Genomic DNA, 244,387 nt, shown 5'->3' with positions numbered 1-244,387 from the left:
ATTTAGCCTACCCTGACTGATGCACTTTCTCACCAGCTCAAGTCACATTGATCACCATTTATGCAGCAACCCATAGCTGTTTATGTGGCTGTTACACCAGTAAGCTGTGTTTATAGGATGAATCTGCCTCAGTCACTATTGAAGGCCAAGTCTCTGAGAAATAGCTGGGGGCAAGAGGAAGGTACTGGGATGGTCCCACAGCATGTCCCACACCCTTGCCAGGTCCCTGAATTAACACTGAGGGCTTCTCAATGCAAATTACTATCTTGATTTATTCCTCAGGAGGTATCAATTTTATGAGAAGAAGGAGTTTAATTTAGAACACACTGAAACTTCTAGGCTGGTGGGATAGTCAGTTGGAAATGCCTCGCAGGTGATTGGTAATGCAGAAACGGGGCTGGGAAACAGGCTAAAATGTGGGTACGTACACTTGAAAGTTGAACATTAAGCATGAATAAAATTTCCAAAGGAAATGACAGAAAAAGTGAGAAAAATAAAAAGCAAACGCACACACACACACACACACACACGCACGCACACACAAACGAGTCTTAGGAAACATTCATATTTAGGGCCAGAGAGAGAAGCAGCAAGCAAGAGAGAGATGAGAACTCTGATGACAATACCCATTCATTTCGAGAGCTAAGAATACCGTATCTTCATTAATAAATTCATTTAAATTTAAATTTCAAGGTTTTTAATGAGGATAAAAAATGCACTACTCCTTAACAATCCATTTACTCTCTCAGATATTAAAATAGATTACCCATGTGACAGGCAGCTGGACATTATCTGTAATAAAAAGCAAATGATTTTTTAATTCAATGTCCCAGAACTAATTTATCAAGATTTAAAGTTTTACAGAAGAAACAGAACTTTTAAACATGTATGACTTGCTCTGCATTACAGTCCTCCATTTATTCAACAGGATTGTTCTTCTACACATCTGTCCGGGGCTCCACACTATGGGGTGCTGTGGTCATTCTAGGCTGGCTGCCTCCACTCCCACTGTACCTGCTGTTCTCCCTGTATGTTCAGCTTTATGCCAGCTTTGCTCCTTCAAGGATGACCCCAAGAGTTAATTAGCTAACATTTTTCTGAACCCTAGGTGCGTGTGCCAGGCACAAGGTACTTTTTTTGTTTTACAAGTTTTTTTTTTTTCATTTAATCTTAAACCCTAGGAGGTGGATATTAGGAGTATTTCCATTTTACAGCTTGGGGAGCTCAAATTGTTAAGAAAACTTGCCTAAGGTCACAGAGCTATTAAGTGATGCGTCAGGACTCAAACTAGGCGGGCCAATGCCTAAGTGAGTGTTCTAAGCCTTGCTAGAGCAAGCGTGTGATCCTCAAACCAGCAGCACTAACTTTACCTCGGGGTTTGCTAGGCATTCAGAGTATCAGTCCCAATTCCAGACCCAATCCATCAGAATGTGGTTTGAACAAGGCCCCGGGGTGATCTCTCCGCACATTAACGTTTGGGACTCACTGTGCTAAGTCACTCCACTATACAGACTTCACTTGAAAGGATGCTTCGAGAGCTGGAGGTAAACTTTCCCCTGAGTTCCAGTAGGAGGGGGTGGGGAGGGGGGAGGTAATGTATGTGTTCTCCAAGGGCAAAAGGAAGGATTCAGACAACAGGTTCTTTGAGTTTCAAACACTGGAGATCAGCGAAGGTCAGGAACACTTCCAAAAGCAGCAGATACTGAGCCGGGTCTTGAAGCCAGAACATTTTCTCAATTCGTTTCATTAAAAACAAGTATTGTTCCAAATGGACCGGTGCCCACATCAATAATCTGGAGTTAGCTTCTCCAGCCTGGATTCCGTTTTCCAAATAGAATCCAAATATCAACAGCACCAAAAAGCAGATTTGAAACCTCAATAAAATGTGCCATGATTGCACTGTTATGGTATTATTCGGTTTAGAATTGCCTGGTTTGATTAATAATGTTCATGACAAAATTAGTTTGCCCCTTATTATTAATTGTTCCCCAGGTAGGAGTACAAACACTTGGTATAAAAAAAACGGAAGCACGCCCCCAGCTACAGGTACTTAATTCAGGGTGTGGAGTCGCCTTTTCAAGACCCCTCTTCTCAGCCGCGCTGGCCTCCTCTTTCTCGGTGGGGCCCAAAGGCCCTGCTCTTTTGGCTGGCACTTTATCCCAAGTGACCAACTCTGGCTTCCAAGGGCCCCAACCTGAGCGCAACCTTCCAACCAGCCCGCAGACAGGTCACCTCGGACCTGCCGCGACCTGTGCTCGGCTGGGGTCTCTACCCGCACTCCGCACCCCTGGAAAAGGGTGGCGCGGCCAGCTCTCCAGGGTGGACGAGCCGAGCGGCGGCGGTGGCGGTGGCAGAAGGCGAGTCACGTGCGGCAATGGGGGCGGAGCGCACCCGGCCTGGTGGGTGGAGAAAACAAAGCCCCCAGCTGTCAGTAGAGGAAGGAGGCGACAGCGCCGGAGCAGGTGAGTCAAGTGCATTTAAAGCGGTACCGCCCTGGCGCACCCCGACACCTCCTGCCCGGGCGCAGTCCCTCCCAGGCCAAGCGCTGGCCGCGCCTCCTCCCGCCGCCGGGGGGCTGCAGTCTGCGGGTCGCGGAGCCAGCGGGACCCCGGGGTCCCTGGTGCCCTGCAAGAAGTTGTGCAGGGGTCGGCCCCGCGGCTCGGGGATGTGCGCCCGCCAGCGAGCGGCACCCCTTCTTCGTAGCCCCAGCGCTGCGCACCCGGGAAGAGGGGAGGGAGTCGGGCTGCCACGCTGGCAGAAGCAAAGTGGACTAGCTCTGGGGTGAGGGCCGGGACTGTCCAGGACGCGGACACTTGGCGCTGGTGCCGAGGGGGGTTTGGGGGTGCGCTCCCGCAGCGCGCAGACCTGGAGGCGCCAGAGTTGGGGCGCAGGGACCGAGAACCGAGGGAGCTGGCAGGGGCAGCGCACTTCGGGCAGACCAGGAAGTGCAGCGCGCTGGCGCCGGCCTGCTGGGGATCAAACGCTAGACCCCCGGCCCTGCCGCCGCCGCGGGTGCTTGCCCTCCGGCGGAGGCGAACCCCACAGCTCCCCATTCCAAATCGGGCTCCCGCTGGTGCTCCTGGCGCCCGGGACCTGGGAGCCAGGTCTGGGGAAATGAGAACGGGTTGTTATTCTGACCCCAACGGGTTCTTCTGCAGAGATCACCCTGGGCGCAGGGCGAGGGCTACTCGGCGACTCCTCACTCTGCTTCCGTAGGAAATTCTTCAGTCCACCCTTAGAAGGGTTGCGCGGAAGCCCAGAAATCCCACAAAGGGCAGGAAGGAGGGGTGGGCACAGAAAGACCTTCCCCTCTGAGTCTGGAGCGTTCGGTAATGCAGACTTTCAGATAGTGGATCTGGCCACCCCTTGAGTCACTTTGCCAGTCCCTTGCCAAGTGCCGCCTGGCGCAGAAGGCAGAGCTATAACCTCGGAGGAAGGGGCGCTGCAGCCATTTGATCAGGAGGAGCCTTTGTCTTAACCCCCAGTCCCCTTCTGCTAGTCTTCGCTGGGTCAGTAGCGCGTGGAGTAATTAATATTCCGAACATTAGCCATCCCTTCACTTTGGCACCAGCCGACACTGCTGTCCCCTCCCTGCGGGTTTTCGCCAGCACTTGCTCACGTCCTCTCTTCCAAAAACATGGAACGTGGTCCAGACCCGCTAAGCAAGAGGAAGTCACCAAACGCACTATAATGCAGTCACGTAAAATCAAGGGTTAAGTGTTCAAACCTGCACCCGCCCGCCAGCGAGGAGACGGAAGAACTTTCTCGATTAGCATAGTATCTACCCTGGGGCCGCGCTGAGAGGCGGCGGTTCGGTCCCAGCCCAAGTGAAGCGTGCAGTACCGTCTTGATTGTGCTTTGACGCAGCACCTGCTTCTAATCTGAGAGGACCCGAGGCTTACAGCTTTGCGGAGCAAGACTCTGTGGGATGAAACAGAGCAGAGATCAAAAGGTAACAAAAAAGAATAGCAACATTTGAGACGCTTCTCTTGAGCACTAAATGTAGCCAAGTTTTTGGTAAGCTAAGAGGGAAGATGGTCCTTGACTAGCCAGTGTCTCTTCTGAAAATGCCCCCTTGCTTTGCTAGCGTTCTTCGTGGCTGCCAAACTAATTAAATTATCAGGGGCTATGTGTCACTAGATCTCCAGGATGGTTTGGGAGGCCACCAGGTGGTCATTAGTGATGCTTAACTGGTAAGTTTCACTTGCATGGGAAGAGTGACCTTCTCCATCGCAAAGGTTCCCAAACTTTGCTGTCTGTTAGAATTACCTGGGAAGCTTTGGAAAATCCTGATGTCCATATCTCATCCCAACCCATTTAAATCAGCCTGTTTGGAGATGAGAGCCAAGCATCGGGTTTGTTATTTGTTTTATTCATCTTTAATCGCCAGGTAATCCCATTGTGGAGCAAAGTCTGAGCAACACTGACGCAAAGGAGTTCAGTGGCCAGTAGCTGCAAGGCTTGCAAGACAAGATGCCAGTTTAACTACTTGGGGTGGGGGCGGGGGAGAAGCTCGAACTGGAGTGCCGCCCACAGACGCCCTAGGGCGGGGACTGTCACCGGGCGGCTTGGCTGGCGGTGACACCTGCCACATCATCTTTCACCCCCTCTTGCCTTAGGTCCGGTTCCTATTGGAAAGATCGAAGTTCACTGTCAGTGTCTGGTTTCTGCATGGTTGTTAAGGAGCCGGTAGAAACTTTCATTCCCCGTGATGACTCACGTGCACAGGCAGTGGGGAAACCCAGCAGAAACTAACTGGGAGCAGCCTGGTGAGTCAGCAGACTTCATTCTAAGGCGGAGCCCCGGGGAATAGGAAGTAATTACATCCAGTAGCTTTTTGACGCGCACTATTCCACTCCTTTGAAAGCGTGTTTGAATATCTGATCAGGATATGTTTGCTCGTAGACGCTGGTTCCTTTTCCAGCACCCTGTTCCACTTGCTCATTATAATGCGCTCTCCTGTTAGAGGAGGAAACACAAAACCAACTAGACATCTTGTAATTTCTTTGGTGGAAGGCATATAAAAAAAAAAAAAAAAACCCTGGAGAATGTGAACTGGGTTTGGGTTATTTCAAATATGTGAAGTAGAGAGGATGAATTAGCACTGCGTAAGTTTTGAGTATAGAAAACTCAAATACTGTTTGATCACACTCTCAGTGGTGGATTAAAGGGTCTATTTAAATAGAAATGGTTATATCTAACATTTTGCATGAATATGTTTGCTATTAATGATTTCTTGCTTTAAAAAAAAATCCCTAAGACACGACCCTTATAAGATAACTTGTTTCAAAACGTACACAGGTTAGGGGGCGCCTGGGTGGCTCAGTTTAGTGTCTCACGTGGGCTCAGGTCATGTTCGACAGCTCAGAGCCTGGAGCCTGCTTCAGATTCTGTGTCTCTGTCTCTCTGTTCCTCCCTAGCTCGCACTTTGCCCGTCTTTCTCAAAAATAAATAAACATTTAAAAAAAGTTTTTAATGTACACAGGTTATTAAGTATACTTATTTTTCTTTTTTAAATTATCATTATTATTTTTAAACTTAGCTCCAAGTTAGTTAACATAGACTGTAATAATGATTTCAGGAATAGAATTTAGTGATTCATCACTCACATATAACACCCAGTGCTGATCCCAAAAAGTGGCCTCCTTAATGCCGCTTTTGCCCATATGGCCCTTCCCACCCCCCCCCCAAAACCCCTCCAGCAACCCTCAGTTTGTTCTCTGTATTTAAGGCTCTTGTAGTTTGTCAATAAACTTATTTTTCTTATTTTTATTACTCGTAACTTCAATTTTTATACCACTCCTCTCTTCATTACCTTTTATATCACCATGACTGAGTCTACCTGCTTCCTTCCCCATCCTGTTTCTTCAACGTTTATTTATTTTTGGGACAGAGAGAAACAGAGCATGAACGGGGGAGGGTCAGAGAGAGAGGGAGACACAGAATCGGAAACAGGCTCCAGGCTCTGAGCCATCAGCCCAGAGCCTGACGCGGGGCTCGAACTCACGGACCGCGAGATCATGACCTGGCTGAAGTCGGACGCTTAACCGACTGCGCCACCCAGGCGCCCCCCATCCTGTTTCTTTAAGGGGGAACAACAGTGCCTGGCACACAGCAAGCATTCAATATTATCAGCTACAGAACTTTGTTGGAATCTCTCCTAGCCCCTATGTACCCTGCTTGGTATTCTCTCCCAGGAGCCTTTCTGTCTGCAGCTCCCATAGCACAGAGCATAATACCTTTCGTGTTGTGAATGCTATTTGTGTATGCTGAACATTATCAAAAGGTGGGGAGAACATTTGAAAGCAGAGCATCCTGAGTACGTTCAGTTGTTATTTTCCAAGACGGACATTCTGGATATGTGGGAGCTAAAGGTGCATCACAATTCTTAAGTGCTATGAAATGGTAGCTCATTTGTTCATTTACAGTTTTACCATAAAAACAACCTAGACTTCTGAGCATAACTAGTAACTGTTAGAATACTTAACTACACTCTCATGTGAAGATTCACCTCACAAAAGTTTGCTCTCTGCCCATTATGATGGAAAAATCACATCCAACTATCTGGATGCCTAAAGGAATTCATCAAGCTAGGAGAGTTCTTTCAGAGCATTGCAAGTTAATAGTTAAACAGCTTTTATTGTCATCGGCCTTGATTAAAACTAGCACAAGTGGGGCACCTGGATGGCTCAGTCGGTTAAGTGACCAACTTCAGCTCAAGTCATGATCTCACGGCTCAAGAGTTCGAGCCTCGCATCAGGCTCTGTGCTGACAGCTCAGAGCTTGGAGCCTGCTTCAGATTCTGTCTCTCTGCCTCTCCCCCACTCACACTCTATGTCTCTCTCTTTCTCTCCTTCAAAAGTGAATAAACATTAAAAAATTTTTTTTTAAAAATAGCACAAATATATTTAAATAGCCAGCATATTTTAAAATGAGAAGTTGGATATATTCTTTGACACATAACACCAGAAATAAGTGTTAATAAGAATTTCCAAAGGCCAAAGTGATGGAAATGAGCCCATTCTCATTTGATTTCTGTGTAGCTAAGAAAAGGCACTGGGGATACATTTCTGAAATTCCAGCCCCTTTCCTGGGAGTTGTAAGATATTGATTGAAAGGCTGAAACGTAGTCTAGAAGAATGGGTCTAATCCAGATTAACGAGAAACTGTTCATCAGAGGATGGTGTAGACCTAGTTCTGTAATATTTACAAGTAAGCCAGAAGCGGTGACGTAGAAAGAAGGGGTATCACCTCAATTTTAGAAACTGAAGTTTTTGGGATAGATCAGAATCATTCAGGTTTTTTGTTTGTTTTTTGTTTTTTGGTTTTTTTTTTACCTTAAATTTATACAGCCTTTGGTCTCTTTAGTATATCAGGGCCTAAACATAACTCTGGTAGAGAGAATTCCCATGCGCCAAAGAGCACAAATCCCAATATTAAATGATACTCTAAAGTGATGAGAAACCAGGGGTACTGACTCTATCATGTAGCTGTTTCTTGAATAGAGTGGAATATAATCTTGCTTGGAGGTTTTGGCTAGACAAGTTCAGTTCTAACACACATGATGATCTCACCAACTTTATTCTGAAGTAATCAACCTTTGGACTAGACCAACCCCCCAAAATCTGAGCTATTGTTTGCTTCTTATCCAGATAACCAAAATAGGAAGTTTTAGAATCTTTGCCCAAATCATAGAAACATAAACTCTCTTGTTTGAAGGGCCCTTACAGGTTAATAATAATCATGCCATCCAACAAAAACTTAAACTTCCTGTATAGCTTCTTACTAAATAGTCCTTCAATTTACATGTCAATGTCTCCCTTGCAGCACATTACATCCACAGAGCATTGTCTACACCCTCTGGAGACCACAAAGAATAAAATCCAACTATCTTACATATTTACCTGCAACCATCTTAGATGCTTACAGTGAATTTATTCTCCTTGATCAGGAAGATCTGGCTATAGTGTTTCAAATCTACTAATTGCACGATTTTTTTTTTGCACCAAATTTGAAACCATAAATTTGAAGAGAAGCATTCAAAATTGTGATTTGTTACCCCAGAGTTACAGAAGATGATTATTGGTAAAGTTCCTTCCAACAAACCTAATAATCTACACCCTTCAAAAGTGACTCCTGACCAACTCCACGTAATGGCACTAGGCTTGTGTTGAGTTGAAAGCCATGGCTCCGTGTGTTTTGGAGATCAGCAAAACTATGACCCACTGTCTGTGGTTGTATGTCCTGTGAACTAAAATTGGTTTCTGTGGCTTGCTTAATGGTTGAAAACATATCAAAAAAAAAAAAAAAAAAAAAAGAAAAATATGTTGGGACTCTTGAAAATTATACAAAATCCAAATTTCAGTGTTCAAAATAGTTTTACTGGGCTATAGCCATACTTATTCACTTATATTTTGTCTATGGCTATTAGTGCTACTGAAACACGGTAGTTTCACCAAACACCATTCGGGCCACCAAGCCTAAAATATTTACTAAGTATTTAGGTACCAATTGGCACGCCCTTGATTTATTCTCATTCAACATACTTCGGTTCTGAATGAGAATTTGCTCACTTAGTCTTTTTTTCAGTTTTTTTTCCCTGTTAGAGAAGGCAAAAAAAATTGTTTCCAAACATAGGTAACTCACTAAAAATAGTTTAGTTTCCTATTTCCCTTTTGTGTGCATGTACTTTGCAAAACAGCAGTACTTTTCTAAAGCATATGTGAATTTTTGTGAATGGCGAACTATAAAACTTCTGAACCTTAACAGGCCCAAACGGCAGTGCTGACTTACGTTGAGCCAATGTCTGTTTCCAGTGCTCCAGGAGATGGGAAAACACACCCTTGACAGTGAGCCCAGGGTGACACTTGCCTTAACTCTTTAGCAGTAGGAACTTCTTTTTCTCAAACCTGTGAGGGCATTTTTTGCTTATTTGATTGAGCGTATGAAGACATAATTTGAAGATGTATTCAGATTTGAAATTTTTCATTGACGGTCATTTTACACACTTAAAACATGATGTGGAAACTTGCCGGTTTTGAAAATCACACTACTCCTCTAAAGTATACATTTAAAATAAATTGCTCTCTACTTACAAAGGCAAGGATCATTAAATAGTAAGCAGTTTTAGAATGTCTGGGTGGCTCAGTCGGTTAAGCATCTGACTTCGGCTCAGGTCATGATCTCACGGTTCGTAAGTTTGAGTCCTGCATGGGGCTCTGTGCTGACAGCTCAGAGCCTGGAGCCCGCTTCGGATCCTGTGTCTCCCTCTCTCTCTCTGCCTCTCCCCCACTCGTGCTCTGCCTCTCTCTCTCAAAAATAAACATTAAAAGAATTTTTTTAATAATAATAATGAGCAGATTTACAGTCACTTACATCCCTAGAAGCTGACATTATGCCATAGACAATTTAGTTTGAAACTTCCAAATTCAGAAACAGATCAGATCATGATCCAGAGATGAAAATTATTTGCCTTCTTCCCAAGGATAGAGAGATTACTATTAAGATTCTAGAAAGAACCTTTGAAAGAGCAATAACAACATTAATGAGACCTTGTCTTAATTTTTTACTTTAAGCGTTGCCTCATGAAATTTCCTTCAGTTAAGAGAACTTCCTCTTTTGTTAATGCCACCGACTGTAAATGAGTTTCACTTAGATTAATAGAGCAACTTCAAGGGTTATATATAACTCGTCCTCTTCCTCCCTTCCAGAATCAGTACACCTGCAATTCAGAGACCAAAAAATGATAGTTGGGCTTCTTTTTTTCACTACATCAAACAATGCATTGCAGATAATGTAAAGTTTGAGGAACCTGAGACCGGCTAAATAATTTCTAAAAACAAAACAAAACAAATTATAAGGGCATTTAACCCCATCCTTGGACTATTGGCAGTAATGGCATATAGATATTTAACTCCTGAGGGGACTTAACTTACTCTTGCTCATGATGGAGTATTTGGGAGGGAAAGATGAAGGGGGACAACTGAGGACAAATCGTGTAACCAGTTCAAGTTAAAAAGCAACTTTCCTCCCTTATCATAATGTAGATTTCATATTTTGCTAACAAGATTTTCTTTAATATAACTTGTGCCATACATATATCACATGTAGCTCTCCCCAGGAGAGTTCCAAAATTAAACACTATGGAGGGTTCTCAAAAAGTTAAAAATACAGCTACCTTATGATGCAGCACACTGCTGGGTATTTACCCAGAGGATACAAGAATACTAAATCAAAGGGATATGCGCACCCCAATGTTTACAGCACCATTATTTGCAACAGCAAGATACGGAAGCAGCCCAAGTGTCCTTTGGGTGATGGATAAAGAAGATGTGGTACACACACACACACACACACACACACACGCACACGCACACACACACTACAATACTATTCAGCCATGGAAAACAATGAAATCTTGCCATTTGCAATGACATGGATGGAGCTAGAGAGTATAATGCTAAGTGAAATAAGTCAGAGAAAGACAAATACCATAGGATTTCACTCATATGTGGAATTTAAGAAACAAGCAAGCAAAGGGAAAAAAAATGAGAGACACGAAGCAAGAAACAGACTCTTTATTTTCAAGGTTAGTTATTTGTTTTGAGACAGAGAGAGAGAGAGAGTAAGCATGAGCAGAAGAGGGGCAGAGGGCAGGGGGAGAGGGAAAGAGAATCCCAAGAGGGTTCTGCGGGGCTTGTACTTGCAAACAACGAGATCATGACCAGAGCCATGACCAGGGGACGCTTAACCTACTGAGCTACCCAGGCGACCCAGCAGACTCTTTCTTAAAACTTTCTTTAAAGTGTATTCATTTCAAGAGAGACAGATTGAGTGAGAGGCGGAGGGGCAGAGAGAGAGGGAGAGAGAGAATGCCGCACTGTCAGTGTGGAATCCAGTGAGGGGCTCAAACTCAGGAACCGGGAGATCATGACCTGAGCTGAAACCAAGAGTCAGACGTTTAATTGACTGAGCCACCCAGGCACCCCCCCAGCGGACTCCTAACTATAGGGAACAATCTGATGGTTACCAGAGGGGAAGTGGGTAGGGGAATGGGCTACATAGTTGATGGGGGTTAAGGAATGCACTTGTTGTGATACGCACAGGGTGATGTATGAAAGTGTTGAATCCCTATATTATATACCTGGAACTAATATAACTCTGTATGTCAACTAACTGGAATTAAAATAAAAACTTGAATTAAAAAAAAGTAGTTCTAAAATGAAGATTTATTGTATTTTTCCAGAGTAAGAAATTCGTAAGTTTCAATTGCTTGAACAGGGGCAGAACACTCAAGCATTTTGCTAACAGGTAAACCTTGGTTTTAACTTAGAATTAATTACAAACAACGTGGCAAGAACAACTCTTGGTATTTGGAGTTAGTCAGAGAAGGTAAAATAAGCCAGAAAAAGCAGGTGGAAAATGAGGTGACTTCTTTCAGTTTTGCTAAATTGTGCCAAACTTGTTATTGGATGTCATGCATGAAAGTGAAACCAGAGGACTCGATTACCCTCTTTATTTTTTTCAAACATAATTTATTGTCCAGTTAGCTAACATACAGTGTATACAGTGTGCTCTTGGCTTCGGAAGTAGATTCCCACTTACATACAACACCCAGTGCTCATCCCAACAAGTGCCCTCCTCAATGCCCATCACCCATTTTCCCCGTCTCACCCCTGCCTCCCCCCCATCAACCCTCAGTTTGTTCTCTGTATTCGAGAGTCTCTTATGGTTTGCCTCCCTCTCTGTATGAAACTATTTTTTCTGCTTCCCTTCCCTCCTGGTCTTCCATTAAGTTTCTCAAGTTCCACATATGAGTGAAAACATATATCTGTCTTTCTCTGACTGACTTATTTCACTTAGCATAATACCCTCCAGTTCCATCCACGTTGTCGCAAATGGCAAGATTTCACTCTTTCTCATTGCCTAGTGGTATTCCATTGTGTATATAAACCACATCTTCTTTATCCATTCATCAGTTGATGGACATTTGGGCTCTTTCCATGATTTGACTATTGTTGAAAGCGCTGCTATCAACATTGGGGTACAAGTGCCCCTATGAATCAGCACTCCTGTATCCTTTGGATAAATTCCTAGTAGTGCTGTTGCTGAGTCATAGGGTAGTTCTATTTTTAATTTTTTGAGGAACCCCTACACCGTTCTCCAGAGCGGCTGCACCAGTTTGTGTGCCCACCAGCATGCAAGAGTAGATTCCCTTCTTTAAAAGCTGGTAGAGGCTGCTTTCAAACAACTGATGAGCATCCCTGCAACCACCTTATGCATTCTTTCCTTCTTTCAATAATTTTAAAACCCAACCAGCTTGCCAGAATTTGATCCATTACAAAGAACGTTTCATGATTCTAACCAAGAAACCGCTGTCTCCATTTTCCCGCTGATCTTCTTCAGTCTCCAAAAGAGAGGGAGCTAAAAGGAAAACCCTTCTGCTCTGCTCCCCCTGGTCCTTCCCCAAAAGGAAACTATTGACGGAAGATTTTTTTGTTAGTTTCCAGCTTGCCTTCTATCACAACTTTTTTCTCAAGTGGAGTCTTCCGGGCACAAATCTTCTAAAAGGAGTTTCCACAAATCAACAGCATTAACAACCAAGTGCTGTATGTGTTACTGGCAAATCCGGAAAGCAGTTCTCGGTGCAGTTAGTGTTTAAACAGCACTGTCAGGGGGTCTGTTCGTTCTCCACGCTACCTGTTCTCTCAGCATTTCAGGGTAAGTTAGAATTTGGGGGAACGGGCGTTTCTCTTGGGTTGCCAGGTGAAATACAGGATGGCTAATTAAATCGGAATTCTAGATAAGCAACGATTTTTTTTTTTTAGTGTAACTATGTCCCATATATTACATATATGTATTACGTGGGGTATACTCATACTAAAAGAATTAGTCTTTTAGCTAAAATTCAAACGTAACTGAGCATCCCATTTTTTTGGTTGTTTGGAATTTTGTTTAGTGTTTCTCATCTCTTTTTTGTTTTCTCCAAATTTGCAACCCTACTTCTATCCCATCATAAATGTCAAAAGGCCTAGCTTTTCTGGTCTGTAAAATATCTGATCTGAGACTCTATGTCCAAGGTAATACATTAAAATGTCTGCCCTGCTTTCACCTACTGAAGAAAAAATCAAGCTATTATCTGCAGTATCTGCACAATGAGGGGAAATAAGTAGAAACTAGAACTAGAAAATTGGCCATCTTATTTTGTAAGCTATTGAAAGGTACCTTCTATTTTTTTACAGAACTTCTAATTCAATAGATACACTGATAGGTAGATTGTTAGCATGACATTGCTAATAAAAGTTGATGATTTCTAGTGAGTCCAAGGAAGTTCACTCCCAGGGGATTCCAAGGATGCCTTGTTAGTTGTGTGAGGTCCCGGGCCTGCAGCTTCAGTACGCCAGAGGAGTGTCTTAAAATGCAGGATTCGGGCTGACCCCAGACCTTGGCAACCAGTCCTTACGTTAACAAGATCTGTAGGTGATTCACATGCACATGAAAGTTTGAGAAACCCTGAAACAGAGGATTCACTTTTTCACACATAAATTGGCCTTTTGATTTAATACCGTGTTGAAATAATCCTTAACAAAATTCCCTTTTAACACCTAAGAAGAAATAGTTTCTTTTGATCAAATATCTTTGATATGCAATTATTATATTTCTGTTTTCTTATGAGAATCCTAAATGACCATTTCTAATATTGTTTTATAATCTACATATTTAACAAAATAAGACAAGTATAAGTATGAAAAAGACTCTCATGGGATGCCTGGCTGGTTCAGTTGGTAGAGCATATGATTCTTGATCTCAGGGTCATGAGTTCAAACCCCACACTGGGCATGGAACCTACTGAAAATTTTTAAAAATTTAAAATTCAAAAATTCAAAAAAAAAAAAAAAAAGACCTAAGGACTTACCAGACAGCCTGTTATAAATAACATCCCTGGTTTGTCTTTCATCAATAACCCATAAATTAAGTGGCACACACTTCCTGGGCCTCAAGTCACCAGCAAATCTGTGTTTCTTCATTTCATATATTTTAAGTGGATAATTATATGCCAGCACCACATGTTTATATATTTACATCCTTAGGTTCCTTTAAAACTGAACAGAGGGCGGGGCGCCTGGGTGGCTCAGTGGGTTAAGGGTCTGACTCTTGATTTCCGTTCAAGTCATGATCTCCCAATTCATGAGCCTGAGCCCCATGTCGCTCTCTGTGCTGACAGTGAGGAGCCTGCTTGGGATTCTCTCTCTCAGCCTCTCTCTCTCTCAAAAATAAATAAACATAAAAAAAAAAACAAAACTGAACAGAGGGCATGCAATTTGAGCCTATGGCAAGCTCCAAACTGGTCTGTGAAATTCTGAGTTTTAAAAACTCAGAGAAAAGGTTCCATAGATTTTGATTCCTTTCACGTTCGAAATCCTCACATCCTTTGCCTGCCCACCTGTTTTTTGTTTTTGTTTTTTTAAGAAGTTACAGCGGTCTGGAGGCACCTGGGTGGCTCCGTCGGTTAAGCATCTGACTTCTGCGCAGGTCATGATCTCGCAGTTCGTGAGTTTGAGCCCTGCAACAGGCTCTGCGCTGACAGCGTGGAGCGCGCTTGGAATTCTCCCTCTCTCCCCCTCTCTCTGCCCCTTCCCTGATTGTGCTCTCTCTCTCTCTCAAGATAAATAAATACATTTTTTAAAAAGAAGTTACAGGGTTGTGTCACAGCAAAAATTCTGGAACTGCAGCAAGAACATCGGACGGCCTGAGACTTAAAACTAGTTCTGCTGCTGACTGACTGGTTGTCTTTGGAGATGTTACTTACCATCCTTCATCAATGCCCCTCCAGTTAAGTTTTCTCATCTGTCAACTTGAGACACTAGAGCCCGGCATTGTCTCACAGGATTCTTGTAAGACTCGCACAATGTGTGAGTCTTTATGAAGACTATAATATGTAGAGTGACACGTAGATTTGTTTAGTGAGCTTCACGTATGGCTGGCAGTTGACTTAATATTATATATGTAGTTTCCTGCAACACACCTAATTTGGAAGAAAGGTGATGTTAATTTTAAGAGTTCCATGTATGCGCTGGGAATGGAACCACAGAGCACGTATCTTAGAGACGTATAGTTTTTGGCCATATATCCTTAGCAATCACAACCTTCCCTTCTGTCCCTCAGGAACTTAAAAGTTCTCCCCCTTTCCTGTGACAGCAAGGTGCTCTGGGACACCAAGCAATGAATTCCTCACCAGGGTGCCACTCTTTGCTCTGTGAAGTCAAAAGATACAACGCTTGGTGTTTTTCTTCTGTCCAAATTCTATATAATTCCTCTCGCATTTTTTCCCCAGGTGAAATTTTATGGATGGACTATAAAAACACGCTTCAATGTTTTTAATTACTTGACTCCTTCTATAAAATATTATTCCTTCAAAAACACAGCTTTTTCTGTAGTGATCATAACCTTGTCACTACATAATCGTTGCCATCACTCACTAAGTAACTGTGTATCTTAGCCCATCACATAATCCCGGATTGGAGGAAGCTGCGTGGTCACTTTGTCAAAAGACACCCCAGTACAGAATTCCCCCCACCAGCACGTGGAAGAGAAACAAATGTATCCTTCTGTGGTTGTTTTAATAAATGCCACACAAAATTCATGAGCGAGAGTTTGACAACGATGAGGAAGGGGCGAGAGGGGCGAGAGGGGGACCACTCCTAATCTTACCACCACCGTTCAACTATTAAAAATATTTTTTTCCCATTTTTGTGTAAAGCTTTTATTGACTGTATTCGCACTCAACAATGTTTCACATAAACCTCTCCCATACCGTGCTGAATGTTGCTCCCCACATCCAGCATGATCTTTCTAGCTTCAATGTCTCGGAATGTTTTTCTGCCCAAGGCGTCTTTCCTTGGTTAACTCAAGCTCAGCCTTTGTCTTATGTCAGGTGTTCATTCCTCGAGGTCCTTGCCACCCAGAGTGTGCTCCCCGGACCAGCGGCTGTTGCATCACCTGGAACATCTTACAAATGCTGAAGCTTGGGCTCCACCCCAGACATTCTCAATCGGAATCTGCACTGTAGTAAGATTCTCAGGTGTTCTGGATTAACATTTGAGAAAGGCTGTTCTGGAAAGCCTTTCCTAACCTCCTAGCCATTACCTCTCCCCACCTCCCACAGCCCCACCCATCCAGGATAGGTCAGGTGACTCATTGCAGTTTGCCTTTAATTCCCCACACATGGGCCTCCCCAGCACATAAATTGGTTGGCGGTCGGGATGGACTCGTATTCATCTTTACGTCCCCCAGGTCCGAGTGGAGCATAATTGATACGTAAGCATTCAATATTTGGAGTTGTTTTGTCATGTTCTGACCCCACTGCTTTGTAGGTGAAAAGAGATAGGTGGAAGTTTTGTTTCCGTGCTGGGAAAGTGGGTATTTAGGTAGGACTCTCAGGGTCACTGGCTCATGTTTGGGAGTCTTTTGTTGCATAGTAAAGACTATGGAAAACTTACTGGGGGTTGAGGGGAGAGAAATGCTTCTGTGTCTGTGAATAACTCCAGAAAGGCCACTGTTGGAATTTCATCTTTTTTTGTTTAAGGCGTTTAGTATTTGTTAAACACCAACATCTCTGAGGGAACCTGCAGGGGCAGAACCTGCAGGGAACCTGGCAAGCGTTTGGTAAGACCTAGAGATAATGGTTCTCTGATGGAGTATACGCATAGGTGTTAGGAAAGGTAAATGGTGGAGTGCTGCAAAATCATTTCGAATCCTGATAGATGTTACAATGTGTTTTATCGTGAATCCTACCGTAAGTCACTTTTCCATTAAAAAAAAAAATCTGTTATCCAAAAAAATCTCATGATAGAACTCTTGTCCACCATCCTGCCTTTCCTCCAGCCCCACTTTCAAAGTGAACCCCTGATACCCTGAGGACCTTTTTTTCTTTTTTCCAGATACTGGTTTTAAAACTGTAGACAAAGAGCAATACTTCTACAGTGATGTTTCTGAACTCCTACTAAAATGAAACAGCAGCTGAACAGGAGCTTTCTCTGTGTTCAGGAACCACTTGGTCCTTTCATTGTGGAAGGAACGTCTTGTGAACTCAAGGGTGAACAATCTGATGGAATGAGGCTTAGCCCGGGAGGCTGCTGTTTTGAATTAGCAGGAGACGGATGAGGGCTTTGGAATCAAGTTGTACCCAGAAACAAGAAATGTCTGTCCTGCAAGGCTATTGTTTGTCTTATTTGAAAGGAACCAGAGGCTCCTGGTACTGCTTACCAGCGGCTCTCACAATTAGCCCCATAGACCATGGGGAGTATAACTATATTGAAGAATGTGTGGCTTCTTTTCCCCTTTGGGAGCCTGTCGCTGTGCTGACCCATCACCATGGACACCAACTTGAGTGTGCATCTGAGTGTGGCCTCTCTTGTGGAAGAGTGTATTACATTGTTATTCTGTCCTAAGCTGCTTATCTGCGTGTCTGGTGATGCTATTCATCGTAATTTTGCCCAGACAGGGAAACTTGGGTGGGGTTTTTAAGAGTCATTTGACAACTTCAGAGTGTACCTTGTTGAGCAATCTGACGCAGGTGAGCCATGCAGGATGGGGAGAACAATTGTGTTCTGTACACTGTGACCTCAAGCCTAAGTCCTTTTGAGTCATATTTTCCCATGGGGTTTGTGGCCCCTCCCAAAGGAAAGAGACCTTTAACACTCAACTCGTATGAGGTTTCGTGGTTTCAGCGTTGCTCATAGAATCTAAAAGCCACGTGTATTTTTTGGTTTTTCACATTCTGGGGAGTTTGTTTTTGAAAGTTAAGTAGTTAATAACTGTGTTATTGTTACTTTTGTATAGCGTGGGGAGACTTTCATACTTTGATTTCCCTATCTGAAAAAATTATCTCCTAAAGATCAGGAACAGAGGCTCTAGAGCTTAAAAAACTAAGAGGAAGTTAAATTCCACTGATGAAGAATTAAAGTTTTAGAGAAAGAATACACTCAAAGAGGAAGCAGTAATATCTACCAAAATCTTCAAAAGAGAAATAAGCATGAGTTGGGAGTTAAGACCAAGAATGCTGGCCTCTCCTCTGCTTACACAATCTTTGCAAGTTAGACACCACATCATTCTTACTGTTCTCATTAACAAGTCAACTTAAATTGATTGTGGGGGGACATGGGTTGTGTCCCAACTCTGCTTCAGGTGCAATGCAAATAACTCAATTCACTTGTGACCTCTAGCCTCCTCGATTAGGAGGGTATCTTCCCTTTCCCTCTGCTTCCCCCACAAGATATCCCAGCGCTCCAAAAGGTAGCTGTGAATCCATCTCTTAGAATGAACTATAATAGGAAATGTAATGGGAACTGTACTTCAGAGAACCCATGAGCTTTTCAAAACATGAGGAAAATAAATCATTTCAATAGCACGTTAGCACTGTGAATTATTTAAATTGCAACAGGGCAGAAGTAGTGGTAGGATTTAAGCTTCTGACGTATGAGGCCATTGTAGATCCAAATAGGAAAGTGGTGGGATTTCTGGCAGAGAAGGCACATTTTAAAGAGCATCCACTCAGATCGCCTGCTGAGCTCCCTTTTCCCCACACGCCTGGTTGTCAGTATTTGGTCCTCTCTCCCTCAGTGGGCCTGGGCTGAGCTATACACAGGTCGTAGATCTTACCCTGTTAGAGATCAGGGAAGACCTGGACAAGCGGGACTACTGATCCAGTCCAGCAATGAGTTGTACTGAGCTGCCCCAGAGTACAGGCAGACACAAGAGGCCCTCCTCCTCCTGGCTCTCCAGCACCTTGTGCTCCTGGGAAGACCAGGGGGTGCGGTAGATCTCCCCATGGGGAGCAGAAAGGAAGCACCTTGTGGGATGGGGAGGAACCAAAAGGCAGAAAAACTAGCTTCTCTAGGAAGATTTGAAAAGATTTGAAAGAAAGAAGGATCTTAAAACCCTGCATTCAGTGCAGTCATGTCTGCGAAGCATGAAATCCCTACAATGGCCTGATCTAACTAGCATTTGACCTAAAGCTAACAGGGAAAGTTCTACTTGTGATCAAAAGACGGCTTTGTTCTTTGCTTTTTTTTTTTTTTTCTCCCTCCACTGCCAACCTTAATAGATCTGTGGTCAAGCCGTGGAACCTGCTGAGGTCACGGACTACAGAAGAGGCAGCACAAGAGGCTTCACCTATTGTGAGTGAGGGTCCTGCTCAAGGCCACACCCACAAGATCCCTTCAGATGGGCATTCTCTCCCATTCTTTCCAAGCCGTTGGTTTTTGCCATAATTGATTGTACTTCAACTTCCTGATCCTGTGACTAATATTCAGATCCAATTGACGAGATGTGGTTCAAACTCAATTATTTAATAGTGATGATGATCATGAGTGTTCCCCATTTACAGAGAAATTTGCAGTAAAGGATGCTTCTATGTAGCACAAACACTCTAAGTAGCTGCACTTGACAGGAAACTATAAAAACTGGAGCCTGGAGTTTAAAAAAAAATTTTTTTTTAACGTTTTATTTATTTTTGAGACAGAGAGAGACAGAGCATGAACGGGGGAGGGGCAGAGAGAGAGGGAGACACAGAATCGGAAGCAGGCTCCAGGCTCTGAGCCATCAGCCCAGAGCCCGACACGGGGCTCGAACTCACGGACCGCGAGATCGTGACCTGAGCTGAAGTCGGACGCCCAACCGACTGAGCCACCCAGGCGCCCCTGGAGCCTGGAGTTTAAATGGTATATGCACAGTTCACATAAGGGGGAGAACCTCAGTCCCAGGGAATTTATTCCAGGTCCAGTGCCCTTTATACCAGGCAGATTAACAAAGGAGAGTTGGATTCTCCACGTAGCCCTCAAAGTTCCCTTTTGTTCATAAAGCTATTCAATCGTAACAGCCTCCTATTTCCCATGGAAAGATGAATGGGGTTTCAAAAAATGGGTTGATAAGTCCATTTTGGTATACAGCCCATCACCGATGAGGACTCTTAATATTCTGACATGAATGGTTGCTTCTTTTCCCTCAGTTTGAATATGCAAGTTAAAATTTAAAAAGGCGGGGGAGGGGGAGGTGCACCTGGGTGGCTCAGTTGGTGAAGCATCTGACTTCAGGTCTTTTGGTTTGTGAGTTCAAACCCCACATCAAGCTCTGTGCTGACAGCTCAGAGCCGGGTGCCTGCTTCAGATTCTGTGTCTCCCTCTCTGCCAAAAATAAACATTAAAAGTTAGAAAAAAAAAAATGCAAGTGCACCCGGAGAAGTCATGACTTGTCCAGGAGTGTTGTTAGAAAGTGCTGGCAATCTCAAAACCTACTTTGAACCTGATTCTTTTAGGCAAAATGACAGTTCAAGTATACTAGAGTTACCAAAAGAGTTAGCTTCTGCAAACTTAAGTTTTTTTGCTCCCTTTTTGTTTTAGAGAGACTGCTTAGCTCACCTGAGCATCCTCCTATGTCTCAAGCACGCTGGATGTATGTGCAATAAATTCAGCTGAGTCCCTTCCCTATGCAAGGGAAGATAAACATGGCTTCATTGAGGGCACCAGTGTAACCAAAGCCAGAACCAGCCATTTGGGTCAGCAGGAGAAGAAATAACAAATGGTTGTGATTAGCACTCCCCAACGCATTTGCACAGATTAGTTAATTAGCTACACATCCTCTTGGAAAGTAGAGAACTTTCTCTAAGGACCTGAAACTCTTGATGAGTACGTGACCACTGGGGGATTAGGGATGTTGGGGGGGAGCAGTGGAGCAAGGAAAAATGTGTCCCAAGGATAGACTTTACCTCCTAAATTTTGCTTTGATCCATCTTTGGTGACAAGGTCTGAGCTATAAATGAGTTTACATCAGTTGGAATCGTCTGAGTGGATGGCCCATCTAAGTGCAGCCCCGATCAGCACATAGCAGATTGTGGGAAGAGCTCTGAGAACAGATTCTGTGCAACTCAGAGCGTGGTTCCTGGACCAGCAGCAGCATCTAGAAGTTTCTAGAAAGACAATTTCAGACCCCACCCCAGGCCTATAGAATCATAATCTGAATTTTAAGATTCCTGGCTGACTCGAAATCTGAAAAGCACTGCCATAAAGGAACCTGAGCAGGAAAATACTTCTTTTTCTCTAATTTTCAGAATGAGGAAAACAATGGCCTTCAAATCCTGCAGATCATCCAGGAAACAGCAGTCATACATTTTTCCTTTTTGTTCTTGACCCTCCCTGTCAATATGCTTGCATTCACTGCCTCATGGTATAGTTATGAGTGTGTCTATTAGCCCCTGGATGGTTGCACTGTAAATTTCTCACCCTTTAGAGCCCCGGCACCTAGCAGGGTGCCTAGGACATAAAAGGTGCGTAACGTGATGTTCACGAGGTCCCAAGTCCTGGCCCTGCCACAAGCCTCCATGTAGCTGTAAGATGAAAATAAGAAATCACATCCCTCAGAATGTTACAGCGGGAAGTAAATGAGCTGATTCAGGGAACACACTTAGGACCGCACCTGACACATAGAAGCCGCACGTAAGCGGGAACTGTTCTCATGGGTTCAATAAATGTTACACAAATGAATGATTAGGAACTGCATAAAAAAATTAAGAAGATTGAAACGTGGTGCTCTGTTGCTCCAAAAATATGAAATTGAATTTTAAAATGCAAAGAAAGCCTGGGCTAAGGGGAGAAAAAAGGAGAACGGGTCAGAACAGATTCATAGGAAAAGCATGTGATTTGAAACTCGAAAGACCAGAGTTTGGGTCCCAGCTCTGTCCTTGATCGGCTGTGTGATCTCCTACAATAAGTTCCTGTGATTGATGACTCTTTTTAGGGGTTAAGCAGAAAAGGGTTTTGTATCTAACCCAGTAGGAGGACAGGGCCCACCTGGTTCCTGGTTGTATCCCTACCTCTCAGCCCAGAGACGTTGTGTGATATTTTTGTTCAATTGGATTGGAGCATGCCCTCTCAATGGGGACAAAAATCAGATATTACAGTGGTTTGTGGACGTCTAAAGCTCTACCCTAACAGATAAAATCTATTCGGTAGTATTTAATTTCTTTGAGGTGGAGGGAGATGACCGGGAGGGAATGTCTAAAAAGACTCCTTGGAAGGCAGAGAGTGAGGGGAACCATCTGGGGAAAAGCTGATTTAGAGGGCTCTGCAACTCCATAGCAAATGAGAGTTTCTAAGGAAGAAAAATCAAGGAGCAAAAGGCAGTAGCCAAAAGGCAAGCACAGTGAACCTGTGGAGAAAGAATTGAGATTTCAAGATCTGAGTGAGATGATGTCTGTGAAACATTTTTACAAATTGGAGAGCCATCCTCTTCCCCGGTGCTGCCTGCAGGGGTGGAAGCCAGCTCCTGGTTGGGACCACTGCCGCCCCCAGACCTCTGGTGAAGCCCAAGTTTGGTAAAAAGAGGGCCAAGAAGTTCATCTGGCACCAGTCAGACCGAGGTGTCAAAATTAAGCACAGTTGGTGGAAACCCAGAGGCACTGACAATAGGGTACACAGAAGATTCAAGGGCCCGATCTTGTGCCCGACATTGACTACAGGAGCAACAAGAAAACCAAGCACATGCTCTCCAGTGCCTTCCGCAAGTTTCTGGTCCACAACATCAAGAAGCTTGAAGTGCTGCTGATGTGCAACAAATCTTACTGTGTAGAGATTGCTCACAACGTCTCCTGCAAGCACCTCAGAGCCCTTGTGGAAAGAGCAGCCCAGCTGGCCATCAGTCCCCAATCCCAATGCCAGGCTGCCCAGTGAAGAAAATAACAGACTGCTTATGTGCATGTTGTATTCGTGTTAATAAACCAATAGACTACAAAAAACAGGAAGAGCTATAGACCTGCATAATTGTGGAAAGAAAAAGCTTTAGGAAACATCTCAAGTTGGGTATTTGGCCCACATTTAGTTCTTAGAATAGATGGGGTTTTTTTTCCCTACACTCCACAACCCACCCACCCAAGTTTGATCCTTGAAAACCTAATCAGTGCTTCTGTTCTGGAGTGTCACTAGATTCCAGGTGAGTGGAACTCAGCCTAAATTTCCCCATTAAATGATTACTGATCCAGCCCCCAAATATTTTGTAAGTGGGTCTCCTCTAGAAATCTCCACAGTAGGACCCCCCACCAAAACAGTGTTGGTGGTAGTTACATGAGCATTATAGGATGCACACCAGCACCAACAGAAAACCTGGGGGGTAGAGGCTAAGCAAATAATCCTGAGTATTTCAAGAAGTTTCCATCCACTTAATACTTCTAACAGACTGCTGAAAATGTTAGTTTGAAGATCTTCCCACACAACACTACAAGTGGACAATGGCTATCTACCTTTTGAGAGAGGTCTTAGCAACCCTTCGTACCTGGTATCCTAACCTTCTTGCTATGGCCAAAGTCTTATTAAATTTCCCGTTACCCATTCAATACTTCTACTTTGTTATTGTATTTCTTCTTTGGATGGTCAAAAGAATAAGACCATAAAGACAGGACACATGTAAAGGGAGGATTTAGTTTCCACTATAACCCAAAGGCTAAAATTAGGATGCTGGGCTCTTAAAATGAATCTGATCCCATTCACTGTGCTACTTTCTTTATTCACGAACATTCTGCTATGTGTTATTAGCAGTCAACTTGTGAGGAAAGGAGCCGTTCTTCCATTCCAACTATTTTCAAGGGTATCTGATTATAAACAGTTAAGAGGATAGTGAAGTCGTGTAATTATTAAGAACCTTTCACAGAATTAATACATATGGCATTCTCATGTAGTTTCTCAGGTCTGTCTTTTTTATTTTACTTTCATGCCTTGAGCACTGTGAGTAGTCTATTCTAGAATAGAAAGGGCACTCTCAAATTATTTTAATCCTGGTTCGCATGGGAAGTAGCAGATGGATAAAGGAGGATTCTAAGAGGGGGTGAGGCTCCATTTGTATGAAAAGAACTGAATTTCTATTTTATTATAGCTATGACTTAAGACCGTTTGGGGGGATTATATTTTATTTTTATAGAAGCCTAAATCACACGACCAAAAGAAGTTTTAACATCATTACCGTTCTTAATGTATTCCACCAAAATCCTTTTATCCGCCAGCTATAATTTTTCAAAAGCACTTAAATATACAATATGGGTCATTTTGTAGTCTGCCTTGATTAAGGAGAGGAATGTGTTGTACCACACTCAGTGCCCAAGAGTCCGTGTAATTTGACCTCCTTTACTTGCCAGATAATCTCATTTGGTTTTGGTTTCCCTGGTGTGTGCTCAGTTCTGTGCTTCCCGGCAGTCATGCCTCTCGGTCCCCTGAGATAGTTGAACTGGGCGGGCTCTTGACCTCCTGCTGCTGCTCTGGGGAAGGCCCTGAGTCCAACCCACCCAACCGGGGCCAATAATTGAGGTGGTGCTTGGCGGAGGCAGGACTCTTCAGAAGGCTAATATGGAGTAGGATCAGCCTAAGGATTAATAGTCTGTGACTTTCTGTTAATGCTTACATTCTGCTTTATTCCTAGAAAGTTGTGGACCTCCCACACTAAAGCATGTGATTTCTAACTGGAGTGATTAGATATCTCACAGCAGCCCCAGGAGTTTGGAATTGAGGATACAGCTCATTCTGAAGGTCCAGAGATCACTTGGCCCTTCTCTGGAGGGGAAAACCTCAGTTCATGTCCCGGCAGTGTCCCCTTCCCAGAAAATACAGCCAGGAGCAACTGGAGAGGCTGTGACTCCCATCTCTTTTGTGCAGAGAATGCTTTAACCTTGCACTGATCAGAAGCCTCACTGGTTAGATACAGGGCACTGAAGAAAGAGCGAGATCTTTCAATGGTGGGGCACGATTGGAAAGTCTTTACAACCCCTTCTTAATTCTGATACCTCTTAAGTGCCTATGGCTATATGGCCAGACATGGAAGCAGTCTCTAGAGGGGACTCTCAAGCTAGGACAGATGCTCTATGCCCCACACATGGGATGCCAGAATTCCAAGTTTCTTCAAAGAGGATTTGAAATTGCTATAGGATGAAGGAAAATAGACTTTTATAGTAACTGAGAATGTGCTCTGTTAAAGAGTTTGGCTGTGTCGTGACTCTTACTCTAACAAAGACACCTGCTCTCTGCAGTTAAAACCAGAAGGCCAAGAGACAGCGGCTGGCTCATTTCTGAGAAGCTGCCTAGCACTTAAAATAGGAAGAGTAGACGTCAACGTGGTCTCTTCTAACGTAAAAGAAAACCCTGTAAGCTCATGCTTGTGTAGGGGTGGTTACGGTTGTGCTCTTCTGTAGTGTGACCCGGTTTAGAATACAGAACACCTACCTTGTCATCTACGAGAACCGTGGGGGATGAAATGCTAGTCCTGAGCCAATAATGGTGGGAATTGTTGGAAATTCTTGGATCGCCTGAACCTGAAGGTAGGAGAGATCGTTGCAAAAATGCAGAGCATAATAAACTCCTTAGAAGTTAGTTCTGGTTTTGAGTGTATTTGTATCGATACTTTGACTTTAAATGAAAGTTTATTGAGGTTAATGTGGAAAAGGGGTATGATAGAGAACTCTAAGGTAGGCAGGAGTGAACTGTTCGCAGTGGTTTCTGCATGCTAGAACCGTGGGGGAGCTTTTTTCTTGGATCTGTGCGAAGTGGGACAAATTCCCAACCCCATCTTGCCCACTGTTTGGGGGCTTTTGTTCTTCTCTAAAAAGGTAAGAAAATAAGAGAGCTTCCCCCTCAATTGTAGTTACTGGCCAATCTTTTTTAAATTAAACTTTTTATTTTTAGATCATTGTGCATTAACATGTACTTGTAAGGAATGATATGGAGCTCTCTCCCATGTACTCTTTACTCTGTTCTCCCGCTCTGTGGTAACATCTTACATATTTTTATGTTGGTCATTTGGGGAGCGGGGAGGTGCAGAGAGCAAAAGGGAGAGAGAATCACAATCAGGGTCCACACTGTCCATGCAAAGCCCAACAGGGGGCTCGATCCTATGACTGGGAGATGACAATTGGAGCCAAATCAAGAGTTGGACACTTAACTGACTGAGCCACCCAGGTGTCCCAACAGCTTACAAACGTATAACATCACAACCAGGATATTGACACTAATACACGTTGAAGATACAGAACATTTCTATCACAAGGATGCCTTATGTTGCCTCTTTATAATCACCCCCTCTCCCTGCCACTCCTGCTTCTCTTTACCCCACAACCATTAATCTGTGCTCCAATTCTATACTTATTTCGAGACTGTCAGATAAATGTAATCATACAGTATATGACCTTTTGAGATTGCCTTTTTTCACACAAGATAATTCTCTGGAGATTGGTCTAAGTTGTATGTATGAATTGTTCTTTTCCATTGCTAAGTAGCATTCCGTGGTAGGGATGTGCCACAGTTCGACTAACCGTTAACCTGTTGAAGGACATCTGGGTTGTCTCTGGCTTTTGACTACTGCTAAAACCAAACAAAACCGCTATAAATGTACATTTTAATTTGGAAAAAATGCCTAGAGGTACAATTGGTGGATTGTATGGTAGTTGTGTGTTAAGACAAATGTTTGGCAGGGTAGCAGAACCCTTAGACATTCTTATAAGTGATGTGACTGCTCTAGTTTCTTCACATCTTCATCAGTATTTCAAGTTGTCACTATTTATTTTAGCCATTCTGCTATGTGTGTAGTGATATCTCATTATGGTTTTTAATTTTCACCCACATAATGGCTAATGTTAAATATCATTTCATATACTTATTAACTATATATCCTCTTCAGATAAATGCCTGTTCACGTCTTTTGCCCACTTTTCAACTGAATTTTTTTAATTGCTTTAAGAACTCTTTATTCTAGAAACTAGTCCTCTTGTGAGATCTATGGTTTGCAAGTACTTTCTCCTAGTTTATACCTTGTATTTACATCCAATTCACAGGGACAAAAGTTTTTAATTTTGATGAAGTCCAGTGTATTTAACTTTACCTTTTATGGATTGTGTTTTGGGTATCAAGGCTAAGAACTCTTTGCCAGGCCCTAGGTCTCAAAGGTTTTCTAGGTTTCTCCTAGTTTTCTGTTTTGTATTTATACTGGGCTCCATTTTTAATTTTTACATCCAGTATGAAATTTATGGATAAGAACCGCTTTGCTGCTGTCGCACATCACAGACAAAACTGCCTCACCTGCCACCTTGCAAGGTTGTGCCTTACTGAGCACTTCTCTGCCACGAGCAGAGCAAAGACTGTCCGTGGCCTTCAAATCTATGGCGAAGGCCTGGCTTTTACAGTGGCATGCTATGGACGAAAGGCTGAGCAGACACTTGAGTCCATCAGACTCTTGTCAGAAAGGGTCACTTTCTAGATGCATGATATGGACATCGATCCACCACCCCGGATATGGCACCACCACCCTGAGCCTCAGTTTCTTAATTGGTATTAAGATTTTGAAGGTTAAATCAGATAAAATGTGTGAAATGATTGGTGCATAGTTTTCAGTAAATGATCCCATTCAAACTGACCCATTACAGCTGTTGGAAAATGAGCAAGGGGTCATTGTCAGCAGAAGAAGACCAATTGTATACAGCCAATCCTGAATTTTCAAAGGGTGAATTATCTAGTTTATAGGTAAACTTGGAACTTTTGTACTCTTGCTTCCTAGCTGGGTGGCCAGTCCTTTCCCTGGTAACATAGTTAAATAAGGTAAATGAAAATTTTAGCGTAATTCAATTAATTGCTGGAAGATTGGAGGACTTAGGAAAATGACATGGGTGGGAACAGATTTTTTTGTCTGTTTTTTTTTTTATCAACTATCGTTAGATTTATGGAAAGATGTGAAATACCTATGCAGTTAAACTCTGCCCTAAAATATTTAAAGAAATTCTACTTGTTCTCTTGGAAAGAAAAAATTGTTACCAGAGTTCGGTCCTCAAGAGCATGTATATTAAATTTTCTGATTTTTTTTTGAAACAAGCCAAATTTGCAAATGCCTTTTAAGCTCCATTACTGAAGAGTATAACATTGAAAAACCAGCTCCTACCTTTACTTCTCTCAGCACCTACTATCTTGTTTCTATTTTTTTTCCTTGCACTGTCTTACCATCTCCATTTTGTCTTATAGAAAAGGTGTAAAGTGCCTCCTTTTTTTTTTTTTTTTTTTAAAAGAAATCTCCCGGCAACATCTCCAGAACTGTGTCTAGGATTAATCACGTTGCATCAGGTGTGCCACAAATACTTTATTTTTATGCAATTGACTTTTTAAAAAAACAAGTAGGCACCAAAGGCATTTGTATTTTCTGTTACAGGACCATTTCAGAAGAGCAGTGTGCAGGGTGAGGGCCTAGGTGGAAGGCAGCAGTCATTTCTGATGTGTTCCTTGGGGTGGGTGGAAAGACCATTAAGGCTTGTGCACATATACATCATGGGTCCTTTTCAGCAGCACCAGCTTGAGCCATAAACAGTCTCCCCAGTAACCATCCACTCCCCACCCTGACACTGGATCCTCAAAGTCTGGAACTGAGACACATTTCTTAGCCTCAAGAATTAGATCCGTCCTTCGTCAGTTTACTGTCTTCTCACTTAGCGAGAGCATGTTTGGAAGAGAAATAGCTAATTGACACAAATTATCATTTGTTGGTATATATACTTTTAAGTTGGATCCTGGCATTGTTTAGAATGCCTAGCCTCTCAAAATCTTCTGACTAGGGGTACCTGAGTGACTCAGCAGGTAAAGCGTCTGACTTTGGCTCAGGTCACAATCTCAAGGTTAGTGAGTTCCAGCCCTGGATCGGGCTTTCTGCTGTCAGCAGAGAGGTCCCTTCTGATTCTCTGTCTCCCTATCACTCTCTGCCACTCCCCCACTGTGTGTGTGTGTGTGTGTGTGTGTGTGTGTGTGTGTGTGTGTGCGCGCGCGCGCTCACGTATGTGCATGCATGCGCGCTTACATGCTGTCTCAAAAATGAATAAACTATTGGGGCACCTGGGTGGGTCAGTCGGTTAAAGATCTGACTTCGGCTCAGGTCACGAACTCGCTGTTTGTGGGTTTGAGCCCTGTGTAGGGCTCGTGGTGACAGCTCAGAGCCTGGAGCCTGCTTCGGATTCTGTGTCTCCCTCTCTGTTCCTTTCCTGCTGGCTCTGTCCGTGTCTCTCTCAAAAAGAAATTATTTTTTAATTTATTTAAAAATTTTTAAACTATTAAAAAATACCTTCCGATTAGAAGAATAAGCCTGTGTTGATACTAGATCTGAAACCTGAAATAGGGATGCCTGGGTGGCTCAGTGGGTTAAGCATCTCCTGATCTCCGCTCAGGTCTTGATCCTCAGGGTGGTGAGTTCAAGCCCTGTGTTGGACTCTGTGCTGGGCATGGAGCGTACTCTGAAAAAAATAAACCCTGAAAATAAGCTGAAGTTTCAGGAAGTTTGATGTTGACCTTTGATACCCCATAGAGGCTCTGCTTCCTGCTAACACATGAATTCTCATTGCCTCAGACTATCACAGGGAAAGGTGAAAAGATAAGAAATTACTTTCATAAAATTGACATTATACTAAATACTCATAAACCATAATCAACCTAAAAATTAATGTAAAATAGAGACTGAGAACCCTATTGCTTGCCTAACTTAATCTCTCCCCTGTGGTAAAACCAACTGTGTTTTGTTATTGTGTGTACGTTTCGAAGTCCCTTTCCATAGCTAACTACACCCAATGAACTCAATTATAACTCTTTGCTCCCATGTTTTCATCCTATTAAACGTTCTTTTTCTTTTTCTTATTATCCCAGAATCCCACGTCTCAACGGTACGGTTCATCTCGACAGCCAGGGAGAGAGCCTGGATGCTCAAGGTAGGGTTTAAATATAAAATAGTGTGGGAATCTTTGTCTACTGATGGAATTGAAGTATTGGTGCCTTTGTAACAATTTATTTTCAAAATCCCATTTTACAATTAAAGTATTCCAGTAAACATTCTCCGTTAAAACATTATTTTTCAAACTATAATCCATCTCTAAAGTGTATCAAGGGCTAATTAACCGCTATCAGCAATTCCTCTAAAAATGGCCAAGCAAATTAAAGTTTACTTTTGGAGATATTATTAATGATAAGTGAAGGGAGAATATCAAGATGTAATCAAGTCATCTCAGGACATTCAGTATTATTTGTGAACAAATATTCTATTTCATTTATTTATAATCAAAATCAAGGCAAATTCTCAGACTTTACAATAGGGAGTGGAGAGGATTTGGGAAGGAGACAAAGACTCAAAGCCTCATTTTTTTTTTTTTTTTTTTCAGTTTAGGGTTTGTGTTTGAGACCCTATCATTTCAACTTCACTTATCTCTCACTGGTATTCTGAGTCTCTCTAATGCCTTCAAGGTTCACTCACCTCCAGCAGCTCCCTAGAACAAAGGAACAGTTAACTGAAATTCCACCAGATGGCAACCTTTGGAAAGCCATCCACAGAGGTTTCAAAGCTGTGAGCTACTGTTGTTCAGAGCTACTGTTGTTCAGTCTGAGTAAAACATCCAAGACTTCACCAAAAATGTTCTAAACATCTTTAGTTTTATTTCTTTCCCCCAACACCAAAAATTTTTACCAAAAAAAAAAAAAAAGTTTCAGTACTAAAAGCTCAAATCAATGGATAATATATTTGGTTTGGGGTTCCATTGTGATAAATGCTGTGATTAATGGTTATTTCTTAATTATTTGAGCAGAGAAAGCTTAAATACTAACAAAGGAGAGCATTTTAAGGAGTTATCTTGATATCAAACCAAGTGAAATTTGCAGGTATAAAATTCTTACTTGTATTGATGTGAAATAATTTATTTAAATGGGATGAGTAAACTTTTTTCCTTTTGCTCTAATGAAAATGGAGATCCTGAACTCTGACTGGTATCCAAGCAGCGGGACTTTTCAAGGACCAGAGCTGGGACAGAAGGAAGTAGAAAGGCATCTGAGGGCAATTAAAGTAGAAAGAATCAAGGAGACCAGGAGAGTCACCTGAGCTTGCTTCATACACCTAAAAGCCGACCTTGAGTGCTCTTTGAAACTTCTTTTGCTACCAGCCCTTATGGTAGGGGGCCCATGCGTCTGGGATAGTCCTGGTTTACTTCATTGTCTGGGAGCATGGTCTCATGAGCATCCCCTTTCACCCTCAAAAGTATCTGCATTTGGATGATAAATTCTATAGATGCCTATCTCCTAGACCGGTATGTTCAAAGAAAAAGTAATAGAAAAAGGTACCCCAATGCCTAAATGGGGTGTCTATTTATAAATGTCTTTATATCTAGGACTACAGGACAAATGCTCCCTTTTCTGTAAAGAGCCACATCATGACTATTTTCTGCCTGGTGGGCTATACGGTCTCTGTCACTACTATTCAACTCCTAGTGTGAAAACCGCCATGGACAATACATAAATGGCTTGGCGGTGTTCCAATAAAACGTTATTTATAGAAACAGACAGTAGATGGCATTTGGCTGGCAGGCCATAGTTTGTAGAACCTTGTGAGATAATAGTTCTCCACCATTTCCTATCCCCTTAACAAGAAGACCACTGTTCTTAATTCCTCTCCTTGCTCTTCATATCCCTTCTGGCTTGCAGCCTCCTTACTTAACCCTCTCGGAAACTAGTGTTAATAGTTGCTTGAGTGAGTCATCTCAGTCACTTGTGTGGTTCCTGAGAATCCTTGACTGAGTCTAGCTGCTTGCTCCTTATCCAAATCTGTTTCTGCACTATGCCCAACAATGCCTGTACCTTCTACCTTATGACCCAGAATAGCCTCCCTAGTGAGGTCTCCTTTGAATCCTGGAGTTAAATCCTGGAGCATAGCTGTTTAGTAGACAATTCAGTTTTATGCTTTGGTCCTCACTAAATAACTATCTATGGAAAATATAGCCACATTAAGGAAAGATAAATGTTGATTATGCCAAATTTTTATTATAAAAATGATACATTTATAAGAAAGTTTGGAAAGAAGAAAATCACCCATAACAACACCATCCCAAAATAACTTCAGTTTTTTGCATATTTTCTTTTCTCACAAGTATTCCTGTTTTTCTATATTGGATGTGAACTTTGTGTTTTACTTAGTGTTAGTCATAAGCTTCTTTGAAGATCTTCAGAACTATCCTTGGAACACTATTATATCAATTATACCGTAGTAGCCTCCAATTTTGTTGTTGGTTTGGTTCAGTCTAATTTGTATCTTTTTGTTGTTGTTGATTTCCTTACTACAAAATCCTAGAAGTGGATTAGTCAAAGATATGACCATTCTTAAGACTTTTAAACTAGTCTATCATATTTCTTCACAAAAGGTTTGGAGTCCTTAGCACACTGAGAGTACTAGCCTCACCACAACTTGATCAGAAAGAGCATGTAATTCAATAATATTTGAGTGTCTCCTATATGTAAAAAAACAGTGCTAGTTGCTTTGATATACATATAAAAATGATAAGCTTTTCCCACATTTATTGAGTGCCTGCTCTAAACTATATATTGTAGAGTTTCCATGGTGAGCAGAAGATAGCTGATGTCTCAGAGTCTGACCTTATTGGGAAGCTAAGATAGATAAATGTAATCTCTATAACTGTATACAAAATGAGATACACCATAGGAGAAATACCGAAAGATGTGTCGGGAGCCTGGGAGGGCCGGTGGAAGGAAAGGTTGGGGTTGGAGGGTAGAGGTGGCATCTGAGCTGAACCTTGGAGGTGAGTTGGATTGGGATACTCATGTTGGGGAGATTGGCCGTTCATACCATAAACATTTATGGATGTGCCAGGTGCTACACTAAAAGCTAAGGTTATAAGGGTAAATAAGATAGGGCTCTTAAAGGTTAGCATCTAATGGAATTGACTGTTTTTTTTTAAAAAAATACACTAAGTAGGATGGCTTGTCTAGCAGAGGATCCACTGGGGGTAGGGATAAAGCCAGGGTCCTCTCTGGAAGTGGAGCTTTTACTTGACTCCCCTTCTGACAGTCTTCCTCATTAGTTTCCTTTTCATAATCTGCGGGAGATCTGCTTCTATAAGTTTGAAGGTTATTCTAGTTGGCTGGCCCAACATTCCAATTAAAATTGGCCTAGGGGCTCCTGGGTGGCTCAGTCGGTTGAGTGGCTGACTTCGGCTCGGGTCATGATCTCGCAGTCTGAGTTCGAGCCCCGGGTCGGGCTCTGTGCTGACGGCTCAGAGCATGGAACCTGCTTCGGATTCTGTGTCTCCCTCTCTCTGCCCCTCCCCTGCTCATGCTCTGTCTCTCTCTCTCTCTCTCTCTCTCTCTCTCTCTCTGTCAAAAATAAATAAACACTAAAAATTTTTTTTTTAATTGGCCTATACTTCTAGCCCCATCCCTACTCAGTCCTCAGTGAGTATATTCACTGAGAATACACTGAGCTAGGGCTGGGATCCCTGGCCCTCACCAGCTGAGGACTGGAGCAAATCACTAAGAATTAAAAGGGTTTCATTTACATCTTGTTCTTTAAACAGCTGGAAGGAACCTCAGTCTAATCCAACTCCCCCATTTTAAAGATGAACGTTCTTGGGTGAGGAGAGTTAAGTGACAAACCTACCATTGGATGTTTGATGACCAAGTCCAAGCACCAGACCCTGACTTCTGACTCACTCACTGCTTATTCTGTGCTCAGTGCTGCAATTTTCCCTGCCTACCTATACCATAGGGGTAATAAGAACTAAAAAGAGAATTAGCCCATGCATTTTTTTTCTGCATGTAGAAGCAATATGTGTCATATCCATTTCAGGCCACTGCTAACAAACTTTAAATTCTAATTTTTACGTTACATTTTTTAATTTAAATTTTAATTTTTAATTTAATTAAAAATTTAATTTACTTAGCTAAATTAAATTTTATTTTATTTTATTTATTTATTTTAACGTTTATTTTTGAGACAGAGAGAGGGAGAGAGCATGAACAGGGGAGGGTCAGAGAAAGAGGGAGACACAGAATCCAAAACAGACTCCAGGCTCTGAGCTGTCAGCACAGAGCCCGACGCGGGGCTTGAACCCACGGACCGTGAGATCATGACCTGAGCCAAAGTCGGACGCTTAACTGACTGAGCCACCCAGATGCCCCTAATTAGCTAAATTAAATTTTAAATTAAATTTTAAATTAAATTTTAAATTAAATTTTAAATTTTAAATTAAATTTTAAATTTTAAATTAAATTTTAAATTAAATTTTAAATTAAATTTTAAATTAAATTTTAAATTAAATTTTAAATTAAATTTTAAATTAAATTTTAAAACAGTGATGGATAGATTAGTAGAGAGGGAAATGTGGAACAAATTCCTACATCTGCCATTTTCCTCCTTTAGCATCTGGACAAATAACTTGGCCACATGAGTTTTTACATCTTGAGTTTGTTGTAAGAACACTTGGAAGAAACATAAGTGTTGGATACATCATGGGCACTCAGCAAGTATTTTTCTTTCTCCTTCTCACCTAGAGCTACAGGTTCTTGACAGGGGTCCTTTTGTGTATTAATGAGGTTACCCTTTAAAACTCAGGACAATAAATGATGCAATGAGAATACACTTATTTATTTATTTTTATATTTATTTACTTATTTTAGAGAGAGAACGGGTGAGGGACAGAGAGAGAGGGAGACACAGAATCTGAAGCAGGGTCCAGGTTCTGAGCTGGCAGCACAGAGCCTGACGTGGGGCTCAAACTCAAAAACTACGAGATCATGACCTGAGCTGAAGTCGGACACTTAACCGACGGAGCCACCTGGGAGCCCCGAGAATACATTTATAAAAGTATCTGGTATAGAACTGAATATTCTCATTTCTGAATTTCACTTAATTATGCTTAAGGAGCAATTTAGAAGGTTTTATTCATGGTTCTTCACTCTTCAGTACTTATTCCATACGGTCTATGAACATGGTAGTAAGTCTAATTTTTAAAAATTGTATATTAAAGATTAAGCCTTGACCATGGCCCCATCACTGTTCAAGGGGCAGAGGGTACCGAAAGTCAGAGTCTCCACCCTGATGCAGCTATGGCCCAATGCAGAGAACAGTCACGGATCAGGCAGCCCCCGACAGGGTACTAAGCAGGGCCTCCTGCATAGGGAGAAGTGCAGGAGGCCACGGGAGCCCCCAGCAGTGACAACGAGACCACAACTGGAGCAGGGAGATGAGACGAGGCTTCCAAGAGGCAGGGACCTCTTCTCTAAGACCTGAAGGAAAAGGAGGAGGCAGCAGATGTTGAGAAGGGGACTGCAGGGAAGGGAGAGTTGTTCAGGTAAAAAGACTAGCAGCCTCTTCAGAAACTTGGAAAGAAAATAAGAGAAGTGTATGGCATATTGGCTAAGTTAAAAGAGGTTCAGTAGTGAGCAGCATCAGTAGTGAGAGATAGATGAAGAAGGGCCTTGGCAGGCCAGCAAAGACCTTTGGGTTGGCTTTGTGTGTGTGTGTGTGTGTGTGTGTGTGTGTGTGTGTGTGTGTGTGTGTGTATTTATTTTTGAGAGAGAGAGCGAGCGAGCCCGCACCCACTAGTGGGGGAGGGGCAAAGAGGTGGGGGTACAGAGGATCTGAAGTGGATCTGTGCTGACAGCCATGAGCCCAAAGTAGGGCTCCCGAATGGTGAGATCATGATCTGAGCCAACATCTGATGCTCAACTGACTGAGCCACCCAGGCACCCCTGGGTTGTATTTTGAAAGTGAAAGTAAGTAGAGAAAACTGCCAGTTTCATATCTTAAAATGGTCCCTCTGGCAGCTGGGGTAGCGAAGTGGGTGGATTTGAATATAACTTAGAAGGTGAGATAGACAGGATCGGGTAAGGAAGAAGTCAAGGGTTAACTCCTTGGACATGTGCATTGAGGGTTTGCTATGTGGTAAGCACTATTTCAGGGCTGAGAAGGAAAATAAGGTAAGAGCTCTAGGGAGGTGTTAGCATTTCATGTAGAGGGGACTTCTGAAGAGAGGAGTGTTTCAGAGGAGCACAGACTGACCCTTGGAACCCCCATCAGGGGGTCCTGATGATGCCACAGTAAGAAACTGTCCCCTGGTGACCATGGAATTGAATGGGCTCCCTAGAAGCTCTGCCAGTGGCAGTGTTCTGGTTGCCAGAGGGTGACAGCCAGGTGCCTGGTATAAGTGGGAGGTTTGGTGGTATTACTTGCTGAGATAGAAAACACAGGACAACGGAACATTACTAGAGTGATGGCAAGAATCTGAAGCTTAGCATTGAACATGTTGCGTTTAGGGTGCCTGTGACATCTAAATGAATATATGTGGAGTTTGGGATCTGAACCCCCAGAAGAGAAATGAACCACAAATACAGCTTTGGAAGTCACTAACAGCTTTGGGAGCTGTGAGTAGAGCTAAAATTGCCCTAGTAGAGTAGAACCTTAAAGATGACCAGTATTGAGGTAGATCAAGAAAAAGAATACACCCATTCTCATAGCAGCATTATTGACAATAGGCAAAAGGTAGCAGCAGTCCAAGTGCCCGTTAACAGAGGAAGGGATAAACAAAGCACCGAATATACATAGAATGAAGTACTCATGTGCCTTAAAGAAAATGGCAGATGAACATTAAGGTTGAAGGAAATGTCAGTCACAGAAAGAGAAATAGTGTATCATTCCACTCATGAGTTACCTGGAATAAAATTAATAGAGGGGAGAAGTAGAATGGTGGTTTTCAAGGGCTGGGAGAGGGAGATAAAGGGGAGTTCCTTAATGGGTATAGAGTTTGTTTTATCACACGAAAAGCGTTCTGGAGTTGGATGCCGATGACGGTCACACACAACGTGAATGTACTTGACGTGACTGAACCGTACATTTCCATGAAAATGGTGAAAATAGCGAAATTTCTGTACCATTTGTTCACTACAATGAGACAGATTAATCATGAGCCAGAAACACAGGAGAAAGAGCATTTGAATATGTTGTCATGGAAGCCTAAGGAAAATAGCATTTCAAGAATGAGCAAGTCCAAATGCTCTGCAAAGGTTAAGTAAGATAATGACTAAAAAGTGCCTATTGATTTTTAGCAACAAAGAGGTAGTTGGTGATCTTGATGAAGATAATTTCAGTGGCCTAGTCAAACTGGAATCCAGAATGCAAAAAGTGGAGTCAAGGGCAAGTGGAGAGGGCAGGTTTAGATAAGCCTTCAGATATTTGGCTACAGAGATGAGAGAAAGGGGAATCTATGGGGAAGAAAAGTTGATTTAAGATAAAGGGGAGGTGGTGCCCGCGTGGCTCAGTCCAGTGTCCGATTTTGGCTCAGGTCATGATCTCAAGGTTCATGGGTTCAAGCCCCACGTCAGGCTCTGTGCTGACAGCTCAGAGTCTGGAGGCTGTTTTGGACTCTGTCTCCCTCTCTCTGCCCCTCCCCCACTTGTACTCTGTCTCTCAAAAATAAACCATTAAAAATAATAAATAATAAAAGGGACTGTAGAGTTCATTGCTGCTGGGAAGGAGCCAAGAGAAAGGGGCACGTAAGGTCTGGTAGAGAGTGACCAGGCAAGTCGTTGAGAAGACAAGAGGCAACTGGCCAGGATATACCTCTTCACTGCAGCAAGCAAGAAACAGAATGAGAGGGCTACCTTGTAGGTGAATGTGTAGGTTTGGGGGCAGGAAACTTAAATCCTCCTCTAATGGCTTCAATACCCTCTGAAGTCAGAGGCAAGACCATCTGCTGAGGGAGGGGAAGGTGGAAGGGTCAGAGATCTAAAGAAACTGAAAGAATATTAAAATGTCTGGTGTATGAATAATGACAGAGTGCCGACGAGGAAGACAGGGGGATGATCCGGAAGCGGTGACACCCACTCAGGTTGGGAGACCATGAATTTATAGTTGTTCTTGTCTTCTAGGCAGAGCGCCTCCCCCCCTCTCCAAGAGGTCTTAGCAGGGCTCAGCAGTCCAGATGAAGCACATGTGCCTGAGCAGATGAAAACTTCCTAAGGGCTCCTTTGTGGGAGAAACGTGAAAATTTGATCATGAGGACACTACATGTATTTTATTTAAGTGGGTTAATGCTTTATTTAAAATGTTGTAGGTCCCGGGTGACTGGCTGCTAATGTTCTGGTTTATAACGGGTTCGAGGTGACTGCAGGGATGGTAGCTCATGAGGGCCCCCTGTTGACAAAGTAGATTATTAGGAACCAGCCTTAATTCACAACTGATTCAAGTAATTCAGAGTGAAGCTGAACAGTTGGAGTAGTTTGGTGTCCCCTCCCCGCCCCTTGCCCATCATAGATACTTGTAGCACCAGAGTCCACTACTCTGTTGCACAGAAACAAAAAACTGCCAACTGCTTAGCAAACCTTTAACTGCTGTATGTCTTCATAAGGTATTTCTGCTTAAAAAAAAAAAATGCTAGTATGGTTACCATACAGTGTTCTATTAGTTTCAAGTGTGCAATATAGTGATTCAATAATCTTATCTGCAGCAATGGGGGTGGATCTAGAGATTTCAGCCTCTTGCACAGAGCACCAGGATTTGGTTAAGGATTTGGTACTCATCTTTGCTAGCAAAAATGTCACTAAAATTACTCTGAGGTTTACCTACCTTATCACTTTACAACTGGGCTGTGGTATGTGGGAAAGAATGCTATTGATGTCTCATAGGCTGCTGCTGCTGCCTGGAATGCTTGTGTCTATTGAGACCCCTAAGGAAGTGTTTCTTCTACCCCCCCCATCAGTATCTGAGTTTATTTTTCCAGTCTGAAAGATGCAAAATAATGAATATGATGGGCACTAATCCCAGGACACCTCTTATTCCCACCGATAGCTTCAGAACTTTAGGGCAGAGTTCTAAATGTTCTGCAGTGATAATGTTCTATATCTGTGCCACCCGATTCGATAGCCATTAGCCACATGTGCCCACTGAGTGTTTGAAACGTGACTATGAACATTGCAAATGCATTTTCTTTATTCTTAATGTGAACAGCCCCATGTGGCCAGTGGCTACTGTATTGGGCGGCCAGCTCTAAAGGCCAGATTAGATAGAACTGAAATTTTAAACACAGCTTACAGATACAGCCAACCCAGGAAACTCATTCTGGTCTTTGATGCCCAAACAAGTCTGGCCTGGCCTCATTCTGCCATCAAGTTGGTTGTAGCCTGGGGTTTCTGGTATGTGTTCAGGGTAAATATGGCAGAAGGAGCAAGATGTGAAAACAACCCACAGCTAAGGTGGATTCACCTCCATTTTACCTAAACTGTCGAATACTTGAATACCAGAGTCCTGTGTACAAAGGGGGGGAAAAAAGATAGGGAGAGAACAAACTTGAATGGCTAATGTACAGAAGTACTGTGTTAGCAACTTCACACAGGACGTCTTGGGAATCTTTATACATTCTGCATGAAATTTGTTTATGCTTTTTATAAGTGAGAAAATCGAGTTTCAGAGCTTACTAACTTGTCCAGGCCTCTAGCTTAGTAAGTAATAGAGGCAAGATTAGTACCCAAGCAAGTGTGAGTCCAAAGCTATTTCCACAAGCAGTAGTCACAGCTAGATATACATGTTGGGAACTACCAGAGAAGCAGAAAACCTTCAGAGTAGGATTGGAAGTGGAATAGAGGTAATAGGAAGCAAATGACTTTGTGTGTGTGTGTGTGTGTGTGTGTGTGTGTGTGTGTGTGTGTGTGTGTGTGTTTAATTCTGATTATCTCAAGCTGTACCCTATATTCCTTCTCTCCCTGCCTGCCTGCCCTCCCTACCCTCCCCCACCATTTCAGTTATGTTGATTATAGGTGACCCTTCATGGAAATACAACTGTTAGTGCCATAGATGATGTACAGTTGATCATTTGAATTAAAATTACTCAAGAAACAGACCTACACCATCATCTTTTACCATCTAGGCAAAAGTCACTTGGTAATTAAGTATACTTATGGCATATCTTATGAGACGTAGATTATCTACACTCATTTAATCAAACATCTCCCACGGTTCCAATGTTGCCTGCCTTTCTTAAAGCTGATTTATTTATTTTTAGAGAGACAGAGACTGTGCAAGTGGGGGAAGGGGCATAGAGAAAGAGACAGGGAGAGAGAGAGAGAATCCTAAGCAGGCTCCATGCCATCAGCACAGAGCCTGATGTGGGGCTTGAACCCACAAAGCTGTGAGATCATGACCTGAGCCAAAACCAAGAGTCGGGCACTTAATGGACTGAGCCACCCAGGTGACCCCTGCCTTTCTTCTTCAGTGTCTTACATATATGATGTTCTACTTCTGTGGTCTTTCCAAAATTTCCATTATTGAAAATAATAGTAGAAATCCTGAAAAGCAAGTCACCTATAATCCTACCCTAATGATTTATTTTTCTCTTTTCCTTCTAGGTCTCATGTAATTTTACACAGTTGTAACAATACTATGTGCATACTTCAGTATACTGCCTATTAATCTCCTTTTATGTTGCGAGCAGTTTTCCATGCTGCCCAACATATATTCATGATTATAGTGTTAAGGTCTATAGAATAGTCTATAGAATTAACCTACTATTATTATTCCAACCTGCCATTGTTTGACTTAAGTAGTCTATTTCAAAGCTAACTTTGGTAGGTTTTAAACCTATGAATCTTAACTGGTTAAATAATCCCCCTGACGGGAAGTCTTATGCCTGTGTGTTACCACATCCCCTGAGAATAATTCCTATACTAGGGAATTCCGGAGTGTGTATTACCTTGGATTTAAAATTTTTTCACGTGTAATTTTTCCCAAACATAATATTCTAAAGAAAAGGAGGTGATCCATTCTGTTTTAATTATCATTCCCATCCCAGACATTAAGCACTTAATTTATACTTCGTGAATTCTGCATAATCTATGAAACTGGCTTGCCGTGAGGTTGCTCAGCGACTTGTACTGGGGATGACAGATTTTCAGCCTTCCTTACCTCAAATATCATTCTGCTTAAAATGCATGCACTGACGTGTTTGCCTCTGTTCTAAAGTTAGTCATGTTTCAGTCTTCAGGAGAGCAGTTCAAATGAATCCGAGATTATCAGGTTAACATCAAACTACGTTAGGGAACATGAACAGTAAAGGTCAGGATATGCCTCAGTGTCTCCCTAGAGAACTACATTCTAGGTCATGAGGATTTTTTATTTTCCAATACTTCATGCTCCTGTTTTGGAGTATGGTGTTAGTCCTTCACTGGACCATGATGTTTCAAAGTGCTGATGTGTTCTGTTGTGATTTTCCCAGGCAATGACTAGGCTACATAATATCTACTTGGTAGAGTTTCTCTCACCGGATTCTTGTGCTTCAAATTTATTTTTGCTCTTGGGGAGTGATACATTTCAAACTCCTGTGAGGTAATGCCACTCATACCACATGCTTTGGCTTACTAATTGGACTGCACCATTAGCATTCTTTTCTGGTGCCCAGCTTAGAGAAAAGCTTTGCTTGGTTTGTAAAAAAAAAAAAAAAAAAAAAAAAAAAAAAAAATATATATATATATATATATATATATATATATATATATATATATATATATATATATATATGAATTGAGTGCTTGGAATGTTATATGATGACATTATTGCCTCCAACCAGGATAACAATTCTTCTAGAAAGGTGTCTTGAAGTAAGAATACCTAATCGCTATTGCCTCCTGCTCAAAACAAAACTTAAGAAATTGCCTAACTCAGGCACACTCCTCGATTTTTAAAAAATTAACACCGGTATAATATTAGTTTCCAGTGTACAATTTAGTGACTCACCACTTCCATACAACACCCAGTGCTCGTCACAAGTATGCTCCTTAATGCCCGTCATCTATTTAACCCATGTCCCACCACCCTCCTGTCTGGTAACCATCAATTTGTTGTTCATAGTTAAGGTCTGTTTATTGGTTTGCCTGTCTACCCCCGCCCCCCCCCCCCACTCACAATTGCTAGTTTTGTTTCATTTCTTAAATTCCATATGTGAGTGAAATCCTATGGTATTTTTTTCTGACTTACTTTGCTTATTAAAATACACTGGAGCTCCATCCATGTCATTGCAAATGGCAAGATTTCATTCATGTTTATGACTGAGTAATATTCCATTGTGTATATATACCACATCTCCTTATCCATTAGTCAATGGACACTTTGGCTCTTTCCACAATTTTGCTATTGTAGATAATGCTGTAAACATTAGGGTGTATGTATCCCTTCAAATCAGTATTTTGTATTCTTTGGGTACATACCTGGTAGTGTAATTTTGGATTGTAGGGTAGTTCTATTTTTAACTTTTTGAGGAAACTCCATATTGGTTTCCAGAGAGGCTGTACCAGTTTGCATTCCCACCAACAGTGTAAGAGGGTTCTCATTTCTCCACATCCTCACCAACAGTTGTTGTTTCCTACGTTCTTGATTTTAGCCATTTTGACTGGTGTGAGGGGATATCTCACTGCAGTTTTGATTTGCATTTTCCTGATGAGTGATGTTGAGCATCTTTTCATGTGTCTGTTGGCTATCTGTAGATCTTCTTTGGAAAAATGTCTATTCTTGTCTTCTGCTCTTATCGTGTCTTCTGCACCTCATCAAAAATTCGATATCTTATTGTATGGGAAGATAACAAAACATGAAGCATTTGCTTTTAAATTTAATTCCACTTAGGTAAAATTATCTTGTATTTCAGGGTAAAAATGGCAGAGAATTCGGATTGAAAAAAATTGATATTGCTGGCACAAAGAACAATTTACTCAGATGGAACTCGATAAATGGTTTTATTTTTTTTAATTAAAAAAAATTTTTAATGTTTATTTTAGAGAAAGACTGAGTGTGAGTGGGGAAGGGGCAGAGAAAGAGAAAGACACAGTCTGAAGCAGGCTCCAGGCTCTAAGCTGTCAGCACAGAGCCCTATGTGAGGCTCGAACCCATGAACTTTATGATCATGACCTGAGCTGAAGTTAGACGCTTAACCAACTGAGCCACCCAGGCACCCCAATAAATGGCTTCAAATATAACTGAATTTTGGCTATCCTAGGATGGTCATAAAGGCTTCAGAAGAGATGGACTTTGAACTGAGCCTATATTTGTAAACCCATATTTGTAAAAAAAAAAAAAAAAAAAAAAAAAGGGTTAGATGAGGAGCAAAAAGGCCATTCCAGGCAGCAGTCAGAAGGTATGAGGAACAGCAGAGACCTCTCAAGGAAGGTAGCAGGGAATGACTGACTCTTTAATGTGATTACTGGAGGATTAAGGAAGAAAGATGAACTACGATCAAACTGTGCTGAATCCCAAATATCAGACTAAGTCATTTAAACTTTGTATTTAAACTTCACATTTTAGATAGTAAAACATCCTGAACACATTGCAATTACCTGGAAGCGCTGAGTTCTAGAACACTCGTCTAAATCTAGATTTGTTTCCCTTCTCTCCAGATGATCAGTTGAAATAAAAATTTTATGAAGAAAAAATTCATGGCAGTTCTGGAAATGGGAGTAAGGACCAGAAATGGACAAACTTCTAGAACATGGAAAGGGGACAGGATTACACTGCTAGTTAAAAATGTTTAAAGACAAAAATATGGGGAAAGAACAGTTGAAATGATTCAAAGAATTTTTATAATCCAGATGAAATATTTCTAAGAATAGAAGAAAACAAAATTCAATCCTTGGCATGAAAAGTGTTGCATTCATCGTATACTACCCATTTCCTTAAAAAAAAAATTGGGGTACCTGGGTGGCTCAATCAGTTAAGCGTCCGACTCTGGCTCAGGTCATGATCTCATGGTTCATGTGTTATAGCCCCACATCCAGTTCACTGCTGTCAGCATGGAGCCCATGTCAGATCTTCTGTGCCCCTTTCTCTCTGTACCTCCCCTGCTCATGATCTCTCAAGAAAAAAAAAAAAATTGAAAAAATGAAAAAAAATCAAGAGAAGACTTTGTGAATGTAAACAAAGAGTATTCCAGAGTATAAAGCAAAAAACAGGTGGAAAATACAGAGTATCCAAAGGATGATCTAGACGTTCCAACATAGTTTAAGAAGAGTCTTTAAAGGAAAAAACAAAGACAGCAGAAAGAAAGGCCTAAAGATTCAGATGAAAAGAGGCCAGACCTTTACCCATCTTGGTGAGATTGCAGGATAAAGAAACTCTTAGGGTTTCTGGAGTGTAAAGTCAGACAATAAGAAGATTACCAACACGAGTATTTACCTGAATGGCATAAACTTTGGTACATAGTGTTGGAGGCTGGGAGACCATAGAACCAGGCTTTCAAAGCACTGAGGGAATGGATTTTGGAACCATAATTCTGTACTCAGCCCAACTATCAAAGTATGAGAGCAAGGAGACCTTTTCTGACCTGAAGGCTTGAAAATTTTACCTCTCTTGCTTCTCAAACAACTTGAAGATCTAGTCCAGGAAAATAAGAGAGAAAAAACGTAGAGGATAACATAGCATCTAAAAACTATATACTAAATACTGGAAGAGTCCAATTATAACAAATACCAAGATGCCAGCAATAATATCAAAGCAATTGGCCTAAATTAGTTCAATGAGGAAGGTCTTGCAAAAAAAAAAAGATTCTACATAAATTGAGAGTTCAAATCTGAGTATTCTTTATTAGATAATGATGGTATAGGTTTCTTCTGTCAGGAAATAAAAACAGTTAAAATCTCTAAGAAAGACAAACTTTCTTAGATCAAATACATAGATAGGGTAAAATTCAACTTTAATCTTCAAATGAGGCAAGCTTTTGAATAATTAACGGCCCCCAGAAAGATAATCCATTTGACTTTCATGGTTTTGTTAGAATATTCTTCTGATGGCAAGATTTAATGAGATATTTCTCTATGAAAGGTGATACCATTTGATTTTGAAGAAAAGAACTGACAATCATAAGTGCCATCTACTAGACTTCAAGTTTAGAAGCAATCTATAGTCAAAACAAGGAAGCCTTAAGTATAGTCATAGATTATAAGGTAAATACAGAGGATAAAGGAGACATAATGGTAAAACCAAGAAAATGAAAAACAGAAAAGGTTGAGAAAAGACCTAAAATGGAGAGTCAATAGGTCACCTTCCTTGGAATAAGTCAAGAAATAGGATTTTAAGAATGTTGCTTAAAATTATAATGGTAACCCCTGGAATAATTCACAAGATTACCAATAACTGAAACAGGCAAGAAGCAATAGAAGGGTGTTGGATTTCTTTCACAGTAGAAAATACTGTGTTGATAAATCAAGAACAGAACATTCCTGAATTTTTAGAGCTACAATTGTAACCCCCGGAGAATTAAAAACAAAAATAGTTCAAAAAGATTAACTATTTAAAATGGGACTCTAGGGGTAAGGGACAGTAGTAAGAGAGAGCTTTGTTTTTTAATGTTACACATTCTGTATGTCTTCAAACTGTTCTGCATATTCTATGAATTACAAACAGTCACATGCGTTAAATGGATTGAAAGGAGAGCACTGATAGACTCTTGGAAGTTTTCCACATTTGTCTGTATTTCAGATGACAGGATTATGGAAACAAAAATTGAGAGGCAACTGGAATAGAATGGGTAGGATTTGGTGATTTGGTAGATAACTGAACAGCATGGGTTTTTTTTTTTTTTTTAAAGAATAAAACAAAGATGTATGATACTTCAGACTCTTTGACGCGCATAATCTAAACTGAAGCTACTGACAAAATGATACCCAGATAGTATGCTTCTTTTCTAATTTACTGATGCCTTGGTGTTCCTTAGTAGTATTTCTGTGGGCTGGCCAAGATATGAAAATGTGGCCATTGTATTAAGTGATATTTGTCATTAGGTCAAATATTTTTTTATTTAATCATAAATGTCAAATATATGACATTTGACACCATTGACCACAGGAAAGAATAACCGAAGTAGCACTTTTTTGGTCAAAACTTTCAGGTCAACAAAGAATGATGCTTCAGGTTAACAGTGTGTATACAGGCTCTATCGTATCTTTCAATGATTTGATTTGTGGCTGGGGGAAAGTGCCCAGGTTTTATTGCATTAGGAACTCTCAAAGCTCCAGGGCTCTGAATATTTGAGTTTTCAGTGAGCTTCTAATCCTGCTCTGCTACCTTGAGCTGGGATTTTAGCAACTTCCCAGGCTTGATCCTATTTACTTGATCCTGTTTACTACGTTTTTTTGTTTTTTTTTTGTTTTTGTTTTTGTTTTTTTGTTTTTTTGTTTTTTTTTTTTTTAACACCTAACTTGAGGCTGGGAAGAATAGAGCTCTTTTGAAACCTCTTCCTTAACTTTGAACTCTCCACATCCTCCTCCCCATTTACAGCCTGACATCATTCCTCGCTCCTGGAGTATCTGTTGGAATTATTTGCTGAAGGCTTTGCTACAAAATGCCACTTTTTTTCATACTGCAATTAGAAGAAAGCATTTTACACAAATCGATTTCAGTTTTTAGAACTACAGACCTTGCTTTTCTTTAGCAAACGGAAACAATCTCGAGATCAGTTAAATTTACAAAATCTTTGGAACATAATCCAAAGGTTCACTGAGCTTCCATTTCCCATTTTGCAGAGAATGATAATTATGTGTAAAATCACACAGAAAACTTGGTTCTCACAATTGCCTGACTGATATTCCAAGGGAATCCAAAAAAGATCTTTTCGGGAACCCTAATACTCAGGGATGGCAACAGCTCCCCTTGCTGGAGGGCATTCTGTTTTGCCAGGTAAAGTCAGTGTTTCTGTTTTGGTTTGTGGTTGGGTTCTTGGCTTCCATGTTGTGAATGGCTCAAGTGATGGTTTTAGACGAGGGAAGTCAATTATTATTTGTTTATTTGGAGGAGGGGGATTGGAGAAAATAAAATATGAAAAAAATTGTAAGAAAAGAAAAGAAGTAATCCAGGTTGACTATACAGCCTCGAATAGGATTTATAGGAATAGGAAGCAACCCCCCAATAGGTTGTTATTGTCATCTTAGTGAAATAAAGGCTGCTCACCTTGATGAGCACTAGCAAAGCCATTGCCTTTCTCGATGTGAATGTATCCTTTCTAGAGTATTTGTACAAGGCATGACCTAAGTGTGGATTTGCAGCTGTTTCATAACCACTGTGAAGTTTGCTGGCTCGGCTCCACAGACTGTGTCCAAACTTCAGGAACTCTTCTCAAGTAATGTGAATGTGGGAGGAGGACCACTTGTGGAATGATTTACTTTACCCGGAGTCGAGTGTTTTGCGTGCAGAATGCGAGGCTGCTGTTCAGCAGGTTGTGTCCAAATGGAAGTAACGGCCAGAGAAACTTATTTTGGACTTGACGTCCAGCCTTAGAACTTACCCTCTGCAGAACTTTGAACATATGAATTAGCAATACTATGCTGCTTATTTCTTCCAAGCAAGAATTGCCTATGGATTTAAAAATAATTTTTTTAATGTTTATTTTATGAAAGAGAAAGAGAAAGAAAGAGAAAGAGAAAGAAAGAGTTGGGGAGGGGCAGAGAGAGAGGGAGACACAGAATCCAAAGCAGGCTCCAGGCTCTAAGCTGTCAGCACACAGCCCGACACAGGGCTCAGGCTCACAGACTGTGAGACTATGACCTGAGCCGAAGTCAGACATTTAACCAACTGAGCCACCCAGGCACCCCAAGAATTGCCTATCAATTTTTAAGCTCATCGTTTAATTTGCTGAAAACAGAAATCCTGACTTTCATGATGTAACCTGACTAGTCAGTGCAGTTGTGAAGATGAGATGGTGGTGGCTGAATGTTCCTGGCTTTCTCTCCTCGTCCTGAATGTCCTGGATGGACAGGGGCTCTAAAGAGAGGACAACTCAGATACTGTTACACTTACATCATAATTCACTTGACCTGAGTTGCTATCCTCTTCCTCGCTTGATCCTGAGGCAAGCTGAAGTTATTTTCAAATGGTAGCCTAGAGGTCTAGCAGTCCCACTGAACATGGTCCAGTACAATGATCAGAAGGAAGAATCCATTTCTACAAGAGCCTATGTGAAGGATTCAAAATAGAAATATTGGGGTGCCTGGGTGGCTTAGTTGGTTAAGCATCTGACTCTTGATCTCCACTCAGGTCTTGATTTCAGGGTTATGAGTTCAAGTCTTGAGTGTGCTCCATGCCGGGCACAGAGCCTATTTAAGAAACAAAAAACAAATATTAACAGGCTCTTCTCTCGACTAATTATATGTAGAGAAGTCTTTTCCTATGCTGACAGCAGAAGGCAGGACTAGCATTCCAGGGTAAGAGGTAAAACCAAATTAAATCCCACCCTTACTGTATATGGTGAGGGATATGTTTCTAAAGGGAGTTTGATTGTATAGGGCACGTCTGTGTCAAAAGCAAGACTTGGAACGTTTAACCTGAAAGTGATAGGAAACCAGTGAAGACATTTGAAAAAGGAGGGACAAAAGATATCTCTTATGGTGAGAGGTCAAAAGCCTTGAGAAATAAGAGTAAGGAAGTAAGGAAACCTCTCGGGAGTCTCCTCATCTAGGCCTGAGGTAGGAGGTGTGCAGTAGGGTGTGAGGTAGAAGAAAAAGAGGGGCCTCCATGTCTCGGGTCTCACTGAAATGAACAGATACGGTGACAGAATCAAAGATGGGGATGGGAGGTGGAGATTGTGAGGAGTCAAAACTGAGTGCTGGGTATGGGTACAGTTCAAGCAGGAGAGGTGACAAGGAGGGGAGCCGAGTGAGGGAGATGCTTCCTTGTTGAATGCACCGAGCATCATGCAAACCAATGGCGTCAACCTAATTTCTGCTTCTGCCTCTGGCCTGCATATTCAGTAAGTGAGGGAAGGCAGCGATGACCGTGGACACCACACCACATTTTTATAAGGTGCTTCTGGAAACCTGAATGAAGATCTGATTTTTCGAGTTTCTCTCATGGCAACTCTCCCTCAGGAAAACCTGCTTGGTCAGCAGACCACGTCTATTTTCTGCTGATGTTTCTGTGGCTACCACTTGGGGTCAGGTGTGTTCTCCCTCTCTCCTCAGAAATATTTGGCCTTTCTGCAGAAAAATCCATATCCTGCTAAGCCATTCAGTCATATCTATCCCCTCATGTTCTGTGTTGTGGTGAGTTAGAAGCCTCTGTGTGGCTTTGCCTTCCCTTAGGGTTCCAGACATAAGGCAAAGAACAGGTTCTTTCTACTTGCAGATTCCCATTGGCTTGAGGCATGGCTGGGAATAGGAGGGAGGGCAGGATCCCTTCTCAGGGTAACTCATCAGCCTCCTCCCTCAACAGTCTCCAGCTAATCATGTGGTCTTGTGATTTATAGCATGAACTTTAAGTTCTGAGTCATTCAAGGATCTTAAGCCTTTAATACTTGAAAATCAGACTTCTGAGGCTCACAAATTTTTCTTCAGGTTATTTTCCATGCCAGGGGCTTTAAAGTCTATTTTGAAACTCAGTACTCGAGCACTGATTTTTTTTTCTTCTCTCAAATTCTTTAACAACCCTGTGAGGAAGAAATGGGGAGTAAGGAGGTCGAAAAGGGTGTATGTGTGTCAGAATCTATTTTTCATAGATGGCTACCACACGTTTCTCTTACAGTGTGCTTTGACATCCTCCCATTTATGGTTCTGATGGAGTCTGTATCCCTCCTTGCAACTGGGTTACCAGCGAAGTATGATAGAAGTTACTCTTAGGGCTTCTAAGAGTAGATTCTGAAATCCCATCCTCTTCTGTCTGTTCTTTAGGGATGATCATGCTTGGAATCCAGCTCCATATTGTGAGGGAGCCCAAGCCGTGTGGAGAGGTGTGTGTGGGTGTTCCACAAGAGCTCCAGCTGAGGTCCCAACCAAAAGGCAACATCAACCATCAGTTGGGAGGCTGAGAAAGCCATTAAGATGTCTTCAGTAGTCAGCTACCTTCTAATTACAACTGCTTGAGAGATCATAAGTCACAACCTGCTACTTGTGTCTAGTCAGCCTGCAGAATAAAAGATAATGATTGCTGTTTTAACTCACTAAATTTTGGAGTGATCCTTTATGCAGCAATAGGGACTCAGTAGGGTGTTGCTGTTATCTATATTCCTGTGTAACAGGTGATCCCCCAACTCTTAAACTTAACCATTTTGTTATAGTTCACGGTTTTGTGGATCAGGGATTCAGGAAGGTCTTGGCTAGACAATTTATCTTTGATCCACATAGTGGATCACTATTAGCTGCGGTGGCTGGGACCTTTGGTCATGAGCCTTGGAACCACCGTTCCCTATCGCTCCTTTTCTTTCCGTGCTCTCTTCCTCCCCATGATCTGTTCCTAACAGGGCCTCTCCACATGGCTTATACTTCCCACAGCATGGTGATGAAGGATAAATAAGCTTCTTACAGGGCAGCTGGATTCCAAGAGACCAAGGCAGAAGCTGCTAGTCACTGTAAGGCTAGGAACTAGTTGGCATAATTTTTATGCCAATAAAATATACTGCTAAAAATCTATCCCTCAAAGCTTCCACAGGGCCTGCCTAGACTCGAGGAGAGGAGAAATAGATCAAACCTCTGAAGGGAAAAGCCTAAAAAAATGGTGACCTCAGCAGATAAAGCAAGAACCTAGCTTTATATCTCAAAGTGTTACTTTGTAAATCTTCGTATGCCCCATTTGATGGATGAGGAAGCTGAAACTAGGGAAAGTAATTTGTCAAGATTACTCAATTTTGAAGGACCAGCATCTAGATTCAAATTTGAGTGGTCCATTAATCTTAACTATGACCTCTTTCAACATCTACTCCTTGCAAAAATAGTAACTATACAATGTATACTATATTTTCTTTTTTAAATTGAGATATAATTGACATATAACATTGTATTGGTTTTGTGTGTACAACATAATGATTCGATATCTGTATATATTGGAAATGATCACAAGAAATCTCGTTCATATCCATCACCACACATAGTTACAAATGGGTTTTTTTGTTTGTGAAAATGAGAACTTTTAAGGTCTACTCCCTCAACTTTGAAATGTACAGTATTACTATTGTCACCATGTTGTACATTATATTCTCAGGACTTATTTTATAACTGGAAGTTTGTACCTTTGGGCTCCCTTCACCCATTCACCTAACTCTCACCCCTCACCTCTGGTAACCACCAATCTGTTCTCTGTATCTCTGACTTAGGGGGTTGTTTGGTTGGCTGGCTGGTTTAGATTCCACAAATAAGTAAGATCATTTCGTATTCCTCTGTATGACTTATTTCACTTTGCATAATGACCTCAGGGTCTATCCATGTCATCCCAAATGGCAAGAGATCTTTGTTTTTTATGGCTGAATACTATTCCAATATGGGGGGAATTTTACCATGTTTTCTCTATCCATTCATGTGTCCTTATACATTTAGGTTGCTTCTATGTCTTAGCCATTATAAACAATGCTGTTATGAATGTGGGGGTGCAGATATTTTTTCATTTTCTTCCCATTAACAACCCAGAAGTAGAATTTCTGGATCATATGTTACTTGTATTTTTCACATTTCGAGGAAACTCCATACTACTTTCCTGAGTGGCTGTACCAATTTACATTCTCACCAACAATGGACGAGGATTCCTTTTGTTCCACATCCTTGCCAACATTTATTTCTTGTCTTTTTGATACTAGTCATTCTAATAGGTGTGAGGTGACACTTCATTGTAGTTTTGATTTGCATATCCTTCATAATTAGTGACGTTGAACACTTTTACAAGTACCTGTTGGCCATTTGTATATTATCTTTGGAAATTGCATTGAGTTCCCTCCATTTTTTAAATCAGATTGTTTTTTTGCTATTTAGTTGTAGGAGTTCTTTATGTATTTTGGATATTAACCCCTTGTCAAATATGACCTGCAAATATTTTCTAATTTATGGGTTGCCTTTTCATTTTGTTGATGGTTTCCTTTGTTATACAGGAGGTTTTTAGTTTGATGTAGTTGTTTATTTTTGCTTTTGTTGACTTTGCTTTGGTGTCAAATCCAACAAATAATTTCCAGGACTGATACCAAGTAACTTTACCCCTATGTTTTCTTCCAGGGGTTTTAAGGTTTTAGGTCTTCTGTTTAAGTCTGTAATCTATTAGGCATTTTTCTGTATGATGTAGGGGTCCAGTTTCATTCTAACATATGTTGCTGTCCAGTTTTCCCAGCACCATTTATTGAAGATACTGTTCTTTCCCCATTATATATTCTTGCCTCCTTTGTCATAAATTAATCCTATGTATTGGTTTATTTCTGGGCTCTCTATTCTGTTCCACTGATCTATGTGTCTGTTTTTGTGCCAGTACCATACTGTTTTGATCACTACTGTTTTGTATTCCAGTTTGACTTCAGGAAGTGTGATGCCTCCAGCTTTGTCCTTGAGATTGCTTTGTCTATTCTGGATCATTTGTAGTTCCCTACAAAAGTTAGAATTGTCTGTGTTTATTTGTCTGAAAAAATGCCATTGGAACTTTTATAGGGATTGCATTGCATCTGTAGATTGTTTTGGATAGTATGAACATTTTAACAATATTATCCATGAGCATGGAATATCTATTTGTGTCTTCAATTTTTTCATCAGTGTCTTATAGTTTTCAGGGTACAGGTCTTTCACCTACTTGGTTAAGTTTATACCTAGGTATTGTATGCTTTTTGATCTCATTATAAATGAGATTGCTTTCTTAATTTCTCTGATAGTTGATAAGTATCTAGAAATGCAACAGATTTCTGTATGCTGATTTTTGTACCCTGAAACTTCACTGAATTCATTTATTCTAACAGATTTTTCATGGAGTCCTTGGGATTTTTCATATGTAATATCATGTCATGGGCAAATGGTGACAGTTTTACTTTTTTCTGCTTTGGATGCCTTTTATTTCTTGCTGAACAATTTATACCATGTTTTCTCAATTCTAGAGTGCTATTTTCAATAAGGAGGCTATTATCTCTGCCCTTCCCCAAGTACAAGGGTGCACATGTGTGTACGCGCGCACACACACACACTGCGGCTTTAGTTTTTTTTTAAAGCTACAGAAATATTCTAAATAGCTTGATCATAGGCCTAACTCTGAACCAATCCTTAGGGTCAGGAAGATGAAATATTGTAATTGTCAAACTCAGCTAGAATCACAAGGTTTGAAGGAATTGTTCCCACAAGGATGGAAAGACAAAAAATAATAAAAATTCACTAGACATGCCATTGCTTCTTGTTTATAATGATCCCATTGCATTCTTAAAGGCTGATAGGATCTTCCCTGAAGACTGGAATTTAGGGGCTTGGGGGAAAGTATGAGAAGCAAGCTATGGAGGAGATCTAATCTGAAGAATTGATTGGAGTTGTATCAGCTGATTTTTAACTCATTGTGGCTTTCCATATGGTGTTGAGACTAAGATCCTTTCGTATTTCCTAAGAATCTGATAACTTCATTTAGAAATTAAGTGGAAGCTAGCTGAAGGTGACTCTTCGTTTTCATGTGCTCTGCTGTGTAGTTGGACCCTTCATGTTCATGTTCTGTAGATGTTCAGTGAATGCAAATTGAGGACATGAAGGTACTTGGCTTTATGAGCTCTTGATTAAGCACAGTATAAGCTCTAATTAGAACACTTCTGATAGAAACTTAGTCTTCATGACTTCCCGTTGCATTCTTTTTTTTTTTTTTTTAATGAACTAAGCTTCTTTAATTTTCTTCTTAAAAATTTTATTCGGATGAGGTCAGAAATTGGGGAATTTCTCTTCCATTACTCACACTGCTTCCCAGCTGCTGGCCTCATGTTCCCTTGACAAGCTGTAGAGGAGACATCCGTGAGCCACAGCTCGGCTGTCATGAACATCGTACTTGACAGCGAAGCCCCACCCTCCCAGTGTCCCTGGTTGCTGCTGGTAGCCCAAGTTCTGGGTGCCTCTGAAATTTTGAAGGCCACTGGTGCCTGTTAGAAGTATTGTCTCTTCACTGCACAATTACCCTGCCTCCTGGCTTCACAATTATATTAATGAGTCTCTTGACTCAGTTTGAGCTTTTTTTTAAAAATTTTTTTTTACATTTATTTATTTTTGAGAGAGCACAAGTGGGGAGGGGCAGTGAGAGAAGGAGACACAGAATCCGAAGCAGGCTCCAGGCTCTGAGCTGTCAGCACAGAGCCTGACGCGGGGCTCGAACCCACGGAGCGTGAGATCATGACCTGAGCCAAAGTTGGACACTCAACCAACTGAGCCACACAGACGCCCCTGAACTTCTTAATATCAAAGTCAGAAATAAAGCCAAATCGGTTAGTTGACTTTTGGGAGCCCTAGGGAAATCCTCTCTTGAAAGCTTCTGAGGACTTCTGGAAGATTATTTATTAATTGTACCTATAGGCTCATCATTTCTCTTGCCACACAGTTGAGCCCGAGATGCCTTTTGTCCCCTCAATTCAACAAGATGTGCTTTATGTAAACATGGAAATAAAATAGGGGAAGGAAATAAAGGAATTTCATGAATTTGGGCTCAGACACATTTCCATGAGAGCACTCAAATAGTCATGTCTACAGCTGGATGGTTGAATTATAACGATCTTGGCATAGTGAAAATGAAAGCAGATTTTAACTTCAGAAACAAGTACCAAAAAACAGTGCCTGTGGTTGTCTTTTCCCCTCCAGAAGATAGCAAAGAAATGGACATTGATAGTTGAGGTTTACTCAGGGGGAAAAAGTTAATTACTATCAATAAAGGGTAAGAAAATACTTTGTCTCTATTAATCATGTATATCGCTAACCCCAAATCCTGGTATATCTTCCTACTACACCCTGCCCCACCTTTTCCTTAACCATAATTTTCAGCTCCTATCCTTCCACTGTTCTGTAGAGTTTACCATCCCCTCCTGGCTGTCCCTGCCTTCAGCCTTTTTCTGGCTTTACTTCTTTGCCCCCTTGACCGAATTAATTGCCTTCAGGGCAGCAATCTACATTCTCTTGCCTCTGTGTTCTGCTGTCTCATCCCTGCTACTCTCCAACCTTAGATTCTGCATTCTTACCCCCCAGGTTTTATCAGACTCCAGTGGAAGGCAGGCTATTGTTAGTGAATAAGAATGACTACTTTGACACCTGGCAGGTACATTCCTGCCCAGCTTTGCCACTTCCTGGCTGGTGATCAGGCTAAGTTATTTTTAACTAGTTACCTCCTCTAACGAGTGAGATTTAAAGTCGCTCCTTCCTCATAAGCTTCTGAGGATTAAAGTACCTGTTCAATTGAAGACTAGCACTTGGTCCGTTAAATATTCAGTAAATGTTAGGCGTTGCTATTGCTAATCATTGCCATTGTTAGCATTCCACATCTGTGCCAGCAGACGCTGCTAACGCTGCTACAAATAAGTAGCTTCTAACTTTAGTTTTAAGTGGAAATCTTTACAATGGCCATTCAAAGCCCTGTACATTCTGGTCCTTCTGTTACCTTTCTGAACTCCTCTCTTCTGACTATCCCCTCAACCCCGTAACATACGCACTCAGTCAAGTGAAAATTCCATGAGGGCAGGGAATTTTGTCTGGTTTTGTTAATTTCTGTATTTCCAAAACCTATAATTGTTCCTAGAGCATAGTAGGTGCTCTATAAATATTTGTTGAATGAATGAGCCCTGATCACTGCCTTGGTCAAAGCTTTACCTGTTTCCCCAGGCATGGTTACTTTATTTTCTATATTTCTGGGATACTTAATACATTTTTCAATTATAACATTTATAACATTGTATTTTTATGGAAAACATACTTAAGGCTCTTAAATTTAGCCAGCTGGTATAATTCAAAAGCACATTTTTATTTAATAGACTGAAACCTCACATTGCACAGATTTGATTGAAAGATTACAGAAATCATAGTGCTGAGTGTTTTTAAATTGCATTCCCATCATGTTCTATGAATTATTCCACAAAGTTAAGTCCAAAGCTTGAGAAAATCCAAGGAATCGCAAATCAGAAAATTCCAACACACAAGACATCTTAGGCAGTGGCGATGTTCTATCTTTTGACATTATGGAAACCTTGCTATTTTACCAGCAGATAGGAGGCTTGCAAAATTCTATATGAATATATCAGTGTAGCTATAAATATGGCTGATAAGTAATCTCCAAGGACAAATAATCTCAAAAGTCCATCACGAATGAGCACACCTTTTAAGTTGGCTTTAAAGGGAGCTTCATGTAGGGGGAAAACCTTATGCACCAATTTTAAGTAAAAGGCTATTACTAAAATCAGGAGGCGTCATATCATAAAACTCTCATCAGATCTAAAGAAAGAACTAATAAAAATCTTTGATGCCTTGGGATTAAAAGTAGTGAGCAAGAACCAATCCCAAATACATTTCTATGCCACCAATGCAATTTCAGGACCAGCACCACTGGCTGGCCAATTGTATATTCCACTGCTATTATTTTAAATGTGGAGCATATTTTTAAGCCATTGATTGATAACTTGTCCCTGCCATTCTCTACTGGAAAATGTCCTAGGACATACACATGGGAGAAATTACTTGTCCCAGGGCAGCAATGTGACTGCTAAGTGGAATCTTCTGTCTACATCCGGAGGTGATAACAATCTAAGGAAGCCCCCCATGTAAAGTGGTGTGACAGCTGTGAATGCCTTTGACAGCAGCGATTATCAGCTTCAGTGAACATGTTTTCACCTGGAAAAGGCATTTGTGATGAGTAAGGGCTTCTGGGATGGAATCAGGATTAATATCCATTCTTGGCTAATGATTTCAGATCTTCTCTGTATGGTCTTTTGATTTCTCAAATCCAAGATAATGCAAAATCCCTGTCCTAGATGAACTTCACATGTTAGAAAAGTAGACCAGGATTTTTGGCAGTGCTTGCTGGCTGAAGTCTCCAGAGAAATGCGATTGTGCTATAGGCTAGGAACCCTAAAAATTAAAATCTGTGGTGGTACCCAGTTTGATCTTCCTTGAGTAGGCCTGTGTTTGAGACATCCGATGGTTTCCTTTTTTTGCTTGTTACTCTCGTGGCTCTGTGTCCTCTGGGTCTGGCTTAGTAATGCTGTTCTCCAAACATGCATTTTAAATATGTTTTATCATTCTGTTGGGATGTGGGTCATGACCCCACTAGAATGGGGGCTCACAGGAAGGGTCAGTTCATCTGGTGCCTAACAGGTGCATATTAATGAACATATTGGCCCCTCCAATATTGCTGGAAACTTTTTAGTGCAAATACTTGTTGATTCCAGTTAGTTTCCAGTACTACGTATGAACCTTGATTTAATATTTCCTCCTTCCTTGAATATCTTGGTTTAGTCAGAATATTAGTGACTTTGTAGAGAATTATGGTTCTCCATACTTGATTACTTCTTTATTTTCTTCAGTTATCATTAATGGGTCTGATCTGAAATCCAGCTTCTTAAAACTACCTTTGAGAACACCTCAAATCCAGTAAACCCTTCTCTGCCCTTATGTGATTCAAACTTGGTGACATTTGTCTTGAGAGATTTCTTTTTGAAATTCGTTTCTCTTCTGGGCACAGTGAAACCACTCCCTCTTTGATTAGCCCCACCAAGCAAAATCCCCCTGTCTTTCTTCACAGGCTTCTCTTTTATTCTTGGGCTTTTAAAGAGTTCTACGCCAAGCCTTCTCTTTCGCTCTAAGGGCACCAACACCCACAGCTTCAGTTCTCACCTATGAGATATTTCCTCCAAATCCTATGTATATCCAAGTCAAACATACCAAATAAATTCAAGGACCCATATGTTCCTTTATTCAACAAATATTAAATGAACAACCACTCTGTGTGAAACCCAGTAACCACTCGTTCTCATCACTTGGGTGTCCTAGAGGTACTTCTCTCTATACAAACTTTTGACAGCCTTTCTTCCAGAAGGGCGATTCCATCTGTATTTCCTAGTTTGATAAATGATCCCATTATCTATTTGGTCAACCAAGCCATAAACTTGAAATTCATTTGAAATGTCTTTCTCCTTCACTAACTATCCTTAACCTCCATCAACGATGGTGCCCACACCCATTTAGTCAGAAAATCCTAACAATTACACCCTCTGAAGATCACAGATCTGTGCTTGCTTCCACAGCCCCTTGGCCACTGATTTAGTTGAGGCCTTTATTGCTGACTCATGTTAGCCTTCTCCAATATTCTCTACACTACAACCAGCATCAGACCTTTGCGATCTGCAAACTGCACCATTAATTTCTCTCCCTACAACACTTCATGCTTCTAAAACACCTTCAGAATTAAGTTCAAGTTCCTTCACTGGGCCATGGCACCTTTCTGTACCTGGTCCTTGCCCTATCTTTTGGTGCTGTGTACTCTGCTCTTGGTCCATACTAAACAGATTGCTGTTTCCCAGAGACGTCACTCCCTTTCCTACTTCTGTACCTAAGTATATCTGCCTGAGAAATCCTTTATCTTCTCACTATACTACCATTCTGTTTTAAATGCGATACAGCCTAATGGATAAGCATAGGAACTTTGGGGCCAGGAAACCCTGAGACGCAATACTGGACAAGTGGCGTTTCCTCTTTTTGCCTAAATTTTGTCATTAGGGTTTTTGGGAGAATCAAATCAGATATTGAATAACTGAATGAATTAGGTATTCATTTAGTGCCTACTACCTGCCAGGCTCCATTCTAGGAGATCCAGAGATAGCAGTGAACAAAAGAGTTGGAGCTCCTACCCTAATGGATCTCACATTCTATCTTGCACGTAGGAAGTGAACAAAAAAGGTTATAATTATTACTCATCCAAGGCTTAGGAGATAGTTCCTTGGGGGAACTTTTCAGACGTCCTTCCTAATTTCCATTCTAAATTAGGTGCTCATCTTTGATGGGTCTATGTCACCCTGTATGGTAGCATTATTACAGCATTATGTTGTATCATAATTGCTGGTACTTTTATCTTGCTCACTACAACCTTATGAGTTCCTCAAGGACAAGCCTAGGACCTTCCCTATTGTACCAGCTTCTCATACACAAGAATATGCCTTACCTATTATTATTTTTTTTAATGTTTATTTATTTATTTATTTTTTTAAATTTTTTTTTTCAATGTTTATTTATTTTTGGGACAGAGAGAGACAGAGCATGAACGGGGGAGGGGCAGAGAGAGAGGGAGACACAGAATCGGAAACAGGCTCCAGGCTCCGAGCCATCAGCCCAGAGCCTGACGCGGGGCTCGAACTCACGGACTGCGAGATCGTGACCTGGCTGAAGTCGGACGCTTAACCGACTGCGCCACCCAGGCGCCCCTAATGTTTATTTTTAAGAGAGCAGCAGATCACAAGCAGAGGAGGGGGGAGAGAGAGACAGACAGACAAACAACATGAAGCAGGCTCCGGGCTCTGAGCTGTCAGCACAGAGCCCCATGCAGGGCTTGAGCTCACAAACCATAAGATCATGACCTGAGCCGAAGTTGGACACTTAACGGATTCAGCCATCCTGGCGCCACCTTATATAGAACATTTACCACTAAAGAGCCTTTGTCATATGCCAGACACTGTGTTAACTGCCTTACATATATTCTGTAACTTCATCTTCACAGCAACCATATGAAAGCAGTATTATCACACCTACTTTCTAGGTGAGGAAAGTGAGGAGCCTAAATCTTAAAGATGCAAAGTAACTTGTTCCGGTCACATAGCCAGCAGGTAATGAAACCAAGCAAGGAACCCAGATCTGACTGGCTCCAGAGGCCCAGTTTTAATCCTGATGCTTGATGAAGGAGCCGTTTCTCCATGGGGCAGTTGGAAATGAAAGACAATGGTCTGCATATATTTTATTTTAGAAACACCTGGGCACATAAGATAAAACCTTAATCCACACTCAGATATTCATAGATGCTTTTGCATAGTTATTTTTTTCTATAATTGATCTATGTGGTAGTCCTTACCCTGATGAGAGGTGGGAAAACAAATGGTTTTAAACTTGTCAATCCACAGAATTCTAACCTATTGGAGTTTAGACTATCCTTGAGTAACTCCGTCTCTTGGGTGGTTGTTCAGTTTTTTAGATGTCCTTCCTTCCCCTGGCCCTTCTGCCTAACCATAGCAAGCCACTGATTTTAGTCTTGATTGTGCTGGGACTGTACCTTACTTGGGGAGGGAAGTGTTGGGGAGACGCTCGTTGAGGTGGTTATTTCTCAGAGTCTCAAATGGGAAAGGAGGTCAAGGTAAGTCCCAGAGGCTGAGAACAAAGCCAGACCTCTGTAACATCTCCCTTTGGGGACCTGATTTTTCCTCCTTTCATCTCCTTATACTCAGTCAGGTTTGGAAGGGGTAGACTCTTTCCTCCCCCTCCCTGTCTTTTTGGCATTTCCCCTGTATCCTACAACCACCTTCCCAAAGTGGAATTTGCCCTCTCCTTTTCCCTAGGGCTGAATGGGAGAATGGCTGCCAGGCTACTTGATTTATGGGGAAAGGAATGAAAACACATCTGTTTAGTATTTTCAAATTATTACCCCGGTTACCCCAGTGTCTCCGAGGGTAATCACAGGTCTCTGGAGCTCTCTGGGTCCCTTTATAGTATCATGGCTCACAGCAGTCTTAGAAGAAGATTTACAAGGATTCTTAGATACCTCCTTCACCTGACTCACCACCCCTCCCTTTTAGCCCATCAACCCAAATTCTTGGCCATAGTCCTCTCCTTCATAAGCAGCACAGAAACAGTGGGACTATAATTTCCACAAAATAAGATGGGATAGTCAATGAGCTATACATTCAAATTCTGACAAATTTAGTCCCCATGATAACACCAAATTATTGCTTAAATATGGGATTGTGGAGAAGAAAGCTGTACTAAAGAACCCAAAATGAGAGGATGTACTCTAAAAACATTAAATACTTGATTTGTAGACTGTGCTTTTCACCTCCAGACTATCCCCAAAGAAAGGGGAAGCTTTGGTGAAAGGGAACAAATTAGTAAGGAAATTGACAACTGTGGGGCCAGTAACAGAAATAGTAAGAGGAACTGTGGATCTTTGTAGCAATGACTGCACACACTCACAGGCCTCATTAGCTCAGTGTGCAGTGTGAGGCTTGCTGTATATCTCTTGTACTTAGATATGTTTATCTGTGTACCTTGCAAGTTTTAGGTCAGAAGTAGATCCTTACTGTACGAGGGGGAAAAAAATCTCATGTGATGAGATTCACTGGAGTTCACTGGAAAAGCAGAAAACAAAAACTTCTAAAATATGGCCCCAAAGAAGAATATAAAATAGAAAACAAAAAACAAAAAAAAACAAAAAACCCTGTTTGAGATTATCATTACCATCTGGGTTGCGAACTTTTTGCTTCTAATTCTAGAAGCTTGGTGCCAGAAATAACTTATTACCACGGAGATACACTGGAGAATTGTCAGGAATGACAAAGTTGTGGGTTGTTTTTTTTTTTTAAATGTCTGTACCACAAAATGATAAAGCTGATAAACCATACAATGATGTGAACGGATGAGCCATATAGCCTCGTACTTTCTGCTACATACATTTATGCTGTCTTTTATACTCCGGTTCTTCCCTTCACACCCACAAAAGGTCAGAGACCACTTTTGATGAGCAGAGATCCTTTAAAGGCTCTTCTCCTCTCTGAAGGAAAGCAATGGATGCATCTGGGGTCTGTTGAGAGTTTATAATCTAATCCATTGACTTTGCCTAGTACTAGCAATTCGGCTCACAGGTCTGTTCACAGTGGTCATGTTGCGAATGTACATAAAGTACTTGATTCTTACTTACCTTGATCTATATTTATGAGCTCACATTAAATATAGATCAGTACTGTCCAATCACATTGATAAAAAGCACGTCATTTTGATGTTCCAGTTCACCACTTCCTAGCTCTGTGACCTTGAGCAAGTTACTTTAATCTCACTAGTTTACTCATTTTTTTTTAATATATGAAATTTATTGTCAAATTGGTTTCCATACGATAGTTGACTCATTTTAAAATAGGGGTGATGATAATCGCACTTGTCTCATAGCCAATGTATTTGAAAATTGTGTGGCAATGATACAGAACAGCTAGAATGTGGGGAGCTTTCAAATACTTGAGTGTTGACTTGTTTAATACAAATGAAAATAAAATAAATGAGTTAATTATAGGTATCTAGAGGCAGTTGAAGAATTGGAATTGGGGGCTCTTGGGTTACCCTGTGCTAAAAGGGTAGCTATTTTTTTAAGCCCTCTTTGAGAATTCTTTTGTGCAGATAATCTCTTAATTTGCAATCTTTAATCTTCACATTACTAAAGGAAAGGCTACATTGATTGGAAGGAAAAGCAGTTTTCTTTTAGGTTTTCAGCTTTGGGGCTTCTTTTGGGAAGGAGGTTGCTGCTGTTGAGAGAATGGGGGAGGAAGCCGATAAGGCGAACGTTTTCTAGAAGCAGGCCACCATATCTTTCTATATATTTTTTGAAACCAGACCGGGCTTAATTTGAATGCTGTAAGAACTTGGTATTGAAGGAGTTAAAGGGTCTCCCACACCCCTCTGCCTGAATCGTTCTTTTGTGTACACAGCTGCAGTTGGAGCACGGGTCGGAAAGGAAATGGTTAGAGGAAGAGCTGGTTTTCAGACGAGGCGAGTCTGCGAGGGGGGCTGGGGGTGGCCTGGGGTTTTACGTGCCAGATGTAGGCCTGCCCCGGTGCCTGCCTGGAGCTGCTGGCATGGTCACGCCTCGGCCCAGTGCGAATTGAGGAGAGGTGATGAGTTAGCGGGTTGCTATGGTGACAGGCCCGGCCACGTGACCCGGTGCTGCTGCCGGCGCTTTGACGTCAGCAGCCGGGAGGGCGGGACGCAGGAGGGCGGGGCGGGAGCCGAGCGGGGAGAAGGGAGCCAGCGAGCAGGCGGCAGGCAAGGTCTGCGCGAGGAGCAGGCGAGCGGGAAGACGCGACGCAGCCACCTTCCTCACCAGCCAGCCCGCCGCGGTTTGTTCCCTACCTCGGGAGTGCTCCAATGCCTGGTCCGACCCAAACCCTGTCCCCAAATGGCGAGAACAACAACGACATCATCCAGGATAACGGGACCATCATTCCTTTCCGGAAGCACACAGTGCGCGGGGAGCGTTCCTACAGGTAATGGGGCTGGCACCGGGAGCGGCGCCGGGCGGGGGAGCTCGGCGGGGGCGCGCGGAAATCCGGCCCGTTATATAATGGAGCGGACACTGCGCCCGGACCGGGCTGCAGACGTGCGTTCACGAGGGCGCTTGTGATCATTTGCTGTTTCCATGTGTCATGTTAGCCGTGCATTGAGGCTTCATGATTGCAGATGGAGAGCATTTTGTGAATAGGTTTGCTGCCTGCGAGGGGTCTCCTTCCATCGCCTTCCTTCCACACTGGTAAAAACGCAAGCAATTTCTTCCCTTTCTCCAAAGAGAGACACGCTGTAGCACTTCCTTTTCTCCTTTCCTTTAGATTTTAAAGGAACCATTGGGTAGGCTGTGCCTAAAGGCAGAGAACGGGAGGATGGCGAGAAAAATATTTGCGCTTGCCCTGGTGTGTGTGCAGGAAAGATGGAATCCTCTAGATTAAGCTGCAGTCTGTGATGTTAAACCGCCAGATTGATGGAGCTTTGTAAGAATTCTGCTCGCTGATTGGTGCAAGGATTGACAGCAGAGGTCACCGTGTCAGACATTCACCAAAATCTTCTCCATAGAACCCGTGGTTTATTAGAAAGAGACCAGACTGCAATGGACCTGAGGAAAACCGGGTGCCCTTATGCATTTTCTTAGGAGTTTATAGCCTCCGCATGGGTGGGGGAGCCCGCCCTTGTTTAAACAGTAGGAAGGTAATTCCTGCTATTTTGCTGAGGTCTGATGTGAGGCTGGGACTGATCTTGGTCATTGTATTGTGAGCTTTTTGATTAATGAGTCGGACTGTAAGGTTGGCATCATTTTTACATTAGCATATCTGGCAGTATGTTCTAGTAGATAAGCTCATTAAAATTGTTTGCATTGTTTGATAAGGATAACAATGTAATGGAGAATGCAGCTAGAGCCTAATGCAGCTCAAGGCCAGAATTGAGGGGAGACTGATAGCTTCCCTCATATTTCCTCTGAAGTTCTTTTGTACTAGGGTAGTTATTTTTAAATGTTACCTTGATAACCACTAACAATGCTTTTGCTTTCAGGCAGAGCACACATACCTCTAAAGCGCATCCTCTCAGCTAGTGAGCAACAGGAAATAACTCTTTTTTTTAATGCCTTCATCTAAACGTTTGTTCAGATGGTATTATGGGTATTCGGTGGTGTGTATAAATATGACATAATTACAAAATAGGACCAAGAGTACCCCGACTTCCTCTGTGGCCAAAGAAACCCTATTTGCTGACTCAAAAAAAAAAAAAATCATAAGCAACCTTTGCCCTGTCATCTCTGGCAGTTACATAAATACTTGGAGTTAATTCTGGCTGTGCCCATGAGGTCACCAAAATCTCATGCCTTATGGTTCCAGCTAATAGGTTGACATGGCATCCTTACAGATTCCAAGCACTTGTTATTCTCTTAATATAAACCAAAATTGGTCCACAGCTTCTGGGACTGTCTCCTTTTGAAGATCCTTGTGATTGGAACATTGGGTCCCTTCTCTCCCTTACTCATCCACCTTTCCCTGTGCACATTCCAAAGCCTAAAATAGAACTGAAAAACAAAAAACCTAAACCCTGAGTTGCTTTTAAACCTCACTTCTTTCAACTGTTCTTAGGGATAATAAATTTGAAACCCTCGTTTCTTAAGTGACTTAATCTCTGCCGTATAAGTAGCAGTTGCTTGTAAGAGTTCGAATTTTACCACATACGCCAAAGGAAGTTGCCTAGTTGGGTTTTATTAGTCATATAAACAAACTTGAAATGGCAATGGAAAATTACTTGGTGGTGGAAAGGCTAAATGCTACCTTTTGGTGGCAAACTATTGCTATAAAATGAAATCTTATTTACCTTTTAAATTCAATCTATTTCCATGTCCTAAATTATTTCCAGTTTGTTTTGAGTCCCTGTAATGGTACCTGAAATTCTATGAAAAACAAAACTGAATTTAAAGAAGATCTGACTGTACAAAATTCTGAAGTCAGTAAGAGCATTATTGCATTTGTATTTTATATAATAGGATTACTGGACACCATAGTGAGAGATGTCATAGGTTAAATGAAGAAGGAATCCTCCAAGGTGGCATTGGTATTAAATTATACAAAGGGTGTATGCTAAGACAGATCCACCTTATGTTTTCTTTGGTCTGCTTTCCTTTCAAAGTGGATGGCCCATATAGTACAACTCTCACTTATTTTTTTGGAGGGGCATAGGGGAAGGAAAAATGTGAGACATTTTTCTATCCAGGAAGTGTTCCATAATTACTTTGGCATCTTGAGGCTGGAATAATATTGCCATGTAATTGCTGAGGAAACTTGGAAGGTACTGTGAAAGCCCAAGTAGAGAGATTTAACCAAATAAAGTCTACTTTGGTGGTGGGTTCATTATAGCCCTCAAAAATTATATGTGCTTAAGAGTTCTTTTTGAGTCCCATGGAGTGTCTGGGTAAGACCGGAGCCCTGGGACCATCAGAGGGAATTCTTTTCCTGATTCCATTGCTGACTTCTTTACCAGCAGTTCCCTTACCTTTGGCTTCATTTTCTGTATTTGCTCGTTAGCTTCAACCATTTAAAACAAAGACATTCTTAAACGATCTGTGTAAATACAAGAAGAATGCCATTACTACTGCAAAGGGATCTTCCCGGAGCTCCAGGACAAGAGCTGGCATAGGTGAGAAGAGGAGAGGACACCTAGGGAACAACACTGTTCTTTCCAGCACTGTCAACTGGACAGATGGTCACTCTTCCCAGCAAGAGACATTATCGTCATGACATTTGCACTGGATTGTTTACAGATAAGGGTCAAATATGGTTCATGACCCAGATTATCTTAATCCAGGTATCTCTTTGTGTAACCAAGCCCATATTTGTAGCCTGGACTGGAGAGGGTGGTACGCCATTATTGAAACCCATGTGCGCTTTGATAGGAAGAGCAAGTTACCTTTCGGAAATTATTCTCATTAGTAATTTCAGTTGAAAGGAACCGGTGCAAAAATGGCTCAGCAGGACTGTGTGGATGTTTCCACCATTCATGTTCACTACTGTGTGAGTGCCTTGGACTCAGCTTCCTCAGTGCATTTATGAGCACGAGAAATCCATATATTTTAAGAGCTGCTTAAAAAATAAATGTGGTGTGGGCCATCTGAGGTGACACTGTTTAATTCACAGAGCGAATGAGTCGTGCTCTGGCTCTCCCTGGAGGAGCTACTCCCTATAGCTCTGTTTCATGCAGATGCTAGTAGGAAATGAGATTTATTAACTGGCCTTCTGCCCACTGCATCTTTGTTTGCATACTCCAGTCTTTTAAGAATGAACGTATAAGTCCAGGGGACTGTTTCCACATGAGTGTTTGAACATGCAACTACAGTAGCATATGTTTCGGAATACTTAAAAAAAAAAAAAAAAAAAAAGGCTTGGCCCCAGGAAGTGGACTGTAAAGGAAGGCAAAACTTAAAATTTAAGCCTAAGACCTTGGCCCTCCCACCCAGCATTGCCGGTTTTGCAAAATGAACTCTTAAGAAAAATAAAAAGAAATATCGTGTGTGTATAAAAGAGTTGTGAAGGCATGTTCCATTTCATAGAGGCTGTCATAACACGGCTTTCTCTGACCAGAATGTAGATTTCTGATCCTTACTCCCCACAACAGCAGCTGCAGACAGCAAAAAGTCTAGCTTCGCTTGTCTTTTAGGTATGTCACAGTATCATCTGGGTTTACTTGTCATAGGAACTTTTCGGAAAGAGTGACTTTTGTCCTTAATATTTTTCTTCGTATTTGTAAAAATCACAGGATTACTTGATGCTTGGTAGGTGCCTAATTTTCAACTTCTCTTCAGGGTTCTTTGTCCGAACTTCTGTTAAGGGGTTGGTCTTCTGGGCACCTGTGGTGAGATGCTCACCCGTATTCAGCAGTGGGTGTCACTGGTTGTATCTTCTTACAGGGCACAATCCTGGCAGAACAGTGGCTTGAAGTGGTCCTCTGAGTTGAGGACGTTGATTTCCATATTCAGTATCTTTTCTGTATTGATAGGACCTCTTGAAGCTTCCATGAATAATCCCTTAGATTAATGGAGCAGGAAATACCGGTACTAATCTAAATATTCCATTCGGTTTAGACAGTTCGACAAATTCCTGAGATAGGTCTGAGATAGATGCCCCTTAAGGACTTTGAGTTGGAGCAAAGTCAGATGTATAAGCAACTCCTTGTGTAACAGATTTACCTTGTTGTGAATACTTGGCTTGATCTAATAGTAAACGTGGTTTGCATTTCCTCAGTCCACAGTGATTCAAAGTAGAAAAAGATCCCCTCAAAGCCAGTGTGCTCTAGGAAACTAAACAACACTGAGGAAGACCGTAAGTCTTGGTGAAAGGAGTGTAGGCTTTAGAATCAGAATTTTCATTGGCCTGACAAGGTGTGCATATTGGGCAGTAGTGGAAGATAAGGCCGAGGCATTGAAAGGCAGGCAGGGTAGTCAGAACTTTAAAATTGAAGGCTAAAAGGGGCGCCTGGGTGGCGCAGTCGGTTAAGCGTCCGACTTCAGCCAGGTCACGATCTCGCGGTCCGTGAGTTTGAGCCCCGCGTCAGGCTCTGGGCTGATGGCTCAGAGCCTGGAGCCTGTTTCTGATTCTGTGTCTCCCTCTCTCTCTGCCCCTCCCCCCGTTCATGCTCTGTCTCTCTCTGTCTCAAAAATAAATAAACGTTAAAAAAAATTTAAAAAAAAAAAATAAAAAAAAAATAAAATTGAAGGCTAATGAAAACTCATTGATGGAAAAACAGCATAATGAAAATAGAAATGCATGCTGGCATTTATCTCTTGTTTTGAAATGGGAGTTGAAAGGAAATGGGGAGTCCTCCAGTGCCCCACCCTAGAGGGCCAGAATTGCTAGAGAATACTCAGTTTGCCCTGACTGAATTCTCAAGCCCCGCCCTAGAGACTAGGTGTATGTTCCTGACTTGAGTCCTCCTTCCGGGAGTAGAAGCAATCAAAGCAGCTTTGTCCCTTCACAGGACTGGCACTTAGCTCAGACAGTGACTTCTGTATTTGTAGAAGCCCAGTTCATAGTTAGCTGTAGAGCTTCAAGAGGTAGCTAGCATATAGCTTCAAGAGGGCGCTGTTCTAATCCTCCCAAACTCAGAAGCAGGGTGGATGATACTTCATTGCGAAGGATCCTTCTGAGTCATTTAAGGCCAGAAAATGTACAGATATTCTCAGATGAAGCTTCCTGGAGCACTCCAAATGGCTCCAGAGCCAGTTCCTTATACGGCTAGAAGGTGATCCCCTTGATGGCAGGTTCTAGAGTAGACTGAGCATTTAACCTGGATTGAGTAGATTTGCTTACTTTTGAATTTTTTACATTTCACTTAAAAAAAATTGATTTGTTCTTTTCTTGTGAAAAGTATGTTTCTTCACAATGAAATATGTTAGAATATATATAGTTAGAATAGTTTCATTCTTCCTGACTTTAGGCTGCCATTCAGTGTCGGCCTCTGTGATACTAAATTGGATGTGTCCTACTCTGCTGGCATCTTACGCATAATTCCAGCAGCCCTTTTTCCTATAACACTCCACACACATCCCACCAGTATGACAGGGACCTTGCTTCTTAGTTCATTTCAAAATTCTGATGGTTTATCTCAGTGTTTGGGGCCCTTAGAATTTGTATTTTCCTGAGAAAATTCTTTCAAAATGGAAATGTATAATTCACATAGGCAAAAACTGAAATTACCCACCTTTCAACCTGTAGTATGAATCAAAGAAATTTCTCCAAAATTTTTTTGTTAAATGCATCCCCTAAGGGTGATCATTCATTTTAATGAAAATAGTGGGATAAAGATTAAACAGTTTTTGTAGGCCACCAAGAAATAATTTCTTAGTAGGTTACTTAAAAAAAGAAAACATACTTGTACGTTTTCAGTGTCAGATCTCCCCTGGCTAATTAGAATTTTACTTACTTGAACCAGGACAGACTTTCTTCTTTAGGCATGATTTTTTTGTTTGTTTGTTTCTGAAAGCGCAGAAGGTGATGATATATACATAGGATAGTCAAGTTGATATGGCTCCTTTTAGTGATGGTGTACTTTGTGTAGTTTGTCCAGTAAAGAAAATATGGCTAGAGCTCAGTCTTTGTTATTTCTAGACCTGACTTGCTAGAGGCAAGAGGCATCAGATTTTGGCCATGACTTGGAACAGAAAAGAAAAAGGGCAAGAGATTTGAGAGCGAAAAGTAGGAGTTAAAGATGTATAGTGTGCTCAGGGGCGCCTGGGTGGCTCAGTCGGTTGAGCGTCCAACTTCGGCTCAGGTCATGATCTCACGGTTTATGGGGTCGAGTCCCACTGACAGCCAGAGCCTGGAGCTTGCCTTGTATTCTGTGTCTCCCTCTCTCTCTGCCCCACCCCTGCTCTTGCTGTGCCTCTCAATAAAATGAATAAAAACGTTAAAAAAAAATTTTTTTTAATGTATAGTGTGCATTGGTAGTCTATAAGACTTGTCATCTATCATAGAGAATTGGTCCTGGAGTCGGTGGTCAGTGTTGGTTGTTGCATAAGCCTGAAATTTCTCTTCCACTGTTCTTCCTTAGATTTCTGTGATCCCATTTTTTTCCCCCTCAGAAGTGGTGTTTTTGTTTTGCTTTGTTTTAAAGACATTAATTTTTTTCTTGAGTATAATCCTATCCTGGCAAAGCCCTGAGAGGTAACTTGTCAAAATTGCCAGAGGCATGAACATTTCGGGGACATTTTCCTATGCTAAATAGCAGTATCCCTTTATTTAAGAGCCCCCAACCCTGTGATTCCTTGCAGGGTTTGCATTTGGTGGGTCCACACATCGGGAGAAAGTGAAGCTTCCAAAGTGGGCTCCACCCCCTACCACATCTATTTCCTTTTGTCATTTTGAAATACCAAAACATGTTTTCAAGTTGTTGCTAATGTAGCTTTTTAAATTCCCACTTCTGGATTTTACATAGGAATTGAGATTTAAGCCCAAACTCCCACAGTCGCTCAAGAATCTATTCTTTAGGCAACCTTACTGACTTCTTCTCCACTCCTGGGCCCCCAGAATGCAGAGGGAAATATTGCACAGCCCCTCCTCCTAAAACCCCCAGGGTCAGGGACAGCAGGCTGCCAAATAGTACTTGGTAGGAGGCATCTGAGAAGGTGGGGGGACCCACACTTGACCCCGATTTTTGTGATCACTGTCCAGCAGATGTGAAGTTATCAGTCCTGTAACTTTCACAAGCTTTCAGAAATGGAGCATTGTAAATAAAAACTGTGTGTGTGTGTGTGTGTGTGTGTGTGTGTGTGTGTGTGTGTCTCCCTTAGTATGACCTCTGTAAATAAGTTTTAATACAGCCATGAGGCACAAGTCTCAGCAATGTTGAGGGACCTGCGTAGGAAAGTTCCTTTATCCTGACAGAAAGTCACGTGGGAAGGCTTATCTCTTTGATCTCCAGATTTTTATGATAGTTGCATTGACCATCGCTAGGTTAAATACAGTACAGTATACTGTTATACAGAAAGGAAAATAAGACTATTCCCGCTTACTTGATGTGCACAGAGAAACAGAGAATAATAATGGTGACAACTGCACAGATAAGTACACGTGTACCATTTTGTTTTTAAATTGGAATTCCATAAATGTATTGCCTCATCAGTGGTGGTTCAGTTAGTACTTTAATAGCACGAATTTTAAAAATTAGTTTTCGTTTAGCATTATCTCACAGTTCGTGGGTTCGAGCCCCGCGTGGGGCTGTGTGCTGACAGCTCAGAGCCTGGAGCCTGCTTGAGATTCTGTGTCTTCCTCTCTCTCTGCCCCTCCCCAACTCGAGTGTGCTCTCTCCCTCCCTCCCTCTCTCTCTGTCTCTCTCTCTCAAAAATAAACATTAAAAAATTTTTTTTAAATTAGTTTTCATTTAAATCATGAGGTTTACGGGCTGAAATATGCTGGGAAGCATCTCAAAATAACAGACTTACTGAAGTCACATGGATGATGGTAAAGAATTGCCTAATGCAGGTACTATTCTTACATTAAAAAAAGGTCACAGATCACAAATGAAATGTGCTCCTCCAGTATCTGCCCTGTGAGGCTGCGCACATAGCAGCCCATAGCCCAGATTTTGTTTCATTTTCTCCCGGCTGCTCTGGAGCCGCCGCCTGTGTTGATCTGTAATGCGTCCGGCCTGCTTAGTATGCTCCAGGAATATTGTACTAACTGCAAAATAATCCTCTGGGAGATTTCTTTCTCGATACCCCCTTGGAATTTTTGTTTTCTTCTCTTCGTTTGGGCACCTGCTGTGTGTGTGAGGTGCTATGTGGGCCCCTAAAGCTGGAGGTACCATGTCAGTGCCATTTTTTCAGCTGCAGACGTCTGGCCTCCCCAGCTCTTCGACCAGCTTCCTACCTTCTGGAAGTTATTGAGCAATATCTGGCCTTAATGTGACCCCTGCGATAGTGCCATGCCGGCAGGAAACCAGCCATCTGCATTGACGGTACCTCCCTGCTCCAGCCCCCTCACCCCCCAGTCTGGATGAAGGCTGAGCGAATCCCCATGGAGACTGACCAATTAGGAATAAACAAAAGGGGAGCTCTGAGTGCATTATCCCAGCTATAGGGACCTGCTCACCATCAATAACCATGAAATAGAAAGCTTGTGGAGTTTGTGGGCTGAATGTCTTGTTAGTAAAGGAGGATGGGGAAGAGGGGGTGCTCGGTGGGTACAGTGTGAGGGCTTCCCAGGCGGGTGTGCCAGCCTCTCCCTCCTCACTCTTTGACCCCTGTCTTTCTGTGTCTGGGAGCAGAGTGAATCTGCCCCTCCAACGCCAGCTCTCCAGAGAGGAGGAGAAAGATGAGAGCCATCAGCCAGCGAGGCCGGGGGCTGATGGCAGAGAGAACAGGGACCTGTAAGTCTTTGCAAAATCCCCTAGTGGGGCTAGCAGTGCACGGTAAATTGAAAAGCAGGTTTGGTGTTTGAGAAGCCAGGTTTTCTCTCCCTGGGATTTCTGATCTGCACATAGCATTGTCATAACATTGACTTAAAGGTGTCAGCATGAATAACAGCAAACATATTTCTAGCCTGTGTGATGACTGTGTCACTGCTACCTCAACCCCAGTTCAGAACTTGGACTGGACTGAGCAGATGGTCTGCACCATCCGGCACCTCTGTTCTTGGTCCACCTTCAGAACAGTCGGGGTTCTCAAAGTCTCAGGTTGCTAGAGAGACAGACTCACTATGCCAGCTCTACCCTTTTCTAACTAGATGATCTAGTGTAAACTTTTTAGCCTCTTAAGCCTCGTTTTTCTCTTAGCCTCTTAAGCAGGTGGAAATAATAATAGCATCAGCCTCACAGAGTTCTTAATGAGGATTTAAATGAACTATGGAATATAAAGTATACCAAGCAGTGACTGGTACAAAGTAAACATCTCTTAAAATGTCAGCTAGTAGGGGCACTTACTAGTAGGGGCACTTGGGTGGCTCAGTCTGTTGAGCACCCGACTCTTGACTTCAGCTCAGGTCATGATCCCAGAGTCATGGGATCGAGCCCCACATCAGGTTCCATGCTGAACATGGAGCCTCCTTAAGATTCTGTCTCTCTCACTCCCTCTGCCCCTTTCCCCTGATTGCATACATGCTCTGTCCCTCACTCGCAAATAAATGAATAGAATAGAATAGAATAGAATAGAATAGAATAGAATAGAATAGAACTGTCAGCCAGTATTGTTGTTAGGAGTTCCAGTCTACTGTCACCCTTTTTCTATAATAATCTATTATCTTTGTGGCCTCAGTACCTGTTACAATACCTGGCGTGTAGCAGATGTTAGTTAAAAGTCTAAATTGAATCAGAGGAAAAAATTCAAACAAATCACATGGTAGCCCTTTCCCTCTTACCAGCTTTATTAAGAATTAACTTAGATGCACTAAACTGCATCCATTTAAAGTGTATGATTCAGTGAGGTTTGGCCGCGTATTTGCCCTTGAAGCCATCACTGCCAGAAGATGCCTGGTACCCTTTGTCCGTAGCCCGAGGCAACCACTGCTCTATATTGGTAATTGCTTACATGGTCACCAACCAGTAGGTTACATTTGATCTAAATGGAATCATGCAGATTGTACTCTATAGTGTCTGACTTCTTATAGTCAGCATAATCTTGAGATTCATCCAGATTGGGTTTATCAGCAGTTCGGCACTCTTGGTTGCTGAACAATCCATTGTATGATTGCACCATATTTTATCATTCACCAGTTGATGGACATTTGGGTTACTTCCAATTCTTAGCAATTATGGATAGAACTTCTGTGAATTGTCATGTACAGTCTTTATGGGAATATATGTTCTCATCTCCCTGGGGTAAATACCTAGGAGGGAAACGATTGAGTCCTATAGTCAACCTTAAGAAACCGCAAATGTCCAGAGCAGTTGTGCCATTGTTCCTGCCAGCAATGCATGAGAGTTCTAGGTGCTTCACCTCTTTGGCAACACTTGGTGTTATCAGTCTTGTAAATTTTGGCCATCCTTAACAGATGTGTAGAGGTATCTCATGGAGATTTTAATTTACATTTTCCTGGAGATGAATGATACTAGCTGTCTTTTTGTGTGCTTATTTGCCTTTTGCGTATCTTTAGTGAAGCGTCGGCTTAAATCAGTTGCCTGTTTTTTAAAATGAGGTGTTTTATCTTCTTGTTGTTAAGGGGATTATAAAAATGTATTATAGATATTGTAATATAGTCTTGTCTTAGATTTTAATGGATACGGGTCTTGTGTTCTTCACCTGCATACAAACTCCTCAAGAGAAAAGAGTTGATCTACCTGGTCTTTGTCTACAGTGCCTTTTCTAGCAGTTAGGTCCAGCTCTCTGTAGGTATGTATTAACAGACTCTATTAAAATAGACTTTTAAAAAGTAAGGTAACAGAATCATTCTTCTACTTCGGGGGGTGGGCAGAACGACTACTACACCCACTTTAAAAGTTGCATATGAGTGAGTTAAATTTAAGAGCTAGGTTTTCCTTGGCATCTGGATAGCTAGGGGATGTTTTTTTCTGTGGAGAAGAACCCAGTAATTACGTAGATACTTTTTTCTTTGTATTGAGTGTCCCCTTGATGTTGGATCAACTTTTCCACTCCTGTGTTTGAGGAAAATGTGTGTAGAAATGTTTTCTCTTTTAAAGGTAGCAAAAAACAATTTTCACACTTTTAAAAATCAGGATATTTAAGCATTGGATGCCCTCCGTTTTCTTTTTTTCTTTTTCTTTTTTTTTTTTTTTTTTAACTCAGAGGCAAACATCCCCCAGTTCTTCCTCGATGCATTCTCTTAATTTGGAAGCTTTGGTGTTGTTAGTTTGACTCCAGACTTCTCTAAACCCCCAAGGAGAAATTGCCTTAAGTAGAATTGAGAAACTGGGAAGCAAATGTCCAGTAAAATCTTTGGTTTACCTGAAAGGATCAACTGAGGGACCTTGTGATTTTTGAGAAGAGTGGGGATGCTTAGCTTCCAGAATCTTCACAGCTAAGAGCCAAATTTTCGTAACCACATATGTTTCAAAATCTAAAGATATTATAAAATATCTTATGACTTCACAAATGCCCTAGGTCTACTAGTACATTTTGTGAGCTTAACTTATTTCCTCTGTCGTTTATTCATCTTCTTGCAAAACCTTCAGGCCAAATTCCAGATGAGTTACTGCTTCCATGATAGCAGTAATCTTGCAATCTAGGTTATGGATGATTATTTTCTGTGGTCTAGTTGGGACAGAGCAGGTCACAGCCACTCAGATATCACTTGAGAATTGAGTGTGTTCTTTTTGCTTTAATTGAGCTTGTTCCGTGAAAGGAAGCCAAATACCATTAGACAGGACGTCCTGTGATTCCCTTAGTTTATGATGGCCAAGGACGTGACTTTTTTTTTTTTTATAAGATGATTGCTTGTTTCCTTTCCTGTTAACACGGGAGCCCAGAACTAGTAATGTCCATTTGGCTTAAAGGACTCTAACTAGCAGACAGCTGAACCTCTGCCAAAAATCACCTGAAGAATTCTGGAACATGAAAAAACGTCCTTGTCTTTTTATGTGAGCCAACAATGATTTGGTCATTATTAGCATTGAAGTGACCACCAGTTCTGATGTCTTGAAATAATAAACTGCCAAAAGAGGAAATGACCAAACTACAAGTTCTTGGAATTAAACAGGCTACCATAAAAATTCTGGAAGCCAGTACATTGTGGTACACCTATACAATGAAATGTAGCACACATATTACACATGAAGATACAACAGCTTTCACAATACGTTAAGAGGAGCAAGTTGATCAGTACAAAAGTGTGTGTGGACTGTATTGATTCCCAGGGCTGCTGTAACCAATTACCACAAACTGGGCGGGTTGAAATTTATTCCCTCAAAGTTGTGAAGACTAGAATCCTGAAATGAAGGTGTTGGAAGGGTTGTGCTCCCTCCGAAGCTTGTAGCTACCTCACTCCAGTCTCTGCCTCTGTTATTCCATGACCTCCTTCCCTGTGTGTCTGTGTCTTTGTTTCCACATGGCCTTCTTAGTATAACTTCCAACTAATTACATATGCCATGACTGTTTCCTAATAAGATCATATAGTAAAGTTTCAAGTGGATGTGAATTCTGGAGGGTCACTCTTCAACCGTGTGTGTGTGTGTGTGTGTGTGTGTGTGTGTGTGTGTGTGTATACATACCCATTTTAATAAGTGCATATAAAATTCATACACATACCCCACACACTCCTATAAAAGGTAAAAGTCATCTTTAATTTTATTTCTACTTTTTCTATAGTGAAAAAATACTGACTTAATATAAAAAACATTTTTTAAAGTAACACTTTTGACATCTACCTTTAAAAAAATGACTTTTTTGGGGGTACCTAGGTGGCTCAGTTAAGCATCTGACTCTTGATCTCATGGTTCATGAGATTGAGGTTTATGTCAGGCTCTGTGCTGACAGCTCAAAGCCTGCTTGGTATTCTCTGTCTCCCTCTCTCTCTCTGCCCCTCTCCTGCTTGTGCTGCCCCTCTTTCTCTCAAATTTGAAAAAAAAAATGTTTTTGTTTTTTACTAACGTCCCATTTTGAGTTTTACTTTGTCTAATCAAACAAAAACACTTAAACTTAAGACTCTTTCATAGCATATATACACACACAAATACGTATATGAGTCAATATTTTATGGTATTAGGTTTATTATGTTTAGTATACTATCAATAGCCAAAACTGAAATAATGTAAACTATGTCTTGAAGACATTGGGTCAGCCAGCGTAATATCAGGTGTTTAAGTCTGGAGAGGCAAAAAAAAAAAAAAAAAAAAAAAAAAAAAAAAGTATGCTCAATTGTTGAATTCAAATTTAATTTCTTAAATGTTTTAACGTCTCTAAGTCAAATTAATTCTAGAAACTAAACCCAGAAACTAGGCATGGGGACAGGATGGGGATGCACTTGACCAAATTTCATTCGTTACATTGGCTCAAATACTGGGTAACTCCTAACATACAACATCTATTCTAGAACTAACTTTATCCGCCAACTCTTCTTATTCTTCAGACTTTGTCTACAGTAATAGCTCTAGTTATTTAGTCAAAATAGCTCTAGTTACTTAGTTATAGCTGTGAGATCATGACCTGAACTCAAGTTGGACGCTCAACTGACTGAGCCAACTAGGTGCCCTAGTAATAGCTCTAGTTATTTAGTCAAAACGTTCATATGGGCTTCTTTTAAGTAATTTGCTTTCCCTTAATTATGCTGAATGCTCATGAATTACTTGGGTTTTTTTCTTTCTTTAGTTTTCTCAAGTTTAACAAAACATTCTAAACTCTATAGAGACCATGATCCCCCGCATTTGTTAAATGACAACAGTATATTAAATTTTGTCATTTGCTCCTGTAAATCCTCAGACTGAAAAAGTGCGAATAAGAAAAAGGAGGCTTCAGGCTTCAGAGGCACCTGGGTGGCTCAGTCGTTTGAGCATCCGACTTCAGCTGAGGTCGTAATGTCTCGGTTTGTGAGCTTGAGCCCACATCAGGCTCCTGCTGCCAGCGTGGAGCCCACTTCAGATCCTCTGTCCCCCTCTCTGTGCCTCCCCTGCTTGTGCTCTCTAAAAAATAAACATTAAAAAAAAAAAAAGGAAAGGAGACTTCAATTCAAGAAACTTCTGTGCTTCCACTCTTTACCAAACCCGAGGGTTTCACCATGAATCTGCTCCTGTTGTTGCTGTACCTTTTTCAGCTTGGACATGGCACAAGTTTTATCCACTCTTGACTCAAATGCTCAGTATCTGCACTGCTCTTGGGGAATTATAGTATTAACACACTGATGCATGAAGTGTGTTAACTTTTGATCTGTAAGAAAGCAATAGAGTGAAGAGGTATTGCAAGGTGTGTGTGTAAACTGATTTTTGTTGGGTACGTCTGATACAAAAGTCTGTTAGCCTCTTCATTATAGTGAGTAAATGGCAAATGAGTTCATTGATTTAAAAGCAAAACAAGGGGCGCCTAGTTGGCTCAGTCAGTTGAGCGTCCAACTTGAGCTCAGGTCATGATCTCACAGTTGGTGAGTTCGAGCCCCACATCGGGGTCAGTGCTGACAGCTTGGAGCCTGCTTTGGATATTCTCTCTCTCTCTCTCTCTCTCTCTCTCTCTCTCTCTCTCTCTCTCTGCCCCTCCCCTGCTTGTTCATTCTCTCTCTCTCACTCTATCAAAAATAAATGCAAAACAAATAACAAACACCTCTTCTACTCCAGTATCATGGAAGATAGGATTGGTATCTGGTTGCCCAAACGAGTAATTAGGGACAGGAGAGTAATTGTGTTCTTCAATAGGGAGTAATTAGGGACAGGGTAGAATTCGGGGAGATGGGAAGAAATCCATTCTCTGAACAAACTGTGAATCCTTTTACCTGGGAAAGGAAGTTTTGGGAACGATGGCCTGGTGAACTGGTGACAAAAGTGTGTGCCTGGTTTTGATAGCATTTCCCTATTGAAACACCCATTTGGCTGAGCGTTACTAATCTTAGCTTAAATAACTGAAATTTACATTTCCTGTTTTCCTAATGTGCAGCCATCTTGTATGTAATTCACAGGATGTTCTCTGGGGCGGGGCATGGGTTTGATGGAGAAGTTCATCAGTACCTTGTCACATTTATGTAATATTTATGAAGTTTAATGTTATACTGTTTTGCCAATTGGCCATTTTGGTTCTGTGTCAGAGTCTACTATGAGAAGAATTAAGACTAAACCGCATGAACAGGGCTGGAGGGAGATGGAGGTACATTAGCCACTTTGAAGTCAGATTTACCAGAATATATTTTAACACTGGCGTGCACATCCCTCATCCTTTTAGTCTTAATTTTATTGGTATTTCACTTTCCATTTCCATTTCAAAATGTTCTCATGAGTTTAAAAATGAATTTTACCATAATAAAGAGCTTTGGATAGGCACCAGCCTCTAAGAGTGAAATACCAAGAGATGTACTTTTTCAAATAGATTTCTCTAAACATGTAGTCGAGACACTGATGTCTTTTATTAGGGTTGGAAAAAAATTGTAAGTGGTAATGTACGTGCTCTCTATCCATTTTGACTAATACAAAAGCATATTGAGATAGTTGAGTCTGAGATAAGTAGTAACCAGAAATGCAAAATATGGTGATTCCTAAAATATTAGCATAGCATATTTATATGTTACAGCTGGCAGGTTTTTGAGCCAAAAATCGTTCCTGGTAATAAACTAAGTAGTCACCCAAATCTCTACATTTTGGGCTCTTCTTCAGGAAAACTCATTTGGTTAAAGTGAAAATGTACAAGGAGGCCTTGGTAGAGCTATAAAAAGGAAAAATGGTTTTATTGAAGAACACAATTGTATGCCGTTTGAGGTTCTTTTTATGTCCCACTTACTCTAATGACAGAGTAGAAAGGGGCTTTGTTGAGAGAATCAAGAATCCTAGAATCTGCCCTGGCTCCAAATCCCTGTCCTTCCACTCAGCGGTGAGTGGACAGGTCACTAGACCAGAGTCTGTGTGTCTTTTCCTACCTCATGGCATGAGAGCAGTAGCTATCCCGTAGCACTGCTGTGCAGACGAAAGGAGAAAATGTGTGTTACACACGCCGGTGAAGAAAAAGACATCTGAAGAGATGAGGCACATGTGTCCCAAGTTTACGAACCCGGCTCCTGGAAGCCAATGCCCCTGCTTCCTAGATCAGTGCGCTCAGTGAAGCTGCAGTACAGCTACTGAGCTTTTCATTAAGCTGAAAGATGGCACATTTCTCTGCATGATTCTTTCTTTTTTAGACCTAGAACACTGAGGCCTTGAATCCGCTCAACCCTAATGCATTCCCTCCTAATTATCTCACATACTCTGCCTTATGAGGTATGATTTTAGGTACCCTGTGAGTTTCCCCTCCCCACGAAACTCTCCCACACATACATTCATTGGGCATTTACTTTTTGTTGTGCCCCCACTATGTGCCTACTTTAGACAAAGGAGATATAGTAGTAAACAAAATACATTCTATAAAGGATCTGCCTTCGCAGAGCTTACATTGTGGGGGCAGGAGGTAGTGGACAGACAACAAACAGATGAGATCATGACAGACTGAGTTAGTAGCACAAAGACAAGAACAGTGTGATGTGGGAATACTTGGAGGAAGCCCCTTCAGAGAGAGGGTGGTCAGGGAGGGCTTGCTTAGAAGTTAGATTTGAGCTGAACCTGAAGCACGAGATGCAGATACTAAGTGCTGGGAGAGACCTCTTCCTTTGCCTAAAGTCTTGAAGGTTTGTCCTTGAAGCTATCATCCCTCATTTGCTTTTTTCTTAGCAGAAGGTTTAGAGAAGGCAGACAGCTGAAAGTGCTAAGTACCTGAGGAGGGGTCAGCACTACCAAGAGCACACAGTAGCTCGGAATCGGGAAGAGGGGAGATGGACAATACCAAAGAAAACACTTTACCTAACACACAGCTTTGCCTAGTGTTGGCATACCCATCACATACTCTTTGGTATACCTTATGCACCTAATTGTATGCATGATGGATTAATGACTGAGCATGATCGTCCTCCATGGTGGGTGCATCACCCATGCCCTAAAGGGTTGGCCTGGGGTTATGCTGGGGGGAGTGGTAGGGGCACTTGGGACCTGACTGGCAATGACTTGGATCATGGGAGAGAGCTAAGGTCAGGGTGAGAGGGAACAGGGCCAAGTAGGGCTGGGAAAATAAACAGAAGGCATATGGTCAAGAACGGGTGGATGGACTGGGAGCCAAGTTGGGGGCGGGGTAGGGGGAGCACTGAGCAAAAGTTGGTGCCCTGAGGAAACCAGCCAAGCGCTGTGGCATGGGAATGAGCTCTGGGTCATTGAAATTATTTTCAGAGCATGGACCAAGCCACCCACTGTTTGAAACAGATGGACATTTAGGCAAATAGAATCAGCTATAATCAGCTGCACTTCTGACCATAAGAAGAAATGTATGCCTGGTGTGTGTGTGTGTGTGTGTGTGTGTGTGTGTGTGTGTGTAAGACCGTGGCCTTTTACTCTTTTGTTATATGCAGCTGAGTTTCATATCGGTGAACATCACACATGCCACCAAGAACTGTTTTAGAATTCAAAAATTTCTTCGTTCTTGGGATAAAAGCCAAGTTTCCAAGTCATTTCAGGGCTATAACTATTGACTCATTAATTCCAAGTTTAAAAACATCAAAACATATATATGCTGTTTTGAAAGTCGTATTTATTTGTTTTGTCTACTTAGAATATTGTGGGCACTCAGTCTAAGTCAGGCACCTACTGAATAGTGTCTAATGGGGTTCAGGCAGGTAATGACATGGCTGTTAAAATGGAGGTGGATTTTCAAGGCTAGTTATAGAAACTCCTTTCACAGGTGGTTGGAGAAATCTTTTAATCTTTCTATTTTTAAATTTTTTTAATGTTTATTTTCGACAGAGAGAGTGTGAGCGAGGGAGAGGGGCAGAGAGAGAAGGAGACACAGAATCCAAAGCAGGCTCCAGGCTCCAAGCTGTCAACACAGAGCCCGACACAGGGCTCAAACTCATAAACCCATGAGATCATGACCTATGCCGAAGTCAGACCCTTAACCAACTGAGCCACCCAAGTGCCCCTTAATCATTCTATTTTTTAAAAAAGGTACTTGGGGGACACCTGGGTGGCTAAGTCAGTTAAGTATCTGACTGCTGATTTTGGCTCAGGTCATGATCCCAGGGTCGTAGGATTGAGCCCTGTATCAGCCTTTGCGCTGGGTGTGGAGCCTGCTTAAGATATTCATTCTCTCTTGGGGCACCTGGGTGGCTCTGTGGTTAAGCGTAGACTTCGGCTCAGGTCATGATCTTGTGGTCCGTGAGTTCAAGCGCCACATCAGGCTCTGTGCTGACAGCTCAGAGCCTGGAGCCTGCTTCAGATTCTGTGTCTCCCTCTCTCTGCCCTTCCCTGTTCACACTCTGTCTCTACCTCTCTCAAAAATAAATAAATGTTAAAAAAATATATATTCATTCCCTCTCCCTCTCCCTCTCCCTCTCCCTCTCCACTCATACACATGCCCTGGAGCATTCTCTCTCTCAGAAAAAAATTGTACTTGGGATACATGGTGGTGATATGGCAAGAGCAAATTGAATCTGTTTTTAAAAGTAACAGTTAATTGTAAAAGATAGGAGCATCATGAAAGAAAAGAGTATTTTCTGTTCATTTCTACTGAGAGGTGGCAGTTATTAGCTAGAGTTAAGACTTCAGAGTGTCATACTAAGTGAAACTTTGTGCACACATTAAAAGCACTATCATTGAGTGATGACTGATCCCGAAGAGCACATTAATAATTGCGGGGGGCTGCCTAGAAAAGCCTGGAATAACAAGCAGGCAACTCCGGCCTCTGATAAAACTCATGTTTGCTCCAGCGTTTCTCCAAGCAGCTTAATAGTAAAGTTTTCCTTTTGTTGGTTTTCTTCACCGGCTCTATGTGGTGAATAGCCTAATCTTGAGAAAATACATCGCAGTATCCGTTTTAACGGAATATGTGTGTTTTATCATTGTGGCCATGTCCTGGTGTTTCTGTTGTCCTTGTCTGGGGTCAGTACTGCGCTCAGCTCTGCTCCCCAGGCTGGTGGAGCTCTCCAGGGAGGGTCCGTGCCTGGAGGAGTTAGTCTTGTGTTGTGTGTCTAATCCCATAACAGTCACAGAGCCCCGTAAAAATAAAACAGATGCACATCTGCCCACAGCGGCTTAAGTGTGTTATTATTACCTGAAGACAATAAATGACCTCTTAAATTCTCATCCCAGCCCTACAATTCATGCATCCGTCAGTTACTCCACAAGTTAAATGGAAGCTCTAATACCCAATTTTAAATGAAACTCAATATGGTTTCTCTGATGTCTCTCCAGGGAGATTTCATCTTGTCAAGGTTTGTCTTTCAGAGATACCCTCTTTGACTCCAGCTTCACTAGGTCCTGATCTCCCTCCTCATACAAATAGTGTGTCCCTGCCCCCACATTTCAGGTCACAAGTAAAGAGAAAGTGATGAATTGAGAATTATCTGGAGGTAGTCTTTCCTTGGTGGAATGTTTAAATCCTACTCCTCATGGTATTGAATCTAGAGAATGAATTATGCACAGCTGAAAAGCAGGGAAGTTTCTGGTTCAGGGGACACATTTACACGTCACTCCCTGCTGATGCCCAGTTCATTATGAGGGACAGCCACAGGAGATTTCACATCCGCCTTTTGTTAGAGAGGGAGCCAGGAAGGAGGCACTCAGGCAGAATCGTGTCGTGTTGATACAAGGCTTTTCAAACGAAAACTCCCTGATTTAAGTGTCTGCTGTGGAACTGAATCCCTTTTTCCCCTCAGATTCAGTTGATAACATAGACTCTAATGCAGAAGTGGTCTTGGAGGAAAACTTGGGGTTTCTTCCTTGGGCTTCATGTTTTCAAAATATTTATAGGTTATTTTAGAATGATGCCACTTGTAAGAGAAGGAAATAGTGAGAGCCAACGATTGGCTAAATCTCTTTGTAAACGTTTATGGTATTTGTGAATCCTTTGAGGTATTTGCAAAATGGCCATTTCTGTTAAAAGGACACAAAATTACTTCTGAATCAAAAGCTATGTTTGCAAGTGTGTTTGAAGTTACATACCCCCACCCCCACCCTTTCTTTACCTGGTAGTAGGAACAGGCCAACCTTGACAAACCTTAAAAACTGAAGGCAGAGTAGACCCACCCATCATGTGAGACAAGAACTAAAAGTGAGGCCTTGACCTGGACCACGTGTAAGTCCAATGGTTGGTAAACAAAAGGTGTTCTTATGGCTCCCTGGTGCTTCTTCCACCTTGGCACGTATGGAGACATGGTACAAACGACTTCTGAGACACTTTGAAATGAACATTAATACCTGGTCAGCGGGACATGGCTTCCTGTGAAGCAGTGAAATCTTTAAATGTCATTGAGGAAACCACTTGGGTTATGGATTATTATAAGGGCTTCAGGAATCCTTATGTGCTCAAACTAAAGTAAGTTTCTCAGGTGAAAGAAAACCCCCCATTATTCTTTGTACCTCTTTCCCAGGCTGCTCTTTGTTTTCATTTATGTGAAACCGGGTGAAGGGTACATTGCATGTGTTTAGCCTAGACTGGTAGAGGTATATTCTCCCAGTGATGGGGGAGCGTGTTGCAAATAGAGATTGTTATGAGAGAGAAGACAGACGGTCACAAATATGGGTATAGCTGTCAGATGTCAGTATAAAATGTGTGAATGGAATGTATTGGCATAGAGTGGGTTGAATTTTCAGAACCTTTTATATTGCATGTGAAGTTTCCAGTTGCATTCAGACTCCTGTAGGCAGTGGCATGAAGAAGGTAACTTATGTCAGGAAGGTGTTTTAATGGTTCCGCTTCAGAGTGGGTTTGGGTTCAATCTAAGCCAAACAGAACCTCCTTACCAGAGCAGCAGACTACAGTAGTCAACCACTTAGAGAGGGCTGTTCTTCTGCAGATGGTCGTGTCTAAACTTGGGAAGCCTGGCAGACTCAGACGTTAGTTGTAGGGGGAAGAAATCAAAATCAAAATAAGTTCCACATGCTTCCTTTCCAAAATTAATTTCTCAGACTCCTCTCCTTATAGCCGCACACCCAAAACAGGACCAGAGCCAGGATCCTGGGACACCTGGCTTATCCTGAGCCTTGCCCAAAGAAACACTATTTCCTTCAAAAGGGAGTGATCGGTCCATGTGTGAAGGGAGGAAATGAGGAAAACTCGCTGCCTCCCACCCCCACCCCCCACGTATGGCTGTGATTTATTTGTAAGGGTTAGGTTGGGGCCCAGAGAGAAAATGAATTATGGAAGAAATAATTTCACTTAAGGGCCACACATGATGCTAGAGGACATCTTCTGTATTTGTCAAAATTTAGAGAGACGCTCCTCTGAAATAATTCACAAACCCTGCCAAATTTATTCTTGGACAACAAAATTGTAGGATATTTTGTAATGGGTTTAAGGGCCCATAACTGGTAAGGTGATAGAATTCATGCTTTGATTTCCATGGTGTGGGGCTTGCCAAGTCTTTATCCAGGCTTTGCTCAGTAGGCGAACTCAAGTCTGTCCCATAAAATTCCTTTTGTTTCAGTAAGCAGAAATGCACTTTCTAATTTATATGGCTGAATAACCGCTGCAAAGCATAGACTGGCTGTACTTCTTTGTGCCCTGCCCACCACCACGTGTTGAATACAGAGACAAAATCAACACATTGGCCCCGGCCTGAGGCTGTCCTTTTTCTGAAGGCACTCTCCATGGGCAAGTCAGAACTGTGACTTTGCGTGCTGGAGGTACACAGGGATTTCTGTTTTTCTGTGTTTTTCTTTCTCCTGACTGCAAAATAGATTTATAGCCAGCTTTGCAGAAAGACCCTCCAAATATCATGAAAACCGTGTATTAATATATTGTGGTTATTGGTTTATTTTTCAGTAGGAACAGTGAATGCGAGTTCATTTTAAAATTTAAATGCCAGTCAAAATATGGTGTCCCAAAGACCATCGTGCTTCAGAATTGTCTTCTGTCTACTTTCAGTGGTGCTGTACTTACTAGGTTTTAAACACACAGTGATCTGGTTAAAAATCTGACTGAAAGCCACAAAGTAGAGGGCTTCCTTTTCTGCATGGATGGCACAAAGAGAAGTGTTTCTGGCCCGGAGACCAGATTGCAGGTTATGGAAGAATAAACTGTTGTTTCTGTGTAAAAGACATGCTGAGGATCCAAACAGAATAAACCTTGCACGGTGTACTGTCTTTATTTTGTAGAATTTGGTATTACTTACCTTTCTTAGCCATTTATATTTCTTGACTGAGTCTTTGGAAATTAGTAAACTTTAAAATTAGTATTTTGAGGGGTGCCTGGCTGGGTCAGTTGGAAGTCTAGGTACTATCTGTCACTGTGCAGAATTAGTACAATATTATTAACTGTATTCCCCATGCCATATATCACATCCCCAGGACTTATAACTCGAAATTTGTACCTCCTGACCCCCTTGACCCATTTCACAGGCACCCCCTCTTTCCCATGTAGCAATTATCACTGTGTTCACTCTATGAGTCTGGGTTTTGTTTTCTTAGAAGTGAAATCATTTGTCAATCATTCTTATAAGTGAAATTATTTGTCTTTTCTGTCTGACTTAGTGTGAAACTCTCATAGTCAATCCATGTTGTCACAAACGACAAGATTTCCTTTTTTGTGGCTGAGTAGCTCTGGTGTGTGCGTGTATGTGTGTATCATCACATCGTTAAGATTCATGGACACTTAGATTGTTCCATGTCTGGGCTATTATAAGTAATGTTGCAGTGAACATAGGGGTGCATGTGTCTTTTCAAATTAGTGTTTTTGTATTCTTTGGCTAACCACCCAGAAGTGGAATTGCTGGATCATATGATAGTTCTATTTTTAATTTTTTTAGGAACTCCATACTATTTTCCATGGTGGCTGCGCCAGTTGATGCCCACCAACACTGTGTGTGGATCCCTTTTCTCCACGTCTTCATCAACACTTGTTATTTCTTGTCTTTATGACGCTGGCCATTCTAACAGGTGTGCAGTGATACCTTTTTAAAAAATGTTTTTAATGTTTTTGTTTATTTTTGAGAGAGGGAGAGAGACAGAGCACGAATGGGGGAGGGCAGAGAGAGGGAGACATAGAATCCAAAGCAGGCTCCAGGCTCTGAGCTGTTGGCACAGAGCCCGACATGGGGCCGAAACTCACAAATTGCGAGATCATGACCTGAGCTGAAGTCCGACGCTTAACCGACTGAGCCACCCAGGTGCCCCGGCGTGTGGTGATATCTTATTGTGGTTTTGATTTTCATTTCCCTGATGATTTATGGTGGGCATCATCAAAAAGGTGGAGTACCTTTTCGTGTGCCTGTTGGTCATCTGTATGTCTTGGAGAAGGAATGTCTATTCAGTTCCTCTGTCCATTTTTTAATTGGATTAGTTTGTTGTTACTTAGTTGTAGCAGTTCTTGATATATTTTGGATATTAACCCCTTATTGGTTAATTCATTTACAAATGTCTTCTCCCATTCAGTAGATTGCCTTCTCATTTTGTTGATGGTTTGCTTTGTTGTGCAGAAGCTTTTTAGTTTTATGTAGTTACACTCAGCTATCATTGCTTTTGTGGCCCTTGTCTTTGGAGTCAGATCTGAAAAAAAACATTAAGACCAACAAGCTTACCACCTGTTTTCTTCTAGGAGCTTTATGGTTTCACATCCCATATTCAACTCTGTAATCCATTGTAAGTTAATTTTTGTATATGGGTAAGGTAGTGGTCCAGTTTCATTTGCAAGTAGCTGTCCAGTTTTCCCATCACCATTCAGAGAAGAGATGGTCTTTCCCTGTTGTATAGTCTTACCTCTTTTGTCTTAAATTAATTGATCATACATATATGTGTAGGTTTATTTCTGGGCTCCCTATTCTGTTCCATTGCTTTATGTGTGTTTTTAAAAAAAATTAAAAAAAAAATTTTTTTTACACTTTGTTTATTTTTGATAGAGACACAGCACAAGTGGGGGAGGGGCAGAGAGTTGGAGACACAGAATCTGAAGCAGGCTCCAGGCTCTGAGCTGTCAGCATGGAGCCTGAGGTGGGGCTCAAACTCACAAACCATGAGATCATGACCTGGGCCGAAGTCGGACGCTTAACCAACTGAATGACCCAGACCCCTAAAAAATTTTGTTTAATGTTTTATTTTTGAGAGAGCATGAGCAGAGGATCGATCCTAAGTGGGCTCTGTGCTGATAGCAGCGAGAGCCCACTGTGGGGCTCAAACTCACAACCTGTGAGATCAGGACCTGAGCCAAAGTCAAACGCCCAACCAACTGAGCCACCCAGGTGCCCGTATGTGTCTGTTTTTATACCACTACTATTCTGTTTGGATTAATATAGCTTTGTGATATAGTTTGAAACCAGGGGGCATGAGACCTCGGGCTTTATTCCTCTTTCTCAAGATTGCTTTGGCTATTTGGGGTCTTGTGTGGATCCATACAATTTTTTATGTTCTAGTTCTGTAAAAAATGCCATTGGAATTGCATTGAACCTGTAGATTGCTTTGGGTAGTATGGGCATCTTAACAATATTCTTCCAGTCCAAGAATATCTCTCCATTTATCGGGATCTTTTTCAATTTCATTCATCAGTGTCTTGTATGAATTATTTTAACTCCTACCTTCAGAAAGACTGGGTATCCACATTTGTCAGGGAAGACTATAATTCCTGCCCTGCTTTCCTCATAGGATTCTTTCAAGGATCAAAATGGGAGCATGAAATCATTTAAAAATAATAGAAAAATTCCTTGTGTTATCCAAACATTTCTGAATAATCAGGAGCTGGTACTTGTGTACTGTAATCTAGATTGACAGTGAAAAAATTATAATGAAATCTTGGGATTTTAGAATGTGTCCACAGAAAAGCTAAGACCAGTAAATACACTCTCACCAGCCCTGAGTTTAACACTTGGAAGAAGATCAATTTCCTTCCGTGAACTGTGTGGTCACCTGAATAAATTAGGCTTGAATATGTTGAAGTTGCGCCTGTAGGAAAAATGGGAGCTGAAGGAATTGGGAAGAGCAAAGCATGGATGGCAAAGCAGGAATGGAATTCTTTTTGCATTTTGGAGCCACCTCACTTCCTAGGGGTTAGGAAGAGCACCAGCCCTTCTGCGGAGAGGGGGTCTAGACCCAGCACTCTGCCTCAAAAATCAGAAGGCTTTGCACCTTGAGATGAGAACTAATAAAGGGAGCAAAAGACAACCACAAAGTGAAATGAATTGTGAGTATCTTGGTGACATTTGAAGGAAGGTAGATAAAAATATTCTACTCAGCATGGATTGTAAATAGAAATTATCTGTATGGTTCCATGGCTATTAGTTTGAAGTAGGTATGGAAATCTATTTATTTGATGCATTGTCGTTGTTTTATTTTAGAAAACCTAATAGAAGCGTCTGGCTTTCTGAGTCGGCAGAGCATGTGACACTTGATCTTGGGATCATGAGTTCAAGCCCCACACTGGGTGTAGAGCTTACTTAAAAAAAAAAAAAAAAAAAAAAAGGAAGGAAGGAAAGAAGGAAAACTTAACCTTCCTTCCTTCACCCTCACTCTTGGTCTGCCCTCCATTCTGCTTTTCCCACAGGTCCCCTAGTGCCGGTTGGTCTTACTGTCACTGTTGGGGGTGGGGTGAGTTGATTCTGGGGACTGCAGCTGTGTTAGTTAGAGAGGGGATGTGGCAGAGGCTAGAGTGGTGAGTCTAGTAACTGATTAACAGTTTTTCTAAAGCAAAAATCAGGTGCTATTTCATTGTTTGTCTGGTCTTCCCAATTTTACTTGGTTTTGTAGATATGAAAGATTGTTTATTTAGATATGGAAGATTGTTCCCCTTAGGTGAATGTTATCAAGAAACACCCAGAGGAGATGTGATTCATTGACAGAACTTCTAGCAAATGAATGACCTGCTTCCCTCTTCTCATGGCTACCTGTTCCTTTGTTGCACATTTCTGTTAGGAAACCACCAAACATCTCTACTCACTTGTATATAGATTATCTGTCTAAAACACAGACCTGACAGTATTGCTCCTGCTTTGTGGTTGGTTGTTTTTAAATCATCTGGACCAAAAATATTGTCCCAATTTGGCTAGATGTCACCTAGCACAATTCTGGACCCCGATGCCTCATCCTGCAACAATACATTGCATGGTAAAGCAAAAGCTTTTCAGTACTGCCTAAAGAAGAAGCCATCAGAAACATACATGAACTGCCAAAAGTTATACCTGTAAAAGAAAATTAAGCAGTTCAAAATGTTCTAAATTTTGAATTATCTCTGCTGAGATTGTACATAATTTACATAGTCATACAAAGTTGACTAGGTATTAAAAGCAAATGGTTTTGTTTAATAGATGATAGACTAAAACAACACACGTTACTAACCAGAAACTCAAAAACCTTCCATGTGTTGTATAAAAGTAGTAACAATGGTCACATTATCTGAAATGCCAGTATCGTGAGGTTTTGTTTTTTGTTTTAGGTCTTCAGGGGAAGAGAATTTTAGAGATAAGGGTGCTTCTGGGGATGGACGAATATTTTTATTTAAAAATAAAATCTTTCGCACTGCAAGTAGAAAGCAGATCTTTATTGCTGTAGACTTAATAAGCACGCCAAATAGAAGCCTTTTATAAATTCAAAGACTTTTGTGTAAAACGAGATTTTTCTGTTGTATATCGCCGTGCTTAAAAATATTTATCTCTACCATTTGTGACTAAAGAAAGAAGGAACGCTTGGAGAAATTCCTGGTTTTAGGTCTAAGGTGAGAAATGTCCAAGTTGGGCCTGGAACATTTTGCCATCCCAGAAAGCAAAGAAGTTATCAGAGACTCCCAGGACCTTGTCAGCAGAACTCAGAAACCAGCTTGAATAAGTTCTTACAAGCTTACACATCAGCAAAGACATAAACTGTGGTGGGTTGAAACGTGGATTGAAACCTACTTGCTAGGAGTTCCTAATTATACTTCAGAATTAAAAACCTCATTAGTCATGTTGGGAGACTATTAGAGAACTACCTCGTTGTTTTGAAAAAAATGGTCAATAAAGCGAATCATTTGTTAATATGACCAGTACCTCAGAGGGGAAATTTCTCTTTGTAGAATTATGCTAGGTAGTAAATCAAAAATGAGTGACAGAATATCACTTTGAAGTCTCTAAACAAATATCATTAATGGCTAACAATATCCCAAAAGGAGTCAGACATTATGTGCCTCCTGATGGAAGTTCAAACACTGCAAGTAAGTAGTCCTGCCTCCAAACCCCCAATTAGAACTTGAATCATATCTGGCCTCTAGATCAAATGACCCATTTATAGAATGGCCTGCAGTGAGCAAAGTCCAGATTGTGGAAACTGTACAAGACAACCCACTTCCTTCAACTATGTATATATATATTTTTTTTATTTATATTTATATGTTTATATGTATATATGTTTATATTTACATATATATGTTTACATATATATATTGTTTACATATATATGTTAGGAGAAGAAATTATAAGATATAATGCATATTTGATATTAAGAAATTATTTTTACTTTTAGATGTGATAATGCTATTTGAAGTTTTTTCAAAGTCCTTATCTTTTAGAGACACATACTGAAATACTTGTGCATAAAATGATAAGCTTGGTATTTACTTCAAAATAGACTGGCTTGGGGAATGGAGGGTAGACTGTGGGATGGAGAGTATTGACTATAGATTAAATGGAGTAGGATTGGCCAATATTAGTAATTGTTGAAACCAAGAAGTGAAGACAACTGGTTTGTTATTCTGTTCTCTCTACTTTCCTATGTTCAAAAACTTTCAAAATAGGTTTTATATATATAAAATTTTTCAAAATGAAAGTTTATACATACATTTTGCGTAAAATTATGTCAAGTGTTAATATGTTGCACATAACTAGTAAAATCACAAGGTTTCAACCAGGTTTAAACATTAAAATTCTTTTACTAGAGTACAGCTATTAGAATGCCGAAATCTAAAACACTGACAGGGGCGCCTGGGTGGCTCAGTTGGTTAGGCGACCCACTTGGTCTCAGGTCATGATCTCATGGTTCGTGGGTTCGAGGCCCACATCGTGCTGACAGCACAGAGCCTGGAGCCTGCTTCAGATTCTGTGTCTCCCCCCATCTCTACCCCTCCCCTGCTCACGCTCTGTGTCTCTGTCTCTCAATAATAAATAAACGTCAAAAAAAAAAATTAAAACACTGACAGCACCAAATGCTGGTGGGAATGTGGATCAACAGGAACTCTCATTGATGGCTGGTGGGAATGCAAAATGGGCACAGCCACTTTGGAAGACATTTTAGCAATTTCTTATCAAAGTAAACATTCTTATCATATATTCCATCAGTAGGGCTTTTTGGTATTTATCCAAATGAATTGAAAACTTATTTCCAAACAAAAGCCTGCACATGGATGTCTGTAGCAGCTTTATTCATAATTGCCAAAATTTGAAAGCAACCAAGATGACCTTCAGTGAGTGAGTGGTGCCTTCACACAGTGTAACAGAGCTCAAAAGAGATGAGCTGTCAGGCCATGAAAAGACGTGAAGGAGCCTTAAACGCACATCACTAAGTGAAATAAGCCAATCTGAAAAGGCTACATGCTGTATGATTCCAACTGTATGATATTCTGGGAAAGGGAAAACCATGGAAACAGTAAAAAGATCAGTGGCTGTCAGGGATTGGTGGGAGGAAGTTATGAATCAGCGGAGCAGAGGATTTTTAGATGGGTGTTGTGTTTCCCTAAACTACTCCGTGTGACACTACAATAGTGGATACACGTCATATATGTGTGAAAACCCATAAAATATAGGACACCAAGAGTGAACCCTAATGTAAACTATGGACTTTGGGTGATAATGATGTATCAGTGTAGGTTCGTTGATTGTAATAAATGTACCAGCTGGTGTGGGATGTTGATAGTAGGGGAGGCTGTATGTGTGGGGGGACAAAGGGGGGGGGTATATGGGAAAAGTCTGTACTTGAATTGAATTTTGTTGTGAACAGCTGTAAAAACCAATGACACAAAACTATAGATAACAAAATATTTTGAACAAAACGTTTTCTGTATATGCCACTCTGATGAAAAGTTGGGGAAATCGGTATCATGAAATGGTCAGAGAAATATATTAACAATTAGTCTTCTTTCCCAGTTTCATAAAGGAGAGATCTATGCAGTTAGGCAGTACATGTCTTTCAAATTATTCAAATGTTTTTATACTTTTTGTAAAGGCTTTGTCCAGAGCTTTGAGAGAGAGAGAATGCTAAGTGAGAATTTTTTTCTAATGAAACCTATATGAGGCCTGTTTGTGAAGTGGGTTTTCTCTAAAGCTGATTTAAAAAAAAAAAGTTTGTAGCTTACCTACTGCCCTGCTTATCTTACATGGGATGGGGGGAGTGGGGGAGCACATGCCTGCATTCAGCAATTTTATCGAAAGCCTACTCTGTCTGAACTGGACTAGACACCAGGGGTATACAAAGAATAAAATGGACAAAATCCCTGTCCCCGTGGAGCTTCTGTCCTGTGTCTGCAAGTAGAGAAAAAGAATAGGAGATAATGATGATGTCCCCTTAATGAAGTGGCATTGAGGGGAGCTTGAAAGAAATGAGGGAGAGTGCACCTCAGAACTGGGGAATGGTCCTGGCTGCAGCCACAGCAAATGCAAAAGCCTTGAGGAGGAAGTGAGGAGAGTCCAAAGCCAGAGTCACAAGGCTGGTCTGGATGGAGTGGAGTGAGGGACAGTGACTGGGAGCAGAATGTAGAAAGCCTTGTAAAGCTTGGTAAGAACTTCAGATTGTGCTCTGAGATGAGCAACCAGTGGAGGATTTTTTATTTATTTATTTTTTTTAGAGCGCACACAGGGGAGAGGACAGAGAGAGGGAGAGAGAAAATCTTTAGCAGGCTCCACGCTCAGCAAGGAGCCTGATGCAGGACTCAGTCCCATGACCCTGGGATCATGACCTGAGCCAAAAATCAGGTGTTGGACACTCAATTGACTGAGCCACCCAGGAGCCCCTGGAAGGTTTTAAATTAAGAGAAAGCATCTGATTTTTGCCAGTAGGATAGCTCTGGCTGCTGTGTTGAGAACACGTGGTGAGGGGGCAAGGGTGCAAGTTGGGAGGCCAGTGAAAAGACTATTGCCCAACATCAGGTGAGCATTGACCGAAGTTTGAAAATACTTGGAAGGTAGAGCCAGTAGAATTTGCTGGTGGATTGGATGTGGTGGTGAGGGAGACGGAGGAGGCAAGAATGGGTCTTGTGTTTTTAGCCTGACCAACTGGATACAGTGGAGCTCCCATTTACATCCCCAAAGAGGAGTGCAGGAGGAGGCACTGTTTGCGAGTGCTTGAAATGAAAGTACAGTGAAGTTGTGTACAAGATAAAGGGGACTGTAGTGCACACGGTTAGGGACCTTTTTAATACCACACATAGACTTAAGGATGAAAATGAGACTTTAAATTACATCAGAAAAATCGGTATCTCAGAACCTAAAAAACATGGGAGTCCGGGGGGGGAGGGGTGGGGAGGTGTGGGATAATACTGCATGAACAACACATGAAATTTAATGGTATAACAAATATGTAGAAGAGAGAGAAAGAAGAGAAAAGACTCAGCCAAAGCAGACATTTTAGAGTCTGGACCAGGGTTCCTGACCTTGAAATGGGTATCTTTTATGTTCCGGAGTTAATTTTTTCCTTGTTTGTCTTTTTCTAGTTGGGGAATGGCGGTCAATGTGTATTCTACCTCGATAACCCAAGAGACTATGAGCAGACATGACATCATCGCGTGGGTTAATGACATAGTATCTTTAAACTACACAAAAGTGGAACAGCTTTGTTCAGGTAAGAGATTATTTTATTAAGCCTGTATTTACCTAAATGTTTACTGCTATCATCTGGAATACTAGTTTATGAACCACAGATGATACATCTTGGGTGGGGAAAAAAGAATTATCAGTATTGATACATAATTAAAGGGACAAAACTCAGATATAACTAAAAAATGTGTGTGTGTCGGAGGGGGGAATGATAACGGGCATCTAAGAGCATAGAGGCGTCCCAATGCATATTATGAACGGTTTCTGTAATGCCTTGTAATTGGATTTATAGGCTCTTATCTCTCATCCCATCAGCCACCACTCTTGCGTTCCTAAAACACAAGTTGGGTCTTATAACCCCTTCTTTAAAAACCTTCTGGACACCATGTTGTCCTTCCTATAGGATAAAATTCATTCTTTTGCATGTCTGATAAAGTCCTTTCTGTTCTTGCTGCATCCTGTCTCCTCAGTTTCTACATCTGTGTGCCCCCCATCCTGCCTGCTCCCCCTCCCCCAGTGCCTCAGTCCCACAAAATACTCTTTGTTCCTTACAGATGGCCTTTTGCATCCCATAACTTGTTTTCATGCTTCTTTTGCTGAGAAAGTCTTTCTTCTTCTTTTCATTCATGTTAAAATCTCATCGACACTTTAAAATCCAACTCAGTTGTTGTCCCTCTGAAGGGTTTCCCAGAGTCCCCCAAAACACGGTGCCCACTCTTCCAGAGTAACACTTAACCACACTGTGCCAGAAGGTCCAGCTCCCACTCCTCTGAAGGGACCAGGAGTCCTTGAGGACAGGACTGTGTTTTATTCTTTGTCAGATGCCTAAGGTGGCACCATGCTTGGTATAAAGTAGGTCTGTGGGGAATACATGTTGAGTTTAAGAAAAAAGTAATTAAGATTTAACATCGATGATAAAGCAGGAGCATGTTACAAAAACGTGCCACTGATAAAGTAATTCATTCTTGGAATGTTTATCAAAGAAATAGTCTTCCTTTGGAAATAGGAAGTGTGTTCTACTTGTGAACTTACAGGTAAGAGATTTCCTCCCTGGCTCTGACATAAAAATGGTGTTAGAAAATATTCCTGAACTGTGTTCATGTGAAATTCCACAAGGCATAACAGGTACAAGGGAGTTAGCAGGTTTAGCTGCCATAGTGCTGTCTGTGCAACAGAAAGACCTTCTCCTATCTTTCCTAGGGGGTCGTGTGTAAAAGGATTTCATGAAGTGTGGCCAGAATTTGGAAAGCCCCCAGTGGTCACCCTCAGATAAGCCTGAGTCCAACGCCTCCCAGGGAATATATTCTCCTTTCTCCAGGTCAAGATTTGAGAACAGACCAGAGGACAGTCTTTCACTACTATTGACACCTCTTCTCCCGTGATCATTTGTCCCCCGAGGAGGACAGTGAGGTTGGCTGGAACCTCCGCATTGCCTCACTCCCCCTCTCTGTGCCCAGGCCTCAAACAAGTCCTATGATTTGTGAGGTCGATAATGGATGCTCACCAGCCAGTTCTTTGCCCTTGAGCACAAGCTAAGAAAAGCTGGCTTGGACTGTGAGAACGTACGAGGTATATATTGTTGGCCTGTTGAAATGACTCCCACAGCCACAGTCAGAAACAACCCCTGTTGCATCTAACTCAGCTGCAGATCTCCACTCAGATTTGATGGCACTCTTCTTGCGGTGCATTCTGGAGCATTCCGGTGTTTTAGTTTTGACTTGCTGGGGAAAAACTGTCGTTAGCAGTTCGTTCCCTTGTTACTAACCCAGATCCCTTCAGCCTCGTAATTGCTTGGAGTTCGTTTCTCCACAGCACCTGGCACATAACTGTTGCCTCAGAAATGCTCCTTTTAGGGGGAATGAAAATCAGTTTGCAACTGCTAGGGGCAAAGACAGGAATGTGTCTTACTCTCAAAGTGGGTGTATGCACATGTGGATAAGGGGAACGGGGTTGGTTATATAGAAAAGAGGCCAGAAGGAAGGAGTTAGGTAGTAAAGGAGCCCACTAACAGCTTTCTCTCTGATGACCACGGAGAGATTTTGCTAGCAAATGCAATGAGGGGCCATTTAGGATTTTGAGATAGAGTCGTAATAGATGTAATAGATGTTTGAGTAATATATGTAGTTTCTCTGCAGATCTTTCAGATTTATAGTAAGGCGAATTCAACAAAATTTTAAGCAGAATTTTGGAAAGATTCTTCTACAGTTATCTTCAGGCACTGGTATGCATTTTGCAACCATTTGTAGCTACATTGCTATCAAGCATGGGTTGATGGCACACCTGTGGAAACCATTTGGCTCCCTACCGAACAGATAATTGTCATTAAGAGGACTCCCCGGCTACCTAAGGTTACAAGGCTGATGATTTGTTCAGAAGAATAAAGTAGATTTAAAGGTTCCTTTCTGCTCTGAAACAGGTTTTACTATGATCTCTGTACTACAGAGGGTCACGTGTTTGTTTGTTTGTTTGTTTTGTTGTGTTTGCTTAAATCATGTTAATCCGTAGGGTACAGAAGAGGTCTCTTATTTTAGGCAGTAGTTTCCTGAAACTGTGGACCATACGCATGTATCTCCTGTGGGGCTGCTTAAAAATGCAGATTCTTAGGACCCTTGACCTGGCAAACCAGTATCTCCGGATGTGAAGCCTAAAATCTGCATTTTAACAAGCACCCCAAGTACTTCTGTGCTGTAGCCAAGGGCTTGCAGTGCATTTTAGAGAAACCCCAAACCACTAAAAATGAAGTTAAAATATCCAAAATCTATCAGGCACGGTTTCCTCATTCATAATTTAGTCTCTGATTCTTCAGCAGTGGCATTTAGCAGGAAGATGCTGTCTTTCTATTTATTTATTTATACCCTTCATTGTTCTAGAAGACATTGAAGACAGCTAGGACAGTGCTATTAGGACAAGAACAAACAAATACTGGTGACCTAAGTGATTTCTCCTCATCACACTTAAAAGTAATCAAATTCTTGGATGGTATTTTTCTCTTCAACTTTTATTTTGATTACTTCAGTTTTCTATGTGTGATTGTATTTTAGTATGCTGTGGCAAAATATAAATTAAGTTCACGTATTTATGGGGCGCCTGGGTGGCTCAGTTAAGCGCCCACTTCGGCTCAGGTCATGATCTTGCTATTTGTGGGTTTGAGCCCCACGTCGGGCTCTGTGCTGACAGCTCAGAACCTGGAGCCTGCTTCAGATTCTGTGTCTCCTTCTCTCTCTCTCTCTGCCCCTCCCCTGCTTGCGTTCTGTCTCTCTCTCTCTCTCTCTCAAAAATAAACAAACATTAAAAAAATAATTTCATGTATTTAAACTGATTTTTTTTTCTTATTCAATACAATTATTTCTTTTTGCCAAAGACTTATGCTCTAATTCTGGCAGTCCTCCTTTGGCATTTTTTTCCCCATTTGCATTGTTTTCTATTTCTTTTTTTATTTCCAGCTAAAAGATATCCATCCAGCTAATATTAAAGCGAATGACGGCTTTTCTTTAGCTCATAGAAAAGTAACATACAGCTTCTTCATGTTTGTGTTCCTTTTTCTTCAGAATTTTCTGCCTTCATATAGCTTTTGTTTCTTATAGAAGCATTTTAAAAGTTCTTTAAAGGAGAGGTGTTGTGAGAAGGTCTAATACTTGGAAATAGATTGTGGTAAGTTGCAAAACAATGGAAGTGACTCACTCTTATCTCCTGTTATTTTATCCCAGCAATGTCACCTTATGAAAGTTTGCTCTGAACAGTAAATCTGGGGAGGCGCCTAGGTGGGTCAGTTGGTTGAGCATCCAACTTCATTTCATGATCTCAGGGTTCTTCGGGCTCTGTGCTGACAGCTCGGAGCCTGGAGCTTGCTTCTCATTCTCTCTCTCTCTCTCTCTCTCTCTCTCTCTCTCTGCCCCTCCCCACTCATGCGTGCATGTGTTTCTCTCTCTCTCTCTCTCTCAAAAATAAACATTAAAAAAATTTTGAACAGTAAATCTGGGTCATATAAATCATGTGCATATTTAGTTGGCATTTGCTTCTTGTGAAAAGCAACCTTTATGTCTCAAGTAAAAGATGAGGCTGTATAAAATGGAGAGCAGCGTATCAGTGGATGTGAATACTACCTATAATAACAGGACACTGTACTGCTCACCTAAATCTGTTTTAAAGATGAACAATATATGTGGCTTTCCCCATAGTTGAATAGGGGGTTGAACCACATGAAGTACTAGGTTAATTCAGCTTCAGAACACTTTGTTGTATACTTTGTAAAATTCCTAATGCTTTTACTGGGGTTGAGATACCTTGTGTTTACTTTAGTACACAGCTCAAACCAGTGAACTGAATATTTTATAAGGTACTACAGAGGGAGGATGGACAGCATGGTGCTAAAAATCCCTAAAAACAACTTTAACAACTTGAGATACCATACTGGAGGTGACAGGAAAGGTAGTAGACTATATGGAGGGGAGGAATGGGAAAAAATGGCTAGAGGAGTGTGATGGGCATGGAAGAAATGTACCTTTTCCTCTCCACCCCTCTTCCCCTGTTCTAATACATCAAATCTCCTTTGAAACACTCCTTTGACATCCATTTTTCTGTGTTGCCATCCTCTCCTATGATCTGGGACCTAAAGCAGCAAAGTCATTGGGTCCACTGCTGAGTCACTGCCTGTGCTTGACCAGCAAGCACGTGACCAGTGGCTCTCCCATACCTCCAAAGCCTAGTGCAGACTGCCCTTTTCTCTCTGTGCAACCTTCCCTTCCTCCTCCTCACCCACTTCTAGGACAAGCAAACCACTGACTTTTTGCAGATTCAGAGCTACAAACCCCAGTCAGGTGGACACTGCCTGTAGTGTTACTATACTGGTTAACAGTTCATTGATCTTCCTGAGCATTTTAGTATTTTAGTAAAGTGTAATTTGAATTAAACTATTTTTTTTCCCGCTGGAAAATTTAGGTGTTTTTTTTCACCAGCTTAAAAAGAAAGAGAAATGACCAGTATTTGACTGAAGTTTCAATTTGTGCTTCTCCAAATTGTTTCAAGCCCTGTCTTGGATCAAGTTTCTGGTATTTTTTCTCTTCTGGGAAAACTTGTGGATTCAGCTGGTCATATTGCAGTCACTATAGTCACATTCACAATTCTGGGTCCTTGATGGCTCTCTGGAAGGAGCGAGGCTTCGACAGAAACACTCTGGGATTCACAAAGGTGTGGCTGTCTGCCATGCCCCGGGGCCTGTACAGGTGCTGTGAACCTTAGCAGAATATTCTTTGTGACCATTTTCGGCTGCAGTCTGTGCCTGTTAAATAGGTTAAGCCCATCCTATTGTGGTGTCCCCTGTGCCTTCTTTTTTTGTCCTCAGAGACCTCTTTCAGGAGGACAGGTTAGTGATGAAATCAGCTCAGTCTAAATTTAGTAGACCTTCTCTTGTTGGCTCTCTTGAACTGAAACCAAGTAAGGATATTTCATCAGTGTCTGATAGCTCAAGAGCTTACTTAGGTTTATAACATCAGACTATTATTTGCTGTAAGAAATTTAAGTCATCCTGGATTGTGTTACTATTATAGATGTAATTGTATTATAATGGAATATTGTTCATATTGGTGCTGTATTATGTAGAGAGGTAGGTTTTTGTTTGTTTGGGGTTTTCTTTGGTGACAGTTTCTTTCTCCAGTTCTATTTGACTTCATTTAATTTTAAAATCCATTTACTTTATATCTCCGCCTACTGACTAATTAAAAGAGTAAGGGGGCAAAAAGTAAGTTGGGTAACGGTAGGGGTGGTCCAGCCTCAGGTTCTATCACTGCAGTATCCCAACTAATGCCTAGGATGAAAGGGAGTTTGTTTTTTGAGCAGAATATGAAATACTCTAGTTTTTTTTTTCCCCTTGTAAATTTGTTTACATATATCTTGATACTTTGATACTGAAAGTAAACATGAGTTGGTGCTTTTGTGTTTTTGTTGGGGTGTTTGTTGGGGTGTATATGCATTTTACCTTCATTGATCAAACTGCCCCTATAAATTTTGTTTTTTATGTATATGGAAGATACGTCTTTGAAAGCAGTCAGCCGCATCTTCATCTAGCTCATACTAAGGAGTATTTGGTTCTGATAATCAGTTGAGTTTTATTTGGCACACATGTTTTGAGCCTTTCCTTGGGCTGGGCCCTGGGAACCCAGGTATATAAGACATAGTCATGGTCTTCTGGGAGCTCAGTACAGCAGGGCACTGTCCTTGCAAAAGATTAGAGACAACACTGTGGTAAGTGCTGCTTTGGAAGAGCTTTGGGTATACAAAGAAGGGGTGGGGGTGGGTCATGAGGAGTTTGTGGAGAGAGACCTTCCTGCAGGTTCTTTGGGAGTTGGGTGGGTGCTGCCTGGATGACTTAAAATGGCCACAGTTTGGGAAAGACTTCAGAAGTCCTCCCTCTTGAGTCAGGGTGACCAGTAGATAAGATAATATGTGTTTTATTAGGTACAGCCCTTAAATACGTGAAGCAAGTTGTCGTCTCTAAGAAGAAGAGTTTTTCTTCATGATCTCATCATAGGAGTATGCAAAGATTGTTTTTACTCTATTTGAAGCAACTATGCATACATGTGAGATGTTCTCAGGAAACCATAGAATTGCTCATTTCTTTTCAAGAAAGGCAATACGTACTTCATTTTTTTTTTTTATTTTTATTTACTTAAGTAATCTCTATACCCAGTATGGGTCTCAGACTCCCCAACCTGAGATCAGGAGTCACATGTTCCTCTGACTGAGCCAGCCAGGTGTCCCACAACGAATATTTTAAATTCTTTAATGCCAGTCCTCTGTGATGACTGTTCAGGTCCCTAACTATATAAGTTTATGTGACTCCATTAATATTTTTCACAAACACAGATCTACAGACACGTCCTTTGTGTACTTACTCATTTCTACTGGAGTCTCTCATAGGTAATGACGAACACTGGGGAAATAGGCTAGGGAAAACACATCACCTGGAACGTGCTTATTTTATTGAAGACTGGCAGTATTTACACTTAACAAAAAACCAAGGCACATGTAATCACAATGAACTAAATATAGTATCTTAACAGAAACAAAACTAATTAATGACATATTATTAGAAACCCAGATGATTACCTTTGAGAATTCTAACCAAATCACAAAAACTTAGTAATTATATGAATTTGTACAAAGTGATCCCTTCAATTCTAGACTTGTATCTCATTATTTTTGCTTACCTGAGAAAATTCTCAGATGTCATAGATGAATGCAGTCTGAGTTCTTAGTACGTATATTGCTATTCCAGAAACTCATTATCATGTAATTTCTTGGATTCAGGTTCTCTTTTCTTCTAATGTATAGTAAGACTCTACTGAGTTTTACCTGCTCAAAAACCATCAGTGAACCCATGGTTATGAATCTAGAGATGAACACTGTTGTAATGTGGGTAAGTCCATCTGATGAGGGTGGTACTGATGGAAGTAAAGGGCCTAGACTACGCATGCATCTCAGAAGCCCCAGCCTTGATTAACTCCGTCAGGTACACTGCCTGGAGTCCTGACTCCATGGTCCCAGGACTCTTGGTGAAGAGTTTGGGAAACATCAGGCTGGAGTCCAAGGACATGGCAGATTTTAAGGCTCCTTTGTAATTCATAATTCTAATATCAGAAACCTGTAGAGCCCCTTCTCCTTGGATTTTTGTCTCTGTTTTATAAGATGTTTGCTTACTTTTAAAGCGTGTGTTTATTTTGAGGTTATTCACCAAGATGTATAAAAACAAGTATCTTAAGTTTTAAAAAGTGTGTTCCAATATATTGTGAGCTGTTTTGATTTTTCCAAAGCTGTCATTTACTTTACAAGACGGATATGTTCCTTATAAAACATTATTTTGTATTCATATTGCTCTTTTTCTTTGCCTTTTCAGCTAAAACCATCTAAAGACTTTAACAGGAAGAGTATAAAATTGGGGAAAAATAGTCATTTCCTTTCATAAATGAACTTGTGATTACTTAAGCACCTCATATGTTTATCTGGGGAAAGACTTCAGGCCTGGAGAAGCCCTCGGATGTTTTTGAGTAGATAAACTGGAGGATCTTGGGAATGTGTTCATAGCCTTCCTGTGCTGGTGGGAGGCCAAGGACCTCCTTTTGTTCTTTGGTTCTTTGCCCTCTGAATCTAAAACATGCATTTTGGAGATTCATATTTCATATCTGAAACAATCCCATCCAATCCCATTCATTCTTATAGCTCCAATGATCTTAACCAGGAACATAATGCATAGTTGTATACTTGAGGGGCATGATAATGCTGTCCTAAGGCCTCAGCTTTTATATATTGCTCTTGACCATTTTCATTGTGCTTTTATGTGTATTTACTTTAATTCTTATAACAGCCTGTGTGGAAGAGTAGGAATGTTTAATTTCTATTTTATACAAGAGGATACCAAATGTTCACGTCTGACACTAGAACTGGGATGTCCTTGGATCACAACCTTATGCTTTCCTTGCTGTATGTATGGCAGCTGTGGGTGTGATGGAGAGCTCACTGTGTGCACATGTGTGTGTTTGATTTTTTTTCTTTCCATATCCATTAATCAGGAACCCATTAAACATCTCTAGGATGTTAGAGAAGGAGGAGTTCGAAGTCCACATCCTAATCCTTTCTATTACTACTTGAAGAATTGAGATGTATCTGGTAATTCTTCAGATGACACGGATGTGACCCAGTGGTCTCATCAAGACCTTTCTCACCAAAGGTAGTGAGACATTAGTAGAATCAATCACACAGGCACTTGCTCCCCATCTTCTAATTTTTCCTTGCTCTACCCACAAAGGATGGAGTAGAGAAAGAGCTTCTCCTTCTCTCTGCCTGTTCCTTTTGGTTTCCTCTCCTCCTCTGAACTCTTTCCCTCCAAGGAAGACACGGTGGCTCTGAGATTTCACCACCCGCTTTGGAAGAGCTTGTTCAGCTCTCGCAAAATTATCCTTGGCCAGTGAAACAGTAGCCTGGATAATGCCTCCTTAGAAATACACTTAAGCACATGGGTGCACAATCCACCATTTGAATCTCAAAAATGTAGCCCTTTCCTCACATTGAATCCAGGCTTGATTTAACAAGCTTGTACCTAAGAGGACCTCACATCCTCATTTCTTCCTTTCCGTGCTCTTGAGGAAAAATAACATCTTTGAGAAAAATTTTGTTACAGGCTTGGCCTCCCCCAAAGGAATTAGACATCAAGGTATCACTTTTCCCAGTATTGCACTGAGTTCAGCAAACCTGGGTTGCAACAGCTACGCTAAGAGCCTCTGTCAGTACTTATCCAACCCCTTCAGCATGGAAGGTTGATTTTCTTAGCCTTTTATGAAGGGACATGCTAATGCAACATTGAGGAATATTCACCCATTTCCCGTCCAGTTCTGTCTCCTTATTCCCATATCTGTTTCCCAACTCCACCCAGGCTCCAGCTCCTATTTTCCAAATAGAGATTCTAGAGTTGTCAGTGGTCTACAGTCAGAGTAGACACCTACTAATGCAGTAGAAAGAAAGGTGGACTGGACACCATTCCCAGTCTTAATAAGTTACTCACCAGTCAGTTAGGAGAGAGATTGTTAATTAAAATGCAAGTCAACCTGCTGTTGGGCTCCCTTACCCGTTATAATAAAATAGTGAAGTCTGTACAAAGAACAGAAAAACTTGATAGAGGAAGTGATATTTGGACTAACATTTAAAGAATGAGAAACTTCTATTCAAGTGTAACAAGTCTCAAAAGGACATTTTAGGCAGAAAATGTTACTGAAGGCAGAGAAAAGATGCAGGGTTTTATGCATGCACATGTGTGCATAAGACTCTGGAACATAGATTGGGATTCAAAGCAGCAGAAAAGGGACAGGAATGTTTCAAGTAGTAAATGCTGTGGTATTCAAAGAAAGATTATTTTAGTCTAGATAAGGTTTTTGTCTTAGCCTTGTTTGGGTCTTTGGCCAAATAGCCATGCAAATTTAGTGGATGGTAAATATTTATGAAGCATAATTTAATTGAAATGTCATTCAAACTAGGTTTTTAATATGGATAAGATTCAGGGCAAGAAGAGGAAGATGGGGATTTTGAGTAAGGGTACCATTTAAATTTTTTTAAGTTTATTTATTTTGAGAGAGTGAGAGCACAGGCAGGGGAGGGGAGGGACAGAGAGAAGGAGAGACAGAATCCCAAGCAGGGTCTGTACCAACAGCACAGAGCCCTGTGTGGGGCTTGAATTCAGATCATGACCTGAGCCAAGATGAAGAGTCAGATGCTTAACCCACTGCACCACCCAAGGTACTGTGGTACCCTGAGTAAAGGTACCGTTCAGATGTCATTTTGATGTTTAACATATGGCTTTGTATTCCCAAAGACAGCAGACTTATCGAGTGCCTACTACAATGTGTCAGGTCTAGGGATGTGGGGATATAGGTATATAAAAACAATACAGATCGTATCCAGTGGAGACCAGTTGATTCCTTTACTGCTAAAGTTCTCCTTGATAACTTTTGTAGCCAGAGCACTCAGATTCCTTTTTTTCCAGCTTCCCTAAGTATAAAGCAAAGGTGGAACATGGTCCCGGGAGAAAAGTAAATGTCTAGCCTGTCTCCCCATTCAGGTGGCCACAACTCTAACGGGCAGTTTGTGCACGGGAATATCTGAACCATTAGTAAACTGTCTAGTTTCCACACAGTTAAGATGATCAAACCAGTAGCTTCAAGTTTTCTTGTTCTTCAAAGGAGAATACTTTTTCTAACCTATTTGTTTTTCTAAATGATGTTTTTAAATACACAGCTTATCAACCACGTAGACATTATAAGAAAGGAGTGTCAGAAGCTGCCCTCAAATGCTTGGGCATGTTAGGATTGCTTACCTGGAAAAAATAATTGAATTGCTTGGCAACTCTGCATGGCTCTGCACATTGGGTTTTTTCCACTCTGTAACCATTACGTAATTCAGACAGATTGCAAATTACCTCTCTGTATTTGTCCCCTCCCTTCCAAGGGTTTGATCTTACCCAAGTACTAACACTCATAAGCTTTTATGACCAAATTATTTGACAATAAGAAGCATGTAAATGGGAAACTCATGCCAACACGATTTCCTGCAGTTCCTCCCCTCCATAAGAGAATCGTTCTCCACTTTGATTTCTTCTAGATTACATTGTATGATAGTTCATGGAAGAACTTCAGGAAACTGGATAAGGTGCCAAATTCTAATGAAAATGTGTATGTCAACTCTAAAATTATATGTAATTGTGTGTGTTTTTTTTTTAAAAACTTGGCCTTTTTTTTTTTTTTTTTTAATTTCTCCTGTGGTCCTGTAATTGAATCCCTCAAGTAAATGCTCATACATTCCTCATACTAATTTAGATTCCTCCCAGCACTAGAATTGTTAGAAAATTGTTAGAAAAGCAAAAGTGTTCTGGGATAAATCTGTGAAATAGAAAGCAGTTCATTATAGAAAATTCTTGAATGTGTCACAGTCCGCATGAATGTTAAATGGTGGTTCTTCTTTTGCTGCCACACCTGGCCTTCTGGAGTTTCTCTGTCCACCAGGCCTCTCCTCAGGGAGCTGTGGGGGAAGGGAATGCTTACTTCTGGAAAGTAGAGCATGTTACTGGCATTGGTGAGAGCTGGTAGACTGGATTTGTTGGGGTCGTGCTGGTAAGTAGGGAGGCCTCACCTGTAAGTCTTGGTGAAACAGATGAAATAACTTAGATCTAGGAAGAGTTCCCAGGGACACTGACCTCGGCCACAAAAAGAGCAACTGTAGAGAGTGGTCTGTTGTGGAGAAATGGACTGTGGGTTTGTGCCGCTCAATTCATATCACTCCATCTTGCACTGTACTAAAAGCTGCTTCATCAGCTGATGACACCTAGTATTCACATAGTGGCCTAGCGTGTTGAACTGTTGATAGAATGGTACGGGCAGTGAGGCGCCTGGGTGGCTTAGTGCATTGAGCGTCCGATTCTTGATTTCAGCTCAGGTCATGATCTCATGTTTCATGAGATGAGGCCCCATGTCGGGCTCCATGCTGACAGCATAGAGCCTGCTTGGGATTCTTGTTCTCCGTCTCTCCCTGCTCCCTGCCCCTACTCGTGCGCTCTCCCCCCGACACCAAATAAATAAATAAAACTTTAAAAAAACACATGGATGATGATTCAGTAGAAATTCCTTGAAAAATTGGGAAGAGTGTATAGGCTTTAGGTTTCTTGCCATTAATCTCATTTTCCCTTAAAATAGATACGTTCTAAAAAACTGGAGCTTAAAAATGGCATACGTTAGGAGGCATTTTTCTATAAAGACACTTATGCCCAGAAATAAGCATTGGTTCTCCACTACCTATCAAATTAAGTTGCTTCTCTTCTTGGCTTTTAAAGCTTTGAGCAGTTGCTACAAACAGTCCTTGCAGCATCTACCCCCATTACACCCTACCCTTCACCTACAGTTGCCTCAAATCCTCTTTCATCAAAGGATCTAATTCCTTATCTTTGCTTGGAATGCTTGCCCTTGAGGTCCATCCCCAGTGCCACCTTTCTCTTCTTCCAGGTCACCCTCAACAAGATGTGAGCTCTCTCTGATGTTAATTTTCAGGGCTGTACAAAATCTTAGGGTCATTATAACCTCAACATTAAAGGTTATTAAACCATTTGAGGACTGGAAATGACCATGCAAGCTGGACTTGACTTCATCTGTTTGAGAATATTGTTTACTCTTTCTTGGCTTTCTCTTGGGCAAAATTTTTGAACTAAGCGCTCTAGTATTTCTGTCTCTGCCATATACTTTAGGACGTCCAGTTTGGTGTGTTTGCTCGTTTTCCTAGGTCTCATCTCTCAAAACTAAGTTACTTGGTTCTTTAAGTATTCCTCGGTAAGTATTTGTTGGTTCACTGGCTTTTCATTGATTAATCAAGTGAAATCCCTATATGTCACCTATGGATTGGCATTTTTTTTAGCAGTGATCTATAACCACAAAAATTAGATACAAAACCCGTCTTTTCCAGATTCCTGCCGCCACCTCAAGCTTTCATTAAGTAAAATCTTCCATTTTTAAATAGGTAATTTCAACACTTAAAAAAAACTGTCCATTGAAGTAGAGGAGGTGATACAAAACAACGTGAAAATACCGAATGCACATGTAAGAAAACTGTGTCCCCTGATGTCACAGCTTTACAGAAGTTTCTGTTTTGATGACCCTAATAAGAAAACTGACCCCTTCAGTGTGGGTTTCAAATGTACTTTTCTACCTTGTTTTTCATTTGTAAGAAAGCTTTTTGTGCTTCCTTTTCTCCTGTGTCTGGAATGCCAAATGCTAACTTTAGCTCTATTCAGGGAGTTAAGCTATTGGGACATCTCGCTGCCAGTTTCAGCATCAGACTCCCTGGAAGCCAGTGACCTTTCGTCCTGCACACCATGCCTGCCTGTGCTCCAAGTGCTTCTGTTTCCCTCATTCTTGATTCCCATGTAGAGGCCAGATCTTTCTGTATGAAGCTGAGTATGTTAGACAGCTTGTTTTGGTAAAATTTGAGTCCATCACCCTAAAGGAAATCACTGGTATTGGAAACTAGAAGTGAAACCAGGTTCCCAGCACTGGATTGTCAACTAGCAAATGAAAAGTATTTCAGATCAAGAAGATGATTCTTCATCTCCCACTTCTTTATTCTTTTATTTGGCTGAATCTTTTTTGTATCAATAGGCAGATTTGAAATTTTGTATTTTTTCCTAAAAACTTTGAAACACAAGGTGACAAGTTACAGGGTAGTCACCATTTAGTTGAAAAAAACAACCAGAAATAGTCCAGTCATACTTTAGCATTCTTCACATTTTAATTTTCAACTGAGAGAATAGTTTCTGCAACAATTATTTCACAAATACCGCCCTTAAAAAAACAGCTCTCTTCTGTGTATTGTACATTTCTATCCATTATAATCTCTAATTATTTCTCTAAAATTTACCTTTTATTGAAAAATAATGATATGTAGGGGCGCCTGGGTGGCTCAGTCAGTTAAAGGGCCTGACTTCGGCGCAGGTCATGATCTGACAGCTCATGAGTTGAAGCCCCATGTTGGGCTTTGTGCTGATGGCTCAGAGCCTGGAGCCTGCTTCGGATTCTCTGTCTCCCTCTCTCTCTGTCCCTCCCTGGCTCATGCTCTGTCTCTGTCTGTCAAAAATAAATGAAAAATGTTAAACTTTTTGAAAAAAAATGATACATAAAATCTTAAGGACTATTTCATATGGAGATTTTTGCTACATTGACAGTCCTTTTGAAAAATAAAATCTTTATTCTTCCATGGCTTTTTCGGTGAAGAAGCACTTTGAAATCAACTTAGTACATTAATCTTAATACCTGATCAGTTTTTTCTCTACAGCAGGTCTCACTTTCAACATTGCTCTGTAATTTTCTTAATAGAAGTACAGTATAAAGGTAACATTACCTTTTAAAAAGTATTCTTGCTTCTTGAAGGTAGGCTGTAAGCAGAGAATGTTAACACCTTTAACTGCAATTTGCTGCAGCCTTACAAGATTGTAATTTTCCATTTTTATTGAAATAAAGTATTCTACAATATTAGTGTCAGGTTACAACATAGTGACCAACAATTACATACATTATGAAATGCTCACCATAGTAAGCATACTTCATCTCTTGCTGTATAATTATTTTCGTCAATATTTCTTGTGCGGTACTTGTCATTTCTGTTACTTAGTATTTGGAAGTCATAAGATGCTTCAGAAAGTTTTATATCCTTTAAATTAGTAAAAACCTGAGTGTACCTATCAGATGAGAGCCCAGCCACATGGTTTGGCAAGGCCTTGAAGTCTATCTGCTGATGCTCTTAAAACTCCATCTGCCTGAATAGCGATCGCTGGCGTATTTCTTGTTGTGTGAAAGAAGAGATGAAAATGTCCTTTGACAACTTACTCTGTATGTGGAGAAGGGTAAGGATGGGGTGCTTTTCAGCACTCGGCACAGTTCACGTGAGCCTTCTCTGTGTCTGTGGGAGTTGAAATCTTCCTGCTGGTTATTGCTCCTGTTCCTCTTTATGGAATCCATTTAAAAGTTACTTGTCTTTGGGACTTATTTAAAATATGAATAAAAATTTGACATCACTCCAAACAGTGGGAAGAAGCGGGAAGCTCAACAGAGGACCATGGGAATTCCAGAGAACAAGCTCCGTTGAAAGCAGATTTCTGAACATCTGGGTCTTTATGTTTTGCACTTGTGACTCAGGGCAGGTGAAATAGACGGTGCTCTAAGTTCACTCTAAGGGAGTTAAATCATACTGTGGTAACTGAAGTTATCAAGCAGCTGTTCGTGCCAGGAATGGGGGAGATGCCCATAAAAACAAAAACAAAGCTACTACTAACGTAATCGTATTTTTGTTGGATTAGAAAAATGCAGTCTAACTTGAGGATTTTTAATTCCTTTAAAACGTTAATGTTTCAAAGCATTATTTTCGGTTACCATTAAGCTCCTCAAGCCTTGTCTTTGTGTAGGTAGGGAGATTTCTGCTGATGTGCTGGAAATCTGTAACCCTGTATTTTGCAGTCTCACTTTCCTTGTTATGAGGCTCTGATTTCCCAGAGGGGAATAGAATACTGCCTTCAACATGAGATGAGAGCTTTAGTTACAGCCATGCTTCTGCAGACCATGTTCAAGGAATGACAGGGCCAAATGCTCAAATAGAGCCGGAATGATCCTGTGATGATTGTGTAAAAACAGTATTCTAATGTGAAAGCTCTTTAATTCAACTATTGAAGGTGACAGAACACAGTTATGTTGCTGAGAATATAAATGTCAAGAGCTCAAGGAGGAATACATGGAAGAACTGTCATCTAGAAGGGGTGTGTGTTTGTGTGTGCCCCTGGGAGCAGTGATATCCTAGTGTCTCTTCCAGCAACCATGACAAAAGATGGCAATGGCTGGGAGCAAGAGCTCTGACAAAAGACTTAGTCATATGATAATGAAGCATTGTTGTCTCCTAATTAGCGGAAATATCAAGTATCCCTTAAAAGAGAAGTTGGTGGGGCGCCTGGGTGGCGCAGTCGGTTAAGCGTCCGACTTCAGCCAGGTCACGATCTCGCGGTCCGTGAGTTCGAGCCCCGCATCAGGCTCTGGGCTGATGGCTCAGAGCCTGGAGCCTGTAGTCAGGTCACGATCTCGCGGTCCGTGAGTTCGAGCCCCGCGTCAGGCTCTGGGCTGATGGGTCAGAGCCTGGAGCCTGTAGCCAGGTCACGATCTCGCGGTCCGTGAGTTCGAGCCCCGCGTCAGGCTCTGGGCTGATGGCTCAGAGCCTGGAGCCTGTAGCCAGGTCACGATCTCGCGGTCCGTGAGTTCGAGCCCCGCGTCAGGCTCTGGGCTGATGGCTCAGAGCCTGGAGCCTGTTTCCGATTCTGTGTCTCCCTCTCTCTCTGCCCCTCCCCCATTCATGCTCTGTCTCTCTCTGTCCCAAAAATAAATAAACGTTGAAAAAAAAAATTTTTAAAAAAAGAGAAGTTGGTGACCGAATTGGAGAATCATTTAACTTTAGAGCTTAGAGATCTATCCAAACCTGATGTCTTGCAGACAGGGATTACTGCTGTTTTAGAAAGGTGTGATGCCCGGTCACGGTCTGTTCAAGATGATTAAGGCTTAGATCTAAAGACCAACAGCTCATTTCTCTATCCTTCTCTGCCCACTTTGTGGTCCTAATTGAAGCAGATTTGTTAGAAGTCCTTTACCTATAATGACAGAATTGTGTGGATGTGTCCAGTAAATTAAGGTTGTCTTTCTTCTGACCCTTCATCAGTACCACCTAAGATGGTGGAAAGTTGAAATTGAATCCAGTGATACAGACATTTGTATATAATAGTTCTTTGGCCTGTGAGAACATCAGATGGGCAATTTGAGTAGCTCTTTGTGGCAAAACCCAATATATCTGAAGGTCTTCTCTGCAGACAAGGTCACATTTCTAGGGAAAGTGCTATGAGATAATAATGTATATGTATTCTATTTTACGTACATTTTTGTATATACATTACATAAACATGTAAAATGAAGTTCTTATGAGTGTATATGTACTAAAAAATATAAAATCATGACACAGGGACAGGTAAATGAACTATCTGTCCAGCCCAAATTCTTCTATAACTAGGAAAGGTACAGCTGGCCCTCTACCTCTGACATCAGTCTGAAAGGTTCATACGTTCTCCAGCTCATTTTATGACTTCTTACAGAATTATAATCTAGAAAATTTCCAAATTTTCTTTGAATTTTTGCTTATAATTTCCTAGAAGCAGCATAGAGAAGAGGAAGTATTTAAGAAATTGAAGTTCAGATCAGAGTATAAATTCCACTTATGTTATTTTCATTAGCTGGATGACTTTCTGAACTTTGTTCCCAAATCTGTAAAATAGGATGGTGATAATAAAAATACCTCTGTAAGGTTCAGGTTAAAAATTGATAACGAATGTTTTAACAGATTTTAAATAAATATGGGTATTTTCATTTATTTCTTGGCATGGTATAATCTGTAAATTAACATTTCCTTTCTTGTTGTCTGAACATTTCCTTTTAAAAATGTCAGTTTATCCTGATACCCTAATACTAAATCTGGTAGAAATGAGATTATTTATCTTCTCATGCTTTTCATGATTACATAGATTTAAATCGTACATCCTTGAATCTTTGGAGGGTTAGGTATTCATTTTTGAGTTCTGCCTTTATACAGTGCCTCACCTATTCATTTTGGATTCCTGTCCCCAAACTTTTTAGCTCCATTATGTCACTTTTGATTGTAACAACTGGAACCATGTGCAGGCATAGCATGGCACAAAGACAGAACATTTTCCTTACTTTCTACTTACTCCCTCATTTTCAGAACTTGACCCTCATAACTGCATTAGTGCCTTGAGTTCACAGGTTCAAAACATGGCCCATCATGATCTTGTTAAACACAACATCCTACAATTTGGATTGCTTTTTACCAGAGTGTGTTATATTTAGCCTTTGGAGGCTTATGTTTCACCTTTCTGCACACTTAGTTTCCAGAGTGGTTCTTAGTTTAGATTGCTTTTTTGCTTAATTTTTACCCCAATGAGTTCTTAAAATATGTAGCAACTCTTTTTGTACTCTTATTTGGGACTTTGATAACATTAGAATTTTACCATCGACTAGCCCTTGTTGGGGTTCAGCTGCTACTATCGGTAAACTTTGATTCATTGACCAGATATTAAAGGCCACACTATCAAAGTTCGGGATACAGAAGGGACCTGGACAGATAAAGTGCAAGCTCTCTTGAACCTTCTATTGCAGCAAGGGAAGGGAAGCCACAGACTAACATATAAATTAATAAAATAGACCTAAAACAGGATGACGTGATGAAGAGTGACAAGAGAGTCCCTTCAAATGGGATGGGATGGGAGGCCCTGTCCTGGTAGGTGACATCCAAGCCTTGATATGAATGGCAAGAAGAATGTAAAGTTCCAGAGGAAACAGCCTATATAAAGGTCATAATGCAGAAACAGGCCTGAAGTGTTCCAGAAACAGCAAGGAAGCCAGTGTGAAAGGAGCTTCCTAAGGGGAAGTTAGACAAGGGAGAGGTAGACAGAGGCCACGTCATAGGTCACTATAGAGTGGGGAAGGAGTTCATAGTGATTTCCTAGGAAACCATGTTAGTCTCCTTAGTAAGGAGTGGTATGTGTTCTGAATAATGGCAACCTTAGCGTAAATTGATGGAAGTGGGATCTGTGCAAAATGTAGGCCATGTTACTGCAAGGTTAAGGAAATGGCCCAAAAATCTGTATGCCTGTCAATGAAGAGCATTCCGGTTTGTGGCTGGCTGAGACTTAAAGGGCAAAAGTAATGATTGCTGAATTGATCAGTTCTTTGATACCCATTCTGTCTAAGGAGGAAAATACAGAATTTCAAGAAGGGATGGTCAACAAGACAGACAGTATTCAGAGGTGTTGAGTTGGATGAAGAAAGAGGACTGTTTGTTAGTTTTGGTAACAGAGAAGCTATTGATGACCTTAACTGGAACTTGGTAAGATTGGAAGACACTAGGATTGGTTTGAATGGTAAACAATGGAAATAAGGACAACTTTGTCAAGTTTTGTTGTGAATAGGAGGTGACAAATGATATAGTAGCTAAAGGATTACGTGAAATTAAGAAAGATTTTTATCATGTCAAAGTCAGATGATATTGGCGCATTGCAATTTCTGAGAGACTGAGAGTAGCTGGAGTCCATGACCTCAATGAGAGGATGAGCAGAGATGGGATCTACAGCACAGCTGGAGGGGTTAGCCTTTGATAGAAAAGAGAATACAACAGCCTTGTTCAAGTTATGCCATGATTATAGTTTTTTGCCCCAGTAAGCACCCTTAACCATGTTCTTAGCAACAATTAATTTCAAAGTATCCTTTTCATAATGTGTCTTGTGCAGTAGAGATTTGGGGAACTGGAAGTTGAAAATACCCATAGTGGACATACCCAGGAGCAGTGACAACAAATCTTAAGTATAGCTCCCCAAGGTCAATAAGATATTTCTTAAAAATTTTCAGGGGTTCCTTTGACTCTAGAAAATCTGACCTACGCTAGAATACCTTAAATGATCGCATAATGTACCTGAAATTACCTGAAATGCTAATATTATCTATTCTTTCCACATTGCCTGTTGGAGAAAAATTACTCCACCTGTTTGATACTTATATGGTTCTGAAAGCATAGAGAAGGAAAAAACTGAGGGTATACAGCTAGCAAACTGTACCATGAGCAATCTAATCAAAGCCTTTTTTTTTATGTGCACAAGCTTTTAGACTCCCAAAATTATGAAAATTTCCCCAATGTATTTTTTAAACTTAAAAGAATAATCAGAACCAGGACAAAAGCACACAAAGTTGCAGACAGCCTCGGCAAAAATCATAAAGTATTTGTGAATCTAAACCCGCACTGTAATAAAAACTTTGTAAATATCACGAAGTAGGACTTAACTCTAAGGATATAAAGATGATTCAACATTAGGAAATCCATGAACGTTATTGATCAGTTAATAGATCAAAGGAGAAAAACTTTTTTATTGTCTCCATGGTTGCTAAAAAGGTAGTTGGTAAAACTCAGGATCCCTTCCTGATAAAACTCTTGGTAAAACTTAGAAAAATACTTCCTTAGGATCAGAAATCAGTGGTCAATAACTGACTTACAGGAAGGACATGAGATACTCTTGTTAAAGAAATAGTATGTAATAAACATATATATATACACACACACATACACAAAAATACAGTACAAAAATGTATCACTTTATTTCTCCCTAGAAAACTAAAGAGAAACAACTGAAAATTTATTAGAACTCATAAGTTAGGAAATGAATATTTAAAAACCAAATAGCCTAGGTAAAGTGGATAAAAACCTAGAAAGACCTAACTACTGAAACCTAAGATAAAATAGAAATTCTTAATAGATCTATATAATAAGAGATGTGATTGGTAATTTTTAAACAATTCCAGAAAGAAAACCCTGAGCTCAGGTGACTTCAATGGTGAAATCTACCAAATGTTTAAACAAACAAAGAAAAAAACACCAACCCTCCACTAGTTCTTTCAAAAAATAAGAGGAAGAAACACTTTCGAACTTACTTTGTGAGGCCAGTATCAACCAAAACCAAAGATATCACAAGAAAACTATAGATCAATATCTCTTATGAATATAGACACAATTTCTCAACAAAATACTAGCAAAATGAATCTGGCAACATATAGAGAGGATTATATGCCATGATCAAATGGAATTAATACAAGGTTAGATCAAATAGGATTAAAGAAACCAGTATAGTACACCATTTAATAGAATAAAGGACAAAAGCCATGTGATAATTGCAGAAAAAAAGCATTTGACAAAATTCAACACCTTTTTATGTTAAAAATATTAGTAATAGAAGGCAGCTTCCCCTGGGGCACCTGCATGGCTCAGTTGGTTAAGCATCTCACTTCGGCTCAGGTCATGATCTCACGGTTCATGGGTTCAAGCACCACGTCAGGTTCTGTGCTGATAGCTCAGAGCCTGGAGCCTGCTTCGGATTCTGTGTCTCCCTTTCTCTCTGTGCCGCTCCCCCCATGCTCTTTCTCTCAAACATACATAAACATTGGGAGGAAAAAGGCAACATCCTCTGATAATGAGAAACTTGAAGCTAACATCATACTTAGTGGTGAAAAGCTAGATGCTTTCCCCCACTACGACCAGACAAGGATGTACATTGGCAGCTCTTCTATTTAACATACTGCTAAAGGTTCAAGCCATGGCATTTGGACAAGAAAAATAAGCATTCACATTGGAAAGGAAATAGTAAAATGATCTCTATTTACAGATGTCATGATCTTGTATGCAAAGAAATCCTAAGTGCCAAGAAAAAACTATTATAACTGAAATGAGTTAAGCAAGGTTGTAGGATATACAAGATAATATCCAAAAATCAATTATATTTCTATGCACTAACAATGAACAATCCAAAAATAGAATTAAGAATACCATTCAACTTATAGAATTGAAGAAAATAAAAATTTTAAAGTGGAAGGCTTATATACTGAAAACTTTAAAACATTATTAAAGACATCCCATGTTCATGGATTAGACTTACTATTGTTACAATGGCAGTACTTTCCAAGCCTCTATCATCCACTCCCTATCAGAAATTGACAAGCTGATCTTAAAACTAATACGGAAATGCAAGGGAACCAGAATACCTGTTTGAAAAGGAAAAACAAAGTTGGAGGACTTCTACTTTTCATTTCAGAATTGACTACAAAGCTACAGTAATCAAGAATGTTACTGCACAAAGTTAGTGCAGTAGAGAGTTAAAGAGTAATCAAGACTGTTACTGCACAAATATAAAAATGAGACTCCAGAAATAGTAAACTATGCCATTGATAGCAATTGATTTTCAGCAAGAGTGCCAAGACAATTAAATGGAAAGGATAGTCTTTTCAACAAGGGTGCCCCAACTGAATAGTTACATGCAAAATAACAAAGACCCAAACTTTACACCATATATAAGAAAGAATTCAAAATGGACCATTGACCTAAGTGTATGAATTAAAGCTATACCACTTTTAGAAGAAAATGTAGGTATAAATCCTTACGATATTGGATTAGGCAGGCAGTGGTTTGTTAGAAATGACAAAAATACAAGTGATGAAAGAAAGAAATTGTGCTTCATCAAAAGTAAAAATGTGTGTGCTTCAAAGGATGCCATTAAGAAAGTAAAAAGGCAATCCACAGACAGGAGAAAGTGTTTGCAAATTAGGTATCTGATAAGAGACTTGTATCTAAAATGGAGATTTTTCACCTTCCCAATAAAAGGAAAAATCACCCAATTTAAAAATTGGCAAAGGATTTACATAAACATTTCTCCAAAGAAGATATATAAAAGGCCAAAAGGCATATGAAAAAGATGTTTAATATTATTAGTCTTTAGGGAAATTAAATCAAAATTTACACCTATTAGAATGACTAGAATCAAAAAGACAGTAAGTGTTAGTGCAGATGTGGAAGAATTAGTATCCTTGTATGTTGCTGGTGGGAATGTAAAATAGGAAGCCGTGTGACATTTCCTCACATATTAAACAGAGGTGTACCATATCCCAAGAGAACTGAAAACTTAAGTCCACACAAAATCTTGTACATGAGAGTTCATAGTAGCATTGCTCCTGATAGCCCAAAAGCGAAAACCCAAATGTTCACCAACTGATGAGTAAATCAATAAAATGTAGCATATACCTACAATCGAATGTTATTAAGCCACAGAACAGAATATGCACTTCTGGTACATGCCACAACACGGATAAACCTTGAAAAGATTTTGCTAAGGTAAACCAGACACAAAGTTTACATATTTTGATTGATTTATACGAAATATCCACAATAGGCAGATCCGTAGAGACAGAAAATAGATCAGTGATTGGTTATCAGGATCCGGGCGGACAGGAAGGGAGAGAGTGGCTGCTAATAGGTATGGAGTTCATTTTGGTGATAATGAAAATCTTCTAGAATTAGATAGTAGTGGTGGATACACGATTCTGTATCTTCAGAGGCACAGAATTTGTTTACAATTGACCCTTGAACAACACAGATTTGAACTGTATCAATCCATTTACATGTGTTTTTTTTTTTAGATAAATACAGTACATTTTCTATTTAATTTTTTTTAATGTTTGTTTATTTTTGAGAGAGACAGAGTGTGAGCAGGGGAGGGGCAGAGAGAAGGGGAGACAGAATCCGGAACAGGCTCCAGGCTCTGAGCTGTCAGCACAGAGCCGGATGCGGGGCTGGAACTCACGGATCGTGAGACCATGACCTGAGCCGTAGTCGGACGCTTAACCGACTGAGCCACTCAGGCGCCCCACTACAGTACATTTTCTTTTTTTTTTTTTTTAATTTTTTTTAACGTTTATTTATTTTTGAGACAGAGAGAGACAAAGCATGAATGGGGGAGGGTCAGAGAGAGGGAGACACAGAATCTGAAACAGGCTCCAGGCTCTGAGCTGTCAGCACACAGAGCCCGACGCGGGGCTCGAACTCACGGACCGTGAGATCATGACCTGAGCCGAAGTCGGCCGCCCACCGACTGAGCCACCCAGGCGCCCCTACAGTACATTTTCTAAATGTATTTTTTTCCTTAGGATTTTCCTAACATTTTCTCTAGCTTTATTATAAGAAGGTAGTAATTGGATAGAAAACATAACCTACAGAAGGTGTCAACTGTTATTATTAAGTCTTCTGGTCAGTAGTAGGCTATTTGTAGTTTGGATTTGGGGGAGTCAAAAGTTACATGAAGGTTTTCAACTGTGCAGGAGGGTCAGTGCCCATAACCCCCATGTTGCTCAAGGATCAACTGTACTTTTAAAAGGTTGAATTTTATGATAGATGAGTTATATCTCAATAGAGCTGTTACTTAGCAAATGACTAATTTTCAAAGAAAATTTATTTTCTATATGCCATGAATGACAAATACAAAAATAGAATAAATGCATGATAAAGTTTAAGACAATTTTGAGAAAAGGGAAATTATTCTATAAAAAATAACACATATTGCAGCATTTAATTAGCAAAGAGTATGAGCTATCCCTGGGACAGACCAAAATTATTTTAAGTCTGGAAAGAGACCTGAATGCCTGTATTAGGAAAGCAATATATAGTAAAGATAATGCTTTTCCTCAGGAAAAACATAGATTATTTATGAAATGATGATGATCAACACCTAGGTTACTTTAACATTTGAGATTTGTGGTTGAAAATAGCAGAAAATGAGGGTTGCTAGTCGGGAATGGGTTAAATGGGTGAGGGGCATTAAGGAGGGCACTTTTCAGGATGAACACTGAGTGTCATATGTAAGAGATGAATCTCTGGATTCTACTCTTGAAGCCAAGACTACACTGTGTGTTATCTAACTTGAATTTAAATAAAAATAAAACAAAAAGCTGCACTCACAAACCCTCCTCCCCCCGCCCCCCCCCCCCCCCCGCCGCCAAAAAAAGAAAAGAAAACAGCAGAAAATAATCCTGGCAAGCTTAAGCAGAGACAAACTTATAGGAAAGATATTTAGTACCTCAGAGACCATGGGAAACCAAGCCAAAGCCGGAAAGAGAGCCTCCCTTGTGCTACTGGACTAGGATGCCACTGTGTTGCTGTCCCAGGACTCTAGATCCCACCAGTGCTACCGTGATTAAATTCTAGTATCCCCTGTGTATTTCGGTCACTGTCAAGACTCTGAGACCCAGGCATAACCCAGGTCACAGGCCTGCATCTTGACTGCTGGGGATGGGGAAAAGGATATTTGCCCCCTGTCCATACTGGGATGGGAGGTGGGGCACTGTAGCATCAACCAGACAGGAAGGTGCCCAAGTGTTGGGATGCCAAAAATGACAGATTCCCACCAACATTTGGAGTAACTAAAATTAGAGCCATCCTTTATGTCCTAGACCAAAATAAATTCTGCATGAATTCAGGATGTAAATGTAAAACTTGAGACCACAAAATACTTGAAGAAAATGTATGTGAATATCTAATCTTGGTTTGGGAAAGGCGCTTAGCATGATACAAAAATCAGCCATTAAAAATGTCAGAAAGTATTAAACATGACCCAGAAGGAGATCGGTCTGTTAAAATTTAATTAATTAATTAATTAATAAGTGGTATATACCAGGTCATTAAGGTGGTTCTCTTTAGATGAACTGGAGATGACTTTTCCTTCTTCCCCTCTCTGAATTCAGGTTTGTTTTTTATCCAAAAGCTGTTAGTACTTTGGAAATTTTGGAAGTGAGGGAGTTGGTTGGTTGGCTTGTAAGAATGCAGAAGTATCTGGATCTTCATAAGTACATTTTATGCTAAATGCTAGAGAAAACTCTACAAAAAGCAGGTGATGAGACAGTTGTATTTATAGACATCTCCATCTCTGGTAAAAATAGTGTTCGAATGTCTATTGGAATTTGTTCCATCTGGTGGTACTTGAAAAGGGAGACCTGAATAATTACGGCTATAAGAATGCCCCCCAAGATCATGATGTTTCTCTTACCTCCTCAGTGGTTTCTGTTGGGGTTTGTTTTACTTCGTTTTTAAGAGAACCCATCTGCTTGAGTGGGAATGTTACTAGTTTGCGCTCAGGGTGTGGTCATCTAAGGAGAAACTTCATAGATGCAAAGATTCTGGAGGTGGTTTTTTTACCGCAGCCTGTATTTCATGATTTTATAGTATTACCTCTGAATAAGGAATTACCTCACCACTTCCTGTTGAGGCAGCCCTTAGATCCCGGATACTTTGTTCTCGTTCTCTCTCTCTCTCTCTCTCTCTCTCTCTCTCTCTCAGATTCCTATCTCAGTAAAGGATGCTCAACATCTGTGTGACATAAGAGATCATTTAGCTTCTTCCCATGTAAAGGTAAATCACCCGAATACAATAAAGAGCTTCTCACAGAAACCTTGATACCAGAAGATGAGGGGAATTCCTTCATGTTCCAGAAAGGCCAACACGGGCACATTATAGAAACAGACCAAGAGATCTGAAGAAGGAAAAAAAAAACACAACAAAACACAGAAATGGCATCTTGTTCCCATTCTTGCCACTCAGTTACTGTTTCTCCTTCGGGCTTTGAATTTCCTTTTCTAAATGCCTGCGGCCTTAACTATTAAGAAGATATGAATCCGTAAACATGATCTTGCTGGGATTTTCTAGTGGAAATTGTCATGATGTAAGAGTTCTTCATTAAAAAAATACATATGAAAGACTTAATCTTTTTTTCTCTGACCATTTCCTCAGGGGACTCATTGAACATTTCTGTTATTTTTATTTCTCAGTCATAAACAGCATGACTCTGAACTTCTGTACGTTTCAGAGTCTCCTTGTCTTCATCCTTCATGTTAATATAGGACCCCATTGCTCTAGACTGGAATTAAATTGGTATACAACTGTTTTGGGTATTAGGTGGTTTAGTTATCCAGTTTCACCTAAGTCATTTTGCAAGATGGATATAAAACAGCTTGGGCAGGGGCGCCCGGGTGGCTCAGTCGGTTGAGTGTCTGACTTCGGCTCAGGTCAGATCTCGCAGTTCATGGGTTTGAGCCCCTCGTCAGGCTCTGTGCTAACAGCCCGGAGCCTGGAGTCTGCTTCGGATTCTGTGTCTCCCTCTCTGCCCCTTCCCTGCTCATGCTCTTTCTCTGTGTCTCAAAGATGAATAAACGTTAAAAAAAATAAATAAAAAATAAAAAAAACCAGCTTGGGCATATTTGTATTTGCATGTTTATTTTTTGAGCTATGCATTTCATGAGAAATTTTGTAGTTTTCTTGTGTTTAAACTTTCTGTTTTTCTCTTACATCTGTGTATTTTGATGACTTGGAGCAGGTAGCATCTAGAGGGAAGAAAATGTTCCTTTTTTTCTGATAGAAGCTAAGAAGAGTTATTCTTATCCTGAGTTCCTTGGCATTAAAATATCTCTGGGGGCGCCTGGGTGGCCCAGTGGATTAAGCTTCCAGCTCTTGATTTTGGCTTAGGACATGATCCCGGGGTTTTGAGATCAAGCCCTGCCTCTTTCTCTGCTGGGTGTGGAGACTGCTTAAGATTCTCTCTCTCCCTTTCCCCATCCCTCCCTGACTGGTGCGCACATGCGCGCGCGCGCTCTCTTTCTCTCTCTCTCAAAAAGTATTGGGGTGCCTAGGTGGCTCAGCTGCTTAAGCATTAGACTCTTGGTTTCATCTCAGGGCATGATCTCATAGTTGGTAAGTTCGAGCCCTGCATCGGGCTCTGTACTGGCAGCATGAAGCCTGCTTAGGTTGCTCCCTCCGCCCCCCGCCCCACTCACACTCACCACTCTCTCTCGAAATAAATAAACATTTTTTTAAAAAGTATTTCTGTTCATTGTGGAATGTGGGGATGCTCTGGTGAACACAGCATCACTGTCACAGTGGTTAGGAATGGGAAAAGTGGTGGGAGGAAGGCATGGTCCCTTCCCTCTCTGGCTCCCAGCCCAATCGAATAAGGATGTGTAAGCACATGGGGGAGAGGAGCACACAGCTGGGGGGGCTCCTTCCTGCCTAACAATCCTCAGTCACACCTGGGAACAGTCAGACTTACATCAGCCTTTTTCTCCTTTCTTTCCAGGGGCTGCCTATTGCCAGTTCATGGACATGCTCTTTCCAGGCTGCATTAGTTTGAAGAAAGTAAAATTTCAAGCAAAGTTGGAGCATGAGTATATTCACAATTTTAAACTTCTGCAAGCATCGTTTAAGCGAATGAATGTTGATAAGGTAGGAAACTAACTTCTACCTCCATAAAATGCGTGATCTTTCTTAAAAATTGGTTTTTGTGCCAAAATGCAAAAATCCGAAGGCGTATTCCTTAATATGGTCAAAGTAGTTTGGGGTCTGTACCTAGCATAAAGCATCAGCCCTCTCTTCCTATATTTGTGTGAGGCTTTTATTTAAGGAAATTTCTAAACTTAACAGCCATTAGATTAAACACTAGAGGTAATTACAGAGGTTCAAATGTTGCTGTTCTGTTTTAGCATTGTAGGAGAGAAATTTTTGTTTGCCAGATGCCACCGTGGTTCTTTGTGTGTTTTGTTCCTTTGGGGAAAAAAAAGGCAGGTTACAGTGGAAATGGCATGGGTTTGTATCCCATGTCCAAGATTTGAGCAGGTTACTTGAATTCTTTGAGTTACCCACCTATAAAGTGAGACCATAACCCCTTTCCCATAGTTATGATGTGAAAGTGAGGGAATGTGTATCAAAATGTTGAGCATAGTGTACACACTCAAATTCTCAGTCTCCATAAACTGCCTTCTCCCCGCCCCTTAAATGTTAGAATTTTGTCCCAGTGTGGTACAAATGAAGTAGACTAGAGTCCTTTCTTCTCCCATAAAGGACTGTCACTGAAGTCCACTCAGACTCTGCATGGTTCCTATTACTCAAATACATATTTAATCCATATTCTTTACCATGGCTGTATATCTTATAGGGAATAGGTTTGGGAAGAAATGAATTTTGAGTAAGGGGAAAGAGAAAAAGCAGCAGGGGAGGAACAGATAACTTTGCATCAATAGTAGCAATAAGTAGGCTACATGGAAATGAAAATTTTAAATAGTGTTTTATAAGAGACAGGTTAAAGGAAAAGAGAAAAGTTTGCTAAACTGCACACATTTTAATGCAATTATTATCTTCCTAAATGAAAGCGATCTTACCAAAATATTAAAATCTTGCCTTCTTGTTTTCTCAGAACTTTTATTTCAAATTAACCCCTAAACAGTTCAGCCTTCTTGGAGTCCTTTCAACTTTGTCCTTTGCTGTGGTTAATTTCCAGTTAGCTCCTTCTGTAATATTCAAAATCAGAGCTGTATACGTTCTCCTTACTTATTAACAGCATTATTTCCCTGTCCATTTCTGTATCTTTTCTCTATACATGCTTCTAGATCAAAAAGAAAAAAAACACTCATAACTTGCTATGTAACAGATTAGGGGCATCCATATGTCCGTGGAAGTGTATACATAGAGAGGAGATGAGCCATTGTTGAAGAATGTTTAGGATAAAATTCTTGTAGTGAAGGGAGCTTGGCCTCAATCACCTTTGTTGGCCTCTCTAACATAATATGCTATGATTCCCCCAAGGATCCTTGGATAGACAGTGGTCCCTGTGTGTGTTTGTCAGAGCAGGACAGCAGGTGGAAAGCATCTGTGTAAAGATTTGCTTGCCACCCCAGATTTTGAGTTTAGGCCCCATTTTGGGAGCTTAGGTCCCATTTTGATGGGAAATGTGAAATTAACAGAAGTAAGTGCTTACTGTCAATGGTTAATGTAGCACCATCATCTAAAACTGTTTCTAAATTTTCACGTTTGGCAGAAAACAAAAGAAAGTAGCATGTTAATTAAAGGGCCTTATGCTCTAGGAAGGCACTTAAAAATCAGTATCAGCATAAACAAAAGTTATACATATAAAGACATGAAAATATTTAATAAAACAAAAAGTCAAATATTAAGTGCATGTGTGGAAGGAATTCTTCCCTGTGGGTGGACTTCAGTGAAATTTGGGAAGAGAGAGAGATCCACACCCAAGTCTCCCTCCCTGGAAGAGTCTTCACAAAAGGGTGGACTTCAGTGAAATTTGGGAAGAGTCTTCATGAAAAATGTAGTCTCCTCCCAAAGTTTGTTTCTCTTTATTTTGCTCTATTCTTGAGTTCATTTCAATTTTAGCTTTATCAAAAACATTTTTAAAAAATGTACTTACTGCTGGGACGCCTGGGTGGCTCAGTCAGTTGAATGTCCGACTCTTGATTTCAGTTCAGGTAATGATCCCAGGGTCATGGGAATCAAGCCCCATGTCAGGATCCATGCTGACAGCTCAGAACCTGCTTAGGATTCTCTTTTTCTGTTTGCCCCTCCCTGACTTTCTCCTGTGCACGTGCACTAAACTTTAAAATAAAAAACATATTAAAAAACATTTTAAAAATGTACTGCTAATGATTTAGTTTAATGGCTTGCCTAAAATGCTTCAGTTGGTGTTTTTTCTTCAAGTGGTCATTGATAGAGGTTGTTCTCTATTTTTTAAGTGGCTCTGATGATCCATTTTAGGGTATCAGGGGTATCTGGTTCCAGAGATGGCAAAGCCTTGCTGAGAGTTTAATTTATATGGCTTCTGCTCATATTAGTCAGTGAAGCTGTGCCCTTTCAACCCTAGGTTTGTGTCTGAATTGTGTGCACATCATCTGACTCACTCCCTAGCTTTGTAACTCCCATGGCCTACATTCAGCTAGGATTCCGACTCAAAGATGAGGAAGTCAGAATCTGGTAATGGCACAATTTGCATAACTAAGTCCTTTTCCATTTTCCTTCAAAAATAGCTGCCCACTGAAGTAAAGCTAATGAGTCACCCCACATTTCTTCCTGTCATAATTCTGAAAGTTCTCGTGTGACCTCTAAAGGGGGGGGGGTACCCATTTGCTGTCTAGGATGCCAGTAGAAAGGGTTACTCTATGAAAAGCTGAGATTTGTCTCAGAAGTGGAGGTGAATACAGAGTACCTCCTCCTCCAGAATGCCTTCAATGCCTCCCCTAGTCAGACCCCATTTCTGTCCCTGTGCACTCCCGTGGACATTAGCCGTGTTCCTGTGCAGCCTGTGAACTCCTAGGCCCTGTATTGCAGGCAGTTGTTTATAATACTTGTCTCTCTACATTGTAAACAAACAAAACAGGAAAATTTGTGTTGCTTCCTACAAACCGTTAGATATGTGTATGTTTGGATTGATTTGAGTCTTATTCATTCACACCCTCTGGTAGCTATAATCCTTACAGGAGTTTATTCCAGCATGCCAGGAGCAGGTGTTAGAAAGAAATACTGAAGGGGCACCTAGGTGGCTCAGTCAGTTAAATGTCTGACTCTTGGTTTCTGCTCAGGTCATGATGTCATGGTTCGTGGGTTCGAGCTCTGTATCGGGCTCTGCACTGACAGTGCAGAGTCTGCTTGGAATTCTCTCTTCCTTTCCCTCTCTGCCCCTTCCCTGCTGGCCCGATCTCTCTAAGAATAAACAAATAAACATTTTTTAAAAAAGAAATATGGAAAACCCATCAATCTTGAACTAGCACAACATCCCAGGCCCATTTTTGCATGAAGATGCTTGTGTAATCAAATACATTCTGAAGAGAATCAGCCCCTCTTGACAGCTAAGGTACTTTTTGTTTCGTCTCATTTGTTCAGAGGTGTGAAATAATTCAGAAGAACACCTACAGCATTTTATTTTAATTTTGCTTGCATATGATGAAAAAAAATAGGTGAATTCTAGAATACAGCTGGCCAAGAAGCTGAGGGGGAGACCAGTAAATAATCCCTGACCCGTAGAAAATAGTTCATAGGAAATGCTTCAGTTGTGCCAAATACTCATAAATGGGTTCATGACTCACATGGCGATTTTATATTGCAGGTGATCCCAGTGGAGAAGCTGGTGAAGGGGCGTTTCCAGGACAACCTGGATTTCATTCAATGGTTTAAGAAATTCTATGATGCTAACTACGATGGGAAGGAGTATGATCCTGTAGAAGCACGGCAAGGGCAAGATGCGATCCCTCCCCCCGACCCTGGCGAACAGATCTTCAACCTGCCAAAAAAGTCTCATCACGCAAACTCCCCCACCGCAGGTATGGGAACAGTGAAATCGTATAGTTGCTTGCATTTTGGAAAGTGGCTCAGGCTCTTGTGTGCTTTCCTGTGTTTGATTCTTCCCAGCAGTCAATCTCTTTAGGCCTCTGGATGATTTTTATTGTCTATTTGACCACATTTATCTTCATAGCAGGGCCTTATCTGTAATAAGTCTAATGATCATGATTTATTCTCTTAAAAAGGCAGAGTTACTCACTTTGTATCATTGAAGCTATATGTTAAAATAATATTCCAGGGATAGGTTTCATTTTCTTGGTACGTTTTTCTGAAATATGTCAAGTCTGTTTAGATTTCAGCTAAAGTATTTTTACTGCCTAATTACTGGCCATACAAACCAGAATATGAACCAATATTGCTTTTAAATATGAATAATCCTCTACATCCTTCAAAGAAAAGTCATTGAAATATGCATCCTATTTCCTGTATGGTCAGTGCCAATATTTACGTGATAATATTCAGCAAGATCTCCTTTGTATAGCTTGGTCCAAAAGTGAAGTCATTGAGGTTGAATACCTAGAACTTTAAAATTTGTTAAACTTTGTGGATAAAAACCTTTTAAAACTACAAACATCCTTCCATAAAACACAGACTTTATCAAGCAGGAGGGTATTCTTGTAAAACTGCAGTCATTATTACAAACACCAGTTGTGGTACTGGACAGTCAAACAGTGAGATCGTCAGAAAGCGATTTGTTCCATTCTGAAAACCAGTGTTCACACTTGTTAAATCAATAACGTTAATTTTGTAAATGACACAAATTCCCTATTTATGCCCAACCTCCAATTAGAATGGATAGGAGATGGTTATAACAATACTAATGCTAAACAACACTAGCATGTTGTGTAGACTATCAGTATACATTTGTGAGTCTTCCATATGTTCATGTAATTGAAGCCGGAAGTAAGCTCTCAGTTGGAAGAGGAGAGACTGACGTGAAGAACTGTAACATTTAATGTTTGGGCAGAAAAGCAAGGGTTCGCACAAGAACCAGGGAAGGTGCCAGAAAGATTAAAGGAAGTGATGGAATAACATGTCAAAGAAGCAGAAGGAAAGGAACACAGTGGCCAACAATGTCTGAACCTGTGGAAGGGAGTCCAGTAAAATGAGGCCTGGACGAGCCCATTGAATTTCTCACCTAAGGGGTCACTCAGTGCAATGATGGCACCCAGAATGGGGAGAGGAATTGGAGGAAGGAAATTAAGACAGCATAAAAGTCTAGCTCTGAAGCCATAGAATGAATGAAATTATATAAAATAAGCTAAGGAATAAGGAGCAAGAGGAAAAAGAGGAAGCTAAGAAAAAGATACAAACATCAGGGAAAAAACTAGGAAAGCTCAGCATCAGAGAATGAACAGTAGGAAATTTCTAGAAAGAGGGGTCACCAGCAGTGCCGAATATTAATTGTAGAGAGATCAAAGAGGATGAAGCCTGAAAATAGGCCAAAGATAATGGACTCCTGGGAGGTGATGAACAATCCTTTAGAGAACTGGTCTGTTAAAGTGCTGAATGCATACGCCTAGATCACAGAGACCAGGCGAGGGCGTGACCTGACAAGTGGGAAAGTCCTGCAGTGAGAGGGGATCCCATCTTCACCAAGTTTGTCAGGAAAAAAGTTGAGGAAAAACATTTAGTTGTGGGGGAAAGCAGACAGCATCGAGAAGTGAGATTGGAAGGCGAATGGTAGTGTCCTTGATCTGTTTTTGTTTGCTTCTAGGACAAGGCACAGTGAGCAAGTTTGTAAGATGGGAGAAAGGTCCCTGGAGGAGAATTAGTTGATGATAGGAAAAAGGAGGGGAAACTTGTGGAGCAGGACCCTGATGCTGGAGGAAGAAAATAAGGTCAAGAGTGTTGATAAAGATTTAGAGAGGCAGGGGAATGTTTTGTTTTGTTTTGTTTTGTTTTGTTTTGTTTTGTTTTGTTTTATTTTATTTTATTTTATTTTATTTTATTTTATTTTATTTTATTTTATTTTATTTTATTTTATTTATTATTTAAACAATCAGAAGTGCTGGGGAGAGGTTGGGTAAAAGGCCACAAGGAGTTTGGGGAACAAAAAATTATAGCAGTTCAAATTGGGCTTTAAGTGTGGTCAGAAACTTGGATCAGTGTAGAGATGGGGTAGAAGAGGGGTGTGTTTTGTCCAGATCAGGGGTTTTGGTGGGCAGCTGGAGTTAAAGACATGGAGGGAGAGGCGAGACCCATGGTAGCTGGCATTTCTGGTCTTGGGGTCTTTTCCTATAGCTGTTATTGATGTACAGATTCATCTTAAAACTCAGCTGCCACTTTTTTTCTTCAAGTGTTTAGTAGTGAAATTGGACAGGCCTCAGAAATACATTTTTGTTCCACAATCACAGTGTGTCCTTGAATCTGCACCACTGCCCACGGTGCTGCTTTGGCCTCGTTTTCTAGAACTTCCTCCATTGGTCTTTCAGAGAAGCCACAGAGAAACGTGTGCCATTTTGATAGAATGTCTGTGAACCTGGAAGAGAAACAGATTTCTTCCAGAGCTTAACCTCTTGGGTGACAGAGCTCAGAAAACACATTAAAGTCAACAGGTAATAAATAGGGTTTTTACTTTTTTTTTTTTTTTTTAATAAATAAGGTTCTTAATGTTCCAGGAGGCAGTAGTTCTTTTAAGATTCGTGTTCCTGGGGTGCCTGGGTGGCTCAGTCAGTTAAGCATCCAACTTCGGCTCAAGTCATGATCTCATGACTCATGAGTTTGAGCCCTGTGTCGGGCTCTGTACTAACAGTGCAGAGCCTGGAGTCTGCTTCCGATTCTGTGTCTCCCTCTCTCTCTGCCCCTCCCCCGCTTGTCCTCTGTCTCTCAAAAATAAACAAACATTACAAAACAATTTTTAAAAAAAGATTCATGTTCCTGTTACCTTGACCATGTTCATTCACCTCATTGGTCTTAATCAGGGAGAAAGGATATTTTCAAAAGTCAAACGAGTCATACCCTTTTTAATAAAATAGGTTCTGTCTCTTGGACATTGTGGGGTGGAAAAACTACTGTGGAAAAAATTATAGCAAGGTGTACATCGCATGTAGAACACTGTTTTAAAAGCTATAATAGGTGAAAGACTCCTATAAATACAGTGAGACCTCATTTTTCTCAAGGTCCAGTATCCAGCTCTTGGGAATACAGCCAAGAAAATATAAGCCAAAATGTCTTCTAAAATCTGTGATACAAAAGTGTAATTCTAACAAACATAGGGATATGGTTTCTCAGCACATAACTTATTAGGGCAAGGAGTAGACTGATTGCAATAGAAAGTACAAGCATCAGTACAAGAAGAGCCGAAACAACTTCAGAAAACCTTACTAAACAGCCCATCAGCCTGAATGCTTTATTAGACGATCAGATAGCTCCATGCCTCTCCTTATCCCTCAGGATCACTAGGACACCAGCCTACACTAATTGATCCACTCAGAGTTCCCTTCTAATACTTAAGATTCTGTTTATAATCATCTCCCCCATGAACTATTTACAGTCTTTAAACTGGTCACCTGCCTCTGGTCTGAAGCCATTCAAAGCCATTCTCTTCACAAGTCTGATTTTGTCTACCCAAAATTTAAGTGCTTAATGATGAGGTGAGGGTCAGCTCTCTGGGAATTCTCAGATGGATAGCACAGTTACCCAACAGTGATGTCCTATCAGTAATTTCTTTTTTTTATTTTTAATTTTTTTTCTATGTTTATTTTTGAGAGACCGAGTATGAGTGGGGGAAGGGCAGAGAGAGAGAGAGAGAGACAGAATCTGAAGCAGGCTTCAGGCTCTGAGCCGTCAGCACAGAGCCCAATACAGGGCTCAAACCCACAAACTGTGACATCATGACCTGAGCCGAAGTTGGACGCTTAGCTGAGTGAGCTACCCAGGCGCCCAATTAATTTTTTTTTCCATGTTTGTTTATTTTTTTTGAGAGAGAGAGACCATGAGTGAGAGAGGGGCAGAGAAAGAGGGGGACAGAATATTCAAAGCAGGCTCTCGGCTGAGAGCAGAGAGCCTGATGTGGGGCTTGAACTCACGAACCATGAAATCATGACCTGAGCCAAAGTCAGAGGCTTAACTGACTGAGCCATCCAGGCGCCCTCCACCTCTAAGCCTTGTCATTTCTCAACCATCTGCATTAGTAGAAACGAGCAATGGCTGGTAGAACTGAAAGCAAGAGATGGTCTTTATTTTTTCATTTGGCCATGGAATACTTGATTGATTTTGCAGTGCATTTCTCTCTCCCCAAATATTTCTGTAGGCTAATAACAAATTAACTTGCGTGTCCTGACTATAATACATTAAGAGCAGTGATAAGTGGCAAAGGGCCCCTATTAGAGTGGAAATGTGATCCTGGAATGGATTCTCCACTTAAGAAAGTACTGTCTACATTGGCAAAATAATAATAATAATAATAATAATAATAATAATAATAATAATAATGTTTTTCATCGCACAGACTACTTCTGTAGGCCTGCACCATGGGTTGTTTGCTTTTTTATAAACTAGATACACTCCACATACTTGGTGCATTCAGTTGTCATGAGAATGTACCAGATTTTTCTGCCATTTCAGTACAGATCCAAAATGTCCTCATGTAGATTCCGAGAAGCCATAGAGCCCATCGGTGTCAGTGCGGTTGGGTGACTTACCTGGACTGAAACAAGCTTCAGCGTAAGCAGAGGCTGTCACATAAGGGTGAATGGCTGCCTGGCAAGTCTTCTGACATCTGCGTTGTGAAGCATTGCATCTCTAGTTGCTTTTGATCTACCAATGAGGCGCATGTATTAAAATATCTGTTTCCTGAGGGGTAGGAGGGAGGGGAGGGTGGGTGATGGGTATTGAGGAGGGCACCTTTTGGGATGAGCACTGGATGTTGTATGGAAACCAATTTGACAATAAACTTCATATATTGAAAAAAAAATCTGTTTCCATAATGATAGATACCTATTAAGTGCATCTATCATTGTGAGTCATGATGTTTGTAAGCTTATTGCAGTGAGCCATATCCGCAACTCAAGATAGCTGGGGGGGCGGGAGTCCGTTGTCAAGTGTGAGCATTTACTAAACTTAAAAGGGAATTTGAAGTTGTAGTTCCTATGGCAACTACAGCTTAGACACATTGCAAATTCACATATATTAATATATTTAAATCAAATTCTCATATACAAATATAATGTGATGGATTTAGAGTTGCTATGGAAATTGAGGCTGTGCTTTCTCTTTTCCTCAGGGACTTGAGTGTTCCAGCCTTAAAATCAGATCAATAGAAATATTAGAAAAATGGTTTCAAAAAGGAAGCAACCTAAGAAGTATAACAGAATAAAGTACTTGCACAATCACACTTAAATCCCCAAATGTAAATAGAAATAAATCCTAACAGTGTATTTCCAAAACTATTGAATATGTAAATACTCTCCCAGTTAACTTTAATTTGGGTTCTCTAAGGCTGTTCATATAATCTTAACAGGGTGTTCATGTTTATTGGTGTATTTAAGTGTTTACACATTTGTTGAGCACCTGTAATCTAAGTAAGCACTGCCTGTCACCTCCTTTGGAGAAAAGAGTTGCTTTTAATTTCCCAAAAAGTTTCTGTTCTGTGTTTTTAGGAGAGGCGGTGAAATGTGGCAGTGTATAGTGATTTTGTCCTTGTTCCAACCTTAATTTTATGGCCCAAAATATGGTCTCGCTTGGTCAGTATACCTTGTTCATTTGAAAAGAATATGTATTCTGCAGTTGTTGGTTGCGTAGCGTTTTAGAAATATCAGATCAAGGTAGTGAGTGGATAGTGTTTTTCAGATCCTCTGTGCTTTTACTGATTTTTGTTTCTGTCTAGTTCGAATAATTGCTGTGAAGAGGGTGTTACATTGATTGTGGAATTGTCTTTTCTCCCTTTACTTCCTCTCAGTTTTTGTGTTCTGTATTGGGGCTCTGTTGTGAGATACATACATTGTTACGCTAAATCATTCCAATGAATTGACCTTTGTATTTTATGAGATGTCCCTCTTTATCTTCGTTAAAACTCTTAGTCTTGAAGTCTATTTTATCTGATACTGAACAGCCATGCTAGCTTTCTTATGCTTACTGCTTGCATGGTATATCTTTCCCCATGACACATTAAACTTCTACTTGTCTTTGAGATCATATTTAAAGTGTGCAGCTTATAAAAAGCATGTGATTGGGTCTTGCATTGTTATTCATCCTCATAATCTCTGGACGTTGGACTCTCCAGTCTGTTACAACTTAATGTAACTGTTGATTTAGCTGGATTTAGGTCTACCACTCTGTTTTTTCTGTTTTCCTGTTGTCTTCTGGATTTTTTATGATTATTTTTTCAAGTTTTATTTGGAAATAACTTACATCGTTTATCAGTTTCATGAGTACAACATAATAGTTTGATTTAGATGTATTGTGAAATGATTACCATAATAGGTTCAGCTAACATCCATCTTCTCATATAGATACAATAAAAAAAGAAGAAAACAATCTCTCCTTATGATAAGAACTCTTAGGATCTACTCTCTTAACTTTCCTACAGATCCTACATCAGTGTTAGCGGTCACCATCATGTTATACATTACATCCCTGGTACTTAGTTATCTGATAACGGGAAGTTTGTACCTTTTGGCTACCTTCCAGTTCACCTCTCCCTGCTCTCTGCCTCTGGTAACCACAAGTGTGATCTCTTTTACTGAGTTTATTTGTTGGTGTGTTTGTTTTAAAGAGACCACATGTAAGTGAGATCATACAATCTTTGTCTTTCTGTCTCATTTATTTCACTTAGGTACTCCTTCCATGTTGTTGCAGATGGCAGAATTTCATCATTTTTTATGGCCTAAAAATACTGTGTGTGTGTACCACGGTTTCTTTATCCATACATCCATCATTGGACATTTAAGTAGTTTCCATGTCTTGGCTATTGTAAATAATGCTATGAACATGGGGGTGCAGATACCTTTTGAGTTAGTGTTTTTATTTCCTTTGGATAAATACCCAGAAGTTGAATTGGTGGGTCATATGGTAATTCCATTTTTAATTTTTTGGGATCTTCCTTACTGTTGTCTTAGTGGCTGCACCAATTTACATTCCCACCAATAGTACACAGGGGTGCCCTTGTGTACTACACACATCCACACCAGTATTTGTTATTTCTTATCTTTTTGGTGATAGCCATTTTAATAGGCATGAAGTGATATCTCATTGTGGTTGTTTTTTTTTTTTTTTTTTTTAATGCTCATTTATTTTTGAGACAGCATGAGCAGGGGAGGGGCAGAGAGAGAGGGAGACACAAAATCTGAAACAGGTTCCAGGCTCTGAGCTGTCAGCACAGAGCCTGACTTGGGGCTCAAACTCACAAACTGTGAGATCATGACCTGAGCCGAAGTCAGACACTTAACTGACTGAGCCACCCAGGTGCCCCACTCTCATTGTGGTTTTAATTTACATTTCCCTAATGAATGCTGATGTTGAGCATCTTCCCATATACCTATTGGCCTTCCATATATCTTTGAAAAAATGTCAATTCATGTCTTTTGTCCATTTTTTCACTTTTTTTTTAAATATGAAATTTATTGTCAAATTGGTTTCCGTACAACACCCAGTGCTCATCCCAGCAGGTGCCCTCCTCAATGCCCATCACCCACCCTCCCCTCCCTCCCACCCCCCATCAACCCTCAGTTTGTTCTCAGTTTTTAAGTCTCTTATGTTTTGGCTCCCTCCCTCTATAACCTTTTTTTTTTTCCCTTCCCCTCCCCCATGGTCTTCTGTTACATTTCTCAGGATCCACATAAGAGTGAAAACGTATGTTATCTGTCCTTCTCTGTATGTTTTGTCCATTTTTGTTAATTGTTAATTGAGTTGAGTTATTTGGGTTTTTTTGCTCTTGTGCTGTAGGAGTTCTTTATGTATTTTGGATATTAATCTCTCATCAGATATATGGTTTGCAAATATTTCTCCCATTCTCTAGGTTGTCTTTTAACTTTGTTGATGGTTTCTTTTGCTGTGCAGAAGCGTTTTACTTCAATGTAGTCCCACTTGTGGTTTTGGTTGCTTGCACTTTAGTTGCCATATCCATATTCTGGATTTTTCAGATATTGTATATTCCAACTTACTTGATTGCCTTTCTAACTATATCTCTTTGCATTAATTTTTTCAGTGGTTGCTCTAAGAATTACAATATATATACTTTCACAGTGTACTTAAAAATTGTATTTTCTCTTCATGTAAAATGCGGAACCCTGGCAACCCTTCCTCCCACTTTTGTTTGTCCCATATAGTTTGTATGACTATTACACTTGTCACATGTGCTACGTCCACATACATTATAAATCCCCCAGGACAATGTTACAACTTTTGTTTTGGACCAACACTGTTTTCATAAGTGGCTTTTGAGCACTCGAAATGTGCTTATTCTGCACTGAAATGTGCTGTATGTATGAAATGCATGCTGGATGTAGAAGACTTAGTATGGAAAAAAATGAATACAAAATCTCTAATAATTTTATTAATTACAGGTAGAAATTATAATCTGTATATATTATGTGTATTTTTGCATACATTACATTTCACATCTTAAAAATTTTTTAATTGACTGATTAACATATTTCTAGGAGGCAGTGCTGCTTTAGGCAATCGTGTGTGTTTAAAAGAAATTGAGAGAAAAAAGAGTGGGTTTTTTCCCCCCCATTCCTACCTTTTACCATTTCCAGTCGCCTTCATTCGTCCCTGAAGCTCTGAGTTCCCTACTGAGTTCATTTCTCTTCATACTGAAGAACTTGCTTTAGCATTTCTTATAGAGCAGGTCCGTTGGCAACAAGTTCTTCCAGTTTCCTTCTTCTGTAAATGTCTTTTTTTCACGATCAAAAATTTCCATAGATAAAGAATTCCACCTGATCTTGCTTTATGTGCTTTAAAGATGTCGTTTCAGTGTCCATGGCCTCCAGAGATGAGAAGGGCTTGCTTGTTCTAATCGTTCTTCCCCATGTGCAACATGTTTTTCCTCTCTGGGTGCAGTCAAGAGTTTCTTTATCTTTGGTTTTCAGTTAGTGGGACTGGGATGTGCCTAATCATGGTTCTCTTTGAATTTCTCTTGTTCTGGAGTTCATTAAGCTACTTTAAATCTGTTGAGTTTATGTCTTTTACCATGTTTGGGAGATTTTCAGCCATTTTTCAGCTCCATTCTCTCTGTCCTTCTGGGACACATTTATCCATATGTTAGAGCTTTTGAAATTCTCCCACGGGTTTCTGAGGCTCTGTTCACCTTTTTCTCAGCACGCTCTCTCTTCTTTAGATTAGATGGTTTCTATTAATACATCTTCAGGTTTACCCTCTTTGTCCTCTGTCATTTCCCTTCTATTGAGCATTTTTAAAATTTCAACCCTTGTATGTTTTCAGTTGTTAATTCCCTTTTTTTCTTTCTCTATTGGTACTGCCTACCTTTCATTTATTGTGAACATCCTTCACTTCCCTGGGCATGGTTCTGATAGCTGCTTTAAAGCTCCTGTCTGCTGATGCCACCATCTGATCGCCTCACCATTGGCATCTGTTGATTTTGAGAACGTGTCACATTTTCCTGGATCTTTGTATGTTGAATAATTTTGGATTATATCGTAGACATTGTAATGTTTTGTTGTGGACATGGAAGCTTTTGGTGTATTGCTCCAAAGTGTTCTGATGTTTTTAATTTAACAGGGACTCAATTAGAGTCCACGTAAAAAGTACCCACGAAGTCAAATTTCACTCAGAGGGTCCTGACCTTGGTGTCAGGCCTGTGCCTTCATGCAGGACTTCCTTTTCCTTACTACTGACAAAACATATGTGTTCATTTACCTTTTGAGAACAGTCTGCCCTTTAAACACAAATGTTGCTCTCACCCCAAAGCCATCATTTATTCCAAGAAATGCATTTTCCCTTGTCTGTTCTTTAGACCAGACCAGTCCTTGATAGCATTTGACTTCTCAGAGCCGTAGGGTATGCACAGGCATCCTCCTTGGCCCTTTGTGGTCTCCGCATCAGGATGAGTCATGCCTATTTGTTCTCTGCACCTTCCCGGTATGCTCCTGCTGTTAACTGTTCTCAGAGGCCTCAGTCACCTAACCACAAACTATACCTCCATATACCTGCTTACTTCTTCAAGGATCAAATATTCATTTTAAGAGATCATGTAATGTCAACTCAAAACAAGGAAGAGGTGCATTTTTCTTACCAGTCCCATAATTAGCAAGAATTCTCTTCAAGCAAATGCTAGCGGTTGTTCTATGGACGATATATCTTTCACTCAGTCCCTGCCCCGTATCAGCATTGCATCCCCTTGACCTCCTCATATTAAGAAACCATCCCACTGCTAAGCTGCAAAGCAGGTAATGGCTGCTCATGGAAAGCAGAAGGCTGTTGGTAGTTTTGTTCCTCCAGTTATACATCTGTCTTATGTAAGATGTATAAGATACACCACTGGGCATTAGGATACTTTTCTTCTCAAACAATAGTTAAAACTGTATTTCTCAACCTGTAATGATAAACAGCAATACAATATGAGCAGTGCTCTGCCTTGCCAGGATACTGAATATCTGTGAGTTTGGAATATTGAGAGCACAGTGAGGAACAGAGACATGAAGAATTCAGGAGCTTTGGATAGGAATCTTCTGGCAGTATCTGTGGACAAGGCTGAGGGCCTTCGTCCGAGGAACAGCCATGCATTTTTCATGGCCATCCGATGTGCTTGCTTACTGAGACTGCATCTTTGATAGAGGATTTGCTAATTCAGTTTACAGCTTTTAGTTATTTTGGCTTTTTGGAATCAAACCCTGACCTAGTTTTCTGTAAAACTAGAACATTTGAAAGCTTAGAGATCAAAACCTACAACCATAACCCCTGTTGTAGAGGTGGGGAAACTGAAGCACAGAGAGGTTCAGTAACTTTCCAGGGTCATACACTAGAAATAGGGGGCCCAGGGGCGCCTGGGTGGCTTAGTCGGTTAAGCATCCTACTTCAGCTCAGGTCATGATCTCACAGTCTGTGAGTTCGAGCCCCACGTCGGGCTTTGTGCTGACAGCTCAGAGACTGGAGCCTGCTTCGGACTCTGTGTCTCCCTCTCTCTCTGCCCCTCCCCCACTCATGCTCTGTCTCTCTCTCTCTCCCTCTCCCTCTCTCAAAAATAAATAAATGTTAAAAAAAAAAAGTTTTTTTAAATAAAAATTAAAAAAAAAAGAAACAGGGGGCCCAGAGTTTGAAGCCTGACCTTGTGATTCCAAAGCCTACTCTTTAAATCATTATATTGCCTCTGAAATATTATGGATGTGGTCTTGTTTTATGTTCTGATCTTCTCCTTACACTATGCTGAACCACAGTACATTTTCACAAACCAGATTCAAATTGCATAGTGTGTGGAGGAAATGAAAGTCTCTGCAGTGGCATAAAGGCTGGAACCAGAGCACATGCTGTTGCATTTGAATGACCTCCATTTTTGTTTTTAAAACTAGCAGCCGCTTCTTCAAGTTTAAAAACATTCTCATTCATCCTTGCAGCAGATTCTGGGTGAGAGTTGCTGTCTTTTGTATAGGTTTGTAAAAGCAGGAAACCTTGAGTCACTTGTTCCAGGCCTCTTCGCAGCCTGGAAGCAGACATGTACGTGAAGCCTGGGATACTGGGTCCTGGATTAGCGGGATCCCTCATCTCTGATTTCTTAACCCTTGGATTGACTTCATTCTCTGAATGGATGGTCTAGGTGATTTCAAAGGGAAGAGTAAGCCCTTCAGACACAACTGACATGTATTTTGGCCTCTTGGGCTCTGTTCCCTCACTCACGGCCTTGCAGGAGAGGACCAATGGCCTCCATTATTGTCCCGCCTGCACTGGGAAGTAAAGCATCAAGGCCTCTTTTAAACAGCATTGATTCCTTTCATAACTGGTATTGGGTCATTTTCACTGCTCCCTGGGTATGTTGAAATACTCATTGGTTTTGTGCTAAATCCCACGTGTTACTCCCGTCATCGCTTTTCTCTCTGTTGGAATAATAACTTGGCATCTGGCTTCTCTGCCTCACGACAAAACTTAGGAGGTCTCAGAGGCAATGATTTAGCATTTATTCTCCATTTCCGTAAACAGAGTATCACAGGTCACCCATGGACCTATTTTTCTTTTTTTCTTCCTCCCTGCCCCCCGTAAGAGAGCAAATGTACACTTTTATTTACTTTACAGTAAGTTTAAATCCTTGAAGGGCACAGCATCACATGGATTCTGTGGCCAATGGCTTTAGCACGAAGGTTGCTTTGGAATTTGGCATGAACCACGGCACTGTTTCCATGAGCACGAGTTACTCTTCCCCAGATTACTCTGGTTTTGTTCAGTTTGCCACCAGGAGTCACTGTGCTCTTCTTTGCTTTGTACATATAAGCACATCTCTTGCCTAGATACAGTTCTGTTTCATCTCAAGCATAAACATCTTCAATTTTAAGAAGATCTCTGTGCTCTCTCTGGTTCTGGAGACCCCGCTTTCTCCAGCAAAAATGGCCTTGGACCACAGCCTTCCAGACATACTTGTCATTTTAGGAGTCCTGCTCCCAGCAGCCCTCCACAGGTTCCAAGATGGCAGAACGAGGTCTGTTTTTCTTATTGGTGCCATTCTTTGTCACTTGGTATGTTGGGCAGGAAGAGAAACATTGTTTTACTTTGAAGAATTTCATTTAGAATTTGTTGAATTGATTTAAATTGAATCACAGCATGTCCATTTGGATCCAGGAAGATGCAGCACTGAAGCCCACGTGTACGGCTATTTTCGGCATCCTCTCCAGTCCTCTCTATCACCTGAGGAGCCCCTTGTACTGTAGCTGCGGAAATAGTATATGGTGTACTACACAGTAGCTCAGAAAAAAAACCTTCTTAAACAGCTCCTGTTTGCTGGAGTCGTTGCTCTTTTTATGAAAGCTTTGCTTGGATTTTCATTCAGTCTCTCAACACATATTTGTCAGGGCACCGTAAGAAGTTCTGGAGACACATCATGATTCAGGGAAGTTACAGTCTTGTGATGAAAACCTGGTAATAAATAGACAATAACAACAAAGTGAGGTCTGTGCTATCAGGGTGTGTAGGAAGACCATCAGAGCTGGTCTTGTGGATTCTAGAAAGGCTTCTTGGGGAAATAGGGGTTTTGACGACGAGTCACTGAATGAGTAGAAGTTAGCCAGGTTAAGAGTATGGACAAGAGCACTGCAAACAGAAAGAGTAGAATATCGATGTCAAGAGAGAATATGCTGTATTTGGTAAAGTGTGTGTTATTCTGCATGGGTATTGCGAAATAAAGCTGCAGAGGTGAGTGGGGCCCTTGTATAATGAGTGGAGAGGTGATATTCAGACTGTGTTGCTGCAAAACAACTACTACAGACTTAGCAGCTTAAAACAACACACATCTATTGTCTTACACCTTCTGAAGTCCAGGCCAAGCCTAGCTGTGTTCTGTGTTCTAGGATCCCACCGGGCAGCAATCCAGGTATCTTCTGGGGCTGTGGTCTAATCAGAGGCTTAACTGGGGAGAGCTCTCGGGTTGTGACAGTTTCCTTGACGCTGCAGAACTGAGGTTTCAGTCTCCTGGTGGCAGCTGCTCTAAGTTCCCAGAGGCCACCTGCGCTTCCTTGCCACATGGGCTTTTCCAGCATGGGTGCTTACGTGGCATCTTGCTGCTTCTAGACCCATAGGATTCTCTCTGGTGTGTATGCTAGCCAAACAGAGTTCTGTAGAGTACCATAATCATGAGAGCGACCTCCCATCACCTTTGTCATATTCTGTTGCTTAGAAGCAAGGCACAGGCCGCACCCATACTCTAGAGGAAGGGACTATACAAAGATTAGAATACCAGGAGGTGAAGATTATTGGGGAGAGGAGGTCACCATAGGTTCTGTTGGTCACAGAGGTTTATGCTTTAAAGGGAACAGTTGGGAGTCACTGAAAGGTTTTAAGCACAAGTTTGCTGTTTGGTGTAGAAAATACATGGCGGGTGGCACAGTTACAGTCCAGAAGACTAGCTAAGAAGCTGTTCCAACAAACCATGTAGGAGAGGAGGTTGGCCAAGGATATACGATGCACATTTTTCTGGCTTGGTGGTTGGTTGGTGAAAGCAGAGAAGCTGGAGCCAGGAGCCAGTTGTAGTAAAAGATTCATATGAGGCTCAGCTCTGGTTCTCACCTCCCTGAGCTCCAGCTCTGTGGCCTCAGACCACATCTCTCTGTTTGCAAGGGAGTCTGGGGAAGATCGTGTTAATGGAGCACAGTCAACTTGCCACCACCAGAAAAATAACCTAAAATACTGGTCTTGACAGTGGAGTCAGGACTGTATCTGTCCATCATGAAGTATTGAGTGCTCGTGTTCCTACGCAATAGCCATCTTAATTTGAAGACTTTTGGCTTGAAAGGCTGCTGTATGCCAGGAGTACAGTGATGCCGCGATGTCATGGTGATGCCTGTGTGTTTTAACTCTTGATGGTCTGGCTAGGTTTGTTGGGCTGTTTCACCCACTAGCTTTTCTTCTTCCTGCAGTAAACAGGCAAGGGGGCGCCTCCCTAACTTGTTGGGATTCTGGTGTGTATTGTTTTCGTGGGAGTGAGGGATCCTTGCCATTTCTAGAGAGAAGTTGCCCTGAGGACAAGTTAAAAATGAGAATTTGGACTAAGACAGTGATTGCTCGGCACCTAATGTGTTTCAGAGCACCCTTAATTACCTACCAAGATGTGAGAAGAGTCGGTTTATCATAAGGAAATACACGCCACATTCAAACAACTATTCAAAAGTTAGCTATTTTAATACTTGAGCCATTCTAAGAGGAGAAGTTCTGTGCATTTTTTCCCACTATGAAAAATTCTCAGAAACCATAGTGACTCAGGCAGAGCCTGGAAAATACTGGAGAATCACATGATGGCTAAAAATAAGCACATCATCTCCAGCAGGGACAGTAACCAGGGCAGAAGTAATTCAGTTTTCTGAGTGCTCATGCTGGCCAGCCAAGCTCAGGTCCTCTTGGCCACCGCGGGGGCAGGCTTTGTGACCCCTGGCCGGGGAAGGGGAGCCTTCAGGCTCTGAGGCTCTGGGTGCAGAGGCAGCCACGCCATCCCAGGCCTCTCACTCTGAGTGTAGTTCCCTGGCTTGCTCCCAGGGCAGAACCAGTTATCACACTGTGTAATGACCCTGAGGAGTGAATTGGGAGGGACACACGCTGACTCATAGCCCTTGTCACCGCCTACTTTTCTTCAGCCTTCCTCTCAGAGTCAATAGCAGATGCTATTGATCACAAAATGTTTTTTAGGTTGCTGTTAACATTACAAAATGGAAGCCGTATAAAACAGCCAGACATTTGGTGCCTATTTTATAGGGTACATGATGGGGCTTTCTGAACTGGTGCGTTGTAAATGATTTACCATAAAGGAGACTCGTCTTGAGCACTCACTACTCATACCAGGAAAATCACGGCAGTGGCCTCCTCTCTGGCCACTCTGCCTCTGCCCTCTCTGCCTCTGCCCTCACCCTCCTGCAGCCCATTCTCCACACAGCAGTCAGACCATGTCACTCCTCAGCTCGGGACCCTGCCGCGGCTTCCCTTTCCCCTCAGAACGAAAGCCCACCTCCTGACTGCGGCCTCTGAGTCCCGACGATCTGCCCCCTCCTGCACTGGCCCAGGCTTGCTCTGCGGCAGCACTCCACCTGGCCCCTGCCCCAGATGAGGTAGGGCCTTCGTGTGGGCATCAGGCCTTGCCGTTGCCTGGAACACTCTGCTCCTGGGCTGTCCAGGGCACCGGCTTCACCCCTCTCAGGCCTCTGTTCCAATATGACTTTCTTAGGCCTGGAAGTAAGGGTTCCTCCTGCACCTGGCAAGTCTCTTTCAGGGATTCTGGAAGGTTATGCCTCTGGAGTTGTCACAAGAGACGTAGGCTTCTGTGAGGAACAGGACTCGCGGGTCAGGGAGACTGCCACATGGGCCTGGCGTACGTCTCGCCTCATGTCTCTGCTAGCCTGCGGCAGGACTCGCATCAAGAGGGCTCCGTGATCTTGACCCCTGTCCTTCTGAGGGAACCTGGGTCTAGTGAGGCCCATGGGAGGCTCCTGGGTCTGCAGAGCTGAGACTGGAGAAAGACACGTGCTGGGCACTCAGACACCCGGAGCTGCTACTGCAGAGGCTGCTCACCCTCGCCCTGCTCTGCCGGTCTCTTCTCCATAGCATTTGCTTGCCAGTTTATTATGGCACTTACTAATGTATCATGTTGTTTATTATCTCATTTCTGCTGTTAGAATGTAAATTCCACAAAGGCATTTTGTATGTTTCATTCATTGATTTATCCCAACTGCCTATAGCTTGCCAGGTACACAGTAGGAGGTCAGTAAATGTTGGCTGCTTGAATGAATGAGTCAGGGTAATTTAAGAAGGAGCACAGAGACTCCAGCTTGCTGATTTTCAAGATAGAAGGTGAATGGAACTGGAGAACCGAGGCCTTGGTGCCCACTGTTGGTTTATGGGTTAAAATTTTTATAGAGATTTCTTGAAAGAGAGTCTGATGTTCTTACTACTTTAGCACTTTAGTTTTTATCTTGCTAGTGTCTGGAAATGGGAAACCTGTGTACTTCATCATTGGTCGGATCATATTCGCTGAGTAACAGCACTACTAATGTGAGCTCACATTTATCGAGCACCTACCATGTGTCAGGCTCTTGTTAAGGACCTGTCCTGTGCTGTTCCTGACTCTGGGAAACAGGCACTACTTTTGCGGTCTTCGGCGTCCAGGGGTCCAGGTAGCAGCACCCGGACTGCCGTGAAGGCCACCTGGCGACCGGGCCCCAAGCTCAGCCACTGCCTCCTTAAGGGCAAGCCGAAGGATTACCACTTCCATACCCGATCCCCATGCCCACACGGCTGGTGTGCTTTCTGCTAGGCTCCAAGGTGCTCAGAAAAGGGGCTGCCCACTTTTACAAGCTGACCCTAAAGTGGCCAGAAGGAAGAGCCGCACTTGGCCGCGGGCTGCACTGGTGACAGAAGCCCTAAGGGCCGTGAACTAGTAATTTCAGAATATACGAACCAGCCTCTTAATAACCTGCTGAATCAGAGCATCCGGGAGCCCCCGTTGATGTTCCACGTGGACTGGACTCTGGCCGCAGAGGCACTTTCCTTTGTTTTGCCCTCAGAGAACGCATTAGGAGCCTACAAAGGGGAGGCGTGGAGCCATTTTCCAAGAAAAGGGTCAGACCCCGAAGCCGTGAGAAGGGTGGGGGCGCAGTCGGTCATACTTCAGTATGGCCACTCTGGTGTCCGTTTCGGCACTCAGGAAACCCTCTTGGTGTGGGAGCTCCATCTTCGCGTCACTCCAGCCCTATACTCTATCCCCAGCAGTGGCTTTATTTACTTTTATTTTAACCAAGTTCATTCCCATTCCCAGTTAAAAAATAAAATCTGTTGACCAAGGTAAAAAGGATAAGGAAGTGATGGCAGATCATCCACAAATAACCAGTCAATGTAGGTACAGTGCATCTTCTGTCATGTTTCAGGTCTGTGGGGTTTTGCTTTTGACATACGGCATAATTGACATACAGCATAATCGTTTCAGGCATAAACATGATTGAATATTTGTATATATTGCAAAATGATCACGACAATAAGTCTAGATTAACATCTGTCACTGTATGATTAGAATATTTTTTTTGTGATGAGAACTTTTAAGATCTACTCTCTTTGCAACTCTCAAACATACAGTGTTACATATAACCACCTTGCTGTACATGAGTTCCTCAGACTTACTTTGTAACGGGAAGTTTTTTTTGTATTAGATTCAAATTAGTTAACACATAGTGTACTATTGGTTTCAGGAGTAGAATTTAGTGACTTATCACTGACATATAACACCCAGTGCTCATCCCAGCAAGTGCCCCCCTTAATGCCCATTGCCCATTGAGCCCATCTTCCCATCTACCTCCCCTCCAGCAATCCTCAGTTTGTTCTCTGTATTTAAGAGCCTCTTATGGTTTGCCTCCCTGTTTTTACCTTATTTTTCCTTCCCTTCTTGTGTTCAGGTGTTTTGTTTCTTAAATTCCATATATGAGTGAAATCATATGATATTTGTTTTCTCTGACTGACTTATTTAGCTTAGGAAAATACACTCTACTTCCATCCACATTGTTGCAAATGGCAAGATTTCATTCTTTTTGACTGCTGAGTAATACTCCGTTGTATATGTATGCCATATCTTTATCCATTCATCGGTCAGTGGACACTTGAACTCTTTCCATAATTTGGCTATTGTTGATAGTGTTGCTATAAACATTGGGGTGAGGGGTGCCTGGGTGGCTCAGTCAGTAAGCGTGCAACTCTTGGCTTCCGCCCAAGTCATGATCTCACAGTTTGTGAGTTTGAGTCCATGGGGCTCTATGCTGACAGTGTGGAGCCTGCTTGGCAATTCTCTCCCCCCCTCCCTCTCTCTCTGTCTCTGTCTCTGTCTGTCTCTCTCTCTCTCCCTGTCCGTCTTTCTCTCTGCCCCTGCCCCACTTGCGCTATCTCTGTCTCTTTCAAAATAAACAAACTTAAAAAAACAAATAAATAGAAATAAAAATAAACATTGGAGTGCCTGTGCCCCTTCAAATCGGCATTTTTGTATCCTGGAGATAAGTACGCAGTAGTGCAGTTGCTGGGTTGTAGGGTAGTTCCATTTTTAACTTTCCAAGGAACCTCCATACTGTTTTCCAGAGCTGCTGCACCAGTTTGCATTTCCACCAACAGTGCGAAAGGGTTCCTTTTCTCTGCATCCTCGCCGACATCTGTTGTTTCCTGAGTTAATTTTAGCCATTCTGACAGGTGTGATTTGGTATCTCATTGTGTATACCTGGAAGTTTCTACCTTTTGACCACCTTCACCTATTTCACCTACTCCCCAGCCCCCACCTCTGTGGGGTTTTTAACTGAGTGAAAAGGACCCGGGGGTGGAGGGGAATACGCTCTCACATTAGGGAAGAAGCTGGGGATGACCAGAAGATCAGTTGCCTCCTGAGCGTGTATGCACGCGTGCACATGTTTTTAACGTCTCTGTGGTTCTTGTCAACAGTTTTAATGTCATATTTTTAGCTCCTCTGTTTATGACTTTGGCAGAAGGAATACAGCAGATTAAGTGAGAAGAATGTTTAAATTCCATCAGAGCTCCGGCCATGAAGGATAAAGCCGAGAACAATGCTTTTCTTTGCTTCATCGTTATGAATTCATTGGGCCTCATATGGCCCAAATGTAGCATTTTCCATAAACATTAAGCTACTAATTATTGACATTAGACACAGTGATGCTGCGGCTTCACTAAGACAGTGAATAAGGCTACTCTTTGTTTTTTTACAACTATGGTTAAAATGTCTTAGAATCATATTTATACACCAAATCCTAAAGGCATTAATTAAGACACAACTGCTCAAAGACTAGCATTGTAAATCACGTCCATATCCAGTGAGTAAAGTCAGAGAATTACAGGGACTTGTACAGAATTTATGTCTATTTTTCTCTGCTTCTGAAACTCCTTTTTATTTTGAAAGGGAAAATTAGGGAGAGAGAGAAAAGCTTGAGGGAAAAAAAAATTCTTGTAAAACAGGACTACCACTAATTATGTTTTCAGGACATCAAATACAGCTTCAAAAAAATTTTTGGAATGGTTGATAGCTGCGAGGAAAAAAAAAATATCTGCCGTATAGCTGAAGGAGCTGCACTCTCTTTAAAAGCCCTTATGTAAATGTTTTTCATGTAAGCATCACTGAGCACAGAAGCGTGGGATGGCACAGAAGTGAAGTCACCATGGCCCTGGGTGCGTTCTTAGGAAGCAGGAAGGCAGCTACTGAGGACCCCAATATCTGAAGCTGGGATAGATGCTATCCAGGACATTATTGGGTCATTTCACAAAATTGGAATCTACATGGTAACTTACATAAAAGTAATAGATCAATGTTAAATTTGCTGATATTGATAATTACAATTTTCTAATAACATCCTTATTCTAGCAGCCCAGGTAAATGGCAGAATAATATCTGGCACCCCAGAAGCTGGGTACACTTTGGAGTATGTTTGCTTGAAAGAAGACAGCAAGACTTTCAGAGCAAATAAACAAAAATACAGTTCTTAACAGTCTAATGGGTGTCATATACCTTAGGATATCGTTTACTATTCTAAAAAGTAAACCATGAAATCATTAAATAGAATGAACAAAAGCCTTCATTTTTACTTTTATGAATTTTACTATTTAGTATTTCTCAATGTGAAAAATAGCCGTGAGGGGTAGATTACTTCCACATCAGATTATAGCTTGTGATGATTTAAAGAGCTCACTTTATATTCTTTCGAAAAATGAGCTTTTAGTTTAATGCTGAATTGTCTAGGTTTTAAAACTTTAAACCTCTGACGATACTAAGATCTTCTGTACGGCCTTCCTGTTCTTTAATTTCTTCATCCCTTACAAGCAGTGTAAATGCACAGTTGACGGGACACTTGGGTGACTCAGTCCATCAGGCGTCCAACTCTTGATTTGGGCTCAGGTAGCGATCTCATGGTTCACGGGATCAAGCCCCACGTCAGGCTCTGTGCTGACAGCACAGACCCTGTTTCGGATTCTCTCTCTCCCCCTCTCTCTCTGCCCCTGTCCTGCATGCACGTGCACTCAAACATTTAAAAATAAAAGCACAGTTGACTAGCACTGCCCTCCCACACCTCGTTCATTAGACATAAATGTTCCCTTTGTTATCAGTTTCTTTCCAAACAATTTAATCACAATTTCAAAACCCCTGATTTTAAATTTCAAATACTAATTACTTCCTCTTTTAACTCAGTTTTTCAAATTTATTTTCCATTCCTTTCTCCAGCCTGTGAGTGACTGTCCGGGGCGGGGTGGAGGCGACTCCATTGTTTTCATCTCTGTCATCTTGAGAGAGCCACAAGCTGCATGCATGTGTACCAGGTGAAAGATGGGGACTGTGCACCCCAGCCAACCTGGACAGAATCCATGAGACAGGGGGAAGAAGCCGTACCTGCCGCTGCAGCATCAGTCACTGCAGCAGCTCCGGCCTGTCCCCCGGGAGCCGCGTAGGGTCTCCTGTGGCCCCCTGTTCCTCCCCAGCGAGCTTCCTCTGCTTATTCATAGTTCCCTTCCTGATAACTTGATCTCGCAAGGGGGCTTTGGCTTGCCCACGACCCTTCCGCTTTTACTTCATTTCAGGTTTTTTCTCAAGCTGCATTTGATGATGTCCTAAAAATATAATTAGTAGTGGCTTTTACAAGCAGTCAGGTTTCTATTCCTTCCGTGTTTTTCTTTTAAAGTTTACGTGGGGCTGGATAGGGCAGGGTGTGAGAATGAGTGTCTGATGAACGTAGGTCAGCTGTTGCAACGAGCCACATTCTAGCCGCCGCCCTGCTTAGGGAGAAGTGCCCAGGGTGGGTCACGCACTCTAGGGAATCCCCTTCTGCGGGGCGCTGTTTGCTTCAGAAGAGGTAATGAACATGGCCTTGAATTGGACGGCATGGTACAAACTAGCTTGCCCCTGCCTACTCAGACTTAAATGCTTACTGACTCGATTTCCCTACGTGAACTTTGTCCTGGTTCCATCTAGAAGGGCCCAGGTGATAACAGAAGAGGATCTGAAAACCAAGTAGGAGCTCTCTGGGGGAACTTGATGTTTTGTTTGGTCTCCTTCACGTATTGCCAGCTCTTGCTGTCAGTGACTTGGACGTTGGCCTCAGCCCCTTGAGCTCTCCCCGGTTTGTTGACCCGGATAGATACCTCTCCTTGGAGTGGTTTTAACGTTATTGATAAAAACGTCTGTTGAGCGTGGCCTCCAGGTCAGGCATGGAGCTTGGCCTTGGGAACATTAAATGGTAAAACAGATGCAACCCCTACCTGTAGACTGGAATGGGAGAATAGGCACAAAAGGCTGTGCGGTTACAGGGGACAGGTGCTGCGGCCTCCCGGAGCGGCATCGTCCAAGTGGACATCTGCAGGGCGCTACACTTAGTCCCTCAGAGGGGAAGAGGAGTGTTTGAGGCGAGGGGGTCGCAGCATGAATCATGCTTTGTGGTCATGTGGTCGGGAACACCGCCTTGTCCCTGGGTACGGTGAGTGTGGCCGTGCCAGGGCCTTTGTCCACAGCTGTCGCTCCATGAGACCGTGAGCTCCTGGAGAGCAGGGATCTCCAGTGGGACGTGGTTCGTGGTAGGTACCGGGTAAACCTGTATTTAGTAAATAAGAGGTGTTGAACCTCCCTCTGGAAGCTGCTCTCTGTCAGATACGATGGATATTAAAATACGACGTATTGCTGATAAAAAGGCCTGAAGTAACTTGATTTTTCAGAAGCTTCTCCCTCAGCGAGGCTGGCTGGTAGCTGCCCTCAGAGGAGGCGCTTTGCCAGGTCAGCATGTCCTCACCCTGCCTCCTCTGCTGTTATCCACACGGTTTTCTCTACCCTGCCGGCGTGGCCTGTACAGAGCCTGGCCAGTGGGGCTGGAAGTGGTGTTCGAGGAGTGTTTTCTGTGGGCTCCTGCAGAGATGAAGGGTCCTTGCAACTTGATGTGAATCACAAATGAAGCAGAGCATCAGCTCTCTAGAATCCTTGGGAAGGTCTTCTGCATGGGCCAGGTTTCCAGGTCCCTGAAGATTTACCTTCGGATACTCAAATATTTTAAGTCCTTCCCAATTTAGTGTTTCATTTTAAAATATATTAGGCCTTTCCCTGTATTTTTAGAAGAAAATCCTCTCTTTTCTTTGTAACGGATTTTAAAGGGTATGATGTTGTCAGTGCTTCCTGAGGGGGCGTATGACTTCATGTTTATAACTGATGACTCCAGGCACCGGAACTCTTCCTGTTTGCCACTTTGTAATTAGGAGATTAGTCGAAACTTGTAACTGCTGTCAGTACACTTGGCTTCATAACCCCCTGCCTGTTTCTGATCTGTTGGTGCTGATAAACCTTGAGACTGGAAACCGCATAACCACGTTGTATTTACTTGTTCATGTATTTATTTCAACATTTGTACCTTCACTAAATACCGGTTCAGCCCAGCATGGTGCTAAGTACTGGGGTTGCAAAGGTGATGAACACTGGCCCCTGTGTTCCCGGAGCCTTCTGGAGGAAGAGTGTGCGGGATGTGGTGGGGAATAGGGCTAATGGAAATACATAAGAGGAGCCTCTCCACCAGCCTGAGCTACCACATGGTCGAGACTGTGTTCAGAGTAAAAGGGCCTGGGTGGGCCGTGGGTAATGACCCTGAATTTCTTAATCCACAACGTGTGTAAATATCACCACATCTACCTTGTTGCTTCTGTTTTGGCTGCAGAAGCCATTGCCTATGTCTGTGTCATGTTCTAGATTGTGATCACCTATTAGGAGCTGAGCTTCTGGTGGGTGAGCTCTTACCTGATGTCAAGGACCTTCTTTCCCCTAGCTTCTATCATCATTAGTGATGCTGTTTAATTACTTACGATGCTGAGCCCCAGACAACGCCCTGCTCCGGCCCCTGCTGTAAAGGCGTATCTTTCTTCCATTGTAGTAAATAAATCCTAGGCCAATATCTTGACCCACATGAATGTCTTTTTCCCTCCAGACTTCCCACTTAACGTTTCAGAGTCCGTCATTGAGCCTTTCCTGGATCAGTTATGCTTGTTGTAATTGTCGTGATTTTTCAAGTTCTAACATTTCTTCTACGTTTACTAGCTGTGTTCTGTAAAGATCTTTATACCCTCCCTCCCTCCTTTCTCCGTCATTATAGACTGGAGTTTTATTTATTCAATGTGTTCTAGCACATGAGAGCCATTACACTTTTGACATATAAAACTGTCCCAGCTGTGGCTATCTGGAAGCACCTTCAAACTGGCCCCTGTTCCCATTGACTTTAGTCCTGAGCACATCCTTGCTTTGCGACACAAGAAGGTGTCCCAGGCTCACGCCATACCTTTCCTGCCCCACCCACGGAGTCTGCTATCTCTCAAGAAGCTCTTACTGCAGAATAAAACTTAGACACCAGGACGTAGGCACCTGGAGCACACGCTGCTATGGAGATGTCATTGCTCCCAGGCGCTTTCAGTGGCTAAACTAGGAAACAAAAGAGAAAAAAAACCAACACTTGCTCTGAATTTTTTCTAAAGTATTCATCTGTTATAAACTCTTTTTTGTTGTTTGTTAGAAACTCAACTATGGTGATGCTTTGAGGTTATCTCAGAACCTTTCCTCTTAAAAAAAAAAATCTTAAAATCTCTTAGTTAAATCAGTTTTTCTTCTCTCACCAGAGGCACAAAGGACAGCTTAATCTCCTATTAACTTGAGGGGGGGAAAGTACTCAGAAAGATTAAATAAGTTGCCAAAGATGGCACTGTCCTTTTAACGTCGGTGCTTTTTCTAAGTGTATGTAGGCTACTTTTGTGATTGGAAAGAGTCCTTGGGGATAGCTTTTATACTTCTTAGTAACTCCTTTATACATTTGCAGTGTATCTAAAAAGCATTTCTAATGTTGCCCGTATTTATAATCTATTCTGGTTACTTTCAGGTGCAGCTAAATCAAGTCCGGCATCTAAGCCGGGATCTACACCTTCTCGTCCCTCATCAGCCAAACGGGCTTCATCCAGCGGCTCAGCATCCAAATCTGATAAAGATTTAGAAACACAGGTCATACAGCTTAATGAACAGGTAACCCCTCAGCCCTGGCCCTGTCTCTGAGAGGGGAGGGACCAAACACCTGTAGGCCTGAGATAAGGGAGGGCAGGTGAGAGAATCTGGTTCCAAATGATTAAGAATGAAAGGAATCGTTCAGGCAGATGAAACCAGCCGTCCGCCAGGAATATAAGACGTTAGTCGAAAATCCCAAAGCTGTACATTAAGACAGAAGGACAGATGACTCAGCCCCAGGTAAATGCGGGTTTGTAGGCAGCATCCCCCTCCCCCACACCTCAGTGCCTGTCCGGAGCTCCAGGCCAGACTCTGGACTGTCTGCCCACTTCTGGCCGGTCGAGATAGCATTCATGACTTTAGTCTCTCTTCCTCCTTCCTTTCCTGCACAAGCTATTTGTTAAGCTTGTTCTGTGTGACAGACTTGGTACTTGGTGCTAATATAATGGTAGTGAGATAGCTAACTCTACCCCCCCCCCCCCCACCGGAGCTTACAGCAGTTGTACGGGGTAGGTGATCATGCAAACGAAAGCGAGAACCTAATGCTTGCCACGACAGCAGATGTTTGATGCCACAGAAGCACTGACCCCAATACTGGGGGATCAGAAGGCCACGGTTGTGGTTGAAGTCGAAGAACTTTCCTTTTCGTCTAACATTCTTCATGGTTATGGTAGATCTAGCTCTGCTGCCTTTGAAAATTTCCATATAAAAGTTTAGGTATGCTTTCTACCTAACGATAGCTAATTTTGCCTGAGATTATATGTAGCTTAGAGGTAATAAAACGATTGGTAGCATGAGGCCCACTGAAGAAGCCACCCGCCCTGACCCTGAGTTGCAGAGTCTTTTATCCTGGCTACTCCCACTACCCGGAGAGGAGCCTCTATTCAAGGTTCTTAGGCTGTTCCCAGCCAAGTGGCTGGGCCATTCCCAATGATTAATCGGATTCCTGATGAGCCAGCAAGAGTCTGGAAACCATTTTTGAGATAATTGTATATTTGCAATCAAGAATCTAGTTTAAAAGCAGGCAGCTGCTTAGCTAGGGTATTTCTTTACAGTTCTGATCACTTTAATGAAAATAGTGAAACCTTAAGTTATCCAATGGGCAGGACTTTGATTTAGAAACTCTGGAATGTTCTAATTACCTGCTCTTTCTCAGTTTGAGCCCATATGGTATTCCCAGTAATGAGTTTTTCTCACATAAAAGGCAGGTACAACAGCCATAATGAGCCTCGGGCCACATGCCTAAGGCTCAGAGCAAATCAGAGTAGACCTAAAGAGATTCAGGCGTGGGTCTATAATGCTTTAGATTTATAACCCTTTTCTCATAGAAACCCAAGTTCTTTTGATATCTTGATTATCTCATGTTTTGTCATGATTTCTCTCCTCCCTGTTGTTTCCCCTCTACCACACCCTGGTCTCCAAACTTCCAACCCAAAGTATAACCACACAGAAACCTCAAGCCCCTTCTTGCCCCTCTGCCATTCAGCCTTAGTCCACCAGACCCACTGCCTCTCCTTGGGGCTGGCTCTACACTCATTAGCTGTCCGTTTACACAAAGAGCCTCCCATCCCCAAGGAACCCAGACCTCATCCTACCATCCAAAATGTCACTCTAGAGAGGGGAGAGGGAGAAGAAAGGAACTTCCCAATGGTCCTGTAATTCCTTTATTACTTCCAAAGGGCTTCACTCCCCCACCTATCCCCTGATGCATTTACATCAAGGAGGAGTGAGTGTGCCCATCTCTTCCCCTCCCCAGTCCCTCAGAGCGAAGGTTATACACACCCCAGATTGTGAGCATTCATTCAACTGTTTACTGAACACTTACCCAGACCCATTTGCATGGTTATCTATTATTGCCCCCTCCATTTTCTGCCCTTGTAACCTGCAGGGTGGCTCCCTAAAGCTGATGGGTAGCCGCAGAGGCATTGCTGTGTTGGGACTCAGGACTCTAGGACGAGGAAATGCCTAGGCTGGAGAGTGAATTACATGTCGTAATAGAGAAAGTGACGAGTGCCATAAACTTGAAGAATTCTCCTTTTCTTGGCCTCCTGCCTCTATTCAGGCAGTCTCCCATGACATGCTATAAAAGTACTACTGTGGTAGACAATTCCAATGATAGAAATGAATCAAAAGGGGAGAAAAAGACATAACTGAAATAATTAGGGGCCATTTATGGCAAGTGGGTTAGCAAACAGGAAGTAGGGTGGAGTCACCACTGCACTCAGGGACCCCTGGGGGCTGGAGAGTGGGCGTCAGTTGGCTTGGACGGATGCTGGGGCTTGGGCGGCCTCCCTAGGAGGACATGCAGTGTGCAGACGCTGAGGGAGGGGAGAACTGGGAGAAGAGAACGTCCCCACTCTTGTCTCTCCCTCTTGACTTACTGAAGGGCCCATCCCCAGCATCCCCTCCACCACTTAGGCTTCTGGTTTGATACATGAGGGTGCGGGTGGCATCACTCTGCATGAGTGTGACCGTGAACATGGACTCTCCTTTGCCAGTTGGCTATCCTCATATACTTGGGCCTCTGACCAGGGATGTCTATAGCTGTGTATCTATTGCCTGGCGATCTGGAATACCACCCAACGCCAACCTGGACTGGATATTTCTACAAAAGCCTCAGCTCTTTGCACATTGTACAGACCAAAGCACCCTCGAGAGGCAGACAAACCTAGTTTCCATGGGTTGAAGTACTCCAGAGACCCTTCTTGCCTCCTTCAGGGAGCGCTGACAGACTCAAGACTCCTCAACTGCCAGAGATCTGTCCACTGGCACCAACGCAGGCTTCAGAGGGATTCTGTGGCCAAGCCTGGGGAGGAGGGTGGTTTGTTGTAAAGCAAGGAAGGATTTCTAGAAAAAGGGAAGTTTTCTTTTTCCTGGACTTGAGGCTGCTGGTTGCCTTCCTTTCTTAGAAATATCCCAACCATAGCATCATCAAAAATAAAAGTGAAAGCTAGGGAAAGCTGCTTTTTGAGCAGCGGGTGAGGGAGGCAGTGAGGTGAACTCTGAGGGGCCATATCCCCGAGGCCTACGCCGGGTGTGCAGGAAGGGGACCGACACTGCAGATGTTCGGTAGGCGTTTGATAAATAGCATGTCCAAAGGCCCAGGATTACTAGAGAAGACAATTTCCCATTCCAAATGTCATTTTTGGAAATTCCGTTAGGGTGATTTTTTAATACACTGAATGAGAGATTTCACCTGATGGAGACCATGAAAGATTCAATTTACCTCCTGACAAATATTGTCTGTGTAAATATAAATGCACAAGGGGCTTAAAAAAAGGGCTTCTCAGGAAGCAGGAACAGGGTCATGGTTTAGGCCTGTGAGTAGCTACTGTGCTCATAGGAGTGGGGCACTGTCAGCTTTCCTTCAGCCCGGGTGACACTGCCTCACTGCTGGCTCCTTCCCTGGCGCCATCTCCGTAATCACTGTGAGAGGCCACCCAGCCCTGGGAGGTCCTGGAACCAGCATCCCAGGGAAAAAGGGAACAAGGGCTATTATTCGGAGGGAATGGGGCTTCCTTCTTGTAGTCTTCCCCCTATTTCCTGCGATGTCCCCAAAGCTAGAACCAGAGGAATTGAAACAGATCCACTGAACCACGCTTTCAGTCCTGCCCAGTTTCCCTCATGTAGCTAAGACCCAGTTTCTCAGTAGAAAGACTTTGCCTAGTGTGGCTCAGGAACATTTACGAAGGGCTCCACAACAAAATATGGTTACCTGAAGAAAGTAGGTCCTCAGAATACATCTCAAGTAACCACAGTGCTCTGCTTCCCCTCTTTGCAGAGGCTGGACAGAGTAGAAGGATGTGCCCTAGTCTGTGTTAAGAGAGGAGGAAAGCTCATTCAGGGTCTGGACGCAACCACCTTGAGCAGAACAATCCCTCGGACAGTGGTTATGAACACTCAGTTGGCAGAGGGAAGGACTAGTGTGTTGTTGAAGTTGGACGTTGTGGCCCAGGCTCAAGCTCCATTGCCTAGTAGTCATTTTGGCACATCTGTCTTTGCATGTTTCACATGTTATAGGCAGGTGTAGTTGGTCACATTTTTTTTTACTGGATTTTGGGGGAATTTTCTTTCCACCCTCACTCCCTTGCAGGTACATTCATTAAAACTTGCCCTTGAAGGTGTGGAAAAGGAAAGGGATTTCTACTTTGGCAAGTTGAGAGAGATTGAGCTACTCTGTCAAGAGCATGGGCAGGAAAACGACGACCTCGTGCAGCGACTAATGGAAGTCCTCTATGCTTCGGAAGAACACGTAAGTGTGAGGAGAGCCCTTGACTCTTGGCTTCTAAAGCGATGCTCTTGGTCAAGGTACAGCAGTCTGTGTGTCTTCGGGTGCTGCCCTGGGATCCCTGGGGATTAGGACTCCTCCTGTGCGTGTGCTATTCCCACAGGAATAAGTGTCATCATCATCGTGATCCATTGACCCTGCTTGTGGGATGTGTGTTCGTGAATTAATCTGGGAAGAGATGAGTGGATGGGGGTGGGAGGGGGAGAGTAGGAGGAATGATTGAGAAAACTAGGTTTATGCAGCCAGATCTTAAGTGGTTTGCAGCTCTGAGCAGATGAGCAATAAAAGTAGATGTAAGGATTCTTCATGACAGATCAGAGTATGGTTAGAGGAGGAATTAGTCTAAGTGTTTTTCGCATCCCCGCGAGCCCGACGGTTTTTATTTCAGAGCCGGTTGTCTCGGTTACTCATTGCCAGCACAGACCGGTGCTGTACAGCAGCCCTCAGTTGAAAAACGCTTTTAGAATTCACTGCGGGGAAGACCTGGCTGTCGGGCTTGCTACTCAGGAGCATGAGGAAGGCGGGGACCCGGGAGGTGGATCCATCCTGGTGATGGAAAGCAGGTGTGAGGAGCAGCAGAGGACCAAAACTCTCAAGAATCAAGGAGGGGAAGGGAAGGGAAGGCAAGGCGGGAGAAGAAGTCTGCCAGTGCAGGGAGTGAGGGGCCCCGGCACCAAGACAAGCGTGGGAGCCTGAAGGAGCGTCACCTTCTACAGAGCCGCCCTGTGGAAGATGCAGAAGAGTAGGCGGGGGCCTCAAGCTCTTCCTGAGGCTGTGTTGAAGCTGGTGGAAGAGTCTGACTCTGTTGGCCCAGGAGGCCTGGGGCCGCACCCAGAGCCCGGTGGTCGAGTTGCGTGTGTTAGCACTTGGACAGAATGGAACAAGTCACCGGCAAGGGTACTTTATGACTTATTCCAGCCCAGTACCAGACAAATGTTTACTCCACGTAAGATTTGGAATTCGAGGGATGAAATCCAAGGTTTGAGGCCTCTCCACTTTTTTCATTCCTCACCCTCCCCCCCCACCACTTTTTTTTTTTAAGCTTTTTTCTCAGTTATCATTGGCTCAGACTATAGATCTTGAAGTCCTGGGACGCTGCCTTGCCGGGTCCCAGAGGCAGCGATGGCTCCACAAAATATGGTTCTCCGTATTTTCAGATCTGATGGCAGAAACCTCCGCTTGATGTCTAGTGTGCCCGCACCACCCTGAGTGCTTGATAGTCTATCAGGTACTATGTGAATTACAGTTATTCTCTTCACAAGCTTGTGGGAGGCTAAATCCAATGCAGTCTCCCCAGCACTGTGTAGCTGAAGGACCAGGCCCACTGAGGGAGGACGGCAGCGTGCAGGGCCAGATCTGTCCCGCCCTGTGCTGTCGGCAGGAGGAAAACCCTTGCGATGGTCACCTCAAGCCGGATCTTGTCCCCAGTCTCCCCAGACGGAGTCCTTGTACAGGGGCGCTCTCAGTCTCCCAAAATCAGAGTTCACACGGCCACTGAATGCTGGTGGCAGCAGCCGATAGGCAGGGCTGCCCCAGGGGAGATTCCTGTCTTCTTAGTGTGCTCCTGCCTGAGTGCCTATTCTTCAGGAAAACACAGATGAGCCCTACGTGGACATTTCAGGTACGGGTGTTTGCTGGAGAGGCCTCTTTAAGTCTTTATTTGATGGTGGCTGGCCTTTGATTCTCCGAGTCAGATGATCCTAGAATAGAATGTTTGGAAGATACAGAAATGCAGATAGCAGGGCGTGTGCAGCAGTAAACAGGCGCAGTTCAGTTCACAGTTGTAGAAACTTAATGGAAGGTTCCAGAGCAGATCACCTGACATCTCTCCAGTGCCTCTCTTTATCATTTTCAGGATCTTTTCCCTCACGGGCCACAGGTATCTCGGCTTATTCATTGGTTAACTGCCGCCTTGTCCATCTGTCAGCTGAGGTGTACCTGCTGGTACAAACGGGCAACTTATTTCCTGAGGCACTGTCACAGAAGCCACTGTTAAGTGACCTAACGATTCCTCCCCCCTCAACCAAGAGCTCTTAGGAAGAGCTTATGTTTCTGTCACTGGAGGAAGCATGGGGTGTGCGTAAAGGGGACAGAGCCACTGCCTCAGTGAGGCAGGCAGACGGGGCACCACTGACTGGAGTATGTTGGAGTAGGATACATGTGATCACAGACACATAAATTTGGGTGGTGATCACGGACGAGGAGCCTGGAGAGACAGCAAAGACTTACTTGACAGAGAAGAGGACGTTTGTGTGGGCTTCAAAGAACGACTAGGACCCTCAGCAGTCCTGGAGCTAAGGCAGGGAGAGGATTTTTCAGGCAGAGAAAACAGCATGGACAGAGGCCAGAGGAAAGAATGGCTGGATGAGGCTGGGGTGCGTGGGGGCAGCTGAGCCTGTACATCTAGGAAGGAGGGGGCCTTCGGCGCTTCTTCAAGACCCTTCCACCTTTCTTTGCCCCCATTTTCTTCCTGTTGTAGGCAAGAGCCTTCTTCAGTACTGCCTTCCATCTTCTATAATTATCATAAGAATAAGGAACTCTAAGGATACAGCTAAACATTCAGAAAGATGTGATGGATTGATATACAAATATTAGAATTAAGCAGGTGGCACTCCAGGGCATTGGTCATATATCTGGAATAAGTTTTGTCTGGCCTCCTGCTTGCATGTGTGTTTGTTTTCTTGTATGGGGTGTAAGAAGACAGGTTTTTTTCTGTGAGCCAGCCTACACGGTATCGTGTGAGGTGGGAGCACTCAGCTGTGCTATGCAGTGTAACTGCCTCAGAATTAAAGATTCGTCTGCAGACTTTCAGACCACCTTAGCTTGTACCCCTAGCATTAGCAATCCATTGGTAAGCTGGGAGGTTTGCTCTTTATCCCAGTAAGAGGGGCCTGGGGGCTGCAGTTCCTGCAGATGGAGGGCATCACAATGGGGCCCTGTGACTGAGGGAACTGCCCTCGACGAGCTGGAGCCCACAAAGCCCCCTGGCTGGGCAAGTATAAACGGGAGGCCAGGGGTGAGGTCTGATCGTAGAGGTTCCTGGTCCTACAGCTTGGTACAGGTTCACAGTATTTGAATCCAAGCTTTGACGTTCCGTCCTGGGTTAACTCCCAGTTGTGATGTGAGCAAATAAGATTTTCTGTAAAATGTCATACGGATCCTCCTTTTTGAGATCTTCCATGCAGCCTAACGCGCGCAAAACAGGTAAGAAAAGTACTCTTGAGACCTGCTGAAATCCTAGCAGTGTGAAATGAAGGCACCACACTAGCATTGAACGGTTAGGATGATGGATGAATTAACATCCCTGACCCATAGAGGGGATGGGAACTCAGCCAGAGAGGCAGCCGTGCAGCCAGCCAGTGAGCCCGCACACACGCGCATACACTCGGGGCTGCAGCTTGTAACCTGATGGAAGCATGAACAAGGATGGAAAGCTTAGAGGAGTGATTGGTTCTGGGGCGAAGGCAGGGAGAAGAGGGGTCAGCCAGGAACACTGGCAGAACAGACACTTGCGAGTTCCCAGGTCACCAGTCTGGGTAAAGTCCCACGACCACTAGATTTCTTTTTTGCCCCCAGACAAGAGCAAGAGCACTTACTGGGAAAAGCCAGTGACAGTCCCCACAAGAATGGCACTCGCCGTTGAGGCACGAACTTTCGGAGCAGAGAGGAGCAGGGCAGTGGGCAGCTGCCATGAGGGCCCGGGAGCAAGTGGGGGGTGGGTAGGGCCAAAGGATGGCATTGTGCAGGCAGAGTAGGGTGTTGTACCTTCACGCTTCAGAGGCGGGCGAGCTGTGGGTGCTGCTGATAGGGTGTGGTCCTGGGCACGGAGAGAGCTGACCGTTTGTAAGTAACAGGCTCTGGACACCGAGCCAGAAAGGGACAGAGCTAGGTTTGAACCAGGGTCCTCAGTTTGATGGCCCTTTGTACTGCTGTCCCAGAAAAGGTGACTTGTTAAAACTTTTTCACTTCTAGAATATATTTCAGAGAGTTCTCCCACCAAGAAGTACTAATTGCAGCTCACACAAGTATGTGTTATGAATCAAACACTGTTCTGTACCTACCTTGACTTCTCTGTTGAATTCAAGGACTCCACTGACTCCTCGATCAGTGAAACTTATGGAAAACTGTTTAACGGGTACTCCTGTTACAATCCCCCATTTTACAGATGGGAAAACTGAGGCACTGGGCAGTTAAGTTACATGCCCAGAGTCACCCAGCTGGTAAAGAGCAGAGCCAGGATATGAACTCCAGAGCCCGTGTTTAGAACCTTGACATTTTACTGCCTCTCAGAAAATATGCAGCATGGGACCTTGGCTGAGAGTCTCAAATCCTCTGTTGTTTTGTCCTCAGGGATTTCTTCCTTTCAACACAACCTGCACTGAGTTCTGAAATAAGTGAGGTAGGACACAAATGGATGAGGCCCTTTTGGTGCCTTGAGTAACCTCAGGACCCAGTGGCAGAAGCCACAGTGTGGAGACAAGATGACAAGCCCAAGTTCTATAGCCAAGCTGGAAACAAAGCACTACAAGACCAGGGAAAGAAAGAACTGTGGCTCAGGGGAGAAGACTGACTACGGTCGGTTGGATTGGCTTGTCCTAAGCGCAGGGAACAGACCTGAAGGCAGGGGTCTCTGGCTAAGAAAGGAGTGCATGTGCCTGCTGTGAGGGGCCACATGCGTGGCTCTAGGTCCCTGCGTGCCTTCTTGAAGGAGCCATCGGCGGTACTCATTAGCCACACTCCCTCTGCTTGGGTAATAAGAGCAGCTTATTCTCTGTGAGGTCACAATATCAACGAGCTGACTAGGGTTGATGCTCCCTGGAGTTGGCGTTCGTGGGGTCAGGCAAATCAATGACTAGGTCTTTTGGAGCCAAGCAGGACACCTCACCCCTCCAGGTCCTGGTCAGTGAAGGACGCACCAAGGCCTCACTTTCCCAGAGCAGAGTCCTTGAGCTACAGCTGCTGAGCCCCCCTGGTGGAGAAGCCCCCCAAACCCGTGTGTCTTCCTTGCCTTACCACCACAACCAGCCGGGTCCGTGCATCAGAGTAGTAACAGATCACAGCACAGGGTCTGCTTCAGGTGGACATACTACTAGGGCAGGACAGGGAAGGAATCAGAAGTTCCACGTCTCCGGCCCGTGGGGTCGGGTGAGACCCGGGGCCCAGTGCTGTCTCACAGTGGGTTCCCTCGTGGTTGTCAGGATGCTTGTGAGGCAGTGCATTCGGTTCTCTTTCACAAGGGCAGGAGAGTAGGAAACGTCTTCTATGAAGAGGTCTTTCCAAGACAGAAGGAGTGTTTGGTGCGCAGACCCCGACACGTGTGTTCTCGAATGACCTGTCCGTTGAACAGTCTGGGTGCGCGCATTGGCTCCTGGGAGCGGGGAAGCGCCTGGGGGGCCCGTGTGCCTACGCCCATGCCCTCCCCCCCCCAGCCTGAAGATGCCGTCCTGGGCAGGGGTCGTGGGGCTGTGGCCTCTGCAGGGCCGCCCACACGTCCATCATTCCAGCCGAAACCTCTCCCCCCTGTGCTGTAGGAGGGTCACCCGGAAGAGCCGGAGGCAGAGGAACAAGTCCACGAACAGCAGCCCCAGCAGCAGGAAGAGTACTGAAGGGTCCTGGCAGCTCTCAACTTCGACTTTGCGTGGGAACTTTTCTTCTGGAGAAACGTGTGGCCTCAAGCTCAACAGAAACCAGTTGTTCCCAGTCTGCCGTTAACACCAACGCACTGTTGCATACGCCAGCCACGGCGCTCGGTTCCCGTTTCCTTTGCCAAGACCCATTAGCAGCCGGCCGTGTGGCGGCCTACCTGAGAGATCGTGGGGTCACACATCTTCTACTTCACTTGGCTGCTTGAGATTGATTCTGCTCTTTTCATTTCTTTCCAGAACAACTCTCCCCACCCCACCACCACCCACACCCCCTTTTTATCCTGGTGTGAAACAATGGTAATTTGATATATGGTATTTATATTGGCATTTCTCAACCCAGTGTCACTAGATGTCACACATTTGTGGTGCTTTGATGTTTGCAAGTCTAACCTCTGAACATAAATTTGGTCAAATAATAAATTGGAACAAAGGGAAAGAGATACTTGATATGAAAGCCATAAGGACAGTGACTTGTTTTATAGGGAAAACCAGTTTCTCCCTCTACTCCCAACACTTAAGGGAAAAAAAAGAATCAAAACTAGGACTTCAGGGCCCAGTGTTTCTCCCTGAGCATGTTAGACAAACTCACAGTTAGTTTTGAAAGACATTCACTCAAGGACAACACCATCTCAACTTAGCTCTCCAACTGCTTGCCCCACCCCCCGCCCCCCCCCAGGTTCTCATGCTATTTTCTTTCTCAGGGTCCTCTTTGGTGGGCAGCCCCTCTCCCTGTAAGCTGTCAGTCAGCTACAGTCCAGAGGGGGTCTGCGTAGGTCCCGGTCCTCCTGCCTCTCTCTGGGTCTCCGCCCAAAGCCTGTCCTCCACGCTAGGGGACTCCTCCTGTAGAATGCCCTGAGGGTGTGCGGCCCGAGCGCGAGCGCGTGAGCATCAGGGTTCCGCAGTGAGCTGCACACTCACCGGAAGTGAAGACCACCTTACTAGGAGCATCATTCCAAGGGAGACGCCAGCTTCCCAAGTCTGGTGTTGACACTGGAATGACAGCACAGGAAACTCTAGGAGTCCCAATACCTTCTGGAATAAGGAATCTCCCCTCGTTCATACTGTGGCCCTCCTTGTCATTGACCTTTGATAACCTTGGCAATTCATAAAGAGAGGAAACATTAATGAATTAAAAGCATTCCTTATTTTTTTAACAAATATTTGCACATTTTCTTAGTATCTTTCCAAATCTGCCTCTTTTATTCCTTTGACAGATGGTATCCCTTCCTGGATCATTCATTTCACTTGGTTTCTAACTTCAGATTTACTTCACTTGTTATTTGACTTAGCAGGTGCAAGCCAAACAAGTGTGCCCACCCCACTTGCCTCTTAACTGAAAAGCTTAAAATAAATTTCTGAATTATGTATCCTAAAGCTTTGACATTTCTTTATTAATTGATGAACTAATTCTCAATTCCACCACTGAAGCTTTCCACCAAAAGAAGTCTTCTCAAAATCTTTTGCAGCAACGTGGTATCTGAGTTACATGTGAAAGAGTGCTTGTATTTTTGAGGTTATTACAACACACTGTGCAGAATTGGACAGAGGTTCTGTGGTATCTGGTTTCCCTTTCTTCTCTCTCCTGCTTGCTCTGCACAACAGTGGCAGCTCATTTCTCTCAGGCTGGAAAGCCTGGCTCTCGGCAGTGACATCCCTCCCACACCTGGTTACAGGTAGTGGTTGTGCTATACGCGGCATCATGCTTAATGGTGTGGTCCCCTCCTGGCCTTTTGTCCTGAGTTTCCTTGTCAAAAAATAGCTTTTGTAAAGAGGCACAGTAATTCCATGCCGATGATACTCCAGTGGTTCCTAGGCAGTTCCTGGCCGGCCCTGGACATCTCAGTAATACCCAGTGCCATGGGGAGTGAGACCCAGACTCCTGTCATGTGGGTGATTGTGTGATCACTGTGCAACTGGCCTCAGGCTCACAAGTGACCACTGCTCCGTCCCCAACAGCCCCAGCCTTCTCAGCTGGAAAAACATACTGGCCCGATACCTTCCCCTTCCCCAGGGGTCATACTTCATTCTCCATGAGAGAGCCTTGGAGCCAACTATTCATTGATTTAGAAAAGAGCTACAAGTTCCTCTTTCTGTCTCCATCTGAAACCTCTTCCATTGTGCCATATCGCACGTGACATCATGGATGCTTCGGGAAATCTTTAACAGCTAGCTCGGTCTTCTTTGGCTGCACCCCTGTTTCTGTGCAGACCGCGTCTCCTTTACCAGGGCTCCTCCTTCCTCCCTGAGAACTGCACCCCATCATTCTCCCATCCCAGCATCCAGGGCATGCCGTACTCCATGGCCCCCTATCGTGCATCCTCATGCTGGGCTGTGAAGTACCCCTTCGTGTGCTCCCCCTCCCTCTCAGAAGCCAGACTTCGTAGTCACACACCTGTGGCTGGTTATAGCACTTCTGCTGCTCATGTCAGATAGGAAGTGATTGAAGCAGGGGGCAGAGAGAGCGAGCCCCTCTTCTTTCTAAGCAGAAAAGCAGAAAAAGAAAAGACAAACACCTTGACCAGAGAGAAGTAAACTCCAGAAGGGAACCAAGAACTCCTCCCTTCCCTGGTGAGTATTTCCATTATTCCGTTAAGGTTTAATATGCATTCAGATTACTTTTACTAAATAGTACACCATAAAGCTTTTGTTATATATTAAATGTAAACTGAAAGGAATGTAAACATATGTATTGTTAATTATAAATATAGATAAGTAATGACATAATAGATGAAAAAGTCTTATTCAGATGTATCTCATTCATTTTACATTACCCGCCTACTGTCGCATGGTAGAATAGTTTTTTTGTCTCTGAATATGTGAATAACTTGACTTGCGTTTATCTTTTTACATATTTAATAAAAAAAAAAGTATATGTTAAAAGGACTGGATTTACAGATTCTTAAATTTTTATGCTAGAGTTTGCTTCTCAGTGAGCATGTGTGTATGAATAGGCTGTTTTCATCGATTCACCCAACTACCCACATTTTAGGATGATTTACAGGGGGTGGGGCGGGGGCGTGTCTTAGCTTTTATTGCTGGCAAAGGTTTTAACAGGAATTAAAGGTTAGTACCTGATATCAGATGTAGCAGCTGTGATCCCTTTTTAAGAAGTTCATCCAAAATAAGGATAAGCCGTTCCCTTAGGCAATACTCCACCTGCAGGCAAACGGAAGCCTGGAGGCCCAGCCTGCCCCATCTGGGCAAGACTGGGCTGGGCAAATAGGGAACCATGACAGAAGCAGGCAGTTGTTTCAGAGTAAGGCTTCATGGCAAAACAACCTCGGATCAGCAAAAGCTTTGGGGTTCAGTGCGTTCTCCCCCTCTAGTTTGACAACTTTGGCTAACAGTGGTGATTTATACACAAAAATAGAATCCAAACTTATAGGCCCAGGAAGAGGAGAAAAAAGAAATGCATTAGAAGCGGCCCAGTGAGCCACCTGGAGAGGCTAGAACAGGTGATGGCAGTCTGTTGGAGACTCTGCCCAGGAGCTGGCAGGTTACTCAGGCTCAGCGGACCTATACTCTTCACCCTGAAGGAGGCCAGCCTTCCCTGAACTGCTTTCAAGCACCACCTAGAGGCCAGTTTTGTTTCTATACTATCCTTTGGCGACTGTTTTCCATTCACTTGCCTTTAGGCCCCTTTAAGAGCAGAGAAGTGGGAAAAGGACAGAAGACAAAGATACCGCCACTCTTCGTCATCTGCACTCATGTCTACACCGGGTAAGTTTGTGACAGAAGTCTGAGCCGTAACCCGGGTTGGGAAAGCTCATGCTCAAAACCCACGTGCTTCCATTTCATCCACTAACCCTGGGATTTTAAACACTAGGTATTAGACATCTGCCCACAAATAGTCAAGAATCCATGTAATTTCTCTTACTTACAGGGCACACTGGTGGACTCTGGTGAACACATCACTGATGGTACAAGAGTGGTGAAATAACATGTTTGCTCCATTGACTCAATCTGAGATGGTCTCTAAAAATGTAATGCGTTCCTACTGGCATTATGGGTAGGCCCAGCAGTCTGGGGGAGGTGGGGGCAGAGAGGAGTTCATGTAATTCCACTAAGTTGTAACATGCCAGTTCTCTAAAATGAAACACATGACTTCATTTCTGGCCTTCCTGAGTCTTCCTCTTCGCTCTGGAACACAGCTACTATGATCCTTACAGCTACTGTCACTAGTCAATACCCACCGACCCAGCTTGTCAGCACTCACACACGCCACCCGACAGCATCGGTGTGACAGCAGGGCACCTCCCTGATGTGCAACAACTACTGTTTGTGAAACCGGGAATTCACTGGAAACATTCTGGCTTTATTGCCTAACAAAGGCAATAGGCAAAATCCATTGAGCCCTGGAGGACCCTCAGATGGCACCAGGACTTCAGCTCACATGACTGCCCACGAGCAGGACCCCCGTTCCCCGCTCTGACCTAACTAGACCCCCCACCTCGTACAGGTAGGGTTCACACAGAAAGGGCACTGGTTAAGGCCTTGCTGCCTCCTGTGTTGAGATTAGGATTGTGATCAATGGAAGGCCCAGCTGAAGCTAATTTGTTGAATGCATCTTTCTTTCTCCACTGCAAATGTTGCATCTTTGTAGCCTGTCACGTTTTAGCTTCTTCAGGTTTCCTGTGGTATTTTGTTAAGACTGAGTGTAAACAAAGTGTTTTTAAAGGGTAATAATATATCGACATACCTCTGAATTTATGATATTCAGAAGGAACTAGCCCAGTACCTAAATGTGGTCTTTTTTCAGAAAAAAAGCTATGCAGCAAATGTCCCTCATATTTTTAACTATTTCTCTAGGTTTTGAAGTTTATCTGTATAACTTTTTTTTATTTTAAATTGTGTTTATCTTATTCACTAAAAATTTTTGGTCCAGTCTCACACCTTGATTTCTAACCTTTAGAAATTAGAGAAGTAATAAAAAGTTCCCATAAATGTATTCACAGTTTTAATCTGATCTAAATTCACAGTTTACTACTATGACACTCCCTTCAAATCTGATACATTTATCATACAGATGAAATGTGACCTTCTCCCAATGAAACAATTTTTTAACGGCTTTTCAAAATTCTTCCCAAGAGACATTACAGAAAATTACCTTAAATGTCAGTCTCTCATAGGCTAAGCTCTCTCAAAGATAGGTTCAGCCATCCTCCTGGCCTACAGATACAGACATTGCCCACCCCACCTCACCCCTTTTAGCTCATGTGATGGGACAGAGAAGGAAAATGTGAATTTTACCTCAGAACATTTTCCATTTTTCTTGAGTGATTTGAAATTAATGTCACAGAATGCTGACCAGTCACAGCCAAGACATTATCACTACAACATCCAACGTCGTCTAGTTTTCCTTTCTTTCTAAATTTTGATAACATTTACTTAAGGATGAAAAACATATTCCTTTTAAAGATTTAAGGGGCGCCTGGGTGGCGCAGTCGGTTAAGCCTCCGACTTCAGCCAGGTCACGATCTCGCGGTCCGTGAGTTCGAGCCCCGCGTCAGGCTCTGGGCTGATGGCTCGGAGCCTGGAGCCTGTTTCCGATTCTGTGTCTCCCTCTCTCTCTGCCCCTCGCCCGTTCATGCTCTGTCTCTCTCTGTCCCAAAAATAAATAAACGTTGAAAAAAAAAAAATTTAAAGATTTAATAAACAGAGTGGACGGTTGTATTTGTCATACCTACAGATCTATAAAGGATCAAATGTAATAATTTTTCTCTTCTGAGGACATAATGTTGGAAATTGCAGACATGTGGTTGTATCTCTGCTGTTTTTACTAAGCAAAGACTTCACAGCATAGGTAACCCGTAGTTAGAACACACGATTTCGTTAGCCTCTGAGAATGAAAAAGAGGCTCCAGACTTTTATTTGAAAACACTAATAGTCAGTTTACACACAACTTAAAAATGGTATGCCAGGGGGCGCCTGGGTGGCTCAGTCAGTTAAGCGTCCGACTTCGGCTCAGGTCATGATCTCGGGTCTGTGAGTTCGAGCCCCGCATCAGGCTCTGGCTGACAGCTCAGAGCCTGGAGCCTGCTTCGATTCTTTGTCTCCCCCTCTCTCTCTCTGCCCTTCTCCCACTCATGCTGTCTCTCTGTCTCTCTCTGTCAAAAATAAATAAATATTTAAAAAAAAGAAAATGGTATGCCGGGCCACCCAGCTATACAGTCAGCACATAACATTGAGGAAGAGCCTCATCTAAGTCCTCGGTGTCCGAACTGATGGGAACGGTGGGCCTACGCCGGCATGCTGCACGGTAGTGTTCTGTTACCCACGCCGGTTTCCAGGCTGTGAACGGCCTCTCCCGTTTTATTACAGGACTACACTGCATGCATTCCACAAAGAAAAACAAAAGCGGTGGGTTTCTATGTAGAAGGGCCCCCAAACTGATGTGCTGTGCTGTGGGGCTGAACCTGCTGAGGCTTTTTAAACCTAGAAGGAGGACTCTTGAACGGTTGTACCTGTCAAAGCTGGGCCTACAAGAGCTTTCAGCTCTCTCGTCACTCGCTAGTCTTCCAGCTCAGTGGCAGTCCCCTTACACGATTTCCCTACTGAAGGAGAGAGAAGGAAAGACTGCAAAGGGGACAATGATATAAGAGGTGATCCCTCTTGCCTTTTAAGATATTTTAAGAAGAATCCAGTATCCTCAAGTCACTTGTTCCTGTTTTGAAAATCGCGTGGGGGTGGGGAAGGGGACTTGATCCCATCATCAACCCGGATGCAGCTCCACAACAACACATTACCTTGAGGCAGCAGCTGTGCGCTCACTTCACGGGACAGGCAAGGTAAGAGCCCAGACCCCGGGGGGGGGGGGGGGCAGAGGGCACCAGCAGGACTGGCGGCCCAAGGCCAGCGGAGGCGGGCAGGAGGCAAAGGGCCGGCAAGAGGATTCCACCAAACTTGCAGCTTTGGCACAAGAGAAGCCCACAGCTCCAAGTATCTCGTCTGTGGAAGATCTTTGGTCAGGGGTTCCATTAACATTGCTCCTGTGGAGAAACCATGCCCTAGAAACCATGGAGAGAACTGGCTGCTGATTCACAGAGAGGGTGTTTATTCCTGGTCACGTTTCTGTGCTAAAAAGATGCTTATGAATATGCGTTGACTTAACTGTCCTCCCAAGAAGAGAGGGAAATATCAGCAAATATAGACACTCTTTAAAACCATATCCAGGAAGGCTGCTCCTACCACCTCAGACCCAAGAGATTTTTAAGCTAAAGAAAGGCAGAGGGAACGGGAGGGTGTTTTTGTTTTCTCCTCTAATGGTTTTCAAAAGCTTAGCACCAATAATGGGTAAAACACAAGTCAGTAGTGACTTTTTTACTCCTAATATCACATCAGTATCCTTCAATTACTCTAATGGAACTCTTAAAAAAAAAGGGGGGGGGTGCATTTTGAATCCATACCTTCCTCAGTCCAAAAAAAAAGTAAAGCAGTTTATTTTTTTTTTAAGCAGTACATTACATTTGTAAGTGAGGAAATCAGAGCAAAGGCAAATGAGGAGGAGGGAAGAGATGAAGCCAGAAGTATGGTCAGGAGCCTCACACATGCCCTAAGGTCTTCTAGAATTTGCTAGGATGAAGGGGAAGAATTACCACTGAGCTTCCTAGTTGCCAATAGCAAGAGGTAAGCAAGCATGACTCAATTTAAAGAGTCCATAAGCTAGAAACAGTTACTGTCGAGTAGATGTACTTAGGACTAAGAGAAATTTCTCCATGGGTCCTAAGAAGAAATTAAGTGAAGTAGGGAGCCTGACCGTCACAGCATCTCACAGCTAATACAGGAACCTTCTAGGGGGCTTGCTCCTAGGAGTCACCAGGCCTACCCCAGACGACAAGGTGTCAAGACGCAGTGCAGTAAAAACCAGTCCACCGGGGACCAAAACTGTCTATGCCCAGAAAATTGCTCCCAGAGTTCCAGGCTTCATCCCAGGATAAAACGGTAAAATGGGGGTGGGGGAGGGGAGTTGGGGGCGGTAGGGTCGGCAGTGTTAGCAAGTTAGGGAGTGGGTGTTGGCACCCCACTGCTTCCCCCAGTGGCTGTAAGTTTATGCTCCGGGCAGGGGAGGGAAATGCTATAAGTCAGCCCCTTGGTTCCTGGAGGGGTTTCCCAGCAATCTCTGTCCCTCTAGTTACACCCTGGGAGTTAAACAACTCTCCCTGACGGAGGCCCCAGGCATTTTTCAAACTGCTGCTTTGATGCTGTATCTCCACAGGCTGTTCGTTGTGCTGTCTCTTTAAGGGTGGATATTCATTTTCCTCTCACAGAGCAGAGCCCGCTGAGTTTTAAAATTCCAGGTTTTAATCCCACTGGTTTTAAGAACTCATGAAACTTGGCCCAAAGCCAAGTGTGAGGGATGCATCTTCCCCATGTGGAATCCCCAGTTGACAGTCTGTTCATGTCCCCTCTCGGTGCCCACAGGTCCCTTCCTCTAGAAGACAGGCCTGCAGGTCCATTTCGCTCCCTATCACATCTCCACCCTTCCTCGCCCTCTTTGATGTGGCCTTGTCTCTCCATTTAGCTACGGACGTTGTTCTGCCAGTCTTGGGGTCATTGTTAAGGGTGTCACAGATGTCTTCCACTCTTTTCTCAAGTCCGGTGAATATCTTTATGCTCACTACCCTAAATTCTCTGTCAGGCATACTACTTACTCCATTTCGCTGAGGTTTCTTGCTGTGATTTCATCCTGTTCTTTGATTTGAGGCGTATTTCTCTCTCTTCATTTTGTCTGACTCTTGCGTCTGTTTCTGCATTAGGAAATCAGCTGTGTCTGCTCTTGGAAATAGTGGCCTTATGAACAGGAGGCACTGTAGTGTCCCCTATTCACCAGAACCTGATGCTTCAGGCGTGTCTCCTACGTGTGTTGCACGTATCTGGCTGCTGTGATTGAGCCGCTTTTTCCTTCAGTCCAGTCGTCAGCAGGAGCTCTCTTTGCCTGTTGGGCGCAGGGTTTAGTCCCTCTGGTGTTAGTAGGTCAGCCTGGGGCTGCCTTGGGCTTGAGTTGAGTGGGACCAGGCATTTGCCAGGGATGCATTAGCATCCAAGTGCAGGGTGCTTTCCCTGTGTTGTCCCCTGAGAAGCTGTCCTTGGTGGACAGGGCCCGCAGTCAGACCAGCTGCCTGCCTCTAGCCCACTGCTGGGGCTGCAGTCTGACTGGTGTGTGTGGTTATCTTTCCCTCTCCCCAGGGCAGGAGTCACTGTGGAGTGGTGCTGGCTCCTGTTGGGGCTGCTTGCACACTGCCATGCTTGTGGCACCGCTTTGGAGGGTCGCAAGCCAAGAGTGTAGCGGAGGGGACAGATCCATAATGCGCAGGTAGTGGACACATTGTACACAATGTGTGTCCTGCCCATACGGTGGCAGCAAGGTTTGTGTGCTGGTTGTCTGGGAGAGAGGGCTTGCCACTGCCGGAACTAAGGCAGGCCTGGCTGGAGGGGGCGGATCTGCTGCAACCGAATACTCGAATACTCTGTTCGGCAAGGCTGTCGCTCACAAGGTGAGATAAAGGGTTTCCCAGACAAACAAAAGTTAAAGGAATTCATCACCCCTAAACCAGCCTTATAAGAAACGTTAAACAGGATTCTTTGAATGGAAAGGAAAGACCCTAAGCAGGAGTAAGAAAAGTGGGAAGCACAAAACATGTAAAATTAAGTATATCTGTAAAAATCAGTCAAGAGATGATGGCAATAAATGGCAATAAATACATACCTATCAATAATTACTTTGAATGTAAATGAACAAATGCTCCAATCAAAAGACATGGGATGATAAATAAATAAAAAAATAAGACGTCTATATGCTGTCCACAAGAGACTCATTTCAGACCTAAAGATACATGTAGATTCAAAGTGAAGGCAGGGAAAATCATTTACATGCAAACGGAAGTGAAAAGAAAACCAGGGTAGCAATACTTATATTGGATAAATAAAAAACAAAGACTGTAACAAGAGACAAAGAAGGACATTATATAATCAAAGGGAACAATCCAACATGAAGATGTAAAAACTTTAAATATGCACTGAACATGGGAGCACCAAATACATAAAGCAGTTAGTAACAAAATAAAGGAAGTAATCAATACTAACACAGTAATAGTAGAGGACTTTAACACCCCACTTATATCAATGGACAGATCATCCAAACAACATCTACAAGAAAACAATAGCTTTGAATGACACATTGAACCAGAGGGATGTAAGAGATATATTCAGAACGTTCCAGCCTATAACAGAATACACATTCTTTTCAAGTGTACATGAAAAACTCTCCAGTATAGATAACACATTAGGGCACAAAACAAGTCTCAAATTCAAAAACATCTAAGTCATAACATGCATCTTCTCTGACTTCAACACTATGAAACTAGAAGTCAACCAAAAGAAAAGATCTGGAAAGGACACAGATACACAGAGGTTAAACAACATGCTACTAAACAACAAATGGATCAACCAAGAAATCAAAGAGGAAATTTTAAAAAATACATGGAGACAAATGAAAATGTAAACACAATGGTCCAAAATCTTTGGAATGCAGCAAAAACTCTTCTAAGAGGTTACTTTATAGCAATACAGGCCTACCTCAGGAAGACAGATCTCAAACGACCTAACCTTACACCTAAAGGAGCTAGAAAAAGAACAAACAAAACCCAAATCCAGTAGGAGGAAGGAAATCATAAAGATAAGAGCAGAAATAAACAAAATAGAGACTAAAAAAAAAAAAAAAAAAAAAAAAAAACAGATCAATGAAACCAGGAGCTGATTTCTTTGAAAAGATAACAAAATTGATAAACTGTTAGCCAGACTCTTGGGGAAAAAAAGAAAGAGAGGACCCAAATAAATGAAAGAAGAGAAATAATAACCAACATCCCAGAATATTAGGAGAAATTATATGCCAACAAATTAGACAAGCTGGAAGAGATGGACATATTCCTAGAAACCTATAACCTCCCCCAAAACTAAATCAGGAAGAAATGGAAAATTTGGTAATTGGTCTCAATTACCAGCAATGAAATGGAATCAGTAATCAAAAGTCTCCAAACTAACAAAAGCCCAAGACCAGACAGCTTCACAGGTGAATTCTACCAAACCTTTATATAAGAGTTAGTACCTATTCTTCTCAAACTATTCAAAAAAAAAAAAAAATAGAAAAGGAAGGACAACCTCCAAATTCATTCTGAGGCCAGCATTACCCTGATATGAAAACCAGATAAACATCTTACAAACAAGAGAGAACTACCAATATCATTGATGAACGTAGATGAAAACTCAACAAAATATTAGCAACTGAATCCAACAATTCTTTAAAAACAAACCTCATTCATCATGATCAAGTGAGATTTATTCTCAAGATGCAAGGATGGTTCAAAATTCACAAATCAATGAGATACATCACATCCATAAGAGAAAGGATTAAAACTGTATGATCATTTCAGCAGATGCAGAAAAAAGCATTTGACAAAGTATAATGTCCAGTCATGATAAAAACCCTCAGCAAAGTAGGTTTAGAGGGGGCATATCTCAATATAATAAAAGCCATATATGAGAGGCACCTGGGTGGCTCAGTCAGTGAAACAACCAGCTCTCGATTTCAGTTCAGGTCATGATCTCATGATTCACAGGATTGAGCCCCACATGGGGCTCTGTGCTGACAGCATGGAGCCTACTTGGGATTCTCTCTCTCCCCCTCTTTCTCTGCCCTTCCCGAGCCCATGCTCTCTCAAATAAATAAACTTAAAAAATGTTTTTAATGCCATATATAAAAACCCACAGCTAATATCATACTCAATGGTGAAAATTTGAAAGATTTTAATATCAGGAACAAGACAAGGATGTCTGCTCTCATCACTTTTATATAATAGTACTGTAAGTCTTGGCTGCAGCAATTAAACCACATAAATAAAAGGCATCCAAATTGGTAAAGAGAAAGTAAAAGTTTCACTATTTGCAAATGACATGATACCAAATATAGAAAACCCTAAAGACCCCACCCCCCCAAAAAAACTACTAGAACCAATAAATGAATTCAGTAATGTTGTAGGGTACAAAACCAATATATAGATATCCATCGCATTTCTATACACTGATAATGAAGCAGCTGAAAGAGAAATTAAGAAAACACTCCCATTTATGACTGCACCAAAAATAACAAAATACCTAGGAATAAAATTAACCAAGGAGGTGAAAGACCCATACTACCTGAAAAATATAAAACATTGATGAAAGAAATTGAAGATGACACCAAAAAATGGAAACATATTCCATGCTCCTGGATTGGAAGAACAAACATCAAAATGTCCGTATTGCCCAAAGCAATCTACATAATCAATACAATCCCTATCAGAATACAACAGCATTTTTTTACAGAACTAGAATAAACAATCCTAAGATTTGTATGGAATGACAAAAACACCCAGATAGCCAAAGAAATCTTAAAAAACTAAGCTGGAGGTATCACAATCTCAGACTTCAAGTTATATTACAAAGCTGTAGTAATCAAAACAGCATAGCACTGGCACAAAAACAGTCACAGAGATAAATGGAACAGAATAGAGAGCCCAGAGGTAAATCCACAACTATATGGTCAATTAATCTTCAACAAAGGAGGCAAGAATATACAATGGGAAAAAGACCATCTCTTCAACAAATGGTGTTGGGGAGAACTGGACACCTACATGCAAAAGAATGAAGCCAGACTACTTCCTTACACCATACACAAAAACTCAAAATGGATTAAAGACCTAAATGTGAGACCTGAAATCATAAAAATTCTAGAAGAGAGCATGGGCAGTAATTTCTTTGACATTGGCCATAACAACATTTTTCTAGATGTACATCTCCTGAGGGAAGGGAAACAAAGGCAAAAATAAACTATTGGACCACATCAAAATAAAAAGCTTCTGCACAGCAAAGGAAACAACTAGCAAAACTAAAAGACAACCCTACTGAATAGGAGAAAATATTTTCAAATGACATTTCCAGTAAAGGGCTAGTACTCAAAATAAAGAACTTATACACCTCAACACACACACACAAATAACCCAATTAAAAATGGGCAGAAGACATGAACAGACATTTCTCCAAGGAAGACATATAGATAGCCAACAGAGACATAAGAAAATGTTCAACATCACTCATCATCAGAGAAATGCAAATCAAAACTACAATGAGGGACACCTTGAGTGGCTCATTTGGTTAAGCATCTGACTTCAGGTCATAATCTCACAGTTCACAGGTTCAAGCCCCACATCGGGCTCTACACTAATGGCGTAGAGCCTGCTTGGCTCTCTCAAAATAAATAAATAAGCTTTAGAAAGAAACTATAACGAGATACCACCTCACACATGTCAGAATGGCTAAAGCAACAAATGTTGGCAAAGATGTAGAAAAAAAGCAATCCTCTTGCACTGTTGATGGGAATGCAAACTGGTACAGCCAATGTAGAAAACAGTATGGAGGTTCCTCAAAAAGTTAAAAATAGAACTACCATATGATCCAGTAATTTCACTACTGGGTATTTATCTAAAAATACAAAAATACTAATTTGAAAGGATATATACGCCCCCGTGTTTATTGCAGCATTATTTATAATAGCCAAATTATGGAAGCAGCCTAAATGTCCATATGTCTATGGATAGATGAATGAATATTTTGTCTCACAAACACAAACACACACACACACACACACACACACACACACACACACACACACACTGGAGTATTACTCAGCTATAAAAAAGAATGAAGTGTTGCCATTTGCAATGACATGGGTTGAACTAGAAAATATAATGCTAAGTGAAATAAGTCAGAAAAAGACAAATACCAGATGATTTCACCCATATGTGGAATTTAAGAAAAACTAACAACAACAAAAAAAAAGGTAAGCCAAAAAACAAACTCTTAACTATAGAGAACAAACTGATGGTTCCCAGAGGAGAGATGGGAGGGGAGACAGGTGATGGGATTACAGAGTACCCTTGTGATGAGCATTGAGTTAACACAGAATTGCCAAATCACTCTATTGTACACCTGAAACTAATAACACTGTATGTTAACTATACTGGAATTTTTTAAAAAGTAAAATAATCCACCGTGCAGAGGAAAACAAGAACAAGCTTTGAAAATGCACTGACCTGGAGTCAAATCCCAGGCACATCATTTCTAGTTGTGTGATTTTAAGCAAATTGCAGATCATTTCTTAACCTGTTTCCTCATCTGAATACATAGAATAGACCTACCTTGCAAAGTCATTCTGAAGAATAAAGGAGATAGCATGGATAAAGTAACTTGCATATAGAGTTTTAATAAATAGTCGCTATTATTACTGATTTTTCTGTTGATAGTCTATGAGGGAGGTGATCCAGATATTAGAAGACCACCACTACCCTAGTACTAGACATCTCAGCACTGCCCACTGCTCCCCCCACCACGCACCTGCAGAAGGAATAGCCCTAAGCAGTCATAGATTGTAACCCCAAGATCCTGTCCCCACCCAGCCATAGCTGATGGTGAAATTCTAGCCCAGGGGCACTTAGTCCAGGGTTGCCGGTGACCACATAGCCTGACTCTGCAAACTGGGCCACTCACAGGGTCCCCTGCCCTCCTCTCCGTCTCATTTGTACTAACGGTTGAGGACTGAGCAGTGGAAACGAGACTTAGATGCAGAATGAAGGGAGCCCTGAGAAAGCATCATGGCAAGCGATGTTATACATAAAGAAGATGGTCTGAAACAGAAAATAGAAGAAGCGAAAGGAAAAGAAAAGAGACAAGCAAGAACCAAGGAACAACATTTTAGCTAAGATCCATAAACATCTACTGCTTGCTTGAACCCTGAACGACTCACCAGGATTTTTCTCTTGAAATCCAGTTGATCAGTTTTATCGATGTGACATGTATGTGTAGTCTTGAAGTCAGAGAAGTAACTTAAATGAATTTCTTCCTTGCAACCTAAGATATTCTCAAAAATTGAGGCTCTTGACAGGGACTAACTTGCCCAAGTTTACAGAGCAGAAGGGACCTTCAAGACAAGGCGATCCCAAGCCCAGCAGCCGGGCCTCATCCGGTGGCTATGTGTGTGAAGTGTCCTGGGCATCCAGCCCCTTTGAGGCTTCAGAGGCTCAGACCTCTGAGCATCACACAAGCAAGGGGAGACCCCAAGCAAGAATTGCCCAGCTAGCCCACAGAACCACGGAAATAATAAACTGGTTTAAGTCACTAAGTGCACGGTGGTTTGTGATGCAGCAACAGATAACCAGTGCAGTGTAGTTAATAGCAAAAGACAAGTTTTATGTTGTTGCTTTGTGCAAACATCGTGCAGAGGGAATGTGATTTCAGTTGCGTTTTTGCTATGCCTGCGCTAACATAATTTGGCACCTTTTTTGAGTTTCATAAAATGAAAACGAAAATGAGAGAATCAGACGACATGATCTTTGATATCCCTTCTGGTTCTTAAAAATTCTGACTGCCAGCAAATGACACAGTCAAAACATGGCCCTAAAGGGATGGTTCCCTAGGCTTAATGTCTGAACTACCTTATTAAAAAAAAAAAGTCAAATGCAAAATAAAACTGCTTTTAGAGGCACAGTAGGTGCTTAAAATTTGTTTGAATTGAAATGCCACCTTCATGGGTACTTCGACTTAAATTGTTTTTTCTCATTCACTTGACCTGAGGTCACTTCCTAAGCCAATGGAATAAAAGTAAACACAGATCCAAAGTGAACTGTCAACACAAAGCAGTTAAAGAGTGATCTCAAGTTTGTTCTTTCACTCTCCTCTAGAGCCTTGTACCAAACGTCCCAGAGCTCCAGCCAGAGAGCATGTCTACCCAACCTGCTGCCTCTTGGGGTCATTCCACCCAGGGCAGCTGAGCAGGTGGAAACTACCAGCCAGCCACCCCTTACATACCAAACCCAGCTTTCACATGAGCCCCTCTCTTGGCAGTAAGGACATGTCCTCCTCACTCACCTCCATCCCATTCCTGGCACTTTTTTTCCCGCTCCTAAGAAGGAAGAAAAGATCCTATATTTACCACACCCTGTGCCCTGAACATGACACGGTGAACAGAAGTGTCAATTCCTCCAGGTTTTCCAGAAGCTCTATAGCTGCAGAGAGGAGCATGGCACCAGAAGAAAACAGAGCCAGTGGAAGGGCTCTGATGTGATGTCACTCACCTGGCAACCATCCTTCCTCACTGTGAAGTAACAAACAGGTACGCTGTGAGGTAACCAGGGAGGCAGCGTTGGTGAAAGGAAACCCATTACAAGTGACCGTTATCTAAAAAGTTCCTATTCTTCCTGCCCTGCTCTCTCCCCAAACTTCCTTCTCCTGAAACTGCCTTCCTTATCCTAAGGACAAGAAAACCTGGGCTATTTCCAAAGGGGAGCTTAATGGGAAATGCTTCCTCTAGATAGATTTCTTTATTGGTTCTGATTTTAAAAACAGCTCAGGAATAATTTTAAAACCATATTTTACTGCCCTTCACTTTCAACATAGAAATCACACTATCCACCTGTCTCTGTATTCCCAGCGTCCAAATAAGGGAGGAAACGTAGCCACTGCCACATTCACCATGACACTAGCTCCCAGTGGCCTGATGATACAAGACTGCACATTCTGCTTTGGTTACCTCTGATGAAGAAAATCACAGCAAAGACAGTGACCCCACAGATGGTCCATCCTCTGACATGTCCATGTACACTCAGTGACTCATCTACCAGCGTGATGCGTAAGGACCCATCTTTGCCGTCTGGCAAGTTACTAGGCTATTTACTGAAACTTATTCAATATGCTTATCTTTAACAGGGATGATAACAGTAGCCTTGCTGTATTCCCACAGGCTAGCACATCCACAGGGCTCAGTAAGTAATAGTTACACGTGGGGTGCCTGGGTAGCTCAGTCGGTTGAGTGTCCAACTCTTGAATTAGGCTCAGGTCATGATCTCATGGTTCATGGGATCGAGCCCCGCACTGTGGAGCCTGCTTGGGATTCTCCCTGTCTCTCTCTCTCTCTCCCCCTCCCTCCCGCCCGCCCTCTCTCTCTATTTCTCACTCTCTCCCTCCCTTCCCCACTCAAGCTCTCTCTCAAAATAGACATCTTAAAAAAAGATTCTCTCCCTCTGCCCCTCTCCCCAGCTCCTGCTCACTTGTTCTCTCACGCGCTCTCTCAAATAAAAATTTTAAAAATAAAAAAAACACACAAATAAGTAATAGTTACATGCACGCATGTAAACAGCTTAGCATTGTGCCTGGGGCAAAATTAGTACTCAGCACATTTGTTGCCTCTGCAGTTAGCGGGAGGAGTAATAGTGGCGGTAGTGACGGTACTTTTTCTCTCAATCCGTGCTGAACTAAAGTGTGGCATGAAAAGGAGATACTCTCTCTGCTCTCCAGGGACACAGGCTGTTATACAGAGATAGTACCTATGTTACTGCTCCTTTTCAGATCCCCCATTGCCACCATTTTCCTTTCTAGCTCTAAATTCCTGCCTCCTCTCCCTACAATCCACCCACTTCTATACACCCAACTCTTCTAGTTTATGTTCAGACCCAAGAAGAATCAAAGTTTCCATAGTTAAGTGGAAGATGATAAGCTTTCTGCTTAATACTAAGTGCTGGAAATCTTTGGATCTACACGTTCTAAATGGTCTCTCTTGACAGAAATGGAACTGGAAATCATTGGTCACCTAGCGGGGTCCCAGAGACAATGCACCTTGCATTGTGTCAACATAGGTTTCTCTTAAAGGAGTAGGTCTTCTCTTTTAACACATTATATTGTGATCACTGGTGTTTAAGCTGTGTGCATACTGGGTATGATATTAGGGATGGACCATTTTGTCTACAAATCTAATATCCCCAGCATCCAGGATTTTAAGCACATAGAAAAAACTCAGTATGTTTACTAAATAAAGAAGACGAAAGGTACAGTGATAGAGTTTAGAGGTATTTTCTATATATCCATCTTACTCTCCATTAACACAAGTAACAGAAACTTAATTCTCTATTAAAATTACAGTCCATGTGGTCAGAGGAATAGATCAAAACACAGAACTGGAGAGAACAGTGAAGAGTCCCAAGTGTGTCCTAGGCACAATGCTAAGCTGTTTACATGCATGCATGTAACTATTACTTGTTTTTCTTTTTTTATTTTTTTTAGTTTTTATTTGAGAGAGAGCGCAAGAGAACAAGTGAGCAGGAGCTGGGGAGAGGGGCAGAGGGAGAGAATCTTTTCTTAAGATGTCTATTTTGAGAGAGAGCATGAGTGGGGAAGGGAGGGAGAGACAGGGAGAATCCCAAGCAGGCTCCACACATGTCAGTGGGGCTCAACATGGAATAAGCATGGAAGTATTACATCATGATCTTTAAAAAGCTACCACTTCATCATAGAATATATTTTCAAGCTTTAGAAATTGAATGTTGTTGATAAATAGTAGATTCTAACTACATGATTGCGTTTAATTTTGAACTTTTCTTATGTAAATTTCAAAACCAAAATTGAAAGGTCGTGAACAAGAATCAAACGTTGAGTTAGAAAAAGACAGCATGGGGTGCCTGGGTGGCTCAGTCAATTAAGCGTCCGACTTTGGCTCAGGTCATGATCTCACAGTTCGTGGGTTTGAGCCCCACGTCGGGCTCTGTGCTGACAGCTCAGAGCCTGGAGCCTGCTTCAGATTCTGTGTCTCCCTCTCTCTCTGCTCCTTCTGCATTCACGCTCTGTCTCTCTCTCAAAAATAAACGTTAAGAAAAAAAAATTTTTTTTAAAGATAAAGACTTAGCAACTCTCTAGACCAATGATTCTCAGAATGTGATCATAGGGCCTTTGGAGACCCCAACAACCTTTCAGGGAGTCCTCAAAATCAAAGTCATTTTCCTAATGATAATAGGGCATTACTCGTCTTTTTCACTCTCATTCTTGCACCATGAACAATGGATCTTTCCAGAGTTTACAGGATGTATGATATCACAGCAGACAAATGCAGAAATAGATTTAACAGTCCAACTGTCTCCTATTAAGCCAGACCTTAAGAAAGTTTGCCAAAAATATAAAATAGTATCACTCTTGTAAGTTCTTGTTTTGAAAAATAGGTATTTTTCATTAAAATGTGCCGTGTTCATATATGAGCTCACTGCTTTTTACAAAAAATATTTTTAATTTCCCACTTTTAGTTTCTAATATGATAAATATTAATAATTATAATCCATATAAACAAAAGTTCTTTGGCGTCTTCAACATTTTTTATGAGTCTAAATTGGGTCTGAGACCATGAAGTATAAGAACCACTGCTCTGGACCCATGATTTTTAACCAGGGATTGGCATTCAAGTCAGCAAATCAGGTCCTGGCTCTTCTCTGTGGTAACTGATAAAGAGGGCAAAGAAGCTCCCTGGCCTCACCTATAAAATTAGAAAGTCACAGCTAAAAAGAGTGCTGGGGTCAAAAAACATTGTGAATTAGTAGTGATCATTCCTAAGAATCTGGATATAGGAAATGAAAAGGAAATGAGAGCCAGAGATTCAAAGGTTCTCAGGTTAGACAACTGACAGACGAGTATTGCCTCTGGTAGTTGAAAATAACCAGACTGGAATTACAGGAGAAGCTATGAACCCAGTGTTAGATGGCAGGTCCCAAAAGTGGAGATGCCCTGTCTCCACCTCTACTTGGAGACAGAGAACTGCAGGGAGGTGGGCAGTCAGAACCAGCAATATGGATTTGAGTTTTAGCCCTCCCTAGTGACAGGTGGCATCCAGAGGTGAAAAAGCCCATCAACGAAGTGAATGTGGAACATGGAGCTGTTCAAAGCAGAACTGGAGGTGAGGCGCTCATTTTAGAACAAATTAAAGAAGAGCCCAGGAGATGCTGGGAAAGGCCAACTCAGAGACCAGAACAGTGCAGGGCTCTGAATAGTATCTTGGCATGACATAGCCAATGGATGGGTGGCAAGATGGAAGCAAGGACAAAACAGAGAAAGAAAAGAATCAAAGGGGACAGCTTCAAGGAGGACTGATTGGTCAACCATATCAAAAGGAAAGACACAAATGATAAGCTCTGAGACACTAATGGATTTGACAAGAATTGGGTCATTGCTTCAAACCAAAATTTTTAGTAGAGGGGTCAAAACAATACGTGAAAATTGTGTGAAAAAATATAAATGCATAAGGAAGGAAATAAAGAGGATGAAAGAAAGAAAAGGAAACAAATCCTGCAAAGACTTTTGGTATTTAAGCCAAGATCACTTGTGTACAGCCGGGATGGAAACACCCAGTGGCCTCAGTGCCACTGCACGTGCTCAAGGCAAAGTAAAGAATGATGGGTACCATGACTCACAGGATTTCATCATCAAACCACCCTCTCATAGGACTATTTTCTGGTCGACCAAAATACAGTCCTAAGAAATCCTGTAATTCAGAGGTCACAAAAGGTGAAGGTTAAAAGACCTAGTCTAATCAGATATTATTTAAAAAGAAATATTTAGAATTGAATAGGTCTTGAGTAGGGACACAAATAATAAAAATCCAACTATCAGAGTTTCATATATAAAAGGGAATTGCTATGACAACCACAATTCAACCTCCACAGAAAATATAAATAGGAACCAGAATGAGAAAATTATAGAGAAATGTGGCTTTTCTGATTTGGAAACCATTTCAACTACTATTCTTTAATGTTTTGCTCATTTGGCTCTGATATGAGAACATGAAAATAGTCTTCCATTTCAATAGCTTCTTTGTATTACAAATTAAAATGAACAAACCGTCATTTAATGAAATGAAACTGAAAACTAAGACCATTTTAATGATTTACTCCACTAAGATGCCCTGTCCCCTTTATTGTTAACTTCTAATATTCAAAGGACCACACCAAAATTAAAGAACAAACATACATTAAATGCATTCTATTACAGGCCAAATAGTAAAAGCAGATACCAGAGAATGTAGAATCAATACATTTTTAGCTGCCAGAGTGTAAAGTTTCAAACCAGTTGTAAAGGACCAGTTTCCTACCTCTTCTCCAGCATTTTCCTTTAACCATGACACTTCCTGAGACCTGCTATGTAGTTTGCTATTTATCTGATTGGTGACAGAAGGTAGAATAGTGCAGGGTCAGATATCCCCAGCTTCTCCTAGGATAACCTAGTCATTTTCACTCTCCTGAAGCCAGAGTAATCAGCCCTTACAAGCCCAGGGATCCTGAGGATTCAAGTTAGAGAATCCAGCAATTTGATCTTTTGCACAGTGCATATGCCTTAAGACATTTTCACTGTAAAGGAAGCAAGCTGGCTACAGGTGGCTCTTTAATGAACTCGGCTGCCTGACCTTGTCCAGGCACCTGTAGTGTTCTGCCTCCTGCCTGCCCTTATACCTTCATTTCCTAGGTCTAATGCCCTCAGTTTCCTTGCTGTAGCCTCATGCCCAGTTTTCCTCTCTCTGCTCTGGCTTCTTCAGCTAGTCTGGCACCCCACTTGAGCTTTGCCCTGGATGCTTGTCATTCAATCTCCTATGGCTCTGCTCTACAGCCCAAGGGCCAGGCCAGCCTGCCCTTGCTCTAAACCCATCTCCAGATCCAGGAACCTCATCTGTTGCAACTCCAAGCCTGCCAAGTGGAGTGGTTTGGACATGAATCAGTTCTAATCACAGAAGGTCTCAGGTAGCACTGAGCTTCCTCTCATGTCACCCAACTTCAACACCTTCCCAGGGAGAAGGAAAGCAATTCACTATTCATTGTGCCTGACAAAATCAATCACATGCATGAGAGTCCTTATGATGCTGCTGTTGAACTATAAGGCTTATCATCCCCTGTATTAACCAAATTGAAATCTGTCAGTCATACCATCATAAATTAAGTATAAATTAGGACATCAATGTCACCATATTCAGAGTATATTTTGCTAGATCCTCCAGAAGTAAACTTATATAATAATCTGTAATTGTTAGCAGGTAAAAATCTCAAAACACACAAGTTGTATGATCTAAATCCAAGTTCTTTGCATCCAAGAATTTTAGTTTTTAAGAATCTTCTATATACAAATCCACATAAACTCCAAGTCTCTATATAGCATCATCAAAGCTGGGAAGGGCATCCTGAAATCAGGTTAGCTATCCCCAGAACCTGAAGCTCTTTCAAAAGATGGGTGGTAACTGGGATGCCTGGGTGACTCAATCAGTTAAACATCCGACTTCAGCTCAGATCATGATCTCACAGTTCATGAGTTCAAGCCCCGCATCTGGCTCTATGCTGACAGCTCAGAGCCTGGAGCCTCCTTTGTATTCTGTGTCTCCCTCTCCCTCTGCCCTGCGCCTGCTCACACTCTGTCTCTCTCTCTCTCAAAAATAAACGTTATAAACATTTTTAAAAACAATAAAAGACGGATGGTTATTAAGTGTGCAATGTATATATTGAGTGAATTTGTCAAAGCAAACTTGGTTCATGGATTCACACCTCCACTTTGGAAGGGTCTGTACCAGGTACATGACACTAGTGAGGATTTTAGATCCTACAGTCACACTGGAGAAGGCAAGACATAAGTATAAACAGACATAAATATAAACAGGCTAGATTGCCTGATCAACATGTCACATGGAGTAAGACCACCCATAGAGTAAGGAGGGAAAACGAGGGCAGGAGATACCAAGGGGAACAAAACTTCCTGAAAAGTATCTTTTTTCAGGGTTTTCTTCCGCTATGCCCTATGACATAAAAATACCTATGAGAGACTTTTTAGCTATCCCATAACTCTCAGAAATTGAGTATGCTTTCATCTTTGCCATACAGAATTACCTGAGCCAAATTCTAGTTTTCGAGAATATCAAGATCTTCGTTGTTGAGCACACTCTGGTTTCAGTGCCTTGCTGCTCTTTCCTCCTTCCATTTTTGATCTACCTACTGCTGAACAAGGTACAAGCCAATAAAATAGAAAAGGATGAGAGAAGATCTGATGTTGCCTTTCATCTACTTCACTCCTCCTTGCTCTCATTAATGCCCCAGGTCCAACTGGGAACAACGGTCCCTCTCGTGAAAGAAGTCTCTCTCTGGGCACAGGACCTGTATCAAGCAGGTTTCATGGGGCACAGGGCTTTTTTTCTAAAGAATCTAAGAGAAGAAGAAGTTGGAAACTATGGGACACAGCTAGTGAGTTTCACGGCTGAGTTTCGAACCAAGGCCAATCCATACTAAAAGCTCCTTACTCCTTTCTCCGGTGCCTTCTAATTTATCTTCTTAGGCTTAAACGGACATTTAAATGTTATTCCAAGTCTCCAGGAAAGAAACATAGGGCAGGATGGGGAGGCAGGAACAGATATTCATAAGTGAATATTTGTTATAATTCTACAACAATAAGGTGTATCATAGTGACAACAATAGAAATCTTTTACTATCTTATTAGAAAATAATATAGTTCTTGACCAGATACATAAAATTGCTGCCTGCTGCAATAGAATCACTAACATAATAACTGGTTTTCTTATTATAGTCTTATGTATATGTTATTTTAGAAGTAAGAGCTAACACAGGTTGTCTGGGGTTTTTTAAACCAGATGCCCAGCATTCCTAATGAGCACATGATAGAAAATTTAAATTTCAAAGCAAATGTCAATGCCAAAATAATAAATTATTTTAAATATTCCTCCCACAGAACCCTGATTCTACATGGCCAAGCGTACACATGTAATTATTAGCAGGTTCACTGGCACAAAATGGGCCAGATGTGAACATGACTCCAAATTGCTCATTTACAACCAAGCCCTCCAGATACTCAGTCCTGACAGCATTGAATCAAATGAATTGATCAAAACATCTAGGAGTGAGAAGGGACTGGACCTACTGCTCATTCAGAGCATTTGTCTCTTTATAAGATCCCCACCATATAGACATCTGGCTACATGCCAGAGTCATGCCCTGTCACCTGGCTACACTGACCAAAGAGCTCACTCTACCCGAGCAGAGGTCACTGTTCCATTTTGGACAGTTCTGTTTGATGATGCATTCTGTCAGAGTAAACAAATCAGTGACCGGTCTGAGGACATGGATACATGTTTATTTTCCTCTGTAACACAAGTCAACAAGAAAGTCTAATCGAGTAAATCAAAAGAGGTTACAAAAATTATGACACATATGTTTAGACTAGTTGAAGCAGATCAGGTCACTGAGCCAATGAAGAAATGGTACCTAAACCATATGAGTAAGCTCGTATTACACATCTACATTATGCAGTGGTTTTAACTCTTAAATAAATTCACCACCACCAAAAAAAAAAAAAAAAATCACACTGTTGGTTGAGTACTGATAGATAAATACAGCGCTTTAGCCAGAGGAGGCAGGTTTTGTTGTTTCTATCACAGTCACTGGACACACTGGGTCTTTCTCTGACCTAGAGAGGGTACACACAGCATGGAGCTGAAATAGCAACCTCATAATTGCTGAAATATTCAGATGGTTTGACAATCCTCTAAGTAGTGCAATTTAGGAGAACTAGACTTCTAGATAGAAAACCTAGGCATTATAAACCTAGGATGCAGAGTGGTAAAAAGTGACATCTCACCCTTATTACAGACTGTTCAGGTAATGAACTGATACTCTGGTCAAAACAAAACACATGAAGATCTACTTTTTCAGTCCTGAAATTAATACTTTCCTAATATTTAACATTTTGTTTGTTTTTCAGTGTCTTTCTCTTGAATGGGAGGTTTTTTCCTCGAATAGTGAAACAATGTAAGGGTTTGTAATCTCAGTAAATAGCCTAAAAAGATCTTCTCTCCATGTACATTCTCAAGATTACAATTTGGATTCTTTGAGTTTAACGAGGACTAGAGTCAGACTGTTTCCCATTAAAAAGAGAAAGGAGTAAGGAAGAAATTCAATAAGTGTTCAAGTAAAATATAGCCATCCTAACATCTGTGTTATATTAGAGGAGACACAAGACAAAACATTGACTCTTGAGGTTAAATCTAAATTTCCTGCTGCAGTTCTCAAAGAGTTTGAGAGTTTAAATGAAAAAGGCAACAAGGAAAATGGACCCCCCCCCCCCCCCCGCAAAAAGTCCAAAAGTGAATTTCAAAAGCTATTAAATGCCAACACTTAGTTATTTCTTTGAGGGACCAATTTAGTCAGCAATTACCCAATAGCCACAAACAAAAATCAGTGAAAATTCTGCACCGTGCTCCAGTGTTCTCTGGAGTTAGGGCTGACACACCTGCGATCTGTAGGTCATAGGAGATGCCAAACCACGGCCTCGGAGTCTTCATCTCTCTTGCGGGATGTTGTTGAATATCCACATCTTTCTCTCTAGTATATTTTTACATTACACTTGAGTTTCCAAAGATATTATTTCAGTCTCCTTTGGAATCTAATGGGCTTTAATTTCAGAACCTATACTGAAGAAAACTCAAGCTCCCAAGTCAAGGTCAACAAGCAAGACCAATGATCTCAGCAAAAACTAAAGAGCATGAGGCCAGAACCAGGATTCAATAAACTCCATCCTCAAGGCTGGCTTTCAAGCCTGAAGCTCCTCCTTTATCAAGCTTGTGAGTAAAACTAAGTTTTAATAAATTAATGCTGACCTACTGGCTTTGGTGACTCTGGGGAAGCCTCTCTAAAATCCCACTGATCAGAAATGTGTATGTGCATGCACACACACACACACACACACACACACACACACACACAATGTAGATGATGGATCTGTTACTCTGAACAACTCAAAATGAAATATACTCTTATACCAAATTCCATGATAGAATGAGGTGCCTATCTCTAAACATTGCATATCAAAACTTTTTTTTCAACCACAAAGATTCCGATTGAATTGAGGAAGTAGGATTAGAAGGACAGATTTGCCATGAATCATTTTAGGCAAATCTTCTATCAATTCATACCTCACTTTCAGCATCCAAGAAATCTAGATTCTGTTTGGTCTTCAAGACCTCTTCCCAATGTATCCTTTTTGTCCTGTCTCAACTGATGGTTACCCCTCTGCTACAGCCCAACAAACCCTATTACTATTCATTCTACCTCACTGATTCCTCCCTCCCAGTCTCTTTTTCTGGTTTCTCCTCTTAATGTTGAAAGCTCCTGGGGCTTAGTATTTGGCTCTCTTTTCTATCAATACTTTCACCCTTGGAGAGCTCATCCAGTCTCTATATGCCAGTGACTCAAGTTTGTATTTTCAGCTCAAACTCTCTGCTGAGCTCCAGACTTATAGATACAGCTGCCTGTTTAATATTTCCATCTGGCTGTCTAACAGACATCTCAAACTTACATATCCCAAATTTAACACCCAATTTCTCTCTACCCCACCTTTCAAACATACAGACCCTACAGACTTCCTATTTTCAGCTGATAACAACTCCATTTTTCCAGTTGCTCAAGACAGGTCTCACTGTCACACTTGACTCTCACTCTCCACATTAAATCCATCAGAAAATCCTCTTGAATACATGAAAAGTCATCAAGATAACAGTGTATCCAGAGTCCAGTCCATCACTTCCAAAGCTACTTACCCTGATCCAGGCTTCATTGTTTCTTACCTGGATTACCCCCAACGGCCCCCTAAATGTTCTCTCCTTCTACCCTTGCCTCCTAGAGAGGCAAGAAGATTCTTTTTAAACATTAGTCATATCATTGCATTCCTCTGGTTTAGCTCTGCAATGGCTACCCATATCAGTCAGATGAAAACAAAAGTCCTCACAATGGACTCCTTTTCTACTTCTCCCCTTTGCTGAACCTGTTCCATTCATAATGGCCACCTAGCTTTTCCTCAAACATATCAGACAAATTCCTCCCTTAGATTCTGCCCTGGTGCTTCTTCCTTTGTAGAATACTCTTCCCTCAGATAGCCACATAGTTCCCTCACCTCCTTCACGTGTTCCCTTCTTAGTGACACCTGCCCGGAACACCTGTTTAAAACTGCAACCACCCTCTCTCTGGTACTCCAATCCTCTTTCCCCTACCATGCACTTTTTTCTTTCTCTAAAATAATTACCACCTTCTAATATTTACCTATTAGTTTATTTTCTGTTCCATCCCAGCACACACACCCCAACAAAGTAAGCCCCATGAGGGCAGTAACTTTTAGGTTTTGTTCACTGAGATATTCCAAATGCCTAGAATATAAGCACATAGTCAGTACCCAATAAATATCTGTTGAATAAAGCCTACCACACTGCCAATTTAAAGTTTGATTTGTGTCATGTTTCCCTCTTTAACTTTCTTCAAACTCTTTAGCAGGGGAAATAATTCTTTCCCCCCCTTTCAAGCTCCAATTTAAAGCCTCTGAAATCTTTTCTACATTAGCTCTGCTCTACTGACCATGGATTTTTATGCACTTAGTCAACAACAACAACAAAAATTTGCATTAGCATTTTTGTTTGCCAACTCTGAAAATCTTAAGTCATGCATACTTACAACTAAACTCTCAGTTCTTTGTCAAACAATAACCTTTGTTTTTTAACTAGTGATTTGATACCTTTAAACACATTACATTATCATTTAAATAACGGATACAGGATAAATGTTGTTACTTCTCTCTACAGATTATAAAAAAAACAAAATAAGTACAAACATCAAGGACCTTCTCAGACCTGAAGGAACTATAGCCACTGGAATTTGCAAATGTTTCATGTCTTTTAGACCTGCATCTCCAAAGATGGTTCTCTATTCCCAAATCAATCAATAGGATACATCACATCAACACAAGAAAGGATAAAAACTGTATGATCATTTCAATAGATGCAAAAATACCATTTGACAAAGTACAACATCCATTCATGATAAAAACCCTGAACAAAGTAGGTTTAGAGGGAACATACCTCAACATAATAAAGGCCATATAAGAAACACCCACAGGGGCGCCTGGGTGGCTCAGTCGGTTAAGCGGCCGACTTTGGCTCAGGTCATGATCTCGTGGTCTGTGAGTTTGAGCCCCGCGTCGGGCTCTGTGCTGAAAGCTCAGAGCCTGGAGCCTGTTTCAGATTCTGTGTCTCCCTCTCTCTGACCCTCTTCCGTTCATGCTCTGTCTCTCTCTGTCTCAAAAATAAATAAACATTAAAAAAAATAAAAAATAAAAAAAAAAAACACCCACAGCTATTATCATACTCAGTTGTGAGAAAACTGAAAGCTTTCCCCCTAAGATCAGGAACAAGACAAGGATATCCACTGTCACCACTTTTACCCAACATAGTCCTGCAACTCCTGGCCATACCATTTAGACAACAACAACAACAAAAAATAGCAGTCGTCCAAATTGGTAAGAAAGAAGTAAAACTTACACTATTTGCAGATAACACAGTACTCTATATAAAAAACCCTAAAGACTCCACCAAGAAAATATTAGATCTGACAAATGAATTCAGTAAGGTCATAGGATACAAAATCAATATACAGAAATCCATTTCAGAGTGCCTGGGTGACTCAGTCTGTTGAGTGCGATCTTACTGTTTTTGAGATCGAGCCCCCCCCCCACTTTTAAACGTTTTTTAAAAGTTTATTTTGAGAGAGAGAGAGAGAGATAGGCAGACAGAGAGAAAGTGAGACAGAGAACCCCAAGCAGTCTCCTCACTATCAGTGCAGACAGAGCTGGACACAGGCCTCAAACCCATGAAACCATAAGATCGTGACCTGGAGTCAGATGCTTAACCAACTGAGCCACCCAGGCACCCCAAATAAATAAACATTAAAAAAAGAAATCCATTTCAGTTTTACACATTAATAGTAAAGCATCAGAAAGAAATTTAAAAAAAAACAGTCCCATTTAAAATTGTAGCAAAAATAGTAACTAGGAATTAAGGTAACCAAAGAAGTGAAAGACCTGTACTCTGAAAACTATAAAACAATGATGAAAGAAAGTAAAGACACAAAGGAAAAGACATTTCATGCTCATGGATTAAAAATATTGTTAACATGCCCAAAGCAATCTACAGATTTAATGCAATTTCTATCAACATACCAACAGCATTTTTCACAAAACTAGAACAAATAATCCTAAAGTTTGTATGGAACCACAAAAGACTCCAAATAGCCAAAGCAATCTTGAGAGAGAACAAAACTGGAGGTATCACAATCCCAGATTTCAAGATGTACTATAAAGCTATAGTAATCAAATTGTATAGTACTGCCACAAAAATAGACAAAGAGATCAATAGGACAGATTAGAGAGCCCAGAAATAAACCCAAGATTATGTGGTCAATTAGTCTATGACAAAGAAGCAAGAATATGCAGTGGGAAAAAATCTCTTCAACAAATGGTGCTAGGAAAACCAGACAGCTACACGTAAAAGAATGAAACTGGATCACTTTTTTATGCCATACACAAAAATAAAATGGATCAAAGACTTCAATATGAGACCTGAAACCATAAAATCCTAGAAGAGAATACAGTCTCTGACATCGGCCATAGCAACATTTTTCTAGCTATGTCTCCTGAGGCAAGGGAAACAAAAGCAAAAATAAACTATTGGGACCACATCCAAATAAAAACCTTTGGCACAGAAAAGGAAACAACCAACAAAACTAAAGGCTATCTACTGAATAGAAGATACTGCAAATGACATACATACCCAATAAAGGGTTAGGATCAAAATACAGAAAGAACTTACAGAACTCAACACCAAAAAAACAAATACTCCAATTAAAAATGGGAAGAAGAGGGGCACCTGGGTGGCTCAGTCAGTTAAGTGTCCAACTCTTGGTTTCAGCTCAGGTCATGATCCCATGGTTTGTGAGTTCAAGCTCCCGTGTCAGGCTCTACACTGACAGCACAGAGCCTGCTTGGGATTCTCTCTCCCTCTCTCTCTCTGCCCCTCTCCTGCTCACTCGCTCTCTGTCTCAAAATAAATAAATAAACTTTAAAAAAAATTTAAATAGGAAGAAGACATGAACAGACATTTCTTCAAAGAAAACATATGTATAAGCAACAGATACATGAAAGGATGCTCAACAACTCATCATCAGGTAAATGCAAATCAAAACCACAATGAGATATCATCACTCACACCTGTCAAAATGGCTAAAGTAAAACACACAAACAAACAAACAAAAACAAGTGTTGGCAAGGATGTAGAGAAAAAGGAACACTCTTGCAATGTTGGTGGGAATGCAAACTAGTACAACCACTGTGGAAAACAGTATGGAGGTTCCTGAAAAAAAAAAATTTGTTTTAATTTTTTTTAACGTTTATTTATTTTCGAGACAGAGAGAGACAGAGCATGAATGGGGGAGGGTCAGAGAGAGAGGGAGACACAGAATCTCAAACAGGCTCCAGGCTCTGAGCACAGAGCCCGACGTGGGACTTGAACTCACGGACCACGAGATCATGACCTGAGCCGAAGTCGGCCGCTTAACCGACTGAGCCACCCAGGCGCCACATGAAAAAATTTTAAATATAATTACCATATCCTGTAATTCCATTACTGGGTATTTACCCAAAGAACATAAAAACACTAATTTGAAAAGATACATTCACGCCTATGTTTATTGAAGCATTATTTACAATAGCCCAATTATGGAAGCGGCCCAAGTGTCCATCTGTAGATGAATGGAAATACACACACACACTGCAATATTACTCAGCCATAAAAATAAAGTAAAATAAAATCTTGCCATTTGCAACAACATGGATACATCTAGAGGGTATTATGCTAAGTGAAATAAGTCAGAGGAAGACAAATACCATATGACAAATACCAATTCCACTCATATGTGGAATTTAAGAAACAAAATAAAATGAACAAAGAAGAAAAGAAGAGACAAACCAAAAAACAGACTCTTACCTATAGAAAACAAACAAATGGTTACCAGAGGGGAGGTTGGTGATGGAGATGGATGAACTAAGTGAAGGGGATTAAGAGTACACTTATCATGATGAGCACTGAGTAATGTATAGAACTGTGGAATCACTGCATTATACACTTAAAGCTAACATAATACTGTATGTTAACTATACTGGAATAAAAAAAATTTTAAAGGCTTGCCGTGAATATTAAAAAAGAAAGAAAGAAAGAAAGAAAGAGAGAGAGAGAGAGAGAAAGAGAAAGAAAGAAAGAAAGAAAGAAAGAAAGAAAGAGAGAGAGAAAGAAAGAGAAAGAAAGAAAGAAAGAAAGAAAGAAAGAAAGAAAGAAAGAAAGAAAGAAAGAAAAAAAAAGACATGCATCTCCAAGAGTGTTATGGAGAGAAGGATTATCAGAGAGTTCCTTTGTCATAGAATAAATACAGTTGACTCTTGAACAACTTGGGTTTGGATTATGTGGGTCGACTTATATGTGGATTTTTTTCAATAATACAGTACAGTACTGTGAATGTAGTTTCTCTTCCTTATGATTTTCTTAACATTTTCTCTAGCTTACTTTATTGTAAGAATATAGTATGTAATATATATACAAAATGGTGTTAATTGATTATGTTATAGGTAAGGTTTCCAATCAAAGCTATTAGTAAAGTTTTGGGAAGTCAAAAGTTATATAGGGACTTTGACTATGTGGGGTTGGTGCCCCTAACCCTGCATTGTTCAAGGCCAAGCTGTACTGAAAAGTTTATAAGTCTTCTTTAGTAAGAAACCGAAACCCATTTTTATGGGTTGAATTGTGTTCTCCAAAAAAGATACATTAAAGTCTTAAAGTCCAGTATCTCAGAATGTAAACTTTTTTGGAAACAGGGACTTTGAGGAGGTAATCAAGTTAAAATCAATCATTAGAGTGAGCCCTATTACAATGCGACTGCTATCTTTATTTTTAAAAAAAGTGGGGGGACATTTTGACACAGAAACACACACACACAGAGGAAAGGTAATATGAAGACACACAAAGAAAATACCAAGTAAAGACAAAGGATTGGAGTGATGGATCTTTGAGCCTGAGGCCACTAGGACAGGGAACAGATCCTTCCCCAGCACCTTCAGAAAACACATGGGCCTGCTGATATTTTGAGAGACCAGATTTCTGGCCTCCAGAATTGGGAAACAATGAATTTCTGCTGTTTTAAAACACCCAGTTTGTGGTACATTGTTATGGAAGCCCTAATAAACTAATACACCCATTATTTGTATCAACAAATTGAAAATATGTTATCTAGTCAGGTCTCAGCTCAAAGTATTCAGGTTGTAACATGTGCCCCAAAACTGAAGTTTTTGCAACTGAGTGTCTTGATTCCAGAGTAACTTTGTAATTGTTACTTTATAATCATTTCACTGACTAAAATACTTAACTAGGGGTAAGGGAATTCTCTTTCTGCTCTAGTATTAAAAAGATCTTGTGAGTAGAGGTGAGGATCCTTCAGTGCCCTTATTATTTCTAAAGGCAAGCTGGCCTGCAAAGCTGAACATCAGAAAACATTCTGCACTACTGATTGACAGTTATATGTTTGATTGATCTACATGGAGGAGAAACAATTTGGAAAATTATTCAAATTGTAGGACTAAATTCAATCTCAAAAATTCAGATTTAAAAAAATTTTTTTTCAACGTTTATTTATTTTTGAGAGACAGAGCGTGAGTAGGGAAGGGGCAGAGAGAGAGGGAGACACAGAATTCAAAGCAGGCTCCTGGCTCTGAGCTGTCAGCACAGAGCCCGATGCGGGGCTCAAACCCACAAACCACGAGATCCTTGAGATCATGACCTGGGCCGAAGTCAGATATGCAACTGACTGAGCCACCCAGGTGTCCCAATCAACAATTCAGATTTTAAGAAAATGTCTGGTTTTAGTTACCTAGACCACTGTCTACAGTGCCTTGTTTTCTGGCTTGATATACAACCAACCTCTGAGCTTTGGCCAGAGGGTTCTTTTTTTTTTTTTCTTTTTTTTTTTTTTTTTTTTAGTTTATTTATTATGAGAGAGACTGCACGAATCGGGGCGGGGTGGAGAGATAGGAGGCGGAGAATCTCTGACACCAGGGAAACTGCTGTGGGGCTCAAACTCACAAACCATGACACTTAACCAGCTGAGCCACCAGGTGCTCCTGGCCAGCAGGTTCTAAACTGTATTCTAAAAGGGAACAAGTGGGGCACCTGGGTGGCTCAGTCAGTTAAGTGTCCGACTCCTGATTTTGGCTCAGGTCATGATCTTGCAGTTCATGGGATCAAGCCCCACATTAGGCTCTGTGCTGACAATGTGGAGGCTGCTTGGGATTCTCTCTCTTTCCCTCTCTCTCTGCTCCTCCCCCCACTTGCATGCACACATGCACATGCTTTCTCTCTCAAAATAAAAATAAACTTTAAACAAAATAAAAGGAAAATATAAGAGCCACTGTCTTCAAGTTCATATTTCAGGTATAAACTCAGTTCCTTTGCAGGCTGAGAGAGTTATTAGACTTTTCCTAAATGGGAGGGTGAGGACCATGCCCACTGTCACTTCTGAGCATGAAGGTCTTTGAAATGTTTCCCTGACTGTGCCTTCAGATCAGATGCCTACTGCCCAGCCTCACTTCTTGCTTGAGCTAAAAGTCAAAAACTAAATTGTTCCATTGCTGCAAATGTTTACAGGTCTAGGAAGAAAACAAAGTTTAAACACTCCTATCAGCTATTGGATATTTTCTGGTAAATGAAGAATCACAATAAGCAAATGAAACTCACAAATGACTTACTAATACCACAAATTACAATAATAATCCTAGCATCTACTGAGCAGTTTTACTTAAGTGGCAAGGATAAACTGTCACAAAACCGTGCAAGGAGGAAGTTATCCTCCATTTTACTAAAGGGAAAATGGAGTTCAAAAGTCAAGTTAGGGCTTAAACTCAGATCCACGTGGCTGCAAACTCAGCCACTGAACAAGCAGCATTACAAAGAGGCAGTTCACACTACTTTCCAGAACTTTACTTGTATTAGCGTTAATTTTCAGAATAATCCTCATAGATCAGTGGTGCTTTGATCTCCCTGTCCCATCTGAGAAGACTGGAGCTCAGGAAGGTTAAGTGACTTGTCCTCTGGCCACAGCTCAAGGCTGTGAAACAGGATTCAAATTCCAAAGTCTTTCCTGCTAATAAGTAAAAATAAATTCCCTGTATTGAGCCCTGTCCTAGATTATGTACAGTCACTCTAAACCATCCTAAAGGGTAGAAAGTTATTATCCTCATTCTCCACATGAGGAAGGTGAGGTTCAGAGAAGGGACTTGACTTTTCCTATCACCAAGCTGTCAGGTGGCAGAGCTGGGACCCAAAGGCAGGTCTGAGGTCTCCGAGCCCATGCTCCTGCCACTGTGCCAGGCTGCCTTTCCCAGGTCCTCCTAGCAATTAAGCCAGTGACACTGAACCTCTAGGCTAATTTCCAAGGGCCCATGAGAGCAAAGGAGAGCACTTGAGATAGTACACAGGATTAAAGTAACATGCCTTGACAACCCAGCAACAGGAAGAAAATCAGAATCTGAGGTTCCAACAGCCCCGTTCTCACCATCAATACACACAGCAGCAAGCGCTCGTTCTCGATTTTCCAAGTAATTACACTCTTAATTTTATTTACATAAATAGAAATAACTAAGTTCATATAAATGGAAACCCCAGCAGCAGGAGAGAAAAATACATTGCCAAGAATGAGCTACGTATCAAGTGAGAAAGGCCAAAACAGGGGATTTCTTTATGTTTTATTCATTTTACCTCGTTTTTCAAGGCTCCTCCCTATGTATGTTCTCCCCACTGCTTTCAATGATGGTATTCTCCTGTCTCTAACTGAAATGTTGGCTTGGCAGGAAATGAGAAGGTTCTTTTTGAAATCAGACTATTACGCTGTGATTAAGTCTTCTCCCCTGGAGCAGAACCAGGGGTCCCTTTGCCAAAATGGCAAAGAAAAGATTAAGTTTACAAAACAATATCAATGTGATATCTACGACATATTACATTGTTACAAAACCCTTCCACATATATTCTCTCACTGGATCTCCACATCAGACCTAGGGGGTAGGCAAAGTCCACATCATAATCCTCATTTTACTGAAAATAAAACTAAAATCCAATTAAGTGACTTGTTCAAGATCGTACAACCAGTAAAAAACACAGCCAAGTATTTTGTTACTAAATCTCAGGCTCTTTGCACAACCCCATCATGTTCTAAAATACTTTAGAACTATTTATTTTACTGTGCAATGCTGAATAGCTCTGTGGCTGCTATTACAGTTATCATACCATAATTTCTTATTTTGATACACTTTATTTTTTAGAGCAGTTTTAGGTTCACAGAGAAATTGAGCAGAAAGTATAGAGATTTCCATGTACCCTCTATCCACAAACATGCATAGCATCCCCCACCAGCAACATCCCCCCAAGAGTAATACATTTGTTACAACTCATCATTTTTTAACTATAAAGATCATCAAGTGATAATTCTATTAGCAAGTTCTCATTAGCTAAAAACTCATATGACACACAATTAACGTAGCTACCTTTATGGGGCACATGCTGTGCACTGAAGAAGGTACTAGGTGTTTGCGTATTTTTTGACATTTAACTCTCACAAGGCTAAGGAAGATATTGGTATCTTGATTAGAAAAATAAAATCATAAGACAGAAAATCTCATGGAAGTGAGGCTCAGAGAGGCTAAATGACTTGCCCACACCTACATATGAAGAGCCAGCATTCACAGTCCTCCAAAGTCTATGCTATATCAGGGGAAAGACTCTGTACCACATCTCACTCTCCAATTAAGACAGGAGCACTGCTAGAACAATCCCACGTCTACTGGCTTCCTTAGGAAACTACCCCAACGTTTAACAACCCCAAGTCAACCAGCTGTTCACTCCCTAAACGTAGGAAACGCCAGCACAACAGGGGGTGCTGCTGAACAAGGATGACAGAGGCCACGTTAACGCTGACACGAGGAAGCAGTGTGAGCCTCACCTTCCACAGTGCAGGTGGCAACACGCAGCACGTCAACAACTCTGTTGGCTTCCCCCACCCACACATGAACCTCAACCCCTAGCCCCAGGTTGAAGTGATTTCCTTTTTCTCATGGGATGACATCCATAAGACCCGGTACCAAAATAGGAGAAGGGGGAGAAGAAAAAAGGAAAGGAAGGGAGAGGAGAAGGGGAAGAGGAGGAGGCAAAAGGCATTTCCCAATATTTTGAGAGCCATTCACCCCCACTGGATACACTTACCACCAGCCTTTCCACTTCATCCCTCAGTGAACACATGAAAGAACTCGAAGGGTGAGCCTCCCAGGCCCTTTTTCCTAGCTAGCCCGTCTCTGAAACACCCCCCATAGTTTAAACCAAGCCTGAATGATCAGGGAAACTGAGGAACATTTCTAACAGGCCTTCAACTTTTATCATGTCACGATCACTACAACTGCTACATGATACTACTAATGCTGAGGCAATGAGTAATGAAGACAAAAATAAAAACGTTTTACGTATTCAATCCTCTCCAAAGACTTATGATAAAAGGTCCCCAGTTGTTGCCCACAATTCCAACATACAAAAAGTTCTGAAAATCCAGATTTTTATTCTTAAGTATGCAGCAAAGTCTTTTGGTGGTAAAACCCAATCTGAACCAATGCTGGGTTTTTTATAGTTTTTATTTATCCACTTAGTATCAACAATCATATTTCTTTTTTTTTTCATTTTTTTTAATGTTTATTTGTTTTTGAGACAGAGAGAGACAGAGCATGAATGGGGGAGGGTCAGAGAGAGAGGGAGACACAGAATCTGAAGCAGGCTCCAGGCTCCGAGCTGTCAGCACAGAGCCTGATGTGGGGCTCGAACTCACGGACTGCGAGATCATGACCTGAGCCAAAGTCGGACGCTTAACCGACTGAGCCACCCAGGCGCCCCAACAATCATATATTTCACTGCAAAATGGGTTGACATGTTGGACTCAGGAGCACTAGGATATGTTTTCATAGTCCATGCTCAAATTTTTTTTTTTTAATTTGGAGTAGTATAGCCATTATATCCACATATAATCAATAGTCATATTTAAGTGGATCATTTCAACATATAGCCCTATCCAAACTGTGTTAAGTGCTACTGGCTTGTGGCTCATCTGAGAGAGCTAAGCTTGCATTTGTTGTCTCTTGTTACATTGTCCAGTCTCTAGTGAGGAAAATTCAGTAACATCTTTAAGAACAATGATTTATGGGGCACCTGGGTGGCTCAGTTAAGCAACCAACTCTTGATTTCGGCTCAGGTTATGATCTCAAGGTCATGAGATTGAACCCCACATTGGGCTGTGCACTATAGTGGAGTCTGCAAGTCTGCTTAAGATTCTCTCCCTGGGGCGCTTGGGTGGCTCAGTTGGTTAAGTGTTCGACTTCAGCTCTGGTCATGATCCCACGGTTTGTGGGTTCGAGCCCCACATCGGGCTCTGTGCTGAAGCTATGAGCCTGGAGCCTGCTTCAGATTCTCTGTCTCCCTCTCTCTCTGCCCATCCCCTGCTTGTGCTCTCTCTCTCTCTCTCTCTCTCTCTCTCTCTCTCTCTCTCTCTCAAAAATAAATAACCATAAAAAAATTTCTTTAAAAAAAAGATTCTTTCTCTCCCTTTCTCTGCTCCTCCCCCTCTCTCTAAAAACAATAAATAAAACTCTCTCTAAATACAAATAAAAATAAAAATAAATTTAAAAATAAATAACAATGGGGTGCCTGGGTGGCTCAGTTAAGCATCTGGCTCTTGATTTCAGCTCAGCACATGATCTCATGTTTTGTGACATCAAGCCCTATAGTTAGGCTCTGCACTGACAGTGCAGAGCCTGCTTGGGATTCTCTCTCTCCCTCTCTCTCTGCCCCTTCCCTTGCTCTCTTTCTCAAAAATAAATAAACTTTAAAAAAAGAGAAAAAGGACAATGATTTACAATGTACCAAGCACTGTTCTAAGTGCTTGATGTTATAAACATTTAATTGTCAGCCCCACACTGAGATGGTCCTTACTACTCTCACTTTACAAATGATGAATCTGAGGCAGGGAGTTATACTGTCTAGCTAGTAAAAGTGGCAGATCCAGGATCTGAACCTCAGCAAAAACCAACCCAACAAAAATGCTTTTCTTCACTGCACTTGTGAGGAGGAGGAAGAGGGACAGAAGGGAAATAAAATAAATAACTACCATATAGCATATCAGAAGGTTGAGGAGAAACAAAACCTGAGCTCTTAACTACTACAATGTACTGTGTCTCAGGGAAAGGAAAGCCAGGTCTGGTGTCTGAAGGGTGAAAGAAGAGAATAAGAGCAATTTTAGGATAAATCAACAGTGCACTCCACAATCACAATGATGCCTGTAAATTAAGATGTATCTTCAAGAAACATAAGAACTTGGGAATGCAAGCTGGTGCAACCACTCTGGAAAACAGTATGGAGATTCCTCAAAAAACTAAAAATAGAACTACCCTAAGACTCAGCAATTGCACTACTAGGCATTTATCCAAGGGATACGGGTGTGCTGTTTCAAGGGGACACATGCACTCCAATGTTTATGGCAGCACTATCAATAGCCAAAGTATGGAAACAGCCAAATGTCCATCGATGGATGAATGGATAAAGAAGATGTGGTATATATATATACAATGGAGGATTACTTGGCAATCAAAAAGAAGAAAATCTTGCCATTTACAACTACGTAGATGGAACTGGAGGGTATTATGCTAAGTGAAATTAGTCAGTCAGAGAAAGACAAAAATCATATGACTTCACTCATATGAGGACTTTAAGAGACAAAACAGATGAACATAAGGGAAGGGAAACAAAAATAATATAAAAACAGGGAGGGGGACAAAACAGAAGAGACTCATAAATATGGAGAACAGGGTTACTGAAGGGGTTGTGGGAGAAGGGATTGGCTAAATGGGTAAGGGGTACTAAGGAATCTACTCCTGGAATCATTTTTGCACTATATGCTAATTAATTTGGATGTAAATTTTAAAAAATAAAAAATTAAATTAAAAAATTAAAAATTAAAAAAAGAATACATAAGAACTTCTACTTGCAAGCATCATGGATTAACAAAAATTGGACTCACCCTTCTACCTGAAAAGGCCAAAACAAAACCAAAAAACAGGCAAAATATATGAAAGAATGGTTTTCAAGATAATGGATATCAGACAATGGAGGAGAAACAGGAAACAAATGAGGCGAGCCCCACAATCTACTTAGTTTACTGACTTGAGAGCAATTCCAGGTCATGGTGCAGGGAAGGGTAACTGAAGTAGAACTCTGTCATGGAATGTCCCTAAATCAATACTTACAGGGATGTATAGCTCTAACTGCCTATAAAAGAAAAGGAATAAGTTCTCACATCAATCACCTCAGCTTCCACCTTAACAAAACAGAAAGAGCAAATTAACCCAAAAGTGAGCTGAATAAAGGAAATAATGAATATCAGAACAGAAATTAGTGAAATAGATCATGGAACACTAATAAAGAAAAAAATCAATGAAACCAAAACTCAGTTCTTTGGGTAGAGCAACAAAATTGGTAAATCTCTAGCCAGGCAGATCAGGGGGGACAAAGGGAAAAGAATAAAATTATCAACATCAGGAATGAGAGAGAGGACATCACTAGAGTCTATGTATATTTCTAGGATAATAAGCGAATATTATGAAAAACTTTGTGCCAATAAATTCAACAACTTAGATGAAATAGACATACTGCTTGAAAAATACAAACTACCAACATGCACTCAAAATAGAGATAAAGATACAGACATAGATACATAACCTGAATAGCCCTGTAACTACTAAAGAAATTGAATTTGTAGTTTAAAACCAATGCAGTAAAAAAACGACAACAACAACAACAACAAAAAACATCTAAGCCCAGATGGCTTCACTAATGGTTTCTATCAGATATTTAAGGGAGAAAAAATATGGAAGTCTATGTGAACGCTTTCAGAAAATTGAAGAGGAAAGAATATTTCTGGCTCGTTATAGGATACCACCATTATCCTGATATAAAAACCAGATGGAGGCAATAGAAGAAAAATACAGAATAAAATTCCCTCATAAACAGATGCAACTATTCTTTTAAAAAATTAGTAAATCAAATGCAACAATATATTAAAAGGATAATGCATCATGACCAAGTGGGATGTCCCATAATCCTAGGTTAGTTTAATATTTTAAATATCAATGTAAATCACCATATTAGTAAACTAAAAAATAAAAACCACATTACCATCTCAAACTAGACACAGAAACAGCATCTGATGAAATCTAACATTCCTTCCTGATTTTAAAAAAAAAAAAAACTCTCAGTAAACTAAGAATATATGGAAACTTTCTCATCCCAATACAGGGTATTGACAAAAAATCTACAGCTAACCTTATACTTAATGATAAAACACTGACTGCCTTCCCCCTAAAATTGACAGCAAGATAAGGATTTCCACTCTCACCTTTTCTATTCAACATCATACAGGAGATTCTGGCCAGTTCAATAAGACAAGAAAAGGAATAAAAGGCTTAGAAAGTAAAAAAGTAAAACTGCATTCATTTGAAAAGAAAAAAGGAAAAAATTAGAAAGCAGAAAGTAGGGGTGCCTAGGTGGCTCAGATGGTTGAGCATCCGACCACAGCTCAGGTCATGATCTCACAGTTCATGAGTTCAAGCCCTGCATCAGGCTTTGCACTAATAATACAGAGCCTGCTTAGATTCTCCGTCTCCTTCTCTCTTTGCCACTCCCTCACTCACTCTCTCTCTCTCTCAAAGATAAATAAACATTTTTTTAATAGCATGAAAGGAAAAGAAAGCAGAAAGTAAAACTGTCACTTGCATATGACATGATTATCTATGTAGTATGCTAAGGAATACTTTTAAAAGCTTCTAGAACTAGTAAGTGAATTTAACAAGGTTGCAAGATCTAAACAATATACAAAATCAATGATATTTCTATATACCTACATACTAGTGATGAATAATTAGAAACTGAAATAAAATATCCTTTACAAAAGTCTCAAAAATATGATAAATCTGACAAAACGATTATAAGATTTGTACACTGAAACTATAAAACATTGCTGAAAAAAATTAAAGAACACTTAAATAAAGGGAGATCTACCCATTATTTATGGGTCAAAAGACTCAAAACTCTTAAGATGGCACTTCTCCCGAAATTCATCTATAGATTCAGCATAATTCCTATCAAAATCTCAGCTGGCTTTTTGTAGAAAAGGACAAGCTGATTCTAAAACTCAGATGGAATGGCAAAAGACCTAGAATAACAAAAGAAAAAAAAAAGGTTTTAGAAGAACATTAAAGGATTAACACTACCTGATTTCAGGGCATGTTACGAAGCTACAATGCTGAAGACATTTGTGGTACTGCCATGAAGATAGACAAATGCATCAATGAAATTGACTGAAGAGTTTCTAAATAGACCCACACATATCCGAACAACTGATTTTCAAAAAAAAAAAAAAAAAAGCAAAGACACTTCAGTGGAGAAAGGATAATCTTTTCAACAAACAGTGCTAGCATACAAACAAAAAGTGAATTTAGAGCAATGCCTCATGCTATATAAAAAGATTAATTTAAAATGTATCAAAGACCTAAATTTAAGACCCCGAACTATGAAACTGCTAGAACAAAACATAGATGAGAAACTTCATTACCTTGAGTTAGACAAAGATTTCTTAGTTACAACACCAAGAATATGATCCATAAAATAACCGATTGACAAACAGGACTTCATGAAAACTAAAAGCCCCTAAGAGATTAAAAGACAAGGTACAGACTGGGAGAAAATATCCGAGAAGCATATATCTTACAGAAGATTTGTATCCAGAAAATATAAAGAATTTTCTTTTTTTTTTTTTTTTTCAACGTTTATTTATTTTTGGGACAGAGAGAGACAGAGCATGAACGGGGGAGGGGCAGAGAGAGAGGGAGACACAGAATCGGAAACAGGCTCCAGGCTCTGAGCCATCAGCCCAGAGCCTGACGCGGGGCTCGAACTCACGGACTGTGAGATCGTGACCTGGCTGAAGTCGGACGCTTAACCGACTGCGCCACCCAGGCGCCCCAATATAAAGAATTTTCTAAATTCTAAAATGAAAACAAAAATCCTACAAATATATGGGCAAAATATGTGGATAGATACCACTGAAGAAGGCAAATAAGCGGCAAATAAGGAAACAACAGAATGCTGACATCATTAGTAATTGGGAAATACAAAGCAAAATAATGAAATACAACTACTCACCTCTTAGAATGGCTAACATTACAAAGATTCACACTGTAGCAAGTGTTGGTGATGGTACGAAACAAGTGTAACTTTCATAGGCTGTTGGTAAGAATGGAAAATGGTGTGCCCACTTGTGAAAACAGTTTCTTAAAAAGCAAAATATACACCTATCACATGATCCAGCCATTCCACACAAAGACTTGTACACAAATGTTCACAGTAGTTTTATTTGTAATAATCAAAAACTGGAAATAACCCCGATGTCCATTAATGGGTAGTTGAGCCAATTGTGATCTATCCATATGATGAAATATTCCTAAGCGATAAAAAGGAATGAAATAATGATACCCATAACAGCAAGGATCTTAAATAATTATGCTAAGTGAAAAAGAAAAACAAAAAAAGAATATATACTCTATGATTCCATTTATATAAAACTTTAGAAAATACAGAGGCGCCTGGCGGGCTCCGTCGGTTAAGCGTCCAACTTCGGCTCAGGTCATCATCTCACCATTTGTGGGTTCGAGCTGCGCATTGGGCTGTGTGCTAACAGCTTGGAGCCTGGAGCCTGCTTTAGATTCTGTGTCTCCCTCTCTCTCTCTGCCCCTCCCCTGCTCATGCTCTGTCTCTCTCTCAAAAATAAACATTAAAAATTAAAAAAAAAAAAAACTTTAGAAAATACAAATTAATCAAAAAGCAGATCAATGTGGTTGCCTCAGGAGGGACAGGGGGAGGTGGGAGGGTCAGGAGGAAGAGATTACAAGGGCATAAGGAAACTTTTGGGGGGATGATGAATATATGTTCATTATCTTAATTGCAGTGATAGTTTCATCAGTATGAACACATCTCAAAATGCATCCATACTATCTGCACATAATCTAAACACGAGCTGTCTATTGTACATCAATTATACTTCACTAAAGTTATTGTTAAAAGAATAATGTGTAAGCAACTGGAGACTGACCTCCTGCTCAGATATGCTGATATTATATCACTTTTACAGATAGACATAACTAACTGCAGATAAACAAGTCAGTCCTGTACAAAAAGCTGAGGATTTAGTTTCTCAAAAGAATGTTATTAACGGGTCTGATTCAGAGACCACCAACCAATTCTAGTCCAAGAAGGAGCCATTTTGCTATCTTTTTTTGCCTTCCTTATAGAAAATCAAAGTTTCAAATATCTTACAAACAGCTTTTAATATAACCAGTAATTCTGTTTATTATGTGTTTTGATGATCTATTACAACATCAAAAATCACCCCAAAAGTATGTGTCTTAAATGCAGTTTGGAGGAACAGTTTGTCTCAGAGCCATCACTCAGAGCCATCTTGGAAGGCGCAAAGCTGAGACCTGTAAAAAGCATCTGAAGGTTCGATGACTCACAAGTCTGCTGGTTGCAGCTGGCTGGTGGTTGGGAACTTAGCTGGGGCCAGAATCACAACACAAAGCTCCCCCCTTGTGGCTTGGGCTTCCTCACAACATGGTGGCTAGGCTCCACATGCTAACATCCCAAAAGAGAGCCAGCCAGAAACTGTCACCTCTTGCCCTTAGCCTTTTAAGTCACACAGTGTCATTCTACCATACTCTATCCTCTAAAATCAAATAGTAAAGGGTAGTCCATATTGAAAGAGGCGGATTAGATTCCACCTTTTAACGGGAGGAATGTCTAAGAATTTGCAGATGGGTTTTTAAATCACCACACTGTGCTTACTGAATATGCAGATTCCTTGCTGTGCCTTTCAAATACATGGCCAGGAGCTTTAGTGGAAGGAATGCTACACTGGGACTCAGGGAAACTAGATTCAAATTCTTATACAGATTAGAGAGTCTTATACAGATGCTAACTTTCCATGCTAAAAACAGGGACTAGGAACTAGTGTACAGAGGAGGTCAAAGTGAGATAGGAGAGGACAGAAAGGGGAAAGAGCCTATATAGTTGAAGCATTTAGCACAGAATGGCCGTGAAGTCACCCATGCTAGACTCCAAAAAGAATGCTTAAAACTACTGAGGGGTCAGTCCCGTGGAAGCAGAGTAGAGAGAGAATAGTGGGGGGCAGGCCAGCAACCACCAATAGGGAAATCTTATAGCAGACAGCAGGTGGCTTTAAGGCCACAGTTGGGTTTTGGTGATGCTGCTCTTGGGCAGAACTCTTCCTCTGGACAGTAAACATTCTGCTATTATTGCATCAAATCATATAGAACCATCATTACATGCTTGCATGACCAGCTCAATTCTCCTTGCATGGCACCCTTTGCGTCCAGGACCAAGTATTCATGAATAAATGGGACTGAACCATGGAGCAGGAAACCAGTCTTAAGGACCTAAGAGTTGAGAATAGGGTATCAGGACAGGATTTAGAACCCAGGAAAATAAAGACCCAGTTATTAAATTTTGTGGTGGTCTAGCTCCCAGGCAGATGATTGAGTCTGAGGTTCTGAGTATGACTGGCCACAAGGCTGACCAGCCTGAGATCTTAAACAAAAGTTTCTTAATTTCCCCCCAAAGATTAATCTTCAAGCCTAGGGGGTAGGCCCTTAGGAAGGAAACAAGTGGCAGGGACAGAAAGATCCATGGCTGCCCCATGTAAAAGAGAGCACCAGGCAGTCTGTGAGACCTCTTTCTGCCTCTAAATCAATTCTGCTCACAGAAGGGAACTGCCCCAGGTTCCCAAAGGCATCAGACAGGGCTCACCATCATCCCCAAAACACCGCGTTTCTCCTGTTTTCCCTGACTCTGCACAATAGAAGCACCACCACCCAGGTGGCCATGCAGGAACCAGGCCTTGTCCTAGATGCCTCCCCTTAGTCATCTCCGACTTGCAGTCATGTCCTGTCCATTCCAACTCTATATTATCACTCAACATTCTTTTTCAAGAAACCCTTCCTTGATCCTAGAGTCGAAACAGTCCTCTCCCATCTTCCCATGGTCAGACCCTGCCAGACACATGCTGTCCCCACCAGGTAAGTAATTTCAGATCCTGCACTATGTCACTACACTGTGCAAATGGCATGGTTATTCAATAAATGTTTGCTGAATGAACAAATTAAGTAAACCCACAGCCATTGTAAACAGTGTCCTATACCCAGCACTTCCTAACCCCTTCCCTTTTTTTTTTCCTCTTAGCACTTTTTGCCTCTAACATTATATAAATTCACTAACCTTTTTAACTTACTATCTCTCCATTCTGAACATCCTTCCCAAACATAAGCTTCATGACAAAAGGGGTTTCTGGCCACTGGTTTATTCCTATATCCCTTGTTGCTAAAAGAGTGCCAGGCATTCGATAGGCACTTAATAAGTAATGACAAACATCCACTGCTCAGCTGGCTTCAGATGGCCATGGGATTTTCTAGGCAGTGACCCACCGGGTTTCCCTGGCAACCACGGCTCCCGGATATGCCACCCTCTCCCCACCTAGGACACACTTTATGCATTTGCCTGGACAACAGCTTATTTGGGGGGCAGCTGCTGCTGAAGCAGAACCAGCTACCACAACCCTTCCCATTCCGCCATCTGGAAAACCCACTGAGAAAGTGGTTCAACCCTCATGTGCCAGGGAAAGTAACTTTTCATACTTTTTACAAAGTAGCCGAGGAACTATGAAGTATGTTTTCTAACATGCATTTAATGAGGAACTAGTTGGTTGTTGCTTAAAAATTCAGATGCATGAGGCGTTCCTGGATGGCTCAGTCAGTTAAGCGTCCGACTTCGGCTCAGGTCATGATCTCACAGACTGTGGGTTGGAGCCCCACATCAGGCTCTGTGCTGACAGCTCAGAGCCTGGAGCCTGCTTCAGATTCCGTGTCTGCCTCTCTCTCTGCCCCTCCCTGACTTGTGCTCTCTCTCACTCTCAGAAATAAATAAAACATTTTTTAAAAATTTAAAAAATTCGAATGGTTATGAAATTTAAAATTTTTTTTTAAAAACTTTGTTTCAGAAAATATTAAATTTGGGGTCATTTTTCTAAGCAGTGATAGAGAAAATCACCTTTATTTTTATAATAATAAAGTCAAGGTTAGGGGCTACCTATAATCAGCAAAATTATGTTACTGTCTTTTCTTTCAATCATACGGGGTTTGTTAACAATCCACTAAAGTGATTTATTCATTACTGTTTACAAACAATGCTAATGTTTTTAAGCATTTACCATATGGCAGACCCTTTAGATACATCATGCTGTTTAATTCTCATGACTCCAGGATATAGATATGATTAGACCCATTTTAGTGTAGAAGAAACTCCAGATCAGAGCAATTAAGTAATTGCTATAATGTTTTATTTCTTAACAAAAATAAAGAGATCTGAAATTAATACAGCAAAATAAGATTTGACAAAGTTAAATGTTGGGTAAACAAATGTTATTGTATATTCTTCTTTGTGAGCTTGAGATATTTCATAATAAAAAATAAATCATTAAATGATGGCAACAATTTACCCATATTACTGTGCTAATTAAAGGCAGAGCTCAGATTCAAATTCACATCTGTTTGTCTCAAAAGTTCATGTTTTTTTCCCCACAATATTGTGCTGCCTCTCCAAAATGGAGACTATTTGCTTGAACTAGTATTTAACCCAAGCTAGAAGACCTGCAAGGTAGGTCTAACTGGTCATTAAACAGAGTTATTTATTATTAGCAGGAACAATAATACAATTGTGACATATACTTTGGATTTACATACTCCCTTTTTCTCAAGTGTCTTTAAGTTGATTCAGTAACCCTAGACCAGGAGGTTGAAAAAAATAACCCCTTATTCCCAAATATTCGATCTCAGGATATAGCCCACAAGCTTAGAACCACTCTCTTGTTCTTACACTCCAAGACATAATTAAAAATAAGGAGCATCAGGGGTACCTGGGTGGCTCAGTTGGTTAGGCATCCAACTTCAGCTCAGGTCATGATCTCACGGTTCATGGGTTCAAGCCCCACGTTAGGCTCTGTGCAGACAGCTCACAGAGCCTGGAGTTTGCTTCAGATTCTGTCTCTCTCTCTCTCTCTCTCTCTGCCTCTCAAAAATTAACATTACAAAAATTTTTTTTAATAAGGAGCATTAAACTCAGGGAATACTAGGGATAAAGAAAGAAAGGGGAGGAGACCAAAGAGAGTAGGTAGGTGGGCAGCAACACAACAAGCTCTGGAAGAGGAAGAGGAGAGAGTCCGGAGACAAAAGCTCTTAGGAGAGAGAAAGGAGTCTATAAAGAAAGGAGGCTTAAGAAGAGGCAGGAACGGAGGTGAAACCTGGAGATGGACAAAGACAAAAGTTAGGTAAAGTGCAAGGAGTACAGAACAAGATTAAAAATTAGAGAGAAGAGGGGGACAAAGAAATCATGGGGTCAAATGAATGGCATACAGGAGAAGGCAGATGGAGCCTTCCAGTCATTTCATAAATTAGTTCCATGTCCTTCCATGCAAGGTTTTCCCTCCCTTTCCTGACATTAACAGGATCAGCAACTTCGAGTGATACATTTTGAAATAGCAGGGTAATAAATTGAAAGCATCAGTGAACAAACAGACCCCTCACAATGAAAATTAAGCGCCGAGGAATGCAAATTAAATTCCAATATGACATAGTACTTAGAAACGTGGCGCGTGGCACTGAAACACGATGTTGTTCTGGAACCATTTTCAATTCTGCAGAAAGCCTGCAGACCACAGGCTGCTGTTATGGATTTAATTTCTTCCCTCTTTAGTCCACCAAGTTGTAGACTGGAATCCGACTCCATCTTTACTACTGAACAAGCAGGAGGAATCTTCACAAACGTGCCTCTAAACCCACTCTCTCACCTGCCCACACCTTTAACCAGCACGGCGAGGGGCTGGACATCAAGCAGAACGGACACATACCAGAAAAAAAGGTGCATTTTCCTGAATGCTTATTTCTTCTCTGTCCTTCCCAGGGAATTTCAAAAATCACATTCACTGTGTTGTGTGCAAACCATTATGTCAGAGCCTTTTTAAACTTGCAGCTGTAATCTATTTTCCTTCCAGCCAGATTCAGGAGGTTCCTTTTTTGTAGGTAAACATTTCTTTCTAAAAAGGTAGGGGTTAAAATCCATAGAGCTGCACAGGGAGATTTAGTAAAAGCATTAGCTTTTATCATCCAAGTAAGCACTTGTTCTTCAAATGGAGATTCGTTTTTTAAAAATATTTGGTAGCCATTTCATCTGTTTATAGTGAAGCTTTAGGTTAATTCCAGTTAGGTTAATGAAATAAGGACTTAGGTTAAATCCTTAATGAGTGCCTATTTATATCAAGGCACTAAGGCCCAATCCACACAACATTATAATTAAAACATCAACCATATGCCAGATGATCTATTAAAGGTCACCTTTACATGGAGGCAGTTCCTAGCGAAAAGTGACCTAAACATATCAACAGCAAGCACAACTCACCCATTCTGCAATTATTTCAACCTTCTACCACTGAGGACCACCAATTGCCAACCACCCACCATGACTCTGGGAACTACCCTAAGCTGTACCATCGCCCTTAATCTCTGCTTCCCATCCCCTTTCTTCGTTTCTGCTTCCCCATCAGCTCTTCAGTACCCCCATCTCCAGGACTGACCTAGCCCCCCACATGCACAGCATCTGCCTGCTGGCCCCTCCATGGGACACCCTGGTGTGCGAGCTTTGAGGGTTTCATTACTGCTACAAGGTCAGTGGAGGAGGCGACACTGGCTTCAGACTCAGAAGATTGCCAGGTTTCCACCTCCTAATTGCGTGGCTAAGGATAATTTATTGAACCTCCTGCAGCTTCCATGTCTTTACTCGTAAAATGGGGGACAGGGTCTACCATCTTCATAGGATGGCTGTGAAGATTTTGTAAGCCTAATGTACGGGAAAGCATTTTCTAAGTGTCACAGTGATATATAGTTATTCCGAAGTAACTTTTTAGAGATATAAGCTGGTAAGCAGTGGTACATTTTATAAATTACAGTACCGTAAGAAAGATCATGGCCTAAAAGTTGGGAGATATGGATCCAGTCCTGGCTGTACTAGATCACGAGTCACTTAACTTCTCTGATCCTTTGTTTTTACTGAACTTGAAGAATCTCTGACGATCCTTCAGGTATTAACAATCTGCAAATCTAGAGCAGCACTGTTCAATTGCACATGTGTTCAATCAGCTTTTAGAAGCCAGCCTGGGAACAGAACACTGCAACATTGCTTAGATGGAAAAATGAATTCTGAGCAATGACAACTGGCTGACAAGTAGACTTTTGGAACAAAATTAATTCACAATTTGGAGACAGTTTGAATCACTATCATAGATTTCACTTAGAAAAAAAATCTTTGGTGAAGTTAGGAAATATCTCCCATGCTCTTCTGGAGTTGATTTTCCACATTTGTGCTTCAACACTGGATAAGATCTGGGGTGTACTTGGGTTTTCAGTTAACCAAACCATCACCATTTCTATGAAGTATGACTGATTTCCCCTCTGGCACATGATATGTGTGAGCATGCATGTGAGTGAGTGAGTGAGTGAGTGAGTGAGTGAGTGGTAGAGAGAAAGAGAGAGAGATGGATGAGGGAAGGGAATTGACAGGTTTCACTTAACATGTGATATCATGTGAAATTATTACACTTCATGAAAAGTGTCCTGAATTCTTAGAAAAAGGAATTTGCAATATTGACACATACTTTGATTTTTACTTTTATTTTCTTCCTTACACCATTCTGACAGTGTTTGAAGTGAAAAAGGGAAGTGGACAGTGTATCCCTTAAGCAGTGCTAATAAAAGCAATGGGATAACTAATACTCTCCAAAATTAAAAAATGAAATGAAATGAAAAGACCTACCCCCTTCAACTACCCTTCCCAAAGCAAGGAAGTCATAGACACATATTAACCCTAGGGTCCCTGAGTGGAGCCTGTTATAGTAACCTATTGATGGTATAAGGGAATACAGAGAGATCATGGGATTTTGTTTCCATAGAAGCTCGGGGTTATATAATAAGAACTTTACTTGCCAACCTCTGAATGGAGAACAGCTCAGATGGAGACAGAGCCAACAGTCCCAGAGACCTAACTTTAAAACCCCACATAGTGTGTTCACTGGCTCAGCTCTCATGTTCCCAGATTGAGGCTTGGAATATGTTTTTTATAAAAACAAATACAATACAAGAGATCATCATTATGACAATAGGTTATTTTAAGAAATTCTCTCACACTTCTTCCTTTTATGATGAATTAAGCTGTGTATACTGTCAGGAGGGTAATGTTTTCCTATTCAATGAAATTTCACTTTCCACTCATTTTGTGTTTTATCATGAGAAGCACATATGCTTTTTCTGAAGACATTTTTAAAATACCACACTTCTAAACAAAAATAAAATGAATTGCCCACAGTTAGGCGCCAGAAAAAGTTCACACACGATTTTTCAGAAACTATTCCAAGGATCCTGGCAGTTAACATATTAAAGTAATTGCCCTTTTCCCAATGATGGTGGCATTTTGTGTCTCATGAACTTTCCAGGGTTATTACCAGACAGTAGACATGAACATTACTACACTTTGACAATATAATGTATTCATGTAAAATTTTAAATTAAAAACCAAGATGAAAGATAAGCATATTGTGATAGGATCATTATGATGGACAGACCCCTGATAGGAATCAGATTGGGGGTTCCAAGATCTAGCTGACTGGGACAATGCTGGGCCAAGGGACAGCACAAGACACTGCTTCCCCTTTGCAGAGGACTGAAACAGTCCCTGGGACCCTTGTCTTAGTCAATAGATCCTTGCAAGATCAAGGCCACAGCAGGCATGCATTAAAAACATATTCTTTAGAGGAGAAGGAGGAGGAACAGATAAAGAGGCAGGGAAGGATATGGTAATAATGAAATAGCATTTATTGTTCTTTTCTACAGGTAGAGCATTATACCCAGGGCTTCCTATAAACTACTCACTTCATTCTTGCAACAACTCTCTGGGATAGTATCATCAAGCCCATTTCACATATGGGGAAATGAGCTTATGATGACTGAATAATATGCCCAAAGTTATATGCAGTGACTCAAATTCAGATGGATCTGAGTGCAGGACCTCTTCATTTACCAAGTCTGCTTTCCATCCTAATCTCTGCACCAATTTTATAAATTGTGCCAACTTTATAACCAGGTGGTTGGCCTCTATGAATCACATCAATGGAATTCCTTGCCTTCTGGATTATAGTTGTTTCAGTTGATGGGAACCAAGGCAGGAGGTGAGAGGGGAGGAAGGAGACTAAACCTGGGGTGCCTATTCTCTGGGGTCCCTCCCCATAGCATCACCTTCAAGCTTCTGTGTTCCTTAAGATCACCACTGTTCTCAAGATGCTGCTCTCCATACAACTGTCTCTCACGGCTCCAGAAACCAGTTTCTACCACCCTCTCATCCCATCAAGCCATTGTTATAAGTTCTAAGGCATGCACTCTGATGAGAGTTCTGTCATTATAAATCATCCCTGAATTAAATCCCCTTCCAAATAAACTTAATTTGAATGTATTAGAATATATCATTTTATTTCTACTGGGACCTTGTTATAGTGCAACTCCAAAAATCATGCTCTCAACCACCGTGTTAAACAACTTCCTAAATTATTTCAGGAATTCAGGTTTTCATCCTCTAGGATAAATGTAATTGGACTCCAGTATTACTTTAGAATACTTCTGGAATCAGTGAGGTCTATTAAAATCAAAGTGTCCATTAAATGATTTCTTACACCTTACCTTTACTACTTTATTCCCTTCTATATCATATTACAGGTTATATTATAAGTAATTATCAGTTTAAGTATTAATACATATGAAATAATTTCCAAGGCAATTTTGATCTAAAAAACTGCATGCTTTTTCTTCCTTGGTCTCAACTGTCTACGACTTAGTCTTTCTGTTTTGAGAATCTAAACAGTAAAATAAAGACTGTTATAAAGATTTCTGTTCAAGTTCTTTAGAATGTTGAAAGGTAAAAATGCTGGGGGGAAACACCACCTTTGTTTCCGAAGCCACTATACTATTTCCCAAACGATACTTTGGAATGCTCTGATGTATCATGATGATGGTCCCAGGATTTCATGAGACCTAACAGCCCATTTTTGTCTAGACATATTACAATGCAGGTCATTATCTACTGCTGGACAAGGAGAGTAGGGAAGAACCTGTACATATATCTCTGTGTGTGCATGTGTGCCACATGCATACATGTATACATATATGTGTATTTACATACACACACAGTCCCTATGTCTCCACAGGAAGTAGTGCCCCTACACTCAAGAGACCATAATGTGATTCCAACATTGCAGCCTGGAATGTAATTCCCCTTGAAATTAATCTTACAGAATCACAGCTAAAAGACACCTTAGAGATAGAACAGAGATGCCCAACCCCTTCATTTTCCAGATGAGTCAAAATATCAGGGCAAAAAGTGATCTTTCAAGATTCCCAATCTGAGAGTCCAATATCCTTGATCAGAGTCAGGTGGGGAGGGAGGCTTCCTTCTGATCCCCCAGGTAATGTCCATTACCTACTATTCCATTGCATCCTTGAAACTACCCAGAGATTGACAGATGACACAATGTCTGAAAGCAGTTACTCATTAAGCATAATCTATTATAAGCAGTTCTGCATATTATTAAATACTTTACATGATTTTTAATGACTGCATAGCCTGTTGGCTTTGGGATGTACTGCAGTTTAATTCCTCAATCCCCTGTATTTTATTCACCCCCTCTTCACCCCATTGGTAAGAGAGGATTTGCAGCCTCGGCTTATGGGGATAGGCAAACATGTGACACTAGACAGATGAGATGAGGAACAGTTTATGAATCATATACACTCACAGTCCAGAGGAGGACAGTGCATGCCACACAGAGGCATATGAGGGTCACACCTGGGAACAGAGTGAATAAGCAGAGTTTGTGGGAGGCAGTCTTTGTAATAATAAGAGGGTGAGGTGATCCCTGCTTCCTGAAGGAGGATGGTATTTGAATTTGACTTCTTTGAATAATTTTGCAGACTAGTAGGGAAGTGAATGCTATTACTCAGGGATAAAGAGCACCATGTTTGGTCCCCATGATGAAGAGGGTTTTCTGGCCAGGTTATCTTACCTATGGGAACAGAATAGGGAGGGGAACTAGCACTTAGGCCATTCAAGCCCCCACCTCACATACGCAATTTTAGGTGTCAAGGCAACACATAATTATTGAACCTTACTTTTAGGTCTTACACCATACCTGGTTGTTGAAATTCCCAATATTTCATTCTCAAACACAGTCGTGATAGGCACCTTTGAGCAACTATCATTTTACCCATCTCTGGTCGTTTCTTAGGGTAAATTCCTCAACACTGAACTTGGAATGGGAAAAAACAACAAAACAAACACTGTTCTATAAGCAGATACATTGGTGGGAGCAGTATTCCATCCCATACCTGTTGAATATCTATATCGTAAGCAGAATGCTCTTTTATTTTAACTACATGCATTATTATTATAACACCTATACATTCTTTTAATTTAGTGTTTATTTATTTTTGACACAGAGAGAAACAGACTGTGAGTGGGGGAGGGGCAGAGAGAGAGAGGGAGACAGAGGATCCGAAGCAGGCTCCAGGCTCTGAGCCATCAGCACAGAGCCCGATGCGGGGCTCAAACTCACTGACCGTGAGATCATGACCTGAGCCAAAGTCAGATGCCCAACTGACTGAGCCACCAAGGCACCCCCCTCCCTATACATTCTTCTAAAAATATTCAAAGAAGACAAAATGGTATGTAATGAGAAATGAGAATTTTCCTCACTTACTCTCAAGCTCTACTACCAAGCCTCTCTCCAAAAGCAGCATGGCACAATATCTCTTTAAAAAAATTTTTTTTAAGCCAATAAATGGGGGTACAGTATACCTGATGTTGAAACTGCACAGTACTTCATTAGATGGATGTACTAGTTTGTTAGGGCTGCCATAACAAAATACCACGGAGTGGGAGGCTTCAATGACAGAAATTTCTTTTCTCACAGTTCCAGAGGCTAGAACTCCAAGATTAAGATGTCAGCAAATTTGGTTTTTTCCTGAAGCCTTTCCCCTTGGCTGGCAGATAGCTGCCTACTTGCTGTGTCCTCATATGGCCTTTCCTCTGTGTGTGCCTGCTCTCTGGTGTTTCCTCTTCTTATAAGGACACCAGTCATACTGAATTAGGGCACCATCCTTAGGACTTCAAAGTTACTCTCCCCTTTAAAGGTCCTGTTTCCAAATATAGTCACATTCTAAGATACCTGGGGCTGGGATGGGGGGAAGGGGGCGGGTGGCTGGGGACCTCAGCATATGAACCTGGGGGGGAACACAATTCAGTCTATAACAGAAGCATTGTAGATTTTATTGTCTCCAGCTTCTTACTATTATAACAATGGTATAATGAACATCATTGTATAGAAATCTTTGTGCATGTTTGAGTATATCCATAGAATAAACTCCTAGAAGGAGAATTGCTGAATCAAAGGAATAAATTTTCGTATATATTGCCAAATTGCAAACCTCCAAAAAGTTTTGTCAAATTTAAACTTCCACCAATAATGTAGGAGAGTAGTTATTTCCCCTCACACCCAACAAATTGGCATATTATGAAACTTTTTCATCTTTTCCAGCCTTTAAGTAAAAAATGGTATCTTATTTTGGTCTGTTTCTTTTAATTGTCAGTGAAGTTTTATACAGTATGCTTTTTTATAATAAGATGACTATTGTTCTTTTTTCATACGTGCTATTATGTTTATAGTGATTAAATGCTTATATTATTTTAGTGAATCAAAATTGCCAAAATATCTTTATTGGAATCTATAGTCAGGTAATTGAAATACTGGTTCTAATATAACTAATGCAATTTAGTTGGCTACACATGGCCATACAGAACATAGTCTATCCAGAAGACCTTGCTGAATGAAACTGATCACTGATGGATGGTATTTACTATTCACCAACAATGATAATAAAACCAGCCCCTAACTGACAGTGCATTGCAGAGTGGTCATAGATCCCTCAATAATTCTGAGTTAATTTGAAGACATATTCTTTTTTTTTTAATATATGAAATTTATTGTCAAATTGGTTTCCATACAACACCCAGTGCTCATCCCAACAGGTGCCCTCCTCGATACCCATCACCCACCCTTCCCTCCCTCCCACCCCCGCCCTCAGTTTGTTCTCAGTTTTTAAGAGTTTCTTATGCTTTGGCTCGCTCCCACTCTAACCTCTTTTTTTTTTTTCCTTCCCCTCCCCCATGGGTTCCGGTTAAGTTTCTCAGGATCCACATAAGAGTGAACACATATGGTATCTGTGAAGACATATTCCTTTACCATTTCTTTTCTAGTTGACATGCAGGCATGACTTAGCCTGGTCTCTTCAAATTGGGTTGAAAGTAGGTTGTTTTCAGTTTTAAAGTTACCTAGAAAAGTTTGATAAATAAATCAAATCTAAATTGTAACCTAGGACTAATGCAGACTTAACTTTCCTTGTACACTACTGTGCTTTGGGAGCCTCGGAAAGATAGGACACCAGGGCAACCTCAAGATAGGTGTTCATAACAAAATGAGTAGGCGCTCTGAATGAGGACAGGTTTAGATGAACAGGAAAGATGCTGGGAAAAGATGACCATGTTTTCTATGGAACAGAAACTTTTAAAAAGAAAAACTGCCTGCAGGACTTTGGTATAAGTGTACCCATTGGTATGGGGCCCCCATAGCAAAGGAGGAAATCATTTTCGTATTTAATAGAACTATATCGGTTTCCCAAGTACCTTCTAATAGCACCAAGAATATTTATGAAGGAGATACACTAGTAAATTCTGTTTGCCACATGTAAATCTAACAGTGCACATTAAGTTTGCCATATTTCAGGATTTCATCATGTTTTTGGCAAGAGTGTGTACACATAAGGAGACCTTTTGTTAAACCACATAACTCTGATCTTGTTTATGAGCTCTAAAATTAAATTATCTCGCATAAATACTCAGAAGGTAATTTTCATATTAGTTTCAATGGTCCACAGTACCACCACAAAAGATCCAGTCACAATTCATTCTGTGACAGGGGCGGCCTCTCAGCTTGGAACAATGTGCTACTTCGTGGGAGTTTCATGACCTACAGACTCTCACGCATTTAAAGAAGGAAAGAGTAGCTGGAAGCACTTTTGCTGGCTCTGTGGCAAAAGCATTACTCAAGGAAATATACCAATGCAAAAGAATGAAGACTATAGATCAGAGCTTGTAAACTCTTTCTGTGAAGGGCCTAATGGTAAAGATTTTAGGTTTTGTAGGCCACTGGGTCTCTGTCACAACTACTAAACTCTGCTGTTCTATCATAAAAACAGCCATAGACAACACATAAATGAATAGGTGTAGCTGTGTTCCAATAAAACTTTATTTATAAAAAGTGGGTGTTCGGCCCAATCTGGCCTATGGGCCATAATCTATCAACCCCTACTCTAGCCTACGTTGATCGTTCTCTTCTCTGGTATTTTCTTTTTTAAACATATACAGCTACTATATTCGGCTTTTAAAAATTAACTCATTTAATCTTCAAAACAATTCTACTGTTATTATCTTCCCTTTTATAAATAAGAAAACTAAGGCACAGAGAAGTTGAGTAACTCTCCCAAAGTTGTACAGCCAGGAAGTGGGAGAGCTAGAACATGAACTCAGACAATCTGACCAGAGAGACCACAGCTTGCCACCTATTATTGTGATTCCAATGTGCTGAGAGTTCTCAAAAATCCATCTACCCTTCCAGGCACTCCTGAAATTCTGTAAGTCTGGTTTATGCCCAGAACAAATTATTTCTGCTATTCATCCAAGTAGATTCCCAGGGTTAATTCCAATTCCATATTAGACTTCTAGCAAGAGAAACACAAGGAGATCCTGAAGCTCCCAAATCCACCCTGTCATTTAGAGGTTTTCAAATGCTTTATTAAGGCTTTTAGAGGTTCACCCACCATCTTTTCCCAATTTGCTATAAGCCTAGAATTCACTGTGTCCCCTAAGGAATAATTTGGAATGATACTGTGCTACCAAAATATGCTATTTAAAAAAAACAAGAGTAGACACCAAAAAATTGCCATACTGCATGTAAAATTAATGGCTCTACTATAGAAATAAAAATTTAGCCCAAAGATCTCTTATAACACAAAATTAAGAGTCATCTGGTTGAAAAGAGATGTTTGTCACTGCAAGTAATGGGATACTACATGAGGCTTAGAATTTCTCTTGTACCTCTGAGTAAACAAATCCTCACTATTGGTAGTCTCCTAGAACTAAGGACAGAAGTTCAATTTTGAGTTACTACTTGCCTAGCATTCTTCATGATTTATTCTTCCCTCACTATCCTATCATACTATCTAGATTTTTTTTCTTTCAATCAAAATTTACCTCACTTGATAGGGTTAAAACCACCATCTCATCTAATTAAAGAAAGTAAACTGAACATTCTCTTTTAGAACATGGAAATTTCCTGTGGTTGCCAAAAAGAACTTGAAATGCTTTAAGATTATACATTCAGCCAAATCAACAATTATAAATTAGTAGCTTTGTGCAAGGATTTAGAATGTAAGTAGAACGAGAATAGAGGTTTTCTCTGAAACAGCCTCTGGGAAAAGCGAAGTGGGTGTTTTCATGTCCCATTCATAAAACCCAAGGACGAATCCATAAACTTTTCTATGGCCTTTACTGCAGAGCAAAGAAAATCCACTGTTTCTATTTGTTAAAGGGTTCAGCTTTCATATCCTGGGAGAACAGAGAATGTTTGACTCTGAAGAGGCAGGATATTCTTGTAAGTTAAAAAAAAGAAAGATATTTTATCATGTAAATGTGTTTTGTTATTCATTAGAAAACACCACTGTAATACTGGGGCAGGGGAGTCCCTAATGAGCTTGCAATTTTCATTGGCAAAGGAAGACATGAAAAGGCAGGGGAAGGAAAAATATGTAAAGTCTACTCTGCCAGGCTCCATGCTAGGAAATTTAATACAGTTACATTAAGGAAATAGCTCATTTTAAATGTTAGTTTCTGTCTTCAAGTTTTAAAGATTGCTGATCATTTAACATATTTTCTCTTATCTGTAACTATGTGTGGTGATGGATGTTAACTAGACTTAACTGTGATCATTTCACAATAAACAAATGTTGAATTTAGATGTTGTACATCTAAAACTAATGTTATAGGTCAATTACATCTCAATACAAAAAATAAAATAAAATAAAATTTTCTCTTGTTTCGACTGCTGTTTGGAAACTTTAAATTTTACCATGAAAAGCAGTGCTTTCTTTTACACAGCCCTGGAAGACTTAACCTGTGAACAAGTCTCCTTATTGCTGGAGGTGAAGGACTATACTTGCCCATTTTATAACTGTCAAATGAGCCAAGGAAACTCTGGAGCATTTTTAGTTATCAAGCCCTTCCCTTCTACTCCCCATTATAAACAACTGTATTTCTCACTATGAGGGCTCTCGTGTGTTCATGACTACAATAAATAAGGCGTTGACTGTGAACAGCTAAAACCACCCCAGAAGTCACGTAATTAAACACTGGAGTACCTGAACGTGGTACAGTGGGACCCACCCGCACATCCTATGTAACTCCAAAGCAACATCACACACTTCCTGTAACTGTTCCATCAGATCATCCCCATTCCCACACCAAACCTCCTCGTGGAAACCTGGAGTGCTACTTCAAACACGATGAACTAGCTGCCTTCTCTCAGACTTCCTACCTCAGTTTTGCTGAAAGCTCACTTTCCTTGACTTCAACGAATGTAGTCATTTTGTTATGTTTTCTGTGTATCATAGATATTGGCTGCATTACCTTGGCTGTTTTAAGTTTTAAAATAAAGGCTATGGGACTCTGACTGCAATCATTTACTGAGTACGTACGAACCCAAGTATCATACTGTTTCCTGCTTAATTATATTTTCTTTGCATAGATAATTCAAATTTCCTCATATAGTCTCCATAACAATCCAGTGAGGAATATATTAATTGTGATCATTTCTCATTATACAGAAGAGACTGTTGAGCCTCAGAAGTTAAATTAGAAATGGGCAGGACAGAGGCACTTCTGTGGCTCAGTCAGTTAAGCGTCCAACTCTTGATTTTAGCTCAAGTCACGATCTCATGGTCATGAGACCAAGCCCCGTGTGGTTTTCTCCCTCTGTCTCCCTTGGCCCCTCCCCCGCTTGCACGCACATGCACCCCCACGCACACATGCACTCTCAAATAAAAACAAAAATAAAAGAAACAGGCAGGACAGTGATAATGATTCAAAGCCAATTAGTGACTTCTGAAACCTACTGCTCTTAACCATTAGGCAGTACTTCCCAGAGTTCTGTTCATGGGAGTAGATAACATAAAACCACACACAAATGGTGCACCTGGGTGGCTCAGTCAGTTGAGCTACTGACTCTTGATTTCAGCTCAGGTTAGGATTTCACCATACGTGAGGTATGTGAGATGGAGCCCCACATTGGGCTCTGCACTGACAATGTGGAGCCTGCTTGGGATTCTCTCTCTCCCCCTCTCCCTGCCCCTCCTCCCCCAAGCACATGCATGCCCTCTCAGAAATAAACTAAAACATACACACACACACACACACACACACACAATTATATCCTCAGAAATTATCTTCAATTATATCTTTAAACTTTACCTCTTTTTTTTTTTTTTTAATTTTTTTTTTCAACGTTTATTTATTTTTTGGGACAGAGAGAGACAGAGCATGAACGGGGGAGGGGCAGAGAGAGAGGGAGACACAGAATCGGAAACAGGCTCCAGGCTCTGAGCCATCAGCCCAGAGCCTGACGCGGGGCTCGAACTCACGGACCGCGAGATCGTGACCTGGCTGAAGTCGGACGCTTAACCAACTGCGCCACCCAGGCGCCCCAAACTTTACCTCTTTAAAATCATTTTTGTATGGCTCAATTTAGACTTAAGCTGGTTCTTTACATTATTTTGGCTGCGGGTGCATCGAGAATTTGACAATGTTACATATACTCCATGCAGACAGAAAGCACACACCACACATACAACAGTCTAGATGGCTGCCAACTTTAAAGACGTCTCCACTGACAGATTAGAATCCTTCTCAGTCACAGGCTAATGTTGTCAGGTCATCTCTCTGCAGGTATTACCAGCAAGCCCTCCCATTCTTTGTTTTTATCTTCTACCGAAGTGAAATGTGGCATTTCTATTACTGCTTTCTGTCCATGATGTAGGGAAATGACTCATAATGGACTCTTCACACTGCTAAAGTCCCACGTCTTCAACAGTGATGTTGAAGATGCTGTGACCTTTCTACACCATCAACATCAGAGATGTGGTGTTGCTTCACTACTACCAGTACATTTTCCCTCCTGTTGAAATAGTCTAGATTTAAATATTATAGCATACATAATAAGGCACATTTTCCCAGCATAGACCCATTCAGAGATAAAGAGTTTGACCACAGGCGTACGAAAAATATTTAAGAGAAGGTCTATACAAAAGGCCATCTAGAATTACATGGTGGTTAAGAACCCAAGCTTTAGAATAAGGTGGCTGAATAAGATGGCTGGAGGTTCGAGTATGGGTTCTGCCACTTACCTATTATGTGACCTTGAGCACTTTACTTAACCTCCTGGAGTTCCTTAATCTGTGAATGGGGTGATAACACAGATCCTGCCTGGTTCAAGTTAATGTTAAATAAAAGTAGATGAGAAACATACAGAGCTTGGCACATAGGAAGCACTGGATAATGGGCGCTATTATTATGTTATTCTTAATTTTCAGTGGACTGGTTATCTGGAATGGTTATAAACAATGATATTCTGGTCAATAGACAGTTTCCATATTTATCATTGTTACAAGTAATATGTGGGATTAAATTATGGATTTTCTGCCTGTACCCAAAAGGAAACCCAATCAATTGGATTACTGACTTTTAAGGAATTAGAACACAATAAAAATGCTTAAAGATGAAAGCATAGGACTTGCCACATCTTTAATCATTTGGATGGATCCTCTGGGCTCAGGGGTACCATAATAAATATTAATCATCATTATTATATAATAGGCATGCAGAAAGAAACAGTAAGAGAGGTTTCCAGATAACAAAACATCAATTACTCTTTTGCTATAGTACAATATTCAGTCTGTATCCTTTTATTAAGAAGTCATATGGAAGATGTATTTTTAAAAGATATTAAGGATGTAGTGAGTACTCAATAAAAGCTTATTGAATTGAAGGCCAAAGTGAAAACCAGACTTCTATGTATTCTCTTCTATTATGTCTCACAAGTTCTGAGCAGGACAAAGGTTTATGTTCAAAGCAAGTGTGTGTTAGAAAGCTCAATTTGCCAATGTACACATCTAGTTCTAAAAAGTAACCAGTAATTAGTACATCAGCATTCCAACCTTGGCCTAACTTAAAAACCCATGTTGTTTTCGCCATATGCTGCGACCTGTCAAACTTTACAATAAAATATATATACTTTTTCAACCAGTCAGGATCTCTGTTTATAAAATGTCTCACTCTCTCCGTTATCAATCTGATAACCTCCTGGAGGGGTGGGGGAAGGCAAAGTTTAAGGAATAAATATACAGAATGTAATGTCTCTTGAGTATATAGAGAGATTTCAAATTCAAAAAACAGAAGATAAAAATAAATAAAACTTAGATCTGAGACCACAACTAAAAAAATAACACCATTTTTCTGGCTTATTACATTCATATGAATGAGCTGCCAGCCCAAACTAATTAAAACACCAGTTGTGAGCATAACTTGGCAATCTGATTACTTACTAATTTGAATGAAACACAGCAAAGGACACATGAAAACCATACATAAATCAAGAGAATTTCTCCAATTTTAATGAATCATATCTTTTAGGAGGTAAGCCATAGTTAAAAGTTACTTTATGTGCCAATTAAGGAAGCTACAATCATAAACAGTTTGCCTGTGTCTAGAATAAAATTTAATCAATCTAGCATCATTTCCTTTTAATCTGTGAAAAAAAAAAGTAGTAACTTTTTAATGTAATTATTACCAAGACTTTGGGAAAAAATTAAAAGTATTGTAATTAAAGGACTAGAGTAGAAATTCAGCATCAGTTGGCAATCTAAAATGGGCTAATAATCCAGGCACTTCCATAGGTACTGCTAATAAGAAATAGTTACCAGCTTAGCCCTTGAAATCTCATCAGTATAGCAAAACAGGCCAATGAAAGATAAAGATTTATGATTTTGCTAAATCTCAAAGAACACAGAGAGTGAAAAAAATTCAGTGCATTTAACTGATTTTATTACCTCAATACCCCCAAATACTATTCTCAAAATAGTACCAGATCACTTTGCTGTAGAAGTTACCTGCCTTAATTTTTCTATTAGGACTAAATGGTTGTCAAGAGTCCCAAATGTAGGTACAAATGGAAGTACAACGTCTAAAGGGAAAATAATGCCAGTTAAGCCTCAGTTATGAAAGCCAGGAAAGGCATCCAGATGGCTTACTTTATTTATGGCACTGTATAAGATATCATTAACAGAAATAAACCAGTTAGGAAATCTCAACCAAAGCCCAAGATTATTCTCAACTTGTCTTTCCTCCTGCATGTAGCTGTATCATGAAACTCCCACTTTATAATGCATAGACATGCTAGGTGCTAAAATGACTGTTAACAGAAACCAAGTCCCAGCACTCTGCTTCTGAACCTAACAAGGGCGATGAAGACTTGTGAAACGGACAAGTGTGCTTAAATTTAAGTAGCACCAGAATTCAACAGCATAGGGGGAGGTAATTAGAGCTTAAGAATCTTTCCTCTCATGGCTGCTTAGGCATTTATTTTTCCTTGATCTTCCTTTTTAAGTAACAAAAGCACTAAAGAATGTATAAAAAATAAGAAAAGCCATTACCGACATCCCTGCCACCTTAAAAGTACTGTCATTTGTAATATTCCTGTTCAGGCTTGCTTTTTCATGTACGCAAAGTCCTTTACTTTATACAAAAATATTTATTGGAGGTGCTTTCATATTGGTATTTAGAATGTGATAGGAAGATGACAGGGTAGGAGGATCCTAAATTCATCTTCTTTCACAGATACAACTAGATAACACCCACATCAGCATAAATAAACCAAGGACTATCAGCAAATCTCCACAGCTAAATGTAGAGAAGAAGCCACACTGAAGAGGGTTAGGAAGGGCAGGGACGTGGTAGGGAGCCAAGCTGACCTGCAGCACTGTCCACAGGAGGGAGGGACACCATAGACATAGAGAAAGAAGAGGAACAAACCCCAAACCAGGCACCCCAGGCACAGGTGACACACACTGGGAAGACAAATCCCCATCACATTTGGCTTTGAAAACCAGAGGAGCTTAACTTCTCGAATTCTTACAATCATAGTTTTTAAAGTTCCAGGCTTCATGCCTACAACTTTAAAAATCAGCACTCAACTCTGAGACAGCCAGGAGGGCAAGAGGAAACTGAGTCCCCATGCTTAAAGAGCACAACAAACAGCCCCGTCAAGATACAGCATAGAAGCAGCAATTTAAAAAATGCCCAGAGTATACTGGAAGGAAATTTTTTTTCTAAAGTTAATTTTTTTTTTTTTAGTAATTTCTACATCCCACATTGGCCTCAAACCCATGACCCCAAAATCAAAAGTCATGTGCTCCTCCAGCTGAGGCAGCCAGGTGCCCCAAGAGGGAAATTTCTTTAATAATCTCAGAGGAGTAGGTATCATTAGGAGATTACTCCAAAAACAAAGGAGCTAGTACATGCCAGCTCCCTCTACCACCCACCCCCTCAGCCTCCATAAAAGGACACCTGGGAAACTATTGCAACACAAACACTCTCCACCTAGCTTGTTAAAAGCACGAAGGGTCCCTGCATTCTTCTGCAGACATGCCCCTCTAACCCAGAAAGGACAGGAATACATCCAAAGCAACAGAACAAGTATGGCATTGTGCAAGCAGCCCCAACAGAAGCCAGTACCATTCCAAGCAGACTCTTGCCCCTGGGAGAGGGGAAAATAATTACACACCACCAGTTCAACTGCAGCCCCATAAGTGGGCTGGGGGCAGACATCTGACCTGAATGCAGGCTCTGCCTACCAGTGAAAACCTCCAGAGAGCAACACAGGGAAGGCATCCTGCAGTTTGGAGTGACTACAGTTCTGGCAAACACCTGGTTTGATCCAACTTAAGCCCAATGTGACACCGACTGGCCCATTAACACCAGAGGGCCCAAACCCTGTCCACGACAGGCAAAGAGAGCCATTGAAGATGACCAGACTGAAGGCCAATGCAGCTCAGACACAACAGTATGTTGCACACAGCACATACGGGAGATGCTCCTGAAGCACCAGGTTCTGGCGAACAGGGGACACTGGACTACAGGGCACTATAGGACCTCTTCTTCATAAGGCTACTACTTGCAAGAGCAGGAGATGTAGCTGGCTTTCTTAACACATAGAAACAGACACAGAGAGTTAGACAAAATGAGGAGACAGAGAAATATGCCCCCAATTAAAGAACGGGACAAATCCACAGTGAAAGAGCTAAACAAAATGGATATAAATAATATGCCTGATGGAGAATTTAAAGTAATGGTCATAAAATACTCACTGGACTTGAGAAAAGAGTGGAGGACATCAGTCTCAACAAAGAGACAGAAACTTTAAAGAACCAATCAGATGAAGAACTCAATACCTGAAATTAAAAATGCATTAGATGGAATAGTAGACTAGAGGAAGCAGAAGAAAAAGAACATCAGTGACCTAGAGGACAGAGTAATGGAAAGCAAATCAAGCTTCTTTCCAGAAGAAAGAAAAATTAATAAAGAATGAGAATAGATTAAGAGAATTTAGCGACACCATCAAGTACAACAATGTTCCCGTTATAGGGATCCTGGAAGGAGAAGAGAGAGAAGGGAGCAGGCAATTTATTTGAAGAAATAATAGCTGACAACTTCCTGAATCTGGGGAAGGAAACAAAAATCCAGATCTAGGAAGCAAAGAGAGCCAACCCAGGGTTAGACCACCCAAATACATAAAGCAGTTAATAACAAACATAAAGGAAGTAATTAATAGTAATACAATAATAGGAAGGGATTTTAACACCCCATTTACATCAATGGACAGATGATCCAAACAGAAAAATCAATAAGGTAATGGTGGCTTTGAATGACACATTGGACCAGACACATCTAACATAAATATGCACGTTTCATCCTAATACAGCAGAATACACATTCTTTTCAACTGCACATGGAACATTCTCCAGAACAGATTGCATATTAGGCCACAAAACAAGTCTCAACAAATTCAAAAAGATCAAAGTCAAACCATGCATCTTTTCTGGTCACAATGCCATGAAACCAGAAATCAACCACAAGAAATAATCTGGAAAGGGAACGAATGCACAAAAGTTAGTTAACATGCTACTAAATAATGAATGGGTCAATGAAGAAATCAAAGAGGAAATCAGAAAATACATGGAGACAAATGGAAATGTAAACACAATGGTCCAAAATCTTTAGAATGCAGCAAAAGCTCTTCTAAGAGGGAAATTTATAACAATACAGGTCTACATCAAGAAGTAAGAAATATCTCAAATAAACAGCCTAACCTTATACTTAAAGGAGCCAGAAAAAGAACAAGACCCAAAAACAGTAGAAGGAAGGAAGGAAGGAAATCAGAAGGATTAGAGCAGAAATAAACACAAGAAAAATTTAAAAAAATATATAGAACAGATCAATGAAACCAGGAGCTGTTTCTTTGGAAAGATCAACAAAATTGATAAGCTGTTAGCCAGACACACACACACACACTTATATAAACAAATCAGAAAGAGTAAAAAAAAAAAAAATTCAGCACGTCTGAAGTACAAAGGATTATAAGAGAATATTATGAGAAATCATATGCCAAAAAATTGGACAAGCTAGAAGAAATGGATAAATTCCTAAAAACATATAACCTCTGAATCACAATCAGGAAGAAACAGAAAATAAGAACAAACCAATTACCAGCAATGAAATTGAATCAGTAATCAAAAAACTCCCAACAAACAAAAGTCCAGGACCAGACAGCTTCATAGCTGAATTCTACCAAATATTTAAAGAGTTAATATCTATTCTTCTCAAACTATTTCAAAAAAAGTGGAGGAAGTAAAGTTTTCAAATTCACTGTACAGGGCAAGTGTTACCCTGATGCCAAAACTAGATAAAGACACTACAAATGAAAGAGAACTATAGGCCAGTATCTCTGGTGAACACAGATGAGAAATCCTCAACAAAATATTAGCAAAGCAAAATCAACAACACGTTAAAAAAAAGCATTCACCATGAACAAGTGGGATTTATTCCCAGAATGCAAGGGTGGTTCAATGTTTGTAAATCAATCAAGTGACACATAACATCAACAAGAGAAAGGATAAAAACCTTGTGATCATTTCAATAGATGCAGAAAAAAACATTTGACAAGGTACATCTGCTCATGATAAAAAACCTTCAACAAAGTAGGTTTAGAGGAACATATCTCAACATAATAAAGGCCATACATGAAAAACTCACAGCTAACATCATACTCAACAGTGAAAAAAACTCAAAGCTTTACCCCTAAGATCAGGAACAAGACAAGGATGTCTTCTCTCACTGCTTTTATTCAACATAGTGCTGAAAGTCCTACCCACAACAATCAGACAAGATAAAGGAATAAAAGGCATCCAAATTAGTAAGAAGTAAAACTTTCACTATTTGCAGATGACATGATACTATATACAGAAAACCCTAAAGACTCCCCACAAGAAACTACAAGAACAGATAAATAAAATCAGTAATGTCAAAAGATACAAAAACAATATACAGAAATCCATTGCATTTCTATATGTTAGTAATGAAGCAGCAGAAAGAGATATAAAGAAAACCTTCCCATTTACAATTGCTCAAAAATAGCAATACCTAGAAATAAACTTAACTAACAAGGGAAAAGACCTATGCTCTGAAAACTATAAAACAATGATGAAAGAAATTGGAAGATGACACAAAGAAATGGAAAGATATTCCATGCTCATGGATTGAAAGAATGTTGTCAAAATATCCACATTATCCAAAGCAATCTACAGAGTCAATGCAATTCCTATCAAAATACCAACAGCATTTTTCACAGAACTAGAACAAACAATCCTAAAACTTGTATGCAACCAAAAAAACCCTGAATAGCCAAAGCAATCTTGAAAAACAAGAACAAAACTGGAAGTATCATAATCCCAGATTTCAAGATTTACTACAAAGCTGTAGTATTCCAAACAGTATGGTACTGGCACAAAAATAGGCATATAGGTCAACAGAACAAAATAGAGAGCCCAGAAAAAAACCCATGATTATACAGTCAAATAATCTTCAGCAAAGGAGGCAAGAATATGCAAAAAAGACAGTCTCTTCAATAAACAATGTTGAAAAAACTGGGCAGCTACATGCAAAAGAATGAAAGTGGACCACTTTCTTACACCATACACAAAAATAATTTCAAAATGTGAGACCTAAAACCATAAAAATCCTAGAGGAGTACATAGGTAATAATTTCTCTAACGATGGCCCTATAGCAACATTTTTCAAGCTAGGTCTCCTGAGGCAAGGGAAACAAAAGCAAAAATAAACTACTGGGACCACATCAAACTAAAAAAGCTTCTGCACAGCAAAGGAAACAACCAACAAAACTAAAAGATAACCTACTGAATGAATGGTAGAAGACATTTGCAAATGACATATCTGATAAAAGGTTAACATTCAGAATAAAGAACTTACACAACTCAACACCAAAACAAACCAGTTTAAACGGGCAGAAGACATGAACAGACATTTCTACAAAGAAGACATACAGATGGCCAACAGACATAAGATGCTCAACATCACTCATCATCAGGGAAATGCAAACCAAAACCACAGTATCACCTCACACCTGTGAGAATGGCTAAACTCAGAAAAGCAGAAGAAACAACAAGGCTTAGTGAGGATGTGGAGGAAGAGGAACCCTCCTGCAATGTTGGTAGGATGCCAACTGGTATAGCCACTATGGAAAACAGTATGAAGTTTCCTCAGAAGTTAAAAATAGGGGTGCCTGGCTGGCTCAATCAGAAGAGCATACAACTCTTGATCTCATGGTCATGAGTTCAAGCCCCACATTGAGTGCAGAGATTACTTAAATAAATTTAAAAAAAAAATTTTTTTAATTAAAAATGCAATTACCAGGGGTGCCTGGGTGGCTCAGTTGGTCAAGCATCTGACTCTTGGTTTTGGCTCAGGTCATGACCTCACAGTCTGAGAGTTTGAGTCCTGCATTGGGCTCTGCACTGACAGCATGGAGCCTGCCTGGTATTCTCTCTCTGCCTCTCTCTCTCTCTCTCTCTCTCTGCCCTCTCTTCTTCTCCCCAACTCATGCTCTCTCTCAAAAATAAACATTTTTTTTTAAATACAATTACCATATGATCCAGTAATTCCACTACTGGGTATTTGTCCAAAGAATATGAAGACAGATTCATAGATAGATGGATAGATAAGGAAGTGACATACACACACACAATGGAATACTAGTCAGGCATAAGAAAAGAATGATATCTTGCCATTTGCAACAACATGGATGGATCTAGAGAATGTAATGCTAAGTGAAATAAGTCAGAGAAAGACAAATACTGTATGATTTCACTCAAATGTGGAATTTAAGAAACAAATGAACAAAGGGAAAAAAGAGAAACAGATTCTTTTTTTTAACATTTATATTTGAGACAGAGAAAGGGAGAGAGAGGGGTGAGGGGAGGGGCAGAAAGACAGATACAGAACCTGAAGCAAACTCTGAGCTCTGAGCTGTCAGCGTAGAGCCCCACACGGGGCTCAAGCTCATGAGCAGAGAGATCATGACCTGAGCAGAAGTCAGATGCTTAACCAAGTGAGCCACCCAGGTGCCCCACAGATTCTTAACTACAGAGGACAAACAGATGGTTACCAGAGGAGGCGTGAGAGAGGGGAGGGGTGGCAAAGGCGATGAGGATTAAAGAGTACCCTTGCGATGAACACTGAATAATGAACAGAATTGTTGAATCACTGTATTGTATGCCTGAAACTAATATAACACCATACATTAATTATGCTGGATTTTAAAACAAATTTTTAACAGTGTGACAGTATGAGAGGGAAATAGAAGATTAGGGGATCTATTCTTTTTTAAAAAAAAATTATATATGTATGTATATATTTAGAGCTGTCTCACTGTTTTTAATGGCTGCATATTATTTCAATGTATGAATGTTACATAATTTATTGACCTAGTAGCATACCAAATCACTCATTTGCAATTTTTTATTTTTACAAACAAGGCCACAACCAGCATTCTGGTACTATCTTAATGCAGATATGCAAGTATATTGGTGGGATAAATTCCTAGAAGTGAACCTCCTTTAATTGATGTTTTATGTAGTTAAAGTCATAGTGTCCATTCAATTTTTCAGCCTGGATAGTTCACAATGGATATTACAGTAAGTAGTTTCCATGTTGTTATAAAGTCTCCAATATTAAGGGTTTTGTCGCTTACAGTTTCGTGGCTGGCTTATGAAGGGGATATACTCAACCTTTCCTCTACTGTTCGGCAGTTCAATATTTCTAAGTACTTGCTTCAGTAAATAATACAATGTCCATCCTCATGCACTGTATATTTCCCTGGGCCTCCACTCTATTTTTTCTCTCACTCCACTTCTACCCACATAAAGGCATCCCCCTTCCAGAATATGCCCTGAGTCCCCATAACCCTGAGATTCCTTGCCTAAATGGCATGACATATGCAACAACGTGGATGGACCTTGAAAACATCATGCTTAGTGAAATAAACAATCAATTGTTTGGGAATTATAAACAATTTCCCAAACTGGATATCATCTTCAGAAAGTTTAAATGTTCAATTCAAATCTGACTCCAAGCTTCTGGGTTTTCCATCTTGCTTAAGAAGCTTCCTTCCTTCACTTCCACATTCCACCCCATCACATTCTGGAAATATTCTCCTATAGCTTTATTTGCTACATTTAGATATCTAGCCCATCCCACACAAACATGTATTTTACAAACATAGCAAAAGAATGCAGACCAAATGGCTAGCGCTGGTTATCTAAACTTTACAACTGAATCTTTTACAATATGTATCTTAATAAAGAAACAAAGAATACTGTCTAGCTCTAAGAAACCATAAATGTAAACATTACTATCTACACTGCCAAGCTGAGAAAAAGAATAAAATATAACAATTCATACGGGAGTATTCAAATGTACTCAGCAAAAGCCAAATATCAACTCAGACTCCAAATAACCAGTCCTTGTAAACTTAAGAATAACAACATTTTCCCCCCTTCAAACGGCTTAACCAAATGGAAGAGGTTCACCTGAAGCTCAAGCTTACGCTAATTAGTAAAAGGGGCCAGATCAGACCATAATAATCAGCGCAAAAGAAAAAAGCAGCACATGATTAAGCAAGCAGAGGGCCACTTGCAATTTAATGAACAGGTACTTTTCTGATTCAGATTGATGGCCCAACTAGGGAAGGTCTTTAGCTTCGGCTCTTCCCTTGAAAGGCCGGGATGGCTGGACTCCAGTGATTTGTTCAGGTTCGAGCCCTTCTCCTCCCAGAAGTGGCCTCCATAATTCATAAAAACCCAAGTGTTTATATCAAACAAGCACAGACCAGGGGTGTTGGCATCTTCAAGATAGTATGCTAACAAACTCTTTCCTTCCAGCCACAGGCAGGCAGAGCAGAAGAAGAGAAGTACTTTTTTATCTTCCAAACATCTCGTTGAAAAAAAAAGATTGGGAGGAATGATACCTTCCTTAAATTATTTTTTGTATACACCTTAAGCCAATGTCAGCAAAAATTTTTTGACAGCCATGGCAAAGTAGAATCAGGCCTCAGAACAGAGCTCATGGGTGGAAATGGGTGAACTCATTTAAGAAAAGCCAGTACTGATTTAAGGAGTCAAAAGCATGCCTCTGAGTATTTCTCAATTTTTCTCAGAATAAGGACATCCTGTACCATTCATGATCAGCTCTATAAGGCCTTCCCTAGCATGAACTGTCCAATACAATTTAAAAAAAAGTATCTTGTCTATTCAACTCCAAGTGGCTATCGGCCATCATCTATAACAAAGAGATCCCAAACAAAGCCATAGAGACTTCTGACAAGGTACAAGCAGAATACATATATCTTTAAGTATTTTCTTTCTCACATTAACATCTATAAAAACAAGGTGAAGAAACAAATGTGGACAGAAGGGGTTATGGCTCAGTCCAGCTTTGAATTTTTCCAAGGAGTTGCAGCTCTAAATATCTAAATAAATAAAAATTGGTCGTTTTTAATGGCCGTCTAAGGTTACTGCCATTATCTCTTGGGTTTTATTTCAGGTTTTCTTTTTCTACCATACGTAGATATATATACACACACATACAGACATACATATAACTCTGACTGACAAGGGGATTAATACAGAGCTATAGCAATATCTATTGATATATACTTCTCTGTATTAATCCCCATACACATCAGTTTTCCAATTACTCTTTCTCCCAGATTCACTGTTTTATTAGCATGAAGTTATCCTGCATTAAATTGAGGACTGACAAATTAAAACTCAAATCTTTTTTTGCTGTTTCCCAAATAACTGTGCAAACATGTTAAACAGGAAAAGGAAGTAAGAGCTAGAGACTGGGAGGCTCTAAGAATTTTTTTGTTTCTAAAGGATTGGATGTGGCTGCCAGCAATTCCGTGGTTTGAGCTGTTTTCAAAAGGAGGAATGTGATAATAGCTCCTGGGTGGAAGAATTTTGGCTGGACTTGATTAAATCTAAGCTTAAAACTTAGAGAACAGCTTGGACTGCCTTTTTTTTTTTTTTTTTTTTTTTAAGAAACGACTATGCATTTCATTTTACTGTGGCCTTGCCAGATTCAGGGTCTTTGGGGAGTCTGGCACTAGATTAGACACTAGCAAAGGGAGCTGTAATACCCTGGGTGATAGGAATTACATAACTCCAATCAACACGAATGAATGTGTCACACTGAACTCCTGCACGTGTAATTTTGGAAAAGAGTCCTCAATGATTCTAAGGTTCTTTCCTTTCACAAAGGGCTATTATTTCATTAAGCTCCCAGAAGTAATCAGTCCAAAAAAGAATGGGTGACAAACAGCTGGCATTTTTTAATTTGTTTTCTAGTATCTTTTTCTTTTGATAAACCAAGTTATTTTACACTCCCTAGAAATCCATCTAGATTTTGCATCCGATGTCTTTTATTTTTTTTTTAAGATTTTATTTGTAAGTAATCTCTACACCCAAGGTGGGGCTCAAATTTACAGTCCAGAGATCAAGAGTTGCATGCTCTGGGCGCCTGGGTGGCTCAGTTGGTTAAGTGTCCAACTTCGGCTCAGGTCATGATCTCACAGTCTGTGAGTTTGAGCCCCGTGTCGGGCTCTGTGCTGACAGCTCAGAGCCTGGAGTCTGCTTTGGATTCTGTGTCTCCCTTTCTCTAACCCTCCCCTCCCCGTTCATGCTCTGTCTCAAAAATAAATAAACATAAAAAAATTAAAAAAAAAAAAAAGAGTTGCATGCTCTACAGATTGAGCCAGCCAGGTGCTTCCTGCATCCGATATCTTAAGCTTTGCTCTTGACATCACTTTCCGGTAACTTTAGTACATATAATTTTAATATCACTGGTGATAATTCTAGAATACTTGAAAAAAATCAACTATATGTTGGAGAATTCACAGAGTACCCATTTTCCAAATTGGAATACAAATAATATTTAAAAAAAAAAAAACTGTTCCACGTGTTTTTGGTTCCAGGACAAGATGGTATAAATGTTCTTCTCCCTATTCCTCCGAAGTACAGAGAAAATCCCTGGATATTATATGTAAAACATACATAAGAAGACTGAATATTTTTCAAGTACCAAAAGAACTCTATATCCTTCAAGAACGAAGGAGAAATCAGACATTCTCGGATGAAAGAAAAATAAGAGAATTTGTTGCCAGCAGACCTACCCCAAAAGAATGGCTAAAAGAAGTCTTTGAATCAGAAACAAAATGACGGGAGGAAACTTGGAACATCAGGAAAAATGAACAAGAGTAAAAATTTAGGTGCATACAATAGACATTCCTTGGGGCACCTGGGTGGCTCAGTCAGTTAAGTGTCCGACTTCAGCTCAGGTCATGATCTTGTGGTTTGTGAGTTTGAGCCCCACATTGGACTCTGTGCTGACAGCTCAGAGCCTGGAGCCTGCTTCAGATTCTGTGTCCCTTTCTCTCTGATCCTCCCCCACTCATGCTGTCTCTGTCTCTCCAAAATAAATAAACATTAAAAAACAATTTACAATAGACATTCCTTTACCTCTTGAGTTTTGTTAATTGTGTTTTAGGGTTGAGGCAAAAAAAAAAAAACCACTTTATATTATTTGATGTGATTCTCAATATAGAAGAGGGATGTACAGCAAATGTTTAAGATAATTACATTATAAATGAGGGAGACAGAGGTTTCTATGCTTTATTCAAACTGCTGTCAATACCAGTAGACTGTGGTAAGTTATATATATGTAATATAATGCCAAGAGCAATCACTAAGAAAACTATATGAAGACATACACTCAAAACACCATAGATAAATCAAAATGAAATTCTAAAAACATGTTTTAGTAACCCACAAAAGGCAAAATGGAGAAACAGGACAAAATGAAAAATATTTAAGCCCTGACATCAATAATTACATTAAATGAAAACAGTCTAAATTCACCAGATTGTCAGAGGAGATAAAAATCCCAACCTGACTATATGCTGTCTTCAACAAACTGCACACAAAAATCTGGATGGTCCTCAAAGGCATTATCCGGGTGGAAAAAATACCCATCTCAGAAGGTCACATACTATACTATTCCACTATGTAACATTCCCCGAATGACAAAATTATAAACACGGAGAAGAAATTAGTGGTTGCCAGGGGTTAGGGATGAAGCGGGGAGGGGTGGTAAATATAAATGAAGAACATGAGGGACATCTTTGTGGTGTAGGAATAGTTCTGTATCTTAATTTCTGCAGAGGTCATACAAATGTGCACATGTCATAGAATGACATAGATACACACACACATTGTACTGATGCTCATGCTCTAGTTTTAATACTGTACTATGGTTACATAAGATATAACCCTTTGCCTAGTTTCCCCGGTCATTTTACTACATGTTATGTAACCACTGGGAAAAACTGGGTAAAGGGTACACAGGACCGGGTCCCTGTACGATGTGTGCAGCTTCCTGTGAATCTGTAGTAATCTCAAAAACAGAATAGACAAAGCCCTCCCTAAATTCAGATCCAGGTTCCACCACTCCCTGGGTGAACTTGGGCTCATTTAACCAATCTGCTCTTGGTTCTGTCATCCATAAAATAAAGAAACATTATCTACTAAGTTACAGTAAGAACTAAAAAAGAATGTATTAAAAGAAAAAAAACCACCTGTGACTTTCTGATTTTTCTGTGTTGTTGAGCTGGGCAAAAGCAAGCCCTCTTTAAATTTTTGATTATGTACAACATCTAGTTCATGTCCAGACTGTACAGCTAAAAAATGTTTTCAGCATCTCTCTAACATGAAGAAAACATTGGCCTGGAGGATGAACACACAAGGACTGGACACTAAGCGTACGAAGGTGCAGGCATGGATAGCACGGGTGGCTCTATCTTTGGACTTTATCCATGCCTTAACTTGAGAGTCAAAATATGCCTCCCCAAGCACTGAATGCTTACAACCCCACATTATTCACTGAACAAAAACAAACAAAAACTATATTCATGTTTAATAAATCAAAAGTTAATTAGGAAAACTGACATATGTTTTGCTAGATAAACCCAGAAGAAGACAGGTGCCTGGGTGGCTCAGTTGGTTGAGTGTCTGACTCTTGGTTTGGGCTCAGGTCATGATCTCACAGCCGTGGGATCAAGCCCTGCATCTGGCTCTGTGCTGAGCATGGCACCTGCTTGGGATTCTCTCTCTCTCCCTTTCTCTCTGCCCCTCTCCTACTCATTCTCTCTCTGAAAATAAATAAACTTAAAAAAAAAAGAACAGAAAAACAGAACAGGAAGCCAATAAATAAATCAAATACATATATAGGGATTAAGTATATGAAAAGGGTATCATCTGAAGTTAGTTGGGGAAAGAGGGATTATTTAATAAATTGTTTTGTAACAACTGGATAGCCACCTAGATGGAAAAAAGGATGTTATACCCACACTCTACATCAGGACAAATACTAAATGGATCAGCAACTTAGATATGAAAACAAAGCAATAAAAGTATTCAAAGAAAATAAACATTTTATTTACAACCTTGAAGTAAGGGCAGTTTTTCTAACCATGACACAAAATAAGGAAGCCACAGAAGAAACCATTGACAAAATTGACTATATAAAAATCAAAAAAGTTCTGCATGGAAAACAGCCTAAAACACACACACACACACACACACACACACACACACACACACACACGAGGAAAAACATTCACAAAAAACAAAGTCAATATCCTATGTTTAAATGTATATGGTTATTTTTGGTAGCTTTGTTTATAATCACAAAAGACTGAAAACAATCTAAGTGTCCATCAGTAGGAGGCTGATTGATTGAATATAATGGTTTAATAAGTTTTACAGGATAAAATACTATGCAGTTATAAAAATTGAGAAAGCTCTTTAAATAACACAGAAAGATCTCTATGTATGTTCTTAGTTTTTTTTTGTTTTTTGTTTTTAAAGCACAGTGAAAACAGTATATGGTATGCTACCTTTGGGTAAAAGAGGTAAAACCTATTTTATTTGCTTATTATGCACAAAGAAATTCTAGGATGGTATATAAGAAAACATTTATAGTGGCTATCCAGAAGGTAGACATGTAGGGGGAACCAAGTGGATAACAAAAATTTTTCATTTTATAACAACTTTTAGAACCTTTCAAAAATATATGTTAAACTTGGATTAAAAACTTCTTTAATTTTTTTTTTAACGTTTATTTTTGAGAGAGAGAGAGAGAGAGAGAGAGAGAGAGAAATAGTGTAAGCTGGGGAAGAGGCAGAGAGAGGGAGACACAGAATCCAAAGCAGGCTTCAGGCTCTGAGCTGCCAGCACAGAGACTGATGCAGGCCTTGAACTCACAAGCCGCGAGATCATGACCTGAGCCACCCAGGCGCCCCCAAAACAACTTCTAAGTAGATTTTCATCTTCTCTAAAATGATTTTTTGCTGGGGCGCCTGGGTGGCTCAATCGGTTGAGCGTCCGACTTCAGCTAAGGTCACGATCTCACAGTTTGTGGGTTCGAGCCCTGCCATCAGGCTCTGTGCTGACCGCTCTCTTGGAGCCTGGAGCCTGCTTCGGATTCTGTGTCTCCTCTCTCTGCCCCTCCCCCGCTTGCTCTTTGTCTCACTCTGTTTCTCAAAAATAAATTTTAAAAAAATGTAAAAAATAAAATGAAATGATTTTTTGCTTTTTTTTGTGTGTTTTGTTTTGTTTTCTGTGTGAGAGAGAGCTCAAGTGAGTCAGGGGCAGAGAGAGAAAGGGAGAGAAACAGAATCCCATGCGGGCTCTACACTGTCATCAAGCTCATGAACCAGGAGATCATGAGCCAAAGTCAGATGCTTAACCAAGCCATCCAGGTGCCCCTTAAGTAGATTTTCAAAAGGTTATTGTATTCATTTTAACCTCTATTAAAAGGTATCCCATGCAATTTTTTTAGACTTAGAATATTCTCTTCTCATCAGAGACTAGAACTTAAGATGCTATGAAGTGCCCCCAGTCAAAATGCTGAAAAATGACTTCCCATTCAATAGTCTAAAAAAATTAGTTAAGATGTACTTCAAGAAAGGAACAATGATCTAATATTTCAGCCAATTTTAAAGACATTAACAACAAATTTTTATGAAATTCTGAGATCTAGAAAGGCCACGCTATTTTAAAGGGACGTAAGGTATACGAAAAAGATGACAATGCAAGTGGTCCATTGGCAGTGGAACGAAAGTGGCTTCTGCAGTAGGAAGGGGACTACTAGAAAAATACCAAAGAGGGGCGCCTGGGTGGCTCAGTAGATTAGGCATCAGACTCTTGATCTCGGCTCAGGTCTTGATCTCAGGGTCCTGAGTTCAGGCCCTGTGTTGGGCTCCACAGTGGGTGGAAGCCTACTTAAAAATAAACAAATCAACAAAGAGCCACAGTTCACCACAGCAGTAACCTAACGCTTGAGAGAAATATTCCAACAGCTCATGGTCTGTGCGTGTTTGTGTACTGTGTGTGCACTGTGTGCATGCTTATTTACTCATGTGTTCATTTGTTTATTTTATTCATTCATTTATTCTAGGCCGGTAACTTGCCCGTTCATTTTAAACACAACAAATTTAAAAGTAGAAGGGAACTCTATTTTAGAAACTTACGTATCTAAAGAAATGAAAATTTAGAGAAGCAGTCCTTTACAGCACATTAACCTAAATTACAAGACAGGAAATAACACATTCACAGTATTGGTAAGGGATCGTGAAAAGCAAAAGTGATCACTCCTCAGTCACTGAATATTAAACCCAGGGAAATTATAAATATGCATGCTTGCATAGCCTGCTTGCATTTCTGCCTAAGCTTTAGTTATTAAATTGTTTACATCTTAATTACGGAAATAGTGCACCATTTTTCTAAATTGATGTATTTCTCCTTGAGAGAAAAAAAAAAAAACAAGAAAATTTACAATGAATAATACAGTTTGGATAAAAATCTGACAGTGTGGGGCACCTGGGTGGTTCAGTTAAGCATCCGGGACTCTCGATTTCGGCTCAGGGCATCATCTCACAGTTCGTGAGTTCAAGTCCTGCATCAGGCTCTGTGCTGGTAATGTGATGGCAGGGTGGAGCCTGCTTGGGATTCTCTTTCTCCCTTTCTCTCTGCCCCTACCCTGGTCTCACACACGCACTCGCTCTCATAAATAAATAAACAAAAACCCTTTAAAAAAAGAAATCTGGAGCGGAAGATGGCAGCGTAGGAGGACGCTGGGCTCACCGTGTCCTGCAGATCACTTAGGTTCCACCCACATCTGCCTAAATAACCCAGAAAACCACCAGAAGACTACCAGAACGGATTCTCTGGAGCCAAGCGTAGATGAGAGGCCTGGAGAGGCGGTGCGTACAAGGCCTGGCGGGAGGGAGGCGGGGCAGAGGGGCAGCCCCCCGGCCAGGCAGAGCCCCTGAGTCTGGCTTGCAAAAGCGGAGGGGCCAGATGGAGTGTGTTCCGACAGCAAGCGGGACTTAACAGCTGGAAGGTTGTAAGTTAACATCTCTGCTTGGAGAGCGGGAGGGCTGGAGGACAACGGGAAGGAGAGTTGGTGAGCCCCTGACGACAGAGCGCAGTTTGGCAGCGAACAAAGGTGCTCGCCAGCGCCATCTCCCTCGCCCCTCCCCCAGCCAAAATCCCAAAGGGAACCAGTTCCTGCCAGGGAACTTGCTTGCACCGTGAAAACACCCAACGCTGTGCTTCTGCGGATCCATCCCTCAGGTGGCAGGTCTGACTCCCGGTGCTGTAGGGCCCCACTGAAGCGGATCACCGAAGGATAAGCGAGCTGAGCCTGCCCCTCCCGCCCTTGTGCACCTTGCCGAGCCACCCCAGCTAATACGCCAGATCCCCAGCACCACAAGCCTGGCAGTGTGCAAGTAGCCCAGACAGGCCATGCCACCCCACAGTGAATCCCGCCCCTAGGAGAGGGGAAGAGAAGGCACACACCAGTCTGATTGTGGCCCCAGCGGTGGGCTGGGGGCAGACATCAGGTCGGACTGCGGCCCCGCCCACCAACTCCAGTTATACACCACAGCACAGAGGAAGTGCCCTGCAGGTCCGCACCACTCCAGGGTGCGGATAGTCCAGGGACTATCCAAAATGATGAAACGGAAGAATTCCCCTCAAAAAAACCTCCAGGAAATAAGGACAGCCAACAAACTAATCAAAAACGATTTAAACAATACAACAGAAAGTGAATTCAGAATAATAGTCATAAAATTAATCGCTGGGCTTGAAAACAGTATAAAGGACAGCAGAGAATCTATTGCTACAGAGATCAAGGGACTAAGGAACAGCCAGGAGGAGCTAAAAAAACGCTATTAATGAGCTGCAAAATAAAATAGAGATGACCACAGCTCGGATTGAAGAGGTAGAGGAGAGAATAGGTGAACTAGAACATAAAATTATGGAAAAAGAAGAAGCTGAGAAAAAGAGAGATAAAAAAATCCAGGAGTATGAGGGGAAAATTAGAGAACTAAGTGATACACTAAAGAGAAATAATGTATGCATAATTGGTATTCCAGAGGAGGAAGAGAGAGGGAAAGGTGCTGAAGGTGTACTTGAAGAAATAATAGCTGAGAACTTCCAAAATCTGGGGAAGGAAAAAGGCATTGAAATCCAAGAGGCATAGAGAACTCCCTTCAGACGTAACTTGAATCACTCTTCTGCACGACATATCATAGTGAAACTGGCAAAATACAAGGATAAAGAGAAAATTCTGAAAGCAGCTAGGGATAAACGTGTTCTAACATATACAGGGAGACTGATAAGACTAGTGACAGATCTCTCTACTGAAACTTGGCAGACCAGAAAGGAGTGGCAGGAAATCTTCAATGTGATGAACAGAAAAAATATGCAGCCGAGAATCCTCTATCCAGCAAATCTGTCATTTAGAATAGAAGGAGAAATAAAGGTCCTCCCAAACAAACAAAAACTGAAGGAATTCATCACCACTAAACCAGCCCTACAAGAGATCCTAAGGGGCATCCTGTGAGACAAAGTACCAGAGACATCGCTACAAGCATGAAACCTACAGACATCACAATGACTCTAAACCCATATCTTTCTATAATAACACTGAATGTAAATGGACTAAATGCGCCAACCAAAAGACATACAGTATCAGAATGGATAAAAAACAAGACCCATCTATTTGCTGTCTACAAGAGACTCCTTTTAGACCTGAGGACACTTTCAGATTGAAAGTGAGGGGATGGAGAACTATTTATCATGCTACTGGAAGTCAAAAGAAAGCTGGAGTAGCCATACTTATATCAGACAAACTTGACTTTAAATTAAAGGTTGTAACAAGAGATGAAGAAGGGCATTATATAATAATTACTGGATCCATCAAGAAGAACTAACAATTATAAATGTCTATGTGCCGAATACCGGAGCCCCCAAATATATAAAACAATTACTCACAAACATAAGCAACCTTATCGATAAGAATGTGGTAATTGCAGGGGACTTTAACACTCTACTTACAGAAATGGATAGGTCATCTAGACACACGGTCAATAAAGAAACAAGGGCCCTGAATGATACATTGGATCAGATGGACTTGACAGATATATTTAGAACTCTGCATCCCAAAGCAACAGAATATACTTTCTTCTCGAGTGCACATGGAACATTCTCCAAGATAGATCACATATGGGGTCACAAAACAGCCCTTCATAAGTATACAAGAATTGAGATCATACCTTGCATACTTTTGGACCACAATGCTATGAAGCTTGAAATCAACCACAGGAAAAAGTCTGGAAAACCTCCAAAAGCGTGGAGGTTAAAGAACACCCTATTAAAGAATGAATGGGTCAACCAGGCAATTAGAGAAGAAATTAAAAAATATATGGAAACAAACAAAAATGAAAATACAACAATCCAAACGCTTTGGGATGCAGTGAAAGCAGTCCTGAGAGGAAAATACATTGCAATCCAGGCCTATCTCAAGAAACAAGAAAAATCCCAAATACAAAATCTAACAGCACACCTAAAGGAAATAGAAGCAGAACAGCAAAGACACCCCAAACCCAGCAGAAGAAGAGAAATGGTAAAGATCAGAGCAGAAATAAACAATATAGAATCTAAAAAAACTGTAGAGCAGATCAATGAAACCAAGTGTTGGTTTTTTGAAAAAATAAACAAAATTGATAAACCTCTAGCCAGGCTTCTCAAAACGAAAAGGGAGACGACCCAAATAGATAAAATCATGAATGAAAATGGAATTACAATCCCTCAGAAATACAAGCAATTATCAGGGAATACTATGAAAAACTATATGCCAACAAATTGGACAACCTGGAAGAAATGAACAAATTCATAAACACCCACACGCTTCCAAAACTCAATCAGGAGGAAATAGAAAGCTTGAACAGACCCATAACCAGTGAAGAAATTGAATCAGTTATCAAAAATCTCCCAACAAATAAGAGTCCAGGACCAGATGGCTTCCCAGGGGAATTCTACCAGACCTTTAAAGCAGAGATAATACCTCTCCTTCTCAAGTTATTCCAAAAAATAGAAAGGGAAGGAAAACTTCCAGACTCATTCTATGAGGCCAGTATTACTTTGATTCCTAAACCAGACAGAGACCCAGTAAAAAAAGAGAACTACAGGCCAATATTCCTGATGAATATGGATGCAAAAATTCTAATAAGATACTAGCAAATCGAATTCAACAGCTTATGAAAAGAATTATTCACCATGATCAAGTGGGATTCATTCCTGGGATGCAGGACTGGTTCAACATTTGCAAATCAATCAACGTGATACATCACATTAATAAAAGAAAAGATAAGAACCATATGATCCTGTCAATCAATGCAGAAAAAGCTTTTGACAAAATTCAGCATCCTTTCTTAATAAAAACCCTCAAGAAAGTCGGGATAGAAGGAACATACTTAAAGATCATAAAAGCCATTTATGAAAAGCCCACAGCTAACATCATCCTCAATGAAGAAAAACTGAGAGCTTTCCCCCTGAGATCAGGAACACAACAGGGATGTCCACTCTCACCGCTGTTGTTTAACATAGTGTTGGAAGTGCTAGCATCAGCAATCAGACAACAAAAGGAAATCAAAGGCATCAAAATTGGCAAAGATGAAGTCAAGCTTTCACTTTTTGCAGATAACATGATATTATACATGAAAAATCCAATAGACTCCACCAAAAGTCTGCTAGAACTGATACATGAATTCAGCAAAGTTGCAGGATACAAAATCAATGTACAGAAATCAGTTGCATTCTTATACACTAATAATGAAGCAACAGAAAGACAAATAAAGAAACTGATCCCATTCACAGTTGCACCAAGAAGCATAAAATACCTAGGAATAAATCTAACCAAAGATGTAAAAGATCTGTATGCTGAAAACTATAGAAAGCTCATGAAGGAAATTGAAGAAGATATAAAGAAATGGAAACACATTCCGTGCTCATGGGTTGGAAAAATAAATATTGTTAAAATGTCAATACTACCCGAAGCTATCTACACATTCAATGCAATCCCAATCAAAATTGCACCAGCATTCTTCTCAAACCTAGAACAAGCAATCCTAAAATTCGTATGGAACTACAAAAGGCCCCGAATAGCCAAAGTAATTTTGAAGAAGACCAAAGCAGGAGGCATCACAATCCCAGACGTTAGCCTCTACTACAAAGCTGGAATCATCAAGACAGCACGGTATTGGCACAAAAACAGACACATAGACCAATGGAATAGAATAGAAACCTCAAAACTAGACCCACAAAAGTATGGCCAACTAATCTTTGACAAAGCAGGAAAGAACATCCAATGGAAAAAAGACAATCTCTTTAACAAATGGTGCTGGGAGAACTGGACAGCAACATGCAGAAGAATGAAACTAGACCACTTTCTTACACCATTCACAAAAATAAACTCACAATGGATAAAGGACCTGAATGTGAGACGGAAACCATCAAAATCCTGGAGGAAAAAGCAGGAAAAGACCTCTCTGACCTCAGCCGCAGCAATCTCTTACTTGACACATCCCCAAACACAAGGGAATTAAAAGCAAAAATGAACTACTGGGACCTCATGAAGATAAAAAGCTTCTGCACAGCAAAGGAAACAATCAAAAAAACTAAAAGGCAACCAACGGAATGGGAAAAGATATTTGCAAATGACATATTGGACAAAGGGCTAGTATCCAAAAGAGCTCACCAAACTCCATACCTGAAAAACAAATAATCCAGTGAAGAAATGGGCAGAAAACATGAATAGACACTTCTCTAAAGAAGACATCCAGATGGTCAACAGGCACATGAAAAGATGCTCAACATCGCTCCTCATCAGGGAAATACAAATCGAAACCACACTCAGATATCACCTCACGCCAGTCAGAGTGGCCAAAATGAACAAATCACGAGACTATAGATGCCGGAGAGGATGTGGAGAAACAGGAACTCTCTTGCACTGTTGGTGGGAATGCAAACTGGTGCAGCCACTCTGGAAAACAGTGTGGAGGTTTCTCAAAAAATTAAAGATAGACCTACCCTATGACCCAGCAGTAGCACTGCTAGGAATTTACCCAAGGGATACAGGAGTACTGATACATAGGGGCACTTGTACCCCAATGTTTATAGCAGCGCTCTCAACAATAGCCAAATTGTGGAAAGAGCCTAAATGTCCATCAACTGATGAATGGATAAAGAAATTGTGGTTTATATACACAATGGAGTACTACGTGGCAATGAGAAAGAATGAAATATGGCCCTTTGTAGCAACGTGGATGGAACTGGAGAGTGTGATGCTAAGTGAAATAAGCCATACAGAGAAAGACAGATACCATATATTTTCACTCTTATGTGGATCCTGAGAAACTTAACAGAAACCCATGGGGGAGGGGAAGGGGAAAAAAAAAAGAGGTTAGACTGGGAGAGAGACAAAGCATAAGAGAGTCTTAAAAACTGAAAACAAACTGAGGGTTGATGGGGGGTGGGAGGGAGGGGAGGGGAGGTGATGGGTACTAAAGAGGGCATCTTTTGGGATGAGCACAGGGTGTTGTATGGAAAACAATTTGACAATAAATTTCATATATTAAAAAAACAAAAAACAAAAAAACCAAAAATAAATAAAACATTAAAAAAAGAAATCTGACAATATTAAACTGGAGTTTAAGTTTTTATTATGGGGACATAAATTGAAGTCCATATATGTCAGCTGTAAACTACTGAAGAATGTTTGCTCTAATATGCTTAATATTTTCCATAATCCAAACTGGGGTTTGAAGTCTCTCCTCTAAGGTCCCAAAGCACTCTGCATATACTGTACCTTATTCTGTTTTTCTAGAATTCTGTTGCCACCTCTGCATCACCCTCTAGATGGGTTTCCAGAGGGCAGACCCTGGGTCTTTGATTCACTGCACTAGTCACAGAACCTAGTAGACTTCTTGGCTCAGCGGTGCTAAATAAACATTGGTTTATTAAGTATCAAAAATGTAGGTGTTGTAGGCACATATTTTATTTATTAATGACATTTGAAATATGCCACTTTTCCATTTAGGCCAAAGTTACTTCATTTTCATATATGCCATCACTTT

The 244,387-nt window shown here is 41.2% G+C and overlaps 1 protein-coding gene and 1 long non-coding RNA gene across 7 annotated transcripts; one reads left to right on the top strand and one right to left on the bottom strand.

The window, feature by feature from the left end:
- The first annotated feature begins 2,443 nt into the window (after window positions 1-2,443).
- Window positions 2,444-161,273, top strand: MAPRE2 (microtubule associated protein RP/EB family member 2). Of its 5 annotated transcripts, none has more exons than XM_047087077.1 (8): window positions 2,444-2,462; window positions 29,697-29,758; window positions 93,583-93,710; window positions 121,296-121,441; window positions 125,103-125,316; window positions 149,848-149,987; window positions 154,060-154,218; window positions 159,786-161,273. In XM_047087077.1, exons 3-8 carry the CDS (start codon window positions 93,590-93,592, stop codon window positions 159,858-159,860), a joined length of 855 nt encoding a protein of 284 aa, XP_046943033.1. In that variant the 5' UTR covers window positions 2,444-2,462; window positions 29,697-29,758; window positions 93,583-93,589; the 3' UTR covers window positions 159,861-161,273. The 5 variants fall into 5 exon arrangements, with proteins under 5 accessions (XP_046943033.1, XP_046943030.1, XP_046943032.1 ...); XM_047087074.1 differs by lacking the exon at window positions 2,444-2,462 and adding an exon at window positions 3,868-3,952; XM_047087076.1 differs by lacking the exon at window positions 2,444-2,462 and adding an exon at window positions 4,640-4,769.
- On the bottom strand, window positions 125,140-134,336 carry LOC124517637 (uncharacterized). 2 transcript variants are annotated; one of them, XR_006963516.1, is made up of 3 exons: window positions 134,022-134,336; window positions 129,982-130,132; window positions 125,140-127,817 (listed from the first exon to the last, which is right to left on the bottom strand). It is a non-coding gene; the product is annotated as an uncharacterized LOC124517637 (long non-coding RNA). The 2 variants fall into 2 exon arrangements; XR_006963515.1 differs by having other exon boundaries at window positions 129,982-130,096; window positions 134,022-134,331.
- Window positions 161,274-244,387: the final 83,114 nt, after the last annotated feature.

Source organism: Lynx rufus, unplaced genomic scaffold (assembly GCF_022079265.1).
Source record: "Lynx rufus isolate CCGP_SWC_20201006 ecotype Redwood Valley unplaced genomic scaffold, mLynRuf1.p SCAF_22, whole genome shotgun sequence".
NCBI classification, from domain to species: Eukaryota; Metazoa; Chordata; class Mammalia; order Carnivora; family Felidae; genus Lynx; species Lynx rufus.
This window is presented reverse-complemented; position numbering and strand designations above follow the sequence as displayed.

Excerpts from the sequence above, each read along its gene's own strand:
- MAPRE2 (XM_047087073.1), top strand. The coding sequence starts at position 62,682 with ATGCCTGGTCCGACCCAAACCCTGTCCCCAAATGGCGAGAACAACAAC. Across the intron at positions 62,801-93,582 it reads CGCGGGGAGCGTTCCTACAG|TTGGGGAATGGCGGTCAATG; the intron begins GTAATGGGGCTG and ends GTCTTTTTCTAG. Across the intron at positions 93,711-121,295 it reads AGTGGAACAGCTTTGTTCAG|GGGCTGCCTATTGCCAGTTC; the intron begins GTAAGAGATTAT and ends CTTTCTTTCCAG.